Source organism: Xyrauchen texanus, chromosome 34, assembly GCF_025860055.1.
Source record: "Xyrauchen texanus isolate HMW12.3.18 chromosome 34, RBS_HiC_50CHRs, whole genome shotgun sequence".
NCBI classification, from domain to species: domain Eukaryota; kingdom Metazoa; phylum Chordata; class Actinopteri; order Cypriniformes; family Catostomidae; genus Xyrauchen; species Xyrauchen texanus.
Window position 1 is genome coordinate 36,011,158 of NC_068309.1, and position 237,337 is coordinate 36,248,494.

At 39.3% G+C, this 237,337-nt stretch overlaps 1 protein-coding gene across 3 annotated transcripts; it reads right to left on the reverse strand.

Moving 5' to 3' along the window:
- Positions 1-2,530: 2,530 nt before the first annotated feature.
- LOC127628153 (gamma-aminobutyric acid receptor subunit beta-2) lies at positions 2,531-175,023 on the reverse strand. 3 transcript variants are annotated; one of them, XM_052104871.1, is made up of 10 exons: positions 174,925-175,023; positions 174,565-174,656; positions 173,722-173,789; positions 75,422-75,642; positions 46,792-46,874; positions 20,288-20,425; positions 12,396-12,548; positions 9,531-9,775; positions 5,327-5,467; positions 2,531-2,878 (listed from the first exon to the last, which is right to left on the reverse strand). In XM_052104871.1, the coding sequence occupies exons 1-10, from the start codon at positions 175,005-175,007 to the stop codon at positions 2,531-2,533; spliced, it is 1,572 nt and encodes a 523-aa protein (XP_051960831.1). In that variant the 5' UTR covers positions 175,008-175,023. The 3 variants fall into 3 exon arrangements, with proteins under 3 accessions (XP_051960831.1, XP_051960833.1, XP_051960832.1); XM_052104873.1 differs by lacking the exon at positions 5,327-5,467 and adding an exon at positions 6,817-6,822; XM_052104872.1 differs by lacking the exon at positions 5,327-5,467.
- Between the last annotated feature and the right edge of the window lie 62,314 nt (positions 175,024-237,337).

Consider the following 237,337-nt stretch of genomic DNA (forward strand, 5'->3'; position numbering starts at 1 on the left):
TTATAATAATATTTTCAGGAACAAAATATCCAAAAATCCCTAAAACAAGAAAAATTACTTGGAAAGCTAAATGATACAGATATTTTGTGTTGTTTTCAGAGAAATCTAACAAAATTTGGTGGGGTTTTTGCTTGAAACAAGAAAAAACTATTTGTCAATGGCGTAAGAAAACACACTTGTTTTCCCTTTTGAATCAAGTTTTTATTTTCTTGTTATATAAACATCACTAACTTTTTTTGATTAATCTGAAAAAAGATTTTTTTTGTTGTTGTAATTTTGCTTCTCAACAGGGACTAAAAACTCAATGTTTTTCATTTCGGTGCATTCGGAAAACAAAATTTTTTCATGGTTCTGGTGGTCCGCAGCCCCCTTTCCAACTGGTAACTGGTTAGAACTAAATAAAAGAACAGTTAATAACAATCTTTTTTAAATGACATGAATCTGTACTAAGGGTGGGTGATATGCCAATTGCAGTGTTGCCAGATCTCACAAGAAAAACAAACGACCACCGGTGCGTTACCCTTACAATGACGTAACTCGCTGCTTAACCACCATAGCACGATCGTTGGAGAAATTAACTAGCAAGTCACGACTGTTTCAAGAAACCGTAGTAACTTTGTCGTACATCTATCGTTAGAACCACATTGGTTCAACAACACAGAGCTGTCGTCAATAACGTTACTCAAGGATTTGAGTAATAACTTCTGCAAATATTATATTATAATAGCTCATTTACACGTACACCAGAAAGCTGTTTAATGCGAGAAAGCTGCTGAAGACAAGAAATCTGCATGCACTGTGTAGATACACACAGAGGTTTCCCTCTACATCAATTTTTGGGGTTCCCCCGATGCACTTGAGCACATATGCACATGCACTTAAGCGTAAGCATAAACAAATAAAAGCTGTGTTGTCCAACAGCATTCTCTTAACAGCCTTTAAACCTTAAACGGCTGCATTTGTGTTTACTTGACGTTTCAGAACAGCACTTTTCTGCAAAATAATTTTTTTATATGCATGTTATCTTGCACAAAGTGTTGACAGAATGAAAGTTATATATGGAATAAAATATATAGAAGCCTCAGAGAAGTTAAATGATGTCCAAACAGTAAACTAACAAGAAACTATGCTTCTAACCATGGGTAAAGAGCTGTAGTTCCAACCACACAACTTTGCAATGCAGCTTGCGAATGTTCATTGGAACAGTTTCGGGAAACACCACATTGTTCAACTATGTTGGTAAAGATGGAACTTGCGACCATCGTTGGCTAGAAATGCTTTTGGGATCTGTATTAATGCATCATACCAACAAACAATGGAGAAATGTACTTTTTACCACGATATTTTCCATTACATCTGAATTAATCAAGCATGTACAGCATATGTAGTAATTATATATAGTTGCCAAAAATGCGTATTAACCGGTTACCAGCGTTTCAAATAAAGTTTTCACTCCAGAACAATTGAAAGGGTCTTTGTTCCCATTTGTGATTATGTTCTGAAAACGGTTTTCGTTTTTTACTCCTTGAACAGTTTTTAGTTCTTCCTTCTTAAGTAAATTTATCTTGTTTATAGATTGTTTAGATATTTTTACTGTCAGCATTTTAACATATGAGGGTGAGTACATGATGACAGACTTCTGCCATCATTTGACTTTTTTCATCCATGAAACAAGATTTATGGATGAAAGGATTGTGATTGTGACTGTCAAGATCCAAACGCATCATAAAAGCCATCCATATCAATCATGCGCTATTATTATTATTTCTTCTCAAGCCATACAATAGCGTTGTGAGAGGAACCGACCGAAATGTAATTGTTAAATCACTTCTTTACCCACTGAATATGACACACATGTGATAACGTCTTTGTTTACATATGCGTAGCGTATTGAACGCAAGGCACAAACGCCTTGGTCCGTCTAGAGCTGCACGTGCAGGATGCGCTGCGGTGCTAGGCGAAAGTATAATCAAGGCATAAAGAGAAAAGGCGGAGAAAAAAAAACTTTTGTGTGTATTTTGTGTGAGTATAAAAGTGAACGAGAATAGAACAGAAGAACAGAAGTAGGGACATGCCCCACACTTTGGAAACCACTGCCAAGGAAATGTCAAGTGCCGTTTTTTTCTGGGAAGGAACCGAGAGTTACGTTTTAGTTGAAATTTATCTTTGTATGAAGACATTGGCGTTTCTGTCAGTAAAAAGAATGTTTTCTGCAATAATTGTTTTTATCATTTGGCAACAAAGAAGATGTTTTGCATCTTGTTGCATTACAAATCTAACCAAACATTGAACAACACACTCAAACTCACTACTTAACATAAAAATTAGATTTTTGAAAGAGGCACCATTTGTCTTGAACCTCTTTAGACTATCAGTGTCAGCCAGCAATTAAGGTGAATCTAAGGTCAAAAATAATTAGTCCTGGTATACATCTGGCAACATAAGTCCCGCTTGTATTGCAAAACCAATCGGCAGGAAACGGAAGAATATACTGACATAAAAAGAAGTGGTGTTCCCCGGATGGCACCAGTTAGTTGACGTAGTAAAGCCAATAGATGACGTTAAAGAAAGAAAATACGGTGGGGAAGATCATTCTCGACCACTTGTCGATTGAATTCACATCAGCTAAATCGGGGATGGTAATTTTGAGCTGTGAAGCACGCCGTCGTAGTCGGCTCTTCTTCTGAACAACATGACGTTCCAGCACATTGCGTCCAAAGTTGTGTCTGGCCAGGCCGGCTTTGCGATACTGCAGCGTGGTGCTGTCATAAGCTAGCATGGTTGCTCGGGGGTCGCCCAAACCCAGGGTTAACTCTGACGCGCCCATGTCGTTCTTGATCTCCAGAGGACTCAGAAGAATATTTTCATGGGGGTCCATCTAGGAGGTAAATGCAGATGAACAGGTTAATATTAGTAACATGTACAGTATCCATTTTCTTATTCTGACATTAGCTGATGCTAACTGACGTTAGATGGGCGGTTGAGAACATGTGCTACATTGCAAAATAGTGTGTTAAGAGAAATATGGAATCTAGTTACAATGGATACATGAAGTTAAAGGTGAAGGGTGTAATTACGGTGCCACTAGTGGCACAAAGCGGAATTGCAATCTCTTTGTTTGAGCCAAGAAGGTCTGTAATATATGGAGAAAGCTAACCGTTAGCATTCCCATTGATCTTAATGGCAGTTATTCGTCTCCTAGAAATAGACAGAATCTGCCATGTTTCTCATTGGTTCTCATTTCTGAATGCAGAACTATTTGAACCTGAGCCATACATGTCATGCAACAAATCACTCTGGAGCCACGATTATCATGAGCTGTGACGTCAAACAAATATTTGGTTTAAAGTAAGCACATACATGAGGGAAACTTTGAACGGTTGGTGGTGCTAGAGGATTTGAGATAGAGACTCCAAATTTGTTCAGATTGTCCTCTATCAGTGTGCCAAATTTCAAAACTTTCCTCCAAATGGTTCTATGCCATTGATTTCCATTGCGGAATAGGAAGAAGCATTGCAATGTATACAGCATGTTGCTTGCAAAAAGTGTTATTTTGATTGGCCGTCAATGGAGAATAATGCAATTATGGCATCTACCTGCAGGGGATAACTGATCCATGCTAACCAGCCAAACCTTGAAGCAGTCCCGTTTAGTCCCACTAATCGCATATAAATAATTATACATAGCCATTCATACTTAACAATTAAACAAGCATATTTGTATGTCTGGAAAGATGCTAAAACATACAATATGGACGCTTTGACAGCATCTAAAACGTGTAAATATTTACGTATTTACAGCTTTAGAAACATAAAATATTTACATATGCTTTATATTGTAAATAAAATATAATAATACAATATTAATGAAGTATTCATGGACTCAATAAGGATTCATGAACATTTGTACATCTCTAAAGTTGTTCATATGTAAAGGATTTACGCTTTATGTTTCACTGTCTATGCTAACGTAATCAAGTGCTAGAGTGCTAGAACCGAACATTACATAAGAGTACACATTACACACTTCACCTTTAAATATGTATAACTTTCTTTTCTTTTTTGTACATTGCTTTATTAGACAATAACAGATTGATTTCTAAAGGTCACCTTGGCTGCTTTTTGGTTTGTTAAAACACTAACAGAATCTTTCAGCAGATTGACATAACATAAACATGCACTTACCTGTTGCTTTTCACAGATTTTGTCTGTTTGGCATTTACAATGCAATATTTGACACAGATGAGACAAACCAACAAAGTGCCAGTTACACAGTCTAATGGAAATTAGTTGGTAGAGATGGAGATGTAAAGTGAGGTATGGAATGGTGGTACACAGCTCTATGGAAGACATTTTCAACTATAGTTTTTATATTGTAATCCAAATAATATAGCATCATGTTGAATCATTAAGCAATGTGTTGAATTATTATTTCTTTATTTTTATTTTTTTCAAATGTTCTCCATTCAGTTCCACCATTGGACACTTGAAACAGTATTCAGTCATTTGAATAAAAAGCAGCTGCAATAGTAACTTTGTAAACATTTACTGTATTTTTTGATAGTGGTTTTGAGGGAAAGAGAGGTGACCATGGTAATGGAGAGAAGAAAATAAATAAAGGTTGTGCTCTTAAAGGAAATATTCAGCCAAAAATGAATATTTGGTCACCATTTACTCACTCTAATGTTATTCCAAAACCATATGACTTTCTTTCTTCCATGGAACAAAAAAGTAGATATTTTGAAGAGTATCTTGGCTGCTCTTTTCCATATAATGAAAGTGGATGGGGACTGGGGCTGTCAAGCTCCCAAATGACATACAATGCACTATAAATTGTTCATACACTATGTGTACTATGTTGCCTTACAAAGACAAAACACAGTAGCTATGCTAACGCTTAAACTAAGAAAAATGACTTTGCTTGATTTTAGTGTAAATTCGTGGATACTGCCATACTCTTTTTTTTCTTCTTCTCTGAATCTGAGCATAGATTGATACAAATATGTCTGATCATAGTCTAGGATACCTGATTTCATGACTACATTTTGACGAAATGAATAACAACTGCATTTTGCCTTTGCACATATCCAGGTTTTCTAATATTACAGAATACAATAGTTTTGTGAGGAAAAATACGTCTTTTGAAGTGCAACACATATGTTGTAGAAGAAAGTCAGTCAAACAGGTTTAAAACTACATGAGAGTGAGTCATTTTTGGATGAACCTATTCCTTTAAGAAGAGTAAACAAGGTTTCGTAAAAAAAAGCTGGGTCTCAAATTCATTTGACGCATTGTATGCCATAACTCTATGAACTTTTTTCCAGTACCTTATTTTTTGAATCACCTAGTCCTAATGCTGCATCGTCCACAAAGATCGGTTCCCACATGGAGTCATGCACGTCAATATCCCTCTGTTTCATTCTGGCATATAGAGTATCGTCTCTCTCAACTACATTTCCCATCAACCACTGAAAACATACAAAAATCAGCACTGTCAAAGCAGTCACTTTTCAAAAGAGGTGGTGACATTTACTGCCTTTACTTTTGAAGGCAGGTTTTCCATATTGGGTTTGATTAAGAGGCAATGCTGGCATTTTGTGGATCATGCCTCCAAGAAAACCACATCCATCAATCCATACTAAAGTAGAGGGTCTTCCTTCAATAAGTTCTCCAACGACATCTGAACATCAGCAAAACCCTCAAATAACAAATTCAAAGACCAAAATCTTGCCCAGTTCTTTAAGGTTTGTTATTGCTCTCTCAGTCAAGCCCCCTTTACTAATCGAAAAATGTTCAGCCACCCTGTGCATCTATAGAGGAGATGTTTGTTTCCTGCTCCAAACAGATATTGTTTTCCTTTTACCAGACGCTTAATGATTTGGGTATCATTTCGATTATAGGAATATCTGACGCCAAACCAGGCCAGTTTGTTTCCAAATATCAAACATCATCAGAACAGGTTTTTATTCTACATTGTACATGCCCTTTTGTTTACCATGGATGGCTCATCATTAAAGTGGTTAGTTAGGTAGTTAGTCTTTCTTAAAAAATAAACTGTTTATTTGTGAACAATAATATTCCATTAATAATAGTAACACATTTAATGGTGGTGGCATAGTGCTAAAGCACATAACTGGTAATCATAAGGTTGCTGGTTCGATCCCCACAGCCACCACCATTGTGTCCTTGAGCGAGGCACTTAACTCCAGGTTGCTCTGGGGGGATTGTCCCTGTAATAAGTGCACTGTAAGTCACTTTGGATAAAAGCATCTGCCAAATGCATAAATGTAAAAAGTATTGAAATGAATGCTGGTGAAAAGCAGGTGTTTTCCCTTTCTCTTGTCAGAGCTGTTCAGTATGTCAGTGCTGTAACCGTTTGAAATGGTTGAATTGCTCCATAGTGCTTTAAAATAGAAAATTCTCATAAAGAGTTCAACTGGGTCGCATACATATTGTCGTCTGCACCGCGATATTGAGAGAAGCCCAGTTTAATGAAACAGTCATGTGATCCGCTCTGCGCTATCTTGTTACCGGAGCTCTCATATAATAAATAATAATAAATTGATCAATTGTCACACAATATACATAAATTTCTGCATATACATGGTGAAATTATATATTTTTCACATATCCCAGCTAAGCTGGGGTCAGAGTGCAGGGTCAGCCATGATACGGTGCCCCTGGAGCAGATAGGTTCAAGGGCCCAACAGTGGTGCCTTGGTGGTGTTGGGGCTTGAACCCCTGACCTTCTGGTCAGTAACCCAGAGCCTTAACCGCAACCACTGCCCTATAAAGGGAAGCCTGGTCGCACACGGACCTGCACCTGCATGCTCCATAGATACAGTAGGATAGAGCAGAGCACGTCTAGAGTGCGATTCTTGGTGGATCGCACAACACTCATGCACAACCAATCTTTAAGCACCCCGCACTCATCCACGTTCCGGATGAGAAGCATATTTAACGCTTATAAAATGGCAAAAGCAAGATGAATTTGAATATCATGTAATTTGCTTCGGCCACCGAAACATTTTCAATGCAGGAAAAGCCCTGTTCTCAGGGTTCAAGCAGGGGATTTAACAGTGGATTTAATACTTTAAAATGTACAACAACAAAACAAACTGATGAGCCAAAACATGTGTTTCAGTTTTGGTGAATTTTTAGAAACAATATATACAGTATATTTAAAAATCTAAGTATACATTTGTTTAATGCTTGAAAGCACAGAACCACTATATATATAATAACTTAACAAATTGTATTCTGCTCTCCGTTGAATAAACAAGCAAAAGTCTGATTGACAGCAAATATTAAATTCAGAGCGCTTTGCACTTTATGATGTACTTCCACCCCCAAACAAAACCCACACCTTATGTCTCCAACAGCCAAATCAACCTCCAAACACAGAAATACATCCACCCACACACATTGCAGTCAGAAATGTTTGACTATGTAGAAGGAAAATCACTGCTTCCATTCTCAAATAAATACATCCTCTAAATGTATGGATTTCATAGGGCTCTCTCATTTTAGTTACCATACAATCAAGTCAGACATTGAAATTGCAGTGAAGATATGAAAACAGACTAGACAAAACAACCACTGAAAAAACATTTATATATTTACTGAGTGATTGTCAATTCAACACTTTTATACAACAAAAACAATATAAATGTATCATTTAATTTGTATAACTGGGTGTTTCTTCAACTATGGGCACTTTTAAGTTCAGGGATTGATGTTTATGAAAACTACCATTTTTATTTTAGTTATTAGGTCATCACATTAAAACTTTTTTCCAAACGTTGCTACTTTTCAAATGCCTTTTCTGTATAGATTTCAATGTTTTACCCTTGATCCAAGCCAAGACTTTTAATCTTTAAATATGAAACTCCATCAAAAAAAATCTAATTGAATGATAATCTAAACAAAGAGTGACATTGATGATTTATATACATTTTTACATAAATCAGCAAGACTATATAACTATAAGCAGAAGAAATTACAGGCAAAACACATCAACCACAACAATGGCAATAATAGTTGATTGTGTAAAATGATCATCAGAGATGGTATAATCAAGGTGGTTTAAAAATCATAAGTAAAACGTATATAAAACAGTTTCCAAATTTTGACCAATTGCGGCACCTACCAAAATGATATGGTATTGTCAGAGCATCGTGGCAATGACAAATACAAAGTTTCTTTTCAATATGTAATTTTTTGTCAGCATGGTATAAAGATTATCTGAGCCAAATTTGGGAAAGATCCAATGAACGCTGTAGGTGGATTCAGTCATTCGACTCGGTAGGCCTCAAGAAGACAAAGCAAACCCAAGCTCTTGATTTCAGGCCAAACGATTCAGAATGGATACACGAAAAAGGCATTATATTTCTAGACCAATAGATGGTGCTGTGTCCAAACATATATCAAGTTTTGCTTCAATACGCCAAAGCGTTGACATGAATCACGATATAGCATCATGACCTTTTTGTCCTGCTCATTGGTGCGTCATAGAAGAATGGTTTGGTCAATAAAAAAATGGTCTGTAGATTTTCTGAGCCAAATTTGGTTGTTAGGAGTTCGAAAATCACATTTATTTTTCTTTGTTCGCATTAAAAATGTTGGAAAATCAAGTTGGGCAGAAATTATAACCATGGTCTCCAGAGGAAAAAAGATTTTTGTTTCTAGGCCATTCTGTTCATGTTAACATAATCATAATTTAAGTAACACTATGTTAATTCAGTAAAGCATAAACAAAAGTGCAACTTTGAACTTTTTGACCTTGTCAGTAGACAAAGTAAGGCTACCTCCACATTAATCTGGATACATTTGAATATGGCTTTTTCGTTTTCTAAACTCTCTTCGTCCACACTATGGCCATTTTCAAACATTTTCCAAAAGTTGCTCATCCACACTAAAATGTATGAAAATGCTTAAATCCCCTTAATGCGCATGCAAAATTTGCCATTCTGAAATGCAACTGGCCTTGTGCAATTCTGAGTAAACTTTGTGTCGCCTATGAAGGAATGCATATGGTTGTACAAATGTATCTTTAACAATACTCTCAAAGTAAATATCAGGCACAATAATGTGGGCCGCCATCTTGATTGTTTAGGGTTGAATGCATCACATGATTGCGTCCCATGAAAACAAATAAGTCATCGTTTTCAGATATCTCCATTTTCCCTGTCCACACTACAACGCAAATATGCCGTTTTCAAATTTATCAACTTGGGAGAGCGTTTTAGAAAAGGTTAGTTTTGCTGTCAAAAACGCAGTCTTAGTGTGGACGAAGGCCAAAACAGCGTTATCAAATTAAAACGTACTAGTGTGGACATGGCCTAGATTGTGTAAATTGTGTTTATTTTCTAAAAAGTCCACAGGGTCAAAAGTGCCAATAGAAACACCCAATTTCCCAAGTTACTAAAAGTTACTTTATAAATGTAACTTTTAAATAGTTTAGCTCACCTAAAACATATTGAAAATTGTCAGCTATTTAAAATCTCATAAGAAGTTGGATTTCAAACATACTTTGTTGGGGTCCATTCTCATTTTCTCATTGTTTGCTGTGGTGACTTTCTCTGCTGCTTTCTTCTGCCGCTGGGGACCCCTGCCGAAGAAGATGTAGTTGACCAGCGCATACTCCAGAAGAGCCAGGAAAACGAAGACAAAACAGCCCATCAGGTACATGTCGATGGCTTTGACGTATGGGATCTTTGGAAGAGTTTCCCGCAAGTGTGTATTGATGGTGGTCATAGTGAGTACAGTTGTGATTCCTACAGACAAGAGGGATTCACTGTTAATGGTGTCACCATATTTGATTTGAGCTCTGTTTACAGGGGTTTATCAATTATATGATTTGAGAGTGAATAACGGCTTTAGTTGCAGACATCAAACAAAATGTTTTTTGTAATGTGAATGTGATTTTCTCCCTGTTTCTCCACAATTTGGAATGCTCAATTCCCAATATGCTCTAAGTCCTCGTGGTGGCGTAGTGACTCATCTCAATCCGGGTGGCAGAGGATGAATCTCAGTTGCCTCCGTGTCTGAGACCGTCAATCCGCACATCTTTGTTGAGTGACGTGGCTTGTTGAGCGCGTTACCACGGAGACCTAGCCCATGTGGAGGCTCATGGTATTCTCAGCGGAATCCACGCACAACTCACCATGCGCCCCACCGGGAACAACATTATAGCGACCACGAGGAGGTTAACCCAATGTAACTCTACCCACCCTAGCAACCGGGCCAATTGGTTGCTTAGGAAGCCTGACTGGAGTCACTCAGCATGAAATGTGTTTGGAAGTAAGTTAAAAGTAACATAGTTAGTAATGTGAGGAAGCAACTTTATGAAGCAATCAGTAAATGAATTAGATTAGAGTTTAAGGAGACATCAGTCATTTGAGTAGGTTTCTGTTTGAGTAACTTGCCCAACACTGGTCTCTATCAATGGCTTTTGTATTGAAAACAGTTGATGGAACATCTTTAAAAATATGTAATGGTAAGTAAATAATGACAGAATTTTACATTTTTGGGTGAACTATTCCTTTAACACCATTAGTTAGACCATTAGACCAATATAGACACAATTAAACTTGACCAACAGCTCAACATACTGTATTCCTTCCTCCTACTCCTGGCTCAAGATTTTGGATATATCAGAGCGATAGGCAGTTGGTACACCCCAGTGTGGCAATAGACATGCGTACACAATTCTATATTTGTTTTACAAACAAATGCCTAATGAACATACATCTGCTCAGTTTTAATATTCACTTTGTCACTTTGTTATTGTCACAAATCCCTCTCTCTGTGTATTCTGTTAAAATGCTACTGCAGTTTGCTCTTGTGTTGATGAATGCAGCCAGGCCAGACAGCAATCAGAAAGAGTGCTCTGTTATTCACATTGAGAACGCAGCATGACACTGCCTACTATTAGTCTTACATAGTCAATGATGCCTGGGAAAAACTGGAGGCTTACACAAAAAGGGAAAAATCGAAGGAAGGAGAAAAAACTTGCTTTGTTTTAATCACAGGCGAGCGCCAGATGCAAAGGCTACAGTATCCCTAAATGCATTTTGACGAGCTTCGAAATGCATATATTGTGGCGGACAGAAGCAGAGAAATGTTGATTACACACACTCAATAAATAACTCTTTGGCTGAACTTAATTCATTTGTAGGCAATGGTTCCACGTGTTTGAAATGAGTTTCCTTTACTTAAAATTACAACGTAATCTCATCAAATACACGTTGTGTAGAAAGAACCTTGATAAATTGAGTAAACCCAACCAAACCAAACATGTCAATGTTACTCAAATAAATCTATTTTATTTATTTATGTTCTAACTAGGGAAAGTGGATGTTAGCATGCTAAACACATGCTGGTTGGAAGCACTACAGAGTAGCATAGCATTTACTCAATGAAGCCAGCAATCAATTTCATGTGCGACATCTACTTGTTCTCATCGTTCACCATAAAGGTAACCCCCAAAACTCCAACATAACAGAAACGCTTCTAAATCTCAACATTAACAAAACATTGAACACTAACAAGTCCACCCCTTTATATTCATATATTCTCCCAATCGAGTCCCATGCAAAGCATGCTGGGAAATGGAAATCCCCTGCCCAGTTTAATCAATGCTATATTAACACCACAAAAAGTATTCATGTAGTCCCAACTCAAATGGATTAAGTAAACTTCCATTTTACAAATTTAAATGGATTGAACTCAATGGAATCAAGTTGTGACAATTGTGTTGCTTTAGTTCACATGTGTCACATGTTATATTGTGTTGATGTGTGCTTAAATGAATACATATTTATACATGTTTTACTTTTTTGTATCTTATTGTATCTTTTGATTTGGGTAAAAATTGACCCGGATTTCATTCCATATGAATCTAAAGAAATTCTGTCCTAACTGATGTATTAGATGTATTTGCTAAATGTTTAAATTAATAAAAGTTTATGCAACCTATATTAAATTAGTTGTGTCTGTCAAGGCTTACCACATTTTTTCATTTTGCTCTTTTATTTTCAACTAAAATATGTCATTTTTATTTAGTAAAATTGACTAAAATGAATGAATATGACGAAATACTGAATTATTTTAAATGTTATTTTCATTAGAAGACTACAACTGTAAATAAATAACATTGATCTGTACATATCAGAGTTATGAGAATTTGAGCTTAAATGTATTAAAAATAATATCACATATTGTAATGGTCCTAAAATAGGTTCCATTTTCTTATGAATATTTTTATTTTTACATTTGTGGTGAAATATGACCCGGATGCTTTCCTTCCATTTAAACCAAAATAAATGCTGTCTTAACTGATGTGCAAGAAGTGAATATTTATATAAAGATAGCTTTCATTTGGTCAGAACCTACCTAAAGCAACCCTGGCAGCAGAGGCATCATAGTTGATCCAAAATGATACCCAGGACAGGATAGTGATCAGGATGGAAGGCATGTAGGTCTGCAGAATGAAGTAGCCAATGTTTCTCTTAAGCTTGAAGCTCAGGGAAAGACGAGGGTAGGAACCTAGATGAAAATAGTCCAGCAATGAGATCACTCTCTGTAAGACAGATTTATATAATCTTTTTATACAGTTCATTCATGACACCTTTCGGAATAAGTTTAGGTTGTTAATATGGATATGACAGTTGATCTGATATTGGTCTTGGCTGACTAGATAAGCTGCGCTACTGCTGCAGAGAAAGTGTGAAGACTTGCTACAGCTGGAACATACACAGACATACAGTGATGAGCATGTGAGACATGCTGCTGCACAATAAAACATACATACAATCCCCTTGAAGCAGATCTAGACAAGGTGGTACTGGGGAGGAGGGTTTTTTATTTTATTTATAATATTTTTTGTGAGTTTTTTACTGAATAATAAAAAAAAAAGACTACGGTAACTCAGATAACCACTCTGTATAATTGAGTGGGATGATGTTCCCACACTGCAGCATTTAATTGCTTTTTGTGGGGTAAATGAAGGTTCAGGCTCAGGCGTGTCTGTGTGCATCACTTTTGACATCACTTTAAGTATGAATGCATAGGTGATCACATAGAATACAGGCATCAAACCCTGAGCATAGACCATATGAAATATTCACATATGTACATGACAACTTCCTTAAAGCTGATATGATGAAAGCCATGCTTCAATATATACAGTCTAATGTGATGTAGATGTACCATAAACAACCTAATCTGGCAGATTTTGGTGTCAAGTTGCTTTTTACTGGCTAGAATTCAAGTAAAGACATGTTTGGGACCATTTCTGAACATCTAAAAGAAGTTACGGTCCATTGAATCATTGTGATGTTACATTTTCATGTAATGCATTTTACCATATGCTGTGCACACACTGTGAACGCAAGGAGATGGATATAAAAACATGTTAAATGTTGCATCCCATACATATGCAAGAAGGGAGGCTAGCTGAGAAAAAAGGACATCTTCCTATTTGTCAACAAATCAATGTCCTTTAAGATCAATGCAATGAAAGTCACTTTGGTGCATTTAAATGGAAATTCAGGGTTTCAGCTGTGTTTGATATACTGCAACCCCAGCGATATGTTTGTGCTTGTCCCTCAGGTTGGTATCCACTCTTCTGAGGGTCAGACGCAGTTCGTCGTTAATGCATCCTTTAACATGTGAAAGTAGGAGAGGAAGACTCCATACGATGTGAAAGGATGGACAAGAGAAATGTGTGCAGCGAAAAGAAGGAATGCATGAATCTTAGACCGCCTTTGGAATTCATTGACTATTCATTTGACCTTTTGCACGCATGACCCCTGTCATATGACCCTAGACTTACCCAAACCCATCAACATCTCTCTTTTTTTGGTTGTGGCTATAACCTCACTGTACATGCTGTATAGAGATTGACCTACATCTTGGCCCCGCAATGGGAGAATAATGGCTAAATTTACTAAGATCTCAAATAACGTGCTAATTTGCTTATGCCAACTTTTAAATTGGGGACGCATTGCGGGTGATTTACTTACAATAATTGCACAAATAGACACACATGCGAATAATTTTGACACACCCATATTTTAAGGGGGATTTAGCATGTGGTAATTGTAGCAAATGCCATGGCAGGTTTGGAGGCAACAAATAGTGACCGTAAACCGCAGAGTTAGAGACCTTAGACAAAGAGGCGAATGAACACATCGGAGAGACAACGAACAAAGACAACACAGTGGGTAAAATGAAAAGAACAATTGCAGAAGTTAAAAGAAGGAGGCAAGACATAAGAAGAAGAACTAAATAAAAATTTGCGTACAGTATAATAAAACAAAAGCAGGTGGAGGGTCAGTAGAAGAGTAACCGGCATTTGGCAACAGGCGCAGCTCACTTTTTGTGATGAGCAGCTGATCGGGATTCCGGTGTACGATACCCTGGTGGTAGAACAAGGTAAGTGACTTCAAACATGCAAAACATATTTATAATTTAGAAGAAAATTACTTTAACTTGTAATGTGTTTCAGTGCCAGCATTTCGATTTTAAAATTGTTCTTCTTTTATAATTCAGTTTTTTTAAAAGCATCTCCATCCGAAGTCCCGACCTCCTCAAAAATACAAATTTACCCAGCTCAGCAGTTCATGACACGGACATTGATAAAGAGTTGTTAAAAGAGCAACAACGCCAGTCTACAGCACTTGAAGGTGGATTGTCCTCCATTGCACAGGAGGTAGAGACCTTGCTGTGAGGGATTAGGTGCTCATAATGCCAAAAAATGGCCAATGGCGAATCTATTCTGACAACCAAATTGGGTGATTTGAGAAGGGGGATCTAGAAATCATTAATCCAACCACAACCACACATCAAATCTTTCAGCAGAGTGACCAAGATTAAGGGGATTTGGGGCAGACACCCAGGGAAGAGGACGGAACCTGAGAAGGAAAACGGTTAAAAAGCAAAGTCAAAGAAAGCTAAATGGACATAGCTTATTTTTTGTTTATTTCTTTTTTGCCATGGCTCAATATGAAATTAGTTTGAATATTATAACTTGAATATTGCTGTATTTGTTTTCCCTTGAAGGACATGCATTTGTTTTGTGCCATATAAGTGCAATGTGACTGTGAAGTTTGATCAAAAGATCATTTTTCTTAGGGTGTACTCACACTAGGAACCTGTTCCGTGCCTGAGCACGTATGACCCTCACATCTCAGTTTGTTTGACTAGTGTGATTGCTCCTTCTGAACCGTGCATTGGCCTGCTTCAAGAGGTTGGCTCAGGCATGGTTCAGTTGGCTCAGGCAAGGTATGCATCTAGTGTGATCGCTAACTGTGACCGTGCTTGGAACTTGAAACATGACATCAATGATGCGACTGGGCAAAGGGATCACGTTGGTCTATGGTGCAGGTGCAGTGTTTTCTGGAAATTTGGGCAACTGGATACAACACACAAGAACACATAAGATATTTGTTAAAATTCGTGACTATCTTCATGATTGTGGATACCAAAGAACCATTGAGCAATAACGTGACAAGCTGAAAAAACTGTTCAGTATTTGAATGTACGGATTGCACTCCGTAACTGGCAGCTCGTCGGACGGAAAGCATAAATTCCAGTGGTATGATGCTGCCAATGTGAGAGGGTCGTGTGTCACTGCACCCCAAATGACTCAAAATAAGCCACAGAGTAAGTAACGTTACAATGATGGATTCCATTTCTTCCAGTTTTCTTCAAAACAAAAAGTTGCATCGTATTGACGTAAGCGTGCTCAGGCCCAGAACGTTAAGTGCAATTTGAGTGCAGGCCAGCGGGAGAGTGGGGACAATCGTGCTTAGGCATGGTACAAGACAACTGGACCTAGTGTGAGCATTTAGGACTTGGGATAAAACACATGAAAATGTGCTTTGTGATATTCCAGCACCTATGGCTACAGTACACTGGAATGACCCAGAAGCTAAAAAATGAAGAGTTGCAAGGAGTTTTGGCATTGCAGGTATTGAGTGATTCCTTTGTGTGAGGGGCTCTAAATCAACACTGACCTCTTCCAAAAGATCCAAAATGACATTTCAGGATAGCTGAAACTTTCTCTACGTCTTCGTAATCTCCGTACTCTAAGTCTACACCTTGCCACAATGAAAGCAGCCATGGTGTGCAGCCTGAATAAAATGAATACCTGTCTTTCAATCGTAGTAAATACCTCTTGCAATTTTCAATTCCGTAATGACTTTCAGGCTTAATAAATCATTTTGCGGGAGCTAATTTCTCTATTTGCATTGACACCGCCCTGTATTTTGTGTGTGAATGGAGGAAGTTTTAAGCTCTGAAACTTACAGTATGTTTATAGTACAATGACTTTGTATATGTCAAAATATCAAGGAAAATTTTATTCCTTGTGATATGATCCCTTTTTAATATGAATAATATTTTGAAACAAGACAAAATAATATCGGAATGTCATATATTTTCTGTTTGTAGACATTTTTGCTGTAGCTAGGTGTGTCCTTGGTTTGTCCTGGGCAGTGATGTTGTCCACTGTTCTTGAGAAAAAGCCTCCCAGTACTGTAAGTTTTTCAGTTTCTTTGCATGTTCTGCACTTTTAAATTCTTCCCTACAGTTGCTCAATGATGTTGAGATCCAGCTTTGCCACTCAGAACAATTGAGGGACTCATAATTCTAATTACTATAATAACTATTATAAAATTCTGCAAGCAGTCTTTCATTACCTGTGTGGGGCTCCTCCATCATTGAGTTGCTCTCGTTTGTCTCTGATACCTACTGAAGCAGAAACTGAGCTCTTCATATGTGCATGAGGGGGAGGGGTGTCAACATCAAAGTGTGCTAGTAAATAGGGCAGTTAGGTTTCTCAGGGGAAATTCAGAAAGAAAAGAAAAAATCGCAACACTTTACAATAAGGTTCAATTCATAAAAATTGATTAATACATTCGGTATAATGAACCAACAATGACAATTTTTTTACAGCATTAATCTAGGTTCATGTTTCATTTAAATATATATTGTTTATGGTTAGGTACTGTTCTTTTATAATATATGACCAATGTTAATTCCTACAACTTGAAATGTAAAAAATGTATTAGTATACATAGACATTTACACTGAACAAGTTTATTTTACATTAGCTATTGCATATATTATCCCCATAAACTCTATGGACCTGCCACGGGTCCAAAGGGGGGCACTACATGATGAAATAATATTACGCTTAAAACGTAAAAGTCACTGTATACATAAGTCAGGCATACGAGGGATCATTGGAAAGCTTAGAATCTGAATTTGTCAGAGATAATCATCAATTCTGCATTTATGTTACTTAAAAGAACAAAATAAGACCTCAAATCATTCCCGTTGAAAATTAGCATCTCTAGAGGTAATGGGGTAGAAATATTTATATGAAAATAACATTTCTTCACATAGCACCTAAAAGTCATTTATCAAACGAAAGCACATAGAAAGTCTGCATGGTAAGTATAAGCAACAGAGTATGGTGAACCATCGGACCAGATGACATTCCATGAGCCAGATTATGGCAGAGCTCCTCTCTAACATTCAAGGCAAAGAAAAGCTCCATTTTGATTGGATCGTGGCAGGAACAACACAAACAAATGTCTCGGACAACTGCCAGACACCCCTCACAAGGTAGGAAAGACCTTACAACAAGTCGGAAAAGACTTTTCATTGGTCCACGAGTGGTTTCTTAGCAACCTCTCACACACCCCATCCTAAGGTTTTCCAGAGTTGAGATAAAGACCATAATTATCTTCAAGACCTCTTAAAGCAGCATTAACTTGATGATTGCACCTTTGTTCTGAGTTCCCAGCTGTTTGAGTTTTGGAGCAACAACAGAATAATAATCAACGTACTGAGTACCCATCTAGAGGGTCGTTAACTGGATACACGTCTATAACACTTCTCCGTTCTGAGTTCCTGGCTGTTCGAGTTTGGGAGCTATAACAGAATAATAATGAACATTCTGAATCTCTTGCCTGAGTGCTAGGAGATGTAACAGAATACAAACCAACCAACGTGCTATGTCTCACTCCATGAGAGAGAGGATAACAGATCACCCAACGTTCTTAGCCTCCAAACAAGAGAAGATTGACCAAGTAACAAGTCTCCAGAGACTACAAGAGACTATTGCAATGCCTAGTTTGGTATCCCTATACCAGGGATATAACTACAGCGACAAGGTTTAGCTCTGACGATCAAACCTTCTCTTCAGTTTCGTGTATCTGCATGTTCCAGATTGCAAGAACCCTCATGGTGCTTCAACGAGATCAGCATTCCTCAGCTCCTTCATGTCCAAGGCTGCTAAAACAGTGGCCCTGAGCCCCAGTGGAAGATGTCGCTATCATCGAACTCATCAATCAATCAAGAAGAACATATATACTTTGCCTTTACTACATCCAATTCAACCACTTGCATCTTTCCATCCTTTGCACAGGATTTAACTTATCGTTTATTTGATTGTTTAGCATATTAGTACCATTTTGTAGTTTTTGTTAGTTATTCTTGTTTATCTTTTGCAAATAAAACTCACTTTATTACAACTGTGTGTTCATCATATTGATGATACAGAAGAGCTCTAAATGTTTAGGCCGAACTCAGATGACCAGCTCACACCAATTTACATATTTCTAATTTATTGAATGGTCCATCTGGATAATTATTTTACTATTAAGGTGAAACTCCTTAGCTGGTGCTCTGAGGATGGAGGGATATTAATAATAATAACAACACACACATACACTTTAAATGAAGAGTGATCAAAAATCACCACATATGTCTTGTGTGAGGCCCAGTTTACTGCCAGGGTAATTCTCACTACAAGAGTATTAGGGGTTAACTAACATTAACTTATTGAATGTTTTTGTAAAGTGTTACCCACAAATGTAACACTAATTAATTCATACCATTGGTCAGTTCATCACGTGACCTGATCTCTTTCATTTTCAATGAGTGTGCATACGACCGGAAGTAAGCATGCACACACTCGCATTTTTGGGGGAATTTTGATATTTCAACCTCAGTTCCTATTATACATCTACAATGCTCTGTGTATACAAACTAGCTACACTCAGGACATTCAGGACAAAAATGTCCCCATTGAAACCCATTAAAACAGCAATATTTGATCCCAGTGCCATTAAAGCATAAAATCATGATTCTATGATAGTATGCTTTCATTCCAGAGCCCTGACTTCAAAATTAAAATTTCTCATGTTTAGCCTATGGAGCAAATACATGCTTTTCCCCTATTTTCTGTTTGCTGTATTATAGAGCACTGCAGGCCAAATGAATAAATGATGCAGCTAAAATTGTGTGGGTGTGTTGGTATGGATGTCAGAGTGTGTTTTGCATGTGTGTGTGTGTGTGAAAAACAACAGTGGCAGTATGTAAACAAACTGGCAAACTGGCATTAAAAGGGTTAAAATCCTGAAAATGAATGAATATTTGGTAGTTATGATCAGGACTGATGTTGGTTAAAAAAATTAACTAATTGAAAGTGGAAAATAAAATGAATATAAAATATTATTATGACAGTTTTTTGACGCAGACATTATTTTAGAGTATTTTTAATTGACGCACAAGGGATAATAGTGCAACAGTAGTTGTAACATGTAAAAAGAATTGACTTTTGTGAATACGGTGCAAACTATAAAAAGCATGGGAACTACATGATTATTAAACAGGTCTTTTAGCAGGGATGATAATGATGTAATATCAATATGCATGTAACTGTGCTATGCTAACACAGACAGTGGCTGGGTAAACTGGATTAAGGGTGGTTAGTAAGTAAGACACAAGTATTTGTGCTAAAATACTCTGCACAACCATGATCTTACTGTAAATTCACTGACAGTAGTCTAAAGTTTTTCAGCTAAAATCGGACAGTGCTTATCGAAATTCAAACAACTTTCCACAGTGGGCGAAGTTTTGGAACTGATATCCACAGTTCAAATGTCCATAGAGTGGCACCACAGGCGAGTTGTAAAGCAAGTCGTTTTTTAGTTGTAAATACAGTAATACAGTGATGAGAAATGCCAATTTTATTAACAATACCCCCCAACCCTAAACCTAAACATAAGTGGAGGACACATGTAATCTTAGAATGAAAATGCAACCTGCAAATTGTGCTCATCATTGTAAATGTGAACGCGATTAATTCCTGCTTGTCAGTAACTTGGCAGAACAAGTTGATATCAGGGTACCAGAACACCAGTAATGTATGATCATGGTGGCACAGAACCATCTCTGTAGGCTCTATAAGTGTCCAGAAGTGCTTTTACCTGTAGAGAATACCACATTCTTTGAGATGAGTTTGTAGTCGACGATGGAGAACTGTGGCAGCTCTATCCTCTCAACTCCTGTTACTGCATTGTCTCCACCTCGCCAGTAAAACTCAATATCATCCGTGGTGTAGCCATCTGAGGAAGAAACAAGCACATATTATTATAACAGATATGGATTTGTCTGTGTAGGGTGAATTAGGAAAGTCTTGAATATTGGGTAATGTGCAGGACATCTAACCTCTGAGGTGTCATTAATTGCTTCTGAAAATATGGATTTAATCACAGTAGCCATATGTATTACTTATATGCTGTTTCTATGTGCTTTTTGGTGCTTCAAAGTTCTGGTCACTATTCACGTGCACTGTATGCATGATATACTGAGCTGAGATGTTATTTTAAAACTCTTAATGTGTTCTGCAGAAGGAAAGTCACTCACATCTGGGATAGCATGAGGGTGAGTAAATGATGAGAGAATTTAAATTTTTGGTGAACTATTCCTTTAAACTAGGTCTTAATTCAATGAAATCAAAGGACTTTAATTGCCACATCAGAACATCAGAACATGAGAGAAGATTGCTGGAATTGCAATAACAGCAAAGCTCACTACACAGTATTAAAATCTGCATTAGTGTAGGAAATGTAGTCATTCCCAGCCCATTAAACAAATGAACACACTTGCACAGCTATCAAAGGTTGATTAGTTAGTGACCCAAAGGAAAAAAAGATGTTTATGAAGCTTATCTTGCAGCTGTGGTGGTATCTGGGTAGATGTTACATTATTCAGTAATAAATTCTAAGAAAATATAATGTGTTATAGTTATGAAAATATAATAACTGGTTCTTAAATGGACAGATAGATGTTATGATCAGTCAGCTACAGTCCAGAGCAGAGACGTAATTCATAATAACTTTGCTCTTTATCAATAATTGAACATGTTAAATCATGTAAGGCGTGCTAAGATGTGAAGAATTTAAAATCATGAACAAAGTAATCAAGCTCAGCTGTGAACATTTACTAAACATCTCAGAAATGGACACGCATTGGATGTTATGATGTGAGAGATCCCTATTTGGGGCACTCTCCAAAAATGTCTGACTTACAATATGTTATGATATTATTGCTAATGACTTCAAAAAAACTTTTGAATTCAATTCAGTTTTCTCACATCCTGAGATTGTTACTAATCATGAAAGACAATTTGATTTTTGCACTTTATTTATTGTATTTCATGTGACAAATTCTTATAAAAGGTGATTTTTAAGATGGTGCCAATATCACACACAATCGCACAAAAAATTACTACATCGTTAAACGATTTCTTTTCCAATAAAAATCTTTCACACGAGTGTTAAACAATGTGGAAAAAACACATTTAAACATCATTTAACTGTGCACACTTTTTACACACTATTTACATCTTATAGTAATGCTTAAGATGGCAAAACAATATAATAATACAAAATAACGTAATAAATATATAATTAATATAATGTAATGAATACAAAATACAATATAAATAAAAAACAAATAAATTATTAAATATATATATATAAAAAAAACTGTAAATGTCATGAAGTGATATTAAGGCGACAAGACTAGCCTGGAAAATTTAAATATTGTTTAATAATAAAAACATTATTAAAATAATAAATATAAACTTTTAAAAGTACATATTTTTTCTGTTTAATAAAAAAAAATATAAAATGCAATGAATAATAATAATAATAATAAAATGGCATGAAGGGGTCAAGATTAACCTGACAAATTAATATATTTAACTAATAATAAATAATAATATAATAAATAAAAAAATAAAATGTTTGTTTTTAAAAAAAAAAAATACAGTAAAAAATGTTATGTAAAATTAGATGTCATGAAGTGGTATGAAAGGGTCAAGAGTGGCATGGCAATTTAAATTATTTAATACATAATAATTAAATAAACATAAAATTTTAATTGTTTAAAAATAATATATACAATAAAATTAAATAAAAAAAAACTGTAAATGTCATATAGTTGTACGAAGGATACAAATTAAAATATGTATTTAATAATATAAATATATTAATATAATACATGTAACTTTTTAAATTATATATTTGTCTGTGTAATAAAATATATACAATAAAAATATTGTTAATAATATTAATAATAATAAAGTGTCATGAAGGGGTCAAGAGTAACCTGGCAAAGTAAAAAAATTAACTAATAATAATATAATAAACCGAAAATGAAAATATTTCTTTTTAAATAAGAATATAGTAATAATATTATAATATAGCTAATATTTAAATAATATGCAAATGTCATGAAGTGGCTTGAAGGTATCCTGGCAAATTATTATTATTTTAAAAGTGACAAACTATATAATTGACATAATTAAAAATACTATAATATCATTTTTATCTTATAAAAAAAATATGTTATAGAACGATGCCTTTTATATGGGAATTCTTATATATTTGTAATCTTTATCATGAAAAGACCCACTTTTTTGTCAAAAGATTTTGAGTGTGACACATCTGAATCATTATTTCATATTTTGGGTGAGTTGAGGTGGAATTGAACCTGTATTTTTAGAGAACAGAGAATAAATGCAAAAACAAGCCTTGGGTAAAACTCAATATCAAGTCAAATCATACTGCATTAATATTACTGACCTCAGCTGCAGAAAAACCACCATAAATATTCCAGTAAAACATGTGATATTTCTTTGCTTCATTGCTCTTAGTGCTGAAACTGGCAGAAACCTGAGCAGTCAGCGCATGCCAACCAGATTGTATCTGATCAGCAATCTGCATCAGACCAGAAAACTCTCTTGACCTTGTATCATTCACTCGCAGCCCTCATGTCATTGTCAAGTTATTAGACTGACAGGTAAAATACTGAAATATTGACAAGAAAATACTGTAGCACAATGTCACCACTTCAAGGGATAGTTCCTGATAGATCACCCCAAAAAAACAAACAAATCTGTTATCATTTACTCACCCTCATGTAATTCCAAACTTGTATGGCTTTCTTTATTTTAGATGATTTTTAAAAAATATACTGGCCAGACTTTTCTATATAATAGGGATCGGCAAAAAAGTAAGTCTTCTGAAGCCATACAGCACAGGATTTATGTCGTTATTCTTTGAAAGTCTTCCCCTCTGCTATAGCTTTCAAATAAAACATGGAAAATTGTCATAAGACACACAAGAGCCAATGACATTTGGCATTGCGTTGCCCTTTATGTAGTACTTATGACTTATGCAGTCCATCTCGGTGCTTCGTCCCAAAGAAAGATTCACGTTTTGTGTTGCACAGAAAAAAGTACATATTTGAAATATTCAGAACACCATGAGCACTTAATGATGACAGGATTTTCTGGATGAACCACCATTAAAGGGGTCATTAAAGGGTTAGCATTTATTTTACCATGTTCCTCGAAGTTCACTTATAATATAAGTGCAGTTTTTTTGCACAAAAACCTGTCATATACTGTATTTGTAAAACATTATAATTTTCCACCCTCATTCTGACCCTCTCCCAGAAACACTCAATTTTGGTGCTGCTTCTCCTTTAAGAATTGACAGAACAGTACAGGCCCACTGTTATAATTGGCTCACTGCTCTTGACAGGCCTGCTGTCTCTCCTTGCCATCTCACTGCTCAATGCTGCTGGGCGGGCTATGGAAGTGATTAACGGTAAAGTAGGCGTTGATATGTTGCTGTTGAGGCAGTCAGATGCAAACATCTTCCACAGTGTGACATCACAATGTGGAAGATGTAGAGAACGAGTCGTTTTGGTTTCAACATTTGCTCTTTTTGCAGTGAGGAGGAAGATTTGAGTTCTGAAACTTACAAAATGTTTTTATAGTTGTAATGATTAACCTGTCTTGTCTCTCTGTTGCCCCCTTGTTTTCTATCTTGTCACTTTTCACTTCTTAAGTTTTCACTTTAGTCCCTTATTTAATTCCATAGTCCACCCTGTCTCGTTTCACTGTTGCCCTCTCGTTTTCCATCTTGTTGTCACTTTAGTCCTTTATTTGATTCCACAACCCTCTGTTAGCGTTCGTATTCACTGTTCATTGTTTACACCTGCCCTGGTTAATTTGCCTTTGGTTTCTGTTTATCACCTTGTTACCTTGTTTGAGTTCTGTTCTTTCATTGGCCACCTTTCCCACGTTTGTCTATTTATACCCCGTGTCTTTGTGCTGTCTTTGTCGATCGTCGTTTGATGTTAGCCTGGTGTGTGCCTCTCTCCCCAGTTCCCTGTTTGTGTCTACCGTGGTTTCCTTATCGAGTTTACGTTTCTTTTCCCCATCGTGGGTTGTTGCTTTGTGTTTTGCCCTGTCTATTCAGCTAAATAAAGTTCAAACTGCATTTGGATCCGCACCTCTTCGTCAGCCTCGTTACTCAGCATTACAGAACGATCGACCACCTATGGATCCAGCAGTTTTTCAAGCTGAATTACGATCTGCTCAGCCTGAAGCAAGGGGACCGACCTATAGAAGACCACATCCACGACTTTCTGGCTCTGTCAAACATTTCAGACTTTCCTAATTACTCTCTCGTGGTCTTCTTCCGAGGCAACCTGAATGATGGGCTGAAGGAGCGGCTGCCACCGGCAACGCAGCGACTGGACGCTTGACGCGTTCGTTGAGGAGACCCTACAGATCTGCGGTTCTCATCTAACTGTGGACATCATCGAGGAGAACCCCGTAGCGCCTCCCGCAGAATTGACCCTCCATTCGCCCGTGGTTCGTCCTTTCGCGCCGGTCAACGAGCCAGCGCGGTCCTCCTCGTCTGCCCGGAGAAGGAGGAGAAGACGGGCTTCCGCCTCCCGGCCCACGGATGTCACGGTGAGCGAGCTAGAGCCCACGCATGTCACGGTGAGCGAGCTAGAGCCCACGCATGTCACCGTGAGCGAGCTAGAGCCCATGCATGTCACCGTGAGCGAGCCCGAATCCTCGCCAACCACGGTAACCCAGCCAGTGCCGCAAGCCTCGACCGTCCCTGAGCCAGCGCCTGTAGCCTCGACCGTCCCTGAGCCAGCGCCTGTAGCCTCGACCGTCCCTGAGCCAGCGCCTGTAGCCTCGACCGTCCCTGAGCCAGCGCCTGTAGCCTCGACCGTCCCTGAGCCAGCGCCTGTAGCCTCGACCGTCCAAGAGCCAGCGCCAGTAGCCTCGACCGTCCAAGAGCCAGCGCCAGTAGCCACGACCGTCCAAGAGCCAATGGCCGTGACCGTCCAAGAGCCAGCGCCTCTCGAGCCTTCCAGGGCTCCTCCTCCCGAGCTTTCCAGAGCTCAGCCATCCGAGTTTCGAGCTTTCCAGAGCTCAGCCATCCGAGTTTCCGAGCTTTCCAGAGCTCAGCCATCCGAGTTTCCGAGCTTTCCAGAGCTCAGCCATCCGAGTTTCCGAGCTTTCCAGAGCTCAGCCATCCGAGTTTCCGAGCTTTCCAGAGCTCAGCCATCCGAGTTTCCGAGCTTTCCAGAGCTCAGCCATCCGAGTTTCCGAGCTTTCCAGAGCTCAGCCATCCGAGTTTCCGAGCTTTCCAGAGCTCAGCCACCCGAGTTTCCGAGCTTTCCAGAGCTCCGCCTCCCGAGCTTTCCAGAGCTCCGCCTCCCGAGCTTTCCAGAGCTCCGCCTCCCGAGCTTTCCAGAGCTCCGCCTCCCGAGCCTTCCAGAGCTCCGCCTCCCGAGCCTTCCAGAGCTCCGCCTCTCGAGCCTTCCAGGACTCCGCCTCTCGAACCTACCAGGGGTCCGCCCCTCAAGCCTCTCGAGCCTCCCAGGGCTCCACCTCCTGAACCTCTCAAGCCTACCAGGGCTCCGCCCCCCAAGCCTCCTACGGCTCCACCCCCAGAGCCTCTCGAGCCTCCTGCAACTCCGCCTACGGGGCCTCCTACGGCTCCGCCTCCAGAGCCTCCGATTGCTCCGCCTCTCGATCCACTCAAGCCTCTGACGGTTCCGCCCCCAGAGCCTCTTGAGCCTCCTACGGCTCCGCCTCTCGAGCCTTCCAGGGCTCCGCCCCTCAAGCCTCTCGAGCCTTCCAGGGCTCCGCCTCTCAAGCCTCTCGGGCCTTCCGGAGCTCCGCCTCTCAAGCCTCTCGGGCCTTCCGGAGCTCCGCCTCTCGAGCCTCCCAGGGCTCCGTCTCTCAAGCCTCTCGAGCCTCCCAGGGCTCCGTCTCTCAAGCCTCTCGAGCCTCCCAGGGCTCCGCCTCTCGAGCCTCCCAGGGCTCCGCCCCTCAAGCCTCTCGAGCCTCCCAGGGCTCCGCCTCTCGAGCCTCCCAGGGCTCTGCCCCTCAAGCCTCTCGAGCCTTCCAGGGCTCCGCCCCTCGAGCCTCTCGAGCCTCCCAGGGCTCCGCCCCTCAAGCCTCTCGAGCCTCCCAGGGCTCCGCCCCTCAAGCCTCTCGAGCCTCCCAGGGCTCCGCCCTTCAAGCCTCTCGAGCCTTCCAGGGCTCCGCCTCTCGAGCCTTCCAGGGCTCCGCCCCTCGAGCCTCTCGAGCCTTCCAGGGCTCCGCCTCTCAAGCCTCTCGAGCCTTCCAGGGCTCCGCCTCTCAAGCCCCTCGAGCTTCCCAGGGCTCTACCCTTCAAGCCTCTCGAGCCATCCACGGCTCTGCCTTCCGAGCATCCTCCAGAGCCTCCTGCGGCTCCGCCTCCCGAGCCTTCTGCGGCTCCGCCTCCAGAGCCTTCTGTGACTCCGCCTCCTGAGCCTTCCTTGGCTCCGTCTCCTGTGCCTTCCTCGGCTCCGTCCCCGGAGCCTTCCAGGCCTCCGCCTCAAGAACTGTCTACGGCGCCACCGCCCTCAGCTCCGCCTCCTGAGCCTCCAGAGCCTCCCTCTGCTCCGCCTCCTGAGCTTTCCAGGGCTTCGCCCCCCGAGCCTCCTACGGCTCCGCCTCCAGAGCCTTCTAGGTCTCCGCCTCTAGAACCTCTTTCGGCTCCGCCTCCTGAGCCTCCCTCGGCTCCGCCTTCTGAGCCTTCTACGCCATCGCCTCCCCCGGCTCCACCTCCCGAGCCTCCCTCGGCTCCGTCTCCCGAGCCTTCCACGGCGCCGCCTCCCAAGCCTTCTACGGCTCTGCCCACAGGGTACACCATGGCTCTGCCTGCCTCTGCTCCGCCCCCAGGGTCTCCGCCCCCAGGGTCCTCCTGCGGCGCCGCCACCCAAGTCTTCGACTGCCCCGCCTCAGAGGTCCTCCTTGGCTCCGCCTCACGCGGCTCCGCCAGCTCCCCCAGTGGCCACACCTCCCAGGTCCCCTGAACCGGCCATTGGCCCACGACCACCTCCCAGGCCACCGAAGCTGGCCTCTATCCTGTGGCCTCCTCCCAGGCCTCCTGACCCGGTCCCTGTCTTGTGGCCTCCTCCCAGGGCTTCTGACCCTGTTCCCGTCCTGTGGCCTCCACCCAGGCCTCCTGCCCCTGTTCCTGTCCTGAGTCCTCTTCCCTGGCCTCCTGACCCAGTCCCTGCCCAGTGGCCTCCTCCCAGGCCCCCGACCCGGTCCCTGTCCTTGCCAGGTGGCCAGCTCCCGGGCCATCTAAACCGGCCTCTGTTCTGCGGCCACCTGACCCTGGTCCCTTGACACACCCCCATAGACTGCTTGCCTGCCCTCTCGGCCTCCATGGTCTACCAGTCTACCCTCTCCACCTCCCTGGACTGCCTAATGGCCCCCGTGGACTGTCGCAGTGCCCCTTGTACCCCCGTGGACTGTCTCTGTGTGTGTGCCCCTGGTGCCCTCATTTTGTTTTTTCTTTGTGGGTCTTTTTTGTCTTTTGTGTTTTTTTTATTGTTTTGGATCGTCTGGAATCCGATCTTTAAAGGGGGCTATGTAATGATTAACCTGTCTTGTCTCTCTGTTGCCCCCTTGTTTTCTATCTTGTCACTTTTCACTTCTTAAGTTTTCACTTTAGTCCCTTATTTAATTCCATAGTCCACCCTGTCTCGTTTCACTGTTGCCCTCTCGTTTTCCATCTTGTTGTCACTTTAGTCCTTTATTTGATTCCACAACCCTCTGTTAGCGTTCGTATTCACTGTTCATTGTTTACACCTGCCCTGGTTAATTTGCCTTTGGTTTCTGTTTATCACCTTGTTACCTTGTTTGAGTTCTGTTCTTTCATTGGCCACCTTTCCCACGTTTGTCTATTTATACCCCGTGTCTTTGTGCTGTCTTTGTCGATCGTCGTTTGATGTTAGCCTGGTGTGTGCCTCTCTCCCCAGTTCCCTGTTTGTGTCTACCGTGGTTTCCTTATCGAGTTTACGTTTCTTTTCCCCATCGTGGGTTGTTGCTTTGTGTTTTGCCCTGTCTATTCAGCTAAATAAAGTTCAAACTGCATTTGGATCCGCACCTCTTCGTCAGCCTCGTTACTCAGCATTACAATAGTACAATGACCAATGTGTCAAAATTGTATTTTATCATGACATCACCCCTTGAACTACCACCATTACAAAAGATTGCTGTTAAAATCACCAAATTTTTTAATAATTTTCAATCAAAATAATTTTGTTGGTGTGAGTTAGATGTGCACATGTAGGTGGATCATGAGCAAGACGACCTAAAATGTGATGGATTGGTCTCACTCAAACTTCAGCCCTTCTGCAAAAAATGACATGGTTCATTGTACGTATTGCAATAGTTTCCTGATGAAATGAAACCTAGAGGTGCTACACCAACACATATCCTTATGTGAATGACTTTTATTCGCTTTTACACAAATCACGATTAAAACGGTAGATCAGTTCACAAACACAACTTGTTTTAGCGCCATAGAGTGGGCATTTTACAGTTTAACTGCCGTGATATTTGTTAAGAGCAACGTAATATCATTTTGCAATATTGTTGCCACTTTTAATGGTACTTTTAATGTAATTAGGCTGTGATTTTAAAAGAGTTTGATGGTAGCATGTCGCTAAGACAATGACTCAATAATCAAATTAGCAAAGATTAGGGTTAGGTTATTGTAGGTTAGGGATAGGTTAGAATTAGTTAGGGTTAACCCTTACTCTAACCATACTCCTAAACCTAACCCTCACAAAAAAGTTTCTGCATTTTTTCATTTTATTAAAACGTGGTTTAGTATGTTTTTTTTTAAGCAATTTGATTTATGGGAATACTAGAAATGTTCACAAACCACATTTATAGCATAATAACCACTTAAAACCACCCACACATACACACACACACATGCATATTTGGTAAAATAGCAAATTCTTATAGAAACGTTTTGCTATTGAATTAATTCGATTGATAATAAACATTTCTCTTGTTCCGTTAATTTCAAATTATGGGCAATGTTAGGGGGTAACGCGATAAAAGTAATGTGTGTTATGTAATCAGATTACTTTTTTCGCATAACGAGTAAAGTAACGCAATATTTTTTATTTTTGACCATAATATCTGAGACGAGTCTCTTCTATTTAAATGAATGGGAGAAATTGGAATGCCCAACCAAGAAGCTCTAACACCCAACAGTCAATGGATGTAGAAAGGAAGTCTCGCCTTGCAGGTAAAAGAGCCAATCACCTTTTAGATACAGACATCGCCTGTCAATCAACTTGCTAACGTGCATTTCATGTTTTACAGTATACTATAACTGGGAGAATGGGATGAGAAAAGCTGACTCTGGATCAGTGGCTCAGAGCAATGTTCTACAATGATTGTGTACACAGAGAAAATGTCTTAGTTTCTAATAATGTTCTACATTTTTGTTTTATAATAAACAAGTAGTTTGATTCTTGAAACAAACCATTTTCAAGACATTAAAGCATAGCATTAAAAAAGATTCCATTCAAGTTGTATTAAAATACGGATTTGAAGTTGTGGCGTCTGTACGCACCATGGATCAACTCAAAACAAGCTGCACTGAGATGACTTAAGTTAAAAAATATTAATTTATTCATCAGACTTATTCTTTGAACATGTTAGGATGCATTCCCCAAAGAATTTTATCCTTACTTCTGAAGAACATCTTATGGCACTTTTCCACTGCATGTTACGGTTCGCCTCAACTCTACTCGCTTTACTTTTCTGAGCTTGCATTTCCACTGCAGTTTAGTGTCACATCAACGTGGGTGGGATTACAGGCTGATCATCATAGTTGCGCCACCTCTACTGCCGTGACATCATCATAAACACGATTAAAACTGACAAAAACAATAAGACAACCGCTAGCTGTTAGCTACTAGCTCATTGTGCTGCATAAAGCAGTTGTTGCATGGTGATTTTGCACAAGCGTAACAGTTAAATTGGCCTGGTTGTTTTAGAAGCAAGCTATCCAGTAGCTGGTCAACTAAATAAAGTGAAGCTTTCAATCAGAGTATAGAGTTAATGTAACAAAACATACCATCCTCCATCATGGCTGAGTCCAAGGCACTCTCCCTCCCATTGCTCGCTGGTTTAGATAGCATCCATTTGGTCGAACCACTTCCACTTTTCCTTGATGGTTCTGTAGTCACTTTTATGTTTTTTTTTATTTTTTCCTACACTGTTTGTAGGTCTGGAGGTAGCCCGGTGGTAGCTGACTTGTTTGTTTCACTCATCGCTAACGAGTGGACCGTCTACACCTCGTTTATTGACCACGTCGTGGTTTTGCGCACAGTCATTTATTTTTTCACAGTTCGAAAGTTGCATGAACAAATGACACAGTTATCGCTGTTGCTAACTTTAAAACTAGCAGGTTGATGTTGCGTGTTGGAAATCCAGAGACGCTGGTAGTCTGCAGGATTTTGACGTCACATTTATATCGGCTCGGCTCGCTTGGAACCTCAACTGAGGTGGTACTAAAAAAAATATCAGGTACCAGGTACTATCCACAGTGGAAAACCCCCCAAAAAGCGAGCAGAGTCGAGTTGAGTCGAGTTGTACTGTGCAGTGGAAAAGCCCCATTAGTGGTCTCACGCATTGTCAATGGGTTCTGCATATGATGACGTATGATGCAGCTTCAAGTGCTGGACTTTGCTGCTTGAGGTAAGACAGTGGTTATTCTTCATTATTCAAATAGGTAGGCATGAAGTTGGAAAAACAAATCATGCATATTCATGTTATTGATTCTTCATTATAAATATGATGTTAAGACCTAATTTATAAATATTGTTTACAATGTTGTTTTGACATGAGTGTTGTACAGCAGCATGCATGACCTATAATGTCTCTTGTATGCAATGCATGGTTTATTTGAATGGTGTCATGAACTCCCAGCAAGCAATTCGGCCTCCAAACACGGCCGCCTCCAATTCCCACAACACAATGCACTACCTCGATCCCAATCACCTGAACTCTGATCAGCCTCATCTGCAACTAGTCACCACAGTTATGACTGCACCCTTAATAAGAAACCCTGTCACTTATGTCAGTGTGAAGTATATGTTGTATTCCCTAGAGTTTAACATTGCCAAGCCTTCATAGTCTGCCAGATACCTTGTTATAGTTCCTTTGCCTGTTTTGACCATGAGTTTACTTCTAGCCCTGTTATGTCTGTTTGCCGATCGCCTGACCTTCTGCCTGTCATCTTTATTGGATTGTTACCTAAACTTCATTAAACTCATACTGCACTTGCATCCTACTCTCCTAGGGATATTTCCTGACAAATGGAATGCATAGCATAGCAGAAGACTGGCTGTGAGAAAAAGTTAGGCAAAAGTAAATTACGTTTTAGTTTCCATAAAAAAAAGGTTTCCGATTTCAGAAAAAGAATGCATTTGTTATAGAACTCCTATCATGTTAGGTACTTTGGTCATGTACTCGTTAAAATGTCAAAATACCACACATCGTACAACTGAGCAGAGCTGCCATTGTGCGATTGGCCGAAATGAGTTTATTACACATGCAAGCCAAGTATACTCTCCTGAAATGTATTTTATATTAATAATTGTAAATGTATTTTATTAACACAAACTGTGATTAATACTCGCATAATATTAAGCATGCAATATAACGATCATGCAATAGGGGGCATCTAGTAGCATCTAGCCTTTTTTAATTATTACAACGATGCAGCCTGCGACACCTTATTTATAAAATAGTTTGGACACCTCTACAAGTGTCATAATAAGTAAATGTGAGATGAAACAATTTCTCAAGTGTCGACTCCTGTGCTCTTAAGGACTCTTACCCGCAAGTGCAATGCTATATCAGTTGAACTACTGTGCAATTTGTTCACATTTGAACAAGCTTCTAAATTTAGTTCTTCATGTAATGCAAAAGTTAAGCTTACAATTCATGCGCTTTAGTAAAAGTGTTTAGATGCCATAGGATAGCACTGTGTGAATAACAGAGTTAAAAGTGTTTATAACTGATAACCTGACATTTACTTGTGATTTGTGTGAAAGTGAATAAAAGTAATTGTTTGTTGTAGCGCCTCTAGTGTTCATTTTACGTGCAAAGAGCCACGTTAAAATGTAAGTAACATGATTCTGAGACTTGGTTGGATGAAAAGGTATTCTGCTCTAGGTTGGTTTAGCTTTCACTGCATCACTCTGTAAAAACAAACATCATAACATCATGACATCACAGCGTTTTGTGTGGTCAGTTTGGCTATTCAAAGCCACTTAACTCCATTGTTTCTATGTCATTGAGCATGACTTTGCAAATTAGCTTTTGCTGGCATTCCTGTCAGGACTCTTACATCACTTCATTTGAATCGCTCCAATAGCTGTGAACCTACATAAGCCAGAAATCCACCATGAGGAGAAGGAAGAGGAACAAAGGAAAAATTACAATATTTATAGGCCCAGTTATACGGGGGTGCTAAGCACTCTCAAACGAACCTTAGAGCACCCTCAATTGCAGATCAGGGCAAACTACTGCCCGCGGGTCGATTTATCATGAACGTTTTTTATTATATCTTTAATTTATCTGGCTTTTGGACCTATCACGCATCCACAAGCTTTTAATATGCTCAGGATTGCCAGATAATAGATGCAACATCCCAATCAGTGATTTATACTTGTACAAATAGGAAATACCTTATGTCATTCTTAATTTATGCAATCTGGCAACTATGCATGCGAGTGAATGTGCTTTCTCCTCTTCAGAAAATCGCACACCCCTGCTCAATTGAATATGTAAAACTAATACTGTAAATTGGCATGCAGATTTCCTTGAATCCTAGCAAACACACAAACATCCCTACATTTTGCGAACCTTCTACGGAAGGATACAATAGAGCCTGTCCCTCCAGCCAAGATGAGGAAGGAGTTTTACAGCCACTTCATCGTACCCAAAAAGGCGGCGGGTTGGGGCCAATCTTGGACCTGCGAGTTCTGAAACGGGCCTTGCACAGACTCTCATTCAAGAGATGCATTTTATGGAATGTCCGGCTTCAGGATTGGTTCACGGCAGTAGACCTAAAGGACGTACTTTCATGTCTCAATTCTTCCACTACACAGGGTCAGGCATACCAGTACAAAGTCCTCCCCTTCGGCAAGTCCTTGTCTCCTCGCGCCTTAAAGAAAGTCGCAGAGGCAGCCCTTGCCCCACTAAGGGAAGTGGGCGTCCGCATCCTCAACTATCTCGATGACTGACTAATCCTAGCTCACTTGCGGGACATGTTGTGTGCACACAGCGACCTGGTGCTCAGGCACCTCAGCCATTTGGGGCTTCGGGTCAACTGGGAAAAGAGCAAGTTTACCCCGGTTCAGAGAATCTCTTTTCTCGGTATGGAGTTAGACTCAGTCTCGATGACAGCGCGCCTAACCAACGAGCACGCGCAGTGGGTGCTGCACTGTCTGCATGCGTTTAGACAAAATACACTGGTCCCACAGAAATCCTTTCAGAGGCTCCTGGGGCATAGAGTATCCTCAGCGACAGTCACGCCACTTGAGTTGATGCATATAAGACCACTTGAGCACTGGCTGCAGACCCGAGTCGAGAGACGAGCATGGCGCCACGACACATTCTCATCACGCAGGCTTGTCGCGGTATATTCAGCCCCTGGTCAGACCTAGCATTCCTATGGGCAGGAGTTTCCCTAGGCCAGGTCTCCAGGCATGTCGTGGTTGTCGCGACAAATGCCTCTCAGCGTGGCTGTGGCGCCGTGTGCCCAGTTGCCGGCCCTTCAACAGGCCCACAACTGTCTTGGCACATCAACTGCCACATTGAGCATTATAACAGACATTATAATCAATTATTAAATTCAGTAATGTTGTACTATATCGAATTTTCATCTTCACATCAATGCACTCCTTCTAAACGCATCTAATAAATAAATTAAAAAACGTCATTTAATTTGGGTGCCATTTGCACACCCTGGCACACCTGTGGCTCCGCCACTGGAAAGATCTGACAGCAGACCAATTACAGCTTCTTATGTGAGAATGGGTACTCACATGAAAGATTTAAGGAGATTAATAAGGATTAAAAATAAATAACCTGAAGTTAGTGTGCACTTTAGTAGTGTGAACTTTATAGGGCCTGTGTCCCCAAATAAGAGGAAAGGATAAACATATCTATCCCCTGAAGTCAGGGTGGAATTGAGGGTCGACAGCCCTTGGAGTTGTATTTTACAATTCTTATTCATATGAATCTAGATCAAGAAGGAAAATGTCTCCTTCATCCATCGGCAACTCCAAATAAATGTTTGATCCAGATTGTTCAAAGCTACTTTAATCCTATTTTGGTGTGCAATCAAAATTGTCCATAAATTTCAACCTGTGCATGGTAAAGAATATTCTTTACTTTGCCAGATGAATCAACACAGAAACAGGGACATCTACGTCACAAAAAGAGAGAGAGAGAGAGAGAGAGAGAAAATGAAAGAAACCTAGACAAGTAAAGTTCTCTGTAAACTAGAGGAGTATGCAGTCACAGAATTGGTTGTGATAGCTACCTGGCTATATATGTTGTGCTTCGGCAGTGCAGAAAATTTGAGTAATATGCAGAGGCCTGGTAAAACGAGATTATGTCGTCAAGGACAAAAAACTGTTAAACACTGTGCAAAGTCACTTCTATGGAAAGACGATTAACCCTTAAATGCATGGGTGTTTGCCAAACATTATTTTATTCTATCAAAAACATGTCTGTCAAAAATGGATCTACAAAATGCCCAGATAGTGTCACATTTTCAGAACATTTTGAAGATAATTAAAAATAATAGAATAGAATATATTCTGATATATTTCAATGTTTATTTTTCATATATCAAAGAGATGATGAAACAAATCTAGAACAGGATTAATTGCTTTCACACTGATATATCTTGAGAAGCAACTGGCTGTCAAACACATATTGAGCTACACATAACACATAATCTACATATAAAATACACGTATGTATTTTCTCAGGCACTTATTGAGTCTAAATAGATGCACAACTTACATAATTCCAGTAGTACACACAAAAGACAATAGTCATATCATACTATTTATGTGTTACACTTGCAATAGTTTACTTCAGTGTTGTTTCTTCATCAAATAGCAAAGTCAAATGTAAATCAAGTCAGTCAATGGCACATTTGTGCCACATTGAATAAGAAATAGCATGTATATTATGTATGTGTACACGCATGTGGAATCCTGATAATTGACCACTGTCACAGAGAATATCAACATAATATAGTAGTCATTTGTCTTATATATATATATATATATATATATATACACAACAGTTAGTTCTGGTCCTCAAATCTGATTGGATGAGACATGTTCCTTGAGCGCTGATGGTCTGACACCATCAGCACTTAGACACTTCTCTGTGTGGATCACTCTGCTTGTGTTCATGCTGTTCTAAACTAAAGTGTAAGAGTAGTGCATATGTGTTAAGAGCTACTGTTTGTCTTTGTTTGACATTACATATGTTAGCCAGCAGGTGGTGGCAAAAGATTTTTGTGTGTAATATGAGACAGTTAGGTGATGTGAAGTGAATCCGTGTCAGCTAATGTCTACATAAAACAGCCCTTCATGATCGCTTGTATTACTACTAAAGCTAGGAAATGGCTTTAAATGGCTTTAAACGAACAACTTCAGCATTACAGCTCATCACAGCTGAGAGACACAACAAACTGATTTATTACACAATAGGTGCTGTTTAAAATGGAGGAGGACATTGCAGTTTCTATAGTGATCAACACTTGTGCACCAGCTACCGCGAAATAGGGAGAATTACCCCCGCTTGGATGCTATTTTTCCACTGAGAAAGCTGATCTTCAGAAAGCTGACAGCATCTCTACTTGGGAGTGGCAACACGAGATCACACACGCTCCGTCTCTCTCACTCTCTCTCGCACACACACACACACACACACACACACACACACACACACACACACACACACACACACACACACATTTATAAAGGACATTGTCATCTTATGTTAAAATTCAGGTAGGATTCTATAAAGTCTGTATATGCCATGCACTATAACAGTTTTCTTAAGGCATTATAAAGGTATTAATGGTGCTTCCATACAAATCCTATTAACTGGGCTAACTGGATTTTTTGAGCCCTCCTATGGTATTCGGCCATTTTTGACTGACATAAATTTACCTCATTTAATAAAAATGGTTTCCATTATCTGAGCAGTGCAAGACTTGGTGACTTTTCCTCCATTTGCCATCTGAACATACAAAAAAGCAAAAAAAAAAAAAACATGGGCTTGAGTCTAAGTAGTCATAAAAAACAAATTACACTTTTGGTATTTGCGGTCAACATTGACCGACCATTGAAAATGAATGGGAAAGACCAAAAAACAGTGCACTTTTTTTGGTCTGTCAAATACATTCAATAAATCAGTGGCAATGCAGAAAAAACTCAAGGGTGAGACTCTAAAACATCCTCAGTTCAAAACATATAAACACACTCACATAATTACACACACACAAAAATCAACTGGTGAGTCTATAACATAGAGCTTTTTTCTTTACTAAATAAATAAATCAGTCCCAATGCTAAACACACACACTCAAAAATGAAGAGGTGAGACGATAATACACAATGCAGAACACACAGAGAACCCGGGCATCAATTAGTGGAGCTCTACAGCCATCATTTTGTCAAAATACATGTTTGCAAAAACATTTTTCCTATAGAAAGTTTGAAATTGCAAAATGTCGCTGCAGCTAAATCTTAACATGATGGATCGTGACATAGTGAATCATAACGTGTCACGGTGTGTATCTTATCATGAAGATTATCGGCGATACGCAGCTCTATTAAGAAGATAATAGAGTTTGTTTTTGTGAGATAAAGATGGATCGAAGTGAACAAAAAGGTGAAAGAGTGAAGTCTTAGCCCAATATACCAAAGACTTATCGCTAGATTAGTCAATTATCAAAATAATCGTTAGTTGCAGCCCTAGATACAACAAGTCATCAGACTACACAGTAGGGGACTACAGCCATCTACTGGCTATTACTGGAATTAATTTTTTTTTTATATTCTGTTCACCAGATGCAGCAATCTGCCACCAATTTATGTCACATTCTCATATTTTCTTCATGTTTCAATTTATAGAAGTGTAGGTTCTGAATTTTAATTTGTTTTACATTTGTATATGCAAATTAATGGTCAAATTTTGAAATGTACAATAAGATAAAAATGTCCAAAAAGAAATGCATAATTTTGTTGTTCTTAATTCAGGGAAAAAACAACGTTATCATTGTTATCATCCAAAAAAAATTTGACCCTTCCAATAATTTGCAGCCAATAATGACCGGAAATACCAAAGGAAGGTGCCATTTTTCAATACACTAGGAGGGTTGATGGGGATATTTTAGAACAGAAAATACTGATATTAAAAGAATAGCTATGCCATTGTTTGGTCTAGAGTTTAATGCTATATATTATAATTTTTCACAGACAATCAGCTTTGTTTTGTTTTTTTAGACAGATTCTACATCCCTGATGTGGTTAACGTAGCAGCTAGGATTACCTTTACAGAGCAAAATCAATTGCTTTAAAACTCAAAAGAACAGCAATAAGATCAAATTTGCAGTTGGTTATCTCACTATCCATTCCCTAAAAAACTCTAGGATGAAAAAAAAAAAATTATTAGTTTTGATTAAAGTTAATACAAGTATACTTTATACTTTTTAAAATAGTGCAATCACATTTTAGAATAACAAAATAAAGCGACAGGAAATTCTGTCAGTCACTTACTTTCTACTTTTGCGGCACTGCATAGGTAGCCCCACCCATAGTGAAATCTCATTGGTCCAAATCCTTTTATTATTGCATCTTTATTAAAGTTACATTTAGTCTAGTTATGCGTCACAGCAGATATTTGTTTTATAGTTATCCTCAGGGCCAAGCCACTGTTCTTTTTCCATGCATGATATTTTTGCAAGACATGCACACAGTAGCCACCAGCTACAGAAAGAAACACAGTTTTTTCTATTTATCTATTTATTGTTACCTACAATATGTTCCACAAACAACTGTGCTGTCTCTACTAGCAGCTCACACATCCAATTAGTGCCGAGGACAAATGTGTATACTACAACTTTTGCACTTCTGTGTTCACACTAATTAGGATACATTTCATGCCCTTTTGAGGTGATATCTGCAATTCCATTTAGCTTTAAAGGTAAAACATATTTTTGAAATGTCAAATTACATTAACAAAGGAAAATACATTCAAATTAAATGACAATGCAATAGAGTTTTAATGACAAGGATGTTTCCAGGTATTGAAGTTTAAGGTGTTTTATATCTTCTTTTAGATATCAACATTTCAGGCTACATCCACATGAATCCGGATACATTTGAAAACAGCGTTCTTATTTTCGAAATGGTCTCCGTCCACAATGCTGTTTTAAAGCATTTTCCAAAAGATGCTCATCCAGACTAAAACGGATGAAAAATATTAAATCCCCTTACTGCGCATGCAAAACATTGCCATTCCATGTATGGTCTGAAACACAACTCTCGTTGTGTTCCATCGCTGGACAGCAATTCCAAATAAATTTCCCTTCGTCTAAAATGTTTTTTATCTTTAACAAAACTAACAAAGTGAATAGCAGGTATGACAGCATCATGAGACAGCAAATAGATAATTGTTTTCAGATATCTCGATTGTCCCTTTCCACACTATAACGTGAAGTCATCAATTTCAAATGTATCCATTTGAAAGAGCGTATTTGAAAAGCTCTGTTTTTGCTGTCAAAAACATCATCTCATTGTGACTTGGAAAAACTTTATCCAACCCAATAACTAGTTCCTACTCTGAAGTGCTAATTGCTGCAAGCTGGTGAAATAAACATAACATTGTTTCCTGGTGGACTGATAAAAACCTGCATTTTCAGAATCCACAAAAAGTTGTGTTGCAGTTAGCCAATTAGATTGGAACTACTTCAGCATCTCATGCCATTTTTCTGTGCAGTATGCATCAGAAAGTCAGTGAACAGACTGTGGGTGGATTGAGGGTCACTAATGGCCCATTAGCTGCCCTGTATGACCCTATCTTCAGTGCTAGTACTGAACCCAATGTGTCTGCCTTACCTCTTCCACAACTGGGTTATCTTTAGTAAAGTTTACTAAAAAAGTTGAAACTTTCAAGAAACTTGAAAGAGACAGAGTTTGCAATAGAAAAAGACTAAAAACCATTTAGACAAAAGTTCACATAATTCTCACAGGATTTGAGATTATAGGCATACTCTGCTCACAGACAGGGCGTCAACACAGGCTGCCATTTCACTCACATTACATTTGAATACACAATGTTTTTTGCCCTGTGATATTATTTTGATGACAATTACGTGAGCGTGACTCATGTGCATTTTTTTATTTCACTTTTTGATTTGTAACTAGTAGCACCTAATTAAACAGACAAAATTATTATTCATTTTTAAGAGTAAATAGTTTTCCTAAAAACTGATGTCCACATATGTGGAGAGTGGGACTAAGTTGTAAAATTTTAAATAATACCAAGCTATGGAAAGTCAGATTTCCCCTTCTGTCACTCACTCGACATTGTGGCAAATGAAGTGACACAAGGGGTCTTCCTGGGATGCCAAACGTACCTCTGAACCTGATAAAATGCCAATGTCAAGTTGGCAGACGGGGCGGGAAGCGGGGCAGCGAGTGCCAATCAGAATTTTTCTTCGGAGCCGAACGGTTGTGCAACAGCAAGCTGAAGTTCACCACTGTTTCACACACCTCTGTCAGCGAGAAGCATTGCTGTTGGATCTACGGCACATTTCCAGCTGGCGTTCTCTCTCTCTGCATGCTGTGCAGTCTACGCCCCTGGGTGCTTCGACAGCGCTTTTCACTGTTAAAAGATTGTTCTCCTCCTAAAAGAGTTTTTATTTCTCTAAAAGAGTTTGAGTCTTCCACTCACAAAAGAGCAATACACAGCGGCGTTAAACGTCCTTTTCAGGACGCGTCTTTTTCAAGATGCCCTTCTGCCCCTGTGTTGTTCCTGGATGCAGTCGATTTCTCTTCAAGACCATCGGCCACAGACGCTGCCTCATGTGCCTGGGCAGCGATCACACTGAGGCGACATTCGTGGATGGCTCATGTACTCATTGCAAGAACATGACCAAGGCAGCATTGCGGTCGCGGCTCTCCTTCCTCAAGGTGAATACCACTTCAGCCGCCCCCACGTCACTCCTTATTCCCACGGGATTGAGGACGACCTGGCTGGCGATGAAGGCGATATGGGGATAAAGACAGGCTCGGTTTCGCAGGGTAAATCCCCACAAACCACCCGCCCCGACACGCTCACTCACTTCCGTCCAAGCTCGGGATGAGTGCGGCTCGCCTCACAGCCAGCCGGCATTCTCCCTTGAGACCCTGGACTTGGATGATGACATCTACAGCCTTCTCGGCTTGACGACTATTATCTCGGATCCAGGTGCCGCTCACAGCCATGCCCCCCCGGTACCGTTCTTCCCGGAAGTGCATGATGAGCTGTCGTAGTTGTGAAGGGCACCTTTTTCTGCCGTAACCGACCCCTCCGCTCGTCCGCTCTCAATACCCTGGATTGGGGGCGGTCCATGGGTACACGGAGGTCCCCGCAGGTGGATAGAGCGGTTGCGATCCACCTATGTCCTGAGAACGCTGCCACTTGTTGGGACCGCCCAGTACTCCCCTCCAGAGCCTGTAGGAGGAAGTCATCATTGACCTCCAAAGCCTACAGCACAACCGGACAGGCCGCCTCCGCCGTTGTCCCGACCCTGACGTGCTGTAGGAACTGCGCTCTGCCACCGACCTTGCTCTAAGAGCCACGAAGGTTACAGCACAGGCATTAGGGCGGGCAATGGCCACCCTCGTGGTCCAGGAGCGTCAACTCTGGCTGAACATGGTCGAGATGCGCGAAGCTGACAAGTCACGATTTCTCAATGCCCCCGTCTACCAGCTCGGCCTCTTTGGTGACACAGCCGACGACTTTGCCCAGCAGTTCTCGGCAGTGAAGAAACAGGCAGAGACGATTTCTCACATCATGCTGAGGCACCGCCCAACCAGCGCGCCATGCATCCCGCCTGCTCGCCAAGGGCGTCCCCCTGCGACCAAACAACAGGCAGCTCCGCCTCAACCTGGGCCCAGCTCTCAACCCCCGCGTTGAGCACCTTGCAGGCGGCGGGCGTACGCCCCCCCGTCTCCAGGACCCCTTCCAGGACCAGACCAGGCAGTCAGATGTTTGCTCCGGAGCTGGTGCGCTCCATTCTCATGGCACCATGGCCCCAAAACTCTACAGTCCCACATTCCTGGCAACCACAATACGATGGTGGACATGCTGTCGTGGCAGGTTTTGCCCAGCAGAGAGGTTCCACCCCCAGGTGGTCCAGCTGATTTGGGATCAATTCGGCACAGATAGATCTCTTTACCTCCCAAGACAACTCCCACTGCCTGCTCTGGTACTCCCTGAGAGGAGCTCCTCTCGGGACAGACGCGCTGGCAAACAGCTGGCCCCCAGGGGCTGCGCAAGTACGCATTTAGTAACCTCTGTTCCCTGAGGGAAGGAACGAGACGTTGTGTCCCTCCTGCCACAGCACTAGATCTACCACTGTAAATGGCCGTACCTTATTTTCGGCTCCTCAACAGAGGTTACAACAGTAACCATGACATTTTCTTCACCAAATTGTTTGTTTCCAGAAGAGTTGATCATTCATGTTTTTGAGACGGTACAGATATTACATCAGATATTAGCATAATTAATCCTGATTAAAAGAACTGGCCAGCATCATCCATATTATAATAAAATGATACATTATAAATTGAGAATCTATGTACTGATTATAATTGTCACATGTCAAACATGTTGAGTGGTCCAAACATCATCTGCAGACTGAAACTCAACTTTTGGTCAGATTTTACGAGTGAATGCACTTAACTGTATAGAGAGCTATAGGATGCTCCCTTGCTCCCTATTTAGTGATTGACTTTACATCCAGTGTGCTGTCTGTCAGCACTGGTCTCAGAACAGTTGAAAATGCACAAATTTTCATCCTAAATCTATATGAAGCCTCTGAAAGCAACATTTTTCAGCTTTCGGATGAACTCAATGATTCTCAATGTGAAAATGCACATTAAATATATAGTAGGAATGCATTTACTGATGTTAATGAATAGAACCATATTATACAGTGAGCGCAAAATAAAATATTACAAAATGCATATTAAAATGAAGCGAAATGAACCACAGATGTGTTCATGTTGAATGTTATTCAAAATAACTAATATATATTTTTTACTTTTTAGGGAATAATGTAGCAAAATTAACGTTTGTGGACATCATGTTTATCAGGGCGCTGACGCACCAAAAATTTATGAATTATTTAATGCGGCATATCAAATGAAACTAGAGACACTTCTCTTAACACTCAAACAGGTTTCAATGAAAAACTTAAAGAAATCAACGTAATGCTGTTGTTTCACGTGACTCAAAGCGTCAGACGTTTAACCCTTAAATGACAGTCAGAGAGTGTTGTGAACAGTATTCAGATGGTTAAAATGAGACTTTGCGTATAGCAAAGCCAAAATACATGTGGACGTGGGGTCGCACAAGGTTAAGCACATTTACTCTTTTAATTCTCATTACCATAATGAAATCTTATTCTCAATAATATCTCATTCTCATTACTGTAAAAATATGACAATATTTAAATGGTAAATAATGTATACACAATTGCAGTATTACTTCTATTTATACTGATTATAATAATAATAATAATAATAATACACATATTCAAGTTTGTTATCCACTGTAACAGTTAAAGTAATGAGTATTGATTACAATTAAAGTAATGATAATATGATCTAAAATATTTGGTTGCAATGCAATGCAAAAATAAAAATCTTAGTGATCCTCAAAAAAAGGCTCAGTTTTCTTTATACAAAATGCACTGTCATTTCTGGTTTGTACATGCTATATTTTAGTGCTGTTTAAAGCATTTTATCTGTCTAAAGATAACTTACTATGTGTATGCACTACCCTAAATAATTTAGTTGGACATAGATTCATAAAGCATCTGTCATGAGCCATCATGGTTACTGCTCAGCCATTTTCTACTCAATTTTGGTTAACATGATCTAGAAGCGCCACAGGCCATGGCACTGCCTAAGCACATTACAGTTCTGCGAGCCCTTGTGCTGCAGACAAAAATGAAACAAGGCCTCCTGTGTTTTTCTGTTTGTATTAGTGCCAGACATTAGCTATTCACTGCAGAGAAGCCAATGCTTTTGAGATCACAGAGTACAGTTAGCAAGCGTGTGCATTTGCCCTCCTGATGGCCTTTTCTCCTCTAGCTGCCACTGCTTTCTATTGCTCTGATTTAATGACAGCAGTCAGTGGATCATGTTGAAGAATTCCTGCTGCATCTCCACAGCTCTCCCAGCATACACTGCATACGTACAGTCCCAATTAGACTTGATTAGGCTTCTCAGCTCATGGCACTGTGTGGCATGAATGCTGGCGTACTCTCAGTATCTCTCGGCTTTATGGAGATCAAGGTCATCCTAATTAAGGTAATGGTGGAGAACTCACTCACTGTGTTCACAGAAAACCCTCTAGAGATTCTGCTAGAAACAAGGAACTCTTACAATTTAGTGTGAAATGATTATGATGCTTATTTGAAATGATCAAGTTTCTACTGATAAAAGATTCTATTAGACAATGCGACTGGTATTAAAGGGGTCATGAAATGCTCTTTTTTAATCGTTTTATTGTCTTCCCTGAGGTCCACTGATAATGTAAGTAAGGTTTTTTAGATTTTGTTCATTAAAACAATGCTTGGGGAATAATTTTTGGCCTACGTGACTCCTTAAAACTTTAATATAAACACCCACTGTTATGATTGGCTAACAGTGTACAACCCCTAAAATTCAGCAATATTTGAAACTCAAGCTGAGGAAAATGAACAAGCTCCACAACATTATAAAACTAAATTGCAGGATTTACATATAATGCACATCCAACTCATTGCATCTGAATATATTAAACTGTTCATCTCTAGCACAACTGTTAACACTCACAACCTGCCTACAACGGACATGAGAGTCACGTGACGTCAAAAGCAATAGAACCCATTATAATAAGTGCTGCTGTCTACCATGGGCCATTGCGGCCCAGTGTAAACAGGGTGTCAAGACCATAAACTATCAAACAGTCATGGCATTTGAAATATTCATGAATGGAACTGTTACTTACTGTTTTGCATCAGGTCAACGTGTTTTTAACTGCACCTTCATTCAATAGCAGTTCCTTTGCAAAGCTTGAATCATTTTATAACTGGTTCACAAGCAATCCAAGCTGATCGCCACAAAAAAACATGAAATCCATGCTGAAATAAGCATAAGACACATCCACTTGTCGCACATACATAGTCCAAAACACGGTGTAAACTAGACGCACACACATTCTGTTTCCAGTATCATCATACAAAAAATGCATATCGCCGGAAACGCACCTAAACTGTCAAAGATGTTTATCCAGCACATATTTTCATACACCAAAAATTAAAACATTTAAAATACAATCAGATGGACAAAAGAACAGGTCCATGATATGTTCATGCTCAAAACAGCAAGAGGCAGGGTAGCTGTATGAAAGAGAATGCCTTCTCTTCTTCAGAATTGTAACTTTACACCACGTCTTTTAAAATGGACCCTAGATATGTATCAAGAGGTCAAAGATGTCAGTCTTTGCATGTTTAAATACAAAAATAACTGAAAATTGTCCAGATGGGTCCCATTTTATCTAGTGTTTATGCTGCCTCATTATCATCAACAAAGCTTGTGCCTGCAAATATGTGTTCAGGTTAAATGAGTAAAATACACTTGCCCATATTAGAAAATCACCATCTTATAATGATTTCTGAAGGATCATGTGACACTGCAGACTGCAGTAATGATGCAAAAAATTCAGCTTTGATCAAAATTGCATTTTACAATATATTCAAATAGAAAACTGTTATTTTAAATTGTAAAAAGAGTTCAGAATATCAATGTTTTTACTGTATTTTGGATCAAATAAATGCAGCCTTGGTGAGCAGAAGAGGCTTCTTCTAAACTGTAATGTAGGTAAATAAAATTAAGTCTTTATGTAAAGAAAATGTATAGTCATATTTCTTCTTGTAACTTAAAACTTGATTTTGATCACTAAGTCTTTCTGTCACATTCCTCAGTGATAGGCCCAGGGGATGGGCCTCGTTTGTGAATTGCAAACAATATTCATGATAGTTTACGCCTCCTCGCATATGACCTTTCTAACACTTAAAGTGTCTTACAAAAGTTGAATTACTATATTGTTTTGTATGAATGAGTGATCAGGATGGTTTTCACATCATTTTGTAAATTTAGTTCTCAAAAGTCTTGTGGACAAATGTTTAGTATGTGTTATATGGCCTTATTTCAATGACTTAATTTTTTTTTAAAACCATGCATAAACGTTATTTTCTTAAAAATACAAACATGTATACACATCTTGCTCACATATTATTGTTGCCCAGTTTGTGCTGAATACAGTGTTATCAGACATTAGACATTAATATGTTTTTAAGCAACTGAAAAAAGCACAAATGTCAAGGCATGTCAAAACTTCTCCAGAGCGCAAAACACCCTCAGACACCAGAGGGTTAATGTAATACAAAAAAGAATTACTCTCATCACAGTAATGCAAAATAATATATATATATTTTCATTACTATTCAATTTAAAAAATATATATATTTTTGCAAAGCATAATTGTCACGTACAATTGCATGTAAACATCATGGTTGTATTTGTTGTCTACTAAATTACTGAATTTAATTACACTGATATTAATTTCAAAACATCATTGTGTCCGAACAGGTGATCAAATACAGATCATCACTGTTTTTTTTTTTTTTTTGCAGTACTAGTTTTTACAGTATTAAAATGTGGAGAATGTGGTTAATTGCAGTTAATATATAATTAAATGCCAAAAAAATAAATAAATCTTAAAGGTCCTAATAATAGGATTTTTTTTCTTTATACAAAATATAAATTCATATTATTTTCTTTCACCCTTGTAGGTTTGCTTCATAGACTGCATTCATCTTCACACAAAGGCCAGAGATGCAATTTCAGTGTTCTGCACCATCACGTAAGAGAAATGAATGTTAGAGACACTTACAGCTCTCTATCTCCAGTGTACAGTTCTGCTCGTCCAGCGGGTATCTGCGCAGGTCCATCATGCAGGCTGCAGTGGTCGTGATCCTGTGAATACACACAGCCAAACCATCAGTCAAACACAGCTGTTTCATCTCAAGTATTCAGTTCCTTCTTAAAGTGTACCCTTACACATTACTTCTTGCTTTGCACCTTGATCACATTTTATTCCAGGAATATTCTTTAATTAAGCAATTCATTAAAGCAATTTTGGACTTAATGTTCTTGCCTCCTTAAGCCCGGTGCACACTGTACAGTGTAGATCTGCATGCAGATTGGGTCAGTGGAACTTGCTGCTGCTACAAAACAGCAATTGCCATTTTTAGAGCACTAAACCTGCTATATTTTGGTAATTACTGCTTCGTTGATTGCTGAATTACTCTATGTCATAATAACCATCTCCACTCCACTTCCTTTTGAATTTATGCAGTCACATCCAAAAAAGCTTTATACATTGAGTGAATTGAACAGCACCCGGTTTCCTCTTGAAAACAGTCAGAAAGCATGTGAAATGTGCAGTAAAGTGGTTTTGAACTAAGAGAGAGTGCCCTCAATGCTGCATATGATTACTGCAGTGGTAGATATAGGAGCAAACTTCCTGTAAGAATTGATAGCCGAGTTAAAATCCTTGTCCTAGTTTTCAGTCATGCTTGAATTACCTAGCGTGAAAACTAGATATGCTTAATTAAACATTTATTTATGATGCATTATTCTGAAAAGCTGGCCATAAAACTACCATCTCCACAGTATCGGACATTCACTAAGGCTCAAAATAGACACTAAACCATTTTTTAAAAACATTGATAAACACAGTAAGGAAGCATAAATGTATATCCAATCCTTCACATTTATAATGTATATATAATTCCTTTATTAACTTTGAATTTATGCCTTATTAATGCTCTCATAAACACTTCTGTAGCACTTTCTATGAAGCCCATTTTTATAATGCATTGTAAATGCATATATATATTATAATTAATTTGTAAAGTCATAAATTACTGTAACAACAATGATAATGCATTATACTTAACTATTCAAAGTTATATCTTAGAATATAATCCATTATAATATGACCAACATCAAATTGTATCTGTTAAAGTTCTAATGTATTATATCTATTTTTTATTATATATATATATATATATATATATATATATATATATATATATATATATATATATATAATATTGATTTAGCTTTTTTATGTTTACTGGACATTAAGTGATAAATGAAAACTACTTATGTCATTATTTTTGATAATTACTGTATATATATATATATATATATATATATATATATATATATATATATATATATATATAGTATATAATCTATTAATGAATTAACAATGATGAAACAACTATTAATAAATCATTAATTAACTATCAACTAATGCATTACAAAAAACGTTAAACTGCTGTATGTAGTTGTTATAAAGTGTTATCACATTCTGCCTGTCAATTTGTTTTGTGTTCCACAGGAGAAAGCCATTCATACTGGTTTGGAACATCATAAAACTTGAAACAATGTGAGTAAATTATGTCAGAATATTTTTTTTGGGGTGAAATATCACTTTAACATGCATCAAATAAAATAGCAATGATAGGCAGCTGTCTGCGATTCTAGGGCTATAGTTTATCCTTTGAAAGTTAAAAACTGCCAAAATCACTCAAGCAGAATAAGGGCTTGGGGTCAGCTTGCTAGGCTGGGTGAGAACAAAGAAGAAAGAAAGAGACGAATACCTCAGGGGAAGCTTGTTCGCATTGCTAAATGTACTACCAGTGCTGGAAGGTGTTGTTAAGTAGGCAAGCTGTGTTACTGAGAAAGGTTAAGGGAAGAGTATGGTGAAGACTACTTAGACAACTTGACATGTAAGTGAAGAATTCTCCTCATCAGCAGTGTATGCATTCCTCCCAGAATAAAGTGTCTTTTTGGATCTTAAAACTTAGTGAAAGAACTCACCGTCTGATGCTTTTATGTGCCCTTGTCTAAAACAAGATTAAGACAGAAGTACAGCATCATAAATAACTAATTTGAGATGCTCTCATAGTCAGCATCTTTGTAAAAGGAATAGTTCACTCAAAAATGAATATTCTGTCAATTCTTACTTCTGCATGTCATTCCAGTCAAATTTGCTTTTAATTTTTATCGAATACCATAGAAGTAGTCCACACGACTTGCAAAAAGTGGCCCCACAGGTCTAGAGTATTTGAAAACTTAAGAAACACATAAAATGTCTTATTATCATTGCATAAGATAGCAAAATATCAAAGCAAGTAACATTTACACAGATGAGCCCAAACCATTATGACCACTTGCCTTCTTTGCGGTTGGTCCTCCGCGTGCCGCTAAAACAGCACCGACCCGCTGAGGCATGGACTCAACAAGACCCCTGAACGTGTCCTGTGGTATCTGGCACCAAGACATTAGCAGCAGATCCTTCAAATCCTGTAAGTTCTGAGGTGGAGCTGCTGTGGATTGGACTTGTTGGTCAAACGCATCCCACAAATGCTCAATCAGATTGAGATCTGGAGAATTCGGAGGTCAGGGCAACACCTTGAACTCTTCATCATGTTCCTCAAATCATTCCTAAACAATGAGTGTAGTGTGGCAAGGTGCATTATCCTCCTGAAAGAGGCCACTGCCATCAGGGAATACCATTGCCATGAAGGGGTGTACCTGGTCTGCAACGATGTTTAGGTAGGTGGCAGGTGTCAAATTGAAGTCCACATGAATGTTCGGACCCAGGGTTTCCCTGCAGAACATTGCCCAGAGCATCACACTCCCTCTACTGGCTTGTCGTCTTCCCACATTGAATCCTGGTGTCATCACTTCTCCAAGTAAATGGCCCACACGTACAAGACAGTACACGTGATGTAAAAGAAACATACTCAACTCATCGGACCAGGCGACCTTCTTCCAATGCTCCAAGGTACAGTTCTGACAGCCATGTGCCCATTGTAGGCATTTTCTGCAGCTACGCAGCCCCATACGCAGCAGGGTGTGATGCACTATGTGTTGTGACACATTCCTCTCTTAACCATCATTAACACTTTCTGTGACTTGTGCCACAGTAGACCTTCTGTCAGATCGGACCAGTTGGGATAGCCTTCGTTGCCCTCATCCATTGATAAGCCTTGGACAGACAACACCCTGTGGTTTGTCCCTCCTCGGACCTCTGTTGGTAGGTACTCACCACTGCTGACAAGGAGAACCACACAAGCCTTGCCTTTTCAGAGACGCTCTGACCCAGTCATCTGGCCATATTTGGCCATTGTCAAAGTCGCTCAGGTCTTAAATCATGCCCATTTTATCCTGCATTCAACACATGGACTACTATTCAAACTGATTGTTCGCTTACCATCTAATCTACCCAGAGCTTGACATGAGGCCTAGTTAGGAGATGATCAACATTATTCGCGTCAACTGTGAGTGGTCATAATGTTTTGGCTCATCAGTATATTTTAAAGAAAGTTAGCAAAAGCACAATTTTCAAGAAAAACATAAAACAAAATGACCTTTTTTTTTAGGATTGAAATCATACAACAATTTATATAGTGTTCTTGAAGACAAGAAGTATCTGTGTGACCTTGAACTGACTTCATACATTCACTTAAAATCACCTTGACAACAGTTAGTTAAAAATCATGGTAAAAATAGCTCAAAAAAGTGAAGTCTGTTGGGGCCAAAGTATGATTTAGCTTATGAAAATGAACCCCCCCCCCCCAAAATAAATAAATAAATAAATAAATAAAATACTAAATCTGGATACTTGCGGTACTTCAAAGCATAAATAACTTGGGATGTGACCCAAACATTGTGGATTAAAAGCATGAGGCAGCAGATGGTGTTCAAATTAACTGTTTATATTTTAGAGGAAACACATAATTTCAGATAATCTATGATGCCATTAGGAAATTACTGCAAAATCATATGTCTCCTGGAAGTTCTCAGTAAAAAGATTGTATAAAAGGGCTTTAAAATAGAAATGTGAAATTTTAAAATGACAAATTTTATGGTAGACTAATGTTCTAAATGCCATATGTTTGTTTTCTCTAGCAGTTGCTGTCAATGACTTCAACCATCTAATTGAAAACTCTATATATGAGGATTCATTTTGTGAATTCTTTCCTCCAAACTAAATCTTTATATATATATTAAACACTTGAACAATTGAACACAATAAAACCACACTAGCATACATTCAGGCAAGGGTTAACCATATCTCCTGAGACTCAGCGTGACTGCTGTGTGCATTTTGCATTTCTCTTTTTGATTTATAAATAGTAGCACCTAATAAATATGCAAAAAAAAAAAAAAAAATCTAGACCAAATAGTTTTCCTAAAAATGGATGTCATCATAAGTGGTCAGTGGGACTAAGACATTTTAAATAATACCAAGCTATAGAAAGTCATCACAGCCATCCATGTTCAAATAAAATGATACATTATAAATTGTGAATCTATGTACTGATGATGATCATTGTCTCATGTCTGTCAAACACGATGAGTGGTCCAAACATCATCTGAAGACTGAAACTCAACTTTTGGTCAGATTTTACGAGTGAATGCTGTATAGAGAGCTGTAATGTGCTCCCTTGCTCCCTATTTAGTGAATGATTTAACCTCCAGTGTGCTGTCTGTCAGCACTGGTATTAGAACAGCTTGAAATGCTTGTTATTTTTATCCTAACTCTATATAAAGCCTCTGAAAGCAATATTTTTCAACTTTTGGATGAAACAATTGATTGTCAGTGTGCTAATGCACAGTGAATAGAGGATAAGGAAAAAAATGCTAAAGTAAACATAAGTGTACATTGTGTTTAGCAGCATGGCGTTTTGCGATAAATCGCATACATTATATAAATGGCATATTAGATGAAACAAGATAATATAACTTTTTGACTTAAACAGGTTTCAATGTAACAACTTTATTAGGTTTCTTACAAGATGTAGTTTTGTTGGTGTTTCTTCATATGAACTGAGATCAGACTAAATAAAATTTTATTTATTTAAAGACCTATTTAAAGAGACGGAGGAGGAGGAAGAACCTTCCCGGCTCATACTTCAATTCTGCCAGAAGGTGGAAGGGCTCACTGTGGACTGCCAGGAGGCAGATGAGTCGGTTGCGGACCCCCAGTAGGTGGAGAAGCCAGTTGCCGACTGCCAAGAGGTGAATGGGCATGCTGCTGACCACCAGGAGGCGGTGGAGCCAGTTACTGACCGTCAAGAGGCGGTGGGTCATTGACGATTCGTTCCAGTTCCCTGAAGCTGTTGACGAGTCTGTCCAGATCCCATGGCCATCTTTGATGCTGTCCAGTGCCCCATGGTCGTCGATGAGGCGGTGGGGCCCGAGGTCATTGACGATTCGATCCAATTCCCCAAGACCATTGACAAGTCTGTCCAGTTCCCCAAAACTGTCAGTGAATCTATCCAGTTCCCTGAGGCTGTCGGTGAGTCTTTCCAATTCCCCTTAGCCGTAAATGAGCCCTTCCTTCTCCCTGTGGCTGTCAACGAACCTGTCCATTCACCAGCAGCCACCGACCAGTTTCCTGCAGACCGCACCAAGTCTGTCCTGTCTATAGTAGCTTTCAACAAGCTTGTCTAGCTCCCTTTGGCTGTTGATGAGTCAGTTCAGCCTCCAGCGGCCACCGCCAACCTACCGGACCTCTGTTCAGCAACTGCTGCCCTGACTGACCTCATCCCAGTTCCGAGGCTTTCTGACCTCATTCCTCTGCTGGAGCGGCCAGTCCTTACCCCCTTTCTTCACCCTGTTCTCAGGCTTCCGGACCCCGCCCCTACCTTGATCCTCTTCCCGGGCCTCCGGACACTGCCCCCTACCTGGTGCCACATCCCAGACCTCTGGACCCCACCCCTACCTTGATCCTCTTCCCAGGCCTCCGGACTCCGCACCTTACTTTATAACGCCTCCATTGGTTTCCCCCACCCTCCCTCCCTTGGCTAGTTCTGTCTGCTGCACCCTGGCCTGTGTTTCCAGCCTTAGTTTGTTTTTGTGTCCGTGTTTGGTCTTGTTTTGTGCTTGATGTTTCCCTTTGGACTCCAGGAGGTGTCTCTTTTGAGGGGGCGTAATGTCAGGATCCTGTCACCTTTGTCAGTCAGGTTTATTGTGGTGACAGGATGCTGAAGCGTATGTTCTATATCTCCGTGTGAGCGCACGGCTTTGGTTGTTTTCCTTGCTGTGTGCTCTTCTGTCTAGTCTGTGTTTCATGTTCAAAGCATGATGTCTGGATTCTGACTCTTTGGTCTGGTTTAGTCTGGTGTTGTCTGGTCTTGTCTTTTTGTTTGAGCACATGGCTGATGATGGCTTCGTTGACATGTGCTTTATTGTCTTGTCTTTGCATATGTTTGAGAGCATGTCAATGAAGGCTTCATTGCCATGTGCTCTTTTTTGTGAGCACATGGTTCTTAAGTTGTTTGCTAGGTGCTCTACTGTCTCTCATCATGCCCCTGCCCCTTGTTACCTCATTATTAGTTAATTTGCTTCACCTACTTTCCTTATTACCCTCCTTGTTTTCTTACCTATTCAACACTATTGTGTTTTATGTCTTGGGCCAGTTTGTTGTGGTTTATCGCCCTGTTAGGTTCTCCCGTGTCAGTTCCTGTCTTGCCCTGTCATGTCTGTTCCAGCCCGAAGCATCGAACTCAGTCTGTTCTGCAGTGTTCTGCCCTGGACCTTTGAGTTTTCCCCTTCAGGGTAGTTTTTGTTGTTTTGTTTATTTTTTTTTATATTAAATAAAGCTCATTCTTCTCACTTTCTACGGATCTCTTCTACCGTTCCTGAAAGTTTGTGTTAAGAAAAAGTAAGAAAGTCATATAGGGTTTTAACAACACAGGGGTGAGTAAACAATGACTGAATTTTCATTTTTGGGTTAACTATCCCTTTCAGTACACAGTGTTGTACATTCTTGCCTTTGTGTCTGCTTTTCAAATACTATATTTGCTTCAACATAAAGTTTCTAATGTGATTAAATTCAGAACTGCTTGGGTTGGTTCATGGCTTCATGAAACTCTTTTATGAAGGATTTTATAAAATACCTATGGAACAAATATATGTGTGGTAAAATACTTCAGTAGTGGACAGCACTGTTGTGCTCTATTGGGACTGCTGGACTCTGCATAACCCAAGGAATAAATAGAGACCATAGATGCATGACTTTAGGCCAAATTATTAGAAAGTTCTTTGAGTAGTTACCAAATTGTATGTTTTTGTGACCCTTCGGGGCTCTAAAAACACTTGGATGTCAGTACAGTATGTATAGTTATCTTACATGTTAGCATTTTTACAAGACAATGGAGGACAGGTCACTTTTGACAAAATATTTTTTAAAGCTTTGAAGAGTGAAAGTAACATTTGTGAAATGTTTCAGCAGGTGTTTAGAGTTTTTTTACGTCACCTTAATTTCCACCATTAAGATAAAAACATGTAAAGTTTATATAAATTCCTTTTAGACAACAGACCAAATGCAGCTACTTTTACTGAAAGGCCAGATCAATGACAGTTAATTAAAAGTCGTTGGACTGCAGTGTAGAGTTACAATATATACAATTGCATACCCGCTGTCTAGTAAAAAAGGCACCAATTTATTATTACCATTCTTCATCCAGTCTAATGTGCAAAAACGTAAAAAAACAAAAAACGAAAAGCTTAGTTGAATGGAACAATAAACAAAGAACATGTTTGATTAAAAATCATAAATAAATTATGATTTTGAAGTATCCAAGAGGCCAGCGTAAAAACTGCGACCAACCCATTACAAAATATTATATTCCCATTCTGCTGTTAATACAGATTCATGAGGCACTTGCTGACTGATTGATCATACAATTTTAATGATGCGTTTCTTTAGTGCAGCAAAGATAGTTCAACTAAGGCTAATTATACTATAATTAGTTAAATATAAAGAGCATATCTCATTCTAATTATCAGATGCTCTAATGCATATTCATATAATTAAGCATGAGTGCATATAATAGCTTGAGATCTTACATATAAAGAGTCAAAGGACATTAGCGATGTCAGCGCTTAGTCACTTGTTTTATGAGGGTACAGCACTTATGGCAATGTCATTCTAATGATCTTAGTAACCAACAAATGAACATTTATGGTTAAACTCACATTATAAAGTGTTTTCTGTTTTCAAACCAGTCTCTAACATGTATTATACTTCTATGGTGTTACAAAAACACAAAATGAAAATAATACTTGGTTGGAACATCATGAGGGTGATTAAATGGTGACATAATTTCTACTAAAGCCGCAAGATTGCCTCTTCACACAAGGCAGGGCTCAACGCTAAGGATTTGTTCTACTGGCCCAGTGTATCTACTGACATTGTATAGTCAGGACATTAATAATATGAAAATGTACTATTACAATATGAAAAAAAAAAATCAGAACTTCTTGAACTACTTCAAAGAGTTCTCATCAGAAAATCCTCCAATCCTAAATTTCACCCCACACTTCCTGTAGCACTTGCCATAGATGTGTCTTTTCGGGCACATCTCACATACCTTACAGTCTAGCTGATCCCACAAAAGCTCAATGGGGTTAAGATCCATAACACTCTTTTCCAATTATCTGTTGTCCAATGTCTGTTTCTTTACCCAATCTGGCCATTTCTTTTTGTTTTTCTGTTTCAAAAGTGGCTTTTTCTTTGCAATTATTCCCATAAGGCCTGCAGTCTTCTCTTTACTGATGGACATGAAACTGGTGTTGAGTGGGTAGAATTCAATGAATCTGTCAGCTGAGGACATGTGAGGCGGCTATTTCTCAAACTAGAGACTCTGATATATTTATCCTCTTGTTTAGTTAAGCTTCATTTAACAAACCAAATGTTTTTGATATAATGGCAAGTGATTTTCTAGTACCAAATTATCCTTGAGTAATCATGCTAAATTGATAAGATGTTGGAGTGATGTTTATTAGATCCAATACCAACTAGGCTCTTAAAAGAGGTATCTCTTGTAATTTCAGAACCTCTTCTTAATATTATTAATTCCTCGCTATCCTTAGGACATGTCCCAAGAAACTTTAAAATGGCAGTTATCAAACCGCTTACTAAAAAGCCACAACTTGATCCTGGAGAACTGGCTAATTATAGACCGATTTCAAATCTCCCGATTATGTTGAAAATACTAGAAAAGGTATTATCCTCCAAAATATGTTCATTTCTACAGAGAAATAGTATTTCTATCGGGAACACATGCAGGCTTGAGTGAAGTTTAAGATGCCATTTATTTGAACAGAATGTAATGTCTCTCTCTTTGGCGTAGGCCGTGTCCAATGCTATTGGCTCACACTACAATCAGTCTTTACATGTGGGAAACGCAACCAAAGTGCCTCATGATTCAAACAAGTGAAGTGGTGCGGCCGCAGCTGTTTAGAACAGTTACGTGCTGATTGCAAAGTTACATCATTTTATAGGGGCTGAAGCAATCCTAAAAAAGGCCTAATTACGCCAATGGCTGCTGCTAAGACACTTGGAAATAAGTGAGGACAGTTCTAGGAGAGCGTGCTCGCTATCTGCACGCTTGTGCGCTCACGAGACTGTTCCACACCACTTCCAGTATATTATGCACTCGCGCCTCATTGCAAGCTTGGTTAGAAGTTTGTTCACTCGCGTTTTTGGTCTCTCTCGCTCATTGTCTGCTAACACTAATGTTATAAATGCAGTACTGGCCCGATCGGGCAAGTGACAGTTGTAGCAACTGGCCCGAACCTCTCTCACACTGGCCCCAGGCCATCGGGCAGTCCTTATTGTCGAGCCCTGCACAAGGTGATGTGACTTAATGACTCTGAGTGTTCAGCAGCAAATAGCCAGTTTCTTGCAGCTGACGTCTCTGATCTCTGCTTGAAGATGAAGGCAGTATTGAGGAACGGGCCAAATGTCCTCAAGCACACCGGGAAGTTTTGACTCAGGAAGCAGAAGTGATCCTTTCAGGGGGTTTTGTTGTGTGCAAGTAGATGCAGTCCTTCAATCAAAGCATCCTTTGCACGCCTGTCCATCCACCATGCGTTTGGTTTTTATTGAGTCGACAATATAGTGGCAAGAAAAAGTCCAGTATGTGAACTAAGGCTGCACGATTTGGACAAAAAGTCATATTGCAATTATTTAGAAAAATATTGTGATTGCAATTTGAACTGCGATTATGATTGTGTGATAGGGTCTCAGCAAACTAATCGTCATCATTAGTTTTTAAATCCAGTCAACTTGTATATTACTTATACAAACTATTCTCTACTGTATATAAGAGTCCTAAAAAACGTGGCTTAATGTCAAACTAAAGTTAAACCATTATTGTACATGGTAGATCTTGCTGCATTAACATGATGAAAAAGTAGATCTCACTCCACAGAACTATGATCACCCCTGCTGTTAATGATGGCGATGGAGGCTTTCCATTATTTGACTTCCATATGTAACAAAATAATTATCATATATCAATAGCCTCCTTCCCTACCCAGTGCAGTTTACATTTCAAGTTCAAGGAAATCCACTGTTAAAAAGACAAGTCTTTTTTTAAAAAGTTCAATAAATGCATGATGTTTCCAGAGTCAGTGCGTAATCGAGTTAAATAATCGTGATCTCAGTATTGACCAAAATAATCGTGATTATGATTTTTGCCATAATTGAGCAGCCCTACTGTTAATGTTGTTTGCTCAGTAATCATTTAACAAAGATGTTTGAATTATACCCCATCTTGTATTGCACGTTATTATTATTATTCTTGTGCCTGGGGTAGACTGAGATGCTGCTACCGCAGATGATAATAAAAAACACTTTACGCAGGACGTGCTGGCTTAGTGTAAATGCAGCGCTTAATTCACGTACGCAAACGGTCCCGAACTCTGAGCACTTCTGTTTTTCAAACATGAGATAGAGTTGTAGAGCACAGAACCGCTCTCAAAACACTGTAATAATGCTCTAACTTAATATAGACTGGACAGAGCAAATAAACTTTGAAGCTAGCAGACTATTTATTTATTTAATTAAATCGCAGCACTTTGCAATTTAAAATCGCACAAGGTCATTCATTAATCGTGCAGGCCTAAAGTGAACCCTTTGGAATTACCAACATTTATGTATAAATTTGTCTTAAAATCCAGTTTGATCTTCATCTAAGTTACAATAATGAACAAACACAATCTAATAACACACAAATGATTATATTGTTCTTGTACATATAGACAGAAGAGATCCTTTCACTCCCTGAAAGGATCACTTCTACTTCCTGAGTACAACATTCAAACACTCACAGTGTAGGTTGGTAAAAGTATGTGAACCACTAGGTTAACGAGAGTCAGGAGTTGGCAAATCTGGCATCCAATTAATGAAACGAGATTGAAGGTGTTGGTTAGAGCTACTTTGATTTATAAAAAGCGCTAAAACATTTTGAGTTTGCTATTTACAAGAAGCATTTGCTGACCATGCCATGCAAAAAAAGAGAACTCAGAAGACTTGTGTTCAAGAATTGTTGCTTTGCATAAAGCTGTAAAGCGTTACAAAGTTATCTCGAATAGCTTAAATATTCATCTGCCAACAGCTAGACAAATTGTCTATAAATGGAGATGATAAAGTACTGTAGATACTCTCTCTAGAAGTGGCCGTCCAGCCAATATGACTCTAAGGGCACACTGGCATAATGCTCAATGAGGTAAAATAGAACCCTAAGGTGACAGTTAAAGACTTGAAGGAATCATTGGAACTGGTTAACATCTCTGTTCATGAGTCTTCTAAATAGAAATCATTAAACAGGCATGGTGTCCATGGCAGGACACCACAAATGAATCCACTGCTTTCAACAAAAAACATTGCTGAATGTCTGAAGTTTGCCAAAGACCACCTTGACAGTCCACAATGCAACTGGGAAAATGTTTTGTGGACTGATGAATCTAAGGTTAAATTGTTTGGGAAGAACACACAGCACTGCAGCATATTAGTTGGAAAGGAAAGCTGTTTCAGAAGCTGAACAAGTTTTGATTTTGGTTAAAGACTACGGTAACACTTTACAATAAGGTTCCATTTGTTAACATTAGTTAGCAACACTAGTTAACTTGAACTAACATTGAACAATCATTTTAAAGCGTTTATAAAATTGGTTAGTTCATTTCATCATAAAGTATAAAAAAATTATAATCAAAAGTTGCATATGTTAGCATTAGTTAATACACTATAACTAACATGTATTGTCAATGAACAGTTGTATTTTTATTAACTAATATAAACAAAGATTAATAAATGCTGAAAAGGGCTATGTTCATTGTTAGTTCATGATAACTAAAGCATTAACTAATGTTAACAAATGGAATCTTATTGTAAAATGTTACCAAGATTACAAAGCCATTTGTTTTAATATTGTCGGTGCAATGAACTATGCAAAATAAGGCCAGGGTCATTTTTTTAATCCATATGGCAATGTGTATATAACCTTGAGTTATTGAGTTGGTGAGTTATACCTACAATTCAGTGACATTTTGGCTTTGAAACTTTTGAAGAATTAAACATACTATTACAAGTATGTTTCATCATTAAATGGACATATTATAGATTGTATTAGGCATACTGGTTAAGCTAAATAAAAAAAACACACAAAAAAAAAACAGACGTCCATCCATTTAAGTGGGCAGGGTCAATAACTGGATTGACATTCAGTGGATAAATAAGCCACTGCATGGTCTCTGATTGTTATCTAGCAAACATATTTGTAAACTTATATTGATGACTTTATTTCTGTTAACATAAATATATTGAAATTTTAAAATTACATAAATTTCCCATATATTTTCAAGGGGTGTAATGGTTCTTGGTAAAAAAAAAAAGAACCATACTGTTCGCCACCCACAGTTCAGGAAGCATTGGCATTGTAGATGTCCACCTACAATGTGTGTGTGATGTCATTTATAACATATATCTTCAATTAAAGATCATACTGTAGCATCGTGACGATAAATCAAGGGACACACTAAAACCTCCACTATCAGTGTTAAAAAGACACATTTACTTCAAATGAATAGTGAGAGAAAGTAATACTAAACTCTTGATTGTATGGGGAAAATCTGTATTTTTGTCAAAGATGTTTGACATGCTACTCTAGGGACATGAGGAAATTAAGTTAAAATTTAACGTTTAGACCCACAGCAGTGAGTAATATTATTTTTCATTAGTTTTGATGCTAGAGGGGAAATGGCATTTGTCATGACGCAGGCCAGATTCAAACCTTGCTTAAAAGCAACCAGCTTTTAAACGTTGCAGGCAAATGCACTATTCACTGTGCCACAGCTTGTAATCAGTTTTGCAATTGCACATGAATATTGCAATGGCTGTGTGGAGGTGTTTCCCACCCACAAAACTCGTTTATTCAGCACACAAATCATGCTTAGTAAGAAATGTTATCCAGTGCATTAAAAAAAAAAAATCAGTCAAAAGATGAATGACTACAAAAAAGTCAAGTTGGGTCTTGAGTAAGCCATTTGAATATGTGGATTCATCTGAAAAGTGTAAAACACTAAAAAGTGTATGGGTCCCCTGCAGATTTCTGATTAGTCAGTTACAGTATGATGATGTTTATAGTGACTGGTCTCTATAGATTCCTTGGGGAATAACGAGTTGAATGATACCCAATTTTCCTATCTCGGCCATCAGCCATTTTGAATTTTGTTGTAAACTGCTGTATTTTACAAACACATTGGTGTAGGGTTACGAAACTTGGTATGCATCATCAGCACTACGCCCTGAGGTACCTATAAAGTTTGAAGCCAGCACCACCTTGTGGTCAAAAATTCTAATGAAATGTTTAAAAATGCTTATAACCGTTGATTAATTTGACCTATCGTCCTGTGAAGGTTAACGGTTAGAGCATATTATATTTTTTATAGTACATGTTTATTTTATAGTTACTTTTCTGAGCACTGTTTATGATGGATCGGAAGAATAAATCACAGCTGTGTGTGATTACAAGATAGGTCATTTATTTAACCTCCTGAGAACTGATTGTGACTGCTGTGTGAATTTTCCATTTCCCTTTTTGATTTGGAACTAGCAGCACCTAAGAAACATGCAAAATGTATAGAAACGTTATAAGCATAACAAGTAGAAATATAATAGAAATTACTATCATGATAAACCCTAAACTAAAAACCAAAATTTGCCGCAAATTTGCCGCTCGTTATTTTCACATGCAAATGACCATTAATTCTCCTCAAAGAAGTTTGCAGCTCATCAAAACCATAGTGGTGAACCTCCAGCAAACCTTTGGCAAACATTGACAATTTGCTGCAAGTTTGCCGCAAAGCTCAATTGCATGTGAAAATAATCAGTGGCGAATTTGCAGCAAATTTGCTTTAACTCGCAATTTCCTTCAGGGACTGTATACAATGCCTCAATTTTGTATATTGTACATTTATTTGTTATATTTCAGCCAAAACCCCTAATTATATTTTTGGCTGTGCTTGTGGCGCAGAAATGCCACTTCACATTTGAAGTGTATGATTGCATTTAAACTTGACGTCTGCTTCTATTACATGAATCAGTCTCTTGATAAAGCCCTAATCAGCACTATTCATTTTCCTATAATAAATAAGAAATGTACATAATTGTGATTTACATTCACTAGCTAACGTTGGCATTGACTTCTTCAATTATTGTTGATTTATTTAGCCTCTCATTCAAGTGTCCACTCTGATACTGGCTGTTCTTTTGTTATGTGCAGGGTCTTTGAGCAAAATAAATGAGATTGAGCTTCAAGTATCTGTCACCTTGAGACACAGTCAATGTTACTGACAATTTACATACACTAATACATGCAAAACTTGTTTTATGGTGCAGCATTACAGAACTGCAGGGTAAATCCACAACTCAATGGGAAAGAAATTAGTTGAGCAGTTTCAGAATTCATCATTTTACACAGTGTCTATAATCTGCAACCTTAGACAAGCTGAATTTAATAAAATACTTCCATGTTATGGATTGGGCCAAAATGCGCACCCATGTTATGCACAATTTCCTGTAATGTAGTTGCTAATTTGATTTCTTTCTTTCATGTTTTTGAGTGTTATCTCTTCTCACATTATGCATATTATAATTGAATTTTCCTGTTGAAATGTAGCATGTAAAAGAGACCATTTTGTATTTTGACTAGTATTTTCATTTTCTTATTTTTAAATACAGTATTATTCAGCTCTGTTGATTTGGGCTAATGTGAAAGTAAAACAGGGTGAGGTCAGGTAAAATGGGCCAGATAAAATTGGAGTTCTTTAATATTCAATATCCGATTATTCCAAAATATTATAAACAGTTGGCACACTAGTACTTGACATGCTTCACGCGATCTGGTCTGATCTATATGCAAACTATATATTGATCTCGTTAAATTGCATCCTTTGCGGTTTAATAATAACACTAGGACATAATGTAATTTTAACTTATGCGCTAAATGTTTCCGTAATGAAATTCATATGTCAGATGTATCAGAGCATTTTTAAGAGAAATGTTTTACATGAGTGCGGTAACAGACCCAATTCTGATATTGGTATCTGGACATCCTTAATATTTTAGAAACCACCTATCAGCTAAAATGGGCCACTGACTTTTAAGATATATTTGGATGGTTTCTTACATGAAAAGTGTTCAAAATAATATTGAAAGAATCTAAATTCAAGCTTTTGTCACTATCTATTGTATAAATGTAGTACCCATAAAAGTAAATATATTCACACAGTCAACACACACACATACAATCATAAAAACACATACAATTACACTTTAAAAATGTAATAACCTTTTTATAAATTAGAAGGGCATTCATTTCTTTGTTCACAATGATGTTTTTACTGTACAGATTGACTGGCCCATTTTAGCTGAATGCAGTGGTGTTGATGCAGTGGACTTTAGCCATAATCATGAAGCCAAAATTTGAGAATTATTTAATAATAATTTACTTATTGTCCTAGTAATGGCATTCTAACGGTTAAATCTCAAACATTTTATACTCACGCACAACTACTGTATGTCAAAACCACATCTGAGGTGAATTAAGCTGAATAAATATACCGCAGTGTATGCAATGAAAGCAAATGGTAACTGAGGCTTTCAGTCCCTTACATTCTGCCTTTTGTGTTCCACGGAAAAAACGAAGTTAGATGTGTTTGGTACAACATGAGTAGATGATGACAGCATTTGCGGCTGTAAAATAATAATTTAGACTTTCTTAAAATAAAAATGTTTTTAAAAATGTGAGTTACAGTGAGTCACTTACAATGGAAGTGAATGGGCCAATCCGTAAATGTTAAAATACTCACTGTTTCAAAAGTATAGCCACAAGATGTAAACATTACACATGTTAACATGATTTTAGTGTGATCAAATGGCTTACTAACCTTTTCTTTGCAATGTTATATTTTACAACTTCTTTGCCATAAATGGCATAACATGGTAAAACCACAAAACAACTATTAAACAACTATTTACAGCTCAAATAATACACAAGTTTTAACAAAAAAAATTATGTAAGTGCTTTTATATAAGTATACATTTTACAGTTCTCCAAATATTGGTTCCATTCACTTCCATTGTAAGTGCCTCACTGTAAAATTCAGTTTTGCTTTTATTAAAGAAAAGGAGTGATGAGTCTAAATAAATTTTTCTGGTAATCAAAATGATGCCACCAATGCTGTCGATTGAGTTTGAACCCAGAATATTATTTGACACATACACCCAGAGAAAGTGTAAAGGGTGATAGAGTCAATGACAGTAGATGCAGTATTTTCTTCAAAAATAAAAATTAGAAAAAACTAAACACAATCATCTCTTGCTCTCCTTTGATGGAACTGCACAGTTCAATGACAGATGAGATTAATTTGCACTCAAACACAAATAAGTGCCGAGCTAAACAGTCCCTGCAATAATGTGGCTGCATTGGCAGATCTTAATAATCAATGAATCATGTTTGGAAACAATCGGCTAATTGCTCTTTGGTCCAGAGAAAGAAGATGAGCGCTTATATAATTCAGACTGCCACAGCACAGCCAACAAACCAAGTGCTAACAGATCGTGAAGTCCAACTGAAAGATGAGAAAAGGGCTACACATTTATCTAACTTCTCCATTCCCCAGGTGGCCCAGGGGTTTATATTAAGCTGGATCTTTACTGAAGTTGTAATTAGTTTGGAGGAAGACAGTACTTCAATAAATCCTTATTAGTTTCTCATTAACAGTCACATTTGCATGTCAAAGGTAAATCAGTGGGTCAGTATTTTATATGCCTAAATATATGGCCTCCGGTGCCCAGAGGAAAACGTCCTTGCTCTGATGTTTCTCCTAAAAAAAATGTCCTGATTAAAAAAGTTGAACTCCTAAAGACATGAGTTGTAATTTTGCAATATATGTATGAAATCATGAGCACTCACATTAAAATGAAGACTCCAGTTATATCAGTAATCTTATGAAAGCTGTTTTATTCTACATGGAGAGGGTCCACACATGGGGGCGGCCATGTTAGAATCACATGACCAGCTGAATACTACTCTCTTAATCTCAGTAACCGTCCTGTTATTTGACACTTTCACTCACTGATTAAAGTAATCATGACTGACTGTGAATACTACATTTCTACAATGACATTTGAAACTGAAATCTATTGATTTTAAATGATGCTGCATCCAAGCCGCTAGGTGTCAGTGTAAGTCCAAGAGGACACAATGACAAAAGTTACTGAGTGCACCTTTAAGAGAAATAAAAATGGATACAAATGTTGTATATTGTAAAGGCTAATTTAGTAATGGCTAAAATATCAACAATCGACTTCTAGATCAAGAATTTCAAGGATTTTCAGGATAAATATCATCGAACGAACACCATAGCAAAACACAAATACTTGTGCATTTTGTCAATATTATAAGGAAAACTAAATGACCATGTTCGCCCAGTAAGTAGCATTAAAAGTATATAGTTATAAAATAGAAGTGGACAGTGTATATCAGATGGTATTATTATGATTTGAGGAGAAATGTTTGTTCATATTAAGATCTGAGTGCAGACTTTTGTGTTCTGAGAACAGTTTGAGACATTGTTCGGGTCTCTTCTGATACTCTAGAGGAGACCCATGTAACCAACTGTGAATTTAGCAACAGTAGGTTGAAAATTCTTCAGCTGAAATCGGGCTGTGAATCAGTCTTATCGAAATTCCAACCACTGCCCCCAGTGACCAAAGCTGGAAGTGATGTTTAACGCATGGGCACACATTCACAGAGTGGCGCTAGACGCAGGTTGTATCTTAGCTGTAAATGATGTAATACAGTGAAAAAGAATGCATATTTTATTAACTCTACCCCCTAACCCAAACCTCAACCCTAAACCTAAAGGTGGTCACACACCGGATGAGAAGCGGCATGCTGCGTCACGGCTAGCACACGGCAGAGGTATCAAACACAGGGCACCTCAATTCGATTCATGTGGCAGACAGTACACACAAAGGTTAGCAAGATTTTTCCTTTTTTAACAATGAACAAGGCTAGAGTAAACATTATGTCCAATGATATTGATTGGGGTCAAATTTAATGGAAAATATTCAAGTTGCGCGCCGTGGCAGAAATTTGAGCAGTCTCCACCGTGGGCACCACCGACAGACGGCAAGTGGTGGCAGTGATGTGCATACATTCATAGACAACATTTTTTTAGAGGAAAAATGCAACCTCCAATTTATGCTCAGCATTGTTTATGCGAACGCAACTACTTCCTGGTAAAAGCGAGACCAGAACCCATGTCACGAAGGCTGCTAGAAGCACTAGAGAGCATGTGTTCATGTTTGAATTGATGGAAAATCTGTCTGATGGGGGATAGAGATTGTCAGTAATTCGGCAGAATGGAACTAAAAGACATTTAGGCAAGGCAAGGCAAGGCAAGTTTATTTATATAGCACATTTCATACACAATGGTAATTCAAAGTGCTTTACATAGAAGAGATTAAAATAAGAATAAAAAAATAAGAATAATTGAAACAGTTTAGAATAAAATAAAATACAGTACAAACAGTCGGACACACAGTGGCACAGTGCTCATTCAGTAAATGCACAGCTAAACAGATGTGTTTTGAGTCTGGATTTGAATGTGACTAAAGTAGGAGCACATCTGAGCTCTTCTGGAAGCTGGTTCCAGCTGTGGCTGGCATAATAGCTAAAAGCAGACTCTCCTTGCTTAGAGTGAACCCTTGGTATTTCTAGCTGATGTGATCCTAATGATCTGAGTGATCTGTTGGGTTTATATTCAGTGAGCATATCTGCAATATATTGAGGTCCTAGCCCATTGAGTGATTTATATACCAGTAATAATACTTTAAAATCAATCCTAAATGTAACTGGGAGCCAGTGTAAAGACCTGAGGACTGGTGTGATATGTTCATATTTTCTGGTTCTGCTCAGAATCCTGGCAGCAGCGTACTGTATGCGCTGCAACTGTCTTATGGTCTTTTTGGGAAGGCCAGTGAGGAGTCCATTACAATAATCCACCCTGCTGGTGATGAAAGCATGCACAAGTTTCTCTAGGTCTTGACTGGAAACAAACCATCTAATTCTTGCAATATTTTTCAGATGATAGTATGCTGATTTAGTTATTGCTTTGACATGACTACTGAAACTAAGGTCTGACTGTAGAGACACACCAAGATTCCTGACTTGATTTTTAGTTGTTTGACCCCTAGTGTCAAGGTGTGCATTCACCTTGAGAACGTCATCTTTGTTTCCAAACACAATGACTTCAGTTTTGTCTTTGTTTAACTGAAGAAAGTTTTGGCACATCCAACTGTTAACTTCATCAATGCATTGGCACAGGGAGTCAATGGGGCTGTAATCGTTAGGTGATAGGGCTAAGTAGATCTGTGTGTCGTCTGCATAGCTGTGGTAAGCAATTTGGTTCTTTCTCATTATTTGGCTCATTGGGAGCATATACAGGTTGAACAGGAGTGGTGCAAGAATTGAGCTTTGAGGGACTCCGCATGTCATGGACGTCCACTCAGACTTATGGTCTCCTATACTCACATAATAACCTCTCCCTTCTAAGTATGACCTGAACCATTTTAGGACCATCCCAGAAAGCCCCACCCAGTTTTCCAGCCTGTCAAGAAGTATGTTGTGATCAACAGTGTCAAATGCAGCACTGAGGTCGAGTAGTACCAGTACTGATAATTTGCCTGTATCAGTATTTAAGCGAATATCGTTTATTATCTTTATGAGCGCTGTCTCTGTGCTGTGATGCGATCGGAAACCAGATTGAAAATTGTCAAAGTATCCATTTGAGTTCAAGAATTTGTTCAGCTGATTGAAGACAACTTTTTCAATGATCTTGCCTATGAAAGCTTTGAGATCGGTCTATAGTTGCTTAATATGGTCTTATCCAGATTGCTCTTTTTCAAGAGGGGCTTGACAACTGCAGTTTTCAGGGAGTTTGGAAAACGTCTCGGGTTAAGACTATAACCCTTGTTCCCTGAGAAGGGAACGAGACACTGCGTCGTTGAAAACGACTCTTTGGGGAGCGCTCCTTAGCGTGCACCTCTGAAGTATGAATGAAACTATTCCAATCTTGATTGGTGTTGCGTCATGACATAACATGTGACGGCATAACCGGATGCATAAAAGTGACGCCGGCACACACACACATTAGCCTAGCGATGAAGCAAGCCGCTCTCAGGCCTTGAGGGGCATGGCAGGACGACGCAGTGTCTCGTTCCCTTCTCAGGGAACAAGGGTTATAGTCATAACCCCAGACGTTCCATTCCGAGGGAACTCGCACTGCGTCGTTGAAAAAGACTCTTTGGGGAACGAATGCCCACTAGGCCACGCACCGAAAAAAGGCCTGCCCTAGGGTGAAACTGAACTCAGGCACTCAGCTAGGACGAGAGCACATGTGCGCCAGGCGTACTAGGGAGGTGCAGACTATAAAACCTGATGAAAGTGTGCGGGGTAGCCCAACCGGCTGCCTCACAGATCTCCTGGAGGGGTACTCCCGATAAGAGAGCCCTAGAGGACGCCATGCCTCTAGTTGAATGAGCCCTTACGGCCAAAGGTGAAGGCAAATTGCGCACCATGTAGGCCGAGATAATAGCCTGAACAATCCAATTACTAATGGTTTGTTTCGAGGCAGGCAGCCCCTCCCTAGGTGACCCAAAACACACTAACAGTTGGTCCGACCTCCTCCAGGAAGAGGACCTCTCGAGGTAAACGCTCAAAGCTCTGACAGGGCAGAGCAAATGGAGCCTCTCTTCTTCTGCCACACATGAGGTGGAGGATGAAATGCCTGCAGGACCGTAGACCGTGCCATGTTAGACGGCACCTTAGGCACATAGCCAGGTCTCGGGTGCAATATGGCTTTAACTCCGCCAGGGGCAAACTCCAAGTAAGCTGGCGTCACTGCCAGGGCTTGAAGATCACCCACCCTCTTTAGAGAGGTAATAGCTAAGAGAAAAGCCATCTTGAACGTCAGGTCCTTGGGCGAAGCCGACTGAAGGGGTTCGAAGGGGGCCAGGGATAACCCTTCGAGAACCACCGCCAGGTCCCAGGCAGGAACCCTGGACCTGGTTGCCGGTCTCATCCTCCATGTACCACGGAGAAAACAAATGACCAGCTGGTGCCTCCCCAGAGGCCCATCACTCAGTGGTGCATGGAACGCCGAAATGGCAGCCACGTACACCTTAAGTGTGGAAGGGGAGAGACCACGAGAGAAACGATCTTGAAGAAACTCCAGAACTGAAGCCACCGGGCAGTTAACTGGATCTAATTCATGTTCTCTACACCAAGTGGAGAACACATTCCACTTGAGGCCATATAATCTCCTAGTAGACGGAGCCCTAGAGCTAAGTATGGTTTCAACCACCCCCGCTGATAGACCAGCATTTAGGTACTGAACCCCCTCAGGGGCCAGACCCACAGTTTCCACAGCTCTGGACGAGGGTGGAAGACTGTGCCCCCCTGCCTGAGACAACAGATCCCTCCTCAGAGGAATCTGCCATGGCGGAGCTATCAGGAGTGAAATTATGTGTGAGAACCATACTCGGGCCGGCCACATCGGGGCAACCAGAAGAAGACTGATGCCCTCTTGGCGGACCCTTTCCAGGACTCCCGGGAGCAGAGCGATCGGGGGAAATGCGTACAGGCGAAGCCTCGGCCAAGCCTGTACCATGGCGTCCAATCCCAGTGGGGCTGGATGTGAGAGGGAGAACCAAAGTGGACAGTGGGACGTCTCTCGAGACGTGAATAGATCCACTTCCGATGGTCCAAATTTGTCCCACATCAACTTCGCTACCTCTGGATGAAGTCTCCATTCCCCGGGCCTCAGCCCCTGCCTCGACAGGATGTCTGCTCCCTGATTCTGAACCCCCGGAATATATATTTCTCTGATAGACAGTATTTTCCCTTGGGACCAAAGAATTATCTGATGCGCCAGTCTGCACAGAGGGCGCGATCTGAGTCCTCCTTGTCGGTTCAGATAAGCTACCACTGATGTATTGTCCGAACGTACTAGGACATGGTAACCTTTGATGTCTGGAAGGAAGCTCCTCAGAGCCCTGAACACAGCCAACATCTCTAGACAGTTTATGTGCCAAGAATGATGATGGTCCTGCCACAGACCCCTGGCAAAGCGGCCGTCCATGACCGCGCCCCAGCCAGTGAGGGAGGCGTCTGTCGAAACGGTTTTCCGGTGACATGACGCTCCCAACACTGGTCCTTGGGACAGGAACCAAGGTTTCTTCCATATTAGCAGAGAACGAAGGCACCTGCGCGTTACTCTGATTATACGAAATGGATTCCCCTTGGGGGAAAACCCCTTGGTTTTCAGCCACCACTGGAGGGGCCTCATGTGTAGAAGGCCCAAAGGTACAATGTTGGATGCCACTGCCATGAGGCCCAGCAGTCTTTGAAATTGCTTTACAGTGATGGCCTGGCCTAGCTTTAACCCGGCCACCATCGCCATAAGGGACTCGATACGTGCAGGAGACATGCGTGCCTGCATCATAACCGAGTTCCACACAACGCCCAGAAACGTTGTGCACTGGGATGGTTGTAACACACTCTTTTTTGTGTTGAGTCTCAACCCCAAACTTCGAATGTGGCCAAGAACGACATCTCGATGCCGAACCGCCATTTCCCGTGGTAGAAGCCCTCCGAGGTTCTACCACCCCGGTTCTACCAGCCCTCCTAGCCTTAAGGACGTCCCTCAGGTCGGCCCCCTGGCTGGAGGGCTTCCGCTGGGAGCGTTTCCTCTGTTGCCAAGCTCCTGGAGGAGGGGCTCTAGAGGAAACGCTCTCCTTTTGCTCTGCGCGGTGCGAGGAGCTGACTGAATGCTGGGGCTGATCTGTTTGCCCCACGCTACTTGATTTAGACTTGGATTTACGGGGGAGAAACTGCTTGAACGCCGCAGATTGTTTCCTCGCCTCCCGAAACCTGTCGACGACCGATGTAACGGCGTCGCCGAACAGGCCAGGGGGCGAGAGCGGGGCATCAAGCAAAAAAGCTCTGTCTTTTTCTTTTATTCCCGACAAATTTAGCCACAGATGCCTCTCCGTGGTCACCATAGCTGCCATAGAGCGGCCAATAGCGCGGGCCGTCTCTTTAGTGGCCCGGAGAGACAGATCTGCGTCCACATCAATGCTGAGCATTTCCACTTCCTCGGAAGCAGAGAGCTCGAGCATTGGGACCTGATCGTGGGCAGAAGAAGCCACTCTCAGGGGTAGTGCTTCACAGCTTTCACAGGCAGATCCCTCGAGAGCTGCCTGTGCGTGCTGCGCTCCCAAACAGTTCATACACAAAACGTGCGTGTCCCTACCCGTAATAAAACGAGGGCAGGGGTGCACGCACTTCTTGAACTGTTCGGTGGCCATAATTCTTTTAAATAGGACAAACAACACCAAATAAGACAAACAATATACATAGAGCGCTTGCTGAAGAGCGAAAGCTAATGTGTGTGTGTGCCGGCGTCACTTTTATGCATCCGGTTATGCCGTCACATGTTATGTCATGATGCAACACCAATCAAGATTGGAATAGTTTCATTCATACTTCAGAGGCGCACGCTAAGGAGCGTTCCCCAAAGAGTCGTTTTCAATGACGCAGTGCGAGTTCCCTCGGAAGGGAACTCCCAGAGAGAAGTGAAGAGTTTATCACTTCTAGGAGATCTGCTTCTAAACAGTTGAACACACTTTTGAAAAAAGATGTGGGAAGTGCATCAAGGGCGCAGGTTGATGGTTTAAGGTGCTGTACGGTTTCTTCCAAAATTTTGCCATCAATTTCTTTGAAATCAGACATAGTAACTACTTTCTCAGGTTGTGGTTTGATTTGTCTGACCCAAGCACAACTCAAGGATGTGCTGATCACCTTTCTGATATTATTGATTTTTTCAGAGAAGAAAGAAGCAAACTCATTGCACTTGCTGTCTGAGAGCAATTCACTGGGAATCTGGCTTGAGGGGTTTGTCAGTCTCTCTACAGTCGCAAAAAGAGTGCGTGTTAAGTTGCTGTTTATAATATTCGAGAAGAAAGTCTGTCTAGCTTTGCCTAGTTCCATATTAAAAGCATGGATGCTGTCTTTGTAGATGTTATAATGGACTACAAGTTTTGTCTTCCGCCACATGCTCTGCTTTTCTGCATTGTCTTTTCATATTTTGCACTGCTGTTGAGTTTCTCCAAGGCGCTTTTTGTCTGCCACTCTTCTTCCTGACTTTCACAGGAGCAATATCATCAATTACACTTTTAACTTTTGAGTTAAAAGAATCAAGGAGAAAATCAACAGAGTCAGCAGATATACTTGGTGTTAAAGCTATAGCCTTCATAAATAGTACACTAGTGTTCTCATTTAAGCATCTCTTCTTGACAGACACAGATCTAGCTTCAATGGCAGGAGAGATCAATATATCAAAGAAAACACAGAAATGATCAGACAGTGCTACATCCTTAATAACAATCGATGAAATGTTTAGACCCTTACTGATAAGTAAATCTAGAGTGTGTCCATGATTGTGTGTGGGTCCATGTACATGCTGAGTCTGATCAAAAGTTTTAAAACAGTTATGAGTTCTTTTGTCATATTGGTTTCTGCATTATCTATGTGAATGTTAAAGTCTCCAGCAATGGCAAAACAGTCAAACTCTGAGGTAATTGTTGATAACAGTTCTGTAAAGTCCTCAGCGAAGGCTGGAGAGTATTTTGGAGGCCTGTAAATAATGATAAGTAAAATGCGTGGAGCAACTTTTAACACACTACCCAGATATTCGAAAGACGGGTAATTCCCAAATGATATTTGCTTACATTGATAGACATCTTTAAAAGAGCAGCTAAACCCCCACCTCGTCTACCTTCTCTGCAGACACTCAAATAAGTAAAGTTAGGAGGGGATGTTTCATTAAGGACTGTTGCACTACAGCTGTCTTCTAGCCAAGTTTCATTTAGAAACATAAAATCCAGGTTGTATGTGATAATTAAGTCATTGACTAGAAGTGATTTATTTTTAAGTGAGCGGATGTTTAAAAGTGCTAACTTAACAGTTTTTGTCCCCACAGCAATATTAGTTTGGCGTGTAATAGGCACCAGATTAGATGGCTGTATGGCTTTTGAAGGCCTTAGACTTTCTATGATGTAATCGAACAGCAATAGAGATTGATACAGGCACACTGGGTTCCCGCTTGTTTTGTAAGCATTTGAGAAAGTTACTGTTATCATAGCAGGGACCCAACACATATCACTGAGAGCTGGTATCAGTTGTTTTTGGTTCACCTCGAGCAAATGGAGGAGGGTGTGAGCCCTGGCGTTGTGGCAGAGGTCGAAGAGCTCTCACAGGAGGAGGGGGAGGGCGAGCTGGGCCCGCAGGTGCTTGAGGGGCCTGACATTTTTTGCTTGATATCTGGGGGCTTGCAGCAAAAGAGTGGGATAGTTTGGTTCCAGCATACACCAGTTCTTCCATTTTCTCTGAGAAACACAGATGTGGAGATGCTGGAGAGAGGGATAATGTGTCTGGTGAGAGGGGCTGTAATATGCTGTCCTGGTTTCCCTGGATGTTTTCCAGAAAGTCGTCCTTGGGTGCTGAATCTTGGAGCAGTTCTAATATGTCACAGTCTTTCTGTGGTGAACTTTGTGGGCAGGGCTCAGATGAGATTGTGTCCATGAGCAGAAATTGTTGTGGCTGAGTGGTGTTATCATTGTCCTTGTGTGATTTGTCAACTGCATGTCCATTCAGGTGCTGAAGTGAAGTCCTGTGGTCATTCATACTGTGTCCAGGTGTGTGTGTGCCATTCAGATTGAGTGGATTGGCACACACTGCAGAAGGATGATTGAGGGAGAAGTAGATATTGTCCTTTAGCACTCTTGAACCAAGTTTGTTTGGGTGGTGGACATCCTGTCGAAACAGTTGCCTCTGACTCCAGAAAAGATTGAAGTTGTCAATGAAGTTCACTCCTTTTATATTGCAGGTTTTTTTACAGCCATGTATTAAGCCCAAGCAACCGTGAAAACCTGTTTGTTCCTCTTGCTGGAAGTGGTCCACTGATGAATGTTTGAACTTTCAGTCTTTTAAGTGTTTCAAAAAGGTCATTGAAATCCTTCTTAAGGAGTTCTGACTGCTCTTTATGAATATCTTTCTTCCCCACATGAATGATGAGTCGATTTCCAGTCTTATGTTTCATCAGAATGTTCTGAAGTTCCCTGTTTACATCCGAGGTTGTTGCTTGTGGAAGGCAGCATGTAGTTGTATCCCTGCTGCTAATGTTTCTGATTATGGAGTCACCCACTATCAGAGTCCTGGGCCCGGCTGCGCTCTGAGCTGAATGCCGCTGTCTGCTTTCGACCTTGAGCCAGTTCACATCAGTGTTAGCTACTGGCTGATTCAGTCTGTGTTCGATCACATTCATCACATTTGGGGATTCCTCATTCATTAATACTTCAAATCTGTTCTCAAGACGTATAGGCGGTGGTAGGAAACCAGTGTTTGCATTCCTTGTCAGAGCCGTATCTGGGGTAGAGGATGCTACTGCGGCAATATGAGATGCTCGTAACAATCTGATGTCTCGAGTGCCTTTTGGTCTCGCTCCCTGTTTTTGCCATCGATTTGTAAGTCGATCGGTTTGTTTCTCTACACTCAGTATGGCCTGTCGAGGAGCACTAGATTCATGGGACTCACCGGCTGTATGCTGAGGGCGTCCATGACGAGCTCTGTTGTGTGTTCCGTCTGGTTTGGTGGTCCTGTAAATAACTTTGTTTCAAGAACTGCAATCCTTTGTAAAAGTCTGTGGCAGTTAGTGCAGCAAGTAGATTCCAGAAGAGGCATTTTCTCTTATCCTTTTGAATGTAGGCAGTTGTGTTTTCCCTTCCCTGGAATGAAAACTTTCAGTGGGAGGCTGGTCGGATAAAAGAATTCTGCTTTTTTTTTTTTTTTTTTTGTAGTAATCCAAGCTTTTGAGCACTGTGCTGATTTGTTTAAGTTAAAATTAGTAAAAATTAGTTGATAAAAGGAGATAAAATATGAAAATATAAAAGCGATAGAGCAAAAGCGCGGAGCACTAAGCAAGAGCGTCCGAACAGAAGCTGAGCAGGAACGTAGGGGTGTAAAAACACAACACCAAATAAAGTCCAAAGAGTCTATTTAGCCGCATTTCCACTATCAGGCCAGATTAGGGCATGCCAGTGCCAGTCACTTCAGGTGCCTCATTGTACCTCCTCAGGGCTTCCCCAGGGCCAACTGCCTGTGGCCTTGGGACCACTGATTAACTTTGGACCAGAAAAGGCCAACAGGGGATTGGGGTGGGGTAAATGTCAACGGTGGAGTTTCACGGAGTAACGTCAGAGGTTTTAGCACCAAGATACTAATTTCCAAATTTTTCATATCTATCTACCAGCTAACCTTAACAGATCAACAGAGAATGGCGAATCATCAGTACTGGTCAGTTGACAAAATCAGGGCACTTCTGAATATTTGGGCTGATGAAAATGTGCAACGTTAGATAGAAGCGGCATCTACCGAATGAAGATGTGATTAAGTATATAGTCGCCGAACTTGCCAAGTTGTGTATCCAGCGCAGTTGTGTGTAACGTTGGCACCAGGATGGTATATTAAGGGTGTGTTTTAGGGCAATGCTACAGGGTAGCCCAATGATGGGAATGCAGATCGATTTTGGTTTCGCGGCTTGAGGTCCGAGACTAAAACAGCAAAGGTCTGCACCACATATCAACTAAGACTGGCCAAGAAATGCCCACTTAGACTGTGTCAGGAACAGCGTCAATCACAGTCGGTTTTGTCAGGTCACAAACTTGGCAAACTTGGACATATCTGGTGATTATTTTTGTCCCCAAAAGCGCTCATTGGATCAAAATGGAGCCTTGTGAACATGACTCTTTTCCAGGTGGACTGATAAAAAGTTCTGTGTGCTTCTACTTGTGGAAGAAGTTACATCAAACCAGCCAATAAGATTTGTGTTGAGACAGTCTATCCTCACAGCCTCATTTTCTTTCCACACAAAATGAAAGATGCTACTGTGAATGAGGTCAATAGTAATAACATTTAGAATTGTGAATTGAATTGTCAGAATAGATGCGTGTGCAGTACCTGAGGCCATAAAGCACAGTGCCGTCTGGATGGAGGCGAATCATTCTGTTCTTCACCGTAACACCGTGAACGAAAGATTTCTTGTCGTTCAGGAAGTACGTGTCCGGCACCCACAGCTGATCGGCTACTCTGTTATCCAGCGTCAGGTTTAGAGGAATCTCGGAGTAGGACAGACGCTTGTCTCGCCATGCTTGCTGGAAATACATAGTCAGTGTGTAGTCCTGAAAAGCAAACAGGAAACAGAAGACATGTGGGTCACCAGATCGGAGGACAAGATTAGAGAGTCAAAGCAAGAAATATGAGAGAAAGATTGGAATATTTTAGAAGGTTGTTTTATAAAAACGAATAACATATTTTATGACAGCCTTTAATATTATATGACGTGAAATTAAAAGCACAAAAGTGCGTGTCAGGTAAAGACAAAGTAAACAATGAGTGTCTAGGAGCTTGAGACCGCAGGAAAACGTCTCGGGTTATGACTATAACCCTTGTTCCCTGAGAAGGGAACGAGACACTGCGTCGTTGAAAACGACTCTTTGGGGAACGCTCCTTAGCGTGCGCCTCTGAAGTATGAATGAAACTATTCCAATCTTGATTGGTGTTGCGTCATGACGTAACATGTGACGGCATAACCGGATGCATAAAAGTGACGCCGGCACACATACACATTAGCCTAGCGATGAAGCAAGCCGCTCTCAGGCCTTGAGGGGCGTGGCAGGACGACGCAGTGTCTCGTTCCCTTCTCAGGGAACAAGGGTTATAGTCATAACCCGAGGCGTTCCCTTCCGAGGGAACTCGCACTGCGTCGTTGAAACGACTCTTTGGGGAACGAATGCCCACTAGGCCACGCACCGAAAAAGGCCTGCCCTAGGGTGAAACTGAACTCAGGCACTCAGCTAGGACGAGAGCACACGTGCGCCAGGCGTACTAGGGAGGTGCAGACTGTAAAACCTGATAAAAGTGTGCGGGGTAGCCCAACCGGCTGCCTCACAGATCTCCTGGAGGGGTACTCCCGATAAGAGAGCCCTAGAGGACGCCATGCCTCTAGTTGAATGAGCCCTCACGGCCAAAGGTGAAGGCAAATTGCGCACCTTGTAAGCCGAGATAATAGCCTGAACAATCCAATTACTAATGGTTTGTTTTGAGGCAGGGAGCCCCTTCTTAGGTGACCCAAAACACACTAACAGTTGGTCCGACCTCCTCCAAGAAGAGGACCTCTCGAGGTAAGCCCTCAAAGCTCTGACAGGGCAGAGCAAATGGAGCCTCTCTTCTTCTGCCGACACATGAGGTGGAGGATGAAAAGCCTGCAGGACCGTAGACCGTGCCGTGTTAGACGGCACCTTAGGCACATAGCCAGGTCTCGGGTGTAAAATGGCTTTAACTCCGCCAGGGGCAAACTCCAAGCAAGCTGGCGTCACTGCCAGGGCTTGAAGATCACCCACCCTCTTTAGAGAGGTAATAGCTAAGAGAAAAGCCATCTTGAACGTCAGGTCCTTGGGCGAAGCCGACTGAAGGGGTTCGAAGGGGGCCAGGGATAACCCTTCGAGAACCACCGCCAGGTCCCAGGCAGGAACCCTGGACCTGGTTGTCGGTCTCATCCTCCATGTACCACGGAGAAAACGAATGACCAGCTGGTGCCTCCCCAGAGGCCCATCACTCAGTGGTGCATGGAACGCCGAAATGGCAGCCACGTACACCTTGAGTGTGGAAGGGAGAGACCGCAGAGAAACGATCTTGAAGAAACTCCAGAACTGAAGCCACCGGGCAGTTAACTGGATCTACTTCATGTTCTCTACACCAAGTGGAGAACACATTCCACTTGAGGCCATATAATCTCCTAGTAGACGGAGCCCTAGAGCTAAGTATGGTTTCAACCACCCCCACTGATAGACCAGCATTTAGGTACTGAACCCCTCAGGGGCCAGACCCACAGTTTCCACAGCTCTGGACGAGGGTGGAAGACTGTGCCCCCGCCTGAGACAACAGATCCCTCCTCAGAGGAATCTGCCATGGCGGAGCTATCAGGAGTGAAATTATGTCTGAGAACCATACTCGGGCCGGCCACATGGGGGCAACCAGAAGTAGACTGATGCCCTCTTGGCGGACCCTTTCCAGGACTCCCGGGAGCAGAGCGATCGGGGAAATGCGTACAGGCGAAGCCTCGGCCAAGCCTGTACCATGGCGTCCAACCCCAGTGGGGCTGGATGTGAGAGGGAGAACCAAAGTGGACAGTGGGACGTCTCTCGAGACGCGAACAGATCCACTTCTGATGGTCCAAATTTGTCCCATATCAACTTCACCACCTCTGGATGAAGTCTCCATTCCCCGGGCCTCAGCCCCTGCCTCGACAGGATGTCTGCTCCCTGATTCTGAACCCCGGAATATACATTGCTCTGATAGACAGTATTTTCCCTTGGGACCAAAGAATTATCTGATGCGCCAGTCTGCACAGAGGGCGCGATCTGAGTCCTCCTTGTCGGTTCAGATAAGCTACCACTGATGTATTGTCCGAACGTACTAGGACATGGTAACCCTTGATGTCTGGAAGGAAGCTCCTCAGAGCCCTGAACACAGCCAACATCTCTAGACAGCTTATGTGCCAAGAATGATGATGGTCCTGCCACAGACCCCTGGCAAAGCGGCCGTCCATGACCGCGCCCCAGCCAGTGAGGGAGGCGTCTGTCGAAACGGTTTTCCGGCGACATGACGCTCCCAACACTGGCCCTTGGGACAGGAACCAAGGTTTCTTCCATATTAGCAGAGAACGAAGGCACCTGCGCGTTACTCCGATTATACTGAAATGGATTCCCGCTGGGGAAAACCCCTTGGCTTTCGGCCACCACTGGAGGGGCCTCATGTGTAGAAGGCCCAACGGTACAATGTTGGATGCCGCTGCCATGAGGCCCAGCAGTCTTTGAAATTGCTTTACAGTGATGGCCTGGCCTAGCTCTAACCCGGACACCATCGCCATAAGGGACTCGATACGTGCAGGAGACATGCGTGCCTGCATCGTAACCGAGTCCCACACAACACCCAGAAATGTTGTGCACTGGGATGGTTGTAACACACTCTTTTTGTGTTGAGTCTCAACCCCAAACTTCGAATATGGCCAAGGACGACATCTCGATGCCGAACCGCCATTTCTCGAGACTGGGCCAGAATGAGCCAGTCATCGATATAATTCAGTATCGCGGATGCCCTGAAGTCTCAGAGGAGCAGGAGCTGCATCCATACATTTGGTGAATGTGCGGGGAGAGAGTGCTAGGCCGAACGGAAGAACCCGATATTGGTAAGCTTCGCCCCGAGCGAACCTCAGGAACCTCCTGTGACATGGAAGGATGGGTACATGAAAATAGGCGTATTTTAGATCTATCGTGACAAATCAGTCCTCGGATCTGATCTGACTCACGATGACAGGAATGGTAAGCATTTTGAACCTGAACCTCCTCAAAGGCCGGTTCAAAACTCTGAGATCTAAAATCGGCCTCAACCCCCCATCCTTTTTGGAACTATAAAGTACCGGCTGTAAAGACCGGACTCCTTGTCTGAATGAGGAACACGTTCTATGGCCTCCTTCAGCAGCAGAGATTGCACTTCTTGTTCCATCACCTGAGCCTGCTCGGAACCACTGTAGTCTGCACCACCCCAGAGAATTTGGGGGGTGGTGCCCGAACTGCAGTCTGTACCCTGATTTTATTATATGCAGGACCCATGCAGATATGTTGGGAAGATGATTCCATGCCTCAACAAAATCTACTAAGGGAACCAGCCTCTCGAGGCTGATCTCGGGTGTTTTTCGAGCACTGTTCTCGACTTCCTGAAGCGAGATACCGGCAGGGTTTAGTCGATACAGTTCTTATGACCACAATTGATGTGTGTTTTTTATTTTTTGACGCGAACGGCACGGTGTGCGTTCGCTGGAAATTGATGTGGCCCGAAGCGTCAGAGACGGCGGGAACCGACACCGATTTCCTGAGGACTCCGCTGCGAGAGCAACCTCGGTTGCTCTGCAGCGGGGACAGCCCTCCGAGGTTCTACCACCTCGGTAGAACCTCTTTCCGAAGCTTCTACTAAGGGAACCAGCCTCTCGAGGCTGGTCTCGGGTGTTTTTCAAGCACTGTTCTCGACTTCCTGAAGCGAAAGACCGGCAGGATTTAGTCGATATGGTTCTTGTGACCACCATTAATGCTTGTTTTTTTTTTTTTTGACACGAACGGCACGGTGTGCGTTCGCTGGAAATTGATGTGGCCCGAAGCGTCAAAGACGGCGGGAACCGACACCGATTTCCTGAGGACTCCGCTGCGAGAGCAACCTCGGTTGCTCTGCAGTGGGGGCAGCCCTCCGAGGTTCTACCACCTCGGTAGGACCTCTTTCCCGAAGCTTCAACTAAGGGAACCAGCCTCCCGGGTGTTTTTCAAGCACTGTTTGCCGCCATGTAAGCCCTACTTATTAAAGCAGATGTATCTCTGCAGGGCTTACTAGGCAGCGCCGGGGTTTTAGCCCATATCCCGTGCCCCCAAAACATCGTTCTGTAATCAAACACTGGGGCTGGAGATACGGGACGAATGCGGTTTACCCCACGATCTCGTTCTGTGGAGATCGGGGAAAAACGGCAAACCCCGGCGCTGAGGTTGTGATCTGTGCCGCAGGAAACGCACGTCTAATTTGCTTTCAACTTGCGTTCCCTGCTCATTTTGTGGCCAGCTGATATTCAGTCTGGCCACGGCACGCGTCATAACCTCAATCAGCTCCTCATAAGCTTGGCCAAAAACCGGCGTGCTTGGCTCACGGTCGTCCGCATCGATGCTGAGCATATCCACTTCCTCGGAAGCAGTGAGCTCAAGCATCGGGACCTGATCATGGGCAGAAGAAGCCGCGACGCGGGCTTCTGCACCACACACAGTAGGCTCGGGATCCTCAAACGAAGAATGAGAAAGTGCCGCAGCAGTCTCATTCTCATCTGCAAAATCCGCTGCGAACCCCGCGATCTCAATCGCCGCGCTGCCTCAACAGACGCGGGACCAAAACCGTGGGGAACGCGAGCCTGACCGTGCTCATCAAAGCACGCCAACCGGGAGCGCAGCACTCTCATGGGTAGTGCTTCACAACTTTCACAGGCAGATCCCTCGAGAGCTGCCTGTGCGTGCTGCGCTCCCAAACAGTTCACACATAAAGCGTGCGTGTCCCTACCCGTAATGAAACGAGGGCAGGGGTGCACGCACTTCTTGAACTGTTCGGTGGCCATAATATTTTTAAATCAGACAAACAACACCAAATAAGACAAACAATTTCAACATAGAGCGCTTGCTGAAGAGCGAAAGCTAATGTGTATGTGTGCCGGCGTCACTTTTATGCATCCGGTTATGCCGTCACATGTTACGTCATGACGCAACACCAATCAAGATTGGAATAGTTTCATTCATACTTCAGAGGCGCACGCTAAGGAGCGTTCCCCAAAGAGTCGTTTTCAACGACGCAGTGCGAGTTCCCTCGGAAGGGAACCCTGTAGACAGCTATACTGACAAAAATGTGAACAACTGAATTTACATTTTTTCAATCTTAGTTTTTGAAGAATCTACATGCAGCTCTTTTATATACATTAACAGTTCATAGTGACTGTCGAACTCCAAAAGTAATTGAATAAATTAATCAATAGATCAATAAATAAATACATTTATATAATAATATTATGGTCATATACAGTATATATATATATATATATATATATATATTAATTACATGTTAATTTATATATATATATATATATATATATGTGTGTGTGTGTGTGTGTATGTGTGTTAATATAAATGAATTTATATATTACATAATAATGTATTATATAATATATATATACTTATATTGTATAATGTAAAATATAAAAACAATAGTATTATTTATATAATAATACTATTGTCATATTTATATATTATATAAATATGACAATAATAGTTTTATATATTTAAATTAAATGTTAATTTATATATTAAATAGCTGTATATAATATTATATATATATATATATATATATATATATATATATATGTATTTAATATAAATTAATTTATATGTTACATAATATTTTATTATATAATAGATGCTCATATTGTACAATGTAAAATATATAAAAACATAAATAAAAATAAATAAATAAATTTATATAGTAATATTATTGTCATATATATATATATATATATATATATATATATATATATATATATATATATATATATATTAATTTAATAATAATTCATTCATATGTTAAATAATATTATATCATATAATATATTACAAGATAAATAAATACATAAAAATATATAAAAACAAATAGTTCATTTGACTAGTGCAATATATTTCAAGTTTTTTTTAATCTATATAAAAGCTTCAAAATGATATTAAGACTAACTAAATAAATTACATAATAAATTCAGGTCTGCTTCTCACACAAATCGATCGGATGCCTTCAAAAAACTTGGAATATAGTGCACAAGTCTTACGGACTACTTTTACATAACTTTTGATGTTTTTTTTTGGAGCTTGATAGACATGGTCACTATGAACTGTCACTGTATGGACAAAAGCTGTGTACAGGTACTTAAACATTTCTCTTCCACTGACAAAAAATATATATAAAAACAGCATGCCATGAGGGTGAGTAAATTGGAAAAAACATTTTTGGAGAACTACTTAATTAACTCTTCAACTTGTCTATTTATCAAAAAAATGCCAGTGTCACAACAAACTCTTTGCAGCTGATTTTAAAACATATTCATAAGAAGAACAGAACATCCTGCCCTATCAGCACGTGCTCCTGTGCCCCTGCAAAAGAATCCCTGTTGATCATTATGTAATAGTCTGCACTGCTGCGCTCCCTTTCAAGTGCTTCACACACGTGTCAAGCTTCCAGTTTTGCACGTGGGAGTCTTCCCAAACCGTGCCCGCATCACTTTTCAGTTTCCAGTGTTAAATCCAGACAGACCTCATCGTTTGAAAGGAATATTAGGCAGGGAGTGATATATTCAGCACTACCCGGGGTGTTCAAATTTCTCTTTGATGAAGAACAGAAAAAGAATATATACTAAGGGACAAAATGCAAATTCACAAAATTAATTAGTTTCAGGGCAAATACTGGGCATACTTAAATGAGTCTTTTGACCATGTGTGATATATGGTGCAGACTTAAATTAAATTTGAATTGCTCATGAGTGCAACCCAAAGCCAATCACTTTGCACACTTACCGTAGTTAGGTATTAGCCAATATGGTATACCCACAGACAGATATGCAAAAAAAAAGAAAAATCAATTAAAGTAATATTGCGAGTTCAATACAGGTTAAGCTTAATAGACAGCATTTGTGACATAGTGTTGGTTACAACAAAAAAGAATTTCAACTTTTCTTTAAAAAAAGCACAAATCTGTCACTTAAAATGGAAGTGAATAGGGACAATCGGAAATGTTATAATACTCACCGTTTTAAAAGGATATCCACAAGACGTACAAAACATGTGTGTTAACCAATTGTACAACCCCATTGACCTTCATTGCAATCGCATCACTGTATGATTTGTCTGGTAATCAACATTGTCACAAATTCTTGGATTGAAACTTGTATTGAACCCAGAATATTCCTTTAAGATTTTCTCAGCACCCTCAAAGTCTGTAATCAAAAGTCAGACATTTCAATCAAAGTTAAACAGTTCTCATCTTATTCTTTCAAGAACAAAAGATCTGAGCCATGAAAGTGAATATTGAACATGTTATCTAAATGGTTCCAGAATTTAAATGTTTTGGTGAACCATTAAATATTCTGAGCTATGAAAGAGAAACCTCTAAGCTATATTTATATATAAATATTTAACAGTTAGTTCCGGTCCTCGAATCTGATTGGATGAGAGACATTCCATGAGCACTGATGGTCTGACACCATCAGCACTCAAGACACTTCACTGTGTGTATATCACTCCGCTTGTGTTCACGCTGTTCTAAACTAAAATGCAAGAGCAGTGCATATGTTTTAATAGCTACTTTTTGACATTACATATGTTAGCCAGCAGGTGGTGGCAAAATATAATTTTTGTGTGTAATATGAGCCAGTTAGGTGACGTGAAGTGAATCCACGTCAGCTAGTGTCTACATAAAACAGCTCTTCGTGATCGCTCGTATTAATACTACACTACTAAAGCTAGGAAATAGCTTTAATCTGCTTTAAATGAACAACTTCAGCATTACGGCTCATCACAGCTAAGAGACACAGCAGACTAATTAATTACACAATGTGTGCTGTTTAAAAGTGAGGAGAACATTACGGTTTCTATAGTGATCGACTCTACCGCGAAATAGGGAGAAAAAACCCCTGCTTGGATGCTATTGGATGCTATCTCTACTTGGGAAAGGAAACAGGTGATCACTCACTCTCTCACTCACTCATACACACACACACACACACACACACACACACACACACACACACACACATCCATCCTTGTTTATCCAATAACTTGTTAGAAACAGCACAAGCCGTGATACTATTTCTGAAGTGACATTTTTGAATTACTAATGGAGGTTTGGACGCATCATTTGGTTTGAACCAGCAACGGCAGATTCTTATTGGTCGCGTAAGAAAGTAGTTCCATGCACAAATGCGTTTTTTATGACCGTAATAAGTTTTTCCTAATTTATAAAAATGTACTTGTTCATTGAACTGTTGTACATAAGCAATAGCACACAAGCAAGAGTGCTATATGGCCCTATATCAGCACTGCTGTAATTACCTACAGCACTCGGCCTGCGGCCAAATCACAGCAGTGCTGATGTAGGGCCATATAGCACTCTTGCTTGTGTGATATTGCTTATATACAACAGTTCAAGAGCAAGAGTGCGATATGGCCCTACGTGTGTATATATATATACACACACACACACACACACACACACACACACACACATGCAAACACATGTTTAAAAAACTTCCATAAAGTATTGTTTTCCCTTCATAATGAAATAAATCAGTTTATACCACGGGTTTGTTGAATGATTGGTCGACAGACATTTGTAGGTGTGCAATTATTTTCTAGTAAGCGCACGGCTATAAATTAGTTCCAGGGCTTGACCGTATAATGGTTCCATATCACTTCGCCAAATTATTTCAGTTATTTCAAAGAGCCGTACAGGCTACCACAACAAAATAACCAATTAAAATACAAAAAGTCTATAATAACCAAAATTTATTTCAGTTTCAGTTGAAAAGTGCCCTTGCACTTTCCCCCCTCTCTCTTTCTCTCCCACCCACACCAATTCCACTCTGACACACACACACACACACACACACACACACACACACACACACACACACCAACAAACATTCTTGATGTCAATGTACCACCACAACTTGATATACAGCACAGCAACTGTTTCTATATTATCCAAAACTACAGTTTCTATACTGTGTGAAATATGCCTTTTTGTCTGTGGAAAGCAACCTTGTGCACCCCCCCCCCCACTCTCTTAACCTCTCTCACACACACAATCTCACACATGGACATACACATACGCTCACACATACTTGCAAGTGACAAACACAGCTGTAATGTCAGCACGCCCTGCGACTCAGTGGGGTTATAAACAGTATTTTAACAATAGAAAAGCTACATACAAGAATGGCGACACTCGCTGCTACTGAGAAATGTAAGTAGTAAATGTAGTTCGAGTCGGAAGACTAGCAGCTGTACATCATCACACCATTAGCTGGGTAATTCCCAGCCAATCACATGTAAGCTGTTGCTTTATAAGTCTGCACACAATCTATCACATTGCTGTTTCAGTGTGCTAACCCGGCAACCTCCACCACCATCAGCTGAGTCCCGTCCTGCATGGGGGTAGGCTCCTTGCCCCTGCCTCCTATCTCCGGCAGGATATGACAGATGGGGCCTACTCCAAAGAGAGACATTACTTTTCTGTTTTATGTTCATCAAATAAAATGTCATCTTAAATCTCACTCAAGTCTGCAAGTCTTCCTGATAGAAGTATACTTAAACTTACATCTTGCCGATCTGAAGTGATGTTACTATTGACGAAAGCTGCAGCAAACACAGGTAATTCCACACGCGACCTCTCTCAGTTTCTCTCTCTTGTGCTCGCTCGCTCACTCATGCACACACAAACGCAAACATGCACTGCCTTGTTACTCCAATAAGAGCTTGAAAGTAGAGCAAGCCTCCATTGCTCATTCTAAAGTGACATTTTGGAATTAGCAATGATGGCTTGGGCTGTATCAAAGCAAGCCGCTGAATCCGTGGTGGAAGAAAGTAGTTCCACTCACAAGAGCGTTTTAGGGACAAAAACCAGACAATGTCGAGATAAAATCCTGACCAATGACTGATTTGGTAACCATGGTATAAGTGGAATAATTGACTCCGGCCTGTTGAACTGTTGAAAAATAACGTACAACTGAGGTGCAATGGCCACTCCGTTGCGCGTCATGTTCGCATTACCACTCAAGGTCTGAATTACTTTTTAATAATTCAACGGTCCATTGTCAATTATTCCTTACATATCTTTCTTAATGAGAGTTTATTTTTTGTGGACACAGGTTGAATTATTATCAATTGAACCCTGTGCAGGTTTGGTAAAAAAGTTGCTCAGACTCTTATTCAAAATCTGTCTGGGGTACTTGACACCAAATGCAAGTACTCAATGTGCCTGAGAGGTGATGATGAAATTTTTCCATGTTTACCTGCTGAGAAACCCAATCTCACTTCTGCTGTCTGACTCTAAACACCATTATGAAATCCCATGCAACATCAGGCAGACTTTCATGGATTTCTCTCGTCGTTTACTTAAAGAGAATTTTGGAAACTGAAAAGTTTAAAAAAGCTATGCAGTCTATGAGATTTAGTTGGGATGTTTGAGTGATCAGCAAGACTTCTTAAGGTTTTAAGCTTCTCCTCATAATTCTTTTATCAAGGCAGATTTAGGGCTGCAGGAGGGAAGCTGTCTTCATCATGATACTTGTAATCCATTTATTCAGGCTAGAAATTCAAGCACACTAACTTGTGTCCTGGAAAAGCTATTGGGGAGACCAGGGCTAGTTGTTATATTGAATATCCACAGTGTAGGTTTATTTTCAAGTCAAAGTCTATACAACATCATGCAACCCCACGACCACATGAGCGCGGGCGTTGTATTTTGTCTTTGCTACACGCATCACATCATTTTAATCAATTTAAACCATCTGAATACTGTTCACAACACTTTAGACTGTCATTTAAGGGTTAAATTTCTGACGCACTGAGTCACCTGACACAACAGCATTACGTTGATTTGCTGGAAGTGCTTCTACGGGCGCAGAGACATCAAAAAGAGCCTCTGGTAAGAAACCTCTTTAAGTTTTCATTGAAACGTGTTTGGGTGTAAAGAGTAGAGTCTCTAGTTTTATTTGATATGCCGCATTTAAAAATTCATTCATTTTTTGCATGGCAGCGCTCTGATAAACATGATGTCCACAAATGGGGGTTTCGGTACATTATTCCCCTTATAAGTTGAATAAACCTGTTATTTTGAATACTTTCAACATGAACACATCTGTGGGCCATTTCGCTTCATTTGAATATAACTTTTGTTACAACATGCCCCAATTGCAAGGTATACTGTCACACTACTTGGTGTAAGTTGTAATAATGGAACAGCCTATTATTAGCCTTAACAGTAAAACAATTATAAAACAGAAAAAAAAATTATAAAAAAGGCAAAAATGGTACCATACAAAAATATACATTTTTTAAATCAGTACAGCAAATGCATCAATGTAGGTATCATGAACTAACAATGACCAATTTTTACAAGAGGTATTCATCTTGGTTACTGTTAATTTATAACTCATAATGCATTAACTAACATTAACACATCTTTGAATTGTAAAAATGTTTTAGAACCTCTTAACCAAGATTAATCTGTGCTGAAAAAGTTTTGTGTAACAAAAGATCAACTCATTGTTTGTGCCAAGTAATATTTTTATAGTTCACTTGTTTACCCAACAGATATAGTAAAAATTTGATGATAGGAATTTTAGTTTGGTGGATAGAATTCTAGTGTTTTGAACTAGGTGTTGGAAATGATCATGCAAAAACACTGTTAGTGAAAACACACATTTGTGTAATTGGACTTTTGCCTCTAAACTTCATAGTAACTGAGAAAAAGCCCTTGTTACAACTTCACCATGTGACAACTAGCCCCACTCTCCCTTATACATCCCTCACCATCAGACAAACCCTAGAATGAGACCACAAACAACATAAAAATAGCTGTTGTCATTGCTATCTGGCATTTTCTTAGTGGAGGTGGCTGCCAAATGCTTGGAGCTAATGAGCATCATGACATTCGGTATACTAGTCTGGGAAAGGAGGATCCATGTTTCTGTTGAGTTTGTCTGGAGAGAGACGATACTGTAGCAGAATCATCTAACCGGAAAACAAGAAATCAAAATGGAATCTGTTTACTTTCTTAATTCACATTCCTGATCTGAAGTTTTTCTGGAATAAAATTGGCTTAAGTCACCAAGCCCTATCATTTTTCAACCCCTTGCCTGCAATCACCTGGCCAATTTCTGGTATGTAACGCACACTTTTCAAGATCCGATTCATTCCTGAGGGATGCAATTGCCTACAAAAAGTCCCATCCCATTATTTCTCGTCAAATATTCTACAATAAATCACTACTGAATACATAGTAGTTAAAGACACCTAATATAAAATGGGTCCTGAACATTTCGATTTCAAGGGGTCTTTAACTTGTCTGGCAGAAAGTTCATTTTTGGGTGAAATATTTCTTTAAGCATTAGCCAATGGGATGGCACCTGTTATGGCATCCTCTTCAGAGTTCACCCTGTTGTACCATAATGGGTGACCACCACTCAAGAGGTAATCAAATGGAGAGGGATGCTAGATTTGAGTGCAATAATTATCAGACACAATTAGAGCTTGTTGAAGCACAGACTCATTATGTTGTTCAGTTCAAAATCATTAGATGATGAAGAGATCGCATTACCTGTACAAGGGCAATATTTCACTAAAATGTGATAGCATATAGCCTACCTTAACACATGTCTTGTACCTACCTACGGTGCTGTGAAAATGTATTTGACCCTTCCTGATTTCTTCTATTTTTTTGTGTATTTTTCATACTAAATTGCTTTAGATCTTCGAACGAGATATGGTATGCAAAGGCAACCGGACAGTACAAAATACTGTTCACATATTCAACACCTATATAAAAAAACTAAAAAACTAACTGCCCCCTTAAACGTAATAGCTGGTTGTGCCACCTTTAATAGCAACAACTACAACCCAATGCTTCTGATAACTGCAGATCAGTCATTCACAATGCTGTGCTGGGATTTTGGCCCACTCTTCTTTGCAGAACTGCATTATTTCAGCCACATTGGAGGGTTTTCGAGCATGAACTGCCCGTTTAAGTTCTTGCCACAGCATCTCAATCGGGTTCAAGTTAGAACTTTGACTATGCCACTTCAAAACTTTAATTTAGCTTCTTTTGAGCCATTCAGAGGTGCTTTGGATCATCGTCTTGCTGCATAATCCAGTTGCACTTGAGCTTCAACTCACGTAATGATGACTGGATGTTCCCCTTTAGGAATTTCTGGTAGAGAGTCAAATTCATTTTTCCCTCAATTATTGCAAGTCACCCTGAATCAGCAAAGCATCTCCACACCATCACACTACCACCAACATGCTTGACCATAGGTATGATGTTCTTTTTGTGGAATTCTGTGTTTGATTTACACCAGATGTAATGGATCCCTGTCTTCCAAACAGTTCCACTTTCGATTCCAGACTGATCATTTCTCAAATTTCTTGCAACCTTGGCATAGTCTGCTTCTGGGTGAGACCTTTTAGCCGACTTCATGCTGCTGAAAAAGTTCTATTTAGGTGTTGATTTGATTAAACAGGGCTGGCGTAATCAGGCCTGGGTGTGTCTAGTCCAGCTGAACCTTGAATACATTCACACAGGCCTAGATGGTATTGGATAACTTTTTTACTTATAAATAACATCATTTAAAAACTGTATTTTGTGTTTACTTAGATTGCCTTTGTTTTATGATAGATTTTGTTTAAATGAAACCATTTAGTAAGAGATATCCCCAAAAACAGAATAAATCAGGATGGGGCAAATACTTATTTACAGCACTGTACCTACCTATCTTCCTGCAGTATAATACTTTAGAACAAACCTTAACCAGAATGTTTGAGGGATACCAAAATAGTGCTGTTTTGCAAGCACCATAAACATCTTGTTGTTAGTCTGGAACAGTCTTGCAGTCTGATGTAATTTTAGTGGGCACTGAACCATGCTAAAAACGTATTAGATGAAGGACGCAAGCCCGAGGGCAGAGCAATACGGGACACCAAGGCAGCCCAGTTCAAATCTTGCTAGTGATGGCTCTGTAAACTTTCAACTGAGATTATAAGATTATTAAATCACTGGTTATACTCTTTCCTTTCCAAGGACAACTTGCTTGTGTTGCTTTCTTTCTAGCATGTGACCATTTTTTTTAACCTCTTCGAAGGAATAAAGCTGTACAGACTGAAATATGCAGGAAAAGTGAGGAAAAGTAAACTTATTGGTGATGCCACTTTGAAATGGTAGCATTTTAAGCTACAAGCTACTAAATACTACAGTAGGTACTGTAGGAATATGCAGTTAGCTACAGTACAAAATTACAAACCAAAAATGGCCTACTACATTATATATGTACATAGTGAAATGCGTCCATGTAGAGCATGGCATGGTCATAGAGTAACAACGTATATACACTCACCATCCACTTTATTAGGTACACCTGTACATCTATTTATCCATGCGATTATCTAATCGTATGTAATGTATAAAAGCCTGCAGATAAAGGTCAGGAGCTTCAGTTAAAGTTCGCATCAACTATCAGAATGGGGAAAAATGTGATCTCAGTGATTTCGACCATGGCATGATTGTTGGTGCCAGATGGGCTGGTTTGAGTATTTCTGTAACTGCTGATCTCCTGGGAATTATACGAACAACTATCTCTTGAGTTTATAGGGAATGGTGCGAAAAACATCCAGTGAGCGGCAGTTCTGTGGGCGAAAACAGCTTGTTGATGAGAGAGGTCAACAGAGAATGACCTGGTTCGAGCTGACAGAAAGGCTACGATAACTCAGATAACCACTCTGTATAACTGTAGCGGGCAAAAAAGCATCTAAGAATGCACAACATGTCAAACCTTGAGTGAACGTTGTTCTCTTCTGTTTAGAAAAAGAGAGAATGACTGAAAGCCGCAAACGGTGCGTGTTCCCCTCTTCTCGCTCTATAGCTGAAGAGGACACACATCAGTTTTTGCTCTGTTTGTTTGCGGGTTAGAGCACGCTGCTCTCGCATTGCAGCAGGGCGGATGCGAGCACTGCGATTTGCTTTAACAGGCAGAGTGCGTCGTGCTCGCCTCGCTTGCTTCCGGGAGTCAGCACTCACGAAAAAAAAAAAAATCGTTCGTGGGGCTCTTGCATGGATTTGGCTGAGGAGCAAGAGATGGGTTGATCCCTTTCTCTCACTCTCTCCCCAAACCCAGCTGGTCCTTCACATGATCTTGACGCTTCTTCGGATCATGAGGTGGATCGCGATTCTCTTCCCGCCTCCGAGCTTTCCGTCCGCGATAAAAAATCTACGGATAAAAAATCTATAATTTGTGAATTATAATCAGTAATTACATATCAGGTGATTGCAACACGCTGCAAAAAAGTTGGGACAGTTGAGTGTTTACCACTGTGAAACATCACTATTTCTTCTAATAACAATTATTAAGCATTTGGACACTGAAGACAAGTTACAGATGGTCAGGTCTGCAGGCAGGCCAGTCTAGCACCCGCACTCTCTGCTTACACAGCCATGCACTTGTAATCAGGGCATTTTGTGGTTTGAAGTTGTCCTGCTGGAAAATGCCGGGACGTCCCTGGATGGCAGAATATGTTGCTCCAAAAGTTTGACATATCTGTCTGCATTAATGGTGACCTCACAAATGTGTGAGTTACTCATGCCATGGGCACTGACACACCCCTTATTCATACAGACACTGGCTTTTGGAACTGACGCTAATATCAGCTTGGATTGCCCTTTTCTTCTTTGGTACAGAGAACACGACGACTGTGTTTTTCCAAAACGATTTGAAATGTGTACCAAAAAACACGGTTCCACTGTTCTACTTTCCATCTAAGATGCGACTGAGCCCAACTTGCATCTGTGGATGCAGCGGCGAGTGGTGTTGACTAAAATTTGTTTACTAAAGTTATCCCAAGCCCATGCTCATGATATCCATAACAGATGAATGATGTTTTTTAAGACAGTGATGTCTGCGATATCAGAGATCATGCGCATTCAGAAGTGCTTTTCATCTGGCCCTATACACACCAAGATTTGACCAGATTCCTTGTAACTTGTAACTATATTGTGCACTGTAGAGGGTGAAAAATACTTCCAAGTCTCGAATGATCCTTGCTCTTGAAGGACTAGGCTGTTTTTGGAGGATCCTTATATACTGTAACATGATTGCCTCACCTGTTGAACATCTCTTGTTTCACATCGCCTTTTTTAACTCATCTAATTGTTATTAGTCTTGAATTACCCCTGTCTCAACTTTTTTGGAGCATGTTGCAATTATCTAATTTGAAATGACTGTACATTTTCAACACACAACGAAATTCACAAGGTAAAACATCATATAATGTGTAGTTGTAGTGCTTTCAAGATAGTAAAGGGTGAATATCATTTACAAATCAAACATTTTTATGTTTATCAGCATTTTTCATACTGTCCCAAGTTTTTCAGAATTGGGGTTTGTGGCAGGGCGGAGGGCGGGGATGGGTCATGATTTTACACACCCAGTCCCGTATTAGGCTAATTAAGCCTCCGAGAGGGATAAAGGTCGACTGCAGAGGATCGTGCGGGAGAGAGAGATAATTTATGGACATGTCCGTCATATGTGTGTGTTTGTCTTTTGTTTAAGTTCTTAATAAAAATATTATTTATGTCGTCAAGCCAGTTCTCGCCTCCTTTTCATTGACTACGTTACACTGGTTCCGAAATCCGGGAAGGAGGAGGGATACGCAGTAGTAGAGTTCTCGCCACTACCATCCACCCTAACGGAGCAGCCGCGGCCGTCTGCCGGGGGACGAGGAGCCCAGCCGCCTGGAAGAGGACGATGGCCGCCGACCGCGAGGGGAGAAGGGGCTCCTAACCGACCGCCTGGAGCGGGAGAACTGCTGCCAGGGGCGGGGGAGACCCCTTCTGTTCCCCGAGAATGCGGCTGGGCGTTCAGTCCGCCAGGGGCTGGAGGTCTGCCTCTGATCCGCCCTGAGAGGCGCGGCTGTCGTCCGATAGAGGGTGGAGGAGTGGCCGAGGAACAAGCTGTGGCCTATTGGAGAACTGGCGAGTAAGAGTTTTTTTTTTTTTTCATCTCTCTCTCCTCAACTACACTGTTACAGGAAGTACCCCCCCCCCCAGTTTAATTATTTCTGTTTCCCTCCCCTTGTCCCCTCCCTCGTCCAGGTAGACAGGGCTTAGGGCACGCCCTCTCCCAGGGAAAGGGGGGTGTACGTCATGCTGGGGGCTCCCCAGCCTGAGAGAACGAGGGAGGAATGTGGCAGGGAGGAGGGCGGGGCCGGGTCATGATTCTACACACCTGGTCCCTTATCAGGCTAATCAAGCCTCCGAGAGGGATGAAGGTCGACTGCAGAGGATCGTGCAGGAGAGAGAGATCGTTTACGGACATGTCCGTCATATGTGTGTGTTTGTCTTTTAAGTTGTTAATTAAAATATTATTTATATCGTCAAGCCGGTTCTCGCCTCCTCCTTTCCATTGAATACGTTACAGGGTTGTAAATGGACAAATAAATAGACACATTTAAATATGTTATTTAATTCACATTTAAAAATGTAATTATATTTAACAATAAAATTGTGTGTTAATAAATCATGTATTTAATTCAAGTTTCAAATTTGATTAAATATGACAATAAAAGAGCACATTAATTATCCATCCATCCATCTTCAACCGCTTATCCGACACCAGCACATTAATAAGTCATTTTTAAATGCACCTTTTAAAAAAGCATTTGCCATTTTCTTTTCTATTTTGATTTACTTTGGCTTTTCTTTTTCCATTTGACAATCAAGTTTAAAAATGCCACTGGACAGTTTACACGTGGGAGCAACCAATGAACTTTCAACTCAGTTTTAAGACACGCCCCCTTTCCCACATCCCACTCAAAGGAGATGTAAAACGGCATGTCATTGGATGGTTATTTATAGAAACATGAGCAGTTTGTGCTCTTAAGATACTTGCGCAAAAGAAGCGAATGTGAAGTGTATCAGAAGTTAATGGTCTCTTGTCACCGCTGCTGTTAAATGCCGTGTGCGGCCCACCTCCAGAGTGCACAATGGAAAGGAGACATTAAAGGTACTGAACGACAGGAGAAAGATCTTTGACCTACCAGAAGCAAACACTTCTTTGTGCTGAATAATCTTCCTTCAGCGGTGACACCACGTCCACTGTCAGTTATATCACATTCCTTTTAAGACAATTTATGACCACATATTAAATAGGTTAAGGTCCTTTTTATTAAATCAATTGCATGAGTATGATCAGGAAAAGGCGGCCTAGCAGGGGATATACAGAAGGAAAGCAAGCACACTTTTGTGAAAAAAATGGAAGTCTCTTTGGAATGATAAATTAAAAATAATGCTTTGTACATGAATGTTTAATGTAGTAAATAAAGTCTGCTTCTCAATCTTGGGTTGTGCACCACTTAAAAAAGATATTTATTGACTATCAGTAGCTTTACACAGTGCTTATAATTGATTGCTACTTTTATCACATACATCTTACAATCACAGTCTTGGTGTTCTGGGTTAAACTTTTGAATGAATTTAGTTGAATTGTATCAGACTTGATGGTTTTTAAATGTAATTGACACAGATAATGGCAACTAACATGTTATGGATGTATGAGTTAAAATGCCAAAACTTTAAGCTAAACCTTTTCCTTATATAAGATAGCAAAAATAAAAAACCTTTTCTAAATATCGCAGCGACATTTTGTGGTCCATTCTGCATAACGCGCTGGCACATTAGTTTATTGCGGCCAATTCGGCCCATTTCACGGCCAACCCAGCGGCCCGCTCGGTTCTCCCTATGGCCAGTTGGCCCCTGACTGGCCCCAAAGTGCATCGGCCCACTGGGAAAATGCCCGGTATGCCAGATTACCAGTCCAGCCCTGATTAAAGTCATTTCTAATGATCAGATCAAGTACAAATATATCCTTGCAGTGCCAATTTCACTTTTTTTTTTTTAAACAGCATTTGTACAGTTTCATTTACACTAAAAATCACAATTTAAATGGAAAACATAATTAATGTTCTATACAGTAACTAAGTCAAAAACATAGTGACCAACCGCAACATTTATCTTAATATCTAAATGATTCAAATGATATTGTAATAAATATTACAGTATTATTTCTTTAGTGCTAAATAAGAAAAGTCAAATAAATTGGTGAATGTTTTTGTTATTGTTGTTGTTTTACCATCTGAACAAACTGGTTCATTAAAATCAATCAGACTTCCCTTCATTTGCTTCATTTGAGAGAGAGAGAGAAGACATTTTAGCCACATTTTATTATTGGCTCACATTTAATTAAATTGCATGCAATACAACATGACAAAAATAGCAAAGAAGCTTGTTAGTGGAAAACACTCATTTTGGTTAGTTACTCCTCAACAATGGATCCCTTTCTCCCATCTACATTAGAAGTCAGTTCTTCATATTACAGCAGTTCTCTGCACAGAAAGCTCAGATTGAGTGTGATGTAAATGAATGCTATTCTTGCCTCCCTCTCTCTCTCTCTCTCTCTCTCTCTCTCTCTCTCTCTCTGTTGATCCGTGTGCACTGGCCAGAGGAGAAGCATGATTGTGAGAAAAGTGTGAATCTTCTAATAGATCTCTGCTAAGTAAAAACGACTCCGGGTTCCTATTTATTAAACATCAATAGCAGTTGAATCAGTACGCTGTGTGTGAGACTCGGATTTATTCACTAAGCCTGCGCTAAGTGAGAAATCGACTGTCCTTCAAAGCGATATAACACAAAATAAACAGTAGCCATTTCAATTTCCTTCTCACAGACTTCATGAATACTGAGCAAAATTAAAGGGACAGGCAATTTTTTTATATTTACTCACCATAAAGTCAATCCAAACCCGTTTAAATGTTTTCTTCCATGAAAATCAATTGGTGACTATCTTAACCCCTCTTTTCCATATAATGAATGTCAAGCTCATAAAGGGGTAAATAAGCACTATAAAAGTATCAAAAATCTTCCGGGGTGGCATTGGTTGATACGAAACCCCATCTGCCACCGACAAAATCAAGAGATCATGGAAAATGTACAGCAAATTTGCCACTCGTTATTTTCACATGCAAATGAGCTTATGATTCACCGCAAATGTTTGCCAGAAGTTTGCTGCTTTTCACTGTTAGTAGTGAACCTGCAGCAAAACATTGACAACAATGGACAATTTGCGGCAAGTTTGTCTCATTGTTGCCACCTAGTGATACGGAGGTATGATTGTACTTAATAGAACTTTTAAGTTGAGGTCTATTTAATAATTTTACACACTTTTCTGCAGTGTGCAGAGCGATACTGCGTCTGACAGGCATAGTTGCCAAGTTTTCTTATAATTAGCGACTTTGCGCTTGTTTTTTTATTCTTCCATAAACTCGATCATAAATATGGGTACTTGTTCCAATATACAGTCGCCCTTACAAAAATGGAGAGTTTGTGGCAAATTTGCAGCAATTCCCGAACGGAATACTTTTTTTCGACTGATAAAAATGATAAGCGTGAATCAAAAAAATAAGTGCAGATAAAAATAATTAGCGCAGTTAAAAAAATAACAAGCATGAATCCAAAATATATAAACACATTTAAATATGCTGCAAAAGAAATACAAATACAAATTAAAGCAAAGTCATCAGAATTGCAAACAAATTCATGTGTTCCTTGGTTATATTACTGTTGTTTGAGCGCTTTTTTGTGTTTTTGCTCTATTTTTTTATATATTTTTGGAACGATTACGCTGTATTTTTATTTGCTTTTGTTTCCAAGTTCTGCGATTGGTTTTCCAAAACTAGTGAGTAGAGTTTCATGTAAATCAGGGGGTGTTTTTCGTCCCCATTGGTCCACTAGTTTTTGATCGACAGCTCCTACTCTAGCCAATCATTTGAAGAGGGGAGGTGATGCGACTCCGACGGCTGCTGCTCAATCGCCCGATGGTAGATGAAGATGGATATCCGTCAGTTGGCAAATCCTGGACAATCACAGGTAATTGAATATAACTATATTATTTGTGGTTGATAGATACACTGCTTGTGTCTGTTTAGAGTAAGACATTTGAGGAAGTCTTAAATAATGCCTAAACTAAAGACTCTGCTAACTAAATTCAGCTGACTCTAAACATGTGTTAATGGAATATGATAATGGCCTACTTGGACAACACATTGTTTCCTAGCTCTGGCAGAAAATACTCAAAACAGACACAAGCAGCATATCTATCAACCACAAAGTCTCGAAGTTTAATGGCATTTTGGTGCTGATGTGTGAATGGTATCAAAAGCTGCATGTGTGAACAGCAGATGTGGTACATTTAACAGTCAAGGTAATCCAACCATTTTAGGTAACATTTTACAATAAGGTTCCATTCATTAACATGAATTAATTAATGCAGGGTTTCTTTGTTGCTTTGGTGCTGCTGAAGTTTTCAGACAGTCCCTTACCACACCATCCACAGTTTAAGCATATTTTAGCACAATGTGAGGACTTTTCAGCCAGTCCCTTTCCCACCATAGTCACAATTTGCAATGAATATCAAGGATAAATTAATGATCTTCAACGATTTCACGGTGACTCCATCGGACCAGCTTAAATACGGGACATATCTAAATCAATATGGGACAATCCCATATTTCTAGGGATGGGTGGCAACCCTGCTTGGGACTGCTGCTCTGAAATGATGATTGTCCAGAGATTGGATTGCATTCAAAATAGCATTTTAATGCATGGAGCTAGCGCATGCAATGCTACGTAATGAGACCTGTGCAGATATTGATGGTTTATTGTAATTGGACAGCTAATTATTAACATCAGCCATTCCCGTAAACATGGAGATACTAACACAATTCAACAACAGAGGTAACTGTAGCCCCAAACATTGTAAATGTACAGTTCTATCCTTCTAATTGGTAGTATGTACTCTTAACAGACAAGATCTCACGACCCACTTTATGGTCACGACCCAGTGGGTGAGAAACCCTGAATTAATGCATTAAAGCTGCACTATGTAACTTTTGGCCCCCATTGAGGTTAATTGGTTAATTGAGGAGGAATGATGTTTTAGTAATTACGTGAGTTAGGTTTCGAATCTGATATTCTGCGTGATTGAATCTCAATGATGGTTTGAGGTGTGCCGGTGTCAGTATTGGGCAAGCTACTCAAGAAATGTAGCAAGCTAAGCTACCAACTAGGCCTATTTAACAGAAAAAATGTGTTAAGCCAAGCTAAAAGCTACACATCAGAGAAAGTGTAACACAAAAAGTAACACTACAATCGACACACCAAAAGAAGCTTGCTACATTTAAGATACTTCATATTTTTTTCAACCAGGTGCACAGAGCATACTGTCATAGACAAGGCATCTAAAAGACTTATTCACATAATGTTTATTAAAGTCATGGTACAGCATAGTACAATACAGTACACAGGTTTGCCGTATGCTGCAATATTTATATGTAAATTCACATTTATGCATGCTGCCTGTAGAACTCCATGTGTTTAATATGAAAAAAATAGATATTTATACTACAACCTCTACAAATCCACACCAATTTGAACAATTTCCTTTGCATATTCCTGTATAAAAAATCTGTACATATACTATTCATCTTGTTGTATTTCTGAAGCTTCTGATTAGGGGCCAAATGTCCTGTGTGTTTGTGTGTGTGTGTGTGTGAGCACATCTGGGCAATAACAGTGTAATATCTGATGGTATCAGATGGTAATACCATGGTACTTTGAGATACAATTACCATATTTATGTACTATTCTGTATTTACATGGTGTTTCAAAGTCCGTCAAACAATACCATGATACTACCATGGTAATTTGATATATGATTAACACATTCATATACAATTGAATTGAATACTATGGTACTACTATAGTACTTCACTATATGAAAACCTTATCCGTATACCACTGTATTAACATGGTGCTCACAGGTAATGGTACAAGTCCAAAAACATGGTAATCCCATGTACTTTATTGATGTGTTTTCATGTAGGCTACTCCGTTTTTTTGATACTCTTTTGGTGGTTAAATCTTTACCTGCAGTGCCATTCAAGCAGTACAGGTTTTTATAAAGACCGTCTTCATCACTGACAAATGATAGGGCACATTTGCAGGTTTGGATTCCATTGAGTGTAGATGCATCCAGCATTATCTTTATTTTCCATATTTTAAAATATTCTGTGAGAGTATTAGCAAATGAACAGTATTAGCGTGAGCTTTGTGAGTCATTCAGACAGAATCGTAAACAGACTCTGACCACGTTGCTATAACGTGAGACCAATTCATTGCAAAGAACTGACTCAGATCAGCGATTCATTTGTGAGTCAGACATCTTTAGTTCTGATTCAAAACTGGTGTGATGTATGATGTAGCAGTGTAGCTTTTGTAAAATGTACGCACTAATCAAAATTATAGCTTCGCTACTGAAAAGCTACTTGATTTAAAAACTACCCTGCTACTGAGAAATGTAGTTAGTTAATAAAAAATACAATTGTTCATTGTTAGTTCATGTACATCTTTGGATTTTAAAAATATATTGCAATAAATTGAAAAATGTAAACAAATGTAACCTTTTTGTAAAGTGTTACCTAATTTTACAGAAATGTAACATTTTTCATGTGTGAAAGTGGCTAAAGTCTTGGTGCTCTGGAGAGTGACATTTTCTTATTTTTAATTTTATTTAAAAATGCAAAACATGCATTTAATGTAAACAAATGCCTTTAATTTAAATTTAAAATGTACAAATGTTGGCAAATATTTAGTGCTGTCAGCCGATTAAAATATTGAATCACAGTTAATCGCATTATTTTTCAAGGTTAATCACGATTAATCACTGACTTTGAAAGTGCTGAAATTTCACTCTCTATATACTTCTGTTCCTGTCAAAATGCATTTAGTTCCTTCTTAGAAAAGAATATGTAACAATAATGATTTTTTACATTTTCCAAACAAAGCACATTCCTCAGCATACAGATAGAAATGCACTAAAATAGCACCAATTCAAGTAAACAAACAATAAAGTCTATAGTGAGAGGTTAGTATATTAGAATATTTAATCCCCATAGTTTGCGATTTCATTGCAATGGACATTAAATCTCTTAAACCCTCATTCTCCACAATAATAATAGTGGTTATCCACTTTGCTACAGCAATTTTGAAGCTGCATTTACATGATTTGCCGCTTTGAACTCCACTTGAAAAGCACTTTCAGAGAAAGTCTTGTTTCGCTTTTAGTGCTGGCACTGTCCACATAATGATACTTAATCAGAATTGTCTGGTCAACTAAACTACAACACAGAATTTTTTGTGTTACTCAGAGGACAGGATATAATTTAGTCTTTTGAACTAAAAATGCTTAATGTGACACCGTCAGAAATAAAATATCTCTGTCATCTTTTGCCCTTGCTACAGTACATAGATCACCCGTGCTGCATTCTGATATCCTTGGTGTATTTGCAAATTTTCTATCATATCTAATAGTTACTGTGTATAGAGCTTTAATTGATAGTGACTTCAACATTCACATAGATAATCAAAATAACACATTGGGATTTGCATTTATCGATATTCTCAACTCTCTTGTAGTAGACAAAATGTGACAGGACCAACTCATCGCCATGATCATACGCTAGATTTAATTCTGTCATATGGAGTTGATGTTGATACTATAGAAATTGTGCTTAAGAGAGACATCTCAGATCATCACCTCGTCTCTTGCATGCTGCAATCAGCTAATGTTACTTAATCTACACCACGCTATTGTTCAGGTAGAACTATTCTTTCGACCACTAAAGATAGCTTCATTGATAATCTTACAGATCTATCTCATATACTCAATAAACCCCAAAGCCCAGAAGAACTTGATGAAATAACAAAAAATTTAAATGCAGTCTTCTCTAGCACTTTTGATAGTGTCAACCCCATTTGATGAAAGAAAATTAAAGAAAAAAGCCCTGCATTGTGATGAAATATTCACAATCATGCTCTCAAGAGAGTAGCTCAGTGCATGGAAGTATAGTTTTCTATAGCTTTGGACAAGCAAGGTCAGCATATTTGAGCAAACTCCTAGAAAATAACCAAAACAATCCAAGGTGTTTGTTCAGGACTGTGGCTAAATTGGTTAGGAATTAAGCCTCAAATGAACCAGATATTCCATTACAGCACAATAGTAATGACTTCATGAATTTCTTCACTGATAAAATTGAAATAATCAGAAATAAAATTGGAATTTTGAGCAACTTCGATCCTTCGCTCCCCATCACAGTACAGAGACTGCACTTATCAGAGTTACAAATGACTTGCTCTTATCATCTGATTGGGGCTGCATTTCTCTTCTAGTGCTTTTAGATCTTAGTGCTGCCTTTGACACCATATATCACAACATTCTCTTGAATGGGCTTGAGAATAATGTTAGCAATTGTGGACTTGCATTAGCATAGTTTAGGTCCTATTTAGCAGACTGCTTACTACTTTAGCTATGCAAATAAGGAATTGTCAAATCAAACAAAGGTTAAGTATGGAGTACCACAGGGATCAGTTTTAGGGCCTCTGCTTTTCTCCTTCTATATGATTCCACTGGGAGATATTATCAGGAATCATGGAATAAGTTTCCACTGCTATGCCGACGATACCCAACTTTAAATGTCTTCAAAACCTGATGAAACTTCACAATTTTTCATATTAGCAGAGTGTATCAATGAAATCAAAGATTGGATGGTTAGAAATTTCCTTTACTCAATTCCGACAAGGAGGTACCAAAAGGAGATACTAATTATTAGATCAAAAACCTAAAGAAAATAAGCTGCTAAAATATAATTTGACTCTTGATGGATGTACTGTTACACCGTCTACTACAGCCAAGAACTTAGGTGTTATATTTGATACCAATCTGTCCTTTGAAAATCTAATTTCCAATGTTTGTAGAACAGCATTCTTCTACCTCAGAAATATTAATAAGTTACAACACATGCTCTCTGTTGCTGGAAAAACAAATTCATGCATTCATGACCTCAATACTAGATGTATTACAGTGAGGAAGTCCAGCAAGTTCAATAAATAAATTTCAGTTGGTTTAAAATGCAGCAGTCAGAGTGCTGACTAGAACCAAGAAATATGACCATATTAACCCCATTTTATCATCGTTACATAGTCTATCTGTTACATTTTTTTATATGTTCATTTAATTAATTTTAAAAACGTGTTAACTACGTACAAAGCTTTGAATGGTCTAGCTCCGCAGTACTTAAGTGACCTTCTACCATGCTATATTCCATCACGTTCATTACGATCACAAAATTCTGGCCTGTTAATAGTTACATAGGTAAAATGATTATGTTTCAGATGCTGTCAAAACATTAATATTGTATGTTTCAGTGTCTATGCAAACATAAGCAAATGTATGTTTGCTAGAACCACACTTCACGTAAGAATATAGTATCAAGAAAAAGTATGTGAACCCTTTATAATTAGCTGGTTTTCTACATTAATTGGTCATAAAATCGTATCTAATCTTCATTAAAGTATCAAATATAGACAATGTGCTAAAAGGAATAGTTCACCCAAAAATGAAAATTCTCTTATTATTCACTCTGATGCCATCCCAGATGTGTTTGACTGTCTTTCTTCAGCAGAACACAAATTAAGATTTTTAGAAGATAGCACTCCCCTAGGCTAAAGATGTCAACAAAACCAAAATAGGAGTTTGCAAACCTGGCATCCAATTAATTAAACGAGATTGAAGGTGTGTGTTAGAACTACTTTGACTTATAAAAAGCACTCAAACATTAGGAGTTTGCTATTCACAGTAAGCATCTGCTGACGTGGACCATGCCTCATAAAATAGAGATTTCAGAAGACCTACGATCAAGAATTGCTGCTTTGAATAAAGCTGGAAAGGGTTATAAAGTTATCTCGAATAGCTTAGATACTCATCTGTTCACAATTCGATTTTTAAATAGATGATATTTTCACAATTAAGATTGTCTATAAATGGAAACGATTAAGTACTGTGGCTACTCTCCCTAAAAGTGGCCATCTAGCCAATTTGACTCAAAGGGCACACCACAGAATGTTCAATGAGGTCAAAAATAACCCTAGAGTGACAGTTAAAGACTAAAGAATCATTGGAACTGGTTAACACCTCTGTTCATGAGTCTACTATATGGAGAACAGTAAACAGGCATGGGGTCCATGGCAGGACACTACGAAAAAAGCTGTTGCTTTCCTATTAAAACATTGTTGCGTGCCTGAAGAAGAGAATTCCCAAGTTTATCAAGATATCCTACAGGATAATGTCAGGATGGCTGTGCACCTGCTGATGCTCAGTAGAAGTTTGGTGATGCAGCAGGACAATGAACCTAAACATCAAAGTAAATCCACTACAGAATGGCATCAAAATCAGAAAATACACCTTTTTAGGTGGCCCAGTCAGAGCACAGATCTAAGCCATATTCTTAGGATGTCTGGTGTGAACAGCTCTCTTGAGGTCATTCTACAGCATCTCTATTTGGTTGAGCTGAAGCAGTTCTTCTGAATGTTGTGCATCTACCGGAAACACTTGGTTGAGGTTATTGCTGCCAAAGGAGGATCGACCAGTTATTAAATCCAAGAGTTCACGTACTTTTTCCACACCATTGTAAATGTTTACTGGGATGTAGTGTTGTCACGGTACCACGATTTCAGTAGTCGGTGAAATTTCATGGTTCTCGATACCAATTTTCGATACCACAAAAAAAGAATTTGGTAATATGATTATGAGCTATTGAACACACTCCTTTAGCCTATTTAAAGTAACATTTTAAATGTAAATAAATCATTAGAAGATATGTAGATTTACTTCTAACACTTTCAGTAGGGCCCTACTGAAAGTATTATTTTTACCCCAAATCCTTTTTTCCTATTTTTATATTTTCAGAATTCCATGTTTTAAAGTTTAGTTTAATTAAATTCAATCAAAATAATGCCAAATCAAAAAATTTTCCTGAAACTTTAAAAAACTTTTAACAAGTAAAATATAGAACAATTAATTATCAACATACCATTGCATTTTTTTAACAAACATTTATTTAGTACAAAAGCACTCTTGCTTGTGATAAACTGCTTATTTTTTATTATTATTACAATCATTATTCATGAATCATTAATTTATTTATTATTATTATTATTATTTCTACAAAGAGGATTACATTTTACTAAACAAATATGATATATTTATGTTGCAATTTCTTCAATTTCAGGTATTAAGCTTTTATTATGTATCGTGCTTTTATTTTGACGTGCATTTTAGACAAGGCCCAGTGAGATCGTTAAAGTACTCATGTAGCTCATACAGACTGCAGCATTTCGCGGTTTCATAATCACACTAGGACATATCATGTTTTTAATTTGATCAGTTGTGCATTTCATTGTAAAAGAGCAACAGAGCACACGCTCAAGTATGCGTGTGAGCATTTGAAAGCAGTCGTGTGTCAGTAAGATAGTGTGTGGGCAGGGGCGAAAATGTCATCAAAATGTTGGGGGGGACAATAAACATAACAATTCCCAAGAGCAATTTTTGAAGGGGACACCAAGGGGTTTTTTGTTGTTGCCCCGTTTGCATTTGTATTATTTTATTTCTTAAACAATTATTTTAAGAATATATCATTACATTATCTACAATACACATTTTAATGATATTTTAGGGGGGGACAACCCTCAGATGGGGGGGTCCTGACCCCCCCGTGATTTCCGCCTATGTGTGGGTACCGAATTAAGTAAGTGCTTGGTACTACCGGTACTGTTGAAGCACCGTTACATCTTTTTTATTTTAGTACCGACTTTTGACTGCACTACTGGGATGTGTTCGATAAAGGCATGAAAGGTTATAAGTGTTTGTGTTGTTAGCTTAAGAACAATGTGTTTTTCTATACTTGTGACTTTGATGAAGATGAAATCACATTTTATGCAGAAAACCAGTTAATTACAAAGGGTTCACATACTTTTTCTTGCCTCTGTACATACAAAAATTCCTTAAATCATGTTAAGTGAAAACTACACTTTGTTTCATTCCATTTCAATGATACTGTCTTAAATTTTAATTCAAATTACTTTCTATTTGCTACCTCAATCCAGACACAATTCAATTGGAAATTAAGGGGCTTTCACACTAGCACTTTTGGTGCGCATCCCGGTTCGAATGACGTCAGAGTTCGGTTCGTTTGGATGATGTGAACGCTGTCTTCCGAACTCGGGTGCGCACCCGCGAACCGTACTCGGGTCCGCTTAAAAAGGTGGTCTGGGGTACGGTTCATGTGAACTCCAGTACGGTTCGCTGCTGATATGAACGCAATCGGACCAAACCGCAGAAGTGAACCGCTATTGATGACGTATAATGTGGTCGTCAGTCTCACACGCGTCACTTTCAAAATGAGCGGAAAGGGTTTACTTTCGTGCGTGCGTGCGTGTGTGTGTGTATACACTTACCTTGACGAAAAGCGGGATTGACGCACACGCACACGCACTGCAAGCAGAGAGATGATTTCTGCTTGCCTTCGCAAAAATTGTCTTCGGCGGACAGCCCGCTGTCTTTTGAACGATTTCAGTATTTTTGCGGCAGACAGACGCAAGTGTGTTTCTGTATCTTGATGTTGAAAACAAAACCAAAGGTTAAAAAAAAGAAGAACAAATGTGAACCGAGCAAGTCTATTCATTGAATTTTGACGCCTTTTCATTTCGCGGTTATCAAGCAACACGATTACGCACCAGCTGCAGCTTGATGACGCAAGCGCATCGCGGTTCGGATACAAATATATAATGTGAACACAGTCCATCGGGGGCAGGGGGGAGGGGGGAGCAATCGAACTCGGGTTCGGAACAGGCAATCGAACCAAGTGTGAAAGCCCCCTAAAAGGCATTTAAATATGAATGAAACAGTTCCAGCAGCACAATCATAAAAAGCATTGCTTTCAAATTACACAAATCACACATATTAGAGAAGGGAAGGAAAATAAGCTAGATCTGTGAGCAGCTCTGCAAATGTGGATCCCTGTATCCTCGCAGATAAAGATGTAGTGAGCCGCAGAAGATGTACACAGTCTTTGAGCAGATTGTGCACACTATGCTTTGGCTCTATAATGAAATGCCATATGTTTCCCCTGTGCATCTCACAACTACAATGTCTTTTAAGTGAGAAAAAGATACGCAAAGCCATTGTGAAATGTACATTTCCTAATTTCTTCAGGCGACCCTGAAGACTTTGCGGTGTGCGTGATGTTGATCTAAGAATATTTTATATAGCAATACAAAAATACAATAAAAACAAACAAGGCATTTGAGGTGTTTATAGCTCATAATATCGAAAACATGCATGGCTAAAATGCATTTGAAGGAAAAATGTATGCCGTCATTTATGCACCCTCATGTCAATCCAAACCTGTATGACATTCTTTATTCTGTGGAACACAAAAGGCCTCTAGCTTCAATACAATCACAATCACACCCTGCCTTCAAAGAATCATAAAAGTAGTCCATGTGACTCTTGCGTCATATTTTAAGTGCCTGAAGGGGCGGACTGGCCATAGGGAGAACAGGGACTTTTCCCAGTGGGCCAGCCACGAAATGGGCTGCTGCGTTATGCCGAATGGTCCGCGACTGGCTAAAGAGTGCCACAAATCAGTGCCGCGATATGCAGAGGAGTCAACAGATTTTGGGCCAGTTTTTACATAAAATCCAGGGCCGATTTCTCTTCCCAGTCCGCCCCTGTCTGAAGGCATATGATACCAGAACTTTTGATTATTATTCAGTAAATATATTGGTTCCTTGAGCTTTCTATAGAGTGCATGAGAGAATAGTTTTATACCTTCACATTAAAACATGCATTGTTTAGGGCAAATAGATTGTGCCATATTTCAAGAAATTTAAGCAAAAATAAAGAAAACCATACAGGATATGGAATCTCATGAGGGCAGGGCTGGACTGGGAAGAGAAATTGGCCCGGGATTTTACATAGCAACTGGCCCAAATGTTGTTGAGCGTTGGGGGGACTGTCCTTTTCTGCATATTGCGGCGGGGTTTTGTGGTCCGTTATGCCGGCTCATTTTAGCTTAACACGTTTGAAAATAAAAAACCTCTGGATATGGTTAAGTGTGATCATTAAACAGCAGAGGGATGTCATTTAATTAAATAATATACAGTCACATGCGCTGCACACTACAAAATGAACAAGAGGTGCCGCTATTTTGAATAATATTCAAAAAGTAGCAATAATAACATTAATATTATTAAATAATATTAAATGGTTGTTTTATTATTATTATTATTATTATTATTATTATTATTATTATTTGTAAGCAATATCACAAATACAAGTGTTTTATCAGCATTATTATATTTTTATTTTATTATCAATATATTTGATCATAACATTTAATTAAAACATTTAATATAGAATCCAGATTTTTATTTTACAGAAAACGCTTAATTTGTATCTGTGAGACTTTATGCAATTCTTTTAATTAAGTTGTTTTCTGTGTAATGTCATAAAAAATCTGAGGCTTTTTATTTGTTGATTTTAGTGTCAATACCGAGGTACCAGGGCTGGTATCGTACCGAAGCCAAAATGTTGGTATTGGAGCAACCCTACTCCGAAATCATACTCACCATTGTTTACATGAAAGCAATTATTTCCTGGTATCCATGGGATCCAATCCCAGGTCCCTCAGCTATCAATCACACAACAGGAAAAGCTAAACAATTTGAATTGATTAAAAAATGTCTGATGGGATATGGCACTTGTGAGTAACTTGGCAGAAGGTGGTTGATGACAGATTACTAGAACATTCTGTATCAACATTTCTGATGAGCTCAAGGCCCTCTCCTTGAAGACGGCCCTCCTGATCACGCTTGCCTTCATCAAGAGGGTTGGGGACCTGCAAGCATTCTCTGTCAGCGACACCTGCCTGGAGTTCGGTCCGGCAGACACCCCTGTCGTCCTAAGACCGTGACCGGGCTATGTGCCCAAGGTTCCTACGAGCCCCTTCAGGGACCAAGTAAGTGAACCTGCAAGCGAAGCTGCCCCGGGAGGAGGCAGTCCCAGACTTTTTTCATCATTGTGTCCGGTGCGCGCTTTGCGTACTTATGTGGACCGCATGCAGAGCTTTAAATGTTCTGAGCAGCTCGTTTGTCTGCTTTGGTGAACAGCGGAAAGGGAACGCTGTCTCCAAACAGAGGCTTTCCCACTGGGTCTTTGATGCCATAACATTGGCCTAGCACACCCAGGCCGTGCCTGCCCCTTTATGGGTTTGAGCACACTCGACAAGAAGTGTGGCATCCTCGTGGGTACTGGCCAATGGCACCTCCCTAGCAGACATATGCAAAGCAGTGGGCTGGGCAACACCCAATACCTTTACAAGATTTTACAATCTCAGGGCTGAATCAGTCTCGTCCCGTGTTTTCTCAGGTCCGAGCCGGTAGAACTCGGTAACACGGAACAACTAGCCCTCTGGTCCGCAAATTCAGCAGAGGAATTCCCCGACCAGACCCACTACGAGTACTCAAACTACTCTGTACTGGAATAGGTGCTCCACAGTGGACTTGTCCCCCTGTGTGTATTTTCTGAAGTACGGTCCCCTTGCGAGCGGACCCACGTCTCCCATGGGCAGTCACCGCGTTTGTAGCAACTCCTCCCTCCCAATAAGGTAGGATCTACCACTGCACCATTCTCCACATGGGATTTGAAATCCCATGTGATGTATTTCACCACTCTTTACCTCCCCCAGCCTGGGCAGGTGTGGTCTCCACAGGGTCTTCCCCCCCTGAAAGAATAGAAATTGGGAAAGAATGCCTTTCCTTTTGCGTGTGATAGCGTTAAGATGGCCCCAGCCACTTTAGCTTCATGTGAGAAACATAGAGAGAGAAAAGGCGTGGCTGGCATGGCTTGCTCCCATGCTTGGCATGTCGCCTTGTTCCCCCATATCGGGGTGTAGGGAACCAGAAGGTTATGACGATTTTATGGGGCGTTGGGTAAGGATACGTGCAGTCTGACGCGGCCTGTCGCTTTGGCACGCAACTGCCTGCCCGCACCTGCGTCAGCAGTGCACGTACATGGTTCAGCGCATGGCGTGATTAAAATTGGACCCCTAGTGCCTGAGCGACAGACGGGGAATGTCTAGGTTACTATTGTAACCTCTGTTCCCTGATGGAGGGAACGAGACGTTGTGTCCCCCCAGCCACGTCGCTGAACCGAGTCACTGTTACAGCCAAACCTCATTTTCGGCTCCTCCTGAATAGACAGACGCCCCTGGGAGGAAATTTTGAAGTATTTGCATGTTCCGCCCCCATATGTCCGGGGGCGGGACATGCAAATATTTCAAAATTTCCTCCCCAGTCTAAAAAGAGCAATTATAGTTGCCACCCTGCTAAAAGTCTAGTTTTGAAATCTGACTTTTCTTGACGTCACGAAACACTGCTCATTTGTTTTTACACATCACACAACATGCGTCATCGCACCTTTTGCCCCGCATACTGGTACAGAGGTCAAGAGAGCAGGCCTTCCGTGGCTAACTATTCCTTACATAACACCAAAGGGGACCCATCTGGACAATTTTGGATTATTTTTGAATATATTAATGCACTAGACAGACATCATTGACTGCTTGATACATGTCTCATGCCACTTTTAAAAGACACAGTGCCAAGTTACAACTCTGAATGGGAGAAGCAATTCTCTTTAATTCAGCTGCTGCCTATGTTGCTTTGAGCACAAACACACCATGGACACAATATGTTGCCCATCTGCTCTATTTTACATTTTTGGTGTATGTAAACATAAGACATCTTGGACAATGGATGTCTTCGACCGTTTTGGTGTGTTTCCACCTCAGTGCACCTTCAGTATGTGCGTAATTTCACCATTCTTTGGACTATAAATGTGCTTTTTTTCTGGCTCATGTCAGCATGGATTGCTTGAGAACAGACAAAATACAATTCAAGCTTTGCAAAGGAACTATTATTGAAGGAGAGTTCAGTTAAAAACACTTAAAAAACTTTGAATTTATGAATATGTCAGATGTTATGACTGTTTGATTGTTTATGGTTGAGTGTTAACAATTGTGCTTGAGATGAACAGTTTAATATATTCGGGTGCAATGTGTAGGATGTGCGTTATGTGTAAACCCTGCAGTTTTGTTTTATAATGTTCTTCCGATTGAGTTTGCTGAATTCGGGGGGCTGCATGATGTTAGTCAATCAGAACAGTGGCCATTTACGTTGAAGTTTTAAGGTGGCGCTTAGGTCAAAACCAAGCGTTTCTGTCAAAGGGCCAAAAACAGGGTGCAAAATTTTCAAAAAACCCTTTGAAAATACATTGTGTAGCCTTTATGAAAGATACTTTTGAAAGATATTAATTTGGTTGTGTTATGCACCTCTAGGCCACTGTAACAGAATATTGAATTCATGGAAGTCATGAGTTCATTTTATTAAATCATTAATAAATTATATTCATTAAATACACATTTACACACACAGAAATGAGTCAATGAAGAAAACATGTTAATGTTGCACCTTAACACTGACATTGTTTAACTTATGTTTCAGCTTTGATGATTATTAAATTCAGCCATTCAAGAGTGCAAATATTTGTACATATACAGTATTTGGATTTCATTTCAAAATAATTGTGCAATTCATAAGGTCTTTCTCAGACAAAGTTTCTCTATCATTTATTAAAGACAGCTGGTATTAAATTTTGAGTAGTGACGTTTTTCATCTCGCACCGCAACCATGGATGGGTTGCACCGAGGGGTCTATACTGACCTCAGTCCAGGTGTTGCTACACAGTAATAGTTCTGGAGCCTTTACTGGAGCTAAAGGTCATTTATTTGATAAGATCAACCATTTCACAAAAGCAGCTTTTGTATCCTCAGGATGATGTTGAGAGTAAAGTGGCCGCTCAAGTGCACAATGAAGTGGTTCCGTGTATAGAACTTAAATGACTGGTTGTGCTCTGTAATGGATTGACAGTGTATGAGTATAAACAATAGTTTTACCCTTCAGAGATCAAAGTAAAAGGCAAACTTCAAGCAATACTAAACCATTTAAGTGATGATTCTTATATGTACATCAGTGGATTGTGTTGTGAAACACTTACGTATTCTTTCTATGAAAGATAAATGAGATCAAGGTAAATGAGAGGGATGTGCAAACCTACATATTATCAAAACTGACTAGTCGGTACGTTACCTGAAAGAATAGTAGACTACACAGTCTTTAAGAAGGCCTGTATTATTAACTTGGTTTTAGGTTTACCGGGACCCAATCTGAGACATTTCTTATACTGTCTTTTTACTGCTTACAATAAACGACAGACCGGATGTTTTAGACCAATAGACTGGGATTTGGGATCCGATTTGAGCTTAGGATGTGCCAAAATATTTAAACTTGTGCGACTACACAGTATGCAAACGATACGTGCAAACCGTCTACAGAGGACATTCTTGTGTTCAAAAACAGCACAATGATCAAAGACGTCATCTATGTCAGTGGTCACCAATTAGTGGTACGCAGTCCAGATCTAGACTCCAGATTGTTTCCAGTGGGACCACGAGACATAGTGCCAACGAGAGCCCCTTCTTACGGTTTCTACCCTGGAAGTGAGCAGTGTGGTGTGAGAAAATATCAAAGGTATGTCCACCGCTGGCGAAAAGGGGCATATAGTACTGGCCTTCTGGGGCTTAATCTCTCAACATTAAAGTGAGTAGAGTTGCCATCTGTCGACCATAGAGAATCACACAGTGAGACGCAATATAGATGGATACTGGCATTTCTCAAAAAACATACTGCAGAGAATGAGAATGAAGCAAAGTAAAATTTTGACCAAAAAGAAGTATACTATATCAAGCAGTATTTTGTAGGCTTTTTTGTTTTATTTTGTATTGTTAGTAGATCCTCTTCTAAAGTAAAATACCAAAATGGCCCATTCAGAATTTCCGACTTGGAAATTTTCAGACTTTTCAGGGTATACCCCTGAACCCCCATACAGTATCTTTTCTCAGCCACATAACTTCCATCGTCCCTTTCATTAAGTATTTGAATATATAACATGTCTGAATAATATCTTTAAATGCACGACAAATACTTGACTGCTCAATCTGCTTCAAAACCTACAGTTGAACTCATATTTTAATATTCATATCCATTTGAATCTATTTTAATATTTTGGTGGACAGTCCCTCTGACCCCACTACTTTGGCTGTGTTTCCCCAATGTCCTCATACTTGCCCCCAGTATATACTGGACAAAGCAGAAGTTTTGAAGAGACTGTTTGACTATTTAGGATTTATTATTTCTTTCTTTTACAAGCTGCATACAAAAGTTGGATTTCTCATTTCATTTTATAGCCATACAAGCCATATTGGCTTCTGAAACAGTGTTTTTTTAATCATTATACTTATTATTACTTTACTGGAACTTTAATTGAATAGGTTGTGTTTACTGTATGTAGAAAACACTTAAAAACAATCAAAAAACTAAAAGAAACAAAAAGTAACTAGTAGAAAAAACGAACTAACTTTTCAGTTGTTGGAAGACTAGTTGACAATCATGATTCATCCCTAGTGAATGATAATCTCATCTGTTTCTCCCACTCTGTGTAAAGCGTGCACTAATGTCTTTCTGCATGAGCTCTGTGCAGTCTATTATTATGTGCAGTGGGTGTCAGGTATGATGCAATATGTGTGTTGATGTATTCATGAGCATGCGTTCAAAGCAGCGGGCGTTCTGTGTGTCACTGTGGGTGATTTCTGGGCCCTGCTGCTGCCTGAGATGTTACAGGGAGAGCTGTCTTGCTCCTCCATAATACTATTCCTTATAAGTATGTTTTTTCAACCACAGGCACTTGTATGTCCCAGAGGGTTGAGTTTTATTAAAACTAAAAGAATGTAACTTTTTTGTTTGTTACGCAAAGGTCACATTAAAGCATTTTATCATGCTTTTAATCCTTTATTTCAGATTTTTCAAATGTATTTCATGTATAGGTTTTGAGGGCTGCCAATCAATTACATTTTTTAATTTAAATGATTACTTGAGATACTGATTTATTAATCACATTAACTGCAATTTATCGCAAATATTGATATTTGTTGAGCAAGCCTCCCATATTTTATATATATATATATATATACAGTGAGGAAAATAAGTATTTGAACACCCTGCTATTTTGCAAGTTCTCCCACTTGGAAATCATGGAGGGGTCTGAAATTGTCATCGTAGGTGCATGTCCACTGTGAGAGACAAAATCTAAAAAAAAAATCCAGAAATCACAATGTATGATTTTTTAACTATTTATTTGTATGATACAGCTGCAAATAAGTATTTGAACACCTGAGAAAATCAATGTTAATATTTGGTACAGTAGCCTTTGTTTGCAATTACAGAGGTCAAACGTTTCCTGTAGTTTTTCACCAGGTTTGCACACACTGCAGGAGGGATTTTGGCCCACTCCTCCACACAGATCTTCACTAGATCAGTCAGGTTTCTGGGCTGTCGCTGAGAAACACTGAGTTTGAGCTCCCTCCAAAGATTCTCTATTGGGTTTAGGTCTGGAGACTGGCTAGGCCACGCCAGAACCTTGATATGCTTCTTACAGAGCCACTCCTTGGTTATCCTGGCTGTGTGCTTTGGGTCATTGTCATGTTGGAAGACCCAGCCTCGACCCATCTTCAATGCTCTAACTGAGGGAATCAGGTTGTTCCCCAAAATCACGCAATACATGGCCCCGGTCACCCTCTCCTTAATACAGTGCAGTCGCCCTGTCCCATGTGCAGAAAAACACCCCCAAAGCATGATGCTACCACCCCCCTGCTTCACAGTAGGGATGGTGTTCTTGGGTTGGTACTCATCATTCTTCTTCCTCCAAACACGGTTAGTGGAATTATGACCAAAAAGTTATATTTTGGTCTCATCTGACCACATGACTTTCTCCCATGACTCCTCTGGATCATCCAAATGGTCATTGGCAAACTTAAGACGGGCCTTGACATGTGCTGGTTTAAGCAGGGGAACCTTCCGTGCCATGCATGATTTCAAACCGTGACGTCTTCGTGTATTACCAACAGTAACCTTGGAAACGGTGGTCCCAGCTCTTTTCAGGTCATTGACCAGCTCCTCCCGTGTAGTTCTGGGCTGATTTCTCACCTTTCTTAGGATCATTGAGACCCCACGAGGTGAGATCTTGCATGGAGCCCCAGTCCGAGGGAGATTGACAGTCATGTTTAGCTTCTTCCATTTTCTAATGATTGCTCCAACAGTGGACCTTTTTTCACCAAGCTGCTTGGCAATTTCCCCGTAGCCCTTTCCAGCCTTATGGAGGTGTACAATTTTGTCTCTAGTGTCTTTGGACAGCTCTTTGGTCTTGGCCATGTTAGTAGTTGGATTCTTACTGATTGTATGGGGTGGACAGGTGTCTTTATGCAGCTAACGACCTCAAACAGGTGCATCTAATTTAGGATAATAAATGGAGTGGAGGTGGACATTTTAAAGGCAGACTAACAGGTCTTTGAGGGTCAGAATTCTAGCTGATAGACAGGTGTTCAAATACTTATTTGCAGCTGTATCATACAAATAAATAGTTAAAAAATCATATATTGTGATTTCTGGATTTTTTTTTTTTTAATTATGTCTCTCACAGTGGACATGCACCTACGATGACAATTTCAGACCCCTCCATGATTTCCAAGTGGGAGAACTTGCAAAATAGCAGGGTGTTCAAATACTTATTTTCCTCACTGTATATATATACACAGTATATATTATGTCACATATCTCCTGCAACCTGCAAAAATACGCTTATTGCCCACTGTTGACTGCAACTCACAAAAAAGTTCCTCTTACTGCCCCCGATGACTGCAACTTGAAAAAAGCTGTACATACTGCCACCTGTTTACTGTGACTCGCAAAACAAGATGAGTTTACTGCCCCCCGTTCACTGCAACTTGCAAAAAATTTGCACTTACTGGCCCCTTTTGACAGCAACTCATAAAAACACGCTTTTTACCCCGTTGACTGCAACTTGCAAAAACGTGCTTATTGCCCCTTGTTAACTGCAACTCACAAAAAAGTTGCGCTGACTTCCCGCCTGTTGATTGTGACTAGCAAAAAAGGTTGCGCATATTGCCCCCTGTTGACTGCAACTGGTAAAAAGGTTGTGCTTACTGGCCCCTTTAGACTGCAACTCGCAAAAACATGCTTATTGCCTACTGTTGACTGCATTTCATAGAAAAGTTGTACTGACTTCTGTTGACTGTAGCTAGCAATAAAAGTTGCACACACTGCTACCTGTAGACTGAAACTTGCAAAAAAGTAGTGCTTACTGCCCCCTTTTGAATGCAACTCACAAAAACACGCTTATTTCCCCCTGTTGACTGTAACTAGCAAAACAGTTACACTGACTTCCAACCTGTTAACTATGACTAGTGAAATAAGTTGTACATATTTTCCCTTGTTGATTGCAACTGGCAAAAAAGCTGCGCTTATTGGCCTCTTTTGACTGCAACTTGCAAAAACACGCTTATTGCCCCTTGTTGACTGCAACTAGCAAAAAACTTTTAGAACAATTATTTTACTAAGCAGCGATTATTGCAACGATTAATCAATAGTTCTTAACTAATTATTTAGCTTGTGCCCCAACTTAAAAGGTTGTATTAAACTTCAAATCCAAAAACTTATTTGATGCAGTGTATAATGGGGTGAAGACTACTCTCTTTCACCTTTCTGTTCACTTCAATCCATCTTTAACTCACTAAAAAACAAACTCCCTCTTATTAATAAAGCTGCATATTGCCAATTTTCTTCACGAAAAGAAATGCACAGTGACATATATTATGATTCAATAAGTCACAAGTCATCACGTTATAATCTAGCTGCATTTAGCATGTGCGCTCGAGGGATGAGCATCCCGTGACAGCCGGTGCAGTTTCAATCTCTCCCCTTAGATCGGGACATTCATGCAAATCATAGAAGAGGCGCTGACCGCACAGAGAAATGACAGTTTCGGAGTTTGTAGTTATTTACATGATCTGCTTCTGTATTATTTGAACTTTATTAAAGCTATAGTGCATTAAATATAACTGCATTTAAGATATAACACCGTGGTGTTTCCTTTTAAAGACGCTCTTCACACAAGTTTTCCTTAAGCGGAGCAGCAGCATACTACCCCCAGTTGACTGCAACTCAAAAGAACATAGCGCTTACTGCCCCTGTTGACCGCAACTTGCAGAAAAATTGCACTTACCACCTGTTGACTGGGATTTGCAAAAAAGTTGTGCATACTGGCCCCTTTTGACTGTGACTCGAAAATAAATGCGCTGACTGCCCCTTGTTGACTCTGAATCACAAAAATAGCTTTTTATTTTTCTACCATTAATCACACTGAATTACTGCACTGAATTTAGTATTATCTTCATATGCTATTAATACTGGAGCTCAGGTTTTACAAGGACAGTTTTCATATACTGATTATTTTATGATCATAAATCTAAACCCTACGTTGATAAAAACACTTACATACATAAACATGCATATACATACATTTTTCAAAATGTATAAATATTTGTTTACATTTGTATACACTTTTTGTCTTTTTTCACATTAGTTAAATTTATTGAAACTATTTATTTATTGATATGCCATTTTAGTCAGTGACATGACATTTGATTTGACATGACTAAATCTTGACTAAATTTCTAGGAAATGTTTGTCAAAAGACAAAAATTATGACTAAAATAAACTTGTGTGTATTATTAACATTTTAAATGTCCCACAGTTGTGGAGTCACTTCCAGCACAACCAACACTTTTGCCACTAGTCAAGTTTTAAAAAGTGTGGAAATATTCTTGTGTGAGGGACCAAAAGTGCCCATATTTGAAAAAACAAAACATAAACACTATCCATTACTGAGCCTCTGGAGCCATTACTATGGTGGCCACCTCTCCCTCTGCCTTATCTATTGATGAAAATGAGATATAACATAACCCTCTTCACGAACGGGGATCGATATTGATCCATTTCGATGAAAGAATGGATGACAGAATTGGACAAAATAAAGGAAATTATTTGTGTGTGTGTGTGTGTTTGTGGTTTGAGATGAAAGCACATTTGTTCAGTGCTCTTAGCTTTAGTGGAAACAACACATTTGTGTTTACTTGCACACACACACACACACACACACACACACACACAAATCCATATAGAACACACACGCTTCACCCTTGGACAAGGACACCCCTGAGGAGGCAATATCCCCTCGCTGCAGGAGTGACCTGATCTGGCAGCGTTGACGGCTGTGTGGGACATAAACACATTTAGTAATGACAATGAAAAATACATTTATGTTCAGAGGAAATCATTTAAACTAATTGTTCACCCAAAAAAATGGTCTTTTAACAACAAACCATGTAAAGTAAATTCAGACTGGATTTGAATGCTTATAATGGCCCTGGCTAAATACTCCAACAAACAAAATGCTTAATATTACTTAGAATAATACAGCAATTATATTCTAACACATCCCCAAAACAGCATCAGGCATTTCCTCTTGTTTGCTAAAGTTCAAAAAGCAGCACAGAGTTCTAATAAGCCTGTTATTTTATTCTCCAGTTAATAAAAACACTGGCGAGAGAGACAGACATTTTTAATATGTTTACAATCGTTTGATGCATTAAAGGTCATGTTTGAAAACAAAACTAGCTCTTCTAGTAAATATTTAATTAATATGCAAGTTCTGCCCTTTAATCACAACATTCTGTAGCTATATTGATATTAAGAACTTTCTATTTGATATTTTTGCTGAATTGTTTTGTTTTTTATTTATTTTACTGTTTAAGTTTCTTTGAACAGCCTATAATAGTCATTGTCGAGTAAGTTACTTTAAATAAATAACCCACTCTAAATTAGTAATTATTTCTATAAAGTTGATTTCAAAAAGCAGGAAATACTTTACTTTTAAGTTACTTTCTAAACAGAAATGTTTCTGTTTTTCCACAGAACAAATCTAAATGAAGGTCTATATTTCCTCATTGTTCATTGCCGCATGCGAGTCGTACACTCAACACCTCACAATACTCCCTTACAATGACTTGTTAGTGACTCGTCAGCTGTCACATGCAACAGACATCAAAATGCAAACAGACATATATATATATATATATATATATATATATATATATATATATATGAATATATGAATATCAAGCAAAAATAATATTTAGGGCTTTTTTATTGAATTAATTACATTGTATGCATATTATTAATCGAATGAATCGCATAAATAATCACTAAGCCCTTCAAATAAACATAATTCAATATATAAGATTAAATAATAATAAACAGTAATATTTAAATATTTATAATATATATATATATATATATATATATATATATATATATATATAAAAATAGAAATACAGATAATTAAAATGCATTACATTATTTTGGCACACAAGTTAAGTATTAAAAAAGACGATTCAAAAAGTGTCTATAGAATGCAAAATATTGTTATCTGCATATTAATGAACATAAGTCTATCATTGGATTACAGTTACAGCAATCCATTTTGCAATTAAATTTGTCATTTAGTCCAAGATTAATTATAAGGGCTTGTTTAAGGACCCGTCATTGCATCAGATGGATGCTTTTGGAGTGTCTTGGTTGTGTCGTGTCATAAACACAATTTTAGGTCGCAGTGTCAAGTTAAGCAAACTTTGAAACTTAGAAAAACACGTCTTGAGCTCAATAAAGCTGTGTTTACATGTAAGCACGTGTTTTCATCTTGTGTTGTGCTCTCTGTAAGTGTGGTTTGTTCTCTGTATGAGCTGCACATTGCCTATACAGCGAGTTTCACTTACTGCCCCCTGGAGAAAACAGGTGGTACTCCAAGCTTGAATTGCTCAGATGCAAAGAATATTCCTATGTTACGGTTTGGGGACATTTTTAAATGCGTAATTTTTTTAAAGCATTATTTTTTAAAGAATGAATCAAAATGAAATAACATGTTAAATTGACATCCCTAATAAGATTATTTTAGAAACATGTAATTAGCTTCTATTAAAGTTAGTAACCGTATTCTGATTACAAGAATTTAAAATGAAATGTGTTATTCTACAATTTAAAAAATAATTCTGTTACAGTAACTTATTTCTTTGTTTTTGCAGAATACATTATTACATCTTACCCCATATAGGGTCAACAGGTGTTAAATATACAGTATCTTTTTTTCCTGAGCAATAACTAAAAGATACAATGTCCAATAGTTTTTTTTAAGCCAAAGCTGTGTCTCAAATTTCCCACTATACACTATTTACCTCTAAAATACACAATCCACTCAGCCATGTGAATTAATTTTCAAAGTGTAGTATTGTCCCAAATGGAACGTTTTTACTACACTGAAGCAGATGACGGAAGTGATGTTTCAAGCGATTTAGCCATCCTCAGTTCAACAATTGTATCTTAAACAACGTACAAATTCTCACAGCTTGGGGTGACGGTAAAGCATTCAGCTCACATTTGCAAGGTGCTGTATCCACTGAAGTTTCGCTAGCTGATACATTCTTCATTATTAACTTCTGTTTTGTCAGACCAGCAGCGCAGCCAGGTAACTCCGCCCCTTCCATATTTATGGCAAGCCGCGTACACTGAGTGCATAAAGTGTTCAACATTCCACACTCATTATGAAGTGCTTCACCAGGGTACTTAAAGTATACTTCTTTTTGTTGCATTTCCAGTGTTAACATACTACTCGCACTACTTACACTACAAAATGATGTAGAATAGGATAGAAGTGTGTGGTTTGGGACTGAAGTTCCAAGGTAGCTTCCCAAACACTGCTGCAAACTACAGAAACTCACATAACATCTCAGGAGAAAGGATATATGTTCATTGCTTTGATGTCTAAAGGTTAAAAAATGCAATGCTATTATTAACATGTAAGGCAATGATTGATCGAAGGGAGAGAGACAGAAAGGACAACATGAGGTATAGCGATAGACCCGACTGAGAACAGCAGTCCTACCTCGAGTACCAGCTGATAGAGGAATAATCCCACCATTTTAGCCCTCTCTCTCCTTTCCTTCAGTTAACTCCCTTAACTGTGCTTGTAGGAATGAATAATTAAAAGCCCTGAGGTTTCTGGCTTTAACGGAACTGCTGATGCAAAACGCTTGCCTTCTCCTAAGTTCCATTACTTCTTATTCTTCACTTCCTCTAGATGAATAAGAGAATGAATTTTGCATTCTGTTATGTAAATTTTAGTGTTGACGGAACGTGAAAAACTCACCGCCGCAAGGCTAAAGTGATGTTGGTGGTTGCCAGAGCGTTGCTATGCAGTTGCTGAAGTCTTCTGAGTGGGTACTGGGCATTGCTTTGGGGTTGTTAAGGTGTTCTGGTTGCTATGGGGGTGCTAGGAGGTTGTATGGGGATGCCTTGCTTTGTGTTTTTTTTTTGGTTGTTAATATGAGTTGACAAAGCGTTGATATGCAGTTGCTAGGGTGTAGTGGGTTGGTCCTGGTGTGTTGCTATGTAGTTGCTAGGGTGCATACAGGAGTGTTGCTATGTGATTTTTAGGATGTTGTGGGCGGGTGCTAGGGCATTGCTATGCGGACTCTGGTTAAAAAAAAGGCTGGGCATAGAAATGCATCTATTCTTCGACTAAAAACTCTTCAGGCATGTGTGCAGCTGTGTTGTGTTACTATCACTGTGGCAGACCTGTTTATAGATAATCAGAATTAGTTTTTGCTTGAGCACCCCAATGTTTCGTGGGGAATGTGTGAACTGTTGCTCTCGTGCCCTATCATGAATGCGCACAGGAGATTGACGGTCAGTGAACATTTTCACTATATAATACATTCGATTTGGGTTTGTTTCACACCAAACCTTATCGTATGCTTTTATAAAAATCATGATTCTCGTGAAATAATTGATTTCTGAATTATACTTTTGTGTTCTTTTGAAGCTTGAAGAGGTGACCAACATTAACTGCCATTATATCACATCACTGAGCGCACAATTTTTTTTTCCAATTTCTGCCTTTGAGTTAAGAAAAAGAAAGTCATATAGGTTTATAACAACACAGGGGTGATATGCACTATCTAGCAGCCATTTTTGCATCGACTCCAACAAACAGCGTGTTTACCTTCCCTTTTGGTGTGACAAGAAGCGTGTTGCATCAGCAGTGTGGGAGACCCGGGTTCGGATCCTTCATTGAAACCAGGAAGTAGTCGTGTTTGTATAATCAGTGACTAGTTACATTTTGAGGTTGGGGGTTCCGTCTATAAAATATGCATTCTTGGACATTACACTGGGAAAATGGAGCTCAAATGTGCACATATGGCCAACAAAACTTAGCGCTGACGCCACTGGGGGCAGTGTTATTTGTATTATTTGATAAGCAAAAGATTTTAGCTAAAGAAATGTAAACCATCAGCAAGGTTGTTGAGGGTGAATACCAGATGTTTGATATGTGGTTGCTTGCGTGTTGTGGATAGTTTCCAGAGCGTTATTATGTGATTGCTAGGATGTTGTGAGTGTTTACCAAAGTATGGCTATGCGGTTGCTAGGGTGTTGTGGGTGTTTGCCAGAGTGTTGACTAACTGACTAAAACAATTATGCTAAATAAATGTCCATGGTGAATATTCAGTGTTGCTGTATACAAAGCACCACCCACATAGCGGTCCCTGCCAAACCAAGCAACTTTTTAACATCAACATGGGTGAATTCACTGTTAAAGTTCACCAAACTTGAACTCCATGCAAAATTCGCAAAGAGAAATTCTTCTCCACCGGAAGTCCATCTAGCGAATTTCACGACTGCGCAGATTTCCATTGAGATGACTGTATTTCGCCCGCAGAATTTCGCTGTGTAAAGCTAAATGTGACCACTCATTAACAGTAAACAACAGTCAGCGCAGTAAAACCCTCTTCAAGAAGCTTTTAAATGCGTAGCGAGGATCGCCCTAAAGCACACTGGTTACATTGAAGTGTCATTCTACGTTTTTGTTCCGCTCTGTATTAGAGCCTATTTTATTTCTTATTTTGATAGTTTTGTACAATAAGATGTTCTAATTATTTAGCTTATTTATTTGTTGATTATCATTTCCCATGTTTAAGTGATACACTTTGCGTCCGTATATCACTCTTAAAGTCAAAAACATTTAGGAAGCGAAGTGATCTTTTGACAAACAGTGATGTAATTTAATTCGCTAGAGGGCGCCACATGCTCACAGCACTGATTGACGTCATTCTTTTAAACTGAGCTTTTGGCATCTTGTGTTTTCAACTACACTGACATTTTTCTGATATCTGGACTCTAGGTGTTTACAGTTATATATACAAATTGACTGATTCAATAAAAATGCTTTCCAGATAAATATGACTATTTCTGTTACAAAATGAAGGCAGCGAAGGCAGACGAGGAGAGCGGATCCAAATGCAGGCTTACTTTATTGATAAGCAAAACAAACAACACAAAGGAAAAACCCTCAATAGGGAAACAAACATAAAACTAGAAAAGCACGGGCAGGGGAAACACACCAGGCTAACAACATTTCAACGATTGACAAAGACATAACAAAGAACCAGGGTAAAAATACACAAGGACAGGATGATTAGAAATGATAAACAGGTGTGAACAATGACACAAAATGGCAGTGATGACGGCAGGTGGATTGTGGGAAATGTAGTTCTAAACAATAGACTGGTGAGACACAGAACACAGGGCAGACAACAGGGGAACGTGACATAGCCCCCCCTCAAAGGAGCGGCTTCCAGACGCTCCTCAGAAAAAAGGCAAAAAAACATCCAAGGAGAGAGGGGGAAGCTTGAGGTGGGCAGACAGACCAAGGGGGCAACGAAGGGCAGACAGGCAGTCCTGGGGGCAACGAGGGGCAGATAGGCAGTACGGAGTGCAACGAGGGGCAGATAGGCAGTCCGGAGGGCAACGAGGGGCAGACAGGGAGTCCAAGGGGGCACAATGGGAAGGTAGGAAGTCCAAGGGGCACGAAGGGCAGGCAGGAAGTCCAAGGGGCATGAAGGGCAGGCAGGAAGTCCAAGGGGGCACAGAGGGCAGGCAGGAAGTCCAAGGGGGCACAGAGGGCAGGCAGGAAGTCCAAGGGGGCACGAAGGGCAAGGACAGGTTCAGGTGGTCTGGGAGCTGGCCACAGGGCAAGGACAGGTTCAGGTGGTCTGGGAGCTGGCCACAGGGCAAGGACAGGTTCAGGAGGCCTGGGAGCTGGCCACAGGGCAAGGACAGGTTCAGGTGGTCTGGGAGCTGGCCACAGGGCAAGGATAGGTTCAGGAGGTCTGGGAGCTGGCCACAGGGCAAGGATAGGTTTGGGGGACCTGGGAGGAGGCCACTGGACAGGGACTGGGTCAGGAGGCCTGGGAGGAGGCCACAGGACTGGAACAGGGTCAGGAGGCCTGGGAGGAGGCCACAGGACGGAAACAGGGTCAGGAGGCCTGGGAGGAGGCCACTGGACAGGGTCAGGAGGCCTGGGAGGAGGCCACAGGACGGGAACAGGGTCAGGAGGCCTGGGAGGAGGCCACAGGACAGGGGCCGGGTCAGGAGGCCTGGGAGGAGGCCACAGGTCAGGAACAGGGTCAGGGGCCCTGAGAGGTGGCCACAGGACAGGGGCCGGGTCAGGAGGCCTGGGAGGAGGCCACAAGATAGGGGCCGGGTCAGGAGGCCTGGGAGGAGGACACAGGTCAGGAACAGGGTCAGGGGCCCTGGGAGGAGGCCCTAGAGGCGGAGACCTGGGAGGCTCGAGAGACTAGAGGAGCGGAGTCCTAGAGAGCCCGGGAGGCGGAGCCATAGGAGGCTCGGGAGGCTCCGGGAGCAGAGCCATAGGAGGCTCGGGAGGCGGGGCCGAAGGAGGCTCGGGAGACGGAGCCGTAGAAGGCTCGGGAGGTGGAGCCGTAGGATGCTCGAGGGGTGGAACCCTAGAAAGCTCTGGAGTCTCTGGGAGCAGAGCCGTAGGAGGCTCGGGAGATGGAGCCATAGGAGGCTCTGGAGGCGGAGCCGTAAGAGGCTCAGGAGGCCCTGGGGGCGGAGCCGTAGGAGGCTCTGGAGGCGGAGCCGTAGGAGGCTCGGGAGGCGGAGCCGAGGAAAGTGGCGCCGTAGGAGGCTCTAGAGGTGGAGGCCTGGAGGGCTCCGGAGGAGGAGCCGTAGGAGGCTCGAGAGGCAGAGCCGAAGGAGGCTCGGGAGGCTCTGGGAGCGGAGCCGTAGAAGGCTCGGGAGACTTGAGAGGCGGAGCCCTGGAAGGCTCGAGAGGCTTGAGAGGCGGAGCCCTGGAAGGCTCGAGAGGCTGGAGGGGCGGAGCCGTAGAAGGCTCGGGAGACTTGAGAGGCGGAGCCCTGGAAGGCTCGAGAGGCTTGAGAGGCGGAGCCCTGGAAGGCTTGAGAGGCTTGAGAGGCAGAGCCCTGGGAGGCTCGAGAGGCTTGAGAGGCGGAGCCCTGGGAGGCTTGAGAGGCGAAGCCCTGGGAGGCTCGAGAGGCTTGAGAGGCGGAGCCCCGGAAGGCTCGAGAGGCCGAGCTCTAGGAAGCCTGGGAGGCGGAGCTCTGGAAAGCTCAGGAGGCGGAGCTCTGGAAAGCTCGGGGGGCGGAGCTCTGGAAAGCTCGTGAGACGGAGCTCTGGAAAGCTTGGGAGGCAAAGCTCTGGAAAGCTCGGGAGGCGGAGCTCTGGAAAGCTCGTGAGACGGAGCTCTGGAAAGCTCGGGAGGCGGAGCTCTGGAAAGCTCGGGAGGCTCGGAAGGCGGAACTCTAGGAAGCTCGGAAGGCGGAGCTCTGGGAAGCTCGAAAGACGGAGCTCTGGGAAGCTCTGGAAAGCTCGGAGGGCGGAGCTCTGGAAAGCTCGGGTACTGGCACTGGCTCTTGGACGGACACGGCTACTGGCACTGGCTCTTGGACGGCAGGCTTACTTTATTGATAAGCAAAACAAACAAACACAAAGGAAAAACCCTCAATAGTGAAACAAACATAAAACTAGAAAAGCACGGGCAGGGGAAACACACCAGGCTAACAACATTTCAACGATTGACAAAGACAGAACAAAGAACCAGGGTAAAAATACACAAGGACAGGATGATTAGAAATGATAAACAGGTGTGAACAATGACACAAAATGGCAGTGATGACTGCAGGTGGATTGTGGGAAATGTAGTTCTAAACAATAGACTGGTGAGACACAGAACACAGGGCAGACAACAGGGGAACGTGACAATTTCTAAATATTGATTTCTAGACAATTTTCTAGATGGATTTGATTTAGATTGGTTTTGAGGTATTTTGTAGTTTTCTTGTTTTATACTATTATTTCTGAACATCATTGTTATTTTAATTATATTTGTTAGGATGCTGTGGGTTGGTACCGGAGCATTGCAATGTGGTACCTAGGGTGATGTGGGTGGGTGCTGGACCATTGCCATGTGGACGCTAGGATGTTGTGGGTGAATGGCAGAGCTTGCTATGTGGTTGCCAGGGTGTTATAGGTGGTTTCCAGAGTTTTTCTATGTGGTTGTGAGGGTGTTGTGGGTGTTTGCCAAAGCTTTGCTATGCTGTTGCAAGGGCATTGTAAGTGGTTGCCAGAGCAGTAGTATCTTGTTTTTTGGGTGTTGCGTTGTGGCTGTTGCTGTATTCTTGTGGATGTCTACCTGTAAATAGCTAAGGTGTTCTAATATACCCAGGTGGTTGCTAATGTATATATCTGAGGTGTTCTAAATGGTTGTGTAACGATGCTGGCAAGGACAATGATGAAGAAGATACTATAAAACTAAAACGTGAACTAGACATAAACATGAACTTGACATAAACTAGACTAGACTTGACTTGACTTGGCATGAACAAAAAGAACAAAGATGCATTCACTTACAGTACTAGACGAAGGACAATGTTATACATGAGGGCTTAAATACATGACATGGGGGAACATAAACAAATGATCAAACAGAACTAATAACAAAGTAATCAAACAATGAACCAATGAAAACAAGACACATGAACATGGAGGGGAACATGAAATCACATGACAAGAACCATGAACTAGACATTTCAAAATAAAAGACATGAAAACATGAACCCACATCTAAACATGACAGGTTGCTATGGCAATGCTATATTGTTGCCAAGGTGTTCTGGGTTGTTGCTAGGTGGTTGCTTACTGGCACAAGTTTAAAAAAAGCCCACTCACAAGTCTCAATAATATTCTGCTCTCTGCTATAGATCCCTTCATCAATATAGGTCTATATATGGAGTGGTGGTGGACTAAAGCACATCACTGGTAATCAGAAGGTTGCTGGTTCGATCCCCACAGCCATCACCATTGTGTCCTTGAGCAAGAGACTTAATCCAAGTTGCTCCGGGGGATTGTCCCTGTAATAAGTGCACTGTAAGTCACTTTGGATAAAAGCGTCTGCCAAATGCATAAATGTAAATAGGTCTATGGGAATTTGTCACTGTTTTTGTTTTTTTTTTGTCTGCATGGCAAAAATCGACATTTCTACATCTGATCGCATAGACGTTTAATATCATACCTCTACTCAACAAGCCATATGATTCAGGTTACTGTAGTAGCACTGTGTGGGAAACATACGACACAGAGAATTATACTTTAGGTGTCTGTCCAAATCACTAAGCCTCAATATGAGCAATAGAAAAAGACATGATTTGAATGTGGGCCTTTGAGGAAGCTTTTTAACAGCAGTCACTGAGAGGATAGCGGGGGGTTGGAAATTGTCAATGGTGTAATTAAATTGAATGTGATAATTGTTCACACTCACTCTAAGTGGCTGTAGCAATACATAAGACACAGCATGACAGCAATGGTTAAATAACTTTTTGTTTCACTGACTTAAAAAATGTACCGTATTTAATACATAACATATATGTTAACTAATGAAACAGTATCACTTTACATCAAGATTTAATGTTAGCCTACTGAAATACCCAAGGTATACCCAATATTTCCCAATAATAGAATGCTTTCATTTCAATAACAATTTTAAATTCATTATCTCCCCAAAAAGTTGATGGGACAAACTTTCTAAATGTTACCCATGTTATAATTGTTGCTACACCCCTGCTGTCAAGGGTTGACTCTAGTTTACTACTGAGACAGCTAATGCATGAGAATACAGAATGTAATAAAATTACTTGACATTTTACTGCTCCATAAATTACTTATTAAAATGCATAATAAAATTGTACGTCCCAGCTGGGATGCTTCAAACCTTCAGAGGTTTGAAACTTGACACTTGGTTGATATAACAATAGTTCTGATATTCACGAACTTCCCCAGAACTTTGAGAAATAAAAACACACAGCTCGGCTGATGGCTGCTCTAGTAGAGTAGCAACACCAATATCGCTTGTTTAATGAGGATTTAATGAGTTAAGACAACCAGAATGATGAAAATACCACCTTCTCAGTCTCTACGACACTGTAATTTGCACCTTTGTAACACATCATCCGAAGGCACAATTAGATTCTTAAAACAATCCTTTTACAGTGAGTGTGTGTCAACAGGGGTGTGTGAACACACCGGTAGAGTGCTTTATTTCACACTCACACTTACTACAATTAATCCGCTAAAAATAAACATAGGCAGGGGTGCGATTCCCAACTTCTGTCATCATACACAGAAAACCTGCAGGGTTGCTGGTCACATTTTCTCATTGCAGTAACTATGTGAAGCAGGTTCATAGTATGATGCCAGAGGATTTAGGAGCTGCTTTAGGAAGACATCAAATCATCAAATATTCACAATGGACATCATAACTATGTTATAAATTGACCAGAATTCACCACAACGCAGTATTTTAGTGTGAATTTATGTATATTTCTGCTACAAGTTTTAGAACTTTCTAGTAATAGTTACTTAAATTTATTACACATAAATGACAACTCTATGCTGTGATCACCAGCGCTGGGTCAGATTACTTCTGAATTGTAATCTGGTATTGATTACAAATTACATGACTAAATTGCAATTTGTATTGTAATCTCTTGGATTATATATTTTTTAGAGCTGTCAGAATTAACGTGTTTAATGAACACGTTGAACACACTGAGGTACTGGTATACTCGTTTGCAAACTAAATGAATGAATCAGTCATCTCGTTCATAAATTATTACTTGTTTAAAACAAAAAAGACGTCATCTACTTGCGCAAAGGTGTAATTTCAGAATTGGTCAACAAATTAATCTGAACCAATCTTTTTGGTGAATGGATTCAAAAGACTCGAGTCACAGAGATGAATCAAAATCACCACTAATGTCTAATGTTCACATCGACTTTGGAGAAAAATTTTACAATTTGCAAATGCATCTCAGATGAACGAAAGTGATTGTGTAATAAGTGATAATCTAAAAGTAGATCCATTTACTCAAAACAATGTTTAATTATGTAAATAATTATTCTGAATATTTAGAAAATAACTTAAAATATATCTTGTTAATTGAATATTTAAAGTAATTAAAAAGTTTATCAAAATGTTGTAGTGATAAAATGTTACAGTGACGAGCGATTCTAAGGTGACATTTCAGCGGTCACAAATGGATATCGACATTTAAGAAGTACGTGAAACGCATTCTTGTGTGCACGTTTGGGAAAGGCATGTAGAGAAAACAAAGAGTAAGAAAAAACTGTTAGGAGCTAAGATCCATCGTTATTATGTAAACAATTGTGTATTAATAAAAAAACACTTTATAATAAGGTTCCATTTCTTAACGTTTAGGTTACGGATGTCACCTCCATTCCCTGATGGAGGGAATGAGACATTGTTCGAAGAAGCGACACTAGGGGTCTCTCTTGAGAGCCTTTTACATCTCTGATTTATGAGAAAAGGCCAATGAGAAATCGGGCATTTGTGCAAGGCCCGGTTGAAAATTCGCAAGTCCAAGATCGGTCGTAAGCTGCCGCCTTTCTTGGGTACGATGACGTAAGGGCTGTTGAAACCCTTCTTCATCTTGGTTGGAGGGACAGGATCTATCACGTCTTTGAGTAAGAGAGTCGCGATTTCCACGTGCAGGGATTTGGCATGTTTGCTCTGTAATGCAGACGCCCCTTTGGGAAGGGGGGGCGGAGACCTGACAAACTGAATTGCGTAACCGAGTCGAATGGTCCTGGCCAGCCAGCGTGACGGATTGGGAAGTGAAAGCCACGCATCCAAGCTCCGTGCTAGGGGCAGTAAGGGGACGATTACTTTTGACGTACCAGGCGGGGCTTTGCAGCGGGGCGGAGCAGGTAATGTGGCGTCGGGAGGCAAAAGCACGTCCCAAGGCTCTGGTGCAGACAGAAGTCTCGAAGCACTTACCTTGCTCCGCACACCCGGCAGGGGGCGGATTAGTGACTGAGGTCCCTTTGAGGCGTCCTCTAGACTCGTCAGAACCGGCCGGCCGGGGGACAACAGTCGTGGGGCTTGAGGCGTGAGGTCTGTGTCCAATGTGCCGGGACTGTTGAGGTGTGGTGGCAAATCGGCATTTGCGGGCCAGGTGACCCAGAGAAAGAGGAAATTGCTCTATTATTGAAAATGTGCAGAAAGTACCTTTAACTGAAGGTTCTCTTCCCGGCCCTCCACCGGGGGACGGAGTGGTCCGCTTACCAGCTCCGGAGCAAATGTCTCTGGGTCATACGCTTGGGAGCCTTCTGGGTCCTCGAAGGGGTTCGTGAGGCAGGGGGCATGCACTTCCTGCGGGGCACTTGACGCAGGGGCTGAGAGCTGGGCCCAGGTTGAGGCGGAGCTGCGTCTTTTTTGAAAGCCGCAAGAGGACGCCCTCGGCGAGCAGAAAGCGCGTGGCCCATGCTGGCAGCTTTGCGGCGGAGTATGATGTAAGAGATGGCCTCTGTCTGCTTCTTCACCACTGAGGACTGCTGGGCGGAGTCGTCAATGGTGGCGCTGAATAGACCAAGCTGGGAGACGGGGGTGTTTGAGAAAGCGTGGTTTGTCTACCTCCCGTATCTCGACCAGGTCCAGCCATAGATGACGTTCCTGGACCACGGAAGCGGCGGAAGCGGTCTGTCCGGTGGCGCTGTAGGCTTTGGAGGTCAGTAACGACATCATCCTACAGGCCCTGGAGGGGAGCACTGGGCGATCCCGCCAGGTGGCGGCGTTCTCGGGACACAGGTGGATCACAACCGCTCTGTCCACCTGGGGGACCGCCGGGTCCCCGGGACTGCTCCACCGTCGAGGGTAGTGAGAGCGGAGGAGCGAGGAAGCCGGTTTCGGGCTGTGAGCAGCGTGAAGGCCCGAGGAACCAATTGAGTAGCCGTGAGGAGGGGGACGGAGGTCTCCAGTCCAGCCTCGTGCTCGCGGGAAAGCATAGCGGATTCTGTGCGTCAGCCTCAGACGGGGTGAGCAGACCCGAAGGTGGCGGCCCAGTCGAGTCATCGGCATCAAACGGCACTGTGACGCTCTCCGATACAGCGGAGATGTCGTCATCCAATTCCGGGGGCTCAAGGGAGAATGCCGGCTGGCGGCGAGGCAAGCCGCACTCATCCCGAGCTCGGATGGAAGCAAGCAAGCGTGCTGGGGGGGTGGGTGGTTCGCGGTGATTTAATTGCAGCTCACTGCTCAAACAACCGGTCGGCTCCGAAGAAACTTTCTGAATGAAACAGACGCATTTCCCTCCCTTTATATCCGTATGTCTGGGGGCGTGACATGCAAATTCTGTCTGCCAATTTCTCATTGGCCTATTCTCATAGATCAGAGATGCAAAAGGCTCTCAAGAGAGTCCCCTAGTGTCGCTTCTTCGACACAACGTCAAAGTGAGCGACAGACGGGGAACTTCAGTTAACTACATTTGTTAACATTAACTAACAATGAACAATACTTTTACAGCATTTATTAATTTTGGTTAAAGTTAATTTCAACATATACAGTAGTTTAAACATTTTTAAATCAAAAGTTGTAAATGTTAACATTAGTTAATGCACTAAGATTTAACATGAATTAATAATGAACAATTTTATTTTTTATTAACTAATATTAACCAAAATTAATAAATGTAATATTCTATTGCTATATTCTAATATTCTAATTGTAATATTGTAATATTCTAATTTCTATTGTTGGTTCATGATTCCTAATGCATTCACTAGTTAGAACAAATGGTACCTTATTGTAAAGTCTTACCAATTAATTAAAAAATGTGTTAGTGCACATACTATACACTAAACTATACTATACTATAATATACTATACTATACTGTATTATACTGAACCATAATTCAGCATTATATGTTTTTTTTCTTCTTTTAATTGGGCAGGCTAAATAGTTTAATTACCACACAAAATCTACAATAATACAATTCTGAATGCAGTAGTTTATTGTAAGAAATGGTATTTTTTTCGTTGCAGTTCACCATTAGTCAGGTGGTAATTGGATGAAAACCAATGTTTAATCACGCCTCCATATCCCATTAGATTTCACTGCTTGATGTAAGCAATAGGCTGTTATAGAATTCTGAATGGTTTGTGTCATTACCATTTTATCAGATCCATTACTATAAATAGTGATGACGATATGATATGATGATATGAGCCTATTAAGCTAAAAGCTAGAAAAGCACCATTGTCATCACATCTCGCCCCAGTGCATCAGATCATTCAACAATCCTACAAAATATATCACTCTTTAGGGCAGATGCATCAGAAGCTATTTGCATGTTTTGTACTAGCCATTAGTCTAGATCAGTGGTTCTCAAATGGTGGGTCGTGACCCCAAAATGGGTCGTATGTCTGTTTTGATATGGTCAAGGACAGCAGGGGAAAACAATGCAAAATGCAAATGCTACAAACCACATAATTCTTAGAACAGAAAACAAATTCGACTCATTAACTGTTAAAGAGGAGGAGAAAATTCTTCCCGTATCTTTTGTTGTTGACATCAAATGCCATGCATCCATGTAAACGACAGTATTTTGGCACAAATGAATCTTTGGAAATATGGCTAATGCTAATACAACATTTGTGTTATTGCATAATAAATAACACTTCTACTGTTGTTAACTGACTATGGTAAAATTTTTGTGGAAATGTGTGGACTGTGTAAAACAAGTTAAATGTTCTCCTGAATAGATGAGGTTTTCAAGGTTAATGATCAATTGAGTTTTAAATCAACAAAACCTACCTCCCTATCCTAAACCTAAACCTAACCAGTAGTGTCATAAAAAGCATATATGAGATGAAAAACACAATTTCTGAAGCATTCATTTAATTTTGTGGTGGTTCTATAACACTTTTGGCTCACGTGTTGACTCTTCAGGACTCTTTCCCCGATTCTTTGCGTCTCACAATTCGATCACATTTGAACAAGCTTGTAAATGTCATGATCCTGCCATTTTGGTCTGTTTTTTTCCCCATTTTGTAGTAGGATTTTGACCTCTCTCTCAGGTTGTCCATGTGCTTTTGTTTTCCTCCACTTGTGTTTCACACAGGTGCTGCTCAGCAGCGCAATCAGTGTTGTCATGACAATGCTTATTCACACTGCTTGTGATTATTGGCAGCACCTGTGTTCAATCTCCCCTTCCTCTTTATATTTCTCCTTTGTCTGGTCTTCCCCATCATATTATTGTGTTCTGTTTGAGTCTCCAGACCGGTTGTGTTTTCTTATTCCTGTCCAGTTCTCCTGTCAGTTTGCTCTTAGTTCCTTTTGTCTTGTAATTTTGTTTCTCCCATGTTAGTTTTGCCCAGTCAAGCCTGCTGTCCCAGTCAAGTTACCAAGTCAAGCCTTGTCAAGTCATTTAATCACGCCACCAAGCCTAGTCTAGGGGTTCTTTGGCAATCCTACCAATCCCATCCTGGACCATCCCACCAGCCCCACCTTGGTCATGCAGGCTTTGCCCGGGTTCAGCCTGCTGGTGCCACCCTGATCTGTTCTGCCCTGGACCCTAACTTTAGTTTCTGTTTGTTTGGATTTGTTTTTTCCTTGTCTGTTCTGTATGTTGTAGTGTCGTCCACCTGTTTCCCCTCCCTCCCTTACCATTGTCAGGTCTTTCATCTAGTTTTGTCTTGTTCGTGGGATGCCTGGGATTCACCTGTGATGATCCTGCAAATTTGGTCTGGTTTTATTTGTTATGTGGCAGGATTGTGACCGTTTCCTCCACCTCTCTTTCAGGATGTCCATGTGCTCCTTCCCTGATGTTTCACACAGGTGCTGCACAGCAGTGCAATATGTGTTGTCGTGGCAGCTCTGATTCAAGCTGTCTGTGATTATTGGCAACACCTGTGTTCAATCTTTCCTTCCTCTTTATATTCTCTCCTTTGTCTCGTCTTCCCCATCAGATCGTTGTGTTTTGTTCAAGTTTCCAGTCGTGTTGTTCTTATTCCTGTCGGTTCATTCTTAGTTCTTTTTGTTTCCCCCATGTGAGAGAAAACTGAACAAAACTAAGTTTTTTTTGTTCTCCTTTCTTTATTTTGGCAGAGCTTTTATTTTGAAGTGTTTCTATATTGTTATGACCAAGGAGCTCTGATGTATGATAGTATCTTCCCACTCTAGAAAAGCCGGTTGCTACATGACTCAAAGTGATTATTATACTGCAAAAAGTTGCTATTTTATAAAATAAATATGTAGTTTGTATGTGCTTTGTGCCAAAATAGTGAATTAGCGCTCTGTTAGCTGTCATCTGCTACAAACAGACTGTGCGATGCTAATGATGGTGTTGCCCGTGTATGAGTCAAAGATCTCTAAAAGGTATGAGCGCTTTATGTCAGCACAAAACCAGCTCCACACATTCCCAAGCACTCACATTTAAATCTCTGCACATGCAAACTATATATTTAAACTTGCGCCTCGATTGCTCGACTGGATTGTTTATTTAATAAGGCTGTGTCAGTTGTGAAAAGACATGCCAGTATATGGATGGCACCATCTTGATATTTACTTTAGTCACTATGGTTACAGGTGTAAGAATTCGGTTGTCAATCCCAAACATTGACTGTTTGAACGTGGCCTTGTTCTGTTCTGTTTCACTTTTTATTCAGAAGCAGCACTCAATTGAGCCTGTTGACACGGCGATTGGAAAATCTCTTTGACTGGCATTTGCGATTGTACACATCGCAAGAAAGTTGTCAATAGCGTTATTTGATTGGCTGTCACAGACTGCTTACATTTCCGTCAGTAGAAACAATGCAAAAAAATGTTGTAGTCTACAATCAATTTAAGTTGTTTTTGAAATTTTATAGTTCTGCATTTTAATGCATTTATTTATAAAATTAATGTTCGAATAACATTCCGAAGGGCCTGACCACACGCTACTGTTAAATAATCTCACAAGGACATAACGTTATTTTAATGTATGCGCTGAATGTTTATGTAATGACATTTATACATTAGATGGTATAGTTTTTTTAACGTTTTTATTTTTACGAGCATGAGTACAAGTACGAGTGCAATATCAGACCTGATTCCGATACCAATATCGTCATTGTGATTTGTGTGAAAGTGAATAAAAGTCGTTGTTGTACTGTAGTACCTGTAGTGTTCATTTCACTAGTGTTCATTTTCACCACGATACATACAATGAGCCAAATAAATATTATTTAGCAAAAATGTCAATATAGTAATGTGATTCTATGAGACCAGGTTGTCTCCCAATAAAAGTTGGTCCAGTTTTGCACAGTCAACTTCTATCAAATCCAGAGTTTCCATGGTCATGGCAAACCTGAAATTGGCTAGGAAAAGCCATGGTCTTGGTATTTGGTACTAAATATAGTTTCTAGTTATGCTCTGAAATATTTCAGTAGCTAGAAATTACACTTTGTGAGTGCAAACTCTATAAAATGATTGTGTTAATTGCTATCCAGCAATCACAAACGAATGACGACAAAGTCATCGTGGAATCTCATTTATCGAAAGGAGCGTGAACCTAACCTGTGTATCAGCGAAAGTCCTTGGTGGTTTCTAAAAATCCCTAGACTGTTTGTCATTCTGGTCTTAATCCACTATACTGCAGCACATTGTGTCATTAGAGCATAGATTCGGTGATACAGGTGGGAGATTAGCATAGCATAACAAGCAGCATGCTGCAATATGCTGTCAATCCCCGCAGTTGCCTTCGTGACAAACAAACAAGCCAGAGTCTACGAGATGCTGAACACTGCACATCATATTCATCTTTCACGGTCAGCACAATGCGATGTCGAACGGCATGCTGTTTGGGGAGCTTATTTCCACGACCCTCTGCCTGGATGGTGGGAGTGCTTAGAGCTAATTGACTGACAAGCAAAAGCTGAATCATTTGGTAATAAGGCCTCATAAACTTTTGTTAGTGTGTTAGCATTTGTCATTAAATGACTGAGACATCTGGCGGCAGTTCATACGACATGTGCACCAGACAGCAAAGACGAGCTATGATTCAGCATGTGCTTATTACAAATGTCCCAAAGGGCTGAACTCAGTGTTCCAGCAAGACCTTACACTTTGGGTCTATATTAGTGGTTCTCTGCTGGTTTTGCTTCTGGACCCAGATTTTATTAAACCCATTTAGTTTGTGGTTTTCAGTTTTGGGGAGTAGTATACTACAAGTAGATACATTTTTCAGTAGTGTGACTATTTTCACAATAGTGTAGCTTTGCCTGTAACAAGCTACATTTTACGTGTCGCGCTGTAGCATCACAATACGCTACATTTGTCACATTGTATTGTGTATGCAGCAACGGAATCGAGGGAGAAATCAAACATACCTAAACCGTCCTCTCTCTCTCTCTCTCTCTCTCTCTCTCTCTCTCTCTCTCTCTCTCTCTCTCGCTCTCGTATAGTGCTGGGACAACCAAATAATTCAATTATTTTGTATAATTAATATCAATTAACTGGTTAAAATAAACAATTCACTTATATTTAGCATTGGAAAACTTGATTCATTTTAGTGTTTGGGTACTTTCAGATGATTAATGTGAATGAACTAATTCACATAAATTATTCTCTTATTCGATTAAAGCGGCTTTGCCTTTTTAATTGAAATATATAATGTATTGCTGCTGCTTATCACTAAATAGGGTGTTTTCTAGTTTATTAGTGTATACGAAGTATACATTTATACTCAATTTCATAGTGTCACCCTATTTGCTTAACCCTTTTGAAAATTAAATAAATATTTTACTCTAGTAAAATTGTATTAACCATTACTGTCGTAACCATGTCCCGTGGTGGAAACCATGGTTTTGATCGAATTAGCCATGGTTTTACTACAGTGAAAGTAGTTACTATAGAACATTTTGTGGTTACTATGGTTTTACTACAAATATGAGGGTTAAACTATGGTTACTGTAGCAGAACCATGGTTAATTCGTGTAAGGAAATATCATTGTAATAAATTATATAACTATCAGTTATATTATTACATTCAGAACTGATCTCAGAATGAAATTGTCATCTGTTTATTTTATATTTTAATAAAAAAGATTTCTTCTTTAAATAGCTGTATAGAAGTAGTACGCTACTTTTTCATAGTAGCTTGTAGTGTATTTTTAGTGCTTTTTAGTCGATTTCTTTTGCATATTGGCTGAAGTTTAACTACTTAATGTTATGAGAAGCGTGTGTAACCGGTCCTGCTTGACCCGCTCCAAGCGGTATTTGATCCAGCGTCAGAGAGGCGGATGCGCTAGCGAGGAGGCTAAAGGCTATAGCCTCTAGTGTCAGTCGCTAGTGCGCTTGAGTCACTTGAGGCCTGGGGAGTGAAGTTTTACACACTGCACAGCTACCTACCAGCTGGCTACCATTACACTCACCCCCCTAAACCTCACTCCCATATGGGTCACGGCACCAATGGTCTTGCCCGACCTGCTCCGAGCGAGATAACTGTCTTGTTTTCACTTTATATTAGGTGTCTTTAACTAATATGTACTAACATTAAAATAAATACAATACAATGTATTTATTGTGTAACTGGATGTTGTTCTGCAAAATTCTCACAAGATTTGAATTTGCAGCAACTGAGGTTGAGGTATGAGTGGGTTAAGGTATGGGTTTAGGGTAAGGATTGGGATAGGGTTAGTTTAAGGGTTAGGGTTAACATTAACAGTGTAACTACAGATGTAATTAAATGCAGGTACTTAAATGTAATTACAATGCAACAACACATATGTACATTATAAGTACATTGTATTAAATGGTTAAGTACAATAGTAATTAAAGACAGCTAATATGAAGTGGGACCAATGCTCTCAAAATCAGACATTAAAATTAATAAATTTTACCATGAACTGCATTTGCCTATCAATTTTCAAAAGAACAGCAGGAGTGAATGTGTTATTTCTAGGTTTCTCTTCATTTTGGATTTGTGCTGGATTTGTGCTCTTGCCAGTCAAAAATTCCAAAAGGAAAATCATGCCTCACTTTCTCCACATGTGGTTGAATAGAAATTAGGGCTCTAATGGAGCCATCTAACGTGTCCTGAATGCAATCTACATTTCCTTCCTTCATCACAGCACGACTCTTGTATTGGCACCTGTCGACATCAGCGGTCTCTCGGCTGCCCATCTGCACTGCTCTGGTTTAGAGCAGGCATGTCAAAGAAATGGTGGATGAGTTTGAACTGGTTCACATGACGATTTAAGGAAATTATAATAGCAGTATTCTTTAGTAACAGCATTAAATTCTTAAATAGTTTTGTGTTGAATGTTAGATCTTGCATCTTTCAATTGCATGCATTCGGCCATCATATGCACACAGTGTCACAGTAATAAGTCACAGTTTCTTTTTTTAGTCCTAGCTTTGAGTTGATGTTTGGCTTTACATGCTTACTGAAGCAAAGATAATTTAAGCACAAGAGAAGTAAGTGGCTTTCTCTTCTTGTACATTTTGTTGTTTGAATATTTATTACCAAGTAATAATATTTATTACCCTAATTACCAAGTTTAATGTAATATATGAGTCCCTGCGTCCACAAATGTGGACATTACTGTGACGAGGAGGAGGGCGTGGCCGGGCCGAGAGGATTCATGCCTGGCGCTGAGTTGCCCAATCAGTGGGAGAGAGATAAACGTTGGAGCCTGGGACACCAGAGAGAGAGAGAGAGAGATACACGCAGCAGTGTTTTGTGTGCACACTTTTGTTATGTTTCAGTTCAGTGATTTATGTTGAATTAAAACCTTTTTTGTTTGTTAATCCGGTTCCTGCTTCCTTGTTTCCCGTTGAACGAGAGGCTTGATTCCCACACTAGTGCCGAAACCAGAAACACAGAGAGCCCGGTGGCGGTGAATCATGACGCTGAGGAAAAGGAGTGGTTCGATGGTACTGGATCAGTATGCCCGGTAGATTAATCCGATATGGCATTTTAAAAATGTAATCGATTGATGGCAAAACGCCATACTGTTAAACACAAGGACCATGTACATGTACTATATACAATATCATATTTTCACTGTGCAATTTCACATTGAGAATGGGTTCATACAAAAGCCGGAAAATGTTGCTTTCAAAGGCTATATACAGACATAATGCGAAAATAAGGTGCATTTAAAACTGTTCTGAGACCAGTGCAGACAGACAGCACACTGGAGGTTAAGTCATTCCCTAATTAGGGAGCAAGTGAGCATCCTATATCTTTGTGCATTCAGTCAAAAAGTCAAAAGTTGAGTTTCAGGCTACAAATGATGTTTGGATCACTCAACATGTTTGGCAGACATGGGACAATTATAATCAGTACATAGATTCAGGATTTATAATGTAAAGTCAAGTAATTTAATTGTATTTGTTTGGCAGTGATTGGAATTATGCTGACCATTACTTTGAATCAGAATAATGTATGCTAATATTTTATGTCGAATCCGTGGTGTGCTGAGTGACTCAAGCCAGGTCTCCTGAGCAAGCAAATTGGCCCGGTTGCTAGGGAGGGTAGAGTCACATGGGGTAACCTCTTCGTGGTCATGATTAGTGGTTCTCACTCTCAATGGGGCACGTGGTAATTTGTGTGTGGATCGAGGAGAGTATCATGAGCCTCCACATGATGAGAGTCGCCACGGTGTCATGCACAATGAGCCACATGATAAAATGCGTAGATTGAGAGTCTCTGAAGTGGAGGCAACTAAGACTTGTCCTCCGCCACCTGTATTGAGGTGAGTAACAGCGCCAACATGAGGACATAGTAAGTAGTGGGAATTGGGCATTGCAAATTGGGAAAAAAGGGGATAAAATAAAATTCACAACTTAGTTCCACTGTCCACATATATGGACATTGATTTTAGGTCTGAAGCAGCAAAAAGATGATTCTAGACTTTATAAGTTTCAGAAGACCATGTATTGTGCATGCACTCTATATGGGTATGCCAAGGTTTAACAAAAAGCAATACATAGAAAAAGACCTACAATTTATTTGACACCCCTGACTTAGAGCCACACTGCATAATTAGTTTATTTGGATCTGAATTTCCATTAAAACAGTGCTTCCAATGTGATGGCGATGTTACTCTTCAACTCAACTAGTATAAATAGCACTGCTCCACGGTTAAACAGTTATAGGCAAATAATAAAGTTGGTTGTTGACTGTCAACACATCAACATTGGTGTATGGATGAATCTTGACACTTCAAAATGTATACACCACCATGATCTCCTTTCATCATTGTTATTTAATGCATAATTAAAAGAATATTCTCTTTTTTTATTTCACATTTTTGTCACAGCTCTACTCCTTAAAAAGAAGTCACAGTTTTTGGTAGTGTGAAGCAGCCATTTCAACGTTTCCTGCAAATTAAATGCAAAGAAGTGAACCGTTTTAAATCTTTAATTAAAACTCCTGGACATGATTTGGAAGGCGGCTTAATTTCACAGCTGTAAATCCATGAGTGCTTTCAGATGCTGCTGATCAAAAAGCTCTGGAGACTGGAGGGGGTGATGAGAGAGAGAGAGAGAGAGAGAGAGAGAGAGAGACAGGAAAAGGAAGTGATGAGAGAAACAGCAGGGTGTGGTAAACATACAGATGAAGTCAGGAAAAGGGGGAAGAAAGGAGGAGTAAAGGAGAGAGATCAGGGCCAAAAAGAAAAGTGATGATAGAATGAAAAGCCTTAAATGGTGTCAATTTAGTTTTCCTGTTGACTTGCCACATTTTCCTGGTGCACTCATTTTGACCCCTAAAGAAATGAATTGAAATCGATATGTGTATACATACAGTACATCATGGTCATTTGCATGAGATGAAGACTACAGGCATATCAGTTTTCTAATGAATTATTAGGGATGCACCAATCCGATATCTCAGATACCGATCGAGCCTGATCCAAATCCGATGCTGTGTTACTCATGTTCGTTACTGTCAAGCTCCAAAAATGACATAAAAGAATCATAAAAAACAATTAAAGTAGTTCATATGACTCGTGCATTTTATTCAAATCCACTTGAAGATGTGCAATAGCTCTGTGAATCACAAAAGGCTGTTTAATAAGTAAATATATAAAATGCATGCGCAGCTCCAGCGCATCAGTGAATGGCCCTGCTCTGTTTACACACACACTCGTGGCTATTTTTAGCCTTTACGTGATGTGCAATATTAGAGCGCTACTAATCAACAACATCGAAGATGTACAGTAGATGCTCAATAGTTCGGTTCACTTAAAATATGCATTTAAAAAGGTGCATTTGACAAGAATTTGTACAAGAAACCAATTAAACTACTGTGAACTTGCCTACAAACAGACACACTTACAGGACTTCCTGGAGAGTTCAGAATGTCAAAATAAAAGTGTGAGGGTTTAAAAGTTAAAGGTGCATGATTGAGATATATTACTATAGATTACTATTATAATATATTATTATATATTATATATATATTTTTTTATTATTATTTATTTTTTTTTTTTTTTAAGTTGAATGGGTTCCAAAAAATAACTGTTAATGAAAAGTGAGCTGATATTTTACAACTAAATGAACAAAAAAGAGATCTGATTCCTTTAAAGTCCAGTTACTGAACACTTGAAGACTGGAATTACTGTTCATTTTGCTGCTACATTATCCAGTATACTAGTTAACAATAAAGTGTTTCTTAATAATCTATACATGTCTATTGAAATAATGTGTAGTTAGAGGTTTGTGTTTCTTTACATATTAAAGAGCACACCCAATTAGTTCCACACAATAATGTAAAGATATTATAAACTGATTATGCAAAAAACAACACTGATATCAGATCGAGATCGGTATCGGCCAATACTGAGATTTCATATATCAGAATCAGAAGAGAAAAAGTGGTATCGGTGCATCCCTATTATTTATTTATTTGTTTTTATTATTATTATTATTATTATTGTTTTTACATGGAGTGGGTCGCCTCATGTTGAGATCAGTTGAATACTACTTGCTTAATTTTAGTAACCCTGCTTGCAAAATAAATAGGGCTGGAATTTAAAGGAGCTAATTCAGTTTCACTAATTCTATAAAAAATTACGCAATTAAAAATGTCCCCAAACCGTAACATAGGAATATTTTTTGCATCTGAGCAATTCAAGCTTGAAGTACCACCTGTTCCCCTTCTGTCGCTCTCTCCACGTTGTGTCGGAGAAGCGACACTAGGGGTCTCTCTTGAGCGCCGATATTCACCTCTGATCTTATTGAAAAGGGCCAATGGGAGTTGGCAGTCAGTATTTGCATACCCGCCTCGGACATACGGGTATTTAAGCCGGGCAAATACGGAGTTCATTCAGAAAATTTCTTCGGAGCCGATGGTCTGTCTGCAGTTTGCTGCGAGTGACACGCCACTTAAACGTTCCTGTTTTCCTCTGACGATCTGCATGCTGTTGGATCTTGACGGCGCACAACAGCGGCTTTCTCCTTCTCAGTGCACGGCGTGCATTGTTGCCCCTGAGCGCTTCAACAGCGCAGACACGTACACACACACACACTGTGTATTAAAAGAGTTTTTACTAAAAGAGTAATTTTCTCTAAAAGAGCTAACACAGCGGCGTTGAGCGTCCTTTTAAAGAGCAACATGCAGGTTGAATTTATAACTGAATTAATACTTTATATTGTCTGCAGAGGTCTTTTAAAAACACATATGTAGAAATTACTAATGAAATCTCATTTGATGTAGAGATTTTGATGAAAATGTGCTAGGCTCTGGAATACGCCTTTCCCGCTATCAACGCGTCATATGACGTAGGGCGAGGCAAACAAAAGAGCTCGCGGTCAGCTCTCATTGTGGGTGTTGATGTAGTTAGAGCAGTAGTGAGAGACAGAAAGTTTTAGAGAAGCCATAATGGTAAATTATTGTGTTTGTGCTGGTTGCACGAATTCCAGCCTGTCAGGACATCGTGTCCATCATTTTCCTTCTAGAAAAAACAAGGCTTTTCGGTCTTGAGTGCGTTTTGTGCAGGTGAAGAGAGCAGAATTCACTGCCACGTCTGTTACCACACACTCGGTCGTTTGTGGCGCACATTTCACTCCGGAGAATTATCGACCTGGAGATTTGTTGGAGTCTCGGATGGGATTTCGGAGTAAGGACCACGTGAGGCTGATTACTGATGCTGTTCCCTCGGTGCACTCGATGGAATCAAGTCCACCGTCAAAGTTTACACCGGATTTTGGCGCGGGCTGGACTGGAGGACAAAGTGCTAACGTTAGCAGACATTCTGTGCAACGAAAACGAAGACTTAGCAGAGTAAGTCTTACTTTTAATTATTTTAACTCTTAATTTGCTCATAATTATAGGCCTGTGGGCCATCATAGGCATGTTCGGCCACACCGGAGAACTCGGTTTATTCATTCGCATCCATTGTAACCTGAGCTTGAACTTGACCAGACTCCCTCGCCCATCGTCACTTCCGGTTAGTGCTTTATAGACGCGGAAGTTATTTTATCACAATTTATCTCAAAATATCGTTAATGGCTAAATATATATTACTCCAGTTCAGAAAATCTAGTTGTTTTATCATCAACATACACTATGCTATATAGGGGTGTCCAACCTGCATGTTGCTCTTTAAGGACGCGTCTTTTTCAAGATGCCTTTCCGCCCCTGTGTCGTTCCTGGATGCGGTAGAGTGCTCTCTGCTTCAGACGGCCACAGGCGCTGTCTCGTGTGTTTGGGCCGCGATCACACCGAGGCGGCGTTTGTGGATGGTTCATGTTCTCACTGCGAGAACATGACCATGACCACGTTGCGGTCGCGGCTTGCTTTCAACAGAAAGCAAGCCACCCCAGCTGCACCCCGCATTGCTCCTTCTTCCCACGGGATTGAGGATGGTGCGGTTGGCGCTGGGGGCGATTTGGGGGCGGCAGCGGGTGCAGTTTCGCCGGGTAACCCCCCTCGAACCTCCTGTTCCCCGACATGCTCGCTGGTCTCCGTCCACGCTCGCGGCGATAGCGGTTCGCCTCACGGCCCGGCTGTCTATCCTCCCGAGTCCGAAGCAGATGAGCTCGCCGCTGCATTGGAGAGTGCGGTGTCTGATGCCGAGGACTCCCATGGACTGCCGCCTTCGGGCCAGCAGGCCCAGGCTGAGGCCGACGCTCAGATGTCCGACATGCTTGCCCGGGCCGCCTTGAGCGTGGGGTTGGACTGGAACCCTCCATCCTCCCCACAGCCTTCTCGGTTGGATGATTGGTTCCTGGGGGCAGCGCGCCGTTCGCGGCCTCGCATCCCCCCGGTCCCTTTCTTCCCGGAGGTGCATGATGAGCTGACGTCTACGTGGAGAGCCCCGCTCTCCGCTCGTCTAGGTGCCACCCGCTCCACTCCACTCCCGTTCAAAATGCTTACGCAGAGAAATATTCTGGCTGGCGTTCAGCATCTAGATGGGTTCGCAGTGGTGGACCTGAAGGACGCGTACTTCCACGTCTCAATTCTGCCACGACACCGACCCTTCTTACGGTTCGCGTTCGACGGCCAGGCATTTCAGTACAAAGTCCTCCCCTTGGCCTGTCTCTGTCCCTCGGCGTCTTCCACGAAAGTCGCAGAAGCGGCCCTTGCCCGCTCACGAGTAGCCGGCATCCGCATTCTCAACTACCTCGACGACTGGCTCATCCTAGCACACTCTCGAGAGTTACTATGCACACACAGAGACCAGGTGCTCCGGCACCTCAGCCGCTGGGGCTTCAGGTCAACTGGGAAAAGAGCAAGCTCACTCCGGTTCAGAGCATCTCTTTTCTCGGGTTGGAGTTAGACTCAGTCTCAATGACAGCACGTCTCACGAGCGGCGTGCTCAGTCGGTGCTGGACTGCCTCGCTTCCTTCAAGCCAGGCACAGTGGTCCCTCTAAAACTTTTCCAGAGGCTCCTGGGGCATATGGTGTCCTCCATGGCGGTCGCGCCTCTGGGGTTGATGCATATGAGACCACTCCAGCACTGGCTCCAGACTTGAGTCCCGAGACAAGCATGGCACCGCGGCACGCATCGGGTAAGGATCACCCCGCCTGCCTCAAAACACTCCGACCCTGGACAGACCTCTGCTTTTTATGGGCAGGAGTGCCCCTGCAGCAGGTGTCCGGCGGCGTCCTGGTCACAACCGGCGCCTCCGGTCGGGTGGGGTGCCGTGTGCAGCGGAGCGCGCAGCAGCGGGCCGTTGGAAAGGGGCCCCGCTGCGTTGGCACATCAATTGCCTGGAGTTGCTGACCATCCTTCTTGCTCTCAGGAAGTTCCTCCCGTTAGTTCGGGACAAACATGTCCTCGTGAGATCGGACAGCACCACGGTGGTGGCGTACATAAATCGCCAAGAGGCGTACGCTCCGCCACATGTCACAACTTCGCCCGCCGTCTCCTCCTATGGAGCCAGCAGCGACTCAAGTTGCTGCGTGCCACTCACATCCCGGCAAGCTCAGCGTCGTAGCTGACGCGCTATCCGCGACAACGCCTGCCCGGCGGGAGTGGAGGCTTCACCCCAGTCGGTCCAGCTGATTTGGGAGCGGTTTGGCAAGGCCCAGGTAGACCTGTTAGCCGCCCAGGAAACCTCCCACTGCCCGCTCTGGTGCGCCCTAACAGAGGCTCCCCTTGGGACAGGCAGCTGGCACACAGCTGGCCCTCGGGGCTGCGCAAGTACGCATTTCCCCAGTGAGCCTTCTTGCACGGTGCTGTGCAAGGTCAGGGAGGACGAGGAGCAAGTCACGTTGGTGGCCCCCTACTGGCCCACTCGGACTTGGTTCTCGGAACTCAGGCTCCTCGCGACAGCTCCTCCCTGGCGAATTCCCTGAGAAAGGACCTCCTCTCTCAGGGGCGGGGCACGCTCTGGCACCCGCGCCCAGACCTCTGGAACCTCCACGTCTGGTCCCTGGGCCGGGCCGCGGAAGAGCTAGCCGGCTTACCGGCGACCGTTGTGAATACCATCAACCAAGCCAGAGCCCCTCTACCAGGCACCTTTAGTCCCTAAAGTGGCGCTTGTTCACAGATTGGTGTTCTTCCGAGCCGAAGACCCGCAGAGATGCTTGCGATTAGGTCAGTGCTTCTGTTCCTACAGGAGAGGCTGGACAGGAGGCTGTCCCCGTCCACCCTCAAGGTGTATGTTGCCGCTATCGCCGCCCACCACGATCCTGTAGACGGCAAGTCTTTGGGTAAGCACGACCTGATCCTCAGGTTCCTGAGAGGTGCCCGGAGGTTGAATCCCTCCCGGCCAGGCCTAGTTCCCTCCTGGGATCTCTCGGTAGTCTTGGCAGGACTCCAGAGACCTCCCTTCGAGCCGCTCGAATCAGTTGGACTCAGGGCCCTCTCGCTTAAGACGGCCCTGCTGATCACGCTCGCCTCCATTAAGAGGGTCGGGGACCTGCAAGCATTCTCTGTCAGCGACACTTGCCTGGAGTTCGGTCCGGCAGATACGTCTGTGATCCTAAGACCGCGACCGGGCTATGTGCCCAAGGTTCCTACCACACCATTCCGAGATCAGGTAGTGAACCTGCAAGCGCTGCCCCGGGAGGAGGCAGACCCAGCCCTTTCGTTGCTGTGTCCAGTGCACGCCCTGCGCATTTACCTGGACCACACACAGAGCACCAGACGTTCTGAGCAGCTCTTTGTCTGCTTTGGGGGACGGCAGAAAGGGAATGCCGTCTCCAAACAAAAGCTCGCCCACTGGGTTGTCGACGCCATCACACTGGCTTATCACACCCAGGCCGTGCCCCTACCCTTGCGGGTCCGAGCTCACTCAACAAGGGGTGTTGCGTCCTCGTGGGCACTGGCCAAGGGCACCTCCCTAGCAGACATCTGTAGAGCCGCGGGTTGGGCAACACCCAACACCTTCGCAAGGTTTTACAACCTCCGCGTTGAGTCGGTTGCGCCTCGTGTTTTCTCAGGTCCGAGCCCGTAGAACTCAGTAACACGTAGACCGACCGGCCGGGTGGATCGCTTGCGCCCAGCGCCCTTTTCCTGACGTCAAGGTAAAGTAGTGCGCCTTCTTCCCAGGGCGCCCCACTCTGAGTCGGGCCCCTGGTCAATTCCTCCCCAGCCCTCCGGGTCCGCGGTTCAGCGGAGGAACTCGCCGACCCAAGCCACTGCGGGTACCCTGGTGGCCACCCCGTACTGGTATAGGGGCTCCACAGGTAAAATAAGAAGGCCTCCTGTTCGGACTCCCCCTGTGTGTAATTCCACGGTTCTGTCCCCTTTACGAGCGGACCCCCCGTGTCTCCCTTAGGCAGTTACAGCTGCCTCGGTCGCTGTGCTGTAGCAACTCCCCCCTTTCGAGGCTGGATCTACCACCGCACCATACTTTCCACACGAGCCCTAAGACGGCTGTGTGACGTGTCTACCACTTTTCCTCCCCAAGAAAAAGGGCAGGTGTGGTCTCCGCAGGGTCTGGGTAAGACCCCCTTCCCTATATGCGTGTACGGGCCCTGGCCGTGATTGCTCTATGCGAGAAACATAGAGAGAAAAGAGGCCCAGCCAGGCTGGCCCGTTCCCATGTTGGCAAACATCGCCTTGTTCCCCTCCCAGGGTAACTAGAAGGACTCTGATGTTCTTATGGGGCATTGGGGAAGGGTACGTGCAGCCAGGTACAGACGATGCGTGGCACTGGATGAAATCCCTGCCCGCCTCTGTATCGGCGGTCCATGAACAAGGTTCAGCGCATGGCAAGATTGGAATGGGTCCCCTAGTGTCGCTTCTCCGACACAACGTGGAGAGAGCGACAGAAGGGGAACTTTTGGTTACGTATGTAATCTCCGTTCCCCGAGGGAGGGAACGACACGTGTCTTTCCTCCGCCATGTCGCTGAACCGAGCCACTGTTGAGGCCGGACCATTTCCGGCTCCTCAGAAAAATCCTGAATGAACTCCCGTATTTGCCCCGCTTAAATACCCGTATGTCCGGAGGCGGGGTATGCAAATACTGACTGCCAACTCCCATTGGCCCTTTTCAATAAGATCAGAGGTGAATATCGGCACTCAAGAGAGACCCCTAGTGTCGCTTCTCCGACACAACGTGTCGTTACCTCCCTCAGGGAATGGAGGTTACATACGTAACCAAACGTTTTCTCCAGGGGGCAGTAAGTGAAACTCGCTGTATAGGCAATGTGCAGCTCATACAGAGAACAAACCACACTTACAGAGAGCACAACACAAGATGAAATCACAGCTTGATAGATCTCAAGACGTGTTTTTCTAAATTTTAAACTTTGTTTAACATGACACAGCGACCAACTGAGACGCTCCAAAAGCATCCGTCTGATGCAGGTGTACAGCAGTCCTTAAACAAGCCCTTATAATACATTTCGGACTGATTGACAAATTAAATTGCAAAATGGATTGCTGTAAATGTAGTCCAATGATAGACTTATGTTCAATAATATGCAAATAACAATACATTGCATTCTAAAGACACTTTTTGAATCATCTTTTTTAATGCTTAACTTGTGTGCCAAAATAATGTAATGCATTTGAATTATCTGAATATAGTTTGTCTATATATACTACATATATTTATTATTATTTAATCATTCCATATTGAATTATTGTTACTTAGGGGGCTTTCTCAGCAAATATTTATGTAAGCGATTAATTGTGATTAATTCAATTAATAATCGGCATACCATGTAATAAATTTGATTAAAAAAAATTAGGGATTTACAGCCTTAATGAAAACATTTGAATTGATGCAAAAATGCCTGATGGTCAGTAATTCATCAGGATGAGGTTGATTTTAAGGTACTTAAACTTTCAAAAGCAGTATGTTGATTTCCTGTGTGATCATGTTGAGAGTTGATGGCAAATCTTTACAAATCTACTGATTAGTTCTAACTAAAATGAGTTGATTGTATCTACCTGCTATCTTATAAACACAACTACATTTCCACATAAAGGTTTGCTGCCTAACATCTCCTTTTCTGTATTACTTCAGAAATTTGTACTGGTTGAAATGATAAGAGGGTGAGTAAATATTGACAAAATTAAATATTTTGGATGAACTATTCAATTATGGACATTCTTAAACAAGAAGTTCGTTTCAGACCAATGACGACTTTTTCCATCAAAAATGTAAGAGTTTTCAGAAAATGGATTCTGCACACTAGTGTATTTTTTCATAAAATAGATAAAACCAGATCATTTTAATTGGGGGACAATTCATCGAGCATGATAAGAAAGGCACTGCTTCTCTAACAAATCTTTCCACTCTGAGTGGATGAGGACAGGAGATGTGACAGTATTTTTAATCTCTCTGATGCTTGTTTCTATCTACCTTGTTTCCAAGCAACCGTAAACCTCATATGTGCAAGAAGGCAGATCTGGTCCCAGTCATATACTTATGTACCGACTGACATTTCACTGCTGTAATTGTGAAGTAATGCAATGACTGCTCACATGTTATGAGTATTCAAATGAAACTTGTGTACCTTATATAATCGCTCCAATCATCAAATACATTTTATTACCATGCGCTTGTTATATTCGCTGCAGTATTTACAGGAAGATCCCGAAAATATAGCTTATTCTTTGGCATCTCATAAGCCTCAATTTTGTTACTTATGACAAAGATGAGATGTTTATGAAGCATCTATATTCTTTAATCCTATCACTGTTCATGGCTGTGATGTAACTAAAGTCTACTGGCTTTTTTTTTAATAAAAGCACAAGCTCTTCGATATGTCCTAGCCAAACTTTCTGTTTCAATAGAAAATACGTTAAAGGGATAGTTACGCTCATCATTTACTCACCCTCATGCCATCCCAGATGTGAATGACTTTCTTCTGCTTAACACAAACGAAGATATTCCAGAATATATCTAAGCTCTGTAGGAACTTTGAAGTTCCCAAAAGCACACAGAAGTAGTATAAAATTAATCCAAAAGACTCCAGTCATTTAATCCATGTCTTCAGAAGCAATATGATACGTGTGGATGAGAAACAGATCAATATTGAAGTCCTTTTTACTATCAATTTCCACCTTCACTTTCACATTCATCTTCTTTTGTTTATGGCGATTCACATTCTTTGTGCATATTGCCACCTTCTGGGCAGGGAGAAGAATCATATTGCTTCAGAAGACATGGGTTAAACCACAGGAGTCATGTGGATTACTTTTATGCAGCCTTTATAAACGTTTTGGACCTTAAAAGTTCTGGCCACCATTCAATTGCATTGTATGGACCTACTGAGCTGAGATGTTATTCTAAAAATCTTAATTTGTGTTCTGTAGAAGACAGAAAGTCACACACATCTGGGATGGCATGAGGGTGAGTAAACGATGAACTATCCCTTTAACACTGCACTTGTCAAGCAATTTCATAATGTCTCTAAGGGTGAATTGTATCATTTCTGCGCCACTAGCATCACCGAATGAAAATTCGCAAATATTGTATGTTTTTAAACACATTTCTAAAACACTGCCCCCATCTTCCATTGGTTGGCCAAACAGATTTTTTGAACAATGTTTTGATAGTGCTACAGAGACACAGGGAGGAATTCACTAACAATGAATTGCGCCCAGTAAAAGCGTTGGTTATTCTCATGCGCTGTCTGCACTGGTTTAGCACCCAATTCACTAAACGAATTAAGCAGATCAGGCAACGTCACAAACGTGAACACAAAATCACTGCTGAACACAATTTAGACGGCCAATTTTGACCTTGCAGCCCAATTCGAAGCGCCTCCCCACCACTTGAAAAAAGTTTACACTTAAAACTTTACAGTTTCCGTATATATAAGTCAGCTATATGGGGTATCATTTGAAAGCTTAGAATCGAATATTTTCAGAGATAACAATCACTTTGCATTCATGTTACTTATAATAAAAAATAAGGCCTTAAAACATTCATGTCACAATTTAGCGCCCCCTAGAGGTAATGGGGGTAGAAGTATTTTTATGAAAATAAATATCTAAGAGGACAAGTCATATATCAAATGAAAGCTCTCATTCTCAGGAATGTCACTGTGTAGATTATTGTGTTTCTCTAATACCACAGTCCGAAATATTTTCAAAAGAATCACAAAGTGTAATATGATTTCTGTCAGTCATCAAACACAAAGTCTCATTTATGCTCCGATAACTGCTGCAGTAAGCCCCAAATAACAAAAAATCTTTATATCTGCGTTCACCTTAGGACATTCTCTAAAAAATGAGCCATTGTTTAATTGTCTGTGAGCTTGCTTGTCTGAATAATCTAATGTTATATCTTAGATGTCCATAACAAAATCTGCCATCCAGCACAGCAAGAAAATTATGCAAAACAAATCATTAGAACAATATATTTTCGACTATTGATGATACAGTGGTATATATCATCAAAAAGGGGAGGATCTCAGCTTTCTAATGACACTTAGAAAGCTTCTAGTCCACTCAGAGGCCAAGATATTCAATGAAACAATGGAGGTTTATATAATTCCTCCTCTAATGGCTTGACTATCAGCCAAATATGATCACCTCCATTACTTATTGCCTCTGACAAGGGCCTCTAACCATTGCAAGTCGATTTGGTGTTTATATTCTTTCATATGAGAGAATTTTCTGCTAGTTTACACTAATCTATCAAGCAATGCCATTGTTAAATTGTGCATGCACAAAGGGGTTTAAAAATCACTTAAAAGCCCTCGCATATGATTAATACTCACATCTTGCCCTGTATACAATGTGTATTGATCAAGTCCTGAGGGGAAGCTTCTACAGTGCTGCTGCAATGATGTACCGATCCAAGTGAATTTGATTATCTAAAACACAATTATCTAATCTGCATATGTATACACTAAGGGCTGAGACACTTATCTAAATACAATAAATTGCTTAGCACAAGCACTTCTTGTAAAGTGTTCCAAGTCTTCCAAGAATGTTACTGGTTTTGTTAAAGGTTTTTGTAGTCTCGGATCTCGCCACATATTGTTCCAATAGCTCTACATTTAACAAACGCTCCACAGATATCATTATGATTTTAAAAGTATTTCACAAATTGTGTGATTTTTGTGTGCAAATATATTATTCAGCTGTCAGCACTTGGTCAACTAGTTTACTATTAGTTGTGTGCTTAGTTGTTTATGGTGCCAAACAATGGAACAATTTTGAATTTGTCTCATTTAATCTGAATTCAGTCCTGACAATATGTTTTATGACTTTTAATTAACTGTTTTTTTTTTTTGTTTGTTTTTTTGTTTTTTTTTAGGTCAATTTTGTAATTGCAGTGTCTCCAAACTAGGGCTGGGTAATATATCAAACATGAAGGATATAATCACAAAGATTTTGCTGACAATATAAAATTAAGAAATACTGTGTATATCGCGATTATTTTTTTGGGACATTTAGTTTCATAAAGAGCATCGGTTGACTTCTTTCACAATCTTTCAGGCTGCACAATTAATCAAAATAACATCAACATGGCTTTATGGTCATTTGTGATTATTAAACCGCCAAAGGCTGCAATGATAGACAGATGAAAGATAGTTCTGTGTACTGTTCTGTGGCTCATGTTTTTAGCGTTTGTAGAGCAGTTCATGTGCATTGTGAAATAAAAGTACTGCATATTTTAAGCATTTGCAATTTCAACACAAAAGTTATTATACAGATCTACAAAGTTGGCACTGTATAACAGAAAAGCAAGAGATAAAACCATTTCACCAGATACAGAACATTGTGAATGACACAAAACACTTTCCGTGTCAAAATAAAAGCTCCATGTGAACTTGATGTGTCAAAATAAAAGCTCCACCTTGTTCATTCACAAACATGTTTATGTAAAAATATATGAAGCTTTTTATTAAGCTACTATGAATCATTGTATATAAACTATAAATGTGCATATCAATGAAAATGATTAGATCTAATTCTCCCTTGAGTTCTGTGGAGCGGAGGGGGGCGGGGCCGGGTCGGAATATCGCACGCCCGGTCCCCAATCGGCCTGATGAGGCGCGCAAGGGATAAAGGCGGCTGGTGACGATTGTTCGAGAGAGAGAGGGCATGTCCGCATGTGTGTTTGTTTATGGTTTTGGTTTGAGTTTTCATTAAATTATGATTTATATTCACAAGTCGGTTCTCGCCTCCTCCTTGCAAATCCTTTAACTGTTTTACATTGGTGCCGAAAGCCGGGAGGGAGGAGGGATGCCCGTCGCAGAGTCCTCGACACTGCCATCCACCCTGGGGAGCGCCGCTGCCATCTGCCAGGTGACGGAGTAGCCCGACCGCCCGGATGCGGGGAACGGCCGTCGTCCGCGGGGCAAGTGGGGACGGGGTACCCCGACAGGAGTGCCCTGCCGTCCCCAGAGACGCGGAGGGGTCGAGGGAGACCGCCGTCCACGAGGGGAGGAGGGAAGAAACTCTCCGACCGCCCGGAGCGGTAGGGCCGCTGCCAGGGGCGGAGGAGTGTCCCCATTTGCTGCCAGGAAAGCGGAGGCGCGTTCTGCCCGCTGAGGGTCGAAGGTTTCACTCCGGTTCGCCCGGGGTTGGAGCGGCTGTCGTCCGCCTGAGTGTGGAGGAGTGTTCAAGGACCACGCAACGGTACATCAGAGAACCGGTGAGTGAGCTTTTTCTCTCTCTCCTCTCTCTCTCCCTTTCGCACCGTGTTGGCTTTTCCCTCGCCTATTTTGTTGTTGTTTGTCCCATTCTGTCTCCTCCCAGGGCGAGGAAGGCGGGGATGACCACGCGAGATACACCCCGCCCCAGGGATGGGGGGGTGTAAGTCATGCCGGTGGCACCCCGGCCTGAGATAACGGCGGGAGGAATGTGGAGCGGAGGGGGGCGGGGCCGGGTCGGAATATCGCGCGCCCGGTCCCCAATCGGCCTGATGAGGCGCGCGAGGGATAAGGCGGCCGGTGACGATTGTTCGAGAGAGAGAGAATTACGGGCATGTCCGCATGTGTGTTTGAGTTTTCATTAAATTTTGAGTTTTCATTAAATATTATATTCTCCTCCTTGCCCATCCTTTAACTGTTTTACAAGTTAATTTTGTGAAAAACTGAGGTAACATGCATTCATTATTTTGAAATAGATTTTTATTCAATGCCTTTAATAAACTGAATCTATTGACTATAACAGCTATTTGGGTGAAATTATGATTCCTCTGATTAAATAAAATAAGAATAATTCAGAGCAAATACATAATTATCGAGATGTACATTGAATAGGCTTAAAGATATAGAGATATCATTTTTTTAAGCCATATCACCCAGCTCTGCTCCAGACATAATTGAATTGCCATTGTTTGCACTGATACCAAAATTATTATGCATTTGTTACTGTAAATAAATTGTTCCAAAAAAAATAAATAAGATGAAGTATCTTTCATTTGCAAAGAATTTCATTCCCTGGATTACCCCAAATTAGGCATTAAAGAAATATTTTGTGTTCAATACAAGGTAAAGTCAATCAACAGCATTTGTGGCATAATGATGATTATCACCAAAAAACATATTTTGACTCGTCCCTCCTTTTCTTTAAATAAAATAAAAGCAAAAATTGAGGTTACAGTGATGCACTTACAATGGAATTGAATGGGGTACATGTTTGGAGAGTTTAAAGGCAGAAATGTGAAGATTATAAAAGCACTTGCATTCATTCTTCTGTTACTACTCATGTATTACTGAAGTTGTTTAAATTGTAATTTTTATTCATTTTAGGGATTTAGGGTTTGTTGAAACGTTGTAAATTGGCTATAACTTTACACAGAAAAGGTTATTAAGTGATTTTAAGACTTAAATCAAGTTAACACGCATTTTGTTTACATCTTGTGGATGCAATGCTTTTGAAACAGTCAGTATTTTAATATTCAAAAATTGGCCCCCATTCACTTCCATTGTAAGTGCCTCACTTTCACCTCAATTTTGTGTTTTTTAAAGAAAGGAGGAACAAGTGAAAATATAATTTTGAGGTAATCAATGTTATGCTGCAAATACTTTCTATTGAACCTGGAATATTCCTTTAAGAACTTGGTTATTTACACTTATTATTTATTTATTTTTGTAAATAATTTACGTGTTTCAATTTTATAACACATTTCCATCGTATTTAATTGAGTAATCTAAAAAAATAAAGGTACAAATAGGGGCACACAAAAAAAAAAGACTTCTATTGTTCTATTTTTATCATGGGAAATTAATATAAAAAAATATATTCATTTAATGTTGTTAAATATTACACAATTCAATCTGACGGCAATGTGTTACTAAGCTGAAATGTGTAAATCTGTAAAATAAAATAAAGATATTGCAAAAATAACTATATTGTGATATGTAATGTTTCTGTGATATAAAATCACTCAAGATTTTGTGCTGGCTTTGTTAGTAATTAAAGAGGATGAGCAATATGCTGAAAAATATGCTGTTGATGAATACCTTTTATCTAATGAGTGTCACGAGTTGGCTTTGTACAGTTAGTAAGCATATGTTTGCTAATTAAATGCTCCATGTACAGGTGAAACTCGAAAAATTGAATATCGTGCAAAAGTTCATTAATTTCAGTAATTCAACTTAAAAGGTGAAACTAATATATTATATAGACTCATTACAAGCAAAGTAAGATATTTCAAGCCTTTATTTGATATAATTTTGATGATTATGGCTTACAGCTTATGAAAACCCCAAATTCAGAATCTCAGAAAATTAGAATATTACATGAAATCAATTAAAAAAAGGATTTTAAATACAGAAATGTCGGCCCTCTGAAAAGTATAATCATGCATATGTACTCAGTACTTGGTTTGGGCCCCTTTTGCATTAATTACTGCCTCAATGCGGCGTGGCATGGATGCTATCAGCCTGTGGCACTGCTGAGGTGTTATGGAAGACCAAGATGCTTCAATAGCGGCCTTCAGCTCTTCTGCATTGTTTGGTCTCATGTCTCTCATCTTTCTCTTGGCAATGCCCCATAGATTCTCTATGGGGTTCAGGTCAGGCGAGTTTGCTGGCCAATCAAGCACAGTAATACCATGGTCATTGAACCAGGTTTTGGTACTTTTGGCAGTGTGGGCAGGTGCCAAGTCCTGCTGGAAAATGAGGTCAGCATCTCCATAAAGCTTGTCTGCTGAAGGAAGCATGAAGTGCTCTAAAATGTCCCGGTAGACGGCTGCGTTGACTCTGGACTTAATAAAGCACAGTGGACCAACACCAGCCGATGACATGGCTCCCCAAACCAACACAGACTGTCGAAACTTCACACTGGACTTCAAGCATCTTGGATTGTGTGCCTCTCCATTCTTCCTCCAGACTCTGGGACCTTGGTTTCCAAATGAGATGCAAAATTTGCTCTCATCAGAAAAGAGGACTTTGGACCACTGAGCAACAGACCAGTTCTTTTTTCTTTAGCCCAGGTAAGACGTTTGACATTTGAAGCCCATGTCCAGGACCCGTCTGTGTGTGGTGGCTCTTGATGCAGTAACTCCAGCCTCAGTCCACTCCTTGTGAAGCTCCCCACACATTTGAATGGCCTTTTCCTGACAATCCTCTCCAGGCTACAGTCATCCCTGCTGCTTGTGCACCTTTTTCTTCCACACTTTTCCCTTCCACTTAACTTTCTATTAATGTGCTTTGATACAGCACTTTGAGAACATCCAACTTCTTTTGCAATTACCTTTTGAGGCTTTCCCTCCTTGTGGATGGTGTCAATGATGGTTTTCTGCACAACTGTCAGGTCAGCAGTCTTCCCCATGATTGTGAACTCAACTGAACCAGACTGAGAGACCATTTAAAGGCTCAGGAACCCTTTGCAGGTGTTTAGCTGATTAGAGTGTGACACTTTGAGCCTACAATACTGAACCTTTTCACAATATTCTAATTTTCTGAGATTCTGAATTTGGGGTTTGCATAAGCTGTAAGCCATAATCATAAAAATTATATCAAATAAAGGCTTGAAATATCTTACTTTGCTTGTAATGAGTCTATATAATATATTAGTTTCACCTTTTAAGTTGAATTACTGAAATTAATGAACTTTTGCACGATATTCTAATTTTTCGAGTTTCACCTGTATGTAAAAGACAATTTAAGCATATTGAATAATGAATATAAAGTATATTATACATGTATGCAGTATAACATACATGTTTATTAATGATAATGTAAACTATGTGGATTTCTTCAAGCCCAAACAGGTTTAATAACATTATTGCAAACATTCTTGAACCTTTAGCACTTTAATTCTTACATTTTATTGTTATCATAAGAATTTTACACCTTCAAAGAACTCCCGACAGAGTATGACACCTGGACTGTGTGATCCACCATTAATTAATCTGGTGAAGCTATAGCGATTTTCTAAAAGTACATTACCACTCCCATATCTGCTGTGATTGCCTCTTAAGTGAAACAAAAGCTGCCATTGTTTCATTATCTGTAATAATGTTAGCAGATATACACACACTGGTGGCCAATAGTTTGGAATAATGTACAGATTTAGCTGTTTTGGAAGGAAATTGGTACTTAAGTTCAACAAAGTGGCATTCAACTGATCACAAAGTATAGTCAGGACATTACTGATGTAAAAAACCACAACATCTCTATTTGAAAAAAGTCATTTTTGATAAAAATCTAGACAGGCCCCATTTCCAGCAACCATCACTCCAACATCTTATCCTTGAGTAATCATGCTAAATTGATCATTTGGTTCTAGAAAATCACTTGCCATTATATCAAACACAGTTTAAAGCTATTTGGTTTGTTAAATGATGCTTAACATTGTCTTTGTGTTTGTTTTTGAGTTGTCACAGTATGCAATAGACTGGCATGTCTTAAGGTCAAATTAGGTCAAAAATGGCAAAAAAGAAACAACTTTCTCTAGAAACTCATCAGTCAATCATTCTTTTGCGAAATGAAGGCTATACAATGCTTGAAATTGCCAAACAACTGAAGATTTCATCCAAAGGTGTACACTACAGTCTTCAAAGACAAAGGACAACTGGCTCTAACAAGGACAGAAAGAGATAAACAATAAACAAGAGGATAAGAACATCAGAGTCTCTAGTTTGAGAAATAGACGCCTCACATGTCCTCCACTGACAGCTTCATTGAATTCTACCCGCTCAAATCAGTTTCATGTACAACAGTAAAGAGAAGACTCAGGGGCGCAGCCTTATGGGAAGAATTGCAAAGAATAAGACACTTTTGATACAGAAAAAGAAAATGTCCGAGTGGACAAAGAAACACAGACATTGGAGAACAGATAATTGGAAAAGAGTGTTATGAATCTTAACCCCATTGAGCTTTTGTGGGATCAGCTGGACTGTAAGGTGTGTGAGAAGTGCCCGACAAGACAGCAACATCTATGTCAAGTGTTGCAGGAAGTGTGGGGTGAAATGTCACCTTTCCCATTATTAATGTCCTGACTATACAATGTGATCAGTTGAATACCACTTTCGTGAATAAAAGTTTGGCCGCCAGTGTATATCATCAGCTACCCTTTTGGCCAGTTAGTTCAGTCAGTTGCAGTCGTTTTGCCCTCATTCACCTCATTGCTCATGGAAAATGGATAGTCGCAAACCAGACGCACTCTGAAATGAAGGCGGAAATTTTTGTCCAATTAAAAGACCATCACAATAATAATGTCATAAAAGACTCCCATGACCAAGGTGCAGCATTCAATGTTACAATAATCCATTTAAAAAATCAAACTAAATGAGTCTACAGGAGTCTTGAGAGCGCAGAGATGTTGCATTAGGTACCAAACAGGACAGCTGGTATAAATATCTCAAGTGTCTCAGATTTCTCTTCCTGTTCTCTTAGAATTTAATTCTCTCACTTAACACTCATCTTTATTATCTGTTCTACAGCAGTCCACTCTATGCAGCCCATCTCTGTTTAACGCCTACTCGCCACCACATACACAGGCAGCCCATCACTCAATCCACCTGCAACACCATATGCTCATATCGTACATTAAAAATACATTAGAATGCAGAAGGGATCCATTATATGACTATTCCAAGTGATTGTAGAGTCCAGGGAGGCAAATAACACAAAACGTTTAGTTCCGCCATGTCTACATTAGCACAATATCTGCTGTTAAGATGATAAAGTTAAAAGGCTAAAGTCTCAAGGATGTTTCCAGATGGGGTTAACAGCTACAAGTTGCTCATAATCTCATAATTACGGTAATTCCAATACAAAGTGAATGCAGCATTAACAACCTTTGTTTAACCCCTCCTTGGTCTTAACTACCAAGTCCCTACGTTGTCCTTAAGGTTCAAATTTAAAAAGCGTATAATAAAGGCTATGTTTGCTCTATCTCTCTACTTTTGGTCTTAAATCATCTTAAATCGTTTGTCTAGGTTCTAGCTAACTCTGCAAAAAAAATAAAAAATTCTCTTTCACCTTCTATTCCAATAGACACCCCAACACATCTTCAAAAATCTTGTTAAAAAATCTTTAGAAGCTTGTCCTTAAGGCTATGTATGCTCTGTTTCTCTACTTTTGGTCCTAAATCATTCATCTAGGTGGCAGCTAATACTGGGAAAAGAACATTGATGGTTAAATGTTATACATCATTGCAAACTGAGGTTCTTGTCTTTCAAATGACACCAACATTCACAGTTGTAGTCCATTCAGAGGACTCATCTATAGGATTCATCTATAGGTGGAGTCACAAACCATGTTGGGGAAACTCCTGCTTTTTATATCGGTCTATTGTGATAGAAAGTGATTAGAAAAAAAATTCTAGTGTTTGCTTCCATCTAGTTGAATTATTCAAGACTAAAATTAGGGAGATTGAGCAAACGGAGCATTTATTACGAGCTTTTGAAACTTTTTTAACAAGAGTTTTGAAGCTGCGATGCAGCGTCCCCTGAGTATATTGGAAAAGAAGGTGATAGAGAACAAAATATTTGTTCTAATGTTAGCTAGCACCTAGAAAAACAATTGAAGTCCAAAAGTAGAGTGATAGAGCAAACAGAGCCTGTATTATACGTTTTTTAAATTGAACATAGAAAGGGTAATTTTGACCCTAAAGGACAACATAGGGACTTCTTGGTAGTTTGTATATAAATATATTCACATTACCTCTGTGGAGGATGTCATAAAGTTTCAGGCCGAAAGCTTTACATTTTAGTTTAGTGTTACAAAAGGGTAAATTGATAATAAGACCAAGAAAGGGTTAAATCGGAGTGGCAAGCTTTGTGAATTTTCAGTGGTACCTCACAGACTGTTTCATCAGAAAGCCACGTTTTTTCAAGTTGAACAAGTTATTGATGTGATGCAATGGCCAAAGACTTCCATCTGACGCATATGTATGTTGTGTACAACCCCCAATACTTGAATAAATAAAGTTCTCAAATGGTTGTTTTTAATGTTAAATGTTTTAATTAAATAATAAAAGCAAACAAGAGTATGGTTTGATGGTAAAACATACTGTTGACGAAAACTTTACAAAACAATTAACAACAAGTCAAGTCAAGTCAAGTCAAGTGGTTTTTATTGTCGTTTCAACCATATACAGTTAGTACAGTACACAGCAAAACGAGACAACGTTCCTCCAGGACCATGGTGCTACATAAAAACAACAAAGGACCAACATAGGACCACATGAGACTACACAACGGAATAAAATACCTATATAAACTACCTATATATACCTATATAAAGTGCACGTGCAAACATGTGCAAAAAGTACAGGACAGTACAACAAATTACTGACAATGAACAGGACAATAGACAGTGCAGCGCCGACCAGTACTCAGTAGTGCAAAAAGATGACAGTTTCTAAAATGTAAACATAACATACTATGAGATAATGTTCTATGCACATAGCAGTTATTGAGGTAGCAGACAGTTATAAAGTGACAGTTATTAAAGTGCAACTCAGGACACGTGTGTGTCAAACCAGTCTCTGAGTATTGAGAAGTCTGATGGCTTGGGGAAGAAGCTGTTACACAGTCTGGCCGTGAGGGCCCGAATGCTTCGGTACCTCTTGCCAGACGGGAGGAGGGTAAAGAGTTTGTGTGAGGGGTGTGTGGGGTCGTCCACAATGCTGGTTGCTTTATGGATACAGTGTTTTTGTAAATGTCTTTGATGGAGGGAAGAGAGACCCCAATGATCTTCTCAGCTGTCCTCACTATCCTCTGCAGGGCTTTGCGGTCCAAAACGGTGCAAGTCCCAAACCAGGCAGTGATGCAGCTGCTCAGGATGCTCTCAATAGTCCCTCTATAGAATGTAGTGAGGATGGGGGTTGGGAGATGTGCTTTCCTCAGCCTTCGAAGAAAGTAGAGACGCTGCTGGGCTTTCTTGGTGATAGAGCTGGTGTTGAGGGACCAGGTGAGTTTCTCCGCCAGGTGAACACCAAGAAATTTGGTGCTCTTGACGATCTCCACAGAGGAGCCGTCGATGTTCAGCGGAGTGTGTTCACCTTGTGCTCTCCTAAAGTCAACAACCATCTCTTTTGTTTTGTCGACATTCAGGGACAGGTTGTTGGCTCTACACCAGTTCGTCAGCCGCTGCACCTCCTCTCTGTATGCTGACTCGTCGTTCTTGCTGACGAGACCCACCACGGTCGTGTCATCGGCGAACTTGATGATGTGATTCGAGCTGTGCATTGCTGCACAGTCGTGAGTCAGCAGAGTGAACAGCAGTGGACTGAGCACACAGCCCTGGGGGCCCCAGTGCTCAGTGTGGTGGTGGTGGAGATGCTGTTCCCGATCCGGACTGACTGAGGTCTCCCAGTCAGGAAGTCCAGGATCCAGTTGCAGAGGGAGATGTCCAGGCCCAGCAGGTTCAGCTTTCCAATCAGGTGCTGGGGAATGATTGTGTTGAATGCTGAGCTGAAATCTATGAACAGCATTCGAACGTATGAGTCCTTATTGTCTAGGTGGGTGAGGGCCAGATGGAGGGTTGTGGTGATGGCATCGTCCGTTGAACGGTTTGAACGATACGCAAACTGCAGTGGGTCTAGTGAGGGGGCAGCTGGGTCTTAATCTGCCTCATGACGAGCCTCTCGAAGCACTTCATGATGATGGGTGTAAGTGCGACGGGACGGTAGTCGTTGAGGCAGGACACTGAAGACTTCTTTGGCATGGGGATGATGGTGGTGGCCTTGAAGCACGTTGGAACGACGGCGCTGCTCAGAGAGATGTTGAAGATGTCGGTAAGAACATCTGCTAGCTGGTCTGCACATCCTCTGAGCACTCTGCCAGGAATGTTGTCTGGTCCAGCAGCCTTCCGTGGGTTGACTCTACGTAGAGTTTTCCTCACATCTGCCGTGGTAAGACAGAGCACCTGGTCGTTGGGAGGAGGGGTGGACTTCCTCGCCATCACGTCGTTCTGCACTTCAAACCGAGCGTAGAAGTCGTTCAGCGCATCTGGAAGGGAGGTATCTTTGTCACAGGCAACTGATGTTGTCCTGTAGTTGGTGATGGCCTGGATGCCCTGCCACATGCGCCGCGTGTCACCGCTGTCCTGAAAGTGACTGTGGATTCTCTGGGCGTGTGCGCGCTTTGCCTCTCTGATTGCCCGTGACAGTTTGGCCCTACCTGTTCTTAGGGCTGCCTTATCGCCTGCTCTGAAGGCGGAGTCTCGGGACCTCAGCAGCGTGCGCACCTCCACAGTCATCCACGGCTTCTGGTTGGAGCGTGTGGTGATGGTCTTGGAGAAAGTGACATCATCAATGCACTTGCTGATGTAGCTGGTCACTGATGCTGTGTATTCCTCCAAGTTGGTAGAATCGCCATATGTTGCAGCCTCCCTGAACATGTGCCAGTCAGTACACTCAAAACAGTCCTGAAGAGCAGAGATGGCTCCTGCTGGCCAGGTTTTCACCTGCTTCTGAAGCGGTTTTGTGCGTCTGACGAGCGGTCTGTATGCTGGAATTAACATAACAGAGATGTGGTCTGAGTAGCCGAGGTGGGGCGGGGCTCCGCCCGGTACGCGCCTGGGATGTTTGTGTAAACAAGATCAAGCGCGTTCGCCCTCTCGTTGCAAAGTCCACATACTGATGGAATTTAGGGAGCACTGTCTTGAGATTTGCATGGTTGGAATCTCCGGCGACAATAAACAGTCCGTCGGGGTGAGCGTTCTGCAGTTCAGCTCATAGCCCCATACAGTTCACAGAGCGCTTCCTTAGCGTTAGCGCTGGGGGAATGTAAACTCCGGTTATGCAAACAGTGGTGAATTCCCGTGGTAGATAAAAAGGTCTGCATCTAACAGTCACAAGCTCCAACAGCTATGAACAGTAACTAGAGACTAGCATAGAGTTCTTGCACCATTCCGTGTTGATGTAAACACACAAGCCACCACCGCGAGTCTTACCGCAGAGAGCTGTATTTCTGTCGGCACGAAACGAGGCGAGCCCGTCTAGCTGAATGGCGGCATCCGAACTCTGTCGCTGAGCCACGTCTCCGTGAAAACAAAGATGCAGCAGTCTCTAAACTCACGCTGCGTAGCCTGCTGGAGTCGGATATAGTCCAGTTTATTGTCCAGGGAGCAAACATTTGAGAGCAGGATAGACGGAGAGCCGGCCGGCTAGGGTTTGTTTTTAGCCTAGCATGGACCCCCGCCCTCTTTCCGGCTTCGCTTTCTCGCACACCGCTTACGACGTCCTCTCCCCCGGCCACCGGCATCAGGCGACGCCGAGGGCTGGAGGCCTGGTCTCCGCAGCAAGCCGAGTACGCGTAGCGCCTCCTGCAGGTCATCATGCAGCTTGGTTTTTGCATGAGTCTTATATTTGAGTAGTGTCTGGCGATGGTAGACATGAACACTGGTTGCTCCGATGTCCATGTGTTGCAAAAGTCGGCCTTTTTTAACAAAAATAGCACCATTGTGGATCCGGAGTGGCCGCTGCGTGCTACCGCGCCGCCATCTTGGATCAACACTACAAGATATTACCAATGGTTAGCTTAACAGGGGTTGGACTGCCCAATTGATAAACAATGCTGCAATGTTAGCATTTGTGCTACAGGTGTACGATAATCAAAAGAGAGTATAATTTACCATGTTTTATACACCTTTCTCTGCAAACATTTGCTAAACAAGCATATACACAATCAGCCACAACATTAAAACCACCTGCCTAATATTGTGCCGCCAAAACAGCGTCATCCCACATCTTAGAACAGCATTCAGAGATTCTATTCTTCTCACCACAATTGTACAGAGTGGTTATCTGAGTTACCGTAGACTATTTCAGTTCGAACCAGTGTGGCCATTCTCTGTTGACCTCTCTTATCAACAAGGCATTTCCAACTACTGCTCACTGTATGTTGTTTGTTTTTGGCCCCATTCTGAGTAAATTCTAGAGACTGTTGTGAAAAAAAAAAAAAAGTCCCAGGAGATCAGCAGTTACAGAAATACTCAAACCAGCCCATCTGGCACCAACAATGACGCCACAGTCCAAATCACTGAGATCTATTTTTTTCCCATTCTGATGGTTGATGTGAACATTAACTGAAGCTCCTGACATGTATCTGCATGATTTATGCACTACACTGTTGCCACATGATTGGTTGATTAGATAATCGCAATGATCATTGTTGGAATCATTGGACGAAAAACTGTAAGTAACAAATTTCATTCATGAATATTTCAAATGTCATGACAGTCTATGGTGCTTCTTGAGTGAACAGTTTGATACATTCTGATGATATGTGCACGTTATTTATGTTATGTGTTAACCCTGAAATGTAGTTTTAATGTTGTGTAGAGTTGGAAAAAATTATTTATATTTTATTTCAAATATGCCTTTATTGGTAGGGCTGCACGATGTTAGCCAATAACAACATTTACATTGAAGTCTTAAAGGGCCAGGCATCTTAAAACCGAGAGTTTCAGACTGAGGGCCAGAGACAGGGTGGAAAATTATTATATATGACTAAATTATGACTGTTTGTTGCCACGTGGACCTCAGGAAAGATAATATAATTATATATATATATATATATATATATATATATATATATATATATATATATATATATATAAAAGTGTATGGCATGACCCCTTTAATCTCACATTTGTAGCGTGTTGCATGTTAGGAAAGCACTTTTATTTAATATATATATATATATATATATATATATATATATATATATATATATATATATATATATATATATAGACACATTTTTATATATATATATTTAGGTTTCAAGTAACTATACTTTGAATTCACAAAGTAATGTGGTTCCTAAACCTTTTAAACTATGCTGAGCTTATTCCAATCAGACAGAACAGAGCTGAGTACTCCTTAATAAATGTCAAGAGCTAATACAATTTTAGAACAAGCCAGGCAGGCCAAGAGTGGCACCTGGAACCTTAAAATTGTGCCAATAAATCTCTCTAGGTTTTAAAAGTTTAATCTGGCATTAGGTTTCTATGTAGGCTAGATGCTATGACACCTGGAATGGGTGATGGATTTTTTGGAGTACAATCATTTATTCAACCATTAAGTGCATCTGAAGACATAAGTGCTATCATGAAGCATGCACTCTGCCTACAGTAGTGTATGTAACTTTGTTTGTATGGCAGATGTCTTGTTTTTAAGCTCCTATAATAACTCATAAATGATTGTACTTGTTAAACAAATGGACAAAAGAGTCAGTAGAGAGCATGCTTGAGATGAAATATGAGATGAGTGATGTTTGAAGAAAACAAAGACAAATCAAGGTAAATTTAACTTGTGGGCAGAATATTTTTACTGGGCATCATTTGCAATCAACCTGTAATTTTGCAAATGATGCAAAGAGTGTGAAAATATTCTTTAATTTTGTGAATTTTGTTTAGGATACATTCAATGTTAGCTATGAAATTAGCCACAAATGTGGCAAAGCTGAAAAGGCTACATGCATTTTTGAAGTGTTATAAATTGAACTTTGACACTTTTCAGAATTAATAACCCATTAAATTGTGGTTGCTAGAACACGTATTTGTGTGCTTTGGGCCAAAGGGAATGGACCTTCAGCAAAGAGTTACACACACACACACACACACTCACACACACACACACACACACACAGATGTTGTGTTTCCATGTTTTATGGGGACTTTCCATAGACATAATGGTTTTTATTCTGTACAAACTTTATATTCTATTCCCTAAACCTAACCCTAGCCCTAAACCTAACCCTCACAGAAAACCTTCTGCATTTTTACCTTTTCAAAAAACATAATTTAGTATGATTTATAAGCTGTTTTCCTCATGGGGACCAACAAAATGTCCCCACAAGGTCAAAAATTTCGGGTTTTACTATCCTTATGGGGACATTTGGTCCCCACAAAGTGATAAATACACGCTCACACATACACACACACACACACACACACACACACACACACACACACACACACACCCACACCCACAGAGAGAAATAAAGAGAGAAAGAGAGAGAAAGAGGCACTGCATAAAGGATGTCAAGGGTAAAGTTTGTAAAAAGTTACACCTACAAATTTGTTTGTTGTCAATAAAATTCCACCTCTTTTTTCAATAAAAGTAGTGATGTTGTATTAGTTCATTTTTTACACTTAGCACCAATCTTGTTTTCTGTCAGCTTTGCATGAGAAATACCAAAGACACCATCTGTGCAGTGTAAATGTGGCTATAGATTGTTAAATATAGGCAAGAAAGAAAAGACCAATCCTAAATCAGCACGCAAACATATGTAAGAAAGACACCTTCCCCTTTAAGACCTCAATGTAAACGCCACTGTTATGGTTGTCCAACATTGTACAACACCTCGAATACAGCCAGACATGTTTGAAACTCATTCAGAAGAGAGAATGATCCAGCTCAACAACAGCAAGAACTATATTTCAGGCTCTACAGATAACACACATCCAACACGAAATAACAATAAATATCCAAAAGTCATCATCAGATGTGACTCTTTAAATAACAGTTCCTTTGTTCACAAGCAATCCACGCTGTAATAAGCCACACACACACACACAAACAGTATAATATTGCACTGATGCGATCAGGAACTGTTCAGCTTTTCCATATTTTCTGATGTTGGAATGCTTCAATAGAGGCCAAAGTAAATGTGCTGGTCTTCACAGCCACGACATCCATGTCTGTTTACACATAGGAAGGGGCACAGTTCCCTCAGGCCATGACAGCAGTGGAATGGAGCAAAGCAAGATGCATTTTTAGAAGTTGAACTTGTTCCGCTCTTAAAATGCAGCGCACAGCACTGGAAACACATCAAAATGATCAAAGACATCCATCTAGTGCATGTTTACATAGACCAACAACAAATAAATAGCTCAGATGGGCGCAAGAGTGGTTTGGGCAGAATTAATTGGTGTTTGAATGAGCCAGTTAATAGCTACTGGATTTCATGGACTTCATATTGGACAAATCCAGGGATAACCATATGATTTTATGTATCAGAAAACCAAAATCTATGCATATTAAAATCCCCAACCAAATCTCTGTGAATCAAATTCATGATCATGCCAAGAGTATAAAGAACATTGGAAGTTCCCCCAGTCAGTGCTGTCCATTACTGCACAGAATAATACAGCTTCAACACAAGCTCTCTAGTACACAACCATCTTAATCTAATACCCCCCCCCAAATAAAAAGCATATGGAGTATCTTCCTTCATTTTGAATATTAGGGGGAAAAAATGCACCTTATCTTAAGTGTATTGAAACAGCACAGCACAGCTGGGTCAACAGCAAGCACAAAAACCAGCAAATGATTCGGTTAGTGCAGATACGCCACTCATCCTAAACATAACCCATTTCATGCTCACAAATGATCATGTAGCTCAATCAAACGTGACAGAGGTCACCAAAATGGCATGACACAGGATTTGTGGCTCGTTATATCATCAATCTAGTCATTTATAATCTGTATTCCTGCACAAAAAATGGAAATTTCAAAAGCAGAGGATTACTGTGTTCCCGTATTTTTAGATTTAGACTTAAAAAGATTGGGACGGGTTCCATTTGATCAACAGCTCTCAACCTCTTGGTTTTCTGAATATTTTCTTCTCGACTGAGGGATCCTTATAATGTCATCAACCATGCAGGAATAATGCTAATTATTCTAAAATGGACCAATCGGATCTTTGTTCTTGGCACATTTGTGGCCTGATTGAGTTCACTTGTTATTCTTTGACTTTAAGATTAATTGGGAAAATAATTAATATGCTAACATGAAATGGCATTTGCAACCCACTTTACTTTAGTTGTGTCAAATATTTCAGATTGAAACACTATATTCAACAATCAGGAATTGATTGGATCATGAAAAGTGGCCATTTTATACAAAAAATGTAGAACTGGATTGTGGAGGACTACTGGAGGATTACACTGCTGGCACCCACGTTTGAGGAGGCTGTTTGACCGTGACATGGAGGCTGAAGTTCCACCTTTCAGAACATGTTGGGTTCGAGTCCACCTTAGTCGAGTCCAAGTCAAGATCAATTGCCAGTTGCAAGAAACCCCATAAGTTAAGAAAACACTAAGTGACAATACACTTAAAAGTTCAACTAATTATTTTCTGAACTTATGGTGTTTCTTGATCTTTAACCTATTAAGTTTGAGACAAGTCCGAGTCCAAAGGGAGTAGAATTGGACTCAAGACCAAGTCCTTAACAGCCAAATCCAAGTTGAGATTGGAAAGTTAATCTGTTTATGAATCTGAATTCAAATTGCAACCGGAACTCAACACAGCCGTTACAGCAATATTTGTAACTTATTTTAACCTTCGCAATTAAGAAAATAGAGTGTCAGATCTGAGACACATGGGTTACCTTCCTCGTGGTCACTATAAGGTAGTTCTCACTCTCGATGGGGCGTGCGGTGAGTTGTGCGTGGTTGCTGAGGTGAATAGATTGAGCCTTCACACGCACTAGGTCTCCGCGATAACATGCTCCACAAGCCACGTGATAAGATATGTGAGTTGACTGCCTCAGAAGCGCAGGCAACTGAGATTTATCCTCCGTCACCCGGATTGAGGTGAGTCAGTGCGCCACCTATTAGAGTGCATTGGGAATTGGGCATGTCAAATTAATTTACACAACTTTACCCAATGGTAACTCCTCTTTGTCTAATCTATAATAATTTGATATTATATTGTAAATTTGAGTACATTTAAAGCTAAACCAACAAGAGCACATTAACCAATAGCCTGCGTGACCAAAGTGATGTCAGCCAAAAAAGGACGTTTCCAAAGCACAGCAATTTATGCCATTTTCATAAAAATTTAAAAGACAAACTTTTTTTTTCCATTGGAATAATATGCACTGATGAACTGTGCACAATAAGAACAGGAATGTGTTTTAAGAAAGTACATAAGCATTAATTATGATATCATGTTGACTTCAATATATTTTTCTTCACCTTAAGGGTGGTACTGGTAAAATAACTGAGCACTCAAGGTCATGGTAAGAAAGAAGATTATATTGAAGGCAGAAAGAAAAACATTTCTGCACTTCAAAGTTGCACCTAGCATCACAATCCTGTAACACCATTCATTAGCACTTGGTCTCACTTTAACCACTTTGTTTATATTCATCTCTCCTGTAGTGAATCACACGCACCCAAGGCACTGTGAAAAGTGTGACCTTCCCTACAGCCACACCCCTGACGGCCTCCATGAAAATAACGGGTTGTGAATGTCATGAAGATTTTGCAAGTCTGTGTCGGCAAGTCATATCACCTGTGGCTATGTCTATGTCTTATTCCCTCTCTGGGCAGGTCTACTGTACCATCTAACAACTACTGTGAGCAATGCAGAAGACATTTGATGATAGAGACATGTGACCGTATACCTGGACAGGATTGAATGCATTAGAACCATTATAAGGTTTGTAAGATGATGGCAAAGCACCATTTGGCTTCAGTGCAGCTCCAGTGAGATAATTCAGAGATAGCCTCATATAAGTTCCTATATAATTTAATGATGCAATGGAACCCAGTCCTGAGAGCTCTATGGGAAAAAGAGATAACTTTATTTCAAGACAATGTTTGCTCTTCTAACTAGATCTAGAAGATGGAAAGGGTACATTTCAAACCTCTGGTTCCAACTTTTGAGAGTCAATCCATTCAAACTCAATGACTCTTAGGGGAATAAACTGAAGTGGAGAAGTTTGCTATAGTTCCTCAAATGGAAGTAACATTTCCTGTAAGCCAGCTGATGGCCATTAATGTCACATGGTAGAGTGGCAAGAGGGAAGGAAGCAATTAATTTTGGATTGGCAGGATTGTAAAGTTGCAAGAATCAAAATGTATGTATACAATCATAAATGCCTCTCTTCTTAGTTTATCACGTTGCTTATATCCTCCAGTAAGTCTGATACACGGGGAACAGGGAAGAACTACTTTAAAGCAGTGCTGGTTGTTCTCCAGAGAGTATATGTACTGTATGTAAAGAATGAGTTCAGTGCAAGAGACAAGGAGACAATGGCTTGTGCTTGGACTGATGTAATACACCTTACAGTCTTGTTTCATGATCTAAAACAAATCATACCCCGGGGTCTCAAAAAAAAAAGGCAGAAGCCAACCTACTGACAACAGGAGCTTTGATCAATGAAGAGTTCTGCCTTAAAGGGTCATGAAAACTCCTGTTTTAGCACAATTCAGTTCTCATCACCGTTTTAAAAACCACGTCTCACCACAAATACTAGATCTACAGTACTAGATCCTCACCCTAAACCTCAAAACCCCTGTGTAATAAGCATGTGTTGCGTAAACATTTAGAAGGGTTTGCCATTGATTGAAAGCATGTCCCTCTGGCAGCACCTCTCTGCCATGTAGTCTTTTTTTATTTGTTTTTATTTCCCCAATTTGGCAAGCCCAATTCCCACTGTTTACTAGGTCCTTGTGGTTACTCACCTTAATCCGGGTGGTGGAGGACAAGTCTCAGTTGCCTCCAATTCTGAGATGGTCAATATGCACATCTTATCACGTGGCTCGCTGTGCATGACACCGCGGAGACTCACAGCATGTGGAGGCTCATGCTACTCTCCAGGATCCAAACACAACTCACCACAAGCCCCACTGAGAGCGAGAACTGCTAATCGCGACCACAAGGAGGTTACTCCATGTGACTCTACCCTCCCTAGCAACTGGGCCAATTTGGTTGCTTAGGAGACCTGGCTGGAGTCATTCAGCACACCCTGGATTTGAACTTGTGACTCCAGGGGTGGTAGTCGGCCTCAATACTCGCTGAGATACCCAGGCCCCTGCCATGCAGTCTTGTACACTCACGTTCCGGTATCGCTGAGGAAAATGTCACATGGTGTCATGAATATTCACGAGATAGCGCCTTCTCATAGGACAAGGCCACACAGTCTCATGAATAATTTTGAGACACTGATGATGTGATAATGCACCTCACATCCTGTGACGTTGACTCAATGTTGATTTTAAACCTGGAAGACCTAAATAGCATAAAAATCCCTAAATTAACAAGGTTTCTCCTATAACCCTGAAGCTCACTGTAATACTGCAAGGGCTGCTTGTTTATGGTTTGTTGCCAGAGTTGACAGTAATGACTTCTAAATTGAATAAACCAATTTGAAAGGTATTCTCCTAAAGTAGTGTAATTCGATAATCCCTGTTAAAATATATTGAATTTGGACAGTGTGTTTTACAGCAAAATGCAGAGTGCCTATTAATGCAATTATTAGAAACCTTTCAGAATAGTTTTTTTCTCTTTTTTTTATAAATGCATAACCTGTGGTGGGAAAACCAAAACGGTAAGAATACAAATCAATACACAAGTAAAGGTGTCAGTCACTTGCAAGTTTGCACTTTTGCACTTTGCAAATGCGCTTCGGTCCATTCATCAGGATCGCTGAAAATGCCCCACCTTCTCCTTAAATTATGAGGAGGTACAAATGATACTACTTCATATATGGAGACATTCTCTCGTTTTTTGTTTCAAAGCTGGATAATTAAAAGCCCATTCCCCATTTCCTAAATAAAAACAGATATCTTAAAATGAAAACACAAGCATGTTTTCATTGTCTTCTATCATCGTGTTAGCATTGTATGACCCTTTAAGCACCTTTATTTACTTAGCAACTGAGAAATAGCATGTATCTGTTTGATTTCATGTTAGCTAATGTTTAATGAAACTAGTGTTAATTGGTACTTAACACATTTCAAATTAATGATGAGATTTTCATCCAAATATGCAATGAGTGATCCAAAAGTAATCTTATTAGATTACCATAAAGTGTAATCAACAAGATTATGTTACTCATTACCATTTAGGCAATGTAACTTTCAGCACAGGATGCCACACTGATTTGAACACGTATCATAAGCATGCATGCCTACGACACAATAAAAATAAAAATAAAATAATATTAAAAAAAGCACAAATAAATAGGGTACTATATGGGACTCCCTAGCGCAAAAGGCCATTTTTCATGTCAAAACTCTAAATAGCATTGACAACCCCAGATTTGCTGCAACATAAAATGCCTAAAATTAATGCATACTGTATTTTGAGACAGAAGACTTTTAAGTTTTGTTCAAGGTGATTAAATCAATAGTTCACCCAAAAATGAAAATTCTCTCATAATTTACTCACCCTCATGCAACCCAGATATACAGTATATGAATTTATTTCTCCAGCAGAACACATATGATTTCTAGAAGAATATTTCAATGCAAGTTGAAATGCAATTCAATTTAAGCTCCAAAAAAGTACATAAAGGCAGCATAAAAGTAATCCATACAACTCCTTTGAGTTCAAGAGTTATTCACTCTTCAGAAGTGACATGATAGGTGTGGGAGAGATACAGATCAATATTTAAGTCCTTTCTTTACTATAAATCTCAGCTTTCACTTCCACATTCTGAGTACTGTAATATTGATCTATATCTCACACAAAATGATTGCATCACTTCAGAAGATATGGATTAAACCACTGGAGTCTTATGGATTACTTTTATGTGGCCTTTGTGTGATTTCTGGAGCTTGAAAGATCTGGTCACCATTCACTTGCATTGTATGGACCTACAGAGCTGAAAAATTATTCTAAAAGTCTTCATTTGTGTTCTGCAGAAGAAAGAAAGTCATACACATCTGGGATGGAATGACGGTGAGAAAATAATGAGATTATCTATTTTTTGGGGGGGTGAACTATCCCTTTAAATGTTATTCAGATATATCTTGCTCAAAATAAAGTATTTGCATATGATGATATGTTTTGCCCTATCGCTATTGCCCCTATTCCCCAGGGGCCCTTTTATATGAACCTTTATTAAAAAAAATTGCATTATTTTTATTATTATTATTATTATTCACAAATGATGTTGCTCCATCAAAAGTCAATCAATAAAAATACTTTTTGTACATTTCCTTTAAGGAAGGCCTTAAGCTCCGTTGAACCCTTTGAGAGATAGAGAGAGTGTTTATATCAAACCCTAGCTTTACAGATTAGTAAGGATGGTTATAAATAGTCATTGAAGATTAAACCAAAAAATGCATTCATTATCTTAAACAAAAGCAAAGGACCTTTATCTCTCATTCATCCTTGGCAGATGTATGTTGGATGCCTTTATTAAAAAATTCAACATCGCAAATTGCAAGCTTGGCCAGCTCCACTTTTCCCATTATGACGATGGGCTGACGCATTGCTCCAAGTGCCAAAACCAAATATTCCTCATTGCCACAGGGAGCTACATGACGTCAGGGTTCATGGTGTGTTGGACACTCGCTCTAGCTATTTATCTAGTGCAAAAGAAATGTTTAATCCAGATGACTGCATGCAAGATCTGAGCCAGGGAAATGTGAGTGTGGAAGAGAGCAGGGCAGTGATCTGTGTATTTGTGCTTTCTTGGCCCAGTAATGAGATCATTTAAGCTTGCGGACACACACACACACACAATACATACATCCGTATACAGTCCTAATCATCCTGCTTTTTCAAAGAAGTCTTGATTGTACTAATGCATACACATTTCAAATGCTTCTCAAGTCGTAATAACACATTATTTGTCTGGAGTGAAGAAAAAAAATCATTAAGTGCAACTCATAGTGGAAATCTCTTTGCCATTCCTGGAACTACAGACACACAGATGCTGCTGGGAGAGTACAAATAACCCAAAATACAATGCAAGTCCTGAGGAAATCAGAAAAATATCCTGCAGATTCTCAGTTTGTTATGAATATCACCTCACTTGACCAGACATCAACCACAACGCTTGATGTCTTACTCCAAATCATCAGTAGGGGATGCTCTTGTATCTAAAGAAAAAACATCCCTACCCCAATGACAAACCTAAGTGTTGAAAGAGTATAAATATCCAAGCCACATATATTCTTGTAGGTTTCCACTCGTTTTGTTTGTTCCAAGAAATCACTGCAAAAAAAACCTTTTCAGTCGCTATGCAGTGTGAACATTGTTGCCATAGAAACCACATTAAACCTCTCCTGACAATTAAACACGTCCATATGTCAGTACAAAAGGTGAAGTGGAGAGAAAAATGAAAAGTTCGATGGGCAGTGTAATATGCCTGAAACACTGCTTATTGAAATACAGCTGAATAAATGACTTGATAAATGCTGATTGATAGCCTATTTAAACTATTCATCTGAAATATAGATTAAAAATTACCTGGTCAGCTTAAAAGGAGACACTACACACACACACAACACAACAATATGATAACAGACTTACCATATTCACTTCTGACACCATGTCTATGCTGGCTATATCTATATTCATGCCTACACCCACCGGAGGACCTAAAGAAGCAAACCAGTGACATTACAGCTCAGTGTTTTGTTTGATGTAAAACACAAAAGACAGTATTTCCTTTATGTCAGCCTTATAACATCCAGGGGAAAAGTCAAACGAAACACTCCCCAGGGGCGTAGCAATCATTTCAAAAGCGAGGTGGACAGAACGTTTAGCGAAAGATGAAAATACATATATAAGATATATATTTTTAGTGCTGTCAATCGATTAAAGAAATGTATCTAATGAATGACTTGATTGACTAGTGAATTGTAACTTTTGCGTGTACACATTTAGACAATTGCTGTATGACAGACACAGCGTAAACACAAATGCCCTGTGAAAAAGTGGAGGGAGGAACTTTGGTTTTATTGAAAGTGAGGGGGACACGTCCCCCTATATCCCCGCGTATTCTACGCCCTTGCGCCACTATCGACCACGTAAACACACATTATTACTGATTAATAAGCACAAACTATATCATAACAAATGAACCATCACGTGCAGTTGTTACTAAATCAAAATATGCCCAAAAATAACAGTGTTTTCAATTCATTCTACAACTTTTCGAAGCATCCCTAATGAAAAATATCCACTGTTGTGAACATTTGAAGCAAAGGGAAACCAAGTCTCCGAATCGTATCAAAAACATGAGGTAGTTCATTTGTTTATTGTTGCGCGTGAACGTTCGGCGATGGTTTTACACAACGAAAGTTAAGAGGTGGTGTTAAAAGGCTGACACGAGCCACCTAATTAAAGACCGAATGATTTTCAAGCATTTACCTCCAAAATCTGGCCTCAAGCGAATGTCATATCCTTTCAATAGTCTATCAACAGTTTCTTTTACGATTGACATATTGCTTGGATCATTGACACTGCGTAAAGAGGAAAAAATACACTGTTAGATTCAGACGTGTCTTTCAAGATCAGTTTAGTTGTGTGTGTGTGTGTGTGTGTGTGTGTGTGTGTGTGTGTGTGTGTGTGTGTGTGTGTGTGTGTGTGTGTGTGTGTGTGTGTGTGCGTGTGTGTGTGTGTGCGTGCGTGTGTGTGTGTGTGTGTGTGTGTGTGTGTGTGTGTGTGTGTGTGTGTGTGTGGACTACAGACACCCAGATGAAGTGAGGAGAGCGTTTGGATCGGACTTACCTTTGCGCGCACACCACGGCCACTATTACGGGAAACGTCCAGACGCGCATAAAGCTCATTTTTCTTATTCTAAAGATCGTCATACTTTTATATGTTTCCCGCTTTCCGTGAAGACAGAGGAGATCCAACTTAGAGTGAGCTGTGCAGTAATTCCACTGTGGTGCGCATGCGCATAGACTCCAGCGCAGCATCGTGGAGCGGTGTGGTGCTGATGTTGCTGGAAGACCACTTTCCCAACCAGAGAAATATTCAAGGGAAAACAAGAAAGCGAACAGTTAGTTATTCGGTCATGTAGGTACTCCATACAGAGGAGTTTCTGGTCCGCCTAAAAATTCGGAGTGAGGCACGAAAATTTACATATACATATATATTCATTTTATATATATATATATATAAGCACTGTTAGACTCGTTTTAATGGTCACATTTGAAAACATGACATTTAATGAATGCTGACTGTTAGATCCATCATTGTGGGGAAGTGCAGTGGAGAAATGGGATGCTCTGGATAATTGATTCAGGAATCTAAACATCTAGATTACACTATCCTAACACAACGAGGAAAGCAAATATTTTAAAACAGAATTAAGTAACATGTGTGCTGAATTTGTTTTATTAATATTATCACTTATTTAGGGCATTAGATTCATGCCAAACATTTATCAGAAGCTTGGAGGGTGCAAAAGAGGAATAAACACTGCCTGGTCAAAAAAAAATTAAAAAAATTGCTGTTTGGATTTAAATAAGCAGATACATAAGAGCCTATGATTGGATTATTATTGTGGTGATTAATATGTTTCAGGTTTTTCAGCAATTATTTTATCCCTAACTGATGCAGTGTAGATTCTCATTTTTTAAACAACCATGTTGGAAGACGGATCCCGTGGCCGTGGACGAGATGTTACTGTGTTTCAGAAGGGGCAAATTACTGTCCTGCATCAAGCAAGGAAAACAACTAAGGAGATTGCCTAAATCACTGGAATTGGGTTAAGAACTGTCCAACGCATTATTAAAACCTGGAAGGATAGTGGTGAACCATCAGCTTCATAGAAGAAATATAGTCTGAAAAAATATTGAATGATCATGATCGGAGATCACTAAAACACTTAAAATATCATAAATTATCCACAGTAGAACTCACAGCTATGTTTACAGTGAAAGTAAGAGCATTTCCATATGCACAATGCGACAAGAATGTACACGATTGGGACTAAACAGCTGTGTGGGCACAAGAAAGTCACTTGTTAGTGCGTCTTATCAGAAAAAACAACTTAAATTTTCTAGGGAACATAAAGATTGGACTGTGGAGCAATGGAAACAGGTCATGTGATCTTAAGAGTCCAGATTTACCTTATTCCAATGCAATGGGCGCGTCAGTGTAAAAAGGTAATCGCATAAATCTATGCACCCGTCATGCATAGTGCCCACTGTACAAGCATCTGGAGGCAGTGTTATGATCTGGGGTTGCTTCAACTGGACAGGTCTAGGCTCAGCAATGTTATGCAGCAATAAAATGAAGTCAGCTGAATACCTAATGTACTTCATCAGTGGATATTTTCTACCTTGATTGCACGGGCATATTCCAGGACGACAATGCCAAGATTCATCGGCCAAAAATGTATCTAACTCTGAAATAAATGTTGTGACGTTAAGGTTGTTGAAACAATGCCACGGCATAATCAAAGCTAATGGCGGTCCAATAAAATATTCGACTATGTTACTTTTGTTTTGGCCAGAACTCTTGAGCTGCAGAAATATACCAAAGAAGAAATGAGTGGAAAATGGCTAGTGTGATTTAAGTCATCAGGGTTGCATTAATTATTCGCCTACTATAGTTGTGAGGAAAGTTAACAAACACACACAAACTCACAAATGCTTAAGTGATAGAAGCACTCTTTGCCTCTAAAACAGTTTTAATCCTTCTTGGAATTGTGTCACATTAAATGAAAAGATTACAGTTATTAAGACCATAAAGGTTGAATGATGTTGAGAATAGTGATACCTTGAATGTCCCTGTGTTCTCAAATACACAACATTGTACAACAGTGTGTTTAATCTTTCTTGAAGTTCAATGCATCAAAAAGGAACCATATTTTACAGCGTTTGTTGGACATTGTTTTGTAAATGCTGTCATTTTTCTTGGCTCTTACAGTATATGACTGTACAGAACAGACTGACCTGATGTCTCATCTAATAAAGGCAAGAAGCCATGAACCATTTTGATTTTGAAGGCCAGTCCTTCAATACTTGAACATTACATTTCTAGACAAATATACAAATTGTGGCAGTGTATGATTTTTCATGATTTTTCAACATTTTCCGTATTGTTTTGATTTATTTCTTTATGTATTTTATTGTATGTATTACTATGTTTTGAATACTAACTAATACGCATGCTTCCATTTGTGTTGTTTCATAATTTCATTTTTTTTATATAATGGTTTAAGTACCAAAAGTGTATAATGTCTTTATAGACCTGAGTTATGTTAGAGTGTTGGTTTTTTCACTTCCATAAATTATATTTGTATGATTATTTCATATCTATATACATTAACTATCACAGGATATCTACAGTATTTCTTTGTTTGTTACAAGAGAAATGAGTACTATATTCACAAATGAACACTATATCACGTTGATTATTTAATGTGGCACTGATGTGTCAGTGATTTAACTGATTTACATTTGACATTGCTATTTGATGAAGACACTACACTGAAGTAAACTATAGCAAGTGTAACACATGAACAGTATGATATGACTATTGTCATTTCGGTGTACAATTGAAATGATGAAAGTTGTGCATCTATTTAGACTCAATAAGTGCCTGAGAAAATACATATCTGTATCCTTTCTGCTATGTGTAGCTAATGTGTAGCTACGTGTATCTTATGTGTATCTCATGTGTAGATTATGTGTTATGTGTAACTCATGTATAGATTATGTGTTATGTGTGTCTCCTTTGTAGATTGTGTGTTATGTGTATCTCATGTGTAGATTATGTGTTATGTGCATCTCACGTGTAGATTATGTGTTATGTGTATTTTATGTTTAGATTATGTGTCATGTGTATCTCACGTGTATATTATGTGTTATTTGTATCTTATGTGTAGATTATGTGTATCTCATGTGTACATTATGTGTTATGTGTATCTCACGTGTAGATTATGAGTTATGTGTATGTAACACAGTTGAAGGATGGGCAAGGAGGAGGCGAGAACCGGCTTGTCAACATAAATTATATTTTAATGAGAAACCTAAACTCAAAAACACATAAACAAACACACATGACGGACATGTCCGTAATTCTCTCTCTCTCGAACCATCGTCATCGGCGCTTTTATCCTCATGCGCTCATCAGGCTGATTAGGGGACCGATGTGATATTCGATCGGCCCTGCACCCTCCGCTCCACAGTGTATTTTATGTGTAGATTATGTGTATCTCATGTGTAGATTATGTGTTATGTGTATCTCACGTGTAGATTATGTGTTATGTGTATCTTATGTGTAGATTATGTGTATCTCATGTGTAGATTATGTGTTATGTGTATCTCACGTGTAGATTATGTGTTATGTGTATCTCACGTGTAGATTATATGTTATGTGTATCTCATGTGTAGATTATGTGTTATGTGTATCTCACGTGTAGATTATGTGTTATGTGTATCTCACGTGTAGATTATGTGTTATGTGTATTTTATGTGTAGATTATGTGTTATGTGTATCTCACTTGTAGATTATGTGTTATGTGTATCTTATGTGTAGATTATGTGTATCTCATGTGTAGATTATGTGTTATGTGTATCTCACGTGTAGATTATGTGTTATGAGTATTTTATGTGTAGATTATGTGTCATGTGTATCTCACATGTAGATTATGTGTTATGTGTATCTCATGTTTAGATTATGTGTTATGTGTATCTCACGTGTAGATTATGTGTTATGTGTATCTCATGTGTAGATTATGTGTTTTTTGTATCTCGTGGGTAGATTATGTATTATGTATCCCTCGTGTGTAGATTATGTGTTATGTATACCTCATGAGTAGATTATGTATTATGTGTATCTCATGTGTAGATTATGTGTCATGTGTATCTCACATGTAGATTATGTGTCATGTGTATCTCACGTGTAGATTATGTATTATGTATACCTCATGTGTAGATTATGTGTTGTGTGTACCTCATGTGTAGATTATGTGTTATGTGTGTCTCATATATGTAGATTATGTGTTATGTGTATCTCATGTGTAGATTATGTGTTATGTGTGTCTCATGTGTAGATTATGCGTTATGTGTATCTCATGTGTAGATTGTGTGTTATGTGTATCTATGTGTAGATTATGTGTTATGTGTATCTCATGTGTAGATTATGTGGTATGTGTGTCTCATGTGTATCTCATGTGTAGATGATGTGTTATGTGTATCAATGTGTAGATTGTGTGTTATGTGTTATGTGTATCTCATGTGTAGATTATGTGTTATGTGTGTATTATGTGTAGATTATGTGTTATGTGTGTCTCATGTGTAGATTGTGTGTTATGTGTATCTCATGTGTAGATTATGTGTTATGTGTGTCTCATGTGTAGATTGTGTGTTATGTGTATCTCATGTGTAGATTATGTGTTATTTGTATCTTGTGGGTTGGTTATGAATCATGTATAACTCATGTGAAGATTATGTGTTATGTGTACCTCATGTGTAGATTATGTGTTTTGCGTATCTCATGTGTAGATTATGTGTTATGTGTATCTATTTGATAGGTAAAAAAAAACAAAAAAAAACAGTATATTGTTAATTATAGACTTTCTTAAAGGAGGGGACCATGGTAAGAGTAAAGAAACCCCACATTATGTAGATTATGTATTATGTGTATCTCATGTGTAGATTGTGTGTTATGTGTTATGTGTATCTCATGTGTAGATTGTGTGTTATGTGTATCTCATGTGTAGATTTTGTGTTATGTGTATCTCACATGTATATTGTGTGTTATGTGTATCTCACGTGTAGATTATGTGTTATGTGTAGATTATGTGTTATGTGTATCTTATGTGTAGATTATGTGTCATGTGTATCTCACGTGTAGATTATGTGTTATATGTATCTCATGAGTAGATAATGTGTCATGTGTATCTCACGTGTAGATTATGTGTTATGTGTATCTCATGTGTAGATTATGTGTTATTTGTATCTCGTGGGTAGATTATGTATTATGTATACCTCATGTGTAGTTTATGTGTTATGTGTACCTCATGTGTAGATTATGTGTTGTGTGTATCTCATCTGTAGATTATGTGTTATGTGTATCTCATGTGCAGATTATGTGTTATGTGTGTCTCATGTGTAGATTATGCGTTATGTGTATCTCATGTGTAGATTGTGTGTTATGTGTATCTATGTGTAGATTATGTGTTATGTGTATCTCATGTGTAGATTATGTGGTATGTGTGTCTCATGTGTAGATTATGTGTTATGTGAATCTCATGTGTAGATTATGTGTTATGTGAATCTCATGTGTATATTATGTGTTATGTGTATCTCATGTGTAGATTGTGTGTTATGTGTATCTCACATGTATATTGTGTGTTATGTGTATCTCACGTGTAGATTATGTGTTGTGTATTTTATGTGTAGATTATGTGTTTTGTGTATCTCATATGTAGATTATGTGTTATGTGTATCTCATGTGTAGATTATGTGTTATGTGTGTCTCATGTGTAGATTATGCGTTATGTGTATCTCATGTGTAGATTGTGTGTTATGTGTATCTATGTGTAGATTATGTGTTATGTGTATCTCATGTGTAGATTATGTGGTATGTGTGTCTCATGTGTAGATTATGTGTTATGTGAATCTCATGTGTAGATTATGTGTTATGTGAATCTCATGTGTATATTATGTGTTATGTGTATCTCATGTGTATTATGTGTTATGTTTATCTCACGTGTAGATTATGTGTTATGTGTATCTCATGAGTAGATAATGTGTTATGTATTTCTCATGTGTAGATTGTGTGTTATGTGTGTCTCATTTGTAGATTGTGTGTTATGTGTATCTCATGTGTAGATTGTGTGTTATGTGTAGATTATGTGTTATGTGTATCTCATGTGTAGATTATGTGTCATGTGTATCTCATGTGTAGATGATGTGTTATGTGTATCTATGTGTAGATTGTGTGTTATGTGTTATGTGTATCTCATGTGTAGATTGTGTATTATGTGTATCTATGTGTAGATTATGTGTTATGTGTATCTCATGTGTAGATTGTGTGTTATGTGTATCTATGTGTAGATTATGTGTTATGTGTATCTCATGAGTAGATTGTGTGTTATGTGTATTTCATGTGTAGATTGTGTGTTATGTGTGTCTCATGTGTAGATTATGTGGTATGTGTATCTCATGTGTAGATTGTGTGTTATGTGTATCTCATGTGTAGATTATGTGTCATGTGTATCTCATGTGTAGATTATGTGTTATGTGTATCTCATGTGTAGATTATGTGTTATGTGTATTTTATATGCAGATTATGTGTTATGTGTATCTTATATGCAGATTATGTGTTATGTGTATCTTATATGCAGATTATGTGTTATGTGAATCTCATGTGTAGATTATGTGTTATGTGAATCTCATGTGTATATTATGTGTTATGAGTATTTTATGTGTAGATTATGTGTCATGTGTATCTCACATGTAGATTATGTGTTATGTGTATCTCATGTTTAGATTATGTGTTATGTGTATCTCACGTGTAGATTATGTGTTATGTGTATCTCATGTGTAGATTATGTGTTTTTGTATCTCGTGGGTAGATTATGTATTATGTATCCCTCATGTGTAGATTATGTGTTATGTATACCTCATGAGTAGATTATGTATTATGTGTATCTCATGTGTAGATTATGTGTCATGTGTATCTCACATGTAGATTATGTGTCATGTGTATCTCACGTGTAGATTATGTGTCATGTGTATCTCATGTGTAGATTATGTGTTATTTGTATCTCGTGGGTAGATTATGTATTATGTATACCTCATGTGTAGATTATGTGTTATGTGTACCTCATGTGTAGATTATGTGTTATGTGTGTCTCATATGTAGATTATGTGTTATGTGTATCTCATGTGTAGATTATGTGTTATGTGTGTCTCATGTGTAGATTATGCGTTATGTGTATCTCATGTGTAGATTGTGTGTTATGTGTATCTATGTGTAGATTATGTGTTATGTGTATCTCATGTGTAGATTATGTGGTATGTGTGTCTCATGTGTATCTCATGTGTAGATGATGTGTTATGTGTATCAATGTGTAGATTGTGTGTTATGTGTTATGTGTATCTCATGTGTAGATTATGTGTTATGTGTGTATTATGTGTAGATTATGTGTTATGTGTGTCTCATGTGTAGATTGTGTGTTATGTGGATCTCATGTGTAGATTATGTGTTATTTGTATCTCGTGGGTTGGTTATGAATCATGTATACCTCATGTGAAGATTATGTGTTATGTGTACCTCATGTGTAGATTATGTGTTTTATGTATCTCATGTGTAGATTATGTGTTATGTGTATCTATTTGTGATAGGTAAAAAAAACAAAAAAACAGTATATTGTTAATTATAGACTTTCTTAAAGGAGGGACCATGGTAAGATTAAAGAAACCCCACATTATGTAGATTATGTATTATGTGTATCTCATGTGTAGATTGTGTGTTATGTGTTATGTGTATCTCATGTGTAGATTGTGTGTTATGTGTATCTCATATGTAGATTTTGTGTTATGTGTATCTCACATGTATATTGTGTGTTATGTGTATCTCACGTGTAGATTATGTGTTATGTGTAGATTATGTGTTATGTGTATCTTATGTGTAGATTATGTGTCATGTGTATCTCACGTGTAGATTATGTGTTATATGTATCTCATGAGTAGATAATGTGTCATGTGTATCTCACGTGTAGATTATGTGTTATGTGTATCTCATGTGTAGATTATGTGTTATTTGTATCTCATGAGTAGATAATGTGTCATGTGTATCTCACGTGTAGATTATGTGTTATGTGTATCTCATGTGTAGTTTATGTGTTATGTGTACCTCATGTGTAGATTATGTGTTATGTGTACCTCATGTGTAGATTATGTGTTGTGTGTATCTCATGTGTAGATTATGTGTTGTGTGTATCTCATCTGTAGATTATGTGTTATGTGTATCTCATGTGCAGATTATGTGTTATGTGTGTCTCATGTGTAGATTATGCGTTATGTGTATCTCATGTGTAGATTGTGTGTTATGTGTATCTATGTGTAGATTATGTGTTATGTGTATCTCATGTGTAGATTATGTGGTATGTGTGTCTCATGTGTAGATTATGTGTTATGTGAATCTCATGTGTAGATTATGTGTTATGTGAATCTCATGTGTATATTATGTGTTATGTGTATCTCATGTGTAGATTGTGTGTTATGTGTATCTCACATGTATATTGTGTGTTATGTGTATCTCACGTGTAGATTATGTGTTGTGTATTTTATGTGTAGATTATGTGTTTTGTGTATCTCATATGTAGATTATGTGTTATGTGTATCTCATGTGTAGATTATGTGTTATGTGTGTCTCATGTGTAGATTATGCGTTATGTGTATCTCATGTGTAGATTGTGTGTTATGTGTATCTATGTGTAGATTATGTGTTATGTGTATCTCATGTGTAGATTATGTGGTATGTGTGTCTCATGTGTAGATTATGTGTTATGTGAATCTCATGTGTAGATTATGTGTTATGTGAATCTCATGTGTATATTATGTGTTATGTGTATCTCATGTGTATTATGTGTTATGTTTATCTCACGTGTAGATTATGTGTTATGTGTATCTCATGAGTAGATAATGTGTTATGTATTTCTCATGTGTAGATTGTGTGTTATGTGTGTCTCATTTGTAGATTGTGTGTTATGTGTAGATTATGTGTTATGTGTATCTCATGTGTAGATTATGTGTCATGTGTATCTCATGTGTAGATGATGTGTTATGTGTATCTATGTGTAGATTGTGTGTTATGTGTTATGTGTATCTCATGTGTAGATTGTGTATTATGTGTATCTATGTGTAGATTATGTGTTATGTGTATCTCATGTGTAGATTGTGTGTTATGTGTATCTATGTGTAGATTATGTGTTATGTGTATCTCATGAGTAGATTGTGTGTTATGTGTATTTCATGTGTAGATTGTGTGTTATGTGTGTCTCATGTGTAGATTATGTGGTATGTGTATCTCATGTGTAGATTGTGTGTTATGTGTATCTCATGTGTAGATTATGTGTCATGTGTATCTCATGTGTAGATTATGTGTTATGTGTATCTCATGTGTAGATTATGTGTTATGTGTATTTTATATGCAGATTATGTGTTATGTGTATCTTATATGCAGATTATGTGTTATGTGTATCTTATATGCAGATTATGTGTTATGTGAATCTCATGTGTAGATTATGTGTTATGTGACTCTCATGTGTATATTATGTGTTATGTGTATCTCATGTGTATTATGTGTTATGTGTATCTCATGTGTAGATTATGTGTTATGAGTATTTTATGTGTAGATTATGTGTCATGTGTATCTCACATGTAGATTATGTGTTATGTGTATCTCATGTTTAGATTATGTGTTATGTGTATCTCACGTGTAGATTATGTGTTATGTGTATCTCATGTGTAGATTATGTGTTTTTTGTATCTCGTGGGTAGATTATGTATTATGTATCCCTCGTGTGTAGATTATGTGTTATGTATACCTCATGAGTAGATTATGTATTATGTGTATCTCATGTGTAGATTATGTGTCATGTGTATCTCACATGTAGATTATGTGTCATGTGTATCTCACGTGTAGATTATGTGTCATGTGTATCTCATGTGTAGATTATGTGTTATTTGTATCTCGTGGGTAGATTATGTGTTATGTGTATCTCATGTGTAGATTATGTGGTATGTGTGTCTCATGTGTAGATTATGTGTTATGTGAATCTCATGTGTAGATTATGTGTTATGTGAATCTCATGTGTATATTATGTGTTATGTGTATCTCATGTGTAGATTGTGTGTTATGTGTATCTCACATGTATATTGTGTGTTATGTGTATCTCACGTGTAGATTATGTGTTGTGTATTTTATGTGTAGATTATGTGTTTTGTGTATCTCATATGTAGATTATGTGTTATGTGTATCTCATGTGTAGATTATGTGTTATGTGTGTCTCATGTGTAGATTATGCGTTATGTGTATCTCATGTGTAGATTGTGTGTTATGTGTATCTATGTGTAGATTATGTGTTATGTGTATCTCATGTGTAGATTATGTGGTATGTGTGTCTCATGTGTAGATTATGTGTTATGTGAATCTCATGTGTAGATTATGTGTTATGTGAATCTCATGTGTATATTATGTGTTATGTGTATCTCATGTGTATTATGTGTTATGTTTATCTCACGTGTAGATTATGTGTTATGTGTATCTCATGAGTAGATAATGTGTTATGTATTTCTCATGTGTAGATTGTGTGTTATGTGTGTCTCATTTGTAGATTGTGTGTTATGTGTATCTCATGTGTAGATTGTGTGTTATGTGTAGATTATGTGTTATGTGTATCTCATGTGTAGATTATGTGTCATGTGTATCTCATGTGTAGATGAATGTGTTATGTGTATCTATGTGTAGATTGTGTGTTATGTGTTATGTGTATCTCATGTGTAGATTGTGTATTATGTGTATCTATGTGTAGATTATGTGTTATGTGTATCTCATGTGTAGATTGTGTGTTATGTGTATCTATGTGTAGATTATGTGTTATGTGTATCTCATGAGTAGATTGTGTGTTATGTGTATTTCATGTGTAGATTGTGTGTTATGTGTGTCTCATGTGTAGATTTTGTGTTATGTGTATCTCACATGTATATTGTGTGTTATGTGTATCTCACGTGTAGATTATGTGTTATGTGTAGATTATGTGTTATGTGTATCTTATGTGTAGATTATGTGTCATGTGTATCTCACGTGTAGATTATGTGTTATATGTATCTCATGAGTAGATAATGTGTCATGTGTATCTCACGTGTAGATTATGTGTTATGTGTATCTCATGTGTAGATTATGTGTTATTTGTATCTCGTGGGTAGATTATGTATTATGTATACCTCATGTGTAGTTTATGTGTTATGTGTACCTCATGTGTAGATTATGTGTTGTGTGTATCTCATCTGTAGATTATGTGTTATGTGTATCTCATGTGCAGATTATGTGTTATGTGTGTCTCATGTGTAGATTATGCGTTATGTGTATCTCATGTGTAGATTGTGTGTTATGTGTATCTATGTGTAGATTATGTGTTATGTGTATCTCATGTGTAGATTATGTGGTATGTGTGTCTCATGTGTAGATTATGTGTTATGTGAATCTCATGTGTAGATTATGTGTTATGTGAATCTCATGTGTATATTATGTGTTATGTGTATCTCATGTGTAGATTGTGTGTTATGTGTATCTCACATGTATATTGTGTGTTATGTGTATCTCACGTGTAGATTATGTGTTGTGTATTTTATGTGTAGATTATGTGTTTTGTGTATCTCATATGTAGATTATGTGTTATGTGTATCTCATGTGTAGATTATGTGTTATGTGTGTCTCATGTGTAGATTATGCGTTATGTGTATCTCATGTGTAGATTGTGTGTTATGTGTATCTATGTGTAGATTATGTGTTATGTGTATCTCATGTGTAGATTATGTGGTATGTGTGTCTCATGTGTAGATTATGTGTTATGTGAATCTCATGTGTAGATTATGTGTTATGTGAATCTCATGTGTATATTATGTGTTATGTGTATCTCATGTGTATTATGTGTTATGTTTATCTCACGTGTAGATTATGTGTTATGTGTATCTCATGAGTAGATAATGTGTTATGTATTTCTCATGTGTAGATTGTGTGTTATGTGTGTCTCATTTGTAGATTGTGTGTTATGTGTATCTCATGTGTAGATTGTGTGTTATGTGTAGATTATGTGTTATGTGTATCTCATGTGTAGATTATGTGTCATGTGTATCTCATGTGTAGATGATGTGTTATGTGTATCTATGTGTAGATTGTGTGTTATGTGTTATGTGTATCTCATGTGTAGATTGTGTATTATGTGTATCTATGTGTAGATTATGTGTTATGTGTATCTCATGTGTAGATTGTGTGTTATGTGTATCTATGTGTAGATTATGTGTTATGTGTATCTCATGAGTAGATTGTTTGTTATGTGTATTTCATGTGTAGATTGTGTGTTATGTGTGTCTCTTGTGTAGATTATGTGGTATGTGTATCTCATGTGTAGATTGTGTGTTATGTGTATCTCATGTGTAGATTATGTGTTATGTGTATCTCATGTGTAGATTATGTGTTATGTGTATTTTATATGCAGATTATGTGTTATGTGTATCTTATATGCAGATTATGTGTTATGTGTATCTTATATGCAGATTATGTGTTATGTGAATCTCATGTGTAGATTATGTGTTATGTGAATCTCATGTGTATATTATGTGTTATGAGTATTTTATGTGTAGATTATGTGTCATGTGTATCTCACATGTAGATTATGTGTTATGTGTATCTCATGTTTAGATTATGTGTTATGTGTATCTCACGTGTAGATTATGTGTTATGTGTATCTCATGTGTAGATTATGTGTTTTTTGTATCTCGTGGGTAGATTATGTATTATGTATCCCTCGTGTGTAGATTATGTGTTATGTATACCTCATGAGTAGATTATGTATTATGTGTATCTCATGTGTAGATTATGTGTCATGTGTATCTCACATGTAGATTATGTGTCATGTGTATCTCACGTGTAGATTATGTGTCATGTGTATCTCATGTGTAGATTATGTGTTATTTGTATCTCGTGGGTAGATTATGTATTATGTATACCTCATGTGTAGATTATGTGTTGTGTGTACCTCATGTGTAGATTATGTGTTATGTGTGTCTCATATGTAGATTATGTGTTATGTGTATCTCATGTGTAGATTATGTGTTATGTGTGTCTCATGTGTAGATTATGCGTTATGTGTATCTCATGTGTAGATTGTGTGTTATGTGTATCTATGTGTAGATTATGTGTTATGTGTATCTCATGTGTAGATTATGTGGTATGTGTGTCTCATGTGTATCTCATGTGTAGATGATGTGTTATGTGTATCAATGTGTAGATTGTGTGTTATGTGTTATGTGTATCTCATGTGTAGATTATGTGTTATGTGTGTATTATGTGTAGATTATGTGTTATGTGTGTCTCATGTGTAGATTGTGTGTTATGTGGATCTCATGTGTAGATTATGTGTTATTTGTATCTCGTGGGTTGGTTATGAATCATGTATACCTCATGTGAAGATTATGTGTTATGTGTACCTCATGTGTAGATTATGTGTTTTGCGTATCTCATGTGTAGATTATGTGTTATGTGTATCTATTTGATAGGTAAAAAAAAAAACAAAAAAAAACAGTATATTGTTAATTATAGACTTTCTTAAAGGAGGGGACCATGGTAAGATTAAAGAAACCCCACATTATGTAGATTATGTATTATGTGTATCTCATGTGTAGATTGTGTGTTATGTGTTATGTGTATCTCATGTGTAGATTGTGTGTTATGTGTATCTCATATGTAGATTTTGTGTTATGTGTATCTCACATGTATATTGTGTGTTATGTGTATCTCACGTGTAGATTATGTGTTATGTGTAGATTATGTGTTATGTGTATCTTATGTGTAGATTATGTGTCGTGTATCTCACGTGTAGATTATGTGTTATATGTATCTCATGAGTAGATAATGTGTCATGTGTATCTCACGTGTAGATTATGTGTTATGTGTATCTCATGTGTAGATTATGTGTTATTTGTATCTCATGAGTAGATAATGTGTCATGTGTATCTCACGTGTAGATTATGTGTTATGTGTATCTCATGTGTAGTTTATGTGTTATGTGTACCTCATGTGTAGATTATGTGTTATGTGTACCTCATGTGTAGATTATGTGTTGTGTGTATCTCATGTGTAGATTATGTGTTGTGTGTATCTCATCTGTAGATTATGTGTTATGTGTATCTCATGTGCAGATTATGTGTTATGTGTGTCTCATGTGTAGATTATGCGTTATGTGTATCTCATGTGTAGATTGTGTGTTATGTGTATCTATGTGTAGATTATGTGTTATGTGTATCTCATGTGTAGATTATGTGGTATGTGTGTCTCATGTGTAGATTATGTGTTATGTGAATCTCATGTGTAGATTATGTGTTATGTGAATCTCATGTGTATATTATGTGTTATGTGTATCTCATGTGTAGATTGTGTGTTATGTGTATCTCACATGTATATTGTGTGTTATGTGTATCTCACGTGTAGATTATGTGTTGTGTATTTTATGTGTAGATTATGTGTTTTGTGTATCTCATATGTAGATTATGTGTTATGTGTATCTCATGTGTAGATTATGTGTTATGTGTGTCTCATGTGTAGATTATGCGTTATGTGTATCTCATGTGTAGATTGTGTGTTATGTGTATCTATGTGTAGATTATGTGTTATGTGTATCTCATGTGTAGATTATGTGGTATGTGTGTCTCATGTGTAGATTATGTGTTATGTGAATCTCATGTGTAGATTATGTGTTATGTGAATCTCATGTGTATATTATGTGTTATGTGTATCTCATGTGTATTATGTGTTATGTTTATCTCACGTGTAGATTATGTGTTATGTGTATCTCATGAGTAGATAATGTGTTATGTATTTCTCATGTGTAGATTGTGTGTTATGTGTGTCTCATTTGTAGATTGTGTGTTATGTGTAGATTATGTGTTATGTGTATCTCATGTGTAGATTATGTGTCATGTGTATCTCATGTGTAGATGATGTGTTATGTGTATCTATGTGTAGATTGTGTGTTATGTGTTATGTGTATCTCATGTGTAGATTGTGTATTATGTGTATCTATGTGTAGATTATGTGTTATGTGTATCTCATGTGTAGATTGTGTGTTATGTGTATCTATGTGTAGATTATGTGTTATGTGTATCTCATGAGTAGATTGTGTGTTATGTGTATTTCATGTGTAGATTGTGTGTTATGTGTGTCTCATGTGTAGATTATGTGGTATGTGTATCTCATGTGTAGATTGTGTGTTATGTGTATCTCATGTGTAGATTATGTGTCATGTGTATCTCATGTGTAGATTATGTGTTATGTGTATCTCATGTGTAGATTATGTGTTATGTGTATTTTATATGCAGATTATGTGTTATGTGTATCTTATATGCAGATTATGTGTTATGTGTATCTTATATGCAGATTATGTGTTATGTGAATCTCATGTGTAGATTATGTGTTATGTGACTCTCATGTGTATATTATGTGTTATGTGTATCTCATGTGTATTATGTGTTATGTGTATCTCATGTGTAGATTATGTGTTATGAGTATTTTATGTGTAGATTATGTGTCATGTGTATCTCACATGTAGATTATGTGTTATGTGTATCTCATGTTTAGATTATGTGTTATGTGTATCTCACGTGTAGATTATGTGTTATGTGTATCTCATGTGTAGATTATGTGTTTTTGTATCTCGTGGGTAGATTATGTATTATGTATCCCTCATGTGTAGATTATGTGTTATGTATACCTCATGAGTAGATTATGTATTATGTGTATCTCATGTGTAGATTATGTGTCATGTGTATCTCACATGTAGATTATGTGTCATGTGTATCTCATGTGTAGATTATGTGTTATGTGTATCTCATTGTGTAGATTATGTGTTATGTGTATCTCATGTGTAGATTATGTGGTATGTGTGTCTCATGTGTAGATTATGTGTTATGTGAATCTCATGTGTAGATTATGTGTTATGTGAATCTCATGTGTATATTATGTGTTATGTGTATCTCATGTGTAGATTGTGTGTTATGTGTATCTCACATGTATATTGTGTGTTATGTGTATCTCACGTGTAGATTATGTGTTGTGTATTTTATGTGTAGATTATGTGTTTTGTGTATCTCATATGTAGATTATGTGTTATGTGTATCTCATGTGTAGATTATGTGTTATGTGTGTCTCATGTGTAGATTATGCGTTATGTGTATCTCATGTGTAGATTGTGTGTTATGTGTATCTATGTGTAGATTATGTGTTATGTGTATCTCATGTGTAGATTATGTGGTATGTGTGTCTCATGTGTAGATTATGTGTTATGTGAATCTCATGTGTAGATTATGTGTTATGTGAATCTCATGTGTATATTATGTGTTATGTGTATCTCATGTGTATTATGTGTTATGTTTATCTCACGTGTAGATTATGTGTTATGTGTATCTCATGAGTAGATAATGTGTTATGTATTTCTCATGTGTAGATTGTGTGTTATGTGTGTCTCATTTGTAGATTGTGTGTTATGTGTATCTCATGTGTAGATTGTGTGTTATGTGTAGATTATGTGTTATGTGTATCTCATGTGTAGATTATGTGTCATGTGTATCTCATGTGTAGATGAATGTGTTATGTGTATCTATGTGTAGATTGTGTGTTATGTGTTATGTGTATCTCATGTGTAGATTGTGTATTATGTGTATCTATGTGTAGATTATGTGTTATGTGTATCTCATGTGTAGATTGTGTGTTATGTGTATCTATGTGTAGATTATGTGTTATGTGTATCTCATGAGTAGATTGTGTGTTATGTGTATTTCATGTGTAGATTGTGTGTTATGTGTGTCTCATGTGTAGATTATGTGGTATGTGTATCTCATGTGTAGATTGTGTGTTATGTGTATCTCATGTGTAGATTATGTGTCATGTGTATCTCATGTGTAGATTATGTGTTATGTGTGTCTCATGTGTAGATTATGTGTTATGTGTATTTTATATGCAGATTATGTGTTATGTGTATCTTATATGCAGATTATGTGTTATGTGTATCTTATATGCAGATTATGTGTTATGTGAATCTCATGTGTAGATTATGTGTTATGTTTATCTCATGTGTAAATTATGTGTTATGTGTATCTCATGTGTATTATGTGTTATGTTTATCTCACATGTAGATTATGTGTTATGTGTATCTCATGAGTAGATTATGTGTTATGTATATCTCATGTGTAGATTGTGTGTTATGTGTGTCTCATTTGTAGATTATGTGTTATGTGTATCTCATGTGTAGATTGTGTCTCATGTGTAGATTATGTGTCATGTGTATCTCATGTGTAGATGATGTGTTATGTGTATCTATGTGTAGATTGTGTTATGTGTTATGTGTATCTCATGTGTAGATTGTGTATTATGTGTATCTATGTGTAGATTATGTGTTATGTGTATCTCATGTGTAGATTGTGTGTTATGTGTATCTATGTGTAGATTATGTGTTATGTGTATCTCATGAGTAGATTGTGTGTTATGTGTATTTCATGTGTAGATTGCGTGTTATGTGTGTCTCATATGTAGATTATGTGTTATGTGTATCTCATGTGTAGATTGTGTGTTATGTGTATCTATGTGTAGATTATGTGTTATGTGTATCTATGTGTAAATTATGTGTTATGTGTATCTCATGTGTAGATTATGTGTTATGTGAATCTCATGTGTAGATTATGTGTTATGTGTATTTTATATGCAGATTATGTGTTATGTGTATTTTATATGCAGATTATGTTTTATGTGTATCTCATGTGTATTATGTGTTATGTTTATCTCACATGTAGATTATGTGTTATGTGTATCTCATGAGTAGATTATGTGTTATGTATATCTCATGTGTAGATTATGTGTTATGTGTGTCTCATTTGTAGATTGTGTGTTATGTGTATCTCATGTGTAGATTGTGTGTTATGTGTAGATTATGTGTTATGTGTATCTCATGTGTAGATTATGTGGTATGTGTGTCTCATGTGTATCTCATGTGTAGATGATGTGTTATGTGTATCAATGTGTAGATTGTGTGTTATGTGTTATGTGTATCTCATGTGTAGATTATGTGTTATGTGTGTATTATGTGTAGATTATGTGTTATGTGTGTCTCATGTGTAGATTGTGTGTTATGTGGATCTCATGTGTAGATTATGTGTTATTTGTATCTCGTGGGTTGGTTATGAATCATGTATACCTCATGTGAAGATTATGTGTTATGTGTACCTCATGTGTAGATTATGTGTTTTGCGTATCTCATGTGTAGATTATGTGTTATGTGTATCTATTTGATAGGTAAAAAAAACAAAAAAAACAGTATATTGTTAATTATAGACTTTCTTAAGGAGGGACCATGGTAAGATTAAAGAAACCCCACATTATGTAGATTATGTATTATGTGTATCTCATGTGTAGATTGTGTGTTATGTGTTATGTGTATCTCATGTGTAGATTGTGTGTTATGTGTATCTCATATGTAGATTTTGTGTTATGTGTATCTCACATGTATATTGTGTGTTATGTGTATCTCACGTGTAGATTATGTGTTATGTGTAGATTATGTGTTATGTGTATCTTATGTGTAGATTATGTGTCATGTGTATCTCACGTGTAGATTATGTGTTATATGTATCTCATGAGTAGATAATGTGTCATGTGTATCTCACGTGTAGATTATGTGTTATGTGTATCTCATGTGTAGATTATGTGTTATTTGTATCTCGTGGGTAGATTATGTATTATGTATACCTCATGTGTAGTTTATGTGTTATGTGTACCTCATGTGTAGATTATGTGTTGTGTGTATCTCATATGTAGATTATGTGTTATGTGTATCTCATGTGCAGATTATGTGTTATGTGTGTCTCATGTGTAGATTATGCGTTATGTGTATCTCATGTGTAGATTGTGTGTTATGTGTATCTATGTGTAGATTATGTGTTATGTGTATCTCATGTGTAGATTATGTGGTATGTGTGTCTCATGTGTAGATTATGTGTTATGTGAATCTCATGTGTAGATTATGTGTTATGTGAATCTCATGTGTATATTATGTGTTATGTGTATCTCATGTGTAGATTGTGTGTTATGTGTATCTCACATGTATATTGTGTGTTATGTGTATCTCACGTGTAGATTATGTGTTGTGTATTTTATGTGTAGATTATGTGTTTTGTGTATCTCATATGTAGATTATGTGTTATGTGTATCTCATGTGTAGATTATGTGTTATGTGTGTCTCATGTGTAGATTATGCGTTATGTGTATCTCATGTGTAGATTGTGTGTTATGTGTATCTATGTGTAGATTATGTGTTATGTGTATCTCATGTGTAGATTATGTGGTATGTGTGTCTCATGTGTAGATTATGTGTTATGTGAATCTCATGTGTAGATTATGTGTTATGTGAATCTCATGTGTATATTATGTGTTATGTGTATCTCATGTGTATTATGTGTTATGTTTATCTCACGTGTAGATTATGTGTTATGTGTATCTCATGAGTAGATAATGTGTTATGTATTTCTCATGTGTAGATTGTGTGTTATGTGTGTCTCATTTGTAGATTGTGTGTTATGTGTATCTCATGTGTAGATTGTGTGTTATGTGTAGATTATGTGTTATGTGTATCTCATGTGTAGATTATGTGTCATGTGTATCTCATGTGTAGATGAATTGTTATGTGTATCTATGTGTAGATTGTGTGTTATGTGTTATGTGTATCTCATGTGTAGATTGTGTATTATGTGTATCTATGTGTAGATTATGTGTTATGTGTATCTCATGTGTAGATTATGTGTTATGTGTATCTTATATGCAGATTATGTGTTATGTGTATCTTATATGCAGATTATGTGTTATGTGTATCTTATATGCAGATTATGTGTTATGTGAATCTCATGTGTAGATTATGTGTTATGTGAATCTCATGTGTATATTATGTGTTATGTGTATCTCATGTGTATTATGTGTTATGTTTATCTCACATGTAGATTATGTGTTATGTGTATCTCATGAGTAGATTATGTGTTATGTATATCTCATGTGTAGATTGTGTGTTATGTGTGTCTCATTTGTAGATTGTGTGTTATGTGTATCTCATGTGTAGATTGTGTCTCATGTGTAGATTATGTGTCATGTGTATCTCATGTGTAGATGATGTGTTATGTGTATCTATGTGTAGATTGTGTGTTATGTGTTATGTGTATCTCATGTGTAGATTGTGTATTATGTGTATCTATGTGTAGATTATGTGTTATGTGTATCTCATGTGTAGATTGTGTGTTATGTGTATCTATGTGTAGATTATGTGTTATGTGTATCTCATGAGTAGATTGTGTGTTATGTGTATTTCATGTGTAGATTGCGTGTTATGTGTGTCTCATATGTAGATTATGTGTTATGTGTATCTCATGTGTAGATTGTGTGTTATGTGTATCTATGTGTAGATTATGTGTTATGTGTATCTATGTGTAAATTATGTGTTATGTGTATCTCATGTGTAGATTATGTGTTATGTGAATCTCATGTGTAGATTATGTGTTATGTGTATTTTATATGCAGATTATGTGTTATGTGTATCTTATATGCAGATTATGTTTTATGTGTATCTCATGTGTATTATGTGTTATGTTTATCTCACATGTAGATTATGTGTTATGTGTATCTCATGAGTAGATTATGTGTTATGTATATCTCATGTGTAGATTGTGTGTTATGTGTGTCTCATTTGTAGATTGTGTGTTATGTGTATCTCATGTGTAGATTGTGTGTTATGTGTAGATTATGTGTTATGTGTATCTCGTGTAGATTATGTGGTATGTGTGTCTCATGTGTATCTCATGTGTAGATGATGTGTTATGTGTATCAATGTGTAGATTGTGTGTTATGTGTTATGTGTATCTCATGTGTAGATTATGTGTTATGTGTGTATTATGTGTAGATTATGTGTTATGTGTGTCTCATGTGTAGATTGTGTGTTATGTGGATCTCATGTGTAGATTATGTGTTATTTGTATCTCGTGGGTTGGTTATGAATCATGTATACCTCATGTGAAGATTATGTGTTATGTGTACCTCATGTGTAGATTATGTGTTATGTGTATCTCATGTGTAGATTATGTGTTATGTGTATCTATTTGATAGGTAAAAAAAACAAAAAAACAGTATATTGTTAATTATAGACTTTCTTAAAGGAGGGACCATGGTAAGATTAAAGAAACCCACATTATGTAGATTATGTATTATGTGTATCTCATGTGTAGATTGTGTGTTATGTGTTATGTGTATCTCATGTGTAGATTGTGTGTTATGTGTATCTCATATGTAGATTTTGTGTTATGTGTATCTCACATGTATATTGTGTGTTATGTGTATCTCACGTGTAGATTATGTGTTATGTGTAGATTATGTGTTATGTGTATCTTATGTGTAGATTATGTGTCATGTGTATCTCACGTGTAGATTATGTGTTATATGTATCTCATGAGTAGATAATGTGTCATGTGTATCTCACGTGTAGATTATGTGTTATGTGTATCTCATGTGTAGATTATGTGTTATTTGTATCTCGTGGGTAGATTATGTATTATGTATACCTCATGTGTAGTTTATGTGTTATGTGTACCTCATGTGTAGATTATGTGTTGTGTGTATCTCATCTGTAGATTATGTGTTATGTGTATCTCATGTGCAGATTATGTGTTATGTGTGTCTCATGTGTAGATTATGCGTTATGTGTATCTCATGTGTAGATTGTGTGTTATGTGTATCTATGTGTAGATTATGTGTTATGTGTATCTCATGTGTAGATTATGTGGTATGTGTGTCTCATGTGTAGATTATGTGTTATGTGAATCTCATGTGTAGATTATGTGTTATGTGAATCTCATGTGTATATTATGTGTTATGTGTATCTCATGTGTAGATTGTGTGTTATGTGTATCTCACATGTATATTGTGTGTTATGTGTATCTCACGTGTAGATTATGTGTTGTGTATTTTATGTGTAGATTATGTGTTTTGTGTATCTCATATGTAGATTATGTGTTATGTGTATCTCATGTGTAGATTATGTGTTATGTGTGTCTCATGTGTAGATTATGCGTTATGTGTATCTCATGTGTAGATTGTGTGTTATGTGTATCTATGTGTAGATTATGTGTTATGTGTATCTCATGTGTAGATTATGTGGTATGTGTGTCTCATGTGTAGATTATGTGTTATGTGAATCTCATGTGTAGATTATGTGTTATGTGAATCTCATGTGTATATTATGTGTTATGTGTATCTCATGTGTATTATGTGTTATGTTTATCTCACGTGTAGATTATGTGTTATGTGTATCTCATGAGTAGATAATGTGTTATGTATTTCTCATGTGTAGATTGTGTGTTATGTGTGTCTCATTTGTAGATTGTGTGTTATGTGTATCTCATGTGTAGATTGTGTGTTATGTGTAGATTATGTGTTATGTGTATCTCATGTGTAGATTATGTGTCATGTGTATCTCATGTGTAGATGAATTGTTATGTGTATCTATGTGTAGATTGTGTGTTATGTGTTATGTGTATCTCATGTGTAGATTGTGTATTATGTGTATCTATGTGTAGATTATGTGTTATGTGTATCTCATGTGTAGATTGTGTGTTATGTGTATCTATGTGTAGATTATGTGTTATGTGTATCTCATGAGTAGATTGTGTGTTATGTGTATTTCATGTGTAGATTGTGTGTTATGTGTGTCTCATGTGTAGATTATGTGGTATGTGTATCTCATGTGTAGATTGTGTGTTATGTGTATCTCATGTGTAGATTATGTGTCATGTGTATCTCATGTGTAGATTATGTGTTATGTGTATCTCATGTGTAGATTATGTGTTATGTGTATTTTATATGCAGATTATGTGTTATGTGTATCTTATATGCAGATTATGTGTTATGTGAATCTCATGTGTAGATTATGTGTTATGTGAATCTCATGTGTATATTATGTGTTATGTGTATCTCATGTGTAGATTATGTGTTATGTGTATCTCATGTGTAGATTATGTGTTATGTGTATCTCATGTGTAGATTATGTGTTATGTGTATCTCATGTGTAGATTATGTGTTATGTGTATCTCATGTGTAGATTATGTGTTATGTGTATCTCATGTGTAGATTATGTGTTATGTGTATCTCATGTGTAGATTATGTGTTATGTGTATCTCATGTGTAGATTATGTGTTATGTGTATCTCATGTGTAGATTATGTGTTATGTGTATCTCATGTGTAGATTGTGTGTTATGTGTATCTCATGTGTAGATTATGTGTTATGTGTATCTCATGTGTAGATTATGTGTTATGTGTATCTCATGTGTAGATTATGTGTTATGTGTATATCACGTGTAGATTATGTGTTATGTGTATCTCATGTGTAGATTATGTGTTATGTGTATCTCATGTGTAGATTATGTGTTATGTGTATCTCATGTGTAGATTATGTGTTATGTGTATCTCATATGTAGATTATGTGTTATGTGTATCTTATATGCAGATTATGTGTTATGTGAATCTCATGTGTACATTATTTGTTATGTGTATCTCATGTGTATTATGTGTTATGTGTATCTTACGTGTAGATTATGTGTTATGTGTATCTCATGTGTAGATTGTGTGTTATGTGTGTCTCATGTGTAGATTATGTGTTATGTGTATCTCATGTGTAGATTGTGTGTTATGTGTAGATTATGTGTTATGTGTATCTCGTGTAGATTATGTGTTATGTGTGTCTCATGTGTAGATTATGTGTCATGTGTATCTCATGTGTAGATGATGTGTTATGTGTATCTATGTGTAGATTGTGTGTTATGTGTTATGTGTATCTCATGTGTAGATTGTGTATTATGTGTATCTATGTGTAGATTATGTGTTATGTGTATCTCATGTGTAGATTGTGTGTTATGTGTATCTATGTGTAGATTATGTGTTATGTGTATCTCATGAGTAGATTGTGTGTTATGTGTATTTCATGTGTAGATTGTGTGTTATGTGTGTCTGATGTGTAGATTATGTGTTATGTGTATCTCATGTGTAGATTGTGTGTTATGTGTATCTATGTGTAGATTATGTGTTATATGTATCTATGTGTAAATTATGTGTTATGTGTATCTCATGTGTAGATTATGTGTTATGTGAATCTCATGTGTAGATTATGTGTTATGTGTATTTTATATGCAGATTATGTGTTATGTGTATCTTATATGCAGATTATGTTTTATGTGAATCTCATGTGTAGATTATGTGTTATGTGTATCTCATGAGTAGATTGTGTGTTATGTGTATTTCATGTTTAGATTGTGTGTTATGTGTGTCTCATCTGTAGATTATGTGTTATGTATATCTCATGTGTAGATTGTGTGTCATGTGTATCTCATGTGTAGATTATGTGTTATGTGTATCTATGTGTAAATTATGTGTTATGTGTATCTCATGTGTAGATTATGTGTTATGTGAATCTCATGTGTAGATTATGTGTTATGTGTATCTCATGTGTAGATTGTGTATTATGTGTATCTATGTGTAGATTATGTGTTATGTGTATCTCATGTGTAGATTGTGTGTTATGTGTATCTATGTGTAGATTATGTGTTATGTGTATCTCATGTGTAGATTGTGTATTATGTGTATCTATGTGTAGATTATGTGTTATGTGTATCTCATGTGTAGATTGTGTGTTATGTGTATCTATGTGTAGATTATGTGTTATGTGTATCTCATGTGTAGATTGTGTGTTATGTGTATCTCATGTGTAGATTGTGTGTTATGTGTATCTCATGTGTAGATTGTGTGTTATGTGTATCTCATCTGTAGATTATGTGTTATGTATATCTCATGTGTAGATTGTGTGTTATGTGTATATCATGTGTAGATTATGTGTTATGTGTATTTTGTATGCAGATTATGTGTTATGTGTATTTTATATGCAGATTATGTGTTATGTGAATCTCATGTGTACATTATTTGTTATGTGTATCTCATGTGTATTATGTGTTATGTGTATCTTACGTGTAGATTATGTGTTATGTATATCTCATGTGTAGATTGTGTGTTATGTGTGTCTCATGTGTAGATTATGTGTTATGTGTATCTCATGTGTAGATTGTCTGTTATGTGTATCTCATGTGTAGATTATGTGTTTTTTGTATCTCGTGGGTAGATTATGTATTATGTATACCTCGTGTGTAGATTATGTGTTATGTATACCTCATGTGTAGATTATGTGTCATGTGTATCTCATGTGTAGTTTATGTGTTATTTGTATCTCGTGGGTAGATTATGTATTATGTATACCTCATGTGTAGATTATGTGTCATGTGTACCTCATGTGTAGATTATGTGTTATGTGTGTCTCATGTGTAGATTATGCGTTATGTGTATCTCATGTGTAGATTATGTGTCATGTGTACCTCATGTGTAGATTATGTGTTATGTGTGTCTCATGTGTAGATTATGTGTTATGTGAATCTCATGTGTATATTATGTGTTATGTGTATCTCATGTGTAGATTGTGTGTTATGTGTATCTCACGTGTAGATTATGTGTTATGTGTATCTCATGAGTAGATAATATGTTATGTGAATCTCATGTGTATATTATGTGTTATGTGTATCTATGTGTAGATTATGTGTTATGTGAATCTCACGTGTAGATTATGTGTTATGTGTATCTCATGAGTAGATAATGTGTTATGTGTATCTCATGTGTAGATTATGTGTTATGTGTGTCTCATGTGTAGATTATGTGTTATGTGTATTTCATGTGTAGATTATGTGTTATGTGTGTCTCATGTGTAGATTATTTGTAATGTGTATCTCATGTGTAGATTGTGTGTTATGTGTATCTCATGTGTAGATTATTTGTCATGTGTATCTCATGTGTAGATTGTGTGTTATGTGTATCTCATGTGTAGATTATGTGTTATGTGTATCTCATGTGTAGATTATGTGTTATGTGTATCTCATGTGTAGATTGTGTGTTATGTGTATCTCATGTGTAGATTATGTGTTATGTGTATCTATGTGTATGTGTTTGTCAGCCAGTTGCTTCTCATGAATTTTCAATGTGAAAGAAATGAATCCTGTTCTTGATATGTTGTATTGTCTCTTTGAAAACTATCTGTGCATTTTGTACATCCATTTGTGATAGGTAAAAAACAAAAACAAAAAACAGTATATTGTTAATTATAGACTTTCTGAAAGGAGGGGACCATGGTAAGATTAAAGAAACATGAAGATTGACAGACTGGTTGTGATTTGTTATTGTTGATTTGATGATGAAAACTGTCAAATTTCAAAACTGTAATCCATATTTTTCCAGTTTGATCAGCAGTTATGTATTAATTATGATAATTAATGAAACAAAATTAGTCACAATTAAAGATTTGTTTTTATAAAATGTGAAGCATTTACGTTTAAAAACAACATAGATTTTAAAAGCTTGTATACGCATTTTATTGGAATGCAATTTAGAAAACTATTAGAAAACAGTGGATGGCCTTAATTGGGTAATTTCCCTTTATGTAATGTATATAAGAAAGACTGGGGCTGGTTGTCACACTTTTGTTTTTCCTCAAATGCATTAATCAGGGTATGTTTATTTTATGTAAATCATTAGTCAGTTTCTGTATAGCCACATACGTTGCAGTCTTAAAAAAAGAAAATAAATATTGAACAGTTCTACAGTAATTGCCCCCACAAAAAAGGAAAGGATACAGTTCATTGAACCCAAGAGCGGGGTATGTTGTCACACAGTATAGAGTATTGAGTTCAGTAGATATTCACAGTATACGTGATCTGCTCTTCTTGATCTACTCCTGCAATTATGTAATCCTGATTGTCTTTCATTAGTCAATAATTGTTACATTTGAAGTCACTGACAAACATTGTACTCTGAAATGACCTGCAACAACTTGGACTTTATTGGTCCCTCTCTGTTCATCCAGACCCTGAAGCAATAAACATACCAGCAATATTACACTGCTGCTTCACAGCTGCATTGAGGTTTTGGTGATGGCGTGCAGTGTTTAGTTCTCCATTAATGTTGTGCAACATCCAGGTGTTCTTTAATCATGTACACAGGATGTTTTCAAATGCGAGAGATGCCTGCAGACCCTCAGCTGTCAATCCTGGATTCTACATCACATGCTTAAAGATTCGACTGATCATCGTAGGACGCCCACTCCTGCAGTGACTTAAAGCTGTGCTGTAAGTCTAGTGTAAATGGCACTGAAACAATTTTAAGTTAACTGCTGACTATGAACCCACGAAGGCCCAATCTTATTAAGGTGTTACTTTTGAACACGATTTTGTGTAGAAAAGCAGGTATCTGGACTGTGTGGATTTTAAGGTCAAATAAATTGGTCTGTGCCACTCCAAAATCACTTATTGTACTGTCTACATACCAGGGGTGTAAAGCAATTGAGTAAAAATACTTAAGTTTTATATTTAAGTATTATTTTGGGGGATTTGTACTTTACTCAAGTGCAGTTTAAAATGAAATACTTGTACTTTTACTTAATTACATTTCCAAATAAAAATAGTACTTTTTACTCCTTACAATTTATTTAAACTTGAAAAGTACTCATTACATTTTTGCAGATCTTTTCCTTTCATCTTACTGGACTGTAAAACATGTTTGTAATTTTGATGGTAAAATAATACTTAAAGTAAACAATAATTATGAATTTTATTATATCTGTTCAAAGCAAGGTTTGGTAGCAAACCTCAGAAAGCAATTCACAAAACCAACAATATTACTAACTTTCTTCAAAGCTTATTTATTTTTATTTTTTTATCTTTCTCTATGTCTCAAGGGGTTGGGTGCTCCTTCTTCCATGCATGGACATTGCGTGACTGGGGCAGTGTTTTTGCAAAATAAAATTGTGGTTGATTACACGTGAGCTCTACTCCTATCGAAATACTTTCAACATTTTAGATACATTTCAGTCTGGTTTCAGACCCTTGCACAGAACCAATTCTGCATTGTTTAAAGGGTAACTAAACCCTAAACCAACTTTTTTTAGTTAATGATCTGTAAGCATGGGGCTTTATTAGTGCTGGTCATTGATTCAAGTAATTTTGACATTTGTGTATAAAGTGTTTTAATTCTACAATATATGGTGTAAAAACGTCTGAGTGCTGCCCTCTTCAGATTGAACGGTGGCTACTGCAGTTGAATTTTCCTATTGGCTGTTGCGGTACTTCGTGACGTAAGCGGTGACAGCTGACGTAAGCAGGTTCCAGCTCACCACGCCAGATTCATGTACATGTCGTCTTGCGACCGTGTGAGGAATAATAATAACATAGAGTCTGACAGCAGCTGTCAAATAATCCGTCACTACGAGTCTCAGGTGCCCCCGCTCAGCCCCGCGACTCGGTTCGTTCCCTCTATCCCCGCCGAGGTCTGCCCACTTTTCCTGCATTTTTAAATATTTCTAGTGGGTGGAGTCAGACTCTGAGCAGGTGTTTAGTTACCCTTTAAGGTCACTAATGATATTTTTCTCTCCATGGATTCAGGTTCACCTGTCGTCTTAGTTTTATTAGATCTCAGTGACATGTTCGACACTATCGACCATACTATTCTTCTCAGTCGTCTTGAGTGTATCGTTGGCATCCAGGGTATGGTCCTCCAGTGGTTTTCCTCCTATGTAAAAGAAAGGATGTTCTCTGTAAATGTAGGGGATTTTTATTCTACAACAGCTCAATTACAGTGTGGTGTCCCTCAGGGGTCGATATTAGGACCCTTGTTATTTTCCCTGTATATGCTTCCTCTGAGCTCTATTTTTCAGAAGTACAGCATATCTTATCACTGTTATGCTGACTGTTCGCAATTTTATTTCCCAGTTAGTGTAGAAAATAATTGTTCATTTGAGTTCGCCCTAAAATTCTTTAAAGATATTAAACATTGGCTGGCAGTTTTTTACAATTACATGAAAGCAAAACTGAAGTTCTGATTTTATGTTCATCCATGTCCTCCTATCCTGGACTTGCTACCCAGATAGGTCCTCTGTCATCAAATCAAGATAGCAATAATAATAAGCAGATCAGTGCTGTTGTCAAGAGTAGCTTTTTTCACATGAGATCTATCACTAAAATAAAACAATATATTTCACATAAAGACTTGGAAATTGTGATCCACTCACTTATTACATCAAGTTATTCTATTGTAACTCATTGTACATTAGGCTTCCCCAAAGTGCGTTGTCCCGCCTACAATTGGTTCAAAACATGGCAGCTAGGCTTTTAACAGGGTCAAGAATGAGGGATCACATTTACTGTTTTAGCATCTGTACACTGGCTTCCTGTGAAATTCAGGGTCGATTTTATAATTCTAATTTATGTCTACAAAGCATGATCTGGTCTCACCCCCCAGTATTTCAGGGACCTTCTCCTCCCTTACTGCCCCATCAGAGCACTCAGGTCTTCTGAGCAACTTCTATTGGGGGTTCCACATTGCCACTATAGATCTAAAAGTGATCGTGACTTTTCTGTGATAGGTCCTAATCTATGGATGAGGTCAGCTTCATCATTAGCCATTTTAAAATCTTCATCTTTTTATTTTGTAGCTGTTGAATAGATCCTTGAATAGTTTGAAATTGATAAATAGATGATGCTGTGTTTTCATTTGTATCTCAGGGCAGTTCTGAAGTGAAATGTCACATTTGTGGAGCAAAAAGCGAGTGAAATGTTCTCCCGAACAGATGAGGTTTTTAAGGTTAACGTTCTATCAAGATTTAAATTGAAACCTACCTCCCTATCCTAAACATTAAACATAACCGATAGTGTCATAATAAGCAAATGTGAGATGAAAAACACAAATTCTGAAATAACCAGTTCATTTTGTGACTCTTCTAGACACTTTCGGCTCACATGTCGACTCGCATGCTCTCCAGAACTCATACCCCGGTGCTTTACAAAATGAAATGGTTATGTAACGCCAATGTTAAAATGAGTCATGCGCTATAGTAAAAGCGTTGATGTAATCTGCAGTTTTACTGGTGATTTGAGTAAAGGGGATAAAAGTCATTGTTGTTTAAGTCTCTAGTGTTCATTCCACCAGGAAATTGCTGTGTTACATAAAACCGGCCACATAAAAATCATTTAGCAAAAATGTAGTTATGATCAGGTTGCAAATGCCACGGGGGATAAACATGACAGTTGTCAGAAGACAGTCAAAAAGCGATTAACAAACCAATCAAATTAACAACATCCTCTATCACATAAACTCCTCTCTTGATTTACTTTTTTAATATTTAAGTGCAACTTAATGAGAATACTTTTTTACTTTCACTCAAATATGTTTCTGGCTAGATACTTGGACTTTTAATTTAGTCAATTTCCACTCAGTCTCCATACTTTCACTTAAGTGTCATTTCTGAGGAATTTTTACACTTTGCTACATACTTTTACCATCAATGACCTTGAACCATCTTAAAGGGATAGTTCACCCAAAAATGTAAATTCTCTCGTCATTTACTCACTCTCACACCATCCCAGATGTGTATGAAAATCTGTCTTCTGCAAAACACAAATGAAGATTTTTAGAAGAATATTTCAATGCAAGTGAATGGTGGCGAGAACTTTAAAGGTCCAAAAGGAAATAAAGTCAGTATAAAAGTAATCCATAAGGCTCCAGTGTGTAAATCCATATCTTCAGAAGTGATATGATAGATAAACAGCTAAGTAATTTAGTCCTTTTTTTACTATCAATCTCCATTTTCACTTTCACATTCTGCCACTTACTGGTTGGGGCTGGTCAAAGGTTGAGATTTATAGTAAAATAGGACTAAAATATAATCTTTATCTCACCCACACCTATTATTTAGCTTCTTAAGACATGGAGTCATGTGAATTACTTTTATGCTGCCTTTACATACTTTTTGGAGCTTCAAAGATCTGGCTACCATTCACTTGCATTGTATGGACCATTCATATGTTTGGTCTTTATTTGTGTTCAGCAGAAGAAAGTCATACACATCTAGGATGTCATGATGTGATCCAAAGTGCATTTGAACAGCGGTGAAACACTTTCTTATGATGTGTTTCATTCATACGAGCAGACAGAGAAGTTTGAAGTAAGTTTGGAGCAGAAAAAATAGAAATAATCCTTGTGTAAATTGTCAGCTTTACGCTAAGCTAAAATGCTATTTCTAACCATTTTACATGCACATGTTACAGACGCTATCATATTTTATATCAAGAAAATTCACTTTAGATCTAGTAAGACCTAGTTTCTCAAGTAAGACCTTTGATATAAGGGCAGAATTTTTGTATTGTATAAAAAAAATCTACAACTCCTTAACACTCATTGTGGAACATATTCATATGCTCATAGTTAATGTGATGAAATGCACCTGTGGTTACCCGTGTGAACATGAGGGGAACTGATTTCATGCATCTACTTGGTTTAAAACCGTTGCAAAATGGCCGGGAAAGTGAACTAGAAAGATATAGAAACATTTGTTTGCAGATGGTTTGATATTTTGATATCTTTTGTAAGGACATTTAAACATTTTTAAACAAGTTTAAATACTGTACTTTGTGGCACCACTCCAGTGACGTAGAGCAACAATACTGAATTCAACTGATGTGCAGAAGTGTGTATTAGCAATTTATAAATTCAAATATTCAAATAATAAAATGCAGCAAAAAAATATCACATTTATGTTAAGAATGTGTGTTAAATAAGACAGTCTTCATGTATTAGATGAGAGAATATTCTATACGCACATGCATAAATCCTGACTGATACAGGACATACAGGAGCTTCACATGGCACGCTGCCTTATCCACCTCTCTTTTGGCCAGTCCCTACAGCTGTTCTTGACATAACCCTTTTACATTTAGAATCAGGTTCCACTGATGTCTTGCTGTTTTGAAGGTGATTTTCATCCCTAGGTTTTGTCTGTATCAACATCAAGTTCCAAAATTACAAACTGTTGGCTCTGTTAAGTGTTGATGATCTGAAGTTTTATTTTTGTCTTTTTAAGAGACCAGATGATGGTTTGATGCAACATACACTCATCAGCCAGTAGTAACATTATTAACATTGATCATCTCCTAACAAGGCCACGTGTTAAAGTCTGGGTAGATTAGATTGTAAGCGAACAATCAGTTATTGTAGTCATCGTGTTGAATGCAGGAGAAATGGGCAGGAGTAAAGACCTGAGCGACATTGACAAGGGCCAAATTTTTATGACCAGATGACTGGGTCACAGCATCTCTAAAATGTGGGATGCTCCCGGTCAGTAGTGGTGAGTACCTACCAACAGTGGTCCGAGGAGGGACAAACCACAAACCGGCAACAGGGTGTTGAGTGCTCAAGGCCCATCAATGCATGAGGGCAATGAAGGCTATCCCGTCTGGTCTGAACCGACAGTATGTCTACTGTGGCACAAGTCACAGAACATTTTAATGATGTTACGGGAGGAATGTGTCACAACACAAAGTGCATACCCTGCTGCATATGGCGGTGCATAGCCGCAGACTGGTCAGAGTGCCCATGAAGACCCCTGTCCACCGTCGAAAGCTGCTACAATGGGTACGCGAGCATCAGAACTGGACCTTGGAGCAGTGGAAGAAGGTCGTCTGGTACGATGAGTCCTGTTTTCTTTTGCATTACATGGACGCAGTGTACGTGTGTGCTGTGGAGGGAGTGTAATGCTCTGGGCAATGTTCTGCAGGGAAACCCTGGGTCCAGACATTCATGTGGACGTCAATTTGACATGTGCCACCTTCCTAAACATCGTTGCAGACCAGGTACACCCCTTCATGCCAATGGTATTCCCTGATGGCAGTGGCCTCTTTCAGGAGGATAATGTGCCCTGCTACACTGCACAAATAGTTTAGGAATGGTTTGTGGAACATGATGAAGAGTTCAAGGTGTTCAAGGTGTTGCCCTGACCTCCGAATTCTCCAGATCTCAATCTGATTGAGCATTTGTGGGATGTGCTGGACCAACAAGTCCAATCCACAGCAGCTCCACCTCACAACTTATAGGACTTGAAGGATCTGCTGCTAATGTCTTGGTGCCAGATACCACAGGACACCTTCAGGGGTCTTATGAAGTCCATGCCTCAGCGGGTCAGTGCTGTTTTAGCGGCACGTGGAGGACCAACCGCAAATTAAGCAGGATGCCATAATGTTTTATCTCATCAGTGTATTCGTTTCTTTTGATCAGATTTCTAATTTTGTTTAACTAATGTTAACGATTGGAACCTTTTTGTCAATGTTTAATGTAGCATGGAGAGGGGAAGTATCCAAGCCACACCAGTTACTTACTGGGGTACCTCAGGGATCAGTGCTTGGGCCACTTCTCTTCTCCATATACACAACATCACTGGGACCCATCATCCAGTCACATGGTTTCTCTTACCACTGCTACGCTGATGACACGCAACTCTACTTGTCTTTCCAGCCCAACGACACCACAGTGACCGTTCGAATCGCTGCCTGTCTGGCAGACATCTCGGCCTGGATGAAGGAACACCACCTTCAACTCAACCCTGCCAAGACAGAACTCCTTGTCTTTCCAGCCAACCCTGCTGTTGAACACAACATCACCGTGCAGCTGGGTCCAACTACAGTTTCAGCCTTCCAAAGCGGTCAGAAATCTAGGGGTAACCATTGATGATGAGCTAAATTTCACAGACCACATTTCAAAAACTGCAAGATCTTGTAGATTTACACTCTACAATATCAGGAAGATAAGACCCTTCCTCTCTGTACATGCCACACAACTGCTCGTTCAGTCCCTTGTCATAACTAGACTGGACTACTGTAATGCTCTCATTGCAGGCCTTCCTGCATGTGCTATTAGACCTCTCCAAATGATCCAGAATGCAGCAGCACGTCTGGTCTTTAATGAACCTAAGAGAGCACACGTTACACCACTCTTTGTCTCTCTCCACTGGCTGCCGGTTCATGCCCGTTTTAAATTCAAGGCCCTGATGCTGGCATATAAAACAGTCACTGGGTCTGCTCCAGCATACCTAAAAACATTTATGCAGAGCTACGTTCCCACCAGAAGCCTGCGGTCGGCTAAGGAACGTGGCCTTGTCGTACCAAAACAAAGAGGCACCAAAACACTTTCCCGGACTTTCAGTTTCATCATACCACGGTGGTGGAATGACCTTCCCAACTCAATCCGGGAAGCTAACTCACTCTCTATCTTCAAAAAACGGCTAAAAACACATCTTTTCCAAAAGCACTTAACCGGTCAATAAAAAAAAATATATATATATATATATATATATATATATATATATATATATATATATATATATATATATATATATATTTACATTTCTTGTTGCACTTAAATCTGTTTTGTATACTATTATGATGATAGTGAAACTTTGTAATATGGAACTTTTTGTACCACTGTCTCCCTAAGATGATTCGCTGATGTTCTTCCTCTTTTGTAAGTCGCTTTGGATAAAAGCGTCTGCCAAATGAATAAATGTAAATGTAAATGTAATGTATTAGATGTCATGAACAAATAATTAAAAATATATTATTTAAATGTATTTATCATTATTTGTATTAATCTTTGTTAATGTTAATGTTAATGTTAATAAAAATGTAATTGCTTGTAGTTAGTTAACGTTAGCTCATAATGCACTAACTAATGTTAACATATACAACTTATGATTTAGAAATGTATTAGATTACTTCCAAGATTAATTCATTCTGTAAAGGTTTATGTTAGTTCATGGTAACTGTTGTTAACTAATGTTAATAAATGGATCCTTATTGTTTGTTTTGTTTTGTTGTTTATTTTATTATTGATTTGTGAATGTTTTTCCATGCATTTATAATTTATTTAATTAATTCAAATGTCTTGAATGTATACATTTTATTGTTTTACCCTTTTCCCAGACACAAAAATAATAATAATATGAGATAATGCTGCTCAGACCCAGACTTTCATTCTTAAACTATGAAAATTCATCATAAAAAATGTATTTATTACATTTTTAAAACAAAGATAATGTAAACAAAGACTGAAATAGACATAAACCAATTTCAGTATGCATCTTTGTGGTGTCTTTTACAATACGGGCAGCAATTTTGCCTTTTACAGAGGGTTTGTTTTCTTCAAAAGTTAACATACTTGGTTACCAAGGAAACAACAGTGTCAGTGAAGAGCATGCTTCATACGAAATATGCCACTTGTGAAGAAAACAAAGAAAAATCTTGTTAAAAAGATAATTATCAGAGCAGAATATTTGGTCCACTTCATATTAGCTGTCTTTAACTATGTATGTAAGCATTTGATACAATGTACTTGTTATGCACATATGTGTTGTTGCATTTGTACTAACTGGTTGTTAGTCTGTTTCTATACATTTTCTGGGCTGTTACTCAAGTTGTTTACTGGCCTATATAAAAAAAAGCCCACCAGCAAGTTTTCATTTAAGTCTATAGGATTTTATGGGACTTTTTGTATCACCTGCCAGATGAGAATCGTACATTCAATCACTTAGAGAACTAACAGCACACTGCTCAACAAGCCGCAATCAATTGAGCTCTCAATAAGGTCTGTAGCACAAATGGTGCTAGACGAGTTACGCAATGAAGTGTAATACTTAGGAGTTTATTCAAATCCCTATCCCACTATGAGAATAGTGATGCCTGCCTTAGCAAACACCATTAATAATGATGTCTCATATGTTCACTGTTTATATCATAGTCATTTGAGCATCAGGACAAGTGCTGTGAATCACTGCAGGTTCGTAAGCTGAAGTGAACTTCAGCACCATGGACAGCAGCACAACACAAGTATACGATCAGCATATATTCTCTCAAGCATGCGTTTCACTAGCACTTCTGTTCCTTTGTTAACCAAGTACACTTACATTTGATTACATTTTATTAGTTGTAAAAATGCCTCTCGTCGTGGAAGTGATGCATCAACAGTCATAATTTGTATAAAAATTAGGACTGTCAATCGATTAATTTGAATTGGAATTAAGGACCTGTCACACCTGCATCAGACGGAAGCTTTTGGAGCGTCTTGGTTGCGTCGCGTCATAAACACACCATTTTAAGCTCGCTGTGTCAAGTTAAGCAAAGTTTGAAACTTAGAAAAACACGTCTTGAGATCCCTGCCATAGGATTTGCACTCCATCAACCTGTGTTTGTATGCAGGAACGTGTTTTCATCTTGTGTTGTGCTCTCTGTAAGTGTGGTTTGTTCTGTGGATAAGCTGCACATTCCCTATACAGCGAGTTTCACTTACTGCCCCCTGGAGAAAACAGGTGGTACTTCAAGCTTGAATTGCTCAGATGGAAGGAATATTTCTTATTACATTTCAGGGACATAGTTAATTGTAAAAGTTATTTTTTAAAGAATTAATCGCACCGAATTAACACGTTAAATCGACAGCCTTAATAAAAATCTATATACACATTTTTCCCACATATCATGTTTATTCACTCTTTGTTTGGATCATCATAATTTTTAAATGTAATAATCAACATATTTATGATGGATCTTCATTTTTTAAGATTGAAAGTTTGAGGCTGCGGTTTAAGGGTAGGGTTAGGGTTTAGGGTAAGGATTGTGTTAGGGTTAGGTTAGGTTTAGGGTAAGCATAAGGGTAATGGTTAGGTTTAGGGTTAACTGTAGGGGTAGGGTTCAGGGTAAGCCTAAATGTAATGGTTAGGTTTAGGGTAAGCGTAAGGGTAATGGTTAGGTTTAGGGTTTGGGTTAGGTTTAGGGTTTAGGGTAAGCGTAAGGGTAATGGTTAGGTTTAGGGTAAGATTAAGGGTAATGGTTAGGTTTAGGGTTTGGGTTAGGTTTAGGGAAGCGTGAGGGTAATGTTAGGGTTAGGGTTAGATTTAGGGTAGGGTTTAGGGTAAGCGTAAGGGTAATGGTTAGGTTTAGGGTTAGGTGTAGTGGTAGGGTTTAGGGTAAGCGTAAGGGTAATGGTTAGGTTTAGGGTTTGGGTTAGGTTTAGGGTTTAGGGTAAACGTAAGGGTAAGGGTAATGGTTAGGTTTAGGGTAAGATTAAGGGTAATGGTTAGGTTTAGGGTTTGGGTTAGGTTTAGGGTTTAGGGAAGCATGAGGGTAATGTTAGGGTTAGGGTTAGATTTAGGGTAGGGTTTAGGGTAAGCATAAGGGTAATGGTTAGGTTTAGGGTTAGGTGTAGGGGTAGGGTTTAGGCTAAGCGTAAGGGTAATGGTTAGGTTTAGGGTTTGGGTTAGGTTTAGGGTAAGCGTAAGGGTAATGGTTAGGGTTAGATTTAGGGGTAGGATTTAGGGTAAGCGTAAGGTAATGATTAGGTTTAGGGTTAGGTATAGGGGTAGGGTTTTGGGTAAGGGTAATGGTTAGGTTTAGGGTTTGGGTTAGGTTTAGGTTTAGGGTAAGCATAAGGGTAATGGTTAGGTTTAGGGTAAGATTAAGGGTAATGGTTAGGTTTAGGGTTTGCGTTAGGTTTAGGGTTTAGGGAAGCGTGAGGGTAATGGTTAGGGTTAGGGTTAGATTTAGGGTAGGGTTTAGGATAAGCGTAAGGGTAATGGTTAGGTTTAGGGTTAGGTGTAGTGGTAGGGTTTAGGGTAAGCGTAAGGGTAATGGATAGGTTTAGGGTAATGGTTAGGTTTAGGGTTAGGTTTAGGGTAAGGGTAATTGTTAGGGTTAGATTTAGGGTAGGGTTTAGGGTAAGCGTAAGGGTAATGGTTAGGTTTAGGGTTAGGTGTAGTGGTAGGGTTTAGGGTAAGCGTAAGGGTAATGGATAGGTTTAGGGTAATGGTTAGGTTTAGGGTTTGGGTTAGGTTTAGGGTAAGCATAAGGGTAATGGTTAGGGATAGATTTAGGGTTAGGATTTAGGGTAAGCGTAAGGGTAATGGTTAGGTTTAGGATTTAGGGTAAGCGTAAGCGTAAGGTAATGGTTAGGTTTAGGGTTAGGTGTAGGGTTTAGGGTAAGGGTAATGGTTAGGTTTAGGGTTAGGTGTAGGGTTTAGGGTAAGGGTAATGGTTAGGTTTAGGGTTTGGGTTAGGTTTAGGGTTTAGGGTAAGCGTAAGGGTAATGGTTAGGTTTAGGGTTAGGGTTAGGTTTAGGGTAAGGGTAATGGTTAGGTGAGTCCACATTCAGCAGTCACATTAAATAATCAATCACTAAAGATTATGTTAAAAACAATGGTTGATATTATGTCCTGTTCATTCATCAGACTGGAAATGGACGTTGAATGCATTGCTTTGTGTTATGCACTATTCTGTGCAGTATGCTTTGTTGGATGCTGGCCATTTTGGCAAATGTCGCAGGTCATCAGAGTATGATATGATACACAAAATGTGCATACTGTGTAGACTAAACATAAACTATATACTGCAGCAATATTAAATGTAGCATGACTTTCTGCACATAGTACAAATCTTTTTATCTTAGCCTCTGTAAGTTTCTAATCATTGATAGCATAAGCAGGTGTGCAGCATCTGTGTGGTTGCTTGTTAAAGTTGTTAAACAAACAGAAATTAAAATATTCACAGAGTTAAACTTGAGCGCCTGAGTTCAGTGTGAGCCCTGCACACTTCTGTCCACAGTGATGAATGTTTCCATGTTTCTGTGCCGTAGAAGCCAGCAGCCCTGTATTGATCTAACACGCAATGTACCTGTTCACAGGCACTTTAAAGAAAATAGAAAAATATCCAAGGACAAACTGCTTTTTTATCCCCAAGTCTGTTGTGGTTTTAAAGTTGGACAAACATGGAAAACACCAGTGTGAACCAGTGTTACTGTTAATGAAATCTAAACAATGAAAACAACTCAAATAAAATAAAAACACATTTGAAAACGCTTTTATTTTTTGTAGTTATGCCGCTAACTCTATAGTACCCCTCTATAGTATATAGTATAGTTATGAAAAAGACAAAATTGCAAAAAAATATATATTTTTCTAATTGATTGATTACCAAATGTATATACACCAATGAGCCAAAACATTATGACCACTCACAGATGAACGAATAGCATTAATCATCTCCTAACAAGGCCACATGTCAAGGTCTAGATAGATTAGATGGTAAGTGAACAATCAGTTCATCAGTCATCGTGTTGAATGCAGGAGAAATGGGCAGGATTAAAGACCAGAGCGACTCTGACAAGGGCCAAATTGTTATGGCCAGATGACTGGTTCAGAGCATCTCTGAAACGGCAAGGTTTGTGGGATGCTTCCGGTCAGCAGTATTGAGTACCTACCAACAGAGGTCTGAGGATGGACAAACCAAAAACTTGCAACAGGGTGTTGGGCGCCCAAGGCTCGACACGAGACAAAGGCTATCTTGTCTGGTCTGGAAGTCACAGAAAAGTTTAACGATGGTTAAAGGAGGAATGTGTCACAACACATTCATCACACCCTGCTGCGTATGAGGCTGTGTAGCCGCAGACCGATCAGAGCACCCATGATGACCCTTGTTCAACATTGAAAGTGCCTACAATGGGCACATGAGCACCAGAACTGGACCTTGGGAGCAGTGGAAGAAGGTTGCCTGATCCGATGAGACCCATTTCTTTTACATCACATGGACGGCCGTGTCCGTGTGCACCATTTACCTGGGGAAGTGATGGAACCCGTGGAGGGCGTGTGATGCTTTGGGCAATGTTCTGCAGGGAAACCCTGGGTCCAGACATTCATGTGGATGTCAATTTGACACTTGCCACCTACCTAAACATTGTTGCAGACCAGGTACACCCCTTCATGTCACTGGTATACCCTGATGGCAGTGGCCTCTTTCAGCAGGATAATGCGTCCTGCTACACTACATATAATGTTCGGGAACGGTTTGTGGAACATGATGAAGAGTTCAAGGTGTTGTCCTGACCTCTAAATTCTCCAGATCTCAATCCGATTGAGCATCTGTGGGATGTCTGGACCACCAAATCCGATCCACAGCTGCTTCACCTCGTAACTTACAGGACTTGAAGGATCTGCTGCTAAAGTCTTGGTGCCAGATACCACAGGACACCTTCAGGGGTCTTGTAGAGTCCATGCCTCAGCGGGTCAGTGCTGTTTTGGCTATTTTTGAAAATGCTTTGAAAATTGTATAATATCTGAGCATTTTGTAGATTCATTTGTTGGTCACTAAAGATGTTTGCAGGTCCAGGTCCACACCCACTGTGTCCATTGCTTGCACACCCTGCCACACAGTGTTGTCAGATTTGACTTCTTGACCAACAGTTTTTGAGAGATTGCATGCGTTAACGTTAATTTTGACAGCTCTAGACTTTAGACAAAAATAGTTCATTTTGATACAGTAGAAGATGGGCCATTGATCCGAATCAAAACAACAAGCAAATTTAAATATTAGCAGCATGCAGGATCAATAGGTAATTACCATGACATCAACTTCCAGAGCAATCCAGAGCAATTTCTGCAATCCAGAAAGAGGTAATCGTCACGCTGTGAGCAAAAAGTGAAATCACAGACATTCTTTCTAAGGGCTGAAGCAAGGTTGATTTCATCTATTGTTGATATTGTTATCCATTGTTAATACATTTAACAATCCCTTAACCCTAAGTATTAATCTTTGGCATGTAACTCGCCTTGCACCATTTGTGTGACAAACATGAATGATCAAACATGTGGCTTGCTGAGGAGAGGTGTGCTATTATCTTTTTTTTTTTAGCAAGATGTCTTGTGTTTTTGTCCTTGTGGATAGTGCCTTGAAAAACAACTCAGCCCCAAACCATTATTTGACACAAATGATCTGCGAAACCTGAGATTGAGTTATTCAACTGTTTATTTTTTTTATTTGTGAATCACTCTGCAACAGTGAAGCCCAAAAATTTATATATAATAAGTATACATCTCCCTACTTCAGTGTGGTTGAACCACCTTTTTCAGCTATTACATGCATCAGTCTTTTTGGATAAATTAACTTTGCACAACATGAGGGAGCAATATTAGCACATTTCTCCTTGCAAAATTGCTCAAGCTATACCAAACTTGGTATAAAGTATATCAAACTTGGTATAAAGCCGATCCCCGATCGGCGATGGACAGCAATTTTGAGGTCTCTCCACAGATCAGAGGTTAGCACTCTGACTGGGCCACTCGAGGACATCCATTTTCTTCATTTTAAGCCACTCCAGTGTTACTCTAGCCCTAGGCAGAGTGCCTGTAGTTCCATATTCCTTCTACTTCTGTATGATGGACCACACAGAGCTCTGAGGTATGTTCATTGCCTTTGAAATGGCCTTGTATCCTTCCACAGATTTGTGCTTCTCCTCAATTATATCCTTCATTTGTTTTGAATGCTCTTTTGTATTTGTACATTTTTGTGAAAATATAACCAGAGTGTTTGATTTTATAGAGAGGGAATGTATTTATGTAACATCCAAATAAAACCTTCCTGCTTCCAATATATGGGCTGCCCTGTAAATACGAAAAATAATTGATTGGTAAAAAGTGCCTCAACATCTTCTGATTGTCTAAACAAGGAATCTGACATTTGCTGTCACAATGTATTTGGATTTTTACAGAGTTAGGGCTGTTACAGAGACAGGTATGTCATTTCACCTATTTCAGTGATATCTGTCAGGTAATCTCTTAGGTGACTTTCCTGTATTCAGTTATAACTCAGATGAGCCAAACCACTATGACCACCTTCCTAATATGCTCTTGGTGCTCCGCGTGCCGCCAAAACAGCGCTGATCTGCCAATGCATGGACTCTACAAGACCCCTGAAGGTGTCTTGTGGAATCTGGCACCAAGACTTTAGCAGCAGATCCTTCAAGTCCTGTAAGATGTGAGGTGTAGCCACCGTGGATCAGACTTGTTGGTCCAGTACATCCCACATATGCTCAATCGGATTGAGAACTGGGATTTTGGAGGTCAGGGCAACACCTTGAACTCTTCATCATGTTTCTCAAACCGTTCCCAAACAATGTGTGCAGTGTGGTAGAGTGCATTATCCTGCTGAAAGAGGCCAACGCCTTCAGGGAATACCATTGGCATGAAGGTGTGTATCTGGTCTGCAATGATGTTTAGGTAGGTAGCACTTGTCAAATTGATGTCCACACAAATGGTCGGACCCAAGGTTTCCCAGCAGAACATTGCCCAGAGCATCACACTCCCTCCACCAGCTTATCATCTTCCCACAGTTTATCCTGGTGCCATCATTTCCCTGGTAAACGGTGCACACTTCCACGTGATGTAAAAGAAAATGGGACTCATTGGACAAGTTGACTTTCTTCCACTTCTCCAAGGTCCAGTTCCGACGCTTGGACAGGGTAGTCATGGGCACTCTGTCCAGTCTGTGGCTACGCAGCCCCAAACACAGCAGGGTGTGATGCACTGTGTGTTGTGAATTGGAATTCCCAATGCACTCTAATTCCTCGTGGTGGCGTAGTGACTCGCCTCAATCCGGGTGGCAGAGGATGAATCTCAGTTGCCTCCATGCTTGAGATTTCTGGCTTGTTGAGCGTGTCACCGAGAAGACATAGCGGGTGTGGAGGCCCACGCTATTCTCCATGGCATTCACGCACAACTCACCATGCGGCCCACAAAGAGCAAGAACCACACTTTATTGTGACCATGAAGAGGTTATCCCACGTAATACTACCCTCCTTAGCAACTGGGCCAATTTTCTTAAGAGACCTGGCTGGAGTCACTCAGCACACCCTGGATTCGAACTCGTGACTCCAGGGGTGGTAGTCAGCATTAATACACACTGAGCTACCCACGCCCCCCTCCTGTAAACATCATTACAATATTCTGTGACTTGTGCCACAGTAGGACTTTTGGCGGTTCAGACCAGACGGGATAGCCTTTGTTGCCCTAGTGCATAAATGACCCTTGGGCACTCAACACCCTATTGCTTGTTTGTGGTTTGTCTCTCCTCGGACCACTGTCGGTAGGTACTCACCACTGCTGACACCGTGGGCACCCCACAAGCCATTTCAGAGATGCTCTGACCCAGTCAATGTCACTCAGGTCTTTACTCCTGCCCATTTCTCCTGCATTCAACATGTTGTGTATGAGAACTGATTGTTTGCTTACCATCTAATCTACCCAGATCTTGACATATGCCCTTGTTAGGAGATGATCAAAGTGGTCATAACGTTTTGGCTCATCAGTTTATATTACACTTACAGCAGCATAAAACACATTTCTGTCATTGTTATGTGCTTCAGTATAACCCTGTCCCTCTCAGAAAGTGTCATTTATTGTAAATAAATTTAATACGTTTGAAATGTAAAGGTTTTCAACATTTGTCAGCACAATAAATGAGAGTTTGAAAGAACATGTGACCATGTGGCATGAATGATTTGAACTCAAGCTGTGATCTCAATGTTTTCTTCAGAATAAGTGACATCAGTGAAGTAGGCTATGCCATTTTAAAACAACAATAAGAAAAAGTGAACACATTATGCAAATGAAAAATAAATTATATGTGTGTCTATAAATATCCATTTTTGAGGAGCATGTCTGCTGGGAAACAGCAGTTCTTTGTTGTATGTGCAAGGAAATCTGCAGTTAATTGAGAAATCAATCTTGAGTAATCAAAACAACATAACTGCTCTGTGTTGCCTGCTGTCTTTTGTGACATACAATGGGGTGTGAAAGTCCACTTGTGAAAATGCTTCTATTTTGCACTCTTTTATAATTTAATATATCAGAGCAAATTATATTTTCTACACAACAGTTTTGGTAAAGGGTCCTATATAGGCCTTATCACTAGAGGTTTTTTGCATCCCACTGTCTGTTTTCGATGTTATTACATTTTGCCATTTAAGTTCTTTGCTGAAAATGAAATGAAAGTTGATTGGGTTGGTTTTGAACATATGTCATGCTTCAAATACCATACATGATCAGGCCTCATGGCTATTCTCAGCTACATTGCTTTTGTTTAGCTCCCAAAGCCCAAAATAAGCCCTATGATCAAAATGAATATAAATAATGTCATATCTGAATATTGATTTTAGCTTTGAGCAAGGTCATTATTTATGTATTTTACATGTGGTTCATTATGAAAGCAATGGCAAAGTTTGTTAGTCTATGTGCACTAAAAAAAAAAAATATGTAGGATTTACTTCACAAAGTCAAGTTAATTAGTCCAACTTACTTAGTTAAAGGTGAAGTTTAATATGCAGAGACAACACACTATTTTTTGTTTGTTTGTTTGAGGGACTATCTGTTATTTTTGTTGTTTTTCCAATGTAAGATGGGGAGAGTGTTCACAAAATCTGTTTAAGAGTTCTTTGCAGTTCTATTTGGTGCCACTAGAGGTGCAGGAATTGCACACTTCACCTTTAAGAAGATTCAGTCACACACGTTTATTAAAATTGACTCTAACTTATTCATGTTTTGCTCAAGTAATGAAAATACCAACAATTGAGTACAATATTTTACAAAAATAGACTCACACCTGACCTGGTCAAAATCGCATTGTTGAAACCATTGCGTGCACTCCTTTCCAGATAAATCGCAAACCAAAATCCAAACATGTCAAAACATAAAAATAAAAAATAAATACAAAATTGAATTCATATTTATATATTAATAAGGTGAGCAGATCACGCTAAACGTGCCGTTTTAATGCATCATGGAAACATAATTAACAAGAATGAAATGCATTACATATAGATATATAGCTTCATTCTTGTAAAAGTGTATTTTTTATCAAAACAAAAGCAAAACTGTGACGTATACATTACTATAATGATCATATATATGCTTATAAGACAACGTTTTTATAAAGATATAAAACACTTTTACTGCAGCAAAATGCCTCTGTCTAAAAAATGAATTTTGTGTAATGCCAACATCTATCGGCATATATAGAAAGCAAATATGAACTGAATATGAACACACAGACACAGTCACACAATCACTCACACACACTCACACAATCACTCACACACACAAACAAACACACACACACAATCACTCACACAATCACTCTCACACACACACACACTCTCTCACACACACACACACACACAATCACTCACACACACACTCACACACACTCTCACACACACTCACAATCACTCACACCTCACACACACATACACACTCACACACACACACTCACACACACACTCACACACACAATCACTCACACACATACACAATCACTCACACACACACTCTCACACAATCACTCACAAACTCACTCACACACACACACAATCACTCACACACACACTCACACCACACACACACATACATACTCACTCACACACACACACACACACAATCACTCACACACACACTCACACCACACACACTCACACCACACACACACACACTCACATCTCTCACACCTCACACACTCACACCTCACACACACACACACACACACACTCTCACACAGACACACACACACACTTACACACACCCCACACACACCACACACAGACAAACCACACACACCTCTCACACACACACACCAAACACAGACACACCACACACACACACACACACACACCACACACAGACACACCACACACAGACAAACCACACACAGACACACACACAACACACAGACACACCACACACACACACACACACCTCTCACACACACACACCAAACACAGACACACCACACACAAACAAACCACACACACAATCACTCACACACACACAAACAAACACACACACACACAATCACTCACACACACACACACACACACTCTACACACACACACACACACAATCACTCACACACACACTCACACACACTCACAATCACTCACACCTCACACACACATACACACTCACACACACACTCACTCACACACACACAATCACTCACACACATACACAATCACTCACACACACACTCTCACACAATCACTCACACACACACTCACACCACACACACTCACACCACACACACACACACACTCACACACACACACACATCACTCACACACACTCACACCACACACACACACACATCACACCTCACACACTCACACCTCACACACACACACACACTCACACCTCTCACACACACACACTCACACACACCCCACACACACCACACACAGACACACCACACACAGACAAACCACACACACCTCTCACACACACACACCAAACACAGACACACCACACACACACACACACACACAGACACACCACACACAGACAAACCACACACAGACACACACACAACACACAGACACACCACACACACACACACACACCTCTCACACACACACACCAAACACAGACACACCACACACAGACAAACCACACACACCTCTCACACACACACACCAAACACAGACACACACACACACACACACACCTCACACACACACACACACACACACACCTCTCACACACACACACACACACACACCCACACACACCTCTCACACACACACACACACCACACACAGACACACACTCACACCTCTCACACAGACACACTCACACACACCCCACACACAGACACACACACACAACACACACACACACACACCACACACAGACACACACACATCACACACACACACAGACCACCACACACAGACACACACTCACACCACACACAGACACAAACACATAGAAAGCAAATATGAACTGAATATGAACACACAGACACAGTCACACACACCTCTCACACACACACACACCACACACAGACACACACTCACACCTCTCACACAGACACACTCACACACACCCCACACACAGACACACACACACACACACAACACACACACACACACCACACACAGACACACACACATCACACACACACACAGACCACCACACACAGACACACACTCACACCACACACAGACACAAACACATAGAAAGCAAATATGAACTGAATATGAACACACAGACACAGTCACACACACCTCTCACACACACACACACCACACACAGACACACACTCACACCTCTCACACAGACACACTCACACACACCCCACACACAGACACACACACACACACACACACACACACACACACACACACACACACACACACAGACACACACACATCACACACACACACAGACCACCACACACGACTGTTATCTAATAAATCCAAAAGTGCTATAATGAGAAATAATTATCAGCTTACCCTGGACCCACTCTATATTAGGTGTCTTTACCTACTATGTACTTGAGGATTTGTTACAATATACTAATTATGTACATACATGTTGTTACATTATAGGTTCAAATCACAAATAATGAATTCATAATTATTAGGCAGAAGATGTCTCAACGGCGTTATTTCAGGACAGTGGCACCTGCAGCTTTCCCTGTTCTTACTGTTCGTGATGAACACATTTCTTTTGGGCTGTTTAAAAGGGTTGATTTGGGCTGTACCTGTGAGGGAGCACACTCAGAGCACACATATTTAAGGGAACGCACCCGATGTTGCACTCATGTCATGAAGTAGCCTATAATCACACGGGCAGCTCTTTATTGTAGTGGTGAACCTGTAGCAAACGATGAAGAGTTTGCTGCAAAGCTCATTTGCATGTAAAAATAATGAGTGGCAGAGTTGTGGCAAGGTTGCAGAAAGGTTGTCAGAATTGTCGATTTGTGTAAGGGTCTATGCTGTACACAAATAAAGAGCTTTTAGTCTGTGAGCAAAAACAATATCTTGTTAAGTATCTTCAAGGTCACTGCATCTTGGCTTACTTCTAGCTGGGATTGAACCAGGCAGCAACCTTTAGATTATGAACACTAAAAATAAAGGACTGATATACCTGGAGAGAGCTTTAGAGTAGTATTTCCTTCATCTCGAGGGCAGTTAGTTCAGCTGGCGTGTGCAGCCCTGGAAGCACACAACCTAGATGTTGCCATCTTTGCTCATGAGCGTTCTGTTCTGGCTCGATTTCTTTGCTTTTTCTTTGCTTTTTTTAAACACCATGACTGGTCTCTTTGGAGTCACTGGAAAATGATGTCATGAAAAACACTGATTGGTTGCTCATGACACCACAAAAATGCGTACAGTCCCAAACTCTTCACAAGCAACTCTCTTGAGCGGTGTCATCAGGGAAAAATACACAGCCATTTCACACTTTTAAGCCCTCCAGAAAAATCAGGCACTGGTGAAACCCATTACGAAAACCAAGTGTTTATGCAAATTCGCCACTGATAATTTTCACATGCAAATGAGCTTTGCGGCAAACTGCCAATTGTTGCCAAAGGTTTGCCAGAGCTTCACCACTACCGGTGACTCTTGTTTAAAAATATTTGAGATTCATATGATGCTTGCAAAAAAGCATCCATCCGCATACCTGGCAACTTTTAAATGCCATAAATGGAGAAAGAAGCTATTTTTGCCTGCAGAATAGTGTAGTTACTGCATCTAATAGCAAGACACATGATCATCAGTTAAACCCTGACCTCTTGAGCCCTGAGCTTTATCCACTACTCCGCTTTTATGTCATGTGCACATTGGTTGCATGCAAGTTGTGATGAATACGGCCCATGTCAAAAGGAACACATTTTTTATTGTGTGCAATATTGGTGATTTACTCAATGATGCGTTGAGTTGAAAAGCATTACTCAAGTAGATCTGGAGAGATAGCATAAAGCAATTCAGTTTTACCATTAAACATTGCACTTATTACTCAAAGTATTTTCATTGAAAGGGGTTTAATAAATCCAACAACACTAATATTTTACGTTTCTTGGTATGTTTCTAATTCTTAAATATGTTTGTATCAAAGAAAGACCACCATTCAAAGATTAAGAGCAGTTTGTATCATTTTCAAGAGTTTACAGTCTCTTGGTTCGTTATAGCGGTTGGAGAAAATTATTATGACTATGGACATTAATTTATGAAAACTAATAAAATGGTAAAAGATGCATTGGCCACGCAGTGGTCCCAAAAGGAATGTATTTAAAACCTATGGATGGTTTTTGCATTATACAGTATAACAAAATATTTTCAAGCAAAACATTTCAAATTTTTACGTTTGTTAGGCTTGAAATTATTAAACATTTTACATTTTTTAAAGGTGCACTCATTGGGGCCTGGGTAGCTGAGTGACTCCAGCCAGTCTCTTAAGCAACCAAATTGGCCCAGTTGCTAGGGAGGTTAGAGTTACATGGGGTAACCTCCTTGTGGTCATGATTAGTGGTTCGCACTCTCAACGGGGCGTGTGGTAAGTTGTGTTTGGATCGCGGAGAGTAGCATGAGCCTCCACATGCTGTGAGTCTCTGCAGTGTCATGCACAGTGAGTCACGTGAAAATATGCGTGGATTGACAGTCTAAGAAGTGGAGGTAACTGAGACTTGTCCTCCGCCACCTGGATTGATGTGAGTAACCACACCACCATGAGCGACCTAATAAGTAGTAGGAATTGGGCGTTCCAAATTGGGGATAAAAAGGGGATATAAAAAGTGCACTCATTAATTTTTTCCTCATTAAAAAAGTTGAACTCCTTAAGACATGTATTGTAATTTTGCAATATATGTAGGAAATCATGAGCACTCACATTAAAATGAATACTCCAGTTATATCAGTTACCTTATAAAAGCTGTTTTATTCTTTCACTCATTGATTAAAGTAATCATGACTGACTGTGAATACTACATTTCTACAATGTCATCTGAAACTGAAAACTATTGATTTTAAATGATGTTGCATCCAAACCACTAGGTGTTAGTGTAAGTCCAAGAGGGCACAAAGACATTTTCTCGATATTTCTCTGGACATTTTCTGGTTGCCAAATGTTTGAAGTATATGTAATAGTGTTGTTTATCTGCTTAGACACCCGTGTGAACCATGTGATCCACTTAAATCGCTGTGGCACCAGCTGGTTAAAAGTAATTGCAAACATTGTTCAAAAATGTCTTGTTCTAAGGATCAGTCAAGCATCTTGCTTTAATGCTTTAATTTCATTGCATTAGAAAAAAAAATTATGCAATGAAATGCATTGCATAAAATTCTAAATTCTGATTGGATGAGTAGTGTTCCAAGTCAGTTTAAAATGTATTATAAAACGGACAGTTCCGGTCCTGGATGCTGACTGGTTAACAGCCGTGCTTAATTCAAGATAAGGCACAGCTCTGACCTCTTCACAGAACTTCTATTTGTATCACTCCACAGCACTCATAGCTGTAATTCTTGTTGCTTAGCAACATTCTGTTTATTGTTTACTGCCAGGGACTATAGAAAATAGAACATATTTTAAACAAATTTTTTAATATTAATATTTTTATTATGTGGTAACCGTTTTATTAAAGCAAAAAGACCACTCAAGGCCATGCCATATTGTGAATATAGTCACGGCTAAAGGGCGTTGTTAGGCACAACATGAAGCGGAGTCCCTCCAACCCCTTCAGCCGTGACAATATTCACAATATAGCCTTACTGCTTAAATACTGTATACACACACCTGTGACTGCACATTCTATATTAATGCAAAAATGTACAACATTATCAAACAGGGATTCGGAACGTTTTTTCCAAATGTTCCTTTACTCTGACATCGGCACCATTAGGCCATCTCCCGTCAGACATTGCTGCATTGCTTCAAGCATGTTTACCTTCTCCTGTGACAAGACTGATAGCATCACTTACAAAAAAATCTAAACTAGCCGCAAACTTGCAGCAAATTTGCTGCTTTTATTTTCACATGCAAATGAGCTTTTGATTCGCCACACAAGTTTGCAGCTCTTTGCTGGTAGCGGTGAACCTCCGGCAAACCTTTGGCAAAAATGAACAATTAGCAGCAAGTTTGGCGCAAAGCTCATTTGCATGTAAAAATGATCAGTGGTGAATTTGCGGCAAATTTGTGTTTAGACTTTTTGATTATTTTATACCACGTAGAAACCAGGAAGTAATTGTGTTCACATAATCAGTGACAAGTGCAATTTACCGTAATTTCCAGACTATAAGCCGCAACTTTTTTCCCACGCTTTGAACCTCGCGGCTTATACAATGACGCAGCTAATATATGGATTTTTCCCGCTTTCAAATTTTATAAAAAAAAAAAATACAAAAAAACATTATGTGACGTGCTCTGTTTTTTGGCGGCGTGAAGCTTTCAATAGACCAATGAAATTGCCGAACGGGTTAAGGTCAAAACAACTTTTTTTGTTTACTGTTTAGATTAAATCGAGCATGCTCAAACTTTCCATCATTCTGATTACGGTAGTCATTTTGTCACCCTCACCATGGCAAAGACATGGAGAAACGCATATGATGCTGCTTTCAAGTTGAAGGCGATTGATCTGGCTGCTGCACGGGAGCTTGATCTTAATGAGTCGATGATAAGACGTTGGAAACAGCAGCGTGAGGAATTGACTCAGTGCAAAAAGACAACTAAATCTGAGGCTATACTCCGACACCAAAGGAGATGTCTTCAGTGGTTTCAGTGCACAGGACGAGGAAGATAGTGACCAATGACTTTCTTGGTAGGCTACTGTTTACTGCAAATGTTTTATTACAAGCCGTGTGTGGCAGCGGGGGCGTGGTTAAGCTCCCGTCCGGGAGAGAAAAGCTGTAAGGGCACTTACGCCTGCGCTAAATTATGTCTAACACCGGTGTCTAATTTCAAGTGCCCTGCTTCACGTGTCCTTCTTGGGAAAACTGTCACGCGGGCACCAGTGTGACAGTTTTCAGCAGGGCACTTGATGTTCCAGGTAAGGCTTTTAATGGCCACAGCAATGTTTACAATCAATTTAATAAAGTTTCTCAATTCTTCTATGCACCAACACTAGACTGACGTGTGTCACTCTCTCAGCTCTGTGGCTGCTGCCTTTTTATGCCGCTCTCCCCATGCTTACTGAAATTAGACACCGGTGTTAGACATAATTTAGCTCAGGTGTAAGCGCCCTTACCGCTTTTCTCTCCCGGACGGGCGCTTGACCACGCCCCCGCTGCCACACCGTGTTACGTTAAAGCCTATTTATTTTTGTTACAAGCCTTGTTTCGTTAAAGCCTGAGTAAAGTTCATTTGTTTCAATGTACCGGTAGGCACCTGCGGCTTATAGACAGGTGCGGCTTATTTATGTTCAAAATAATATTTTATTTAAAAATCGGTGGGTGCGGCTTATATTCAGGTGCGCTCAATAGTCCGGAAATTACGGTAGATGTTACACTTTCCCTCTAATATTGCATTTGTTCGCAACCCAGTGTAATAGAATCAACATTATTATAACAACATTTTTGCAAACTGAATTATATGAGCCATGCTGTACATTTCTCAGTAGTTTCCTGGTCAAATTAAGCTCCCTTGATAGAATGTTGACTTTGTACTCAAAAGACTGAGGCTCGATCCCAGCTAAGCGTGAGAAGAAAGTATCATAGTATATAAACAAAATCAATTGCTTGCTTCAGAAATGACCTTTTCATGTCGCAGTTGCTTTTAGGACACTATCTGAAATGTTAAATTGTTGGTTTAGAGCAGACATGGGCAACTTACAGCCCACGTGCAGTATACAGCCCTCTACATGGTTTAAACTGGCCCACAGCTCATTGCATTGGAACCTAATGTGCCTCCACATGCAACATATTTTTATTATAGAGATGGTAAAATAAATAATTTACAATTATAGTCAGCCTTTATTCAGTTTTATGCCTGATTAAAAAGTAACTACCTTTGTAGAGCAAAACAATACTTTAAGCAATTGAAGAAAAGTCCCATTAGCTATTATACATCTATTATACACACTTCAGAAAATCAACTATTTCTGGGCTTAAAAGATACAAGAACCATTGTATCACAAAAGAGTGCAATGTGGTCCCCATGCACTACTTAACGCCCGATGTGGCCCCTGTACCAAAATAGTTGCCCACCCCTCATTTAGGGTAAGGATGTCTGTTTTGTTCACCTCTCATTTACCTTTTAGAACACTATTGGTTAGGTTTAGGTTTAAGTTTTTGGTAAGGGAGATACATTTTACTCATTAAAACCTACATCTAACATGCACTTTCATCCTCGTCTGATTACAATACCATTTCATTCACTTTTGGCGCCTCTTGTTGGAAATTTCACTTGGAAACTGCGGTGAAATGTGTTATGAAACACATAATTTAGTTTTGCAAAAATCTTGCCACGGTCATGTACTTTTCATGAGATCAGGCTGTTTTTACTCCACTGACGGTAAAGTTTAGGGTTGTGGTTTGGGGGTAGATTAATAAAATATAGATTTTTTCACTGTTACATCCTTTACAGCTTAGGGAAAATAAATAAAATACTTTTTCCAACTCGCTGTTGGCGCACCTCTGTGGGCATTTCACCTAGAAACTGGAGCTCACATGTGCCTTTACATTCATAAGCACTTCCCCATCTGGCCACTGGGGGCAGTGCTTTAAATTTCGGTAAGCACTTATCGAGTTTAGCTCAAGAAAAGTCATCCTGCTGTTTCCGAATTCACTGTGAGATCAGTCTGCAATTTACTACTTTGCCTGGCAAACAGCTTAAAATTATAATATTGAACCATAAAACATAGCAGAATGAGAAATGTTATTCTATTACAGGGATATTAAAGGGATAGTTCACCCAAAAATGAAAATCCCCTCATCATTTACTCACCCTCATGCCATGCCAGATGTGTAAGACTTTTTTTCTTCAGCAGAACACATTTGAAGAAAAACAGAAGAATATCTGTTTATAATGTAAACTAACACGGATGTAGGGAAGCGCTGACATCGCTGTTGCTGCTACTTAATGCGGCTTATTTAGAAGAGGTGTGCTATTTTTGCACCGGTAAGCATCACTTACATTTTACTCAAAACATGTCAAGAGACTTTTGCAATACTCCAAACAAACTGACAAAAGGACAAGCTGTTCCAAAAATTACACAAAAACAGACTAGAACAAGTACTTTTTTGACTAAAGTAATTTCTCTGTGCAGCTTTATGGCAGAATAATCCCCAGACATTCCCTGGAAGAGTAAACAGGATGTAGAGTTGGCTCTTAGCATCACTGTGAAACCTTGGAGTTAGCATGTCAGAGACAGCTATTAAAATTACACGCTTGTTGCACATTGTTTCATGAAGATGCTGTCTTCCTGGTAGATTTTTTTATTTTTCACCATTTGTATTAGAATGAGACAGACAACTAACAATTTATAGGATATTTTGTACATCACCATCATCTCTTCCACACAAAATAACATCATGAGTGACATTGAGATATGTGTGGGAGTCAGCTATAAAATATATGCCAAATATCAAGGAGAAACAGCAAATAATGAACACATATAATTAAGAATGAATACACGGGTAGCACTTAATAATAGCTTTCACCGATAAATCATAAACAAACATTGTAACATTTATCCGGATACATTTGAAAATGGCGGTTTCATTTTCAAAACGCTCTCCGTCCACACTGCTGTTTTCAAGCGTTTTCCAAAAGTTTCTAATCCACACCAAAACGTACAAAAATGCTTAAATCCCGAATGCGAAAAAGCGCCATTCCATGTACTGTCTGAAACGCAATTGACCTAATGATTGCTAATTGATATATCTATCATTAACTAATGATCTGTTAAACATTATGTAATGTAGATTTAAATACGATTAATACAAATGTTATTAAACTTTCATTCATATGCTGCCTTGCCATTTTTTACATCTACAAACGATTTTAACAAATGTTATATAGTGATTCACAGATAATTTGCTAATGTACTTTTTTAATGCTTTCAAATGTCATTAAACTTTTTCATAAATGAGCTCATGCACTTTTTTACGTTTACAAATGTTTTCAGAAATGAGACATATAGATGTCCGCTTTACCCTTTGAAATATCCCGCTAACTTTATCAGAGAAGTTATCCTTGCGGGTGCATTACAAAGGGCGGTTTCCAAACATAATTGTTGCGCCCTTGAAGGGCATTTGGGAAGAGGTCATTCAAAACAAAACTAAGAAAATGCTGTTGCACAAATGCACAAAAGGCTCTTTCACAAGACTTTTAATGAAAGCTACATTTATACTGTAATGCAATGCTCCCTTCAGAGTGCCTACATCAAGACCTCTGTCTTTCATAGGGGGTAGGGCATAGGGATGATCAATTTCAGTTAGAAGACTTTACTATGAGTAAGAGGTGTTCTGAACCTAGCTGTGTTTTATATAAAACAGCGACAAAAGCAAGTTTAATACATTGATAAATGCATTTATCAATGTATTAAATGTAACCCGGAAATCTTGAAAGAGCTTTGTTTAAATGGGTGAAAAACTCAAGATTCATGTGAGAAAGAGATGAAAGTATTCATATTCAATTGGTAGGATAATTGATGAACACTCAAGTTTCTGAATGAAGTGTATTTTATGTTAAAAGTAAATGTAACCCTGCTTTGTAAATTGCTCTCAGAGTATCAGAGTATGTAACTTTAAATTGAGTGCGATGGTGTTTTTACAATATGACCATTTCTTTATCTATATATATTGGGAACATTGAAGGTTCTTCAAATCTCTTTAATAAATTGTACATTTCTACTTGTGGAATTCTGTGTATCCTTAAAGCAAGCAGCTCTTTCAGGTGTGATATGAATGCATGCTGCACTCACCTTGAGCATTTCTGAAATCCTGTCAGTCACACTGTATTCACACCATTAACTTCCAAACTCTGCCTGTTGGCCATGTGTTCTCTCTGCTCTTTGATGCTCTGTAATTTTGGATGAGAACTGCACATGCCCCTGCCAATGTTGTTGATATCTTCAACCTTGACAGTGGAGTTAACTAACAGCCAGCACTCATGGCATATTACCTACCTCACAGCCAATAGAGAGGCCACCTGGTGTCTTTTCAAAAGCCATGTTGACTTTACTCATGTCCTTCTAGAATCAATAGAAAATAAAACATGTATTTGACACTTTTGTTCTGAGATGAAAGCAACATACCTCTTAAAGATTCCCTTTTGTTAATACTGTTCTCATTACATAGTGCATTGAATGTTTCTCACTTATAAAGGTACATGTGACTAGCCACATTCACATGATGATCTGCTGTGGTCATGATTGAAATCAGTTGACAAATGCAGTAGTTTTTCCTCCAATCTAGTCTTATAGAATGAACGTTACTATGACAACATTTTTACAAATTGAGTTTTATGCGCCAAATTCGACTTTCATCACAGTTTTCTGGTGAAATTAACACTAGGGGCCCTATTTTAAGAGTATTAGTGCTAGAGTATTGAAACGTGCACACAGTAAATATAGACAGCAAACCATACCTTCACGTTAGACAGTAACGCCACAATAATCCAGAATCGGACATGACAAACAGGGGGCTTATAATAGGAGGAACAAGCAAGGGGCAGGTGTCGCTTGCAGCTGAAGGTTGTACTGATCAGCGTTCACATGAAAACAATCAGGGATCCCATGAAAACGCTGATTCAGCATGCCAGCAACACCTGAAACACATAGGGGCAAAACATAAACATGCTTTGACAAAACAGACAAGTGACGATGATGCAACAGATGTTGAAAATTGCTCTTAGAATTAGTTTTCTAACATAGCGCACAGTCGTAGCGCTCCACTATAATAGAGCCAGCAGAATGAATAGGTAAAATGATAAATAAATAACATTTATATATTCATAAATATCATTAGGCTTTAGCATTGCCACAGCCATAAACCACAATTTGCTTCTTGTTGCTCCATTGCTTTGATTGGACAAAATCTGTGTTGTGCTATATTGTGTTTTGTGTTGCGATGTTTAATCCCGGCTCTGAGACTCATCAGACTTGCTACACAATATTCGCTTCTGGAGGTAGTTTGAAGAGGGGCATAACACTCAGAACAGCAGAGTAGGTGTATTGGACTGGAACTACCTGTGCTTTACACGGTTTTAATGCATGCATTCCAGCCAATCAGTTTTGAATATTCGAAAAGACCATGATATAAAATGTTTCAGTGCAGATAGTATAATTATTGTGACGGAGCTTAAATACATTGCACTTGACTGTCGTGTAATGGTGACTCATCACTGCTAACTTTAAATGCAGAGCCTGGCTCTAGAGAGAAAGTTCTCTTTTGCGTCTGTGCACTGTGGTGTCCTCTTCGGTCCAGGGAACAGGTAACCCACGCTCTCCACTAGCCAAACTACTGAAGAAAGCTGCCAGCCTGCCAGCTCCCCTTCCTACCTAAACCAAACCCTTCCTTCAATGAGTCCCTGATCACGGTGAGGACTCCACGTTTATCCAGTTATATCACATGCCTCTCAGACACTTTATTTACACCTTTTGTGATCATTTTAATAAAAAATAAACGATTCTCCAACAGCAGACGGCAGTCCAAGTTCAAGTGGACTTGAACTTGGGTCGCCCGCTCTGAAAAACAACTTTCATATTAAAGGTGGGGTATGTGATTTGCAAAACGGCCGGCAGATTTTGAAAATACACAACTCATAAGGTCCTACCTTCTCTCCTCCAACGCTGGCCCTGACTCCACCCATTCGAAAAACATGGACGCGCAATCATGCACGAGTGAAAACTCAGATGCTGCGAGAGCGAGCCAGGCTAGCATAGGTTGGAGTTTCTGCATGACGTCACCATTTACCTGCTAAGACCGTCAACATGGCACAACATTCAGCGGTAAGTTGCACCAGATATTATTAACATTCAACAGTCACATAAATCATTAGTATTGTTTGAAAATTGATGTTTTTGAAATGTAAATATATATTGTATAAATATAAAATATATAAAAATATATTGGGCGTCCTGGTTGTCACGAAGTTTATGGCTAAATATAGGGCTGACCGATATAGCGTTATCAGATGAGATTGTTATGCGCATCTCGTCAGTAAAGCACATAACATAAAGTGCATTCATTGATTAGTAAATAGCCATCAGCTGCTTTCAGATGGAGCGGCGTATACTACACAGAGCCGTAGTTCACTAACAAGCTGGGCCGTGATAATGAAGGGTAAATTGCCCAGCTTGTCAGTGATGAACTACAGCTCTGTGTAGTAAATGCCGCTCCATCTGAAAGCAGCTGATGACCGAACGGTACACAGCGCCAGGGGAGGGGGGCATGGTACGACCGTTTGATTGACACATTTTCTGTCCAATGATTCTAGATGGTCTTGAAAATGATCGGCTGGAGTTTTTCGAAGTCCTGCCCGTTCCACAGATGATTAAATTGCTTAATTTTCATTTCAGTGCTTCTAATTTACAGCCAGTAAGTGAGTTAGGAATAGGATTTCAAGTTATTTAGAAAAAATGGTCAAAAAAGAAAATCACACCCCACCTTTAATATCACTACTCAAGTTCTTAGGTATATTGATGTAACATTCATATACTTATGTCTCCATATCTTTTCATCAAAGATCATTGTAAAGGGATTCATGTGGAGGAGATGAGAACCGGCTTGACAATATAAATCATATTTTAATGGAGAACTTAAACCAAAAGACACTAACACACACATATGACGGACAGCTGCCCATAAACGCTCTCGATCTGTCACACCACCATTATTTTTTAATAATATTTCAAGTTTCCATCACCGTGTTGGGGAGAATAGATCTGGGCTGTGTGACCATTGCTATCTGCAGTTAGTGTAAATAATTATTTGGCTTTACGGAGCCCGTGGTAGGGGGTCTTCTAGTGGCCGCAGGGCCCTATGCATATTTGCTTATTATAAAAGGATATATACTGTATATAATGAAGAAATCTTAATGAAATAAAACATCAAAATAGACTGGATAAGCCAAGAATTTGATATTTTGATCAATAATTGGTCATGATGCACGACATTTTTCATTTTGATCTTATATACCAAAACTTCTTCCTAGAGTCGGGTCTAAGTATGTGGAGATTTATTGAAATTATGTTTAATACAAGGGGTCTCTGAGACCCTAAATATTAAGAATTAATTTTTTCATGGATGATGTTTGGCTTTGTGGCCAAAAAGAACATGGGGGATTTCAGAAGAATTCTGTTCTCCTTAGTTAAGTTGTTTCCATGAGTTTCACCTACAAGGTCACTCCGTAAAACATTTAAATGAGCAATTGCTCAAATACCAATGAAACTGCCAGTTACAGCATGTTTTCACACATATTTCCCCCTCTGTAAGGGCCAACAACTACACAGTTGTTTACAGAGCCCCATGCTGACCAAACACAGAACATTTGGTTTTGGTGCAGTGTTGTTGTGACCAGAAGCACAGTCTCAATGTCCAATTGGCACACCTTTACACCATGTTCACGCTCCAGTGGCCCTCTCAGCTTGGTTTTCCTCCTAGTTCTTGCTATGCCTCAGTAATCTGCAGCCTTGCCATTCTCTTTGCCACATTCCAACACTCTCATTGTTCAGTGGTCATATCACAGCCCTGCTCTGCAATCATTAGATTTCCTAACAGCACAACGATTTTCTTTTCTGGGTTTGGTATGGCTCGAACTTGGCCTTGCAATTATTGAGAGTGTGCAGCGAGATAGATGAATTGATTTGGGCAGCATTTCCCAAAAGCATCAAAAGCTTATGTTTAGCATAGAGACCACTGGAGCCAATGGTTTCTAAAATCTACAATGGTTTACAATGCTTTTGGGAACTGCTGCCCTGGTGGCAATCTGGACTAGGATGAAACTGTGACATCATTTGAAGTACCATATCAGCATATAATGAAGCAATAAACCACAAGAGGCTGTGCGTTACAATGATTTTACCACGAGTAAGGGCTAGGTCTAAACCGTTATACATTTTGAACATTGTAACTGTAAAACAATGTATATGCTATTAATTATAACTGGATTATTCCTCCTATTCTGATCAAGTAGGGCTGCATATTTTGCTGTTTGCGGTCATTTTTCCCGGACACAGTACAGGTGCAACTTTAAAAAATAAATAAATATTCTTTTGGGATTTTTATGTTTTTTCTTTATTTACTTACTGTATACATTTCTCGATTTCACCATCATTTGCATATGCAAATTAGCAAATGTATGTAACTTTCTACAGTAAAAACCTATTTGAAACATGAAGAAATATGAGAATGTGTCCTGTATTGAGGGCAGATTGATGCCATCTGGTGAAAAAAGAAAATGTACATTACTTGAAAATCATGTTATGACAATAATAGCCAGTAGATGGCTTCAACGTGCAGCCACCTACTGTGTAGATTACATTATGTACACAATAAAGTACATCTAATCTAACCTACACAGTAGGTGGCTGCACGTTTACTTCACCTACTCTGTAGCAATTCTACATTTTATGTATTTAGATATATATTTAGATATTATCAAACTATTATTTGTCAAAGTTTAGCATTTTTTTTTAAAAGTCTCATTTTTTATGCTTGTAGTCTCTTAATTTCTTGTGAGTGGTTTTTATATTTTATTTGAAAATTAAAAAAAAAAGCATTTTTTTTGGTCTTTCCCATTCATTTCCTATGAACCACGAACAATAAATATGTCTTTTTTTATGACCACTTAGACTTCGAATAAAGTCTAATTTGTTTGTGTGTGTGTGTGTGTGTGTGTGTGTGTGTGTGTTCAGATTGCTATTGGAGGAAAAGTCAGTGAAACAAATCCATTTATATAACATTAGAAAATGTATTTAGGTAAAAAATGATCGAACATATTAGGAAGGTTATTTAACTCGAGAAAGATTTACAATGTTAAGTAAACGAACAGGATGCCTAATAAAAAGGAAAAAAAGAGCTCAAAGGAAATGGATGGAAAATACAATCACTTTAATGCACCTCTTTGAGTAGTTTATTGCTTAAAGGAATAATTCAACCAAAAATTCTTGCATCGTTTACTCACCCTCAGGCCATAACTTACTTTCTTCAGCCGATAACAAATGAAGATTATTAGAAGAATATCTCAGCTCTGTGCAAGTGAATGGGGTGCCAAAATGTTGCAGCTCAAAAAAATAAATAAATCAGCATAAAAGTAATCCATATGACTCCAGTGGTTTAATCCAAGTCTTCAGAAGTGATATGATAGGTTGGGTGAGAAACAGATCAATATTTAAGTAAATTTTTACTATAAATTCTCCCTCCTGCTCAGTCAATCTCCAATTTAACTTTCACATTCTTCTTCTTGTGTTTTTGGTTATTCACATTCTTTATGCATACGCCCCCTACTGGGCAGGGAGAGAGAAGAAGAATTCATTTAAATACTATATTGATCTGTTTCTCACCCACACCTATCATTTCACTTCTGAAGACATAGATTTAACCACTGGAGTCTTATGGATTACTTTTAATTTGTACTTTTTGGAGAGTCAAAATGTTGGCACCCATTCACTTGCATTGTGAGAACCTACAGAGCCAAGATATTCTTATAAAAATCTTCATTTGTGTATGCAGAAGATAGAAAGTCATAAACATCTGGGATGGCATGAGGGTGAGTAAATGACGAGAGAATTTTCATTTTTAGGTGAACTAACTCTTTAAACATTGGTTTTAACAATATGATAAAAGACACTAATGTAAAATAAAGTTATATTCATGAATGTTAATAATCAGAATAAACAATTACTTTGCCATGTAAATCAATGTAGTTCATTAGTCTTGCTAAGAAATGCATGAACTTAGCAAATGAATAGGCTAATGAGCAGTCACATGTGTATGTATTGGTCTCATCCAATCAGAATTTAGAGTTCAAACTATACATTTGTCCTCTGTCATTCTCTGCACGTGGACCGAATGGCTCATCAAATTTGACATGAATGAAATGGTTTCTGATGGCCTGCCCTGCAGCTTTAAACCTTTATGGCTTTGGATTAGGATAATGGCCCAGTGTAGTTTCAGTGAGAGTGGTCGAGGCAATGCCAAGCAGATTCAAACAACAACATTTGAATAAGCTCCTGTTGAAGAGCCATCCTGTCGCAGATATGTTCCCATTAATTCTAAGTGAGTGGGAAAGGCTGCATCAGTACAAACCAGGCCATTATATTACCATCACATTACAGACTTTGAGTATAAACAGTGCACAGGAAATGATACTGCGCCAGAGATCTTCCATCACAAAACCACAAAAGAAAATAAATGTAAAATCAAATATTTTCATCCCAATCCAAAGTACTTATCTGTTTGCCTCTGCTTAAAGTTTTGTACTGTCATTATCTCAGAATACACAACATTTGGTCTCATATTTACTGTAACTGATGACTACACTACACAATAGTAGTTTGGATGCTATTATTCTGATGCTTTTCATTCTGCTGTCTCCTTTGCAAGTCACTTTGGCTAAAAGCGTCATCCAAATTAATAAATGTAATGCAAATATAAATGCACAAATACTTAAATTCACACAACTTAAATAGAGCAATGTCGGAGTCTTCCTAGTAAATATTAGACACACCTATCCTAAATTTAAGCATGAAAATTAAGTTCAAACTTTCATGAGAAGCATTTTTAATGTGAGAGAAAAGCTTTAAAATGCTACATTTATGGGGAGCTGGGTAGCTAGGAGTATTAATGCTGACTACCACACCTGGAGTCACGAGTCTGAAT

Coding starts and splice junctions, on each gene's coding strand:
- LOC127628153 (XM_052104871.1), bottom strand. CDS start 175,007: ATGACGATCTTTAGAATAAGAAAAATGAGCTTTATGCGCGTCTGGACG. Junction 173,790..174,564: donor CTTGAGGCCAGATTTTGGAG/GTAAATGCTTGA, acceptor TTGCTTCTTTAG/GTCCTCCGGTGGGTGTAGGC. Junction 20,426..46,791: donor TACACTGGAGATAGAGAGCT/GTAAGTGTCTCT, acceptor TTTCTTCCTCAG/ATGGCTACACCACGGATGAT.